General features: G+C 41.5%; 2 protein-coding genes across 4 annotated transcripts; both read left to right on the top strand.

Annotated features, from left to right (window-relative positions):
- The first annotated feature begins 21,258 nt into the window (after positions 1-21,258).
- On the top strand, positions 21,259-94,249 carry aif1l (allograft inflammatory factor 1-like). The gene is made up of 6 exons (XM_028793022.2): positions 21,259-21,418; positions 21,517-21,578; positions 50,674-50,740; positions 64,263-64,304; positions 65,975-66,137; positions 90,205-94,249. The coding sequence occupies exons 1-6, from the start codon at positions 21,394-21,396 to the stop codon at positions 90,290-90,292; spliced, it is 447 nt and encodes a 148-aa protein (XP_028648855.1). The 5' UTR covers positions 21,259-21,393; the 3' UTR covers positions 90,293-94,249.
- Positions 94,250-105,697: 11,448 nt separating this feature from the next.
- Positions 105,698-228,265, top strand: nup214 (nucleoporin 214). 3 transcript variants are annotated; one of them, XM_028793027.2, is made up of 36 exons: positions 105,699-105,879; positions 110,269-110,464; positions 110,574-110,725; positions 113,320-113,518; positions 113,848-113,918; positions 114,145-114,208; positions 114,527-114,633; positions 118,984-119,090; positions 119,189-119,255; positions 119,365-119,491; positions 126,761-126,919; positions 130,617-131,046; positions 133,114-133,229; positions 136,403-136,491; positions 141,797-141,874; positions 145,246-145,395; positions 145,684-145,842; positions 147,185-147,288; positions 149,018-149,194; positions 149,609-149,694; positions 150,278-150,361; positions 159,192-159,443; positions 165,861-166,019; positions 169,159-169,267; positions 184,312-184,378; positions 185,579-185,666; positions 188,690-188,786; positions 191,357-191,430; positions 192,049-193,806; positions 200,176-200,243; positions 201,913-202,036; positions 212,303-212,455; positions 216,468-216,639; positions 224,074-224,213; positions 227,342-227,375; positions 228,093-228,265. In XM_028793027.2, the coding sequence occupies exons 1-36, from the start codon at positions 105,838-105,840 to the stop codon at positions 228,121-228,123; spliced, it is 6,090 nt and encodes a 2,029-aa protein (XP_028648860.1). In that variant the 5' UTR covers positions 105,699-105,837; the 3' UTR covers positions 228,124-228,265. The 3 variants fall into 3 exon arrangements, with proteins under 3 accessions (XP_051788240.1, XP_028648860.1, XP_028648862.2); XM_051932280.1 differs by lacking the exons at positions 224,074-224,213; positions 227,342-227,375; positions 228,093-228,265 and adding an exon at positions 220,074-220,338 and having other exon boundaries at positions 105,698-105,879; positions 130,620-131,046; XM_028793029.2 differs by lacking the exons at positions 224,074-224,213; positions 227,342-227,375; positions 228,093-228,265 and adding an exon at positions 220,074-220,338.
- The last annotated feature ends 29,861 nt before the right edge of the window (positions 228,266-258,126 follow it).

Raw genomic sequence — 258,126 nt, 5'->3', positions numbered from 1 at the left:
TGCTTTCTGCCTTGGGCTGGGGTTGGCTCCAGAAGACCCCCCGTGACCCTGTAGTTAGAATATAATGGATGGATTATAATGCATAGAGAGATGAGAGAAACACTACGATAGATAGCTTGATATGAAAGGCGCTATATAACAGATAGATAAACAGATATGAAAAGCACCATATAATGTAAAGCTAAATATGAGCGACACTATATAACGTAAACATAAATAGATAGATAGATAGATAGATATGAGAGGCACTATATGATAGATGGATCATTTTATTTTCCTCCATTCTTGGGTTTTCAGATTCGAAACCATCCAAAAGGGAACGTTGAATTAAATTTACGTTTTGGAACATTTTGCCACCTTTTCCACCCCAGGTCTTTATGAAATCATCACTGAATTGTGGCCATACATGCAGCGATAAGTGAAACGATTAGTAAAACTGAGGGTTTCACTTCTCAGAAAACTGTGCCAAATAAATCTCGTTTTGCTTCCAGAGTTCAGTGTGTGCCGCTCAGATCCTGCCTGGGAGTGTTTTCATGCTTTAATCTCGCATGTGTCTGCCTGCCAATTAGATATAAAGGTTTCTAGTAAATGTGCCCATCCGGATATGAAACAACACTGGGATTTCTTGATGTCTTGTTCTGCTTCTACATCCCAAAATGTTCAGTGTACTTGGTTGGTGGCTCTAAATTGTCCCATTTGTGGGCGAGTGAGTGAGTGACTGTGTGTGCCCTGCACTAGGCTGGCAAGGTACCCACCGGTAGACCCTGTATTGAGACCAATGGTGCTTGTGTGGGCTCCAGCTTCCTACGTATTGGAAAAAAAAGTCCTAAAACCTTTATAGATCAATAATTGCAGTGTGTGTGAGGCGCTATATAAAACTGAAGTCAAGCCTTTCTACAGGTGTAACTACCGCCCGCAATACCCGTGACGTCAGTGAGGCACCGCCCATAACGTCAATGACGAAACGCTTATCGAATGCCCGCTTACACAATGGTTAGGATTAGCGGTTGTGGGAGGGTTAACAGACTCAGAAGGCGTTTCCTACCGAAGGTCATGGGCGTTCCTTGATGTTGTGGGCGTTCCTTCGTTTACGTAAGGCAGACGGCAGTTCCACCCAACTCGATTTCTTTGGCCAAATTAGGGTGAGAAGTCAAGCAAAATGGCCCCTTTAATTGGCTAACTGAAAAGATTACAATATGCAGGCATTCGAGGCAACTCAGGCCCCTCCTTCAGGCGAGATGTCATACAGAAACTGGAGTTCCCTGTGTTTATATACAGACTAGGGCAAATAACAACATTGGAAAACCTTTCAGTTTGACATCTTAATTGTAAAACAATAATAGACCTCTTCAGGCTAAGATTCATTTAGCAAGAGAGGAGAACAACGCATAGTCAAGATCTTTGGATATGATAACAGATGGGCGAAGTGGTGGCTCTGAGGCTAGGGAGTTGCACTGGTATCCCGAAGGTTGCCGGTTCGAATCCCCGTCACTGCCAAAAAGGCCACTGCTCTGCTGGGCCCTTGAGCAAGGCCCTTAACCGCTGTACAATGGCTGACCCTGCGCTCTGACCCCAAGGGGTATACGAAAGCTACCAAATTCCTAATACAAGAAATTGTATAAGGCGAAAGAAAATGAGAAGACGGACTGCGGCAATAATAGTGTGTGTCCACTAGGTGGTGCCATTGTAAACAACTTTGAATTCTTATTTAAATATCCAGCACACAGATAATAATATAAAATCTGATTATAATGCAATAAAAATACATTTTTATGTACAAAAAATCGTTTCAAGACTATACACTTCATTTAACTGTAAATAAACTCTTTGGCTTTACAGTATGAATGAACACATCAAATGACAGTTTAGCGATTCCACTTTGGTGTGAGCTGCAATTCTTTTTGGCTTCTTTTCTGTTTTTGGTGACAAATCCATTCTGGTTTCATTTTCATTGTTGTCACTATCAGAATTGATAAAGGTCCGCCCCCTTTTTGATAAATCATGAGCTCCTGAGCTCCCTTCCCTGAACATCAAAAGGTCCAAGAAGCTCTTTCCACCAGGACTCCTTCATCATGTTAAGGATTTGTGCGACCAACACTCTGTGCCACCTCCTTCTCCTCCTACACTGAAGCTGTGGGGGGGGGGGGGTCTCATCCCGATGCCAGGTAGGCTGGCGCTTTCTCTCCTGCAAGTTCATTTGGACTTTGTCACATCCCAGGTGCCAGCCCGCTTCTTCAATTCCAGGTACCCCTGAACTGAATTCCCAGTCCACACACCCGCACCCACCATTCCAAACCAGATGTGGACACCCCTCCATGTAGACGTGGTCGTGAGGGTGTAGATCATAAGTAAGAAAAGAACGGTGGTCCCCTGGAAGAAACACATAAGCAATCATGATTCTGATTTGACCAACTGGGTACACTCAAAAGAAGCTTGACAAAGAGAAATAGAGGCCATTAAGAAAATGGAGATCTAACACAAAGGAGTGGCTACCACTCAGAGACCACCCAAGTAATGGGACACCATAGGTCACAACACAAGACCACCACATCAGCCACTGCAGGTGGTAAATGCCAGCCAGGTGGCCCCCGAAACCTCTGAGACCGTTGTCTGTTGCTGCCACCTAGTGGTCACAGCTGTCATTGACAGGTATACAATATGGCCGATAAGTTTGCGGACCTCCTACCAAGTGACTTGATTGTTAGCAGGGGCACCAAATCAGCACACAGCCATTTTACTCTCCATTGACAGACAAGGGGTCGTGCTGAAGACCTCACTGAATTCAAACCTGGCACTGTCGGAGGATGCCACCTGTGCCCCAAGTCACAACATGAAATTTCTGCTCTGGCAGACCTGCCCGGCCAACTGTAGGTGGTGTCATTGTGAAGGAGGAACATCAGGGAGCAACAACAGCTCAGCCATGAAGTGGTGGACCACGCCAACCCACAGAGAGGGGGCAACGACTGTTGAAAAAGTGGCATCACTCATAGCAGAGTGCCAGACTGCCTCTGGAAATGACATCAGCATGAGAACTGTGTGTCTGGAGCTTCACGAAATGGGTTTCCATAGCCAAGCCTAAGCTCACTATGCACAACGCCAAGCGCCAGCTGGAGTGTCGTAAAGCATGCTGACCGCCATTGGGCTTGTGGAGCGACCAATGAATCAGGCTTCACTGCCTAGCAATGCAATGGAGCAATCTGGGTTTGGCAGGTGCCAGGAGAACGCCACCTTCTGAACAGCACAGTGCCTACCATAAAGTCTGGTGGCGCAGGGATAATGGTAGGGTTTGGACGAGGGCCCTTTGTTCCAGTGAGGGGTTCTGTTAATGCTACAGTGGGTTCAAGAACCTGTGCTGGCAACAATGGGTTAAAGGCAGGTTATGTTACCCCCAAGATCAGTCAGCGGGCTGTTTTTTTAACCCATTCAGTCCTGAACAGGGTCGCTGGGGGGTGCTGGAGCCTATCCCAGGTAGCACAGGGTGCAAGGCAGGAACAAACTCTGGACAGAAGTGACAGTCCACAGCAACCCAGGCACAAATTTTGGACAGGGGGCATGACTGGACTATAAACCTACTTTTGTTACACCATCAACTGAGAATGGCGCCCCATTGTCCACTCTGACGTCTTAGTTGACTCCTGGATGTGCAGTATGGCGTCATGCAGGCCACATCCACGCTCACTTCTTGTCAAGTGGGGGTCACGTCCTACCATGTAACCACACGTCTTTTTGGTTTTCTTCTGGAAGTTTCCACCCCCATAACTCCAGAAGACCTGCCTTCCTTCCTTCCTTTGTTTCTACCTGGGGTGCTTCCCATTGTTAGCTTCTTTTCAATAAAATCAGGCTGGATGTCCCCATTTGGCACAAGGTGGCCCCAGTTCAGGGTCATTATGGTCACACAGACAGAGACGGAAGGACAAGCAACTTACAAGAACTCGGCCTGCGAAGACAGGCAGCTCAAGCTGTTTCGTTTTCAAGTTCTGTGCGGCCAGTGCCACAAAACCATCTCCGATCATCATGGCACCAAAGGCCCGGATGAGGTGAAGGTGGAAGGCGTCTTCAGGTCCGTCGGTCTGTCAGGAGTAACAACAGGGTGCAATGAGTCGGTGACAAAAGAAACTCTCAGCTTAGACTGAACATGAAAGCTGACAGCTTCTTGTTGTTTTCATAATCATCAGCTACACATAAAAGAAACCAAAAAAAAATCCAGGAGTCCACTCCACCCAAAAATGACATTTTCTATAAGTTACTTACAGTACCTCATGTAGTGCTGGCCTGGAAAAAAAATTGTAATTTCATATTTTCATGGAGAAAGACCGAATGGTGATCATCACTGGACAACAGCAAAGCAAAGATTCTCAAAAATATAAATGACAGAGTCTCGTGTAACTCATATCACATAATGCGTCACACGTCATGCCATCCAGTCGTATGCCCAAAACATGCACAACGTATGCAATGTTTGCTGAAATATTGTAAAACTAGATGGACTGAACTCAAAGTAATCAACGTGGACCTTGGCGTACTCAGCGTTACCATTTGCAGTGCAGCATCTATGGAAATGTATTTTGTAATGCTTGTAATAATAACATGCACTGCATTTGTCATTCCAACAGATGGCACACTAAAAAGATTGCAGTAAAAAATGACAAATGCAATGCATAACTCTGTTAATATGCCATTGGGTATGTTATTCGTAAAATCAGAGTTAATCTTTGTGATGCGCCATCTGTTGGAAATGAAAAAGAGCAACACATTTTATTTCTACAAATATTTGGGATGCACCATCTGTTGGAATGACAAATGCAATGCATAAGTCTCTGTGAATGTGCCATTTTGTATGTCATTCATAAAAGTAGCATTAATGTTTCTGATGCACCATCTGTTGAAATGGAAACATAGCAACACATATTATAACTACAAATGTTTGTGATATGCCACCCACCTGTTGGAATGACAAATACAATTGATAAGTCTCTGGTAATATGCCATTTGGTATGTCATTCATAAAAGTAGCATTAATATTTGTGATGCACCATATGTTGAAATGAAAAAGAGCAACACATTTTATTTCTACAAATATTTGGGATGCACCATCTGTTGGAATGACAAATACAATGCATAAGTCTCTGTGAATGTGCCATTTCGTATGTCATTCATAGAAGTAGCATTAATCTTTCTGATGCACCATCTGTTGAAATGGAAACATAGCAACACATATAACTACAAATGTTTGTGATATGCCACCTGTTGGAATGACAAATACAATGCATACATTTTGGCTAATATGCCATTTGGTATGTCATTCATAAAAGCAGTGTTAATCTCTGTGATGCACCATCTGTTGGAATGAAAACACACAATACATTCTATTTCTACAAATGTTTGTGATATGCCATCTGTTGGAATGACAAATACAATTGATAAGTCTCTGGTAATATGCCATTTGGTATGTCATTCATAAAAGCAGCATTAATATTTGTGATGCACCATATGTTGAAATGAAAAAGAGCAACACATTTTATTTCTACAAGTATTTGGGATGCACCATCTGTTGGAATGACAAATGCAATGCATAAGTCTCTGTGAATGTGCCATTTTGTATGTCATTCATAAAAGCAGCATTAATCTTTCTGATGCACCATCTGTTGAAATGGAAACATAGCAACACATATTATAACTACAAATGTTTGTGATTTGCCACCTGTTGGAATGACAAATACAATGCATACATTTTGGCTAATATGCCATTTGGTATGTCATTCATAAAAGCAGTGTTAATCTCTGTGATGCACCATCTGTTGGAATGAAAACACACAACACATTCTATTACTACAAATGTTTGTGATATGCCATCTGTTGGAATGACAAATACAATTGATAAGTCTCTGGTAATATGCCATTTGGTATGTCATTCATAAAAGCAGCATTAATATTTGTGATGCACCATTTGTTGAAATGGAAAAAAAGCAACACATTTTATAACTAAAGGGTGGCGCACGAAAAAACCGAACCGTCTCTGACCGGCTGGCTTGACCTATTATACAGGCGGGTGCCATCGCGACATGTCACACTTCTCACGAGTCACTTTCTCAAATTCACAATGTTTTCACAGAAGAATGAACTGCCAGCAAAGGTTTGTGGCCAGCAAGATCACCGGACCTATCCACTTGCGACTTTTACCTGTAGAGCAATCTGAAGGAAAACGTGTATGTCAATAATCCAAAGACAGTAAATGAACTGAAGGACAATATTCAGAGTGAAATTGGAAAAATTGAAGCAGTTGAGCTGTGTCGTGTCTATGACAATATGGTGCAGCGTGCAGAAAAGTGTACTGACGCACAAGGAAATCATTTCCAGCACCTCCTCTAACCAGTAAGTATAGATTTTTCTATTGCATATCTTTTGTTTTGTGTACAGGCTAAGAAACATACATCGACGTTGGAGTCGGAAGATGGTTCAGTTTTTCGTGTGCCACCCTGTACAAATGCTTGTGATACACCATCTGTTGGAATGACAAATGCAATGCATAAGTCTGTTAATATGCCATTTGGCATGTCATTCATAAAAGCAGTGTTAATCTTTGTGATGCCCCATCTGTTGGAATGACCAGTGCAATGTATTTTTTGCTAAAAAATGTTTGTGATGCGCCACCTTTCAGAATAACAAATGCAATGCATATGTCTCTGTTATTTGCCATTTGGTATGGGATTCTTAAAAACCAACAGAGTGTAATTGCAGCCTGCAGCACCAATGAGGTTAGTCACATAATGCCCCAACATCGCCCAATGCCTACAACATCAGTCATGAAGCACCCATTGAATGCCTGGTTACATTATATGGTTATAAATAGGGTTATCTGACTCAGAGTGGTTTTTTGACTGACATTGTGGACATTCAGTGATGTTGTGGGTGTTATGTGACCTACATCATAATTATTGGGGGCTGCAGTTAGACTCGCCTCATAAAAGCAGTGTTAATGTTTGTGATGCCCCATCTGTTGGAACGAAAAATACAATGTATTTTATTACTACAAAAGTTTGTGACGCAGCACTGGTTGGAATAACAGAGGCACAGCAAACAGATGGACCCACAGATACACAGACACTTATCCTTTTATAAATAACTCTGCAAAGCCAAAGTAGTCCACAAACAGGAAGCCCCTTCTCCCAGGGTTGCCCTTTTATGACATTTCATGCTGAACAGGTTCAGGTATCTATTCTGGAAGGTTCACCGCTCCTCACAAACCAAAGCCGATCTGAAATAAAACCCTCCTTAGATGCCTGATGACCTGCCCTGCACATATGAGGACCACTGCTGATGTGTATGCATTGAGCCATCCTAACAAGTCTTATGAAGAAGGTTCAAGCAGAACTCACCTGGAATCCCAGCAGCCAATCCGGATAGGCGAGCCAGAGAAGCCCAAACACACACGTGGCAAGGAAGTCAATGTGCAAGGTCAGCGACTGGGGGTCCGTCAACAGTCTGTTGAGCTCCACCACTGCCGCGGATGTTGTCTTGGTGAATGACACGTGGCTTAGACTGCTGAGGATGAAGAAGAGGCAGGAGGCGATGTCCACTAGAGGGACCTGCAAGCCAAAAGATTGGTGAGATGGTTGTGTTTGTTGTGCAGCACTTTAAGAGTGCAAGTGAACACACTGAGAGCCGGCCGGCCGCCATCGCCAAATTGGCGTTTTATATGAAAAACCAACAATACCAAAGTGTGCCAGACAGCACAAAAGTGGAGTTCCAAAAGCAGACATAATCAATGTACAGTCGTGGCCAGAGGTTTTGAGAAAAAGTTGTCACAAAGTTTGCTGCCTCAGTGTTTTTAGATCTTTGTGTCAGATGTTTCTCTGGTAGTCTGAAGTAGAATTACACGCAGTTCAGAAACTTCAAAGGCTTTTATTGACAATGACATGAAGTTTATGCACAGACTCCATATTTGCAGTGTTGGACCTTCTTCCTTTTTTAAGACCTCTGCAATTCACACTGGCAGGCTGGCAATCAACTTCTGGGCCCAATCCTGACTGATGGGCGTCCATTCTTGCAGAATCAGAACTGGTGGGTTTTTGTTTGTCCACCCGCACTCTTGAGGATTCTCAATGGGATTCAGGTCTGGGGAGTTTCCTGGCCATGGACCCCAAATTTCAATGTTTTGTTCCTTGAGTCCTCTTACTTTTCACTTTTGCTTTATGGCCCGGTGCTCCATCATGTTGGTCACCAAACTGTTCTTGGATGGTTGGGAGAAGTTGCTCTCGGTGGATGTTTTGGTCCCATTCTGTATTCATAGCTGTGTTCTCAGGCCAAATTGTGAGTGAGCCCACTGCCTTGGCTGACCTGAATGGTCTCGGGATGCTTTACTGTTGGCGTGACACAGGACTGATGGTAACGCCGCTCACCTTTTCTTTTTTCCGGATGCCCCAAACAATCAGAAAGGGGATTCATCCGAGAAAATGACTTGACCTCAGCAGTCCACTCCCAGAATATCAGTCTGTCCTTCTTGACACCCACCAGGCCATCCTCCACCTGCCTGCTGCCATTCCTGAGCCAGCTCTGCACTGGTGGTGCCCGTGCCTGAATCAACTTTAGGAGATGGTCCTGGCACTTGCTGGACTTTCTTAGGCACCCTGAAGCCTTCCTCACCTCTCTAGTGTAACTCGATCAGCGTGACAGGGTGGTCTCCAGCCTTGTCCTCGTCGACACTCTCACCTGTTAACGAGAGGATCACTGAAGTCATGTCAGCAGGTCCTTTTGTGCCAGGGCTGACATGCAGTGCTTTTTTGAGGATTAAGTTCATTTTCATGGCAAAGAGGGACTTTGTAATTAATTGCAATTCATCTGATCGCTCGTCAGAACATTCTGGAGTCGATGCAGATTGCCATCATAAAAATGGAGGCAGAAAACTTTGTGAAAATTGATATTTCTGTCATTCTCAAAACTTTTGGCCACGACTGTAAACCAGGCCAAGACAATACAGTAGATGAAATGCTTATTGTTTAATTAAATGTATAGATAATTAAGAGATAATGAGAGTTAAGTAAGTAAACATTTGTTAGATTGCTTTCATTCACCATGTCATATTCACAAACCCGCTGGCAGAGACGTAAACAGACGGGATGGCTCCTGGGAATGGGATTGAGTGGAAATACAAGGATGACTTTGAATGTAGGGTGGCACGGTGGCACAGCTGCCTCGCAGTATGGAGACAAGGGTACACATCCCAGGTCCTCTCTTCGTGGACTTTGCATGTTCTCTCCATGCCTGCGTGGGTTTTCTCTGGGGGGCTCTGGTTTTTTCCCACAGTGCAACGTCATCCAGGATGGGAGAATTGGCGCTCATAAATTTGCCCTCTTATGTGGTTGGGGTGTGTAGTTTTCAGCTGGTAATGAACTGGCACCATGTCCAGGGTCTGTTCCTGCCTTGCGCTCTATGCTGGCTGGGATAGGCTCAAGCAGACCCCCGGGACCCTGTTCAGGACTAAGTGGGTTAGACAATGACAGACTGACTGACTGTGACCCCCTAAACTAACATGGATTCCATCTGAGTGGAGGAGAACGTTTCCCGACGACCCGTGATGTCACTTCCACCCTGAACCACGATTGGTCCGCCACCTCAAATACCACCTGACCCAAGAAAGCCTGGTCATTGTTGACTGGAGTTCAAAGGAGACAGAAGTCTATTGGGTGGGCAACCATTCACATCATTTTCATTGACCTTTTGCTTTGTGCACATAGCAACCCAGACGTTCAATGGGGAACGCCAGCTGGCACCCCAACTCTTCTTCTGCCCCTTTCACCATTTTTTACTCGGTTTAATCCAATTGATGGTAGTGCAAGGCAGGACCCCGAATGCCCAGAATGCCAGTAAATCAAAGGGCACACTCATGCAGGGCCAATTGAGGGTCTCTAGTTAACCTAACTTGCTCCTCTTTTGGGGACGTGTGTGTGAAGAACGTGCAAACTTCACACGGCTAATGAACGGGGGGGTCCTTGGGATTTGAACCACAGATGCTGGATTTAACAAAATTCATGTTAAGTTAAATGAAGATACTCAATAACAGTGGTGGAGCAAGGCTTTAGAACTGGACGGGGGGCAAGCTCAGGTACTGACCAAGCTATCCCCCATGCCCAGCACACAACTCACATAAACTCCAAGCATTTAGCATTTTATTGATTATGACTACTGGGGTCAGCTGGTGATTTTAAGATCTTGCGAGGGGGTCACTGGAATTCCTTTCTTGTGTGTTAAGCCTGAACGAGCAGGCATGGACCCCCAAATGGGCCTGTCAAGTACAATCCCAGGGGCCCAAGGCTCAGAGGGTCCTCATGAAAATGAAACTAACGGAGTCCCAGAAGCTGAGGCTAGGTGTGGTGGTAAGGATTTTGGACCCCCCATGTATAGCTATGTGGTGACATCTGCAGGCCTGCATTGGATGGTGGAGTTTGGACATTAAGCTGAGCTCATGAAGATGACCGTACTGTGCAGTTAGTCCAGAGCTGGATGTTTAGACTGCAGCTTGTGAGCCTCAGCAGCAAAATTCGGCTCTAGTGAGGACCACCTCATTTGGGGTGAACTGGGGACTCTGACTCCATGATTGCTTGTGAGGAAGGCCAAATGCCCATTGTGTTATGGACCTCAATTTGTGTCATGGCATAGCATCTTATCACGGGGGTCTTACTGTATTTGTGTTTGACCTGTGTGAAAAAGTAAGTGCACCCCAAGGAAATGGTTGACTTTTCTCAACATACTTGACCAGGCAAACTTGTGTTGTCAGGCCCGTGACCCTCAAAAGGTGTACAATGGAAGAAGATGGTAAACCATGAGGAGATGGTTCAACAATGTCTCTTCATTTCAAGTTGGGTTCCCTGTTTTGGACTTTGGACTGTCCTAAGAAGCTGTGGTAGTTATGCAGCTTCGCCTCTTCTGGTTTTATCTCGGGCCTCCTTGGATCACAGACCAGGAATTCAAAAGGCAGAGGGGCCTGGTGGCCAGTGGAGTGGTGGCTCTGAGGCTAGGGGTCTGTTGAGGTAATTGGAAGGTTGCCAGTTCAAATCCCGTAAACGCCAAAGTGACTCTACTCCATTGGGCTCCTGAGGAAAGCCCTTAACCCGCAATTGCTCCGTCCTGGGTATGACGTTAATCTGCACCCAGCCCTGCATGTAGGCCCTCCAACCTGCAGGGAAAAACCTTGGATGTTAGTGGCAGAATTGGCACTCCAGCCACCATAAAAAAAAACTCCCACTCTTCCATTCCATCTGAACGAATGTAGTGCTGTGGTGTCACCCGTTACGTGGCTGCACTCGGGTCCTAATCTGGGATCTTGAGGTGGTTTGTCATGTGGTGGTTGCGGCAATGTGCTGTACGAGTGTGTGCTCCTAACCTCTTCTCTCTCTTTCTCTTCATCTTCCTCCATTGTTCATCTTTCTAGAGTGATGGCAGAGGGGTTCCCAAATCTTTGCATCTGAAGACTTTTGAATGCTGTGTGTCCCCTTTGGGCTCTCTAGGAAGCTCTGGCAGCAACGCAACATAGCCTCTCGTTGACAGATCTTCAGCCTTAGTGGATCACAGACACAGACAAGGCATTCTGATGGCTGAAAGAAAGCCTTGACTCAAGTCCCAGAGGATCTGTCCCAGTGAGTGAGGGTGTTAACAGTTTTGAGCACCGGTACATTGTGATGTTGAAGTAAAGACGTGCCTCACACATTGCTTGACCATTTTCAGTGCTAACTTAGGACCCCCAGAATCAGCCTACTTGCTCTCTTCTGCACTTTCTCTTAATGTCGCTATGTTCTTTGTTTTTTGTCCACCACACTGCCGGTGGTTCTCTGTGTGAAGAAAACTTCCTAATGTTTGTGTGAAATTTACCATTAACAAGTGTTCCCGTGTTCTTGATGAACTCATTTTAAAGTCACCGTCTCGATCCACTGGACTCGTTCCTTTCATCATTCTAAACACTTCATTCAGGTCTCCTCTTAATCTCCTGGAAAGGCTCAGCTCTTTTAATCTTTCCTCATAACTCATCCCCTGTACTCCTGGAATCAGCCTAGTCGCTCTTCTCTGGACCCCCTCTAGTGCTGCTATGTCCTTTTTGTAATATGGAGACCAAAGCTGCTCACGGTACTCCAGATGAGTCCTCACTGGTACTTTATATAACGTAAGCATAACCCCCTTGGATTTGTACCCCACATCTGGTGATACATTATTAATCCAAACACCCTCTTATCCTCTGTAAACTGTCTCAATGTAGATAGTGATGAGCCCACCATGACTCCTAGGTCCTTCTCATAAGGCGTGTGTTCAAGTTTTGGACCTCCCACTGTGTACTCAAATCTAAAAATTTGACTTCCTTCATGTAAGATTTGACTACGGTGGACTGGCGCCCTCCCCAGGGTTTGTTTCCTGCCTTGCGCTGTGTGTTGGCTGGGATTGACTCCAGCAGGCCCCCGTTACCCTGTAGGTAGGATATAGCGGGTTGGATAATGGATGGATGGATGTAAGATTTGAATACACAATGGAAGGTCTAAAACTTGAACACACACATTTATAAGAAAGAGTCATGATGGGCTCATCTCTACAGGGTGGTCCAGATCTAACCATGCAACTTTTAATGCAATGCAATAATTGCATAGTTAGATCTGGACCACAGCCAGAAAGTGTGCAGAAGTGATCAAGAAAGCTAATAGGAAGTCAGAAGGTTTTCACTGTTTTGTTTCTTTTCTTTTGAACGTTTACCAAAACATTACTCTTTAGATTCTTTCATGACATCCATCCATCCATTTTCCAACCCGCTGAATCCAAACACAGGGTCACGGGGGTCTGCTGGAACCAATCCCAGCCAACACAGGACACAGGGCAGGAAACAAACCCTGGGCAGGGCGTGCAGACACACACACACACACACACACCAAGCACACACTAGGGACAATCAATTTAGAATCGCCAATCCAACCTAACCTGCATGTCTTTTGGACTGTGGGAGGAAACCCACGCAGACATGGGGAGAACATGCAAACTCCACGCAGGGAGGACCCGGGAAGCGAACCCAGGTCTCCTAACTGTGAGGCTGCATGACATTCACTCCAATAATCTCTTCACTTACCTTATCGCCATATAATTTTGAGATGCAGTTCCCATGAAAGGCATTCAGCAAAACTGCCAAAAATGCCTGTAAAAATAAAAGGAAAATGAGCAAATTTTAAAGGGTAAGAAACTCTTCAGACTGCTTCAAGTCTGAGCGGACTACTCTTACTGAACTATCATACACTTCTGGATACTCCGTTGGCGAAAGTGGTGAATGCTGACATGACACCAACCTCCCAGTACCCTCTAACTGTGACTGGATTCCTGACGTTCCTCATATGACTTTTTGCACCTTTGATTCGCTTTTGCGCAGCCTGCTGCCCTTTACAGCTAAGCCTCGACGTGCTTTTAGAATCACCCATCCATCCATCCGTCCATTTTCCAACCCGCTGAATCCGAACACAGGGTCAATCACCCGTATCACGCTTCCCAACTGCAGCCCCAACCAAATTCCCTTTCGTGCTCCCGTTCCTTACGATGAGCCTGGAAGTGGCTTGCGCACTCCGAGCTGCGCAGTCCCGCCTCTTCTTCAGGAGGAGGAGTTTGAAGTTGCTCGACAGCCATACACAGACCAGGGTCCGGATCACGTGATAGCGCGCGCCGTCTGAAGGTGGACTGGCGCCCTGCAGTTGGTGACAAGAGAAGGACAAGAAGACTTGGTAAGCGATGAGATTTGTGACCTGCCACAAACAGAACGTCCACACATCTCTTCAAGTTCAAGTTTACTGTCATCTTTACTCAGCACTTTTTTTTCAGGATTTTCGTGGGAGTTTTTTGTTGTGTTCTCAGAGAGGCAACGCTCTCACAAAACAGGGCCTGTTGACGCCCATTGAGGAATCCCTTAACGTGATTTTCGGCTATACAAGCAATGCACTGTTGTAGTTGTAAAATTAAATATTTATTTACACGTCTCCTCAGAATAGCAACAAAACAATTCCAAGAAACAAACACACAAATTCCACCAGCACACTTAAAATGTATGGAGCAATATTTCGGACAGAATTAAAAAAAACAAATACGCAAATGAATAAAAGTACTGTAAAATGTGACAACAAATAAAGAAAAAGCGTAAATAAACAAATGTTCCACGCAATATGTTTTTATGCTGCTCATTTATTCATTTGTGTTTTGTCCGTAATATTACTCCAAACGCAGCTCGAACTACGGCTTGCATTTAAAATTGTCACTTTCACTCTTCAAAAAACTGAGACGGTCAAAGCTGGGGTTCTGAGAAAAAAACGACTTGTCGTATCACAATAATGACAGCATTCTAGTTCTGGTGATGGTGACGCATACGAAGGTAATGAATGACGACGCCACTTCTGAATGGATTGTTCCCTGGATCTTTATATTATTTGCAACTAAATTTCGTTGTACGGAAGTATAATGACAATAAAGCGCGCGCGCTCTATCTCTGCATATATATGGCATAAGAGCGAAACACAATCCAATAATAACACTATAGCAACAGAAATAATAATAATATGAAGAGCAGCAACAACCCTCAAACTGAAGCATAGAAGACACCAACATGGCAAAATAAAATTAAACGCTCAAGGGGCCGTATATCTTTCCGTTACGTCCGAGCTGTGGTCAGCGAGGGGCGCCGTTTTGTCACCTCAAGAGGCGCGCGCTCCCGACACCGAGGCCCCACCTCCACACGGTCATCAAAGTTCAATTATACTGAAAGCGAGGGCGCCGTTTTGGTAAGTACCCCAGCATGCATTGGGTTCAAAGATAGGGTACCAGCCTATATAGCAGGGTAAATACACACATATCAGGGCCTAATGTGGCATCACCAGTTCACCTACCTCACGTGTCTTTGGACTGTGAGAGGAAACCAGAGCACCAGGAGGAAGTCAATAAAGATACAGGGAGAACATACAAACATCACACAAGGGAAACCAAGGACCTGAACTCCGGTCTCCTCACTGCAAACCAGCAGTGTTAACCTTTCACCGCCTTGACACCCTCAGAACGTGTCATAGTCATTTAATTATGTGTAAAAGATTTACTCGTTACTTAGTCAATCTGCTCAAAACAGATAGTTGAATGATCGTACTCTTTATTTTTAATATACAGATAATAGGAAAGGCACTATATAACTGATAGATAATGAAAGGCACATAAGAGAGAGATAGATAATGAAAGGCACTATATAACAGATCGATAGATAATGAACAGCACATAATAGACAGATAATGAAAGGCACTATATAATAGATAGATAGAAAGATAGATAGAAGTGAAAGGCACTATATAATAGGTAGAAAGATAGATAGAAGTGAAAGACACTATATAATAGATAGATAGATAGATAGATAGATAGATAGATAGAAAGATAGATAGATAGATAGATAGATAGATAGATAGATAGAAGTGAAAGGCACTATATAATAGATAGATAAGAAGATAGATAGAAGTGAAAGGCACTATATAATAGATAGATAGATAGATAGATAGATAGATAGATAGATAGATAGATAGATAGATAGAAGTGAAAGGCACTATATAATAGATAGATAGAAAGATAGAAGTGAAAGGCACTATATAATAGATAGATAGAAAGATAGAAGTGAAAGGCACTATATAATAGATAGAAAGATAGATAGAAGTGAAAGGCACTATATAATGGATAGATAGATAGATAGAAGTGAAAGGCACTATATAATAGATAGATAGGAAGATAGATAGAAGTGAAAGGCACTATATAATAGATAGATAAATAGATAGATAGATAGATAGATAGAAGTGAAAGGCACTATATAATAGATAGATAGAAAGATAGAAGTGAAAGGCACTATATAATAGATAGATAGATAGATAGATAATGAACAGCACATACTAGACAGATAATGAAAGGCACTATATAATAGATAGATAGAAAGATAGATAGAAGTGAAAGGCACTATATAATAGATAGATAGATAGAAGTGAAAGGCACTATATAATAGATAGATAGATAGATAAATAGATAGATAGAAGTGAAAGGCACTATACAATAGATAGATAGAAAGATAGATAGATAGAAGTGAAAGGCACTATATAATAGATAGATAGGAAGATAGATAGAAGTGAAAGGCACTATATAATAGATAGATAGGAAGATAGAAGTGAAAGGCACTATATAATAGATAGATAGATAGATAGATAGATAGATAGATAGATAGATAATGAAAGGCACTATATAACTGAAAGATGGATAGATAGGTAGATAGAAAGGCACTATATAACTGAGACATATTTAATTATCCCAGTGGAGGAATTTAGCTTTTTATAGAAGCTCAAAGAATACATACATATTATAACAAACCACAACCTTGCATACTGTGCTCTGGCGAATATCAAGTATAATTCTACACTCTGTGACCATAATCAAGACACTCCACCTGCTTGTGCTCCAATTGGGGAAAAAAGTAGCCAGTTGTATCTCAAATGTTGTCGATAACCTTGGATGAATGCGTCAGTGCCTATGACGATCTCGGGTGCTCTTTCTGAGTGGCCTGCTGGCTCTCCTCACATCCATTGCCCACTCTCACACTCTTTGCTTTGTGCACATTCAAGTTCAGTCACTTCCTCAGATTTGACATTACATGATAGTTTTTTTTTTCTCGTGTTTGGGGTGGTCGAACAATGGTTAAAGCCCATGCAGGGGCCCTCATTCCCCCAAGCCTGTCTCCATATACACAGTCTGTCCGTTCGCCTCCTTGCATTCGTAAAACTTTTTTCCCCTTTGACTTGCGCGACTCTCCAGGACCCACCCACCCACCCGTCGTGAAACACAACCTCCACACCACCGTCCGTCTTAAATACCTGGACATGGAGGAGTGCCCTGGGGGCAAAGACATAAATTGCGCTGAAGCCGAGACCCACGGCGATCTCTGAGGTGGTCCACACGTTCTCCATCGCCGCCCGATGAAATTCACAAGAGCGCCCTGCCGTTGCATCGTCGGGTATTTAAGGAGCAGGCGCGCTTACACAACGTGCTTATGTAAGGGGAGGGGGTGGCGGCGGGCGTGTGAGGATGGATGACCCTTAAAGTAAATTAACTGGAAATCCGAGGCGGGCTGGAGCTCCTCCAATCACAGATCTTCTGCTTTCAGGACTCTGGCTGTCTGAGGCAGATGTTACTTAACGTAAGACACTCGGACGTAGCAGAGTAAGAGGACAGAAGAGCAAGTAGAGAACACGCACCGCCATCGCTAAGCGCTTCACTTCTTTATTATTAAACTTTTCTGCAGCCTTGACTTCAGTTCTTTCTTTGACAAATAACTTTAATCTGTTCGTTGCCTCCTGTGATTTGAATTGGGAATGTTGGTGATACATTTTTGAAATACCTCGTTTCCCAAGAGACACCCTTGCCTTTCTATCAATCGTCTTCTTCTTCTTCTTCTTCTTCATAACATTTAAAGCTTCATTTTACCTAAAATGCTATTCTTGTCAGTATATTTTCTACTTAGTTTATTGATAAGTGTAAATTGATACCGGGACGCACGCATTTGCGTTTCTCCGTGTTTTTTGGGCGTTGCGTATATTCAATTTTTTTATTTGCATTTCATTCATATTTGCTTTATCAAGCCCCTGTGATGGGCTATGAAAGGCGCTATATAAAAGCTTGATGTCAGACAGCCTGAGCGCTGGGATGGACTGTGAAAGGCGCAGTATTAAACAGCCTGGATGTGTGCTGTAATGGGCGTGAAAGGCACTTTATAAAAGCTTAATTGTCACACATCAGCCTGAGCTCTGGGATAGGATGTGAAAGGCGCTGTATAAAAGCTTAATTGTCATGTAGCCTAACTACTGTAATGGGTTGTGAAAGGCGCTACATAAAACAGCCTGAGTGCTATGATGGGCTGTGAAAGGCGCTATATAAAACAGCCTGAGTGCTATGATGGGCTGTGAAAGGCGCTATATAAAACAGCCTGAGTGCTATGATGGGCTGTGAAAGGCGCTATATAAAAGCTTGATGTCATGTAGCCCGATTCATTCAACATGGATTGCTTTCCTTAAATCCTCATTCCGCTCAGCTTTTAACGCTACCGACGTGTTCATTTCTGTTTGGCTCCTCCGTTCGGTTTGGCATTTTGATTTTCCTGGTGCAATACTGTATATAAATCTGTAGATAATCATTAGAGCTCACTTACACGATACTAGGCATTTGTAGTTGTCTTTCATACAAAACATGTTTTGTAATCCATTGCATTTTGTACAAAGAAGTGGTAACGAAATATACACGGCAAACGCGAAAATAATAATTAGGAGGACAAGTGCCTCTTATAATTCAATAAAGTCCATTCGTTCATCTTTTACTAAACTTGTTTTATCCTCTGCATTTCGGGGTCGTGGGTTGTACTTTAAACACGTTGTTTTAATTTTTAAATGTATGTTTTAAAGGACAAGAAAAAATACCTGATTTAGGGGTGTGCTGGGGGGATGGATAATACCCCCAGAATTTTGCCCCCCCCCCCCCCCTACAACACACCAACCTCCCCAACCCACCACCAGCACCACCACCTGGTCTTCATGGCGCTGATTACTGCTCCACCAGCGTTAGCGTTCTGAAACCGCCACTCAGGCACAACCTGGGGGTCTGAATGTCCGTGCCATGTTATTTATTTATTTGTTTGTTTGTTTGTTTATTTGTGCTGTAAGTGGGCGCAGCGGTCAGCACTGATTTCTGGGTGACAGGACCAGGGTACAGAACAGATCATCACTGGTGGAGAGCGCAGAACAAAATTCATACACTTTCTTGGTTACAAGAGCCTAGGAAAGCCATTAACAATACAGTAAGACAGGAATTCACCAACCAAGAGGGTCTTCTTCTTCTTCTTCTTTTGGCTGCTCTCGTTAGGGGTCACCACAGCAGATCATCTTTTTCCATATCTTTCTGTCCTCGTCATCTTGTTCTGTCACAGCCATCACCTGCCTGTCCTCTCTCACCACATCCATAACCTCCTCTTAGGCCTTCCTCTTCTCCTCTTCCCTGGCAGCTCTATCCTTAGTACCCTTCTCTCATTATACCCAGCATCTGTCCTCTGTACATGTCCAAACCAACGCAATCTGGCCTCTCTGACTTTGTCTCCCCACCGTCCCACCTGAGCTGACCCTCTAATGTCCTCATTTCTAATCCTGCCCATCCTCGTCACACCCAATGCCAATCTTAACATCTTTAACTCTGCCACCTCCAGCTCTGATAGATAGATAGATAGATAGATAGATAGATAGATAGATAGATAGATAGATAGATAGATAGATAGATAGATAGATAGATAGATAGATAGATAGATAGATAGATAGATAGATAGATAGATAGATAGATAGATACTTTATTAATCCCAATGGGAAATCCTGCTTTCTGGTCAGTGCCACCATCTCCAGCCCATATAACATAGCTGGTCTCACTACCATCCTGTAGACCTTCCCTTTCACTCTTGCTGATTACCCATCTATCACAAATCACTCCTGACACTCTTCTCCACCCTGCCTGCACTCTCTTCTTCACCTCTCTTCCTCAGTCCCCATTACTCTGTACTGTTGATCCCAAGTATTTAAACTCCTCCACCTTCACCAACTCTACTCGCTCATCCTCACCATTCCACTGACCTACCTCTCATTCGCACACATGTATTCTGTTTTGTTCCTACTGACCTTCATTCTTCTCCTCTCCAGAGCAGATCTCCACCTCTCAGGGTCTCCTCAACCTGCTCCCTATTATCGCTACAGATCACAATGTCATCAGCAAATATCATAGTCCACGGGGACTCCTGTCTACTCTCGTCTGTCAACCTGTCCATCATCATTGGAGATAAGAAAGGGCTCAGAGCCGATCCCTGATGTAATCCCACCTCCATCACTCCTACTGCAGACCTCACCACGGTCACACTTCCCTCCTACATATCCTATACAACTCTTACGTACTTCTCTGCCACTCCCAACTTCCTCATCCAATACCACAGCTCCTCTCAGTCGCCCTGTCATATGCTTTCTCAAGGTCCACAAAGACGCAATGCAACTCCTTCTGACCTTCTCTAAACTTCTCCATCAACACCCTCAGAGCAAACATCACATCAGTGGTGCTCTTTCCTGGCATGAAACCAAGACCAAGAGGGTCTTCAAACACTTGGATGCCTTACAGAGGTGGCGTCACGAGACGCCGTTCACCAGCAGACCCGAGTAGTCGAGAAGGAGCAGAGGACCCCCACACACACAAGTGTCTTCATATAAACAGGTGCTGACCCATTGATTACTCATTTGATTTGAATTTCATGTCAAGAGCAGTGACCTGTGCCCACCTACAGACGTGCTGCTGCATTTTGAATCATCTGCAGCGGCTTGGTGACACAAGCAAGTAAGAATTTCACTGAGCTCTGTGCATTAGGACCTTATGAAACTGATATGTACGGGGAGACACAACTGTAATGTCAGTCAGTCTCCAACCCAATCCTAACACAGGGGGTCTGCTGGAGCCAATCCCCACCAGCACAGGGTGCAAGGCAGGAACAAACCCCGGGCAGGGTGCCAGCCCACCGCAGGGCACACACATTCACACCAAGCACACAATAGGGACAATTTAGGACCTTTGGACTGTGGAAACCCACGCAGACACGGGGAGAACATGCAAACTCCACCCAGGGAAGACCCAGGATGTGAACCCAGGTCTCCCTAATGTGAGGCAGCAGCGTTACCACTGCGCCACCGTGCCGCCCAACTGTAATGTATATATTAAAATATTTTGGTTATGTTATATATTGATTATAGAAATGTCTCTTTTACTTATCTTTGTTTTATATACCATATAAAGAAAAATTCAGTTTAAGTGAAGTTTTTTTGTAAAGGGTAAAAGGTTAAAGGATGGAATAGCAAAAGGGAACATTTCAGGAGATTACATCATCAGATCAGGAGATGAGATGAGATCAGTTCAGTTTCAGTAAAAAAAAAAATAGGACACCGTGATCCGGAGAAGGATCGAGACCGACAGCCAGGGGCTGCGGGGGTTTCTCTTTTTTGTGTAATGTTCAATGCTGGTTCATATTTTATCTGAATAAAGGAAGAATCAACCTGTTGCTAATCTGCGTCCCGTCTCAATTTGTGCAAAGACACAGCAAACACTAAACACTCTCATTGGTTTTCCCCCCTTTAGATTTTACGCTGACTTGCCGCCAGTGTCCAGCAGAGGGCGTGCTGGGACCTGAAGCGGCAAAGCGTCTTCAAGCACCTGGGCGTCGCAGATAAGCAGCGAGAGTGACGGAGAGTGAGAGTGAAAAGGCGCCGCTCGTGTCGCGCTCACAAATCTTCTCGGAAAACTTCGATCAAGATGCCCTCCAACTTAAACCTACAAGGTGAGCAGTTAGAAGTGGGCGCAGGGGGCCAGGGGCACAGAAGTTAGCAGTGCTGATCCGCTGGTGATTTTTATTTTTTACGTTTTTTTTTTGTTTAGGAGGAAAGGCGTTTGGAGCGCTGAAAACTCAGCAACAGGAGAAGCTCGAAGAAGTAAACCGAGTAAGGCGCTTTATAGCTACTTGCTGCATGCTCACTCACGGTGGTGACTCCCCGGTTTGAACGGTGGGCTGCCGCTGCCCCATCTGCGAAGCTGCGCCGTCCGCTGAATTGATCAGCAGTAAGCGACATTCCCGTTTGTTGTTGCTCGATGTTTTCAAACTCAAGTGGATTCTCAAACGTGGAATGCGAGTTGGGGGCCAAGTTGTTTCTCAGATAGGCGATGTCTGCGGGTGCCGAGCTGAGGGTTGATTAGTCAGGAAAACATTCGTTCGATGCGAAATAAAAGACGCTGCCACATTACAAGACAAATACAGAGCACTGTTGGCAATGGGCGACACGCTGGCGCAGTGGCGAGGGGCTCCCTTAAGTGTGCGGGACCGGGGATCAATCATCAGTGCGGTCACTCCTGGTTTAGGATCTGTGAGTTCTGCTTGTATCTAGGTGGGGTTTCTCCAGGTGCTCTCTCACCCGCAAGTCTAAGATGTCCGGTTTTAGTGACCACAGGGATTAAGTTGCGGCTTTGGCGCTTGACATACGAGTATAGTATAGCAGATAAGCGCCATGTAGGAAGAATGCAAGAATACATTTAACACGAAATAATTTACATTGTTCTTAAATTTGCTGTCACTTGCAGAAGAACAATAGCAACTAAAATAAGAAAGTAAAGCCCTAGAAGGGCGTATTCGCGCACACACCTTAACCAGACGCCAGTTAATCGCACGGGAGGTGGAAATTCACGCAGAATTCATTCAACTTTGAGATCGGAGGACAAATCTAATCGAGCATTTGGCTGGTGTGAGTGCCAACACGGCATTAGGGTGCGCTCGTTTGTTTTAAAATAATTCCGTTTGATTGCTAAACTTATGCGGGCGGCACGGTGGCGCGGTGGGTAGCGCTGCTGCCTCGCAGTTGGGAGACCTGGGGACCTGGGTTCGATTCCCGGGTCCTCCCTGCGTGGAGTTTGCATGTTCTCCCCGTGTCTGCGTGGGTTTCCTCCCACAGTCCAAAGACATGCAGGTTAGGTGGATTGGCGATTCTTGGTGTGCGGGTGTGTTTGTGTGTGTCCTACGGTGGGTTGGCACCCTGCCCGGGATTGTTTCCTGCCTTGTGCCCTGTGTTGGCTGGGATTGGCTCCAGCGGACCCCCGTGACCCTGTGTTCGGATTCAGCGGGTTGGAAAATGGATGGATGGATGCTAAACTTGTGGAACTTCTTGGGGGCTTCAGTGGTCGAGCTGCTGCATCGCAGTTAGGAAGAAAAGGGTTCACGGCCTGCGTCCTCCCTGAGTGGAGTTTGCATGTTCTCCTTGTGCCTCTATGGGTTTTTACCCGCACCCCCAAAAGCACACACATTTGCAGTCCAAAGACCACTGACGGATCTACTATGAAGCTTCAGGGCCCCTAATCTTGGGATCACACTCCAATCCACATTGCTTAAAAATGTGGGGTGTTTTTATTATTATTTAAACAATAATATTAATAACATAATGTAATCCAGTACACAAAATTTTAATTAAAATCTGAGATGTGGTGGATACATTTTTTAAACATTTGTAGTGACTTTTAATGGAATAAAGCCATGGAAGAAGATAAGACTGCGGTGGGTTGGCACCCTGCCCGGGATTGGTTCCTGCCTTGTGCCCTGTGTTGGCTGGGATTGGCTCCAGCAGACCCCCGTGACCCTGTGTTTGGATTCAGCGGGTTGGATGATGGATGGATGGAAGAAGGTAAGATAGATAGATAGACAGATACTTTATTAATCCCAATTCCCATACTCCAGCAGCAGCATAATAATAAAAAAAAAAACAATATTAAATTAAAGAGTGATAACAATGCAGGTATACAGACAGACAATAACTTTGTATAATGTTAACGTTTACCCCCCCGGGGTGGAACTGAAGAGTCACATAGTGTGATGGAGGAGCGATCACCTCAGTCTGTCAGTGGAGCAGGACGGTGACAGCAGTCTGTCGCTGAAGCTGCTCCTCTGTCTGGAGATGATCCTGTTCAGTGGATGCAGTGGATTCTCCATGATTGACAGGAGTCTGCTCAGCGCCCGTCGCTCTGCCACAGATGTCAAACTGTCCAGCTCCTTGCCCACAATAGAGCCTGCCTTCCTCACCAGTTTGTCCAGGTGTGAGGCGTCCCTCATCTTTATGCTGCCTCCCCAGCACACCACCGCGTAGAAGAGGGCGCTCGCCACAACCGTCTGATAAAACATCTGCAGCATCTTATTGCAGATGTTGAAGGACGCCAGTCTTCTAAGGAAGTATAGTCGGCTCTGTCCTCTCATGCACAGAGAATTAGCAGAGTGACTACCCAGGCCATGTTGCTGGTCGTAGTGGGACCCCCAATAACAGTTCAAACTTCAGGGCCCCAGTGATGAAGGCCCGCCAAGGTCTGCTAATGACATGCAGGTTAGGTGGATTGGCGACGCTAATATGGCCCCTACCTCGTGTGTGTGTGTGTGTGTATTTGTGTGTGTGTTTGTGTTCACCGTGTGATCAACCGGCGCTCAGCCTGTCTGGTGTCCTGTGCTTGCAGGCTCCAGTTCCCCCGTGCGGGTTTTACAAAGTGGTGCGGTATGATAAAGTTGTTTAAATTATGCAAGGCGCTCTATACAGTAGTGGGCAGCGAAATATTTCTGAGTGTGCTGTGCATTTGAATCTCTTTCAAGTTGTTATCTTGTTGATTTCAGTTGCCTTCCTGGTTTGCTTTATAAAGTGTTTGTGTATTGTGGTTTTTTTTTTTAAAAAGGCGCTAGATAATAGAAAGATTGAGGGTTTCATCAAGTGAATCCAACATGTTTTTAACGCAAGTACACTAAAACAGTGCTGTTTATATATATATATATATATATATATATATATATATATATATATATATATATATATATATATATATATATAATATATATAAACCTACAGTATTGTAAGACAGTACTCTAATAAAATAAATAGGTGTGCCAATAAGTAAACGTTCGGTGAAATGTGACAATAAATAAATAACATAAATTGTGAGAATAAACAGGGTCCAGCCCTGGGCACATGACATGGTTGGTGGGGGGCACCAAAACCCTCCCATACAGGGGGAGAACATGCAAACTCCACACAGCGAGGACTCAGGAGGTGAACCTCGGTCTCCCTAACTGAGATGCAGAAGCTTCACCCTTTCTGTCTCCACCGCAGATCTCGAAGGGGGACGCCCCTCTCCACCCCCTGTTCTTCGAGTGCATTTGCGGTCACAAGCAAGCCGATATTCAAAGGGGGCTTCCCTCACTCGATCCCCCCTGCACCCCCAGTAAGCGAGTGTCCAACAGGGATCTGTTGTTCGATGTCCTTCAGAAAGTGTGCGCGCCTGCACCCAACACTGACTAGGGGGGCGCCTTGAACCCTTGAGTTGGCTCCGAGTATAAATACATTAGTCACGACGTATATGTTGTGTTGCTTATTTTTGTGTATTTATGTTGTTACTTATTCATTTATTTATTGCCGTCACACTGGCCCCCAACATGACATACACCCTGAAATAAAAACTTACAACTTTCACTCGTCAGCGTTGAGAGGGCGGGCTCTAGCGAGTGCTGCGTTTTCATTGGTGAATCATCCTCAGCGCGGACGTAAACCTTCGAGTGCTACAGAGTGACGCATTTATATTTATATTTATATTTGGAGATTTTTCTGTTAAAGTCACCGCTTGCCACACGCATTCTGGGCAGCGTTTCCTTGCGCTTATATCCGTCACAGCTTTGAGCAGCCACACATGCCGAGGGACTCTCAAGTCAAGCAAAATGACTACGTCACTCCTACTTTGCTCATGACTGGCCAATCAAAAAACAGTACTTGCTAGAGCCCGCCCTCCCTCCTTTGATGAGTGAAGGGGATAGCTTTCAATTAAGCAGTTTAATGTCTTAGTTTATTGTAGAAAGAATTAAATAAATACGACAAAACTATATCTCGTAACACATTTAATTATTTACACTCACATTTAATTTTGTTATTTATTTATTATCTTATTTCATTGTATTTATTTGCATATTTTTTATTTATTAATTACTAGCTCTGTTAGCTATTTAAGATGGGTTGAAATCTAAATAATCAACATAGACCTCGGCGTTAACATTTGCAGTCCACCATCTATTGCAATGTATCTTGTAATGCATGTAGTAATAAAATACATTGCCTTTCTCATGCCAACGGATGGCACATTACAAACATTTGTAGTGATAAAATGCATTGCATATGTCATTCCAACAGATGGCACATCTCAAACATCTAAGGTGATCAAATACATTTCATGCATCATTCCAACATATATGATGCATCACGAACATTTATAGTGGTAAAAAGTGGTAAAATGCATCACATTTGTCATTCAAATTTATTCCAACAGGTAGCACATCACGAACTTTGTTGTAACAGAATGCATTGCATTTCTCATTTCAACAAATGGTGCATCACAAACATTTAGAGTAATAAAATGCATTGACTTTGTCATTCCAACAGATGGTGCATCACAAAAATTTGTAACGATAAAACACATTGCATTTATTTTTCCAACAGATAGTGCGCCACAAACATCTGTAGTGATAAAATGCATTGCATTTGTCATTCCAACAGATGGCAGATCTCAAACATCTGTGGTGATAAAATACATTTCATGCATATTTCCAACATATGATACATCACAAACATTTATAGTGATAAAATGCATCACATTTATCATTCAAATTTATTCCATCAGGTGGCACATCACAAACATTTGTTGTAACAGGATGCATTGCATTTGTCATTCCAATGAATGTTGCTTCACAAACATTTGTAGTAATAAAATGCATTGCCTTTGTCATTCCAACGGATGGTGTGTCACAAACATTAGCCCTGCTTTTACAAATCCCATACCAAATGGCATATAACAGAGACACAGTAACTGGACAGACATACAGATACACAGACATTTGTCCTGTTATTAAAACGGATGAGTTACTCTCTGTTGGATGTTAATATCTGCAGCGCTGTATGTCTGTCCAGTTTCTATGACTGTGGTATGTGCCGTTTGGAGTGGGATTCATAATAGCAGTGCTAATGTTTGTGATGCACCATCTGTTAGATAACAGAGACATAGTAATGAGACAGACATACAGACACTTGTCCTTTTATTAAGATGGATTGCTGGACATATTCCTCCATAGCAATCAGGGACACTCAACACGTCACTTCAGCGTGGATTCCTGTGGCTCTGACAGGCTGTTAGATCCCAGTGAAGTTACGGTGGCCCAGCTCCATTGTTTACCAGCAGTAGACAATTGCATTCCGGCCTCCTTCACACTGACCACTCTCTCTAATCTAATGTACGAATATCATGGTGGTCAAAACTCCAATTGCACTAATGATAAAACCAGAGGGTGCTGGCACTTTTTTGTTTCCACTTCAGGCACTCGCTAAAATAAACAGACTGCTCATTCGTTGCATGATACAGCGCCTTCAAAGGAAAGCGGGAAGGCCTGTGCACAAGCTCAACATGTCCACAATACCATCCATCCAAATTCTTAACCCGCTTTTCCTGAGCATGGTCAGTGGGCAGCTGCAGCCAATTCCAGCAGTCATCAGGCACATCAAGCAGGAACAACACCAGGATGCCAAGCATGTTCAGGCCCAGCCAGTACTTGGATGAGGTAGGAAAAGGTGCCCAGGGCCATCTTACCAGCATCATAGGTCCCCCGGGCAAAGTAGTGTGCTGGGGGCAAAATAGAAACATACATGGGCAACATAAACATTGTGGGCCCCCTCCCCCCATGCTCCTGGGGCTCCCAGCCAGTGCCCATATGTTAAGACGGCTCTGAGGGTGCCAGTCCATCGCCAGTTCACCTGACATGCATGTCTTTGGACTGCGGGAGGAAAGCAGAGCACCCAATGTGACCACAGAGAATCATGCAAACTCCTCACAGATATGTGACGTCACCCTGGGTCTCCTTATTACGAAGCCACTGCGCCAATACGATATGTGAAAAAATCAGGGAAATGAATGCCAATATCTGCTACTGATCTGCAGCTTCGAAATGTGCATGCGCCGTTTTGATGGTCGGACCCTCACTGTGTGGCAAAGCAGTGCAAATTGCATTGTTCTGAGATATCGGAAGCTTTTACAATGAAAATATTTCTGACAATTTTTAAAATCAGTGCATACATTAGGCACTTGGAGCAGTTGGCACTGTTCTCAAGAACCACTCTGGCACCTTTATTTTTAAGAGTGCTGGTTGTGCTTAGATTGGCACAATGGCCCACTGAGGGTCCTGGTCTTGTGTTACATAGCCAGTGGTCTGGCACTACCAGTAACATCACCCTGCTCAACTGGACCATAATACCTCATTCAAGGATGCACTCTGAGTCATTTGCTTTGCTGGACCCGTCACTAGGAGCCCCCCTGATTTTTTTTTTAGCCATCTTCAGTTGGGTGGGCTGCACAGTCTTCAGTGGGTCAATAGCACTCAGCATGTGGTAGGGCTGGAACTGAGGACCTTCTGCTTTTATACACCTTCTGAGTTCTGGAGCAGCCAATGAGAGACCATGGCACTAGGGTGACTTGTCCTAGTGTCCCCAGGGAGACTGCAGTGGGTTGCAATATGAGAGCCTACCGTTCTCCCACCTTTTTTTAAAAAAAAATGCAGTCCTCCCCTGAGGGACAGAGGTGCTGGGGTGACTTAGCTTGGCGCTGGATTCTAACCTTCTTCTACTGACTGGGTCTCTTTGGGTGGACATCACCAAGGGTCAGTCAGATCTTGTGATGGAGTTGGCCTTCTGGTTTTGTTCCAGTCACCCTCCCACCTCTAGGAGGCAATGCTGAGGCATTGTCACCCTCTCTGATCTTATTTTGAGTCCTACCTCTTGGGGAGGTCCTGCCGTGTGTTCTGGTGAGGAGAGATGTCAAGGGGTCAACAGGCAAGAACAGGGGGTGCCCCAAAGGTTAGCACTGGGTCCGCTCCTCTTCTCTCTACACACTTCCTCACTTGGCCCTATCATCATGTCCCATGGGTCATTCTACTAGTGCCGTGCTGATGATTTGCAGCTACACTTGTCATTCCCTCCAGAGGACCACATGGTCTGAGCTGGAATCTCTGATGGTCTCACTAATGTTGCAAATTGGATGACAAAGCACCATCTCCAATCTGACAAAGATGGACCTTCTTCTTATCCCATCTCATTCATCCATTCAGCACCTCATCTCTGCTGAGCTTGGCCCACTGTCATTAACACCTGTCATGTCTTTATGCAACCTTGGGGTGGTGATCGATGACCAGACCATGTTGCTATGGTCTCTTGGCCTTGACGTTTCACTCTGCACGATATTCCCAAGACGAGACTCTCTGTTACGGAGTATGCAGGACCACTCCTGGTCCAGGCTTTGGTCTTGTCATGTCTGGACTACTGTGACTCTCAGGTCACTTGACCAACACCTGTTGGCACGACATATGAAGTTCACATCCTACAGAGTAGACACGTTGGAGGTCCTCTGCGCCATCTCGCCTACTTAGGTGTGCTGATGAATGGAGTCTGGTGATGCCACCTTTGCGTGACATTCCATGTGTAGCTCCAAGCTGGTTGGAAGAAGCTGCCCACTTCCTCAGTGTGTTTAAGCAGCATTTGAAACCCCCTTATTCAGTGCATTTCTGTCTAATCAATGGCTTTGTAATGAAGGCGTGATGAAGCAGTCTGGTGTTCTGTATGGCTCAGAGCTCAATTGTGTACCCCAACCCTGTGAGACATCCTGAGATTTTGTGGGATCCCCTCAAAGATGCTGGATATCATGGCTGGCCTATACACTGGTACTGTGAGTGCTGTGCAGAGTGGAGGCAGACCCTCTGTGTTTTTCCCAGTTGATTCTGGGGTCCGTCAAGGGTCTGTTCTGCTCCTATTCTGTTCAATGCTTGTATGAACTGGGTGTTGGGCAAAGTTGTGGGGTCAAGCAACTATGGGGCATCTGTTGGCAAAGAGAGATTCAGTGATCTTGACTTTGTCGACGATGCTGTGATCTTCAGTGGAGGTTCTGATGGGGGCTCTCGAGAGACTGAGTAAGGGGTCTGAGTGTCTGGGCTTGCGAGGGTCCTGATAAAAACCAACATGCAGGCCTTTAATGACCTCTTGGGCACGGCCATCAGCAGTGTGTCTGTCTGCGGAGAGAGTGTTGACCTCCTCGAGAGGTTTACTTATGATGACTCTGGTGACTCTTCTTATGAAGTCAGTAAATGGACTGGGAGAGCATGGGGGGTCATGAGGTCACTGGAAAGGGGTGTGTGGCGCTCCTGATATCCGCAAAAGGACGAAGCTCCAAGTCTTTAGAGTCCTGGTGCTTCCTGTTTGTGAGACATGGCCGCTATCCAGTGGCCTGAGATGAAGACGACTCCTTTGTCGTCTCTTCAGAGAATCCTTGGGTGCCGCTGGTGTGACTTTGTGTTGCTCATGGAGTCCCGAATGAGGCACATGACCTGCATAGTGAGGGAGTGTCAATTAGGTCACTACAGCAACGTGGCGCGGTTCCTCCGAGGGTGATCTGGCTCACAGGACCCTCATTGTTGAGGACCCGAGTGGATGGACCAGGCCAGGGGGGATGCCCACATATTACCTGGCTACGGCAGATAGAGGGTCATTTCCGGAAGGTGGGACTGGACTGTATGTCTGCCTACTTGGTGGGGGGGGTGGCGGTTGCCAATGAGTGCGGCTACCCGCTGTACCAGTGCATGCCCCCCAACCTGACCTGACCTGTCCTGTCACACTTGTTCCCAAAGTGCCCTCCAGCCTGATGTTTACTTGATTACGCTGACCTCTTTCGTAAGTCTGCTAAACAAATAAATGTAAACGTAAATCTCACATAGGGAGACAGAGTCGGGATTCATCCTGGGGGTCTACTGGTTTTATATCATTTGACTTCTGGAGTCTTCGTACTCGGACAGACACGTCAGCTCAGTATGGCACATGGCTTGTGTGGCTGAGCTGACGTTGGCACTGGGAGCCTGCTGGTTTCCCACCCTGTAGCCCCCTCATACACTTGTTCTTTGTCTTCCGAAGGACAACAGGAGGTTGTCAGCTGGCTCAGGGTCACACAAGGTCTCAACAAATGACTTCAGCCAATGTCACAGTGTGTGTGTGTGTGTATGCAGCTGTTCTCTCGAACTGTTGTTCTCCCCCCTCCAATGAGAGTGATTCATTGTTTTGTCTCGCCCCAAGAGAGACTTTTGCTGTATGCCTTTCATCAGTTACTGGAATGTAAAGAGTAAAGTTGCCAATATATTAGTTTTACTCACGAGGGACCACTTGAACTCGGAGTGAATTTTGTGCAGAAAACGTTTTTCTTGAGCACATGGAGGACATGAGAGGAGGCTTTAAGAGAAGACCCCTCCACTGAGGACCTCAAAACTCCAATGGCAGGCTTTGTCCATAATGTCACTAAATGGGCAGGTACTGCAGTACCAGTCAAAAATAATAAAGTGCCTTCCTGAATGCCAGGGGTCTCTCAGAGGTGCTGTGACATGAGCTGTACTTCCCATTACTGACTTCTTGCAGGTGGTCCTCTTTGTCCTTCTTCATCACACTGTGAGTGAGCAAATTCAGTTAAGTAACATGGTAGTGAAAGAATGGAAGATCAGCTCTGAAGAGTAAAAGCCATTCAGCTCAACATAGTTGGTCATTTTCTGCTCATCGATTGTTCGACATTGGCTCAAAAATATGTTTTATTGTTGTTTTAGTCTAATTATGTCCTTGTTGTTTCTATTACTTTCATTCTTTATTGTAATTCCTGAATTATATTCTGTCTCTTCAAATTCTCTGCTGGCCCATGATCTTTGTGGGTGGGGCCACAGGAGGCGGGGCCACTCTGATGTCATCGATCCTGACTCCACCCTCTGGGTATTTCCGTCGGCTGAGAAGGCTCAGGAGCAGGAGATCAGCCCTTCCTTGTGGAGTAACAGTTTCTCTTTGAACTCAGCTTCATTTTTTATTCATTTTCTGCTACTGTCATGGCTCAGTCAGAGGTCCTCCACCTGACGGGGGTTCAAATTCACATTGTATGTCGTCTCTGTTTGGTTTTGGTTCTTTTGTACGTATTAAGTTTATTTGTGTCATTTTAGATAGATAGATAGATAGATAGATAGATATTTTATTAATTCCAAGGGGAAATTCCCATACTCCAGCAGCAGCATACTGATAAAGAACAATATTAAATTAAAGAGTGATAACAATGCAGGTATACAGACAGACAATAACTTTATATAATGTTAACGTTTACCCCCCCGGGTGGAATTGAAGAGTCGCATAGTGTGATGGAGGAGCGATCTCCTCAGTCTGTCAGTGGAGCAGGATGGTGACAGCAGTCTGTCGCTGAAGCTGCTCCTCTGTCTGGAGATGATCCTGTTCAGTGGATGCAGTGGATTCTCCATGATTGACAGGAGTCTGCTCAGCGCCCGTCACTCTGCAACGGATGTCAAACTGTCCAGCTCCGTGCCTACAATAGAGCCTGCCTTCCTCACCAGTTTGTCCAGGCGTGAGGCGTCCCTCTTCTTTATGCTGCCTCCCCAGCACACCACCGCATAGAAGAAGGCACTTGCCACAACCGTCTGATAGAACATCTGTAGCATCTTATTGCAGATGTTGAAGGACGCCAGCCTTCTAAGGAAGTTTAGTCGGCTCTGTCCTTTCTTGCACAGATCATCAGTATTGGCAGTCCAGTCTAATTTATCATCCAGCTGCACTCCCAGGTATTTATAGGTCTGCACCCTCTGCACACAGTCACCTCTGATGATCACGGGGTCCATGAGGGGTCTGGGCCTCCTAAAATCCACCACCAGCTCCTTGGTTTTGCTGGTGTTCAGGTGTAGGTAGTTTGAGTCACACCATTTAACAAAGTCCTTGATTAGGTTCCTATACTCCTCCTCCAGCCCACTCCTGATACAGCCCACGATAGCAGTGTCGTCAGTGAACTTTTGCATGTGGCAGGACTCTGAGTTGTATTGGAAGTCCGATGTATATAGGCTGAACAGGACCGGAGAAAGTACAGTCCCCTGTGGCGCTCCTGTGTTGCTGACCACAATGTCACACCTGCAGTTCCCGAGACGCACATACTGAGGCCTGTCTGTAAGATAGTTCATGATCCATGCCACCAGGTATGAATCTACTCCCATCTCTGTCAGCTTGTCCCTAAGGAGCAGAGGTTGGATGTTGTTGAAGGCGCTAGACAAGTCTAGAAACATAATTCTTACAGCACCACTGCCTCTGTCCAAGTGAGAGAGGGATCGGTGTAGCATGTAGATGATGGCATCCTCCGCTCCCACCTTCTCCTGGTATGCGAACTGCAGAGGGTCGAGGGCGTGGCGGACCTGTGGCCTCAGGTGGTGAAGCAGCAGCTGCACCATGGTCTTCATCACATGTGACATCAGAACGACAGGCCAGAAGTCGTTCAGCTCACTAGGACGTGATACCTTTGGGACTGGGGTGATACAAGATGTTTTCCAAAGCCTCGGGACTCTCCTCTGTTCCAGGCTCAGGTTGAAGATGCACTGTAGAGGACCCCCCAGCTCCAACACACAGGCCTTCAGCAATCAATTTTGCCATTGCTTGTGCTCAGCTATGTTCCATGGGTGTTGTAGGTGGCCCCCCAGCCATCTGCCAATCACTGCCAGGCACTGACCTATAAATTGGAGGGTCTCTCATAGTTTCTGGTGGTTCATTCTGAATGCGCTAGGAAAGTTTGGTGAGTCCCTGTGTTTTTTTTTTCTGTGCTTTTTGATTTCTCTGACCTCTGTGTGCTGTTTTTTTGACTTCACCTTGTGATTCTGTGCCAGGACCCGTGTTCGCCTTGGGTTGCCTTATGATTTAGATAACTCCATTTTTTGCCATTGTGCTCTACGGAGCTTCACTGTGTGACAGAGCAGTTTTTGTGAAGAATAAAACCTTTTTCTTTATATGAAGTTTTTGTGTTTGCCCATGTATCAAAAAATTGAATTACAGAAAGTGGAAAACATAGAAAGTGGCATTTGAAATTTGAGACCCCCCCCTCTCATTCAGCAGACAATGGTCTGTCTGTCAGATTGTACACAATGGAATCAGGACGTGCAAAAAAGCCATTGGGGTGCAGGTGTGGCTGTGATGCAACAATTTGTCCTCCATCTTTGAGGGTAGAAAGAAAACTTTGCAGTGTGATATCAGGTTAAGCGATGCAGCATTTTAACTGCAAAACACTGCACTTTAATCATAGCAGTGAGGAAATGAACGATTTTATGGTAAATACAGTTAGGTCCATAAATATTTGGACAGAGACAACTTTTTTCTAATTTTGGTTCTGTACATTATCACAATGAATTTTAAATGAAACAACTCCTGGAGGTGGCAGAGTTAAAGATGTTAATATTTGCATTGAGTGTGACGAGGATGGACAGGATTAGGAATGAGGACATTAGGGGGTCAGCTCAAGTTGGGAGACAAAGTCAGAGAGGCGAGATTGTGTTGGTTTGGATATGTACAGAGGAGAGATGAGGGGTATAATGAGAGAAGGGTACTAAGGATAGAGCTGACAGGGAAGAGGAAAAGAGGAAGGCCTAAGAGAAGGTTTATGGATGTGCTGAGAGGGGACACGAAGGTGATGGGTGTAACAGAACAAGATGACAAGGACAAAAAGATATGGAAGAGGATGATCCGCTGTGTTGACCCCTAACAGGAGCAGCCGAAAGAAGAAGATTCTAAAATGTTATCGATGAGATCCTGCCAGGTTCAGAAAAAGTTTTGCACAGAACCTCTAAGTGAGAATTTGATTTTTACCAGTTTCAAATATTATACAGGGTGGCGCATGAACAACCAAACCATCTCCGACTCCAACGTCAACGTACGTTTCTTAGCCCGTTCACAAAACGAAAGATGTGCAATACAAAGATCAGTACTTACTGGTTAGAGAAGGTGCTGGAAATGATTTCCTTGTGCGTCAACACACTTTTCTGCACGCCGCACCATATTGTCATAGACGCGCTTCAATTTTTCCAATTTCACTCCAGATATTGTCCTTCAGTTCCTCTGCTGTCTTTGGATTATTGACGTACACGTTTCCCTTCAGACTGCCCCACAAGTAAAAGTTGCAAGTGGATAGGTCCGGTGATCTTGGTGGCCACAAACCTTTGGTGACAGTTCGTTCCTCTGTGAAGACGTTGTGAATTCAAGAAAGTGACTCGCGAGAAGTGTGACATGTCGCTCCATCCTGTTGAAAGACGCCGTACTCGTGTTTTTCGGGGGTCAATTGTGTGCAAATTTCCTCGAAGATTCCCATATACACTGCAGTGTTGACTGTTGTCTCAAAAAATATGGGACCCAGGATCCGTGTAGCAGATTTTTTCATCGTGAAGGGGCTTTTCATGAATTCCATGGGGATTGTCTACTGACCAATATCTGGTGCTCTGCGAATTTCCAAGTCCTGACAGATGGGACCATGCTTCGTCACTCATGAATTATTCCAATCCTCTGTTACAGAGAATACAACATCCAGATCTCTTTCACACACGTCTGTACCCACTGGCTCACAGCTTCCTTACTAATCCACAGTTGGGGCTGCTGACCCCAATGGTTCCGTTTTTTCTTGCGCCACCCTGTATTAACATCAGTTACCCACTGACATAACAGAGGTGGGCTGATTTTCTTCCAGTTGTTAATAGTGAAGTAAGGGCCATTACAGTTTGTTTGTCCTTCTCCACTTTTAGCCCCTCAGTGAGCCCACCACACACAGCGGTTAGTGGATTAGGGGGGATTGTGACTCCCAGGCTTTCTGAAAGGCATTTAAAGATTTTGGTCCAAAATGTTGTTAATTTGGCGCAGGCCCAAAACATGTGGCCCAGTGAGGCTGGAGCTCGATTGCAACGTTCGCAGGTTGGATCTCGCCTTGGAAATATTCTGGACAATTTTAAACGAGACAGATGTGCTCGATAGATAATTTTAAGTTGAATAATTGTATGCTTTGTGCATATGGAGCTCGAGTGAATTCTGTGCATTGCTACCTTCCACTCCTTTTCTGAGTTGTTGAGTGAGAGATCCTTTTCCCATCTTTGAAAGCGAGGGACTGTTAAATGTTTTTATATACCGTATTTACTCCCCCTCGTGTAAGACGTGCACCCTAATTTTTACAAAAGAAAATCATGAAAAAATTTTCTCCGTGTACAACGCGGGTTGTGATTGTATAGGACGAGTTTAGGGCACGTTTTCCGCGAAATGCCCTTCTGTCTTTGTTGCATGACGAAAGAGTGAGCGAGCAAGAGAGGGAAAGAGCGCACGTGAGCAAACGAGCAAGAGAGAGAGAGAGAGAGAGAGAGCGCGCGTGAGCAAACGAGTGAGAGAGAGAGAGAGAGAGAGAGAGAGAGAGAGAGAGAGAGAGAGAGAGAGCGCGCGCGTGAGCGAACGAGCGAGAGAGAGAGAGAGAGAGAGAGCGCGAGCGAACAAGCGAGAGAGAGAGAGAGAGAGAGAGCGCGAGCGAACAAGCGAGAGAGAGAGAGAGAGAGCGCGAGCGAACAAGCGAGAGAGAGAGAGAGAGAGCGTGAGCGAACGAGCAAGAGATAGAGAGAGAGAGCGCGAGCGAACGAGCAAGAGAGAGAGAGAGCGCGCATGAGCGAACGAGCGAGAGAGAGAGAGCGCGCGCGTGAGCGAACGAGCGAGAGAGAGAGAGCGCGCGTGAGCGAACGAGCGAGAGAGAGAGAGCGCGAGCGAACGAGCAAGAGAGAGAGAGAGAGCGCGCGCGAGCGAACGAGCAAGAGAGAGAGAGAGAAAGTGCGAGCGAATGAGCAAGAGAGAGAGAGAGAGAGCGCGCGCGCGAGCGAACGAGCAAGAGAGAGAGAAAGAGAGTAAGAGAATGAGCAAGAGAGAGAGAGAGAGAGCGCGCGCGCGAGCGAACGAGCAAGAGAGAGAGAAAGAGAGTAAGCGAATGAGCAAGAGAGAGAGAGAGAGAGAGAGAGAGCAAACGCGCGCATGTGAATGAACGAGCAAGAGAGAGAGAGAGAGAAAGTGCGAGCGAATGAGCAAGAGAGAGAGAGAGAGAGTGCGCGCGCGAGCGAACGAGCAAGAGAGAGAGAAAGAGAGTAAGCGAATGAGCAAGAGAGAGAGAGAGAGAGAGAGAGAGCAAGCGCGCGCATGTGAATGAACGAGCAAGAGAGAGAGAGAGAGAGCGCGAGCGAACGAGCGAGAGAGAGAGAGCGAGCGAACGAGCAAGAGAGAGAGAGAGAGAGAGCGCGCGCGAGCGAACGAGCAAGAGAGAGAGAAAGAGAGAGAGAGAGAGAGCAAGCGCGCACGTGTGAATGAACGAGCAAGAGAGAGAGAGAGAGAGAAAGTGCGAGTGAACGAGCAAGAGAGAGAGAGAGCGCACGTGAGTGAACAAGTGAGAGAGCGAGCGAGAGAGCCCAAGCAGAAGAAGTAAACATGACAGAAAAAAAATTCCTCATGTATGACGCGCACCTGATTTTCTAATGCTAATTTTCGGGGAAAAAATGTGCGCGTGGTACACAGGTAAATATGGTATTACAGAAATGCTGTCTGAGTCCTCAAGACTCAAGGTAGGTGGGAGGTGAGGAAAATTGGGCAGGTTCTGTTTAACAAAGTTTCTAATTTAAAGGTAGTGAAAGAAATATGTTGCTGGAAAGTTATATTTGGAGTGTAATTGTTCATAGGATGCAAAGACGTTGTCTACGTACAGATATGTGACTTTTTCATTCTTGCTGTTGTTATGAGCTCCCCTGCAGCTGGCGCTGAAGCTGTTCATTTGAATGATGGAATGCCGGCTCATACTATGGGTGGCACATCCCTGGCTAATGCAACGTGATGTTATACCTGGTGTTGTTACGTTACATTGTAGGACTATATGTTAACCTTCTTTAGATTTAACGAGCTGTATATACCCGGCGTTGCCCGGGGCAGAAGTAACGTAATCGGTCAAACACTTACATATATACCAAAGTAAACCTAATCGGACAAACAGCTTCATATATACAGAAGCGAACCTAATCGGACAAACAGTTATGCATGTGCACAATGATTTTACAAACATTATGCGTGTTAACAATCATTAAAAAGAAAAGATTGAGGAACTGTTCTTCTATATGTGATGAAGCCACTAATAAGACAGATTTTTTTCAGGACCCAGCTGTTTCATAACTAAACTACTGCCACCCCAAAGTAATGCCTAATAGTGGTTTTTGGGGTAGCTGTGGAATAAAAAGGGTGTTTTTTAGTCAGTAAGAATCTGACACTACCCTTCAGTGCGGGCTGAAGGGTGCCTATGTAAGGTTTTACATCCTTCCCGTATGGAAAAAAAAACATACTAAACTTTTTTTTCATCATTACAGATAATCTCAGTCAAATCGAAGTACGCATTCTCAATTTATTTTTATCTAATTTTTACTTTTTCACAAAGCCATCCCATGCCAATTTGTATGAATAAACTTTTGCTAGAGAGTTAGCAAAAGTTTATTCATGCACATATTTTAATACGGATAATCTATCTCTAATCAAGGTTCTCATTTTCATTCTAATTTAAAATAATAATAGATACTCATCTTTTTCTTCTGTTTTAGAAAAACCAATCTATGCCACCTACGTCTTCATCAAGTCAGCTTCATCCAGCTTCATCACATATAGAAGAAGAGTTCCTCAATCTTTTCTTTTTAATGATTGTTAACACGCATAATCTTTGTAAAATTATTCTGCACATGCATAACTGTTTGACCAATTAGGTTCGCTTCTGTATATATGAAGCTGTTTGTCCGATTAGGTTCGGTTTTTTTATATATGTAACTGTTTGACCGATTAGGTTTACTTTGGTATATATGTAAGTGTTTGACCGATTACGTTACTTCTGCCCCGGGCAACGCCGGGTATATACAGCTCGTTTCATATAAATATAAATTATTAAACAGTAAAATCTTCTTCTGTAATTTGCTACCGTGGCAATTTGTGTGTCTGTCCAGGATTTTAAATGACCTGTAGCTCGCAAACCGTTGCACCTATACACTTGAAATGTGGTACACATATACTACGTCACGTCTACTATCCGCTTTATGGGTGATGATTGTTTTAGTCTTTTTATCTTTATTTTATTTTATTGTACAATCAAGTCGTATCTGCGCACACCAGGGCGGCCGTGGGCGGATGCGTATGGTGTATTCACTCGATGTTATCGTGCATTGCGCTGTCACTGGTATTTTGATAAAAGAATTTGAACAACATATAAGAAGCGTATAAATTATTAAACAGTAAAACATTAACATTTAAGAAGTAAAGTTACATTAAGTACTACTGCTGTGCCTTCGGGTATACCTCATTTTTTGTTTGCCCATTACATGCTTAAATGTATACATTTTTTGGTGCACCTACCCGAGAACACGCGAGATATAACCGAGCGTGGGAGATGCATGGATTTTAAACACGCGTTGAGTTGATCTGCTGGTCTCCCTCGTGAAATAACTGGTAATGTTTGACTAAAATCTACAGCGAGTAAAACGACATTAGCTCCTATTTTTTTTTTTACGATCTCTGAGATGTTGCTTTTTTCGGTTCAAGGCTTCATAAGCTCTTTTATGTTGTATGGTGTACTTATCCCAAACCATCATCTTTGAATGTTGCAAGACTTTCGCCTTGTATGTAGATCGGGGTAATTACATTCATTGCATTCCTAGTCTGAATCACAATCTGATTGTATGGGTGGTTACCTGGCACTGTAGGGTTGCCACCCGTCCTTTAAAATACGGAATCGTGCCGCGTTTGAGAATGAAATTGCGCGTCCCGTTTTGAATCAATACTGGACGGGATTTATCCCGTATTTTTTGTATCATTTTTTTTTTAAAGCAGCGTCTCATGCAAATCATCCCACACGCATTTTATGAAGATGCCTTCTTTCCTACTTTTGATTGGGTAATACTTGATGTCATCGTTAGTTTGATTGGTGTTTTTAACTGTCCAGTGAGTAGGGCGTGTCTTTCAACCGTAAGCAGATTTTTTGCACTGGTATCACTGACCTCGACGACGGCGACGTTATACGTCAAAAATAAATTACGATAAATGACGATTTTAGCGATACTTTATTACGACGGCGGCTACATAGACACGATCAAATAAAAACAAAAAAATCAAATAATCATTCTACATTTTCAAAACGTCGAAAAAACGACGGAATGAAAAAAAGGCCCACCCGACGACCCACCCATTCCATTTTTATATATATAGATTTGTTTCATATTGGCTGAGTGACTCTGTTGCTATAACATGACATATCGTTGCTAAGGATATGGCTTCAAGAAGCTACAAAGAATAAGAAATGAGAGGTTTTTGGACCTGAAAGACAGATGAGAGCTTGTCTGTCTGATATCCAGTGTTTTATTCACCATTGGGGCATTCTGGGTGTGCATTTAGGGACCACAAGGGGCCTTTGAAATGATGATACACGTGATGAAATGACCAAGGGGGAATTAATGAAAGAAATGAGTGAGCATCCACGAGTCGAAATGACCAAGGTTCAATGAAAGGGTTGAGCGTCTGCAAATTGGAATTACCAAGGGGGGGGCTCCCAAACCCCTCCAGTCCCCCCCTGCGCTCAATGATCGAGCACCTGAGAGTTGGAATTACCAAAGGGGACCAGTTTAATAAAATGATTGAGCTCCGTGATTCAGAATTACCAAGGGGGACTCTTGGTAATTCTTAAGATGCACCATCTGTTGGAATGAAGAATACATCTCATATCTGTTATGTGCCATTTGGTATGGGATTCATAAAAGCAGTGCTGATGTTTGTGATGCGCCAACCGATGGATGCAGGGGTGGGGGTCCAGACAGGTATGCTTTGCACTAGAGGGTCAGAGGCAGTTTGTGAGCAGTCATCAGTTCAGTCAGTCATTGGTTCGGTTCAATGTCGTTCCTTTCATGGCCAAATTCCCACTTTACAAAAGCAACACATTGCAGTCATTCCTAGCGTGTCGCAAAATGAACAAAACAATGCATATTTCTCTGTTATATGCCATTTGGGATGGGATTCATGAAAGCAGTGCTGATGTTTGAGATGCATCATCTGCTGGAATGAAGAATGCATTTCATATATCTGTTATATGCCATTTGGTATGGGATTCATAAAAGCAGTGCTGATGTTTGTGATGCGCCATCCGATGGGGGCCAGGGTTGGGGGTCCGGACAGGTATGCTCTGCACTAGAGGGTCAGAGGCAGTTTGTGAGCAGTCACTAGTTCAATCAGTCATCAGTTTGGTTCAGTGTCATTCCTTTCATGGCTGAATCCCCCCCCTTTACAAAAGCAGCACATTGCGGTCATTCCTAGCGTGTTGCGAGCGTCGGCCGCCTTCTCTGTGTTTGATTTTTGATGCACATGAAGAGAAAGAGCTGAAAGACCTAAATAGTCTGAATTACTTAAAATCTCCTGTGAGCTCCATGATTCAGAATTACCAAGGGGGACTTGCATCCCCACCCTGCTCAATGAAAGGATTAAGTGTCTGCAAATCAGAATTACTAAGGGAAGGGACCCCCAATCCCCACCCCGCTCAATGAAGTGATCGAGTGTCTGTGAATTGGACTTACCAATGGGGACAACGAGGAACCTCATCCCTTCCCGCTCAATAAAATGCTTACGCTCCACAAGTCAGAATTACCAAGGGGGACTTGCATCCCCACCCCACTCAATGAAAGGGTCGAGCATCTGCAAGTCCGCATACCCCGCAATCCCGACTCCACTTGTTGAAATAATTGAGTATCTGAACGCCAAAATCAAAAGTGACAAATACTGTGCTGCACTAAACGAGCCAGTGTCTGCACGCTGCATTGTTAGAAGTCACCCAGGGGCTGCAGGGGTGGGTGGGGGGGGGTCTGGGGTCTTAATCCAGCTTTGTTACCAGGACACAATAGAAAACAAAAAAACAAAACAGATGAGAACGCGGCTGAACCCGCTGTATCAGGTGTCAGAAACAAGCGGGCAACTCACAATCCTTTAGAGATGTGAAATTCATCACAGAGTCGTCTAATTTGGCACACCCTGTGATAACCAGTTTGGCATCTTCTCGTGATGAGATCAGCAACGGCAGTCAACAAGTCTGACATCCCCTTTGACTGAAAGTTGTGTAATGTGACGTCAGCTCTAAGGTCTTGTCACACAGCGTTAACAGCCTGACAGGTCCACCCTGGTGGTCCCCATTCCACAATGTCACAGATTATTTTGGCCCATTATGCACATGCGGCTGATTGACCTGTCCCCACTGCAGTGGCCGTTCTTCTTTATTTTTAGTTATCATACGACTGTTTCTGGCTTCTAGTCTTTCAGACTTCATCCAGTATTTTGTTAATTCTGAAAACGATGGGCGACAAGTATTTGCATATAAAATCACCCCCTTTTAGAGTGGTCATCAGTCAGTGTTGTTCAGAACCTGCTTATTTATAATCCTTCACATTTTGCTCTCTCTAATTTCCAAATTGCTGAGTATGTCTTCAGCTTTGCTTGTAGAAACAGGGAACGTGGCAAGCGGAAGTCTCAATGGAGATGAGGCAGAGGAAGAAGCCAGCGCAGATGTTGTTACAAGTAAACAGGGGCACAGAAAGGATTAGGAGCCATTAAAAAAATAATTAAAAAAACGAAAATGGTGGTCATAGAAACCCACTAAAAAAACAAAAAACAAAATAGAGCCTCCAGAGCAAATCCTCAGTCATGAATTTTACAAATGAACTTGTTATGGTGCTCGGTGCTGTATATTTATGGGTATAAATGTTTTTTATTGCTGTTTTTGTTAATTACATATGTATTATTTGTCTTATAAGCAGTATTTGTATATGTAATGCAATACACATTTCTCCATTATATGCCATTTGGAATGGGACTCATAAAAGCAGTGCTGATGTTTGTGATGAGCCATCTGTTGGAATGAAAAATACAATGCATATTTCTCTGTTATATGCCACTTGGAATGGGATTCATGAAAGCAGGGCTGTTGCTTGAGATGCACCATCTGTTGGAATGAAGAATGCATTACATATATCTCTGTTATATGCCATTTGGTATGGAATTTATAAAAGCAGTGCTGATGTTTGAGATGCACCATCTGTTGGATTGAATAATGCAATACACATTTCTCTCTTATATGCCATTTGGAATGGGATTGGTAAAAACAGTGCTAATGTTTGAGATGCGCCATTTGTTGAAATGAAGAATGCAATACACATTTCTCCATTATCTGCCATTTGGAATGGGATTCATAAAAGCAGTGCTGATGCTTGTGATGAGCCATCTGTTGGAATGAAAAATACAATGCATATTTCTCTGTTATATGCCACTTGGAATGGGATTCATGAAAGCAGGGCTGTTGCTTGAGATGCACCATCTGTTGGAATGAAGAATGCATTACATATATCTCTGTTATATGCCATTTGGTATGGAATTTATAAAAGCAGTGCTGATGTTTGAGATGCACCATCTGTTGGATTGAATAATGCAATACACATTTCTCTCTTATATGCCATTTGGAATGGGATTGGTAAAAACAGTGCTAATGTTTGAGATGCGCCATTTGTTGAAATGAAGAATGCAATACACATTTCTCCATTATCTGCCATTTGGAATGGGATTCATAAAAGCAGTGCTGATGCTTGTGATGAGCCATCTGTTGGAATGAAAAATACAATGCATATTTCTCTGTTATATGCCACTTGGAATGGGATTCATGAAAGCAGGGCTGTTGCTTGAGATGCACCATCTGTTGGAATGAAGAATGCATTATATATATATCTCTGTTATACAGTGATCCCTCGCTATATCGCGCTTCGCCTTTCGCGGCTTCACTCCATCGCGGATTTTATATGTAAGCATATTTAAATATATATCGCGGATTTTTCGCTGCTTCGCGGGTTTCTGCGGACAATAGGTCTTTTAATTTCTGGTACATGCTTCCTCAGTTGGTTTGCCCAGTTGATTTCATACAAGGGACGCTATTGGCAGATGGCTGAAAAGCTATCCAGCTAACTTTCTCTCTCTCTCTCTCTCTCTCTCTCTCTCTCTCTCTTGCGCTGACGTAGGGGGGTGTGAGCAGGGGGGCTGTGTGCAGCTGCTTCCTGAAGGACAGGCTGCACGGAGCTTCGCATACTTAAAAGCTCAAAGGGCACGTATTGATTTTTTTTATCTGTCTCTCGCTATCTCTCTCTCTATCTCTCTCTCTCTCTCTCTTCCTGCTCCTGACAGAGGGGGTGTGAGCTGCCGCCTTCAACAGCTTTGTACCGGCGGTGCTTCGCATACTTAAAAGCCGTATTGATTTTTTTTTTGACTGCTTGCTTTGCACTCCTTTGAAAAGGAAGATATGTTTGCATTCTTTTAATTGTGAGACAGAACTGTCATCTCTGTCTTGTCATGGAGCACAGTTTAAACTTTTGAAAAAGAGACAAATGTTTGTTTGCAGTGTTTGAATAACGTTCCTGTCTCTCTACAACCTCCTGTGTTTCTGCGCAAATCTGTGACCCAAGCATGACATTCTAAAAATAACCATATAAACGTATGGTTTCTACTTCGCGGATTTTCCTACTTCGCGGGTGGCTCTGGAACGCAACCCCCGCGATGGAGGAGGGATTACTGTATACCATTTGGTATGGGATTCATAAAAGCAGTGCAGATGTTTGAGATGCACCATCTGTTGGATTGAAGAATGCAATACACATTTCTCTCTTATATGCCATTTGGAATGGGATTGGTAAAAACAGTACTAATGTTTGAGATGCACCATCTGTTGGAATGAAGAATGCAATACACATTTCTCTATTATATGCCAGTTGGAATGGGATTGGTAAAAACAGTGCTAATGTTTGAGCTGCGCCATTTGTTGAAATGAAGAATGCAATACATATTTCTCGGTTATATGCCATTTGGAATGGGATTCATAAAAGCAGTTCTGATGTTTGAGATACACCATTTGTTGGAATGAAAACTGCAACGCTTTTTATTGCTACATGCATTACAAAAATTGAGAATGTCCTCGTAGCTTGCAGGATGAACTGTGCATAAACCTGGGTGGGGTTAAACATTTACCTCTGCCTGTAATTCATAGCCATCACGTGTTTGGGTCCTGCTGAAATCCACACTAGACTAGAAAGATGTGACCTGCACGCAAATGATGAGAGTACCACTTTTACGTAACTTAGTTTACTCGACAGTCGTCATTATTTGAGTTGGGTAGCCCTCACACAGCCCTAATTTTAACCATAGCAGAAGTGTCACCCTTACAGTCACTCTAGCCTGACAAGTGTCACTACCAGCAGGGGGGGTACAATGGAGGGTGACACCTGTAGATCATGAGCAGGAGTTAAATGTTTAACTCAGTGTGGATAATGCACTATTTAGGGGAAATTTAAGACACCTCCTGCCACAGTCGCTTTGCCGTGGTATTTTTTGTTTTTCTTATGCCACTTCAAAAGGAGCACCACCAGGGCAATAGAAGCAGGACCAGGAGTTCTGGCACATTATATCCTAAGTCAGATTTGAACCCGGAGGCTGTTACGTTGTTGCAGCCACAACCGAAAAAGCAATAAAGAAAAAGAATCAGTTGTCAAATACGCACACAGACACTCATAAAGAAGAGTCCAAAAATCTCTGGAGTTTTAGAGCATCAGAACAGTCCATCAGCAGACCCTCATCAAGCGTAGCCATCTTTCACTGAACAATCATTTCAACAATTCAGTTCCTCGGCTGTGACATTGCTAGGTATGGGACAGTGAACAAACACTGCCACCTACTGATTAGGAGGATATTGAGGTGCAGACTCAATGAGCCCCCACAGATATAACTGTATGTTGGTTGATGACAGCACACGCTTAGCATCACAGTTCACATGCAAGCTTAACATGCTAAGTATAAATCAGGATTTAGAGAGGCTTGTGCTGAGTGTGTGAGCTCTGTGACTCAGGACATCAGCTGGCCGAGTCCTAACAGGAGTCTAGTCATGGCCAGGGGGCCGTGGTGGGGGTCCGGACAGGTATGCTCTGAACTAGAGGGTCAGAGGCAGTTTGTGAGTAGTCATCAGTTCAATCAGTCATCGGTTTGGTTTAATGTTGTTCCTTTCATGGCCGAATCCCCCCCCCTTTTACAAAAGCAGTACATTGCAGTCATTCCTAGCGTGTTGAGAAATGAAGAATACAATGCATATTTCTCTGTTATATACCATATGGAATGGGATTCATGAAAGCAGTGCTGATGTTTTGTGATGCGCCGTCCATTGGGGGCCGGGGTGGGGGTCCGGACAGGTATGCGCTGCACCAGAGGGTCAGAGGCAGTTCGTGAGCAGTCATCAGTTCAGTCAGTCATCGGTTCGGTTCAATGTTATTCCTTTCATAGCTGAATTCCCTCTTTACAAAAGCAACACATTGCAGTCATTCCTAGCATGTCACGAAATGAAATATACAATGCATATTTCTCTGTTATATGCCATTTGGAATGGTATTCATGAAAGCAGTGCTGATGTGTGAGATGCACCATCTGTTGGAATGAAGAATGCATTTCATATCTCTGTTATATGCCATTTGGTATGGGATTCATAAAAGTAGTGCTGATGTTTGTGATGCGCCATCTGATTGGGGCCGGGGTTGGGGGTCCGGACAGGTGTGCTCTGCACTAGAGGGTCAGAGGCAGTTTGTGAGTAGTCATCAGTTCAATCAGTCATTAGTTTGGTTCAATGTCGTTCCTTTCATGGCCGAATCCCCCCCCCTTTACAAAAGCAGCACATTGCAGTCATTCCTAGCATGTCGCGAGCGTCGGCCAACTTCTCTGTGTTTGATTTTTGATGCACACGAAGAGAAAGAGCTGAAAGACCTAAATGATCTGAATTACTTAAAATCTCCCGAGAGCAGTCAAATAAGGAACAGCCAAGCTGAAAGAGAGCTGGAGCTGCATGGCCTTTGGGTTGGGGGGTTGGTGTTGGGTGGGCTTGACCCTCAAGGTCAGCAATAAGTGACAGCAAGAAAGAGGCTCAAAACAGCCAAGAGGCAGCAGTAGCTACAAGAAAAGCGGACTGTGGTTGTCACAATCAAATGAGTGCCAGGGTCGTTCATGTGGATCTAACAGCAGCGGTCATGTGAGTCCTGGCCTCAAGTTAGTCATTAAGCCGGGGTTGGGGAGGCAGATTAGCTTCACGTTCAGTGGCGGTCTCGATGGGCGATGGACGGATTGCACCAAGCATTGTCTTTCTTCAGCAGGCTGATGGTAGAAGAAGAAACATTAGGAAAAGAGAGAGGGAAAAGCAAATGTGGCTACTGAGACAGCTGGGCAAACGTCCTGGCAGGAGGAAAGGAGGACGCCTGCACTTCATAAGGGTCTGTAGGTCCCCCCTGGGCCAATTTTACAAGCTGTCCTGAGAAGTCGTCTCCAGACTGCACAGCCTTGTGTCGAGTTTAGAGAATGTGATGGACTTGACGTTGTTCCTCTCACCAAGTTCAGCTTCTGTCACTCGTGAGTCCTCCAGGGCTGCTCTGTCACAAATGCACTTGTGCCAGGTGCTGTGCCAATCAGGCCTACCAGACGGGTGGCATGTGCCCTGCCCTGGTCTCAAGACGTGATTCTCGACTGAGACGACACACCAAGGTCAAAGGCACCTCCTGACCCCCAGTGTGATGGGTCAGAAGGAGTTCATTGTGCCCCCCCTCGTGATACAGAAGTCGTCGCTCAGTTTCTGTGCTTTCTTCCCTTCCTATGTGTTTTGGAACGGGCCTGGTTCCTGTATCAAGAATTACTCGAACTTAAAGACACACTAGGAACACGTTAACAAAACTTAATGAACTTTACACGGCATAAGCCCTGACGCACACGCAATGAAAACATGTTTCACACTTCGATCATGCAGAAAAATCTGCCCAAAATGTTATTAGAAATAAAATTGAGTGATACCCGAAATACCGGAGCGATCAAATCCAATATCAGATATCAGCAGGGATATTAGAACCCGGTGCTATTAACATGACAGTGAAGGGGGGGGGGCAGTGAATGTGCAGTATCAGTGGAAAGCGCTATAAATAAAATAATAAGGGTACTGCAGTGTAGGAGTATCATTCAGAGTACAAGGAGCCTGTCAGTGAAGGGATGGCAGCATCTCAGTGGGGGGCGCTATAAACAGATCAGTAAGGCGCTGTAAGTGTATCAGTGGGGGTGCTGTGGACATGTCAGTGAAGGGGGATCGAGTGATTCTGTGGAAGGTGTAACTCAAGGGGTATCCGTGAGGTGCTATTAACATGACAGTGAAGGGGGGGGGGGGGGTGAATGTATCAGTGCAAGGCACTATGTACAAGAAAATAAGGGGACTATAGAGGTATCACTCAAATTATAAGGAGCCTGTCAATGAAGGGGGTGGCAGTGTATCATTGGGGGGGGGCGCTATAAACAAATCAGTAAGGCATTATAAATGTATCAGTGGGGGTGCTGTGGACATGGCCATGAGTGATTGTGTGAGGGGCACCATAGATAGATAGATAGATAGACAGATGCACTATGTAATAGATATTCATTTTAGAATAGTCGGCAGGATCATAGCATTGCATAGATAGATAGATAGATAGATAGACAGACAGATAGACAGATGGACTATGTAATAGATATTAATTTTAGAATAGTCGGCAGGATCATAGCATTGCATAGTTAGATAGATAGATAGATAGTCTATCTATCTATCTATCTATCTATCTATCTATCTATCTATCTATCTATCTATCTATCTATCTATCTAACTATGCAATGCTATGATCCTGCCGACTATTCTAAAATTAATATCTATTACATAGTCTATCTATCTATCTATCTATGTAATAGATATTAATTTTAGAATAGTCAGCAGGATCATAGCATTGCATAGTTAGATAGATAGATAGATAGATAGATAGACTATGTAATAGATATTAATTTTAGAATAGTCGGCAGGATCATAGCATTGCATAGTTAGATAGATAGATAGATAGATAGTCTATCTATCTATCTATCTATCTATCTATCTATCTATCTATCTATCTATCTATGTAATAGATATTAATTTTAGAATAGTCGGCAGGATCATAGCATTGCATAGATAGATAGATAGATAGATAGACAGACAGATAGACAGATGGACTATGTAATAGATATTAATTTTAGAATAGTCGGCAGGATCATAGCATTGCATAGTTAGATAGATAGATAGATAGTCTATCTATCTATCTATCTATCTATCTATCTATCTATCTATCTATCTATCTATCTATCTATCTGTCTATCTATCTATCTATCTATCTATCTATCTATCTATCTATCTATCTATCTATCTATCTATCTATCTATCTATCTATCTATCTAACTATGCAATGCTATGATCCTGCCGACTATTCTAAAATTAATATCTATTACATAGTCTATCTATCTATCTATCTATGTAATAGATATTAATTTTAGAATAGTCAGCAGGATCATAGCATTGCATAGTTAGATAGATAGACTATGTAATAGATATTAATTTTAGAATAGTCGGCAGGATCATAGCATTGCATAGTTAGATAGATAGATAGATAGATAGATAGATAGATAGATAGATAGATAGATAGATAGATAGATAGATAGATAGATAGACTATCTATCTATCTATCTAACTATGCAATGCTATGATCCTGCCGACTATTCTAAAATTAATATCTATTACATAGTCTATCTATCTATCTATCTATCTATCTATCTATCTATCTATCTATCTATCTATCTATCTATCTATCTATCTATCTATCTATCTATGTAATAGATATTAATTTTAGAATAGTCGGCAGGATCATAGCATTGCATAGATAGATAGATACTTTATTAATCCCAAGGGGAAATTCACAAATTCACATATCCAAGATAACAGGACAAAAAGGGTACCATTGAGGGGCTATGAACATGGCAATGAAGGGGAAGTGGGTGCATCGGTGGGAGGTGCTATATACAAGATAATAAGGGGGCTACAGGGTTATCATTCAGAGTACAATGAGCCTGTCCGTGAAGGGAGTGGCAGTGTATCAGTTTGGGGGGGGGGGGGGGGGGGGCGCTATAAATAAATCAGTAAGGTGCTATAAGTGTGTCAGAGGGGGTGCTGTGTACATGTCCATGAGTGATTGTGTGGGGGGGCACTATATAAAAATAATAAGGGACTACAGGGGTATTATTGGGGTGCTATGAACATGCCAATGAAATGGGGGTGAATGTATCAGTGGGAGGTGCTATAAGTAAAATATTAAGGGGACTGCAGTGTAGGGGTATCATTCACAGTACAAGGAGCTGATCAGTGAAGGGATGGCAGCATATCAGTGGGGGGGTGCTATAAACAAATCAGTAAGGCGCTATAAGTGTATCAGTGGGGGTGCTGTGGACATATCAGTGAAGGGGGATCGAGTGATTCTGTGGAAGGTGTAACAATGGGACTACAGGGGTATCTGTGAGGTGCTATTAACATGTCAGTGAAGAGGGGGGTGAATGTATCCGTGCAAGGCACTATATACAAGAAAATAAGGGGATTAAAGGGTAGTAGTGAGGTGCTATGAACATGTCAGTGAAGGAGGTGGCAGTGTATCAGTGGGGGGCACTATAAACAAAATTATAAAGGAATTGTAAGTGTATCAGTGAAGGGGGATTGAGTGATTCTGTGTGGGGCGCTATATACAAGATAATAAGGGGACTATAGGGGTATTAGTGAGCTGCTATGAACATGTCAATAAAGGGGGTGACAGCGTATCAGTGGGGGGGCACTGTAAACACATCAATAAAGAACTATAAGTGTGTCAGTGGGGGTTCTGTGGACATGCAGATGAAGAGGGACGTGTGTGTGATTCTGTGGGAGGCGCTATAAAGAAGATAATAAGAGGACCACAAGTGGATCATCAGGGTTCCATAAGCAAGGCAGTGAGGGGGCTGCAAGCGTGTCTGTGGGGGGACAGTGAATGTGTCGATGAAAGAGAGGTGGGTGTATCAGCACAGGGCGCTATACGCTCGTCGGTGAGGGGATGTCTCCAAGCTTTAGCCACATCTCCTCCATGTTGCTGTTTTGCTGAACGTCTCCTTTCTTGTGTTAACTTTGTTCTTTCAGGAGTTCCTCCAAGATCAGAAGTTTGCAGATGAGGAAGACCTGGCAGAAAAACTGGAATCCTTCAAAAGTAAGTCAATATCCTGTTTTGTTTTTTCCGTCCAGTGGGACCTGCACCCCTTAGGTCACCCCTCCCATCTCAAAAACTGTCTTCTCTGCATGAAAGTCCAAACACCCGGCTGCATTCGTGAGATCGGAGCTGCAGGGAAATGAGGCGTATCCTCCAGAGCAGCCTTAGGAAGCGATTCAATTCAGCTTAGTGAAAAGGAGAGATCAATATCTGCTGCCCATCCTGGCGGGGCCTACTGAACAAGTCTGGGTGCCAGCCTGCTGACCGAGTGCCAGCTGTGGTGCCCGTCTGCTGACCAGAGCACAGACACAACACCAGGGCCTGAAACTACAGGAGCATGTGGACAAAAGACAGTGAGGACATTAGAGTGGTGAAGCCCACCGTGAGGGGACAAGATGAGAATCATACGAAAATGTTTTGGCCGTTCATGCAGTGAAAACATGCAGGCAGAGAGAAGTGAGGACACTGAATGAACCCGCACGGACCTCCGCCACATTTCTGATCCTTTCAGACCAATTTTGGGTGGCGGGAGCTGGAGACTGGGCAGTGTGCTCAGATAAAGGGAGGCTCCATTGCTGGTGCACACTTGGCCAGTCAGGTCAGCCTGTGAGACACCAGGATGGGAGTGGAAAACCAAACCACCGGAAAAAAAACTAAAATCCCACAGACTAGAAAACAGTGTGGACCCCAGGAGATGTGAGCCTGGGTGGGGTGAGGAAGAAATCTGAGCCGCTGTGCATCGCAGTCTAGCTGATTCTTGCTGTGCCCCTGGCGCCAACGGGATCACTGTAAACCTCAAATGATATAAAAAGATGAAAAAGACAATGGGCCCTGGCACAGCTTCAGCTCGTAAACAGCAGATCACTGCCCGCAGCTCATCTTTAGAGCAAATGGAGAGCGGAGTGGCCGTGTCTACCCCTAGAAGACCACAAGAGAAACACATTGATCAGGGGGGGGAACTTTAACAGGGCGACCAGAAATGCCAAGTGGCCGCGTGTGGACGGGGAAAGAAAACTGCAAACCCAAATGATATAATTACAGAAGTCAAGGAATTAATGATTTACCTTCCTATCATATAGTGCCTTTCACACATCTATCTATCTATCTATCTATCTATCTATCTATCTATCTATCTATCTATCTATCTATCTATCTATCTATCTATCTATCTATCATATAGTGCTTTATCTGTCTGTCTATTGTGGACGTTAGAGGCGCTGTTGCCCCGTGAAACCCACCAGACAGACGTCCAAGACAGACTTGTAAAAAGCACCAAGAAGAATCTTTAATAATTTCTTCAATAAGTGCACAAAGCACCACACACTCCACAATTCTCCAATAATCAATACAATAATCAATACAATAAATCAATCCTCCACTCCCAGCAGCTTAGTCACCCAACCTCCCAACTCCGACTCTCCTTGCTGGGTCTTCACCAGTCCTTTAAATAGTCCTCAAGTAGGCCGGAAGTACTGCGGGCTTCCGTCCTCGTCATTCCGAAGTACTTCCGCGTTGTCGTAACAGTAGTAGTCCCCAGGTTCTTTGTGAGCTCCCCCTGGCGGCACCCACGGCACCCAACAGGGCTGAGGAAACGGACTCCATGTCCCATGATGCTTTGAGTAAATCCAGGGAACCGTTGCCATCCAGGGGAGCTGCCACCTAGCGTCCTGGGGGAGGCAGTGCCCTGAAAAGGCTGCCTTCCTCCACTGTTCTTTCAGGGACGTCCCGGCTGGACTGAACCGCCGGCTGTCCATCACACCTATCTATCTATCTATCTATCTATCTATCTATCTATCTATCTATCTATCTATCTATCTATCTATCTATCTATCTATCTATCTATGTATCTATCTATCTATCTATCATATAGTGCTTTATCTATCTATCTATCTATCTATCTATCTATCTATCTATCTATCTATCTATCTATCTATCTATCTATCTATCTATCTATCATATAGTGCTTCTATCTATCTATCTATCTATCTATCTATCTATCTATCTATCATATAGTGCTTTATCTATCTATCTATCTATCTATCTATCTATCTATCTATCTATCTATCTATCTATCTATCTATCTATCATATAGTGCTTTATCTATCTATCTATCTATCTATCTATCTATCTATCTATCTATCTATCTATCTATCTATCTATCTATCTATCATATAGTGCTTTATCTATCTATCTATCTATCTATCTATCTATCTATCTATCTATCTATCTATCTATCTATCTATCTATCATATAGTGCTTTATCTATCTATCTATCTATCTATCTATCTATCTATCATATAGTGCTTTATCTATCTATCTATCTATCTATCTATCTATCTATCTATCTATCTATCTATCTATCTATCTATCTATCTATCTATCTATCATATAGTGCTTTATCTATCTATCTATCTATCTATCTATCTATCTATCTATCTATCTATCTATCTATCATATAGTGCTTTATCTATCTATCTATCTATCTATCTATCTATCTATCTATCATATAGTGCTTTATCTATCTATCTATCTATCTATCTATCTATCTATCTATCTATCTATCTATCTATAGACAGATACAAATATTTAGAACAGAAAGCCAAAGCCACATAAAGGCTCTGAGGTTTTCCTTCCCAGGATGCACCCCGGGGTGGCTCTTCCCAGGAGTGTCCCATGACAGGAGACTCCACTGCAGGTGTCAGCTGGTGTGTCTGATGTGGTGGCCGCTGGCCACAATCCGTGTCATATACACACAACACCTGTCACCCCGTCTTCGTTTTACACAAACCATGCAATTGGATACGGGATGCGCCCCTCCCCCCAGGGGTCACACACTAAACCTCACATCAGAGCTAAATTCTCAGCTCGCTCCCCTCTCTCCTGCTGGCCGATAAGGTTGTGTCTACGTCCATCTTTCTTTATATTTTGTGCCATTTAGTGTTGCGTGACAGGGAGTGCAGGTGGGTGAAGTGACAATGCAGAGTCACACAGCAGTGCAGTCAGTCTGAGCCTGTGGCCCACATATTTGGACCACAAAGGCATTTCTCGTTAGTCTTCATTATATATAGTGCCTTTTGCAACATCCATATGTAATTTATGTCATATATTAGAATATAACATGTAGTTAAACGTGAGCACCTCTCCTGTACTGACATGCCCCTTTCACTTTCACTGAACACAGTGAGCAGTAACAAGCTCCTCCTGTGTAGTTCTGGGCTGATCCCTCACCTTTCTCACAATCATCCTGACCCCATGAGGCGAGATCTTGCATGGAGCTCCAGACTGAGGATAATTGCTGATCATTTTATATTTACTGTATTTTTCATTTCCAAATATTTGCACCAACAGTTGTTACCTTCTCACCAAGCTTCTTGCTGGTGGTATTGTAGCCCATGCCAGCCTTGTGCAGGTCTTGTCCCTGACGTCCTTTGACAGCTCTTTGGTGTTGCCCAATGGTGGTGGACAGGTTGGAATGGAAGAAATTGATTCTGTGGACAGGTGGACTTTATACACATCACAAGCTGAGATCAGGAATATCTAGAATTGATTGATTGATTGATTGATTGATTGTAATCTTTGTGCCACGTGGGCACACAGCCAGTCTGTGGGAGCTAGAATCCTGAATGGGTTGTAGGGGATCAAATCCTTATTTCACTCAATGACGTGCAAATCAATTTATAACTTTTGGTTGATGTTCTGTCTTTCTCCATTAAAGTGAACCTACCATAACAATTAGAGCAGGGGTCCCCAACTCCGGTCCTAGAGGTCCGCAGTGGCTGCAGGTTTTCATTCTAACCCTTTTGTTAATTAGTGACCTGTTTTTGCTGCTAATGAACTTCTTTTGAATTCATTTTAATGGACTTGTTTTTGAAGATTTGTTCCCCTTATTTTCTTCATCGTTCCTCTAAATTGCTTCGTTTCTTCCCTTAAACAGAAATGAAATGTGAAGTGAGTGAGCCAACAGGAGACCAGCTAAGGCAGGGCCTCAAAATCTCATTGTGCAACGGCAGACATTTCTGAAATTGTCGATTTTCTTTTTTCTAAGAGCTCTGGGGACCTGAGCAGATCGACATTCCTGAGACCTTCCCTTCATCTTTCTTTATTTTCAGATATTGTATGACGCTCACAGTTTGCTGGTCGTGTTTTGGCTCATTTTGTATCTCATTATTGTTTGGCTGCAAATTAAAGAAAAAGAAACAATTAACCCTTAAACCGCCGCAACTGGCTACAGTCGGATCCCAATACAATTTGCCAGCACGCCGGAGTTGAGTATCTTCAGCAACGTACATTCGTTGAATGGCACAACTGGCTCTAGTTGGTTCCAAGTGCAATTTGCACAGCACGCCGGAGCTGATCAATCCGTGCCGTACATTCGTTGAGCAGCCCGCTCATGACCACTGGCGCCCCCTGCAGCACTGCAGCGTCACTGTCCCTGGTATTGAGCCGCTGCACTAGACTGGCCTGCCAGCGTCAGCGTTGGCCTCTGTGTGCAGCCTGTTGAAGCGCAGTTGGCTCTGTGATTTACTGAATTTCATCAATGGCGTCAGTCGCACCTTGTACATATCATAATACAGCAGATTGTTCCAGTAGCTTTTTTAATAGTTTTTACAGCTCATTGGCAGTGTGTAAAATGATCCGCGTTGCAGTAATTGTGATGCTCTTTGCATGAAAACAATACGTGTGACATTAAAATGTCACTTTTTCTTGGTGAATTGTGACGTTTCCTTAAAAAGTGCAGCAAAATAGTATTTGGCATCCCCTTAGGGGTGCATTAACCCCTAAGTATGTGGCAGTTTAAGGGTTAAGGGGTCTGAGTCTTAAAGAACAAGTCAAATAAAATGAATTCAAAAGAAGTTCATTAGCAGCACAAACTAATTAAGAAAAGTCAAGTCAAGTTGGGGCGGCACGGTGGCGCAGTGGGTAGCGCTGCTGCCTCACAGTAAGGAGACCAGGATTCGTGTAATGGGTCCTCCCTGTATAGAGTTTGCATGTTCTCCCCGTGTCTGTGTGGGTTTCCTCCCACAGTCCAAAGACATGCAGGTTAGGTGGATTGGCGATTCTACATTGGCCCGAGTGTGTGTTTAGTGTGTGGGTGTGTTTGTGTGTGTCCTTTGGTGGGTTGGCACCCTGCCCAGGATTGGTTCCTGCCTTGTGCCCTGTGTTGGCTGGGATTGGCTCCAGCAGACCCCCGTGACCCTGTGTTCGGATTCAGCGGGTTGGAAAATGGATGGATGGAAGTCAAGTTGGGGAGCAGGCACTGGTACAGCGCGTTGACGCATCCACCACACGACGAAACAACTCGGGATCCCGGTTGACAAACCTCCCAGGCAGACACACAGTCCAGTCCCACCCTCTGGAAATGACCCACTATCTGCCGCAGCCAGGTGTTACGTGGGCGACCCCTTGGCCTGGTCCAGACACTCGGGTCCCCAACAATGAGGACCTTACGAGCCGGATCACCCTCGGGGAAACGCGCCACATGGCCGTAGTGCCGTAACTGACGCTTCCTCATAATGCGGGTCATGTGCCTCATTTGGGATTCCATGAGCAACACAAAGTCAAACCAGCGGCACCCAAGGACTCTCTGAAGAGACACACATGAAGTCTCAGGTCACTGGATAGCGTCCATGTCTCACAAACAGGAACCACCAGGACTCTAGACACTTGGACCTTCATCCTTTTGTTGAGATATCGGGAGGGCCACATACCCCTTTCCAGCAACATCATGACCCCCCATGCTCTCCTAATCCGTCTACTGACTTCATAGAAAGAGTCACCAGAGACTTGAATGCCACTGCCGAGATCAGTAAACCTCTCGATGTTGTAAAGAAAAGGGTTAGAATGAAAACCTGCAGCCACTGCGGCCCTCCAGGACTGGAGTTGTGGACCCCTGAATTAGAGACTGTTCATTTCCTATTACGTGAGCAGGGGTTCAAATCCTCCGCCCACTGTAAGTTCCACTCTGCTCGTATCCTTGTGTTGCTCCCTCATGAGATTCCAGCCCGTTAGTCGAACACGACCTCCCTCCTTCTTCTGAACCCGTGCTGACCGTTCATACAAACTCCTTTCTCGGGACTTCATTTTAGCACAAGTTCAATCCGGGTGGTTGGTCACGTGGTGGGTGTGCTTCTGTAACCCAGGGTGGTATACAGCGACATCAGAAAGCATTCAGACCCTTCACGGTTTCTCATTCTGTTGCTGTCTTCTGCTAAAATCATTCAAATTCATTTTTTTTTTCCCTCATCGAGCGACACTTGGTACCCCAGAATGACTGGGAAACGGGATTTTAGGAATTCCTGCCAATGTATTAACAATACAAAACTGAAAGATGGCAAAAGTGTTCAAGCCCTTTACTTTGGCTCAGGTGTATCCCGCTCTGTTGATCATCGATGAGATGTTTGGAGACCACCAGGGGCCAGTTGCATTGATTGGACTGATTCCTGTCTATAGGAGGTCCACAGGTGACCCCCGAGGGCAGAGGATTTGCCTGCGGAGCTGAGAGACGGGATTGGGTCGAGACACAGCTATGGAGAGGGCTGCAGCACTGAAGGTCCCCAACAGCGCAGTGGCCCCCAGGATTCTTAAATGGAAGAACAAGCACAGCCCTTCCTAGGGTTGGCCAATCCGAACAATCACAGGAAGAAGGTGCTCGGTAAGAGAGGTGACCAAGAACCCGTTGGTCACAATGGCAGATTGAAGACGGGAGAAGCTTCCAGAAGGACAGCAACTCCTCCGATGTGGCCTTAACGACAGAGTGGCCAGACTGAAGCCCCTAGAAGACGCATGGAAGCCCACTTGAAGTTTGGCACCTAAGGGGCGCCCCGACTGTTTGGGAGCCCGGGCTGATCGCACGTCACCGCACCCACCGCACGATGAGCCAACTGAACTGGGACCCGAGTGCGGCAGGTGACACCTCAGCACCACATTGGGACCCTGTGAGGATTTTTTCTTTTTTTATGGTGGCTGGAGTGCCAATCTTCCCACCAACCCCCCCAGTTTTCCCTGTAAGTTAGAGGACCTCCTAGCTGGGCTGGACGCAGATTAACGTCAATTGCAGGTTACGGGTGACTGTGAGAAACGAGATTCCCAGGTCTGATGAAACCAGGAATATCATTCCGGTGGTGAAGCACAGTGGTGGCAGCATAGCATCAAGAACTGGAAGAATAGACCGGTGGTGGGCTGCAGAGGGCGCTCTTGACACCCAAACCCGACTTCCAGGACACAAGTTCAGCCCACGGTTTTACTTTTTTGTTTTCCCTTTTTCCTCATGGGAAACGCCTCCCCCCCACCTCCGTTTCCCACCTGTACAGTACAGTTTACAGCGCAGTACACGGCACTCTCTTTTGTTCTTCCTCTTCTGTTTCTTTCTTTCTCTCTCTTTCTCTCTCTCTATCTGCCTCCACTCCTCCTGACAAGCTTTGTCTGCCTTCCTCCCGACTCGGGGGCCCAGATCAGTGGCAGCAGGCCCCCCTATTAGGGCACCCGAAGTGCTCCAGGTGACCGCCGATCATCTTCTGGTAGCATTTCCGGGTGTGGTGGAAGTGCTGCACTAAAGGGCTCAGCCATTCCTGCAGCACCCCCTGGTGGGCACCCAAGGGAACCCAACAGCGCTGCTCCAAACTCCAACTCCTGAGTAAAACCCTGTGGGAGTCCAAGGCACTGCTGAAACCCCATCTAGCGGTCCAGGGGGGAGGTAATGCCCTGACTATGCTCTCTTTGCCCCCCCCCCCCCCCCAGTCCTTCCAATTATATAGGCATCCCACCCAGGCAAGGACCCTGGACGTACGCCACACAGGGTTGAAGGAAAGCTGAAAGGACATGAATGAGAGCTCTGAACTTCAGACTGAGCTGAAGGTTCTCCATTGCAACACGACAACAAAGCTACACAGACAAGCGGCTGAGGGAGGACAACTCTGGGAATGGTCTGGAGTGGCCCACCCAGAGCCTGCCTGGACTGAACATCTCTGGAGAGACCCAAGAAACGGCCATCCGCCGATGGTCTCCGATCCAACATGACAGAGAGCTGGAGAGGAACTGTGGAGAAGGGTGGCAGAGAATCCCCCCAAATCCAGGGGTAGGACGCTCATCATGTCAAACCCAAGAAGACTCCGGGCAGGAAAGGGGCTTCAGCACAGTAAAGGGTCTGAATACTCGTGTCAATGGGATATTTCCGGGTTTTTTTTATTTTTTGCAAAAAGTCCTAAAATCCTGTTCCTTCCTTGTTGTTCTGGGGGTATCGAGCATTGCTTGATCCGGTGTTTGGGGGGATGAATTGAAATGATTTTCACCATAAGTTTAACAAAATGTGTGAAAAGACTTCCTCGAGCCCCTCCATGGTACTTTCTTCCACACGTTAAGCTCCGAGGTGACCTGCCATCTTGTGCCCACCCAGGCCACATTCAAGCGGTCTGCAGAGTCAGGCCAGCTGTCTCATAGTTGGTGCCCTGCTGTTCCTGTGGGGCTCCCAAGCAGGACACCAAAGAAAGGACCCCCTTGTTTTCCCGCATTCCCTGTTTTGAAAGCCCAGGTTGTGAGTCCCACATCGACCTGATCAGAATGCTAAAGGCGCGAGGTGTTGGCTGGCAGTGCCAGAGAGGTGGTGAAAGGCTGGCGGGGGAGGTTGGAGTTGGTCTGTGCAGCGGGAGATCAGGTCTCCCCAGGAGACAGGCTTTCTTTAAGTCAGGCCTGGTGGGCGGGGACTGGCCGCTGGAGGATAGGCCCCCCAGAACAGACCCCTCTCTGTGTCCGGCACTGTAGGAATTTCAAGGTCACGTTTCCCACAGGAGATCTCCAACAATGTTGGCATTGTTTTTTCCCCCCCATCGCCAGGCTGAGCCAGTGTGTGTGCAGCAGAAAAACGGGCTTCTTGTCAACGACAACAAAAAAAAAAAAATGGGAGAGACAAGCGGACTAATCTGGCGGGAGCGAGCGGGACGGGACAAAGCCACAAAGCCGTCTCTCAGTTATTTCAACGCGTGCCCCGAAACGCAAACGTTTGTGCTGCCGATAATCCAGGAAGGGAGGGAAGGCCGGGCGGCCCTGAGGGAGACTCTGGGAACGTGAGAAGGCTCAGCTGAGACGTTTAGCGGTGGGACATCAATGTCTGGATTAGAGGGGTGGGGGGGGGGGGGGGTCAAAGAGGTGGGCAAGTAATGGAGTACTGGAGGGGCCATCGAGACAGGACTGAAGTCAAGGGACAGGGACTTGAGGGACAGGAGTACGGAGCCTTGTCTTTTATTGTTCTACTGTATAATATTGAATCCCAGTGGATTGCATTTGACGTTTATAACTCTGACCAACAGAAAAAGGCCCGGCAATGTCAAAGTGAACGCACATCTCTGCAACGGGAAATAAAAATTACATTTCCATACATTATTAAATGATATGCTGTACGTTTTAAGAAATCTCAAATTCAATTCAAGATATCCCGAAATAAGGCCCAGGGCGGTTTGGGACATGTGACCAAACACTGACCAATCAGACCAAAGCCAAACTGACCAATCAGATTATTCGAAGGCAGTGCCAGTTTTATACTTGTTGAGGCCTTAAACTAATAAAAGTTGGAGGCCCCTTCTTAACAAGTCACACTAAAAGTGCCCACAAACGAAGGGAGGGACATCACTTGGAAAAAGAGGGGGCGGGGGGTCCTCTTAGACTAATCAAAGATCAGGTGTTAACCCTTAACCCCCCCCATTGGGGAATGGTTAGTACGTCCAAAGAGCAGGGAGGGAATCCCATTGGAGTGACCACGTTTCTCCCCATTAGACTAAGCAGGGTGACAGAAAAGTGGGGTGGGGTCACTTTGCAATGTTCATTGTGATCAAAAAGCCAGGAGTGGAGGGGTCCCTGCTCACCTACTCCAGAGCCTAGTCAATGTTAGTCGATATTCACTTCCTTATCTTTTCCAGTTTTTGTGACAGGCTAAGCAGATGGGGGTCCCCCGGTGGCCGTGGTGTCCTATGCAGCTGCTTACTTACAGTAGTTCGCTCATCAGTGGCACCAGACATACACACACACACACAATTACAGACATTAGTGTTTTATTATACAGTACTAGCTGTGATACCAAAGACAGTTTGAAATCTAAATAATCAATGTAGACCTCAGCGTTAACATTTGAAGTGCATCCTCTATTGGAGTGTATTTTGTAATGCATGTAGTAATTAAATACATTGCATTTATCATTCCAGCAGAGGGTGCAACACAAACATTTCTCATGCATCATTTCAAACATGTATTATTTGGAATGACAAATGCAATGCATAGGTCTCTGTTAATATGCTATTTGGTATGTGATTTGTAAAAGCAGTATTAGTCTTTTGATACGCCATCTGTTGGAATGATCAGTGCAAAGCATAACTCTCTGTTATATACCATTGGGTATGTGATTCGTAAAAGCAGTGTTAATCTTTGTGATGTGCCATCTGTTGGAGTGACCAATGTAATGCATTTTATTACTATAAATGTTAGTGATGTGCCATCTGTTGGAATGACAAATGTAATGCATAAGTCTGTTAATATGCCACTTGGTATGTGATTCGTAAAAGCAGCATTAGTCTTTTTGATGTGCCATCTGTTGGAATGACCATTGCAATGCTTTAGTGTCTGTTATATGCCATTGGGTATGTGATTTGTAAAAGCAGTGTTAGTCTTTTTGATAAGCCATCTGTTGGAATGATCAGTGCAAAGCTTAAGTCTCTGTTATATACCATTGGGTATGTGATTTGTAAAAGCAGTGTTAATCTTTGTGATGTGCCATCTGTTGAAGTGTCCAATGTAATGCATAAGTCTGTTAATATGCCACTTGGTATGTGATTTGTAAAAGCACTGTTAGTCTGTTTGATGTGCCATCTGCTGGACTGACCATTGCAATGCATAAGTCTCTGTTATATGCCATTGAGTATGTGATTTGTAAAACCAGTGTTAATCTTTGTGATGTGCCATCTGTTGGAGTGACAATTGTGATGCATAAGTCTCTGTTATATGCCATTGGGTATGTGATTTGTGAAAACAGCGTTAATCTTTGTGGCGTGCCGTCTGTTGGAATGACAAATGCAATGCATAAGTCTGTTAATATGCCATTTGATATGTGATTCCTAAAAGCAGTATTCATCTTTTTGGTGTGCCATCTGTTGGAGCACTCAATGCAATGATTAAGTCTCTGTTATATGCCATTTGGCATGGAATTCATAAAGGCAGCATTAATCTTTGTGAGGGTGGCATGGTGGCGCAGTGGGTAGCGCTGCTGCCTCGCAGTTGGGAGACCTGGGGACCTGAGTTCGCTTCCCAGGTCCTCCCTGCGTGGAGTTTGCATGTTCTCCCCGTGTCTGCGTGGGTTTGCTCCGGTTTCCTCTCACAGTCCAAAGACATGCAGGTTAGGTGGATTGGCGATTCTACATTGGCCCTAGTGTGTGCTTGGTGTGTTTCTGTGTGTCCTGCGGTGGGTTGACACCCTGCCCGGGATTGGTTCCTGCCTTGTGCCCTGTGTTGGCTGGGATTGGCTCCAGCAGACCCCCGTAACCCTGTGTTCGGATTCAGCGGGTTGGAAAATGGATGGATAATCTTTGTGATGTGCCATCTGTTGGAATGACAGAGACAAGCAACCAGTCAGACACACAGATGCACAGACCCTTGCCCTTTTATTAAAGTGGATAGCAGTTGTCTCGAAATGTATTTGTGATTTCTCAAAATGCGCCGGAGCTCATTTATCTTGATTCGCATATCTTAAAATGTACAGTGTATCATTTAAAGATATCTGGAAGCCGACTTGAGGTAGTAAAGTAACTTGAGACAGACATCTTTTCAGATGTGTGCAGTTCATCTGAAGATACCTGAAATGCATTTCCAGAGATCTTAAAACACATGCTGAGAAATCTCTAAATGTTAATTCTGCTTGCCAGAGGGCAGAGGATTACTCAGAATCTCAAACATGGCGAGTCGGCAGGGGGGGCATAGACAACCATTCAAGATATACAGGAGGACGACCTGTAGATGATATGTCTGGAGGACAGACATGAAGGGACAATATGGAGGACAGAGAGAGACAGAGTCACACAGAGTGCAGGAGGACAAAGAAGGAGAAGAAGCCTGGCAGGAGAGACGGGCAGTAGGCAGTGCTTCAGTCAGCCGTCTGGTGCCACACCCAGTGAAGTGCAATCAAGAAGAAGAAGATGATTAGCAAACAACAGATGTCAGGAAACTTTACTCGACACAAACAATGGCTCAGTCAGCAGCTCCCCACCCCCCCCCCCAGCTACCCCCCTCCCACCAAAGTGGAGGACACCTGTTGACAGCACTTGTTTTTCCTCAGCTGTCACTTTATGTCACCTGACTGTCCTGTCACTTGCAGTGCTGCCCCATGCTGCTCACACACACAGAGAAAACAAGAGAAACGTTTGTTATCTCAGGGAGGGAAGGGTGGTGGTTTGTGAAGAATGGCATTCACGCCTGCAATATCACCATCTTGTTCACCCTGCACCCCTCCTGCCTCGCCCACAATTGGTGCAGGGGGAGCTTTTGCCACAGCTGTAGTTTAGATCAGATTTCACTCAAGGGGTCCAAGTTCTTTCATGCGTATATAGAGATGTCACTGTACCCTTATGAAGTATCAAATTTGACAAAAAAAATCAAATGTGACAAGTTTGGAAAGCATGACTTGAGCTTGGGAAAGGCGCTATATAAATAAATGATTTGTAAAACCAGTGTTAATCTTTGTGATGTGCCATCTGTTGGAATGACCATTGCAATGCATAAGTCTCTGTTATATGCCATTGGGTATGTGATATGTGAAAACAGCGTTAATCTTTGTGGCGTGCCGTCTGTTGGAATGACAAATGCAATGCATAAGTCTGTTAATATGCCATTTGATATGTGATTCCTAAAAGCAGCATTCATCTTTTTGGTGTGCCATCTGTTGGAGCACTCAATGCAATGATTAAGTCTCTGTTATATGCCATTTGGCATGGAATTCATAAAGGCAGCATTAATCTTTGTGAGGGCGGCACGGTGGCGCAGTTTATTATTATCACTTGAACCTTTTGGACTTGATCTTGAATCCAAAAGCCACATCTGGGGTGTTGAGTAATGAATTACGAGGAATGGCTAATTGTTCATCCTTCACCTCAGGGCACCTGGTGGGCATCCATCCACTTAAATTTGAAAGTGATTTGCTTTACCAGTCGGCAATGCAGATGTTTTTTGAAAGCGCCACCTAGTGTTACTTTCTGTGCTGTGTGCCCTTCTCATGCCTCGTTGGCCCCTACCAGCTGGACACCTGGATGCTGTATGTCCATTTTTGAAAGTCAGAGCTATATGTCCATATTTCACAATTTGACTTGGCATCAGAATATATGAGACGTGGCACTCACTGTTAAAGGCGCAATATACTGCAAAAACGGCTTGCCCACAGTGCCCTGTGTCGCATGTGGGAGCTCCTGCTGTCACTTTGGTTTGATCTCTGCCTTGTTTGCTGCAGCTTTGTTTGTTTTTTGAATTGATTTTCTGTTGCTTTCTCTCCTTTCAGGCAAATACATGGAGTTTGACCTCAATGATCAAGGAGAGATTGGTAAGTGTGTCACTTTTACTATTCTGTGCCCGCAGGGGTGTTCAACTTTTTACAGTAATGGGGATGGACAGTAGGATGGCGCAGGGGTTGTTGCTTTTGCCTCACAGCCTCAGACTCCATGTGTTCAGCCCTGACTTAGTCACATCTACTTAGAGCTGACATGCTCTCCCCGTGTCTGTGTGAGGTTTGCACACCATAGTAGTAAACCCACATGCTCTCCTACCTCCAGTGCTTAAACTGGCATGGCTCCTGCCAGTCAAGCTCTTACTACCAACTTCAAATTCTCTGTGTTTTTACCCAAAGGAGGCTTCATTTCACTTTACAAGATGGATTTACTTGGAAATACATCAGGATCCGGTAGCTGGTCTACATTTGGACTGGGGGATGCCAAACTCCATCTAGCTCCATCTAGTGGTCAGCAGTGTCATTGCTCCTCTTGATCTAGCATGGGGAGGTGTGAGAAGAAGTACAGTCGTGGACAAAGATGTTGAGAAAGACCCAAGTGTTGGTTTTCACAGCGTTTGCCTGCGTCAGTGTTTTTAGATCTTTTTGTCAGATGTTTCTCTGGTAGACTGAAGTAGAATTACAAGCATTACATAAGTTTCAAAGGCTTTTATTGACAATGACATGAAGTTTATGCACAGAGTCCATATTTGCAGTGTTGGCCCTTCTTTCTTTTTCAAGACCTCTGTAATTCACCCTGGAAGGCTGTCAATCAACTTCTGGGCCCAATCCTGACTGCTGGCAGCCCATTCTTGCAGAATCAGAATTGCCGGGTTTTTGTTTGTCCACCCGCCTCTTGAGGATTCTCAATGGGATTAAGGTCTGGGGAGTCTCCTGGTCATGAAAATTCCAAAGAAAAAAAAGAGGTACCCCAACCTTGGCAAAGTGCTCTGTGGTTGTGAGTTTGTTATAGCAAAGTGAATACAAAACCAGGTGACCTAGAGGAAAGAGAAAGAACAGCACAGACATGTGCAGAGTGTCAAGCAAATTGCATTGGCTGTTTACGTGGTGAGCACCACCGTAGTAATAGGAAGAAGAAGAGTGGCGACATCTGCTGATCGTCAAGCACATCACAGTCTGGGGAGTTTCCTGGCCATGAACCCCAAATTTCGATGTTTTGTTCCCCAAGCCACTTAGATCTCCCTTTTGCCTTATGGCCCAGTGCTCCATCATGTTGGTTACCAAACTGTTCTTGGATGGTTGGGAGAAGTTGCTCTTGGAGGATGTTTTGGTCCCATTCTTTGTTCATGGCTCAGGCCGCAGAGCTGGCTCAGGAATGGCAGCAGGCAGGAGTGGGGGAGGTGAAGACTTTTGGAGGATGGCCTGGTGGGTGTCAAGAAGGACAGCAAAGAAGCCAAGAAAAACATCAGGGACAGACGGATAATCTAGGATTGGACTGCTGAGGACTGCTGGTGTCAAGTCATTGTCTCGGATGAATCCCCTTTCTGATTGTTTGGGCCATCCGGATAAAAGAAAAGGTGAGCAGTGGCTGTGTCACGCCAACAGTAAAGCATCCTGAGACCATTCATGTCACGTGGGGTTGCTTCTCGGCCAAGGCAGTGGGCTCACTCACATTTTTTCCTAAGAACACAGTCATGAATAAAGAATAAAGAAGATTGTCGTGTGCACATCTCCATGACATTAATGATCCCTGCTCTTTCTCACAGACATGATGGCTTTGAAGAGGATGATGGAAAAGCTGGGGGTCCCAAAGACCCACCTGGAAATGAAGAAGATGATCTCCGAGGTGACCGGGGGGATCAGCGACACCATCTCCTACAGAGACTTTGTGAAGATGATGCTCGGCAAACGTTCGGCTGTCTTGAAACTGTAAGTGCTGTGTGGGTGATGCTGCCCCCTCCTTCAAGATCTTTCTAGTTTTCCCAAAAGCGATGGGTGCTCCAGAGTGACCCCCCGCTTCACTCCCCCATCTCTAAGACGTGTGTGTGTGTTAGATTCATTGGCAGCCTGAGTGACTGTGTGGGGGGGTGTGAATGTGCTCTGCATGGTCGCATGTCACATCCAGGGTTAATTCCAAGCTTGCACCAAGTGCTACTGGGATAGGCCGTAGCCCCCCATGACCTTATAAAGATGAAATATGCTAATCAAATAGAGTAGCAATGCCCAAATGGCTTGTGAGGGAGAGCCTATAATGCTCCATCTGTGATGTGAAGCCTCCCTGACTGGGCAAATGGGGGGAATGAAATGCATGTAGTTTTGAAAGACCACCTCAAACCAGAAGTGAAGCCAGAAGAACACGGAGAAAATACGCAATCTGAACCTAGACAGGGAGCTGGCTTGGAGTCACCCAGGATGTTGAAACTGTAATGTCAGGTGTGGTGGAGCGGCAGATGGCATGATCTTTAGTGGCGGTGGCATCCCGACACCATAAGAACTTAAGAAGGGGAGACCACTCAGTCCATTTGTTTAGCTAATAGCTAAGCTGTCCCAATATCTCATTCAGGTACTTTTTTAAATGTTGTCATCTAATTCTGTTTCATTGATTGGGGCCTGTAAGGTGATTCGATGGTCATCTAGTTGTTCTTACACGTCCAGCACCACCTCATCCTAGTCCATTAACATATACTTAGTTTTGACGGCTCACTCGAAAACCACCACTGGCTGAATAGGCGATATATGACATGATGTTGTAGCAAAGATGTTTTCATACCATGCCACATCGCCACATTGGACTATAGCACTCAAAGAAACCGAGGGCCTGCTCTTCATGCCAACCTTCAGCCAGCATCCTATCTCCTCATCAGTCTGAGTGAGGATGTCAATATAAGGCATGGTCTTGGTAGCTCACTTGACTGGTAATCGTTCCATATCTCATCATCACCCCAACTGAATGAAAATAAAGAATCAGATGACATAACAGTCATAGCCACATTACATTACCACTGTGGTCAAATGTGTCATTCCTTTACACCACGTCACCTCTGACTGATGGGCACTGATAAGCTGATTTTCACTTAATCCTCCATGGACATGTCATCTTCTCATTAATTGGATGCATACCCGTTTAAGGACCACCAGACTCAAACCATTAAATACTACTGCAGCCAGAGGCTCAACAGGACACATGATTTCACAATCCTGCTTGGCCAACTTTCTATATCCCTTCACCACCATAATCCTAGGCAAACCAAGAAACAGACAACATGGCCTTCATAGCTTCGTAGTCATCACACCACAGCCATTATGAAAAACTGCAATGGAAAGACATAACGCGGTTTTCATGCTCTCATAATCCAACAACGGCGTATCACACACTTGGCTTACTGGACACAAAGAGGACGATAGGAAGAGGTGACAGCAGCATGCTTTATTTCCCTGCCCATATATCCTATCACATTTCTTTATTATGTCATACTATGTGAATAAGGGAGGAGCGGTCTCCTCAGTCTGTCAGTGGAGCAGGACGGTGACAGCAGTCTGTCACTGAAGCTGCTCCTCTTTCTGGAGATGATCCTGTTCAGTGGATGCAGTGGATTCTCCATGATTGACAGGAGACTGCTCAGCGCAGATGTCAAACTGTCCAGCTCCGTGCCTACAATAGAGCCTGCCTTCCTCACCAGTTTGTCCAGGTGTGAGGTGTCCCTCTTCTTAATGCTGCTTCCCCAGCACACCACCGCGTAGAAGAGGGCGCTCGCCACAACCGTCTGATAGAACATCTGCAGCATCTTATTGCAGATGTTGAAGGATGCCAGCCTTCTAAGGAAGTATAGTCGGCTCTGTTCTTTCTTACACAGAGCATCAGTATTGGCAGTCCAGTCCAATTTATCATCCAGCTGCACTCCCAGGTATTTATAGGTCTGCACCCTCTGCACACAGTCACCTCTGATGATCACGGGGTCCATGAGGGAAAGAGATCAGTGTAGCATGTAGATGATGGCATCCTCCGCTCCCACCTTCTCCTGGTATGCGAACTGCAGAGGGTCGAGGGCGTGGCGGACCTGTGGCCCCAGGTGGTGAAGCAGCAGCCGGTCCATGGTCTTCATCACATGTGACGTCAGTGCTACATTGTCATGCTACAGTGCATGGTGTTCACTCTCAGTCCAAATGATAATGACAAACTAATGGCACTAAATATCATCTTTTCTCAATGTCCCATCAACACTATAGTCTGAAGACACCACTAGATAGACAGATAGATAGATAGATAGATAGATAGATAGATAGATAGATAGATAGATAGATAGATAGATAGATATGAAAGGCACTATATGATAGATAGATAGATAGATAGATAGATAGATAGATAGATAGATAGATAGATAGATAGATAGATAGATAGATAGATAGGAAGGGCACTATATAATAGATAGATAGATAGATAGATAGATAGATAGATAGATAGATAGATAGATAGATAGATAGATAGATAGATAGATAGATAGATAGATAGATAGATAGATAGATAGATAGATGACACCAGCTGACACCTGCAGTGGAGTCTCCTGTCATGGGACACTCCTGGGAAGAGCCGCCCCGGGGTGCAGCCTTTATGTGGTTTTGGCTTTCTGTTCTAAATATTTGTATCTGTCTATAGATAGATAGATAGATAGATAGACAGACAGATAAGGCACTATATGATACATAGATAGTGGATTTCTTTCTCCACTCTTCTACTCCTCCAGGCGAGTGTTGCCGTCTCCCCTCCCTGCTCCAGCTCCTCGAGCTATGGAAGCAGGCACTTTATATGCTGGGCCCGAGAGCACTTGTGATGGCATGACATGGCCAGTTGGAATCACTTCCAGGTTATAAGAAAGCCAGGGAGGTCCTCCCCAGGCAGCTCCTTCTATCGCCAGCCAGGAACCCCTACAGGGCTGCACCTCTGGACTCCAACTCCCATGCAGCCCTACAGGTGTCCAATCTGGGGCTCTGTATGAGGGACACTGCCATCTATTATAGTGGGGGATGAACTGTTCCTTGCCGTCCTGTCTTTCCAGGTCCTGTAACCTTCGGGCATCCCAATCAGAACGGGAATCATAAGGCATCCCAGGCAGGTACTGACTCCATTTAGTCCATCCTTCCATCATGGCATCCTATCCGGGCAAGGATTCCATATCTTTCTGGGCGGGATGCCCAACCGTCCCCTGGGGCAATTCCAATAGACAAATACTTTATTGATCCTGAGGGAAAGTTAAGTACCAGTAGCCAATAATTATACCAAGTTAGACACAAACATTTAAGTACACATCACAAATAACATTACGTAAGTACAGACTGTCAGATGCAATCAGTGTACACTGGCATTGGAATCTTACAGTCCAATACAGGTAATGTGGATGGTGCATGCAATAATGCCAGTGCAATGGGAACTGTGCAAATAACACTACTAACAAACTGACAGGTGGCATATAATGTTAAAGTGTCAGATACTAAAATGACATAATATTAAAGTAAAATAAAATAAAGTGACATGGCTTATGGTGATAGGGTAACATGATTAAAGTGACACATTTTGAAAAGAACGGTTATACAGTAGTGACAGTGTCCAGGCCTTCATTGTCTTGATAGCCCTCTCTGCTAGTAATCCTCCCATCCCTTAGCACTAAGCACTGTGCCACCGTGTTGCCCCCCGCTTTCCATTTACGTCTCTATTTTCATTATTTTTCGTCTTCCCAGCACAGTGTCATCATTATGGTCATCGTTATCATCGTCTGAGGCTTGACTCCCATGCTTTGATTGAGTCATTTATTTCTTTGCTCTTCCTCTTGATTGGCTCACACCATAGCACAGTGTGATCTGGAAAAACTACACAAGGAGTTGGTGGTGGTGGAGGTGGGTGCTGGAAGGGGACGGGCAGTGGAGAACTGGCCACCCAGCCTTGTCCCCTCCAGTCTGAGAGCCCTCAGCCACTCTTTTGCAGTTTAAATGAGCGTCGCCTTCAATTTGATTGTTTCCCTGCCAGGCTTTTAAATCGTTTCCCCCTTTAAATGAGCATAGAGATGGCATAGCTTTTAAAGACGCTTCTACTTGAGACAATAAAAAGGGAATATTTCCGCATGAGCGGAAATCAAATGTTCAAGAAGGGAGGAGCATTGACATCCAAATGGCAAATGAAGGACAGTCCAGGAGTGGCGCGCGTAAGCCTCGCTAATGCACAGCGTGTCAGAAAAATTGCTTCTGACAGATTGCCCGTGGATAACGACTGGAGAAGTGCGCCTGACTGGGTTTTTCTTTCTTACAAGAGTAAGTAACTATGAACATTTAGAATCCATGACATCTATTAAAATGAGTTAGAGTTTATGAAAGCGGGGTCACTTACGGTGAGCGTAGCCACTGAAAAGCAGAGTGAGACTCCCAAACACTCAAAAGGGAAAATCACAGGGTGGCCTGTCCCTGGCAGAGAACGGTACAGTTCTACTGTGTCACCTGTGGAACGGGCAGAGATACACAGGGGCTTTCTGGTGGGCAGGAGGGGCACTTGCTGGAGCAGAACTTGTTACGTCAGAATATCAAAGACACCAAATCTCTTCCATTTGTGAGGAACAGAGAAGGTTTCAAAGGAAGGAGAAGGGGCTTTGAAATGTGCCACGTAAACCTCAGGATTTATAAAAGAAAACTTCATGGGGGACTGTGGTGGGTTGGCACCCTGCCCGGGATTGGTTCCTGCCTTGTGCCCTGTGTTGGCTGGGATTGGCTCCTGCAGACCCCCGTGACCCTGTGTTCGGATTCAGCGGGTTGGAAAATGGATGGATGGAACTTCATGGGGGAACATGCGAGTACTTATGGCAACTCTGACCCAACATGCTGTAGAAACTGGGAACTCCATCAAGTAGGGAAATGCAGCCAAAGCAGCTAAATGATGGCTCACGCGTATAATAGTTCACATCACCGAGGCCTTATTAGAATGTGCGTTTGAATAGCAAACATATTACACCTCAAAAAGTGATTACTATGATGTATAAGACCCTGTTTATAGAGCTCTCCCTTTTAAGAGGGCCAATGCTGCGTATTTGCACTGAAGAACTTCTTTTTGGGTTTTCGTCAGTTTATATCGGCTACCTGTGGTCAGTTCTCATTGAACTGGTCAGGAATATCTCGGCCAAGCTTCACACTCCGTCATGCCCGCCATGTGCTGGAAGCCATTAACCAACCAGCAAGGCGCTACATCCAGTTTACGTATGGTGTGGGTGCACATACATAAAACATGGCACATTTTTAACAACATAAAAAGGCCATTTGTAGCAGGGTCCGATTCTCCTGAAGTAATCGGAGCAATTGACTGCACTCATATTGCAATGAGACCACCTAGCAAAAATGACACTGCTCTTGTTAAACTTAAGCACTAATGTTCTGTTAACGCACAAGTCGTCTGTGATGCCAAGATGAGACTGACAGATGTCATGGCTCGTTGGCCTGGCTCAACCCGTGACTCATTTATTTTGTGGCAAAGTAGTTCTCACAGACGTGATGGCACTGTACATGGTGGCTGGCTTTAGGGTGAGGTAACTGACTGAACCCTCAGTGTTTCAAATGTTAATATTCATTGTAACAGCAATCACGTCATTACATGTGCCAGGTGACAGTGGCTACCCGCTTCAACACTATACAATACAATACAATTTATTCTTGTACAGCTAAAAATCACACAAGGAGGGCTGCAGTGGGCTTTAGTAGGCCCTGCCTTTTGACAGACCCCCAGATTTGACTTTCTAAGAAGACAAGGAAAAACTCCCAAAAAAACCCTAGTATGGAAAGGCAGTTCAAAGAGAGACCCCCTTTCCAGGCAGGTTGGGAGTGCAGTGGGTGTCAAAAAAGAGGTCAATACAATACAATACACAGAACAGAACACAAGTAATCCTCAATACAATATAATCGCGCAATAGAAATATTACAAGTACAGAGCAGAATTCAACAGTAGACAGTATCACATAATAGAATTAGAGTTCAGAGTCCTGGAAACCTCGGCCATCAAGCCCCCTCCCTCATTTGTCCAATCCACAGCTGAGTCAGCTCTGGGCCAGCCAATCAGATGAAAGGACCCTTCTACACAATGATTCCTGCGATCCTCCATCAGGGAGGACTTTTCCTTAGGCAGGCAAAACAACTTGGCAGTAGGGCAGTTGAGTACAGAGAAGAAACTAGCACCTTACGCCTTCCCCCAGAACCCAGAGGATGGGCGCTATGATGCCCTTATGACCTTTGTGAATGCTAAGGGTTGCTGTTGCCCCTTTAAATCCAACAGACAGATGCTCAGGACACAGGGTAAAAGCACTGAGAAGTATTTTTATTTCTTTTCTTCTGAAAAACAGTGTCCATGGTACCACAGCTACAATAAACAGGCAAATATCATCACAAGTACAATATTCTTCTTTCTAATCCACCTCTCCCAGCAAGCTTTGTCCACCTCCACCCAACTCTGGCTCGCCTGCTGGGTACACAGCAGTCGTTTATATAGTCCTTGACCCAGAAGTGCTTCTGTTCTTCCTCCCACGTGACTTGTTAGCACTTCCGGGTCAGCTGAAGAATTCCAAGTCTTTAATCAGCCCAGAAGTACTTTGGGCTTCCATCCTCATGACTTCCTAGTACTTCCGGGTCACAAGGGAAGCATGACTCCCCAGGTCCTTTCACAGCTCCCAGGGCTGGGAAATCGAACTCCAAGTCCCAGGATGCCCTGTGGGAATCTGGGGCACTGCTACACTCCAGGGGAGCTGCCATATAGTGTTTTGGGGGAGGCAGTGTCCAAAAGTCATTGCCTTCCCCCATCCTTCCATTACAGGGGCATCCCGGCCGGGCTGAGCTGCCGGCCGTCTCAAACACCTTGTACACCCAGCTGTGGAGCACAGCCTGTTGAATGCTGGAGGTGGGGTCTCGATGTGTCAGGTGGGAGGCTGCTCTACCAGCCAATGAAGATCTGCAGCATCATAACTGCATATGTAGGAGGTTGATTAGCATGCTCCATATATGGAAGTTTCAGGGCGGAGTTTGAGGCACCTTCACATACATACATTACATTTATAAAGAGTAAATTGCGCAGATTTTATAAGTCTGATTTTCTTTCCCCTGTTTTATTGGCGTGCGCATATTTTTAAACTTGACTCCACGCAAAGTTTTGTAAATGAGGCACCAGATGAAGGAGATGTAGGAAAAAAGTGTTCCAAGTTTGTACCCAAAAAGACTAAACTCTGATCTGAAAATCAATGACAGGTTTAGAAAGGCAGAAAAGTCCTAATAAAGAGGTGGAAGGAAAATAAAACATTCAATCCATTAATGGATGATTCGGGTCAAGATGCACCACTCCTAAATACTGTTGCATCGATTATATCAAACGTAATGCAACCCCAGTGCAACATGAGAAGGACTGCCATAGAAACGGGCTGACTAGAACAGAAAAACAGATTTTCCATTTACTTATTTGGCTGTCACGTTTATCCAAGGTGACTTACAACATATGAGACACTTTGAGATGAAGTGACTTGCTCGTGGTCGGTCACTCAGTGTCAGCAGCGGTAAACTGTAGCTTCCTGACCAATGGGATGTCATAGTGCAGAGACTCGGCCGGTTCATTCCAGTTCTGTGTAGACATGGCTCACCCATGGCTGTTCATCCCGGCCACCTGTATTGCCCCAGGCTCTCTTCTGCTCATGCTTCTAAAATTTGTCCTGCGTCCAGAGGCTCATTCATTTCTTTTCACATTGTTTATGAAGTATCTCAGTCCACTCTAAAACAAACACAAATGTGATTTATACCAGGGATACTCAATTACTCACATTAGGCGACTTTTTAACGTGGGGTATGTCCGGATCTTGTCTTTGCTGAAGATGCTGTGATCTTCGCGGAGTCAATGGAGACTCTGATTGGGGAGCTCGAGAGACTGAGCGAGGAGTCTGAGTGTCTGGGCTTGCGAGTGTCCTGGATAAAAACCAACATCCAGGCCTTTAATGACCTCTTGGGCACGGTCATTAGCAGTGTGTCTGTTTGCAGAGAGAGTGTTGACCTCGTCGACAGTTTATTTACCTCGGCAGTGACATTCATGACTCTGGTGACTCTTCCTATGAAGTCAGTAGACGGATTGGGAGAGCATGGGGGGGTCATGAGGACGCTGTAAAGGGGTGTGTGGCGCTCCTGATATCTCTACAAAAGGACAAAGGTCCAAGTCTTTAGAGTCCTGGTGGTTCCTGTCTTGCTGTATGGCTGCATGACATGGACACTATCTATTGACCTGAGACGAAGACTGGACTCCTTTGGTGTGTAGCGCGTTCCTCTTACTATGGATAAGGAGCCCGCCACACACAAAAAACTCCTATTCTTAGGAAAAATAATTATATTAGGTATGGAACTCGACAGAACCTTAGCCCTTATTTGATGTCCCCAGATGGAGTTGTTTTTATGTATTTATACAAAAAAGAAAATAATCACCCCAACAAGTATTTAAAAAACAAAAGAATATATATTATAAGTCAAATAAATCCTAAGTAATAGGCCACCCCTTTTACCCTTCTATAATATACAGAAAGAAATCAAGAAAGAAAGCAAGAAAACGAGAAAAAAAAACCCAGGAAGAGAAACGGAAATATAACCTACTTATCAATACCCCCAATGAATTCACAGAACATAACCGACTAAATACACATATATACACATATATACAAATATAAATTAGACACCCGCTCACACAATCCCCCCGTGTTCCCCAGTTCCTTTTATATTATCTTTGATAAAGTCTTAATCCACCCGGCCTGGGAAGTCTGTGACAAATCCAGCAATTCAGTCAGTTAAACTTCGCTGACTCGTACACTGTATTAATAGGTAAAAAGAAGCAATCTCACTGGCCTGGCAAACGATTCCTTGTTAAAAGCTGAAATCCGTCTCACCCGGGTGTCTCTGCGTTAGCGTCCTTTCACGGCCGCCGCCCGCAGCACAAATGTAAGGTAAAGCTGTGCACTCTAGTGATGGGAAGTTCGGATCATTTTACTGACTCGGACCTTTGAGTCTTGTTCAGCAAAATGAATGAATCTTTTTTCGAGTCATTTCGTTCATTTTAGCAAAATATAATTAAAATGTTACCTGTTAATTCTCTAACACATCTACTGCTTACACAAATGTTGATCACACTACAAACAAGACAAAACTATAATGCTATAAGAAACAGAAAATATTAATTCATTGTTTACCTGGGTCTTTAGTCTATGATTCGCTACTACTGAGCCGGTAAGTGGTCACGTGACAAAAGAACGAACGACTCGAAAGACTCGAGGAATGAACTAATCAATTCTCTTTCCGGCTCAGACTGCATAGGTTAAGCTTATGGGGCTGTCACGTGATGAACGAACGACTCAAACCCGAAGACTCGAGAGATGAACTAATCAATTCTCTTTCCGGCTCAGACTGAGTTGGTTAAGCTTATGGGGCTGTCACGTGATGAACGAACGACTCGAAAAACCTGAAGACTCGAAAAAAACTATAGAAAGTTGCGCAAATGCGCATGCGCGACTGAACGAATCACTCACACTAGACGACTCGTTCTTCCCGAGTCACATTAAAGATTCGTTCAAAATGAACGAATCGTTCAAGAACGACCCATCGCTAGTGCACTCCAAGATCCTTTCTGATTAGCAAGAGCTCCTTTTCGTTGAGTCCAACTGGTATTACAATGGAGCCTTACGAGCTTTTACCATTAACTTCTTTACCAAGTCACTTTCCCAGGTCCTTCCTTAAATCGACTTTCTTCACGTTCCTCTCCTCTTCCTTTAAACTCTTGTGAACTCCCTCCTCCACTCCCTTTTCAAAACGCGCCTCCTCGTCATTTAAAGAGGGTTCTTCCTCTTACGTCACACCACAGTTCATTTTGGCAAGGACCCCCAGGCATTGTTTGGACCCCTACTCCCCTTAAAGAGATATCCCACAGACATTAATTGCATTGGACGTCATCTCTAAAGGGCAAGTGGCAGAAACAGTTAAAAGCACACAAATAAACAATATGTGACAACCATTACAGGTGTCTCTTCGGAGAATCCTTGGGTACCGTTGCTTTGATTTTGTGTTGCTCATGGAGTCCCGAATGAGGCACATGACCTGCATTGTGAGGGAGCGTCAGTTACGGCACTACGGCCATGTGGCGCGTTTCCCCGAGGGTTATCCAGCTCGTAAGATGAGGACCCGAGGGGCTGGACAAGACCAAGGGGTCGCCCACATAACACCTGGCTGCGGCAGATAGAGGGTCATTTCCAGAGGGTGGGACTGGACCGCGTGTCTGCCTGGGGGGTCCCGAGTTGTTTCGTTGTGTAGTGCACTGTACCAGTGCATGCTCCCCAGGTCGACTTGACTTGTATGTTCGATTTCCCAACAGCTACACCATGTCAGACCACATAAATGAAAATCCCAGCCCATGTCACATTTACGTTCTAAACGCCGATCCTCCAGTGCTGCCGTGCTTGCCCCCATTTTTTGAAAGCCAATACCACCCTGCCTGACGAAGGCGCCTCTGTATAAAGTCTCGGCCCTTTAGGTCTGCAGTGGCTGCAGGTTTTTCACTATAATCAGTTTCTTAATTAGAACCCGCTTATTTAGTAATAAAGCAATATTTTTGGGGGCTATGTTTTAGTTAGCTTGCTGTTATAACTTGTGAAAGAAAAAATGAACTGCTTGCAAGCTACTAAGGGTTAAAAGCTGACAAAGCTGTTTTGCTCTAACGGCTGGTTATTCCTACAGGGGTCTGTCATAAGACAGGGTGCAGTAAGCTGACCGAGGACAACTTCATCTTTACTAACGCGTCTGATAGACACAGGAAAGATGACCTTTCCTTCTTTAGGGCCCCCTCTGACACGTACACAAAACAGAAACGGTTGGACGATTTGCGCAATGAAAGATGAAAATGCTTAGGTAAGCGATAGGGGGAGGGAGAAGATATAAAAAAGCCGACTGAAAAAGGGGAACTTTGCACTTCTGCCTTGCAACGCATGAATCCTTTGTACTCACTGGTGCCAGAATAAAGCAGCGGTTCTCAAACTGTGGGGCGCGCCCAAAAAAAGGGGGCGCGAATGTTGCCATAAGTGGCGTAATTTCGCTATTCATAGGAAAATTTTAAACTTGTAGCGGTGTATCTGCAGCAGAAAATACATTAGGGTTTCAAAAAAACGTTAGGGGGGATGCGATTAAAACTGTTATGAAAACTCGGGTTGCAAATACTTAAAGGTTGAGAAACGCTGGAATAAAGACTAATTGATTGAACTGTTCCTGTCTTCCTCGGGGGTTACTTCCACAATCTCAGCCAGGGTTCCTCCCCTAGCTGGGGTTCAGATTCATGGTTTATGTCACCTGGGTTCATATTTGATTCATTTTATTTATGTTTACAGTAATCCCTCACTTATCGCGGGAGATAGGTTCCAAGGCCGACCGCGATAACTGAATTTCCGCGAAGTAGGGACACCATATTTATTTAATTATTTAACATGTATTTGGACGTTTTTAAACCCTCCCTGTATTGTTTACAACCCACCCTTTACTCTATTAATAACAGGGACAACTGCTAAGCAATATGAAATCGGTAGATAAGTTTACACTTACTGTATAGCGAAGTACATGTAGCTGTATATGACGTGATGATGGTGATGAATATGCTGCGCAGTAAAAACGATGACGATGAAGGTGATAATCCCCTGAATGCAGTAGCAAGAGCACGTTAATGCTGAATGAGTGAGATGAGACTTCCTGGTTAATGTAGCACTCCGTCGCTGAGCCAATCAGCAGCACACAGGAACTTAAGTGCGTGCTCTGATTGGGTAGCTTCTCAGCCATCTGCCAATAGCATCTCTTGTATGAAATCAACTGGGCAAACCAACTGAGGAAGCAAATACCAGAAGTAAAAAGACCCATTGTCCGCAGAAACCTGCGAAGCAGTGAAAAATCCGTGTTATATATTTAGATATGCTTACATATAAAATCCGTGAAGTCGTGAATCCGCGAAAAGTGAACTGCGAAGTAGCGAGGGATTACTGTATTTACTATTGATTGTGTTGCAATGTTTCCACGCCTAGGTGTTGTTCCATGTATGAGAGAGGCGGGGCCACCTGCCAATCAATCACCGCCAGGAATTTCCCCTCCGCCTATAAATCTGGAGGGTCTCTCACAGTTCCTGGCGGGTCATTGTAAATGTGCTAGCAAGTCGGTGAGTTTACTTCTGTTTAGTCTTTGATTTACCGGATTCTGGATTTTCGAACCTTCTGCTCTGTTTTTTTTTACTTTTCTTTGGATTCTATGTTGGGACCTCAGATAGCCTTGTTGGCAACTCCTTTATGCATTTTGTGCTCTTTGGAGCATCAAATTGTGACAGAGCTTTTCATTTTTATTATATTAAGATCCTGAGTTTGCCCTAACCATTCAAAATAGTGTGGTGCTGAGGTGTCACCCATTGCATAGCTGCTCTCGGGTCCTAATTTGGGATCCTGAGGTGGTCCATCGTGTGGTGGGTACAGTAACATGCTATATAAGTGCGTGCTCCCAACCAAAACCTCTCATTAGTCAGGGTTTGATGGTGAATTTCACCCCCCAACCCCCCCCACCCCTCAAAGTGGGCTTTCTTTGGAAGTGCTTTTGGAACTTACTTACTTTGGGGCTCCTAGTTCATAACACTTGTGTGTTACGATTCTGAACCCTAAAGTGCTTATTTTAGCACTAAACAACTGCATTATAGTTTTAATTGTTGCCCATTTTTTGCATTATTACAAATGTTTGTGATGCGCCATCTTTTGGAATGACAGAGACATAGCAACTGGACAAACACAAAGATACACCGATACACACCTTTTGCTAAGGTGGATATTGCGCAGAAATCGCAAAATGAGACCGGCACAGTGGTGCAGAGGTGGCACTGCTGCCTCACAGTAAGGAGACCAGGATTCGTGTAATGGGTCCTCCCTGCATAGAGTTTGCATGTTCTCCCCGTGTCTGCGTGGGTTTCCTCCGGGTGCTCTGGTTTCCTCCCAAAGTCCAAAGACATGCAGGTTAGGTGAACTGGTGATTCTAAATTGGCCCTAGTGGGTGCTTGGTGCGTGTGTGTGTTTGCCATGCGATGGATTGGCACCTTGTCCCGGGTTTGTTCCCTGCTTTTTGCCCTGTGGTAGCTGGGATAGGCTCCAGCACCCCGCCCGTGACCCTGTTCAGGATGAATTGACAGCAAAATGAACTTAAACAGTAACAGCATTTATTCTGGGATATTGGGAGGAACCATGAAATTGCCTGATAGCAGCAGGTAGAAAAGCCCCCCAGATTTGCTTCTTAGCAAACCATAGTGGAATGAGGTTGCAGGTAAAAGAGCTCCCCAGAGGGAGCGCCTCCTGGAGGGGATTTTTCATGATGGCATCTAATTTTGCCACCATTCACTTTTCCATGACAGCTCCCAGCGTGTTCAGGGTTGGCCTTCCTGGTAAGTTTGCTCAGGCATTGTGCATCAGAGGTGGGCAGTGCTGGTCCTGGAGGGCCACAGTGGCTGCTGGTTTTCATCCAGCCCAATTGCATAATAAAAAAACAGTCCTTGCCAATTTCGGACCTTATTTAAGTTCATGGCTTGGTAGTCTGCCATGTTAGGTTCTTATATCATAGATTTTTTTCCTTTCCATAGATATCATCCAAATGATTTGAAGCCTAAAACGGATCATTTTCAGTCAGTCACATGTTTATTTTAAGTGTTTTATTAAACCAGACAGTGCAGGATGAATCCACACCGGTGGAAATGGAAACAAGCAAGACGGAGATCTGCCGGCTCCTTTGTGATTTGCCCCTTATTGCTAATAAGGAGCCGTTAAAAACTGGGAATGCAGCTGTTTAAGACTGAAATAAGCAATTAAGGGTGGGGAACCTTAACAAGTGAGATCACTAAAATGAAGCAGCAAAATGTCACTCGAGCAAGTAGTGCTTCATCAGCAATCATCGACTTCTCATTAAGAAACAACAACCTGTAGCCACTGCGGCCCTCCAGGGTCGACATTGCCCACCCCTGGTGCAGAACAACACACTGACTATGGTGGATCAGTAGAACGTTTCCATCAAGAACACTAGGGGGCTTCGCCTCCTGCTCGCTTCGCTTGCCAACCCCCCGGCCTGCGCAACGCTATGGGCCAGCCACTTCACATCTCTGCCGCTCATGTATGTGGATTTCACTTTCACCAAATAACAAATCTTTTAATTCTCACAGATCCACCAATCCATCCATTTCCCAACCTGCTGAATCTGAACACAGGGTCACGGGGGTCTGCTGGAGCCAACCCAGCCAACACAGGGCAGATACGCCTCTTAATTGGGAGGAAACACTACTTTTCCCTGATGGCAACACGAATTAGACGATCTACAAGTCTCCAACTTAAAGTTTAAAGCTGAACAATATCTACATACTTCTCTCATATCACCAATGTACATATATTCAGTCTCTTTTCGTTGTTCCATTAGTAATAATTTCCATTTGTTTGTGCTAATGCGATCTTTACTCTCAGTCTAATTGGAGACTTTCGAATTTTAGTACTTTCATTATCTCTAACCTGCTCTCCATGTGTCTCGCGTCAACATTTTTGAACCTCTTTACGACGTTCTACTTTGTTATCTACTCTTTGTCTTTTATTTCCGGCCCCGGGCGTGGTTAAATCTCTTGGCACAAAGTCTCGTCTCGCGGGACTTGAAAGTATCTCTCTGAAAAAGTCACGTCTCGTCCCAGGATTTTTTTATATAATAGTGAGATAAGACTTGTTTTAAATTGTTTGTAAGTAGGGCGTGACGTGCAAAAGTCATTGTCTCCCGGGTTTCGCTTCCTAAGGTTGTAATGTCTAGTCTTGCGTGTCGTCAAAGTGTCTCTCCGAGACGACCTGGTCTCGATCGCTTCGCTCAACCCGCCCCCAGGAGGCGCTCCTGCCACTTTGCGTCTCTCCCGCTCACGTCGTGAAGGGAGGCAGCTGAACGCACGCTAAGCAGAAGTGGACGGATCAGCTACTGGCTTTGTGCTGTTTCTGCCAAGATGCCTGTTCTGCTTGTCGCTCTGCGCGTCGATCATTTAAAAGCCTGTACAGCAGCTGTCCTTCTGTCTCACTGCCTTGTCTTGCGTGACGTTAAAATGTCATCCGAGAAGATCACGCCTCGTCTCCTTGGTCTCCCTACTAAGATTAGAGAGATGTTACTCATATCCTTAGCCCAACATCCACATATCATATGTGATTACAAAGTGTATTTTAATAAGTTTACATGTGTTTAAAGCGTATGGGAGGGGTATTTTAAGGCTTAAACTATAAAAAAAAATGTTTATTTATATGGTCTTTCTATATCACAGATTTTCACCTATCGCTGATGGGTCTGGAATGTAACTTCCGCGATAGGCGGGGGATCACTGTACATTTAAGATGTCTCACTTAAAGGTTTTCCAGTGTTGTATCTGTCCTAGTGTGTATAAAAGCACTGTTTTCTGGGTTAGAAACAGAGGCGTAGCTAGGGTTTTGAACGCCCAGGGACAACTGAAGATTTCGCGCCCCCTCCTGTTTCCCAAAATGCAATGGGGAAGGGAAATTTGGCACCCCCTGGATGCTGCGCCCAGGGACAGATGTCCCCCCTTAGAGCTACACCACTGGTTAGAAAGGGGTGCCATCTTTTTTCTGTTCCTTTCAAGGCACTATATAAGAGGAGGTGAATTTGATGGCACCTACTGTGGGAGTCGCTTTGTTTCCAGCCTACACAGTGTGAGTTTATGAACCCTGACACTTTCCAGACTGTGAATATCCGACTGCCGCATCAAAAAAGGGTTAAGTTGAAGTAAAAAGAAAACCAAAATCAAAGGACGATGATGTGCAGCAACTTGAGTTCCCAGTCCGCAGTGCATCCTGTGAGGCTTATCTGTGCTGCCCTAGAGATCAGTAAATACGACACTAAATGAATTAAGGAGATGGCCTGAGGAGCTGATTAGGACGGATAAGCCTGTATTGGGAGCAAATAGAAACGTCTTGTATTTTTAGATACTTGTGGTGTGTCTCACGTACTGTATAGCAATAAAAAAATAAATAATTAAGTAACACAAGACTGGCACTTGTGTTTGCTTCTTTCCAGGAGGAGGACGGCTCTTAAGGGTTTATGGCAGCTTTGCACAGACAAGCCAAAATAGGAACGCAGCCACATAGCTTAGCTGTCCTTGTGACCCTCTGACCCTGAGCTGTCACGCAGAAAGGGCGCCAGATAAAATTTGGGCAGCACGCCATGCCAGTTTGTGAGATACCAGGGAAACGCTGCAGACTGCGCCAAGTGTTGAACGCGAGCCCAGAGCCATCTAACGAAGGCACTGAGAAAGGGCGGATCGAGAAGAAGTCGACGTGCACTGCTCTGTGGAGTCTGTTTTTTATATTCCAGTGTATGTGGTGTGGGGGGGGGTGCCCCCCGGCTGAGTAACTAAATAAAAATACAAGGAATGTGTGACAATAGGGAGCAAAGACAGTGTATGTAAAGTGCAAAATCATACCCCAGTGCCACTGAAATGCACTAAAGGATGGGTGGGGTTGTTATCACCCAAGGCACGTGAGAATGAGTGCTGGAAAAGCAAATGGAGGGGAAGACAAGAATAAGCAAACAGGTCATCAGCAGGCTGTGGTAAAACCACAGTATGTAGAACACGCAGAAGTCACTTTTTTTCCCTTTTATTTGCTACTAGGTGGCACAGAGGAGCTGTGTGCTCTTTCACTTTCAGAGAGAGCAACAACTCAACTGCCTAATTTTGTTCTGTTCTATTCAAGGCGCTATATGAGATTAAGCATAATTGTCGATGCACTCAGGTATGAAGCATTAAATGCCAGCTAATACGGAGCATCTCAACCACTGGGTCACGAGTTGCCACCTTTGGGTCGTAAGCTCATATTAAAAACCCATTTCAGTGGATGTCTTGTCCACACTAGAAACTCCCACCCGCCGTTATCCGTGTGCTGCTCATTCAAATCGTGGTCGTTTCACCAATGGTTCAGATTTATTTTCGGTTTCTCTTAACGCTCGACCCAACAAGGTTGCCAACTGTATTCTGATTCAGTGTTTATCAGCCTTTCTGGGGTCACAGCTCACATTTTCTTATGTGTGCTTGTAATGTACCAATTCCCACCTTGGTTAATTGAGCGCAATCACTGGAGGGACCCTTTGCTGAGTTGGGCATGATCATTAACGTAAAGGGGAGTCAACAGGGTCCCCCTTGGTTAACTGAGCGCACTCATTGGAGTTGAGCCTGACCATCATGGTGGGGGAGTGGGGTTAATCGAGGGTGATCGTCGGAGCAGCGACCCACCGTGCAGCCCACCGTGACTCACTACCTTTATAAATAACCAGTAATGGCGCACTGCACAATACCATGCAGTGAATACACTTGACTTGAGCATTCCTAGTCTTCATTCTCTTTCTCTGTACGTTTAGCATTCGTTTGCTCAGAGGTTGATGTGCTTGCTACTTCCTGGGCAGCTCTTCTTTTCTCCACCCTAGCAATCCGCTTTTTCTCTTCTTTCGTCGGCATCTTTTCGCGTTAAAATTGATTAAGTCAGTGTTTGTGTTGAGATCACTTAGTACGTTTTCCTTAATTTTTCACTTAAACTGGCACCAAAGTTTTCAATCTGCCTCAAGAATGATTTAAGATATAAAGAGGTAGGGGAAGTGATGGCAAAGGTGGTAGGGATGAGAACGGCGCCCGTACGCATGCTCCGCACGGCTGCCCTGCTGGCCGCTGCCCAGAGTTCATTCTACAATAAAATAAAATAAAAATAAAAAGAGGAATAACCTCTTCCATCCATCCATCCATTTTCCAACCCGCTGAATCCGAATACAGGGTCACGGGGGTTTGCTGGAGCCAATCCCAGCCAACACAGGGCACAAGGCAGGAACCAAACCTGGGCAGGGTGCCAACCCACCGCAGGACACACACAAACACACCCACACACCAAGCACACACTAGGGCCAATTTAGAATCGCCAATCCACCTAACCTGCATGTCTTTGGACTGTGGGAGGAAACCGGAGCGCCCAGAGGAAACCCACGCAGACACGGGGAGAACATGCAAACTCCACGCAGGGAGGACCCAGGAAGCGAACCCAGGTCCCCAGGTCTCCCAACTGCGTGGCAGCAGCGCTACCCAATGCGCCACCGTGCCGCCCGGAATAACCTCTTTTTAGTCAATATTTTTAGTCGAACCCGTTTCCAGTGAGAGTTGGACTCCGCAAGTGGTTGCCCTTTGTCACCGATTCTGTTCATAACTTTTATGGACAGAATTTCTAGGCGCAGCCAGGGCATTGAGGGGATCCGGTTTGGTTGGCTCAGGATTGGGTCACTGCTTTTTGCAGATGATGTTGTCCTGTTTACTTCATCAGTCCGTGATCTTCAGCTCTCTCTGGATCGGTTCGCAGCTGAGTGTGAAGCGGCTGGGATGTGAATCAGCACCTCCAAATCCGAGACCATGGTCCTCAGCTGAAAAAGGGTGGAGTGCCCTCTCAGGGTTGGTAGCGAGATCCTGCCCCAAGTGGAGGAGTTCAAGTATCTCGGGATCTTGTTCACGAGTGAGGGAAGAATGGAGCGTGAGATCGACAGGCGGATCGGTGTGCCGTCCACAGTGATGCGGGCTCTGCATCGGTCTGTCGTGGTGAAAAAGGAGCTGAGCCGTAAGGCAAAGCTCTCAATTTACCAGTCGATCTACGCTCCTACCCTCACCTATCGTCATGAGCTATGGGTAGTGACCGAAAGAACGAGATCGCGAATACAAGCGACTGAAATGAGTTTCCTCCACAGGGTGTCTGGGCTCTCCCTTAAAGTTAGGGTGAGAAGCTCAGTCATCCAGGAGGGGCTCAGAGTAGAGCCGCTGCTCCTCCGCATCGAGAGGAGTCAGATCAGGTGGCTCAGGCATCTGATCAGGATGCCTCCTGGACGCCTCCCTGGTGAGGTGTTCCGGGCACGTCTAACTGGAAGGAGGCCCCGGAGAAGACCCAGGACACGCTGGAGGGACTATGTCTGTCGGCTTGCCTGGGAACGCCTTGGGATTCTCCCAGAAGAGCTAGAAGAAGTGGCCAGGGAGAGGGAAGTCTGGGCATCTCTGGTCAAGCTGCTGCCCCCGTGACCCAATCTCAGATAGGCAGAAGAGGATGGATGGATGGATGGAATAACCTTGGAGGTCAATCATCACCCCAAAAGCGGACAGTAGACGTCACGTAATATATGTGTACCAAATTCCATGTCAATAGGTCAAACGGTTTGTGAGCAACAGGTGATTTAAAATCCTGGACAGACAAACAAACAGCCAGGGTAGCATATTATATATAAAGATAGCAACTTGCAAGCGACCAGTGGCTGCCCATCTCCCAGTTCTAATTGATTTTCCCATTCATAATCGACGTTCGATTTACCGAGGGGGACCAACACTTCAGTTTCCTCATTGGGTGGTTAATGAACATAAAAAGAGAGAACTGTGTCTCAAGATCAGCGTTGTCTGCTCAAAAAAAACAACAAAGAAAATCAGACTGCCCCCTAGAGGAGAGAAAGGGCATAACAGTGTGGCACAATTACTCACTGAAATTTTGGAGGTCACATTATGAATTTCCGTTCAGTTTTCTGGGTTAGAAAGGGTCTCCATCTTTTTTCTGTTCCTTTCAAGGCACAATATAAGAAGAGGTGAATTTGCTCGCACCAATATAAAGAATGGATTTCATGAAATACTGTCCAGGTCTGACACTGTTAGAGTGCCCCCTAGAGGAGGGATTTGGCACCACAGTCCGACACAGGGGGTCATTTAGGAAGCCACCGTATGATTCCTTCTTTGTTTCCAGGTGAACAAAAACCCCATTGCCTCCCGGTTGAACTTGAGCTAATCTCTTAAGTGTTCACCCCCTTCACGTCAGTATTTAGCAGATGACAGCCGTGACAGCCTTGACTCTGTGCTCACAGGTCTTTCTCTGTCAGCTCTGCCATTTTCCTGTTTCTTCTATACTAAACTGCTCAGCTCTGTCAGGTGTCGTGGTTATCCAGAGTGAACAATCCTTGTCAAGTCCATCACTAATTCTCCAATGGATTGAGATCTAGACTCTGACTCGGCTACTCCAAGACATTCACATTGTTGTGTTTCTACTTGGGCTTGTTGTCTTAATAGATTTTTCCCAAGGTGCAGGTTTCTTGCAGACTCCATCAGGTTTTCCTGCAGGACTTCCTTGTATTTTCCTCCGTTCACTTCCCCCTCACAAATCTTCCAGGGCCTGCTGCAGAGAAGCATCCCCACAGCCTGATGCTGCCACCACCATGCTTTACGGTGGGACTAGTGTGTTTGTAATAACGTGTGGTGTAATGTGGCGTTTAGCTTGATGGCCAAAAAAGCTCCATTTGGGTGGCTTCAGACCATAGAAACCTGCTTCCGGCTATTTGTAGAGTCTCCCATGCGCCTTCTGCGGAAATGCCCTGTGTGATTTTTTTTCTCTTTGCCACTGTGCTATAAGGCTGGCTGGAGAACCCCGGGGCACAGTTGTTGTCTGCACAGTCTTATCCACTGTAGCTTGTCAGTCCTTCAGAGTTCTCAGAGATCTCTTGGTGGCCTTCCTCACTTGTCTTCTTCAGTTCTTGTGGACAGCCTGCTCTAGCAGATATCCAGCTGCACCATACTCTTTCCAAGTCAAGTCAAGTGGTGCTATTGGCATACCATCCATACACCATATTGCATCATACAGTGGCATGAAATAGCATACAACGGGGAAAATAAGTATTGAACGCGTCAACGTTTTTCTCAGTTAATAGATCTCTAAAGGAGCTATTGACATGAAATTTTCATCAGATGTCGGTAACAACCCAAGTAATCCACACATACAAAGAAATCAAAACAAGTAAGTCCATAAATTAAGTTATGTGTAATAAGGTGTAATGGAACAGGGGGAATAAGTATTGAACACGTTTACTGAAATTTATTTCATACTTAGTAGAAAAGCCTTTGTTGGTAATGACAGCTTCAAGACGATTCCTGTAAGGAGAAACGAGTTGAATGCATTGTTCTGGTGTGATTTCTGGCCCGTTCTTCCACACAAACCCTCTTCAAACCTTGAAGGTTCTGGTGGCCTTTTCTATGAAACTCTGATCTTCAATTCTTTCCATGGATTTTCAATTGGATTCCAGTCGGGTGATTGACTGGGCCATTCTAGCAGCTTTATTGTCTTTCTCTAAAAACAAATGAGAGTTTCCTTGGCTGTGTGTGTTTGGGATCCTCGTCTTGCTGAAATGTCGCCCCTCGTTTCATCTTCAGCATCCTGGTAGATGGCAGCAGATTCTTATCAAGAATGTCCCGGTACATTTCTCCATTCATCCTTCCTTCAATTATATGAAGTTTGCCAGTACCATATGCTGAAAAACAGCCCCACACCATGATGTTCCTACCTCCCAACTTCACTGTTGGTGTGGTGTTATGGGGTGATGCGCAGTGTCATTTCTCCTCCAAACACGGTGTGTGCAATGACATCCAAAGAGTTCAATTTTGGTCTCCTCTGACCTGACTCTATTCTCCCAGTATTTAATTGGCTCGTCCAAATGTTGTTTCAACGAGCTTCAGCATGCTTTTTCTTCAGCAGTGGACTGTTGAGCAGTGAGTGTACATAGAGGCCATGGCAGTTGAGTGCATTACTTCTTGTTTTCTTTGAAACAACTGGACCTGCTAATTCCAGGTCTTTCTGAAGCTCTCCACAAGCGAGTGGTCCTTGGCTCTTCCTATTATTCTTTGGAGTCCTCTGTCAGAAATCTTGTGAGGAGCATCTGGTCATGGCCGGTTTATGGTGAAATGATGTTCTTTCCACTTTCAGATTATGGCCCGAATGGTGCTTACTGGAACATTCAGAAGTTTAGAAATACGTCTGTCACCAATGCCATCAGTAAGGTTGTGAAGGTCTTGAGAGAGCTCTTTGCTTTTACCCATCATGAGATGCTTCTTGTGTGACACCTTGATAATGAGAAACATTTTTATAGGCCATCAATTAGGACTAAACCAGCAGATATTCATTTGCACTGATATGGGGCTCTCAGGATTGACAGATGTCTGCTGGTTTCTTGACTTTCCAGGCCTTTTTGCACCTGCTTTTCTTCATGTGTTCAATATTTTTTCCATGTGTCATTCCACTTTATTACACATAATTTATGGAATTGCTTCTTTTGATTTCTTTGCATGTGTGGATTACTTGGGTTGTCATCAACATCTGGTGAAAATTTCATGGCAGTAGCCCCATTTGGAATATATTTACTGAGATAAACGTTGACGTGTTCAATACTTATTTTCCCCGCTGTACCTGAGGACTGCGGTGCAACATATACAAGAACACAGGACAAATGCAAGACAGGTATAGAACTATACTATACTATAAGGAGATAAAAAAAATAATAGGTAAGTGAATAGATAGTAATAATGTGAAATAATTACTAATAAATAAATAATAATAACAACTAATAATAAAAAACAACTGTCAGAAATGTACTGCATATTAATCAGCTAGCTGCTAGGAACTGATCTGAGGGCAGGGGGCAGCACAGTATTCAAAGTTCAGACAGCCACGGGGTAGAAGCTCTGTCAGAACCTGGCAGAGCTGGTTTGGATGCTACAGGGCCTTCTGCCAGATGAAAGTGGAACAAGAAGGGCCAGGGGAGGGGTGGGAGTGGTCCTTCATATTGCTATAGGGTTTGCGGATGCGTCGCTTCATAAAGATGTCTGTAATTCCATTTCTTCATGACTGACTTAACTGGATATTCAGTGACTTGGGAGATTTTCTAGTCTCCATTCCTTGATTTGTGTTTTTCATAGAGTTGGTTGCAGTCTTCATTTGGTCTTCATTCTGTAGGTTAGTCCACCATACTGACTCACCACAAGCAGGATCTTCCACATTCATTGCCTTTTAGAAGCACTGCTGCTGCCTATAAGCAATCCAGAATTTCAGGTTGTCCCAAGATATTGCAGACCAAACTAACCCTATGGGAAAATACAACACCTTTGTGCCCCTTTTGGGACTGAAAGGGACAGCAGCTGCCTGCCTTCACTATTAAATAACAGGGCCCTGTCAGCCACATAGGGAGTGATGTTGCTGCCACCTGCTGGTCAGAAACAATTCAGCTGGCTTCCTTCCAGACCTCAAAGACTGTTCTTTTATATCTGAATAATTAAAAAAAATATGTGTTATCTCTTGCCCTATGTGTACCTTCAACGCCTTTCCTCGTGTGTCTGAACCTCTCTTGACCGGCACTCTGTCTCTCAGGCATGTTCCCATAAAGCCTGCTTCTCAGGCCTTGTCATCATGACTCAGGCACCACCGCAAGTGGCAGCCTTTCCAGCAGCTCCGTGTATGACTTTATCTTTCTACCTTTTTTCTCTATTTTTCTCAATTTCACTATCAGTATGCTGCTGCTGGAGTATGTGAATTTCCCCTTGGGATTAATAAAGTATCTATCTATCTATCTATCTATCTATCTATCTATCTATCTATCTATCTATCTATCTATCTATCTATCTATCTATCTATCTATCTATCTATCTATCTATCTATTTTCGAGGCACCTTTCTCACCTCTTGTCCAGTTTTATACATCTCGACTTTGAAGGCGACTCCCTTAGCGTGCCTCCTATGTCATCTCTCCTCGTGTGTCTCACACTCACACTTCCTCTTCTGATCATGTCACCAAAGCCAAACTGACCAATCACATCGAAGTCAAAATGACCAATCAGATTGCTCTGAGGGACTGGACACCCACACACAAACACAGACCTTAATGGGTTACCGTATAGGAGACCCACTGAGGCTTTTTAGGGTCTGTGTCCTCCAATTCCAATTGGTTTTAAAGGGGCTAACCAAAGTCTTTCAACTTTTAGATTATTTTATCTATTAGATCTAATGTTTTTTCTAAAACTACTGAAGTGACTTCTAGTGAAATTTTAATGTCTTTTTTTTTTTTAGGGTCATGATGTTCGAAGACAAAGCAAATGGAAGCAGCATCAAACCAGCAGGTCCTCCTCCTAAAAGGGACATTGCAAGCCTTCCATAAGCACATTTCAAGAACCGCAACTTTAGGGAAACAGGGACCAAGCTTTACTCTGTCCTGTGCATTGTCATTCTCTAGGCTTATACAGTACTCAGTGTGTAGCCATCTTTTTAACTAAAAAGGTGTTAAAGATGGCAAGGACTCCATCATCAGGAGCCTGCTGCTGCTATGCAAAAAGAAAAAGTCTGAAAACAAGTATCAATAGCTCAAAAGCATTCTCATTGAAAATATTAAACAAGTGCGTGTGTGTGTGTGTGTGTGTGTGTGTGTGTGTACATATACAGTATATAAGTTCATATAGTATGTGTATGTATGTAAAGCATATACTTTGTTTAGTAGATCAGTAGAGACAGAGGGCCTCCTAGGGGTTCTTCACTGCTGAATAAACTGCCAAGGAGAACTAAACAAACATCAAAATAAAATTCAAAGCATAAGGGAGGGATGATTATAGGGAGAAATACAAAAGTGGTGTACTGAAAATGGACGCAACAAAGCCCCCTGGCTGGGTGAGGTGGCTCACCTGCTTGCCCGCTCTTCAAACATCAGAATACAACTCTCCCTTTACCCTTCTAGTTTCTCTCTCTTAAATCCTCTATCGATTTAATATTTTCATCTGCTAGATAGATAGATAGATAGATAGATAGATAGATAGATAGATAGATAGATAGATAGATAGATAGATAGATAGATAGATAGATAGATACTGTATTAATCCCAAGGGGAAATTCACATTTAAACTTCTAACTACATGCTAAACCTCCCAACTACAAACTCAAACGACTTTCAAATCCCATACCGCAGTTATTTCTGCAGCCAACAATAGAATTCCTCTGGCATTCAGAATTCAGTGGCTGCCAGGTCAGAGAGGCTCCGAGGTCATTAAACCTCTGAATTTCTTTCATTTTCTTAAAGGGGCAGGTATCTTTTAAGAACTTCTGGGCATCCTTGCCTTTTGTAATGGACTACAGGGTCCTACCAACTCTCCATGTGCCGGCTTTTCTGCACAGTCTCTTCTAAACCCTGCTCCTGTCCAGTGTCCCTCTAATGTCATTACTCCCTTGGCACATATACCCGTTCTTGGATCCATTTTGAGGTTCTGCTTTGATTGCATGTGTGTGTATGCATTTGGTTGTGTGTAATTGTTTTTATAAATGCAGATGCTCACCTGAAATGTCCTTACCTGTAGTGGTGAGATGATCTATGCCAGCATCCCCATCCTCTCTTCTCTTCCCACTCTCCCTATTCCCAGTCTCTGAGTTCCTTCGATTTCTTAAAGGGACAGGATATGAGGCCCCCTCACCATATTGAGCCTCAGTTTGAAGCCATCTGTAAGGAATTGTAGAGCGCCTTTAGAGGGTATTTGGACCCTTCACTTTTCACACATGTTGCTGTGATGCAGCCTTGTGCCCATATCATTTAATTTAATTTTTATTCCCATCAAGGAACACTTGATACCCCAGATTGACAAAATGAAAAACAGGATTTTAGAAATGTCTGCAAATGTATCAAAAACAGACAACTGTAATATCCAATTGGCACAAGTATTAAGACCTTTCACTCATTTCTTACTTGAAGCCCCTTTGGCAGCAATTCTAGCCTGGGGTTGTCTTGGGTTTGATGCAACAAGCCCTTCTTCTCCGCTCAAGATCTTCTCAAGCTCTGTCAGGTTGGTTGGTGGATACTTCAGGAGATGTTCATTTGGGTTCAAGTCCAAACACTGGCTGGACCTCTCAAGGGTATTTCCAGAGTTGTCCCTAAGCCACTCCTGTGTTGTCTTTGCTTTGTCCTGTTGGAAGGTGAACCTTCTGCCCAGTCTGAGGTCCAGAGTGCTCTGAGTAGCTTTCCATTAAGGATGTCTCTGCATTTTGCCCCATTAAGCATTCCCTCATCCATGACTAGTCTCCGGTCCCTGATGCTGCCACCACCATGCTTAACCATTGGAATACGGCGAGCTGACGAGTAGCATCTGGTTTCCTCCAGACATGATGCAAATCTTGGTTTCATCAGACCAGAGACTTGTTTCTCACAGTCTGAGAGTCCTTTGGGTGCCTTTGTACAAACTTCAAGTGGGCTTCCATGTGTCTCTACAGATGAGAGGCTTCTCTCTGGCCACTCTATCGTAAGGCCCTAATTGGTGGAGTGTTGCAGTGATGGTTGTCTTTCTGGAAGCTTCTTCAGTCTCTCCACATACGTTCTCTGGGGTTCAACCAGATTGACAGTTGGGTTCTCGGTCACCTCACTTATCAAGGCTCTTTTCCCCCCTGATTGTTCAGTTCGGTTGGGCGGCCAGCTCTAAAAAGAGTTATGGTGGATCCAAACTTCTTTAAGAACTGCAGAGACCACCATACTGTTGAGGAACCCTCAGTGTCACATGAAATGTTCGTTTATAGCCTCCCTGAGATCTTTGCATCGTCTCTAAGGTCTGCAGGCAATTCCTTCCACCCCATGGCTTGGTTTTTGCTCCGCCATGAGACCCTTCTATAGACTGGTGTGTGTCTGCCTTTCCTAAAACTGTCCAGTCAATTATATTGACCACAGGTGGACTCCAAACAAGGTGTAGAAACAACTCAATGATGATCAATACAATGGGATGCACCTGTGCCAGACTTCAGATGCCATCAATGGGATAATGCAGTTTTATATTTTTACTAAGTTTACAACATTTTCTAAAATCCTGTTTTGCTTTGCCATTCTGAGGTATTGAGTGCTTATTGATGTGGGAAACAAAACAAATTTCAAAGGTTTTAGAATACGGCAGCAACATAACGAACTGTTTCAAAAGTGAAGGGGTCTTCATGCTTTCTGAATCCACTGCCCATCCATACAGTTGGCACTGTTGCCCAGTTTGACTTTGTGTACCGTATTACAAACGAGATCGGAGGAATACGTGTGATCCTGCCATTCCATACCATGTCTCGTTGTTATCCTGTGTAAAAACCCATTCACTTTCAAAGAGAAGTAACGTCTTTTTGATATTAATTAACCTCTCCTGTCATCCAAAACCTGTCAAGCCAGTGTCAGGGTTGCTGCTAAGGGGGTCCCACTCACAAGAAGTTGTAAATATTATTTGTAAATATTATAAGATCTGTGTGGACACATACCCACTATACAAAAAAAAAGCAGGATATATTTTAGACCAACAATTCTAACTTTCATGTCTTGATGTGACCGTAACAAACTTCTTCATTTAAATAAATCTTAAAAATGCAGTGAAAACACTAAAAGAGAAATTACTAATTCACTTTATTCTTTGAAGTCTAACATGAGCAGCCATTACATTGTCCCTGTTGGAGGCTGGCATCTTATTATTACTGCTACTGACGCTCAAAACAACACTTGGTGGTGAAGACGGGATGACGTTGTACATTCTAAAAGATAACGTGCGAATTGTTTCAATGTCTTCACCCCTCACTACTTAGTATTAAGCTCACACATGGACGTGTTCGGCTTCATCACTTCCACTGATGCTCTCACTGTGTCAGTGGACGTAACTTCTAAGCAGAACAGCTCGATTAAGGAGAGCCCGTGGCCCTTCTGGACAGCTCTGTAGATTTTTCAAAAGAGGATCGAGGTCTCCAGGGATTGTGGATGCCTAGAAGCAAACTTTCAGGAAGCTCTTGAGTGCTGAGGAGCGTTGTTTGTAAGATAAGCATCCTATGATGGCTTAGCACACCTTAACGTCACCTGGCGAGACCGACACTCATCGCTCTTTCCAGTGAGACGCTTGAAAAACGGAAACCTGACGACTACTCCATTGGGCTCATCTGATCATTTTTACTAATCAGTGCCTCTTTCATCTAGAGCAGCTGTCGTTTATATTATTTTTTTATATATTGCATTGTAACTGTATATGAATTTAACAGGGGGAAGGGGGTCACCGATATTCTATAGACGACTGCTAAACACAAACTGTATTTTCCTGTGAAACACCAAAGGAATAAATTTTAATCTTTCAAACCTTATTTTGTGGATTTCTTTTATTTCTCACTATCATGTAAGTGCAATAATAATAAAAATTCTTTACATTTATATAGCGCTATTCTGCTAATGTATAGACGATGTGGTGGCAGCCATTTTTACGCCAGTACGCTCATCACAGATTAGCTGTTAGGTAGTGAAGTGGTGAGTAAGATAGTCTGTTAGAGACAGGGGATGATTAGGGGGCCTGAATGACTAAGCCATGGTGGGAAAGTCAGCCTGGACAAAGGATGCCCAGGGATCTTTTATGACCACAGAGAGTCAGGACCTCGGTTTAACATCTCATCCTAAGGACGGCACCATTTTTACAGCACACAGTGTCCCCATCACTGCACTGGGGCATTGGCAACCACAATCAGACCACAGGGTAAGCGCCCCCTGCTGACCTCGCCAACACCCCTTCCAGCAGCAACCCCAGTTTTTCCCAGATGGTCTCCCATCCAAGTCTTGGTCTGGCCTGTACCTGCTTAGCTTCAGGTGGGTGATTTCTTCTGGTGATTTCTTTATTCTATTTTATGGATTTCTTCTATTTATCTCTGTTATGTGACTGCAATGGCTCTAGGTAAGATGGAGAACAGCTTTCCCATTCATAACTTCACTTAATGTAGAGGTTCCCCGACGTTTTCTATGCCCCGTAACCCTAAAATTTTACTTAGATATAGGTCCCTAACTTAAACCTTAAGGGTGCCTAATCTTAAGTTTAGTTTCTATGGCAAAACTAATTTTAACAGTATCCTTTTACCTTAATATATTTGCCTATAGAACCCTGGTGCACTAAAATTTCATTTATTTTAACCCTATATAAAAAAAATTTGTTTTGAATATTTACGAGTGTGACATACCCTGTTTTTAGCTTTATTGGAATTTTGCACTTTTAGGTCACTGTAATAATTTTTAGATGGATTATTAGTGAAACTGTCTAATATGTGGGCGGCACGGTGGCGCAGTGGTAGCGCTGCTGCCTCAGTTAGGAGACCTGGGTTCGCTTCCCGGGTCCTCCCTGCGTGGAGTTTGCATGTTATCCCCGTGTCTGTGTGGGTTTCCTCCGGGCACTCCGGTTTCCTCCCACAGTCCACAGACATGCAGGTTAGGTAGATTGGCGATTCTAAATTGGCCCTAGTGTGTGCTTGGTGTGTGGGTGTGTTTGTGTGTGTCCTGCGGTGGGTTGGCACCCTGCCCGGGGTTTGTTTCCTGCCTTGTGCCCTGTGTTGGCTGGGATTGGCTTCAGCAGACCCCCGTGACCCTGTGTTCGGATTCAGCGGGTTGGAAAATGGATGGATGGATGGATGGAGATAATAGATCACCTAGGAATAGTGGTTTTGATAGTGTAAAAAAGTATAGATTATACATATGTAGGAAGTGTACCCATACACCCGTCCTTCGAGACACACATTCTCTATAACCCTAACCTGGAAAATTTTTATGTTCACACCCTCCTACAAAAGTCATTACATATTTGAAGATGAAGAAGTCAAATTTATCATTTCTGAACCACATACAGTATTGTGGGTGAACAAACTGAACTCAAAAAAATAAGTTTCTAACTCGGTGCATAAAATTTAAATACACAATTGAGCAATATACCTTCACCAGTAATGGCGTACTGCACAATAACATGTAGTGAATCCTCTTGACCTGAGCATTCCTGGTCTTCATCCTCTTTCTCTGTACATTTTTTATTCGTTTGCTCACAGGTTGAGGCGCTTGCTGCTTCCTGAGCAGCTCTTCTTTTCTCCACCCTAGCAGCCCACTTCTTCTCTTCTTTCGTTGGCATCTTTTCGCGTTAAAACTGATTAAATTCATTTCTGTGTTACAATTACTTAATAGGTTTTTCTTAATTTTTCACTTAAGCTGGCACTTAAACGTTCAATCTGCCTCAAGAATGATTTAAGATACGAAGAGGCAGAGGAAGTGATGGCGAAGGTGGTAGGGATGAGATGCGCCACGCCCACCCTGCTGTGCACTGCTGAGAGTTGATTCTACGGTAAAAAATAAATAAAAAGAGTAATAAAAATCATCACCCCAAAAGCGGACAGTAGATGTCATGTAGTATATGTGTACCAAATTTCAAGTCAATAGTTCAAACGGTTTGCGAGCTACAGGTGATTTAAAATCCTGGACAGACAAACGGACAGCCACAGTAGCGTATTATATAAGATTATAAAACTCAATAATCTTGTAAATGTGGCCCTTGTGAAGTTTAGACATTTGATTGACAATCCAGGGGTTGGGGTATCCAGCGAAGCCTCAAGCACTGCAAGAAAATGACACACGATCAGTGATCAAGGGGTTTGGGAGATTGGAGACCCCCATGAAGCAATGGGTGCTGGTGCGCCGCTAGGGAATGAAACACAGTCAACGTGCTTTGCCTCTTGATAACACTTGCATTTCAGTTCTAAAACAGATGCACCAAATAGTTAAAATTGCTGCGCTACTGCCAGGACCACCAGCAGGAGAGACCAGCTGAGTGTAAGCAGCAGGTGTTGTCTCCAATTCTGTTCCCCCCTGTCCCCCATTGGCAAAAATGTCAATCAGACTTCAAAATCAGTGACGTTTCACAGTGGGGGCTTGCATAGAAATCAATACAGGACCTTATCATTCTCTATGGATCATTGCAAGGTCCAAATTCCATTCTCTTAAAAAAAAAAAGTTATTCCCCTTAACGCACCTTTCTGCAGCTCATACACAGGTGACAGTTGTGCGCGCAGTGCTTGATTCTTTTAATATTCTAGAACGGAAGACTCACAAATGATGTCACACTGCAAGACACCAATTGCACCACGATAAAGTCAGACAATGCACCTCACTCGATTCTGGCAAATCATGATGCAAAGTATTTCTCTGAAATGCCAACTTGCATGTCCTGGGGTTAAGGGCACCAAAGGTTGGGAACCCTTGCCTTATGGTAAAATATATGGTGGAGTTCCTTATCAGTAGTGGTGGTCATCTTTTGGTAATTTTAAACTTGCCCATTGAGCATATGTGTGTATCTAAATTTGAAGATTTGAGTTATGGTGAGTCTTGAACCCACAACATCTGGCTCATAAGCAAGCTCCTTACAGTGTGAGGCAAATCAGTCAGTTGCACTGAGCCCAATCTCTGAATCCTGCGAGTCTACCAATCGGTAACACTTTAGTTTAGGCACTGCAAAGATACATCTAGTACTAATATACTGTACTCTTCTGTAACGAGACCTTAAGAAACACTTCTTTGGATCTTCATAACACTTAAAAAGCATCACTGAAGTCTGCATTGTGACCTACTTCAGAGCAATCTGAGGTGGCTTAACTGACGCACACTTCTCTTGATATTACATATTTAGTATAAGAACCGTGAATCCTTCATATTAACAAGAAATTTTACCGTCATGTCAGTATGCTGCACTGCACAGACATGAATAAGCCATCTACTGATGTTTCATAAGTGTTACGAGGACCCAAAGAAGCCTTTGTGAAATTCTTGTTACATAAATGAGTAATAGATGCATTTTTGCAGTACCTAAAGTGTTACCAGCTCATCTCTCTCTCTGTATCAGCACCCACCTTTTCTGCACTGCGTCACCACTACACTCCACATTCCACAGTGCAAATCCCACCCTTCGGGCCATTGTGTAACTTTGAAAATTTGCATTGTGGTGAACTGCTGGAGCTCTCTGCTTAGCTCGTACTGAGAAGAGCTTGCGGATTTGAGACTCAGAGGAGGTTGCGGGTTCGAGACTCAGCCACCAGCAGTTTGCCACAGTGCAGATCTTCTAATAGTTATAACTGAAAAAAAGCTGCATCACTACTTCAGTGCTTCAGTTTACAAGTTTACATATTCTCAGTTGTAATAGAAAAAAAAATCAAAAATAACATCATATTCATAATCAGTGACCTTAAGAGTCTAAAATGATACCCAGCATGCTTATGTTTGTCATCTGTCACTTTTGACCTTCTGGGAGTGGCTCTTAAAGGGCTAGGTACGGTGGCCCCGAAGGGCAAGTGACAAAAACTTTAAAGGTATGCCGCGTACAATCAAACAAGGAGACGCACACATACGAATGAAGTGACGCTCAGAATTAAATGTGGTGCCGCACAATTAAAAAAGGTAACGCGCACGATTAAATGTTGGCGCTCACAATTAAACAAGAGACGCGCGCACTTAAGTTGATGCGCACATTCAAACGAGAGGATGCGCTCACAATCAGATGACAAGTAAAAAGTGCCTTTTTGTCTCAAACAAGTGATACTGTGCAATATCCAGAAATGTCAAACATACGGACAGTCGGAGCACATAGACTTGTAGATATTATATTATAGATTTATGACATAAATCATGAACATGAGGGTTGATTTTGTGTGTCTTTTGCTTCTATATCTCTCCAATGATACAGCACCCGATCGAACGTAATATCACCACGTTAGATTACAAATAATTCCTTTAGTGGGGTCTTGTTCAGAAAGTGGACGCCATCTCCTTCTTGTTGTTTGTTTTAGACTGGCCTACCCCTACTACAAACCCTGAATTTAAGGTTCGTGGGGGTAAGGGCAGGTACACCAGGGTCTCTAATCTTAAAAATTTACAGTAGGTGCCTAATCTTAAAATAGTGTAAGGGTGCCTAATCTTAAAAACAAGTGGCATCTGCTTTTGGCTTTCTGAACAAGAGCCATTTAGGGATTGTTATGACAATAAAATGTAGAATCTTGGTATGTAAAATCTTAACAAACTGGAACAAACTATCAACCACCGCACTACATGCAAAAAAAAACAGAACAGGGAGCACCACAGTTTACTTTGAGATTGTTTTTTTTGCTTTTTATTTGTTTGTTTGTTTTATAACTCTTGCATGGGAAAAAAAAAGAAATGGATATCCACATGTTAATGTACACCATAATGTACATACATCAGGAACTGTGCTCTCCAACAATATTAACTTTCCCTCACTCAGCACACCAATTAACTGGAAACCTCCCCTGTGGACAGACAGGCAAAGTTTGCCACCAATTTGTGTTTTCCTTTTGTTTTGCCAAGGTACCTACCCTTTCCATACTCTTTTGCTTGTCGTCACTCCTCTGATTGTGAGCATGTCATCTCTAATTTTGTGCGACACCACATTTAATTGTATGCATCACCTCGTTTGAATGTGCGCATCACCTTAAGTATGCGCATCACTTTGTTTAATTGTGCGCGCCACATTTAATTGTGCACGTCAATTTCTTTAATTATGGGCGTCACCTTTTTTAATTGTGCAGCACCACATTCAATTTTGCATGTCACCTCGTTTGAATGTGCGCGTCACCTTGTTTAATTGTGAGCCCTTCGGGGCCACCATAGTACGGACCACCGATAAAGAGTCAAAAAAAATGATTCTTGATCAGCAAACTCGAAATTGTATACAACAACACTCCATCCAAGTTTTGTGAAAAGGAGTAACTTTGACTCCTTGCATCCCATTAGGGGCCAGTTGATGTGGCATACACAACTTCAAGTGCTTCTGATCATTTTTGATAAAGACACCCTATTGGTTTACTCTTTATCATAAGGGTGTCATGTCCTGCACAAAATATGGTCCAAAAATGGCCTAAAAATGAGGTCTTACATAGGGCCGTCTTAACAGCATTATAGGCCCCCGGCCAAAGCAGTGCACTGGGGCCCCTACCTACACAACCACTCAGCAAATCACAACATACAGTACATAGATTAGTATAGTCCCATTATGCTCGTGGGGCGCCCAGGCAAGTGCCCAGCGCGCCCATGCATTAAGATGGCCCTGGTCTTCCATAACTAGGCATAAAGACGAGACCAATGGCATATCATATGTGGTGCTTTTCTTGTGCTTGTGAGTCAGTAGGCGCCGTACAAGAAAAAAAAAACTGAAGTTCATAAGAAATGTCCCAAAATGCATGCCAGTCTCAAAATAACTTTTAGATAGCTTCGGAAATGTTTTTCTTATCTTAGATGGCGTCATCTCAAGAGGTCTTAAGAGCATTTCTGTGGAGTGGGAGAGAGCAGGAGGCTTTTCAAGTTAGCTAATCAAGTGTGATAGGAAGTGTGCATTTTAAGCAACCTCAAATCCATCTTCTCTCACGTTTCAAAGACCTAATGCTGGGTCCCTTTGAGGTGGATATGATATTAACTGTTTTTCATGGATGTTGTTCCTGGTTGGCCACTCATCTTGAACCAGCTGACTTTAAACTCAAGTGTCTGAGCCTATCAGTCCATAGTCAGTAGACGACACTAAATTCCATCATGCTGGTCTCCTGTTCAGTTTGGTTCCCTGCCTTGCTCCAGTTCCTTCATGACTCCAACTGGGTTAAAAAGGAAAAAGGAAGCATAAGTCTATAAGCTTAAATAATGTATTACATATTCCTTTGAGGAGAGGTTGGGAGCATACACTGATCAGAGGCAGCCTCAGGAGTGTGCAGACCAACCGGCTGAATGCTGTTACCGGTATGTGTGGACTGTATAAACTTGTGCACGAATTTAATAAAAATAATGTTAATGTTTCTTGTGACAGTATTCAGCTAAATTTTCCAAGATAACACGTGGACTTTATCAAAATATAACTGGAAAATATAACTTGACAAATCTTCTCGAACGGGACACATGGACCTCAAAAGCGGGGCCCCCTTGGGCGTGGGGCCTGGGGCAGTTGTCCCACTTGCCACCCCCAAATGCCACTCTTGGCAATGATACAGCGCCTTGCTGCACCCACCACCAACAATAACAACATTTATTTCCATAGCACATTTTCATAGAAATGATGTCACTCAAAGTGTTTTACAAGATGAGGAAAGAAAAAAGAAAAATATAAAAATAAGTTTAGGCAATGCTAAGTAAAAAAGAATAAAGTAGGGCCAGGAGGACAGAAAAAAAACAAATAAAAAAAAATAACTCCAGAGGGCTGTAGTGAATGAGTATGTGTCCAATAACAGCTACAATTAAAAACTTGTCATATACTAATGCACTTTTTGAGCTTTCTGGTGTCAGAAGCTCCACAGCCATGGATTAAAGAGAAAGTTTGATATAAAGGGCGGGACTCAAACCCATATTCTCTGCCTGAAAGGAAAACGTGCTATGATATGCAGACAAAGAAAACTAAAGTCTGAGATAAAAATATGTTGAAATGCCTATATATAACTTAAGCAAACTTTAATTATAAAGACGTGGATTTCTATTTCTAGCTTAGGTTAGACTTAAGAGCCATCAACTCCACCCCATAGGACAAACCTATTTTGGAAAAAAATGAACAGGCCTTGTTGAGTTAGGGCCTTAACTGCCATCTAGTGGCTGTGTGATGCATTACAGAAAAAAATATTTGTGGTTGAATCACGAGCCTGCTCCTTCAATTATTAGCAAACGAATCTAGGAAGAAATATGTATGTTACTTATTGTATTAACGCAATTAAAATATTTACCATATTCACTAAAACATCCATAAAGTTTTTTTAATTGAATCGGTATATAACGGAGTGGCCAACTCCAATCCTGGAGGGCTGCAGTGGCTGAGCATTTTCATAATTAGCGACCAGTTGTTGCTGCTAATTAAATTCACTTGTCTTCATTTTAATTGACTTGTTCTTTAAGACACAGAACCTTTAATTATTTATTTTTTTATTAATTAGCAGCCAATTGGCAACGTCAGTAGGGGTGCTTACCCTGTGGTCTGATTGTGGATCCCAAAGTTCCAGTGCAGTGATGGGAACACCGTACTGTAAAAAATGGCACCGTCCGTCAAATGAGATGAAAATCCAAGGTCCTGACTGTCTGTGGTCATAAAAGATCCCTGGACTTCCTTTGTAAAGAGTAGGGGGTATCCCGATATCCTGGCTAAATTGCTCTCCATGGCCTAATCATTCTGGAACCCTAATTATCCCCTGTCTCTAATTGGCTAACTATCTTTCACCCCTTCACCACCTAATCTTCTTATATAATACGCTACCGTGGCTGTTCAATTGTCTGTCCAGGATTTTAAATCACCTGTAGCTTGCAAACCGTTTCACCTCTTGACTTGAAATTTGGTACACATATAATAATAATAATAATAATAATAATTCATTACATTTTTATAGCGCTTTTCTCAGTACTCAAAGCGCTATCCACACAGGGAGGAACCGGGAAGAGAACCCACAATCTTTCACAGTCTCCTTACTGCAAAGCAGCATATTATGTGACGTCTACTATCCGCTTTCTAGGTGATGATTTTATTACTCTTTTTATTTTATTTTATTGTAGAATCAACTCTCGACAGTGCGCAGCAGGGCGGCCGTACGGCGTATGTGTACGTGCACCGTTCTCATTCCCTACCACCTTCGCTGTCACTTCTTCATATCTTAAATCATTCTTGAGGCAGATTGAAGACTTAAGTGCCAGCTTAAGTGAAAAATTAAGAAAAACGTACTAAGTAATTGCAACACAAAAACCAATTAATCAGTTTTAACGCGAAAAGATGCCGACGGAAGAAGAGAAGCAGTGGGCCGCTAACGTGGAGACAAGAAGAGCTGCTCAGGAAACAGCAAGCGCATCAACCTCTGAGCAAATGAATGGTAAACGTACAGAGAAAGAAAGAGGATGAAAACTAGGAATGCCCAAGTCAAGTGTATTCACTGCACGTTACTAGCAGCTAATATGTGGTGAGCGTACTGTTACAAAAATGGCTGCCGTTGCACCATCCAAGTGGATGCGGCACATTAATGGTGGTTGAAGTGGCTCCCCAGTCACTATGTGAAATGATTTGAGTAGTGAGAAAAAGTGCTACATAAATGTAAAGAATTACTATTATCTATTAAACAATAATGAGATACAAAATGAGTTATCACATGACCAGCTAACCTGTGTCCATCATACAGCATCTGAAAATAAAGAAAGGTGAAAGTCTCACCACAAAACATTTTCACTGTGCTCTTAGAAAAAAACAATCAGCAGTTTTGGAAATGTCTGCTAGAGAAGAATTAGAGCAGCAACAAGACAAAGACTTAAAAAAACAATTTTAATTAACAACAAAAAATGGCTTCTAATTAAGCAACAAGTTGAAGGTTGAGGCCCTGGCTTTTCTGGTCATCTGTTAGGTTCATGTCACATCTCATTTCTGTCTGAGTGCTGTTTAAGAGGAAAAAGAAGCAATTCAAGGGATTGAGACTTAAAAGAAACAAGGCAATTAAAATGAGGGGAAAAGAAGTCAATTAACAACAGGAATTGGTCAAAGATTAAAAACACGTTTGGAAGGAAAACCTGCTTCCACTGTGGCCCTCCAGGATTGGAGTTGGCCATCCTTGGTATATAACCTAGGCATGTACCGTATCCACAGATATTGTAACTTTGTTTAAATGCAGCATATACATTCAGAATTGCCTGTGTATGTTGTCTTCTTCTTCTTCTTTTGGCTGCTCCCATTAGGGGCTGTCACAGCGGATCATCTTCTTCCATCTCTTCCTGCCTTCGTCATCTCACTCTGTCACACCCATCACCTGCATGTCCTGTCTCATCACATCCATAAACCTTCTCTTAGGCCTTCCTCTTCTCTTCTGTCCTTAGAACCCTTCTCTCAATATACCCAGTATGTCTCCCCTTCATATGTCCAAACCAACACAATCTCACCTCTCTGACTTTGTCTCCAAACCGTCCAACCTGAGCCGACCCTCTAATGTCCTCATTTCTAATTCTGTCCATATGATTTAGGAAAAAGCCTTAACATTGAATTAATACTGAGCTGTCACAAGTGATCAAATCTGATACTTTTCACATATTGTACACAACAATTATGATTTAAGCTTGATTTATTAACATGACTTTAAATTTATCTTTTGACAAATATTAGTTTTTTTTCAGGTAAGGAAGACAGACGTTTTGAGGTAAGCCAGTTATACTCACTGATCATGGCACCTGAGAGAAGAGCGGAGTTGTTGTAAGTTGTTTAGCACATACAAGTATGAATTTCACTGAACTCTGTGCCCATGACAAAAAGGACCCATACTGTAAACCTAAAGTGCACTGTAAACCCAGTGCACAGTTAAATAATTTTACTGCCATTTTCTAAGATGCAAACCTAGCCTCACAAGGTATCTCAGTATCACACAAATCTTGTGTTGCAATGCTAGCTTACCTTACGTTTCTTTTGTTTGATTTTGTGCTCATAAGAATTAATTATCAAAACTTGGAAATTATGTTAGTTTCTTTTGTCCGACACCTTCTGGCTCACCAAGATGAGAAAACCCCCACTTATGATATACAAGTTATGCAAGACATTGAGCTTTTAAGGATCCCCCACCTATTCTTGGGCCTCCAGTTCCAAAAAACATTCATTTTTAAGGCTGTTTTTGGACAACAATGTCTGCAGCAAAAATGATCAGAATGACATTAAATGTGCAGGCCACATCAACTGACCATAGGGGTTCGCCTCCAAATGGGATATGAGGGGTCAAAGTTACTCTTCTTTACACAGAATTTCAAAATGTTGTGGATAAGTGATACAGGCGAGCAGAGTGTCGTTTTATGTTGTTTTATGCCGATTATGAATATAATCATTTTTTGATATCTGATCTTTACCGGTGGTCCTAGCCCTCTAAGAGCCACTCCCAGAAGGTGAAAAATGAAGATTTCAAACCTAAGCACATGGAGTATTTTTTATGGTGTAGACTATTTCAAGGCCAGAGATTACGAATTTGATGCTATTTTCGACTACTAGGGATCTAGCCCACAATGGAACGCTAACATAGGGGAAAAATAACAAATTTCTATTACAATTGAGAATATTTAGACTTTAAACATTTAAAATGATGCAAACATGTTAATGCTTTAAATATCTGACACAGCTATTTTTGTTTATGTACTTCTACATAATGAAGTAAATTGTTTCACTTATTTGAAAAATTTGACACCGCTATTCTTGCTTATTAAGTACTTCCTCATGAAGTAAATCATATTTATTTGAAATATTTGACACTGTTCTTGCTTATTATGCATTCTACCTGATGAAGTAAATCAACACATTTATTTGAAATATTTGAAAAAGCTATTCTTGTTCATTATGTTTTTCTATCTCATGAAGTAAATCATTACATTATGTTATTCGCTTTGTTTCGCTTTTTCAAAAAACATTATAGCACATATTCGAAAATTCATGGTGCACGTGCTGAAAGATAGCAACGGTATAAAAGCAAGACCATTGGTTACTATAAAATCAATTAAAAACTTTTCAATTTATTATACCTGATTCAACCTTCAAAACTATCAATACGCTCTCATATATTCCATTAAATCGGAAATACAAGGGTATGCAAGTGTGCAATAATTCCAATCCACTGGAAAATAAGTGTCTGCACAGCTCTTAAAGCTGATTGGTCAATAGATAAACACCAGCCAATCGTCTCTCACATCTGTAGGCACACCTACCGATAGAAGACTTGACTTCTTTTAAGCGGCAATTCACTTCACTGTATAGCCGCCTTGTGATGTCATCTTTTGGCGCCGGACGTTGACTGTTCCAAAGTTGCAGCCATAATCGTATTGCGCCTGTTTATTTTATATGCTTTTTCCTCTGCGTTAAGCCCGATTTAAGTGTATATATTTGGTCATAACTGTTTTGTACAGAAATGAGTGACGATTTGGATGCTATTCCCGAAAGGGAGATGAAGGTAAGATTATTTTTCTGTGGTTATGTTTTTTTTTTTTGCTCGTGTTGTGTTGTCTTGTATGATGAGAAGAAACGAAAGTGAAATCGGTTTGCTTTGTACATTGATAAGTAACCAGAACACATTTACAGCAGCCGTAAGAAGTTGGTTTTAAAGTGACAGGCGATTGTCAACCATGAAAACGTGTTGGTGTCACTAGAACATGCAGGTTTTCATAATGTGCTTCAGAAAATCACCTAGAAATTAAAACCAACACCTTTCAGTACTAAGAAATGTGTACTCGCCGACGGTGTTAAGATTTAGTTACTGGAATAAAAAAATAGAGATCGAAGACAAAGTCGGTAGTAACGCTCGCAGAGCCACCGCGAAACGTGCCAAGCAAGCTGTTACGTAGATAAACGTAATAGCAACATCGGTGGTCGTTCTTACTTAACAGTTCACGATGTAGTGTATATGATTGAGTAATACACGTCTTTGTAACTGCTCGACTGCGCAGTGGTGACTTCATTTTATATTTACATTTTTTATTTTGCTTAGCTGACGCTTTTATCCAAAAAGCCGGGGAGCATTTACTAATAGCACGTTGTCGCACACAACGAACCAGACAACATAATCGAGTAACCATAACTCAGGCGACTGTTACAGGAGAATGGTACAAAATTGATCCCACCGGGTGAAGAGCTAAAAACAATATGCAAACTGGTTACAATACCTAGGTCACAAAAACTGGCCAGCTCATTCCACCAGCTAGGAATTAATTTAACGTGAAAAGAGTCTGGATTGAGATTTGATGCCACACGAAGGTGACTTCACCAGACCGTGTTCGTCTGCAGATCTGAGTAATTGAACATTAATATTTTCATCTTTATATAAATGCTGACCTGTTGACTACTCTGTAGGCAAGCATCAAGGATATGAATTGAATACATGCTGTTACAGCAGTGTGATGTTCGAGTGAAACAAAAGAGTGACTGACATGTGCCCGCATCATTTGGTTGAACACCAGAAATATTGCTGCATTTTGAGTCATCTCCAGCAGTTTGGTGTTCTGACAGCAAAGAGTTGCAGAAGTTCAGATGTGGCATTGTCAGCAAAACATGGGATCTGCTCATGTACATAGAAGTGTGGTCACCCTTCTGTAGTCTGTCACAGGAGATTGTGTTGAAAGATTAAGCTGCTTTAAATTCTTTGAGGTGACTACCACTGACAAACTGGAGTGGGCACAACACGTTTTGTCTTGTCAAAAAGGCTGATCAGCCATAATTGGTTTAACAAACAAACGGACACAAGAATTACTAAAAACAAGGAAAATGTCTGAGTTGGCTTAAGATAAAAAGAGCAATCATATTCAGAGTGAAGCATTATAAAGACATATTGCCATAACCATGAAGGAGCCCCAGTAGCTTTTCTTTATTCAGCAGACGTGAGTAATCATTGGCTGAAAGTGTTGATTCACACTGTCAGAGAGAATATGTGCAGCATCATTCATAATGGCTGTCAGTTTTGTCTTCATTCCCTGCTCCACTACTACCCTCCATTGGCTTGATGGTGTGTCCCATAACTAAGCCTTCCTTCTTAATCAGCTTGTGGATTTGGTGTCCCTCTCTTAAAGTTAATGTTATTGGCCCAACACAATACAGCATGGAAAATCACACTTGCCGTCACAGTTGTAGAACATGTAAAAGTTGTCACTACCCACGTTGAAGGAATGCATTCATGAGACCAGCTCAGCCTGTCACTGAGGCCCTTTGGTGTGGTGAAAGTCAAATAACCAGTTCCTTGGTTTTGCCAATGCTAAGCTGAAGACCATGCTCTTTGCTCCAAGAAACAAAGTTCTCCACCTGCCTTCTCTGTTTTGTCTCATCCCCCATATTAATAAATCCCATTAGTGCAAAATCATCAGAGCATTTCTGGACATATCATGACCTGGTGTTATATTTATAGTCTGAGGTGTAGAGGATGAAGAGAAAAGGGGACAGGATTGTTCCTGGTGGTGCACCAGTGTTGCTCACATCCACACCAGAAATGCATCTTTTCTCACAAAGTTCCACAGGTGCCTAGTGGATTCCATCATCACTTGCTGCATCATGTCCTGGTATTTTACAAGTTCAGCATAACATCACAAAGTACTACAGAGAGTGGCAAAGATGGCACAGAATGTTACCACCACCCAGCTGTCTTCTGTTCAGGACAGACGCAGCACTGGCTGCTTTCCTTCGTCATCCTGCCCAGTCATCTGGCAAACTGTACATGACTACTGGCACTCTCAACAGTAGATTCAGAAACAGTAGTTGTAAGGTTGCTGAACAGGCAGTTTCGAAGAATTTAAATATTCTAACATAACAAAGACTGTATATACATACAGGGTGGGGCAGAAATAACTCCCACATTTCGAAAAATCACTGTGGGGTCCCCAAAGCAGGTAGAGGGGTGCGGTCCGTTCCGTTAGGTAGGGTACATAATAAAGTTTTCAGTCGTCACCATGCTGTGGTCGGGTGAGCATCGAGGCTTTGTAGTCGAGGCTTTTTTCAAAAATGGCGAATCTATAACTGCGACGCAGAGGGTGTTTCACACGCGGTTCGGTTTACGTGCTAATGAAAGTGTTCCAGACCGGAAAACGATTTTGCTGTGGGTTCAAAGAGTAAGGGCAACACTATCTGCACTGAAGGGGGTACCTCAAGGCCGAGGTTTTCAAACATAGTCCTCGGTCCTTGGACCAACTAAAGGAGGCCATTCAAGAAGAAATTGAAGGAATTTCACCCGACATGCTAGTGAGAGTGATGGAAAACTTCCAAAAGCGGCTCCAAATGTTTATCAGCCGCCAAGGCCACCATTTGGACGATATAATTTTTAAAACTTAAAGTAAAAAAACTTTTTTATATCTACATTTGGGAAATAAAAAGTTTTTGGTGATACCTCGTACCATTTTTTTTCAATCCCCTTTGAAATGTGGGAGTTATTTCTGCCCCACCCTGTATATTAGACTTTTAAATACTTATTGTATATTAGCTTATGTACGTTCCTTGCAAAGTTTACTATTTATTTGTGTATTTATTCCATCCATCCATTTTCCAACCCGCTGAATCCGAACACAGGGTCACGAGGGTCTGCTGGAGCCAATCCCAGCCAACACAGGGCACAAGGCAGAAACCAATCCTGGGCAGGGTGCCAGCCCACCGCAGGACACACACAAACACACACTAGGGCCAATTTAGAATCGCCAATCCACCTAACCTGCATGTCTTTGGACTGTGGGAGGAAACCGGAGCGCCCGGAAGAAACCCACGCAGACACGGGGAGAACATGCAAACTCCGCGCAGGGAGGACCCGGGAAGCGAACCCAGGTCCCCAGGTCTCCCAACTGCGAGGCAGCAGCGCTACCCACTGGTGTACTTATTTATTCTTGTATTTTTGTCAACTGTTCTGAGGAGACCTGCAAGTACAAATTTCATTAAACTGTTTATTGTAACTGTTTGCAAGACATGGACGCTATCCAGTGACCTGAGACGAAGACTGGACTCCTTTGGTACTGTGTCTCTTCAGAGAGTCCTTGGGTATCGCTGGTTTGACTTTGTGTCGAATGAGCGGTTGCTGATGGAGTCCCGAATGAGGCCCATTACCTGCAATGTGAGGGAGCGTCAGTTACGGCACTACAGCCATGTGGCACGATTACCTAAGGGTGATCCGGTTCGCAGGACCCTCATTGTTGAGGACCTGAGTGGCTGGACCAGGCCAAGGAGATACCCATGTAACACCTGGTTGCGGCAGGTAGAGGGTCATTTTCAGAGGGTGGGAACTGGACCACGTGTCTGCCTGGGGGTTTGCCAACCAGGATCCCGAGCTGTTTTGTCGTGTGGTGGGTGCGGCAACGTGCTGTACCAGTGCATGCTATCATCCTATCAATTATGGAGAATCCACTGCATCCACTAAACAGGATCATCTCCAGACAGAAGAGCAGCTTCAGCGACAGACTGCTGTCACTGTCCTGCTCCACTGACAGATTGAGGAGATCGTTCCTCCCCCAAACTATGTGACTCTTCAATTCCACCCCCGGGGGTAAACGTTAACTTTTAACATTATACAAAGTTATTGTCTGTTTTTCACCTGCATTATTATCATTCTTTAATTTAATATTATTTATTGTATCAGTATGCTGCTGCTGGAGAATGTGAATTTCCTATTGGGATTAATATCTATCTATCTATGCTCTCCAACCTGACCTAAACCTGACCCATTTACACGTGACAATAAACCCAGCTTGAATTGAAATTAGTTATATTGCTTAACGTAATTGACTAACTTCAGAAGTAGCTAATATAAGATATCTAAAATCGGTGGGATTCACAACACAGTACTACTTATCCTTCTTAAAAGTTGCTGTTTTCATTACAGGACTTTCAATTCAAGCAAATGAAGAAAATCCGTATATTTGATACTCCAGATGAGTTGCCCAAGGACAGGTGCAGTCTTCTTGCAGTTTCTAACAAGTATGGGCTAACATTTGCAGGAGGATCCAATGAACTGAAAGTTTTTCTGACAAGTGATATCATTGATGTCAACCAGAAGGGAGGAGATCCCAATGAAATAGGTGCCACATTTATTTCACTGTTGAATTAAATGAAATTCTGGTATGCATTAACTGTTGATGATAAAGTGTATTGAGGAAAAATTAATTAGTTCATTTATGTATTCTATAGTTGATGAATTGAACTGCATAAGTGTTCCAGTAAAGTCAACCTTGCACCACATTGCTTTGAGCGCAGATGAACTGACACTCTCTGTTTGTACAACAAGCAGTGAAGCTGGGACTGTTTTATTTTTCTATGATGTGCGAGTTTTCTTGAACAAGGTAAGCAGCTTTTAATGTAGTAGTAGCTTGATTACTGATTTTATTTTTCCTGTGGAATGAAGTGTCTTCAAGCATGAGACACTCCTAACACCATAGCTGGGTTATTCCCATACAACATAGTAGCCATCACAGCTAGCTTGTTCTTATCAGCCCTGGACTCTTTGGCTCATTAACTCACAAGCAGTGTTCCTTCTGCATACAGTATTTGTTTTCTGCTCTCTTGTTTCTATTGCACTCATTTTAAGTATATTAATTCACATGTAATTTATTTATTTGCTTTACACTTAATTACTGAGGCGTGCACATTCGTCCATCTTCACCATTTTCCTGTCACATACATAATCTCGAGTAAAGTTGACACTGTTTCTTTTAAAGGTGTATAATGTACAGTTTATACTGGAATTCTGACAACAGTTTTTTTTTTTTCTAATTTTATTGAATTTATTAAAATCAAATAGCATTCTATGCAAATAACTCAAATTTTACAAAAAACTGTTCGAAACAAATCAATCCCCACCCACTGAGAAAGAGAGCTAGACCAGCAGAGTAAATCTTAAAACTAGTAAACGTAAGTAAATAGATAAATTTAATAAATGAATAAAGATAAATGGAGTAAAAGAGGGGAGAGAACCTGCTTCCTCAATTTAAAAGCTTATTGTAAAATGTTATTGATTAGATCCTGCCAGGTTTTGAAAATGTTTTGTACAGATCCTCTAAGTGCGAATTTGATATTTTCCCAGTTTCCAATAGTAAATAACATCAGTTACCCACAAACTTAAAATAGGAGAGTTAGAATTCTTCCAGTTGACCAAGATAAGCCTAAGTGAAAATAGTATAAAAAGGGCCATCACAATTTGTTTTGTCTTTCTCCACTTTAAGCCCATCTGGGAGTACCCCAAGCACAGCTGTTGGTGGATTAGGAGGGATTGTGACACCAAGGCTGTCTGAAAGGCATTTAAAGATTTTGGTCCAAAATGCCGTTAATTTGGTGCAGACCCTAAACACGTGGTCCAGTGGGGCTGGCGCTCGATTGCAGTGTTCGCAGGTTGGATCTTGCCGTTGAAACATTTTGGACAATTTTAAACGAGAGAAATGCACTCGATAGATAATTTTGAGTTGAATAATTCTATGCGTTTGAGCATATGGAGCTCGAATGAATTTTGTGCATGGCTGCCTTCCACTCCTTTTCTGAGATGTTGAGTCAGCCACTGTACCCTTGGATCTTTGAAAGGGATGGTCGAGCTCTCGTTTAAAATTGTCCAAAATGTTTCCAGGGCAAGATCCAACCTGCGAACGTTGTAGTCAAGTTCCAGCCTCACTGGGCCACATGTTAGGCTTGCACCAAATTAACATCATTGTGGACAAAAATTTTGATATGTCTTTCAGACAGCCTTGGTCTCCCAATCCCTCCTAATCCACTAACAGCTGTGTTTGGTGGGCTCACCGAGGGGCTTAAAGTGAAGAAGGATAAACAAATTGTAATTGCCTTTACTTCGCTATTGGCACGTAGACTTATCTTGCTCAACTGGAAGAATCCTAGCTCACCTCTTTTAAGTCAGTGGGTGACTGATGTTATATATTATCTAAAATTGGAAGAAAATCAAATCCTCATTTAGAGGATCTCTGCAAAATGATTTCAAAACCTGGCAGGATCTGATAAATAACATTTTAGAATAAACATTTAAATTGAAGAACTTTCTTTCTTATTAAAGTGCTACTCAGCTGGCCTAGCTCTCTTTCTCATGGGTGGAGGTCGATTTGTTTCAAACCAGTTTTTTTAAACTTGATTTGCATGTATGGAATGTGTTTTGATTTTAATCTTAATACATAATTCGCCAGTCTCCTCACTCACTCAGTCACGTCCGTCCGAAGCCGAATGCGCAGTCACCTTCTGCGCATGTCCGAAGCCGAATGCGCAGTCGCCTTCTGCGCAGCTGGCCGAAAAACCTTACGAGACCGACATCGCGGCAGGCAGCGGATTTACGGCCGCGAAAATTCAAAGAGAAAGGCGACTTCGATTAAAGCTCTAGAGGCCTGAAAGGCGATTTTGACTACAGCTCGAGGCCTAATTACGCATTCATTCAATACACCTATATCAGGTTTGTGGTGCTTATACTTATTATATATTATACTATTCCACTCGTGCCCGTTTCATCTTACGTTGTCGAAACGGGCGCTTTGTCTAGTAAAATATAAAAGAAGAGGCTAAACCATTTTTGACTTTATATACAGTATTAGAAAAAGGATTTTAAAATTGGCTGGAAGCCAATGAAGTGATTTAAGAACTAGAGTTGTATGGGCTCTAGTTGTGGTCATTGCAGACATGTATTGAGTGAACTGCAGAGTAGTAAGTGTAAGATTTAATTAGCCTGACCATAAAGCTTTCCGATAACAAATTTCTGACAAATTCTTAATTAAGAACGGTGCACTAGTCTTTTTTCCCTACTCAATTAATTTTGTGGCTTATATCTAAATTCTGTTGTTCTGTTTTCAATTATAACTGTGACAGAGACCTGCTTTGAGAGCCATATTATATCTCTGTGACTATTTAAGCAGTCCACAGTCATCCTCACTTTCTAGCATTATTTTTCTAGGCCAAATTACAGAAGAGCCATTTTGCGTCATTTAATCCAGTTGCCGATAGCAATGTCGTTGTTCAGGACTTAAAGTGGAATCCTGCTCACCCCCCAATGTTGGCAGCCTGCCTTTCTGACGGAAGTCTCTTCGTGTTAGACATCACAGACAATGTGAAAATACAGGCTCAACTGCCTCCTCCTACTGGCATTACAACAGGTGGGTATATATTGAGTTTTATGGTTTCTTTATTACTTCTTTTATTCACATTTTATTTTATTTTATTTGTTTGTTAGGTGTTTGGACACCTACCTTAATATTCCTACTTCATAGTTACATTTTTTTCTAGGGTGCAGTTTGCATTTTCAAATTCAACACTCGGCCACAGAGGTGTATTTATTATATTTGTGTGTTGGTTTTAGAATTTCAGTTACTGTTTTTTTCCCCCATTGGAAATCATCCTGATTGCTGCTTTTATTAGTATTGTATCTTTATTGTGTCTTTTTTTTTTTTAAGTGTGGTTTTAGTAAATTTGTCTTATCTTTTAGTGTGTTGGAGCCCTAAAGGAAAGCAAGTTGCAGCAGGGAAAAAGGATGGGACTCTTGTGCAGTACTCGCCTGTGAGTCAGGAAGTTTTATTATGAGATGAACTCTGACAGCTTAAGTCACCATTTGGCATATTTGTTATACAGCTGTAATTGTTTGAATACTGTTAATTCATTTTCCTTTTAGGAGTTATTGTATATTATGTAAGACTTGCTTTTTGTTTCTTTCTATCACTCTTACTCCTAAGAATTGCACATGGAGATTCATTTATTGTAATTTGCTTAAAATGTTTTTGCACAGACTTTACAAGAGAAGAAGGTTATTCCCTGTCCAAATTTCTACACTTCTGACAATCCAGTTAAAGGTAGGCATTTATTGGAATTTAGCATCCACACATTTACTTGATTACTTATAACAGGATAATATTTATTGAACTAGTAAATGAAGAAAGGGACCCAAGTCTTATTTGTAAATGAATTATCTACAGTATCCTTGATCGTCCCAGCTTAGTAATGCTCACATTGGCCTCCACAGTGCAACCATTGTTTCTTCTTCTTTAATAGTGTATTTTCATTACTGAACTAGGTGTTAGTTATGTTAAAACTTATTCAGACCTTTTTGTTTTTACACAAGCTATTACTTCTACCAAGTTTTGATAACTAATGTTGTTCCTCTCCTTCAGTATTGGATGTTCTGTGGCTTAGCACCTATGTGTTTGCTGTGGCATATGCAGCAGCAGCTGATGATACCCTGGAGACACCTCCTGAGCTTGTAGTCATTTCTTTGCCTGTAAGTATGACAAAAGTAGTTGAGAACACATGTTAACTTTTTATTACATTCTTTTTTTATTTAAAGCTGACATTTGACTGATGCGTGAAGCATCTTCTCAGCACCCACTTGGCATTTGCTTTGGAGGGTCATTTATTTATTTGGAATTCACATATTGATGTCATTTTTTAAGACCAAATTCTTGCCTTACTATCTGTGCTTTTATTCTGACTGTTTGAAACGTGTATATTACAAGTACTGATTTTACTCCTCTTAATATCCATTAGAAACTGATTTCCTTATCGTATAAGTGAATGGTACATACATTCACATTTTTTAAGTTGAGCACTTTTCAAAACAGGTTTTGTGTAGAAGCTGTCTTAAATACAGTAGCTTCATTCTATATAAAGATTTTCCATAATAATAAAAATACCCTTTTTATAGTTTGATACTGTAGTTTCCACGTTTCTAGAGTTGTAAGCCTGTTAGGTAAAGTGACAAGTTTGGAGTTACATAGTGAGTAGGAGTGGGGCATGAGCCAGTGGCCTGGAGTTTTGTAGTCCTGTAACTTAAAAGTACGGCCTTCCAACATAGCTAATTGATGTGTTTCCCCTGCAGCATTATTTTAATGTGGCCTTTACATGTTCTACAACTCTGTCATGGCCTGTGAGATTTTCTATGTTATTGTGTGCTGGCCTGTTAATATCACTTTATGAGATGCCCACTGAATCAACAAGCTAGTTAAGAAGTTAGGCTCAGTTATGGGACACCGCTATTACATCCAGTGGGTTGAATGGAAGAATGGATTAAAACAATTGCGAACAAAGCTGCACATCCTCTCTGGCAAGTACTTTTAGTCAACAAATCATACGGCAGAGGTGTGTCAAGAAGCTCATTCATACTTTCGGTAATACACTTTTATAATAACTTGCATCGATTGTGACCGCTTTTTTCATCTCTAGTCAAGTCTCACATTTTTTCTTTTTTTTTTTTTTTTTGAGATTCTTGTGTGTATTTGGGGGGATGGTTGGTTGTTAGAATTTTTGTTTCTTTTTAGTAATTCTGGTGTGTGAGTTATAATCATCAAAATTAAAAGAAACAAACATTTGAAATACATCAGTCTGTGTGTAATGAATGAATCTAATATACAAGTTTCACTTTTTGAATGGTATTACTGAAATAAATCAACTTTGTCATGATATTCTAATTTTATGACCAGTACCTGTATGTTATGTATCATTTTTCATTTTAAATTTCTTTATATATTAGTAAGTATTTGTAACAAAAGATGTTATGTCTAAAGTCAAGGACTGTTCACCTTCTCTGATAGCCATGGACTTTCTGTTTGCCTGTAATGATGTAGATTTGGACATCCAAAATCTCCGAATATTGTTCTTCTCAGAAATATACCATATATACTCACGTATAAGTCGGGTTTTGAAACCCGCACCAGTTTCTCAAACGCATCAAATTTTGTTGCAGCAACACAGTTACCAATTTCTTTTGCTACTTCAACAGCGTTTAATTTAAAACCAGCTTCATGTTTTCTTCTGATCGAACGCTCCATCGTAGATAAGGGATGCTCTTATGATAAAGGGGTATGAGGGTGTGAGATACAAAAAATAAACAATTCAGTGCAAACATCGCTTCGGAATAGTTCGGTTATTACCGTGTAGTTACGAAGGCACAAGAGAGAGAGGTTAGGAGCATACGCTGATACAGCACATTGCCGCTCTCACATAGAAAAAAAAAAGGCATTGTGCTGCATGGTTACTTTTTCAGGTGGACATTAGCATATCATAATCTCTTGGACCAATAGCATGAGTTTTCCACATTCGACTTATACGACCGACATTATAAAATACCAAAAAATCAAGTCCTGTCTTATCCGCGGGAGAGCTTATCTGCAAGTATATACGGTAACTGTCAATTTTCTTTTGATTTTCTATGGCAATTGTATTAGAAGATAACATGGAAAGTTTAGACTTCTTCTGTTACCCCAGTATTGTAAGAAATGAGGTAGCTTTCTCTTATCTAAAGGCAGGTTCTTTTGCAGCAGTTTTCAATTAACTGTTATACACCATGTGAGTCACATTGACTGCTCTGATATTTCTTCTAATTTTATTACAGCAAGAAAGTAAATATGGATGTTATCAGCCCCAGGTGGAGGAAAAATACAAGTTTTGATTAACCTCCTTAGCATTAGACCCGAGCATCACTCTGGCTGTAAAAACAATGCTGAAAGCATTAGTCCTGAGCGTCACACATGCAACTGTATAGATATGTTTCGCGTAAGCATTAGACCAGAGGATTACTCGGGCTATAAAAGTGCAAACTTCATTAGTGTCCAGCGATGTTCGGGGAAACGATAAAGGTGTGTCTTGCGTAAGTGAAAGGCCCGAGTGTTACTCGGGCAATGGTGCAGACATGTCTTCTCCTAGCCTCGTAATGGCGTCTTCTAAGAAATGTTTTTCAGCAGCCCAGGTGTTGCACACTCTTGACCGTAATATGAGTAGTGATGAAGAAGTAAATCTGTCATCCGGCAGTGAAATTGAAACATTGAAACGGAAAGTGATTCTGATGAATCCAAATCCAAATGTGACACTCATGTCAACCACACATGAGCAGTGTGCTGTTCAAACGCTGATCAGTCTGGGAAGAAAATCCACAATGAATTACACTACTGTTGTTCTGACTGTGACATTGGATTGTGTATTTCACTGTGCTTCAAGATATACCACACAAATGACACAGTTTGACAGTATACAGTGATCCCCCGCCTATCGCGGAAGTTACGTTCCAGACCCATCAGCGATAGGTGAAAATCGGCGATATAGAAAGACCATATAAATAAACTTTTTTTTTTTTATAGTTTAAGCCTTAAAATACCCCTCCCACACGCTTTAAACACATGTAAACTTATTAAAACACACTTTGTAAACACATATGATATGTGAATTTCGGGCTAAGGATATGAGTAACATCTCAATATTATTAAACATTTTAACGTCATGCAAGACAAGGCAGTGAGACAGAAGGACAGCTGCTGTACAGGCTTTTAAATGATCGACGCGCAGCACGACAAGTAGAACAGGCATCTTGGCAGAAGCAGCACAAAGCCAGTAGCTGATCCGTCCACTTCTGCTTAGTGTGTGTTCAGCCCCCCCCCTTCACAACGTGAAGTGGCAGGAGCATAGCGTGCCTCCGGGGGGGTTGAGTGAAGCAATCGAGACCAGATCATCTCGGAGAGACACTTTGACGACATGCAAGACTAGACATTACAACCTTAGGAAGCAAAACCCGTGAGACGGTAACTTTTGCACGTCACACACTACTTACAAACAATTTAAAACAAGTTCAGGCATCTAACCTAGCAGTTGTTGGAATGCTTTTGGTAGACACACTTCAGGTACTCCCAGCTCTTAAAACAACGACAAGCAGAACACGCAGCTTGCCAGCAGCAGCTGCAGCAAGCCAGCAGATGATCTGAGCACTTCTCCTTAGCAATCATTCAGCCCTCACACCCAGCCTCCTTCCTCCTTCAGAATGCTAGCGGCAGAGACGCGAAGTGGCAAAAGGACAGCTGCTGTACAGGCTTTTAAGTGATTGATGCAAAATGCGACAAGCACAACACACAGCTGGCCAGCAGCAGCAAGACACCAGCTGAACCGATCGCATCTCTTTAGCATGCATTCAGAGCCCCTCTTCACAACGCGAGCAGAGTTATAAGTCCTGCGAGAAAGAGATGTAACCATGCCCAGGGCAGGATATAAAGGACAAATATTGTTTTTACAAAAGTGTTAAAGTAAAAATGAAAATAATGCATATGTAACAATTGCCATGAAAATAACAATCTCTTTAAATTGTTTATTTGCTAAACCAAACCCTGGGGTGGGCGAGTGAAGCAAGCAGGGGGCAGAGCCCCCTAGTAGTAATAATAATAAATCCGTGATATAGCAGGGGCGCAATAGCTGAACCGTGATATAGCGGGGGATCACTGTATACGATATTAGCATTATTATTATTATTATTTTTTTGTATCATTATACTTTCAACACTTCCGACTTTGTGTAAAAGAAAAAAAAAAAAAAACTAAAAGTATGCTTTACAGATGCAAGATCAGGTATAATAAATATGTAATGCTAAGGAAGCTACATGATTTTTAATTTTGACACACAGATAATCCTGGCAGTCTGTTGATTTGAATTGCTAAATAATTGATAAATCTACTATATAGGGTGGTTTTGATTTTTAAGTAAGATGTGCACAAGCAGTATAATTTAGAATAATTTTCTTTGCTGAAATGCCAAAGACTCTTTGATATTTTGCTAATGTAATTCATGTTTTGCCTTTTTCCTTTCCTTATTCCAGAAGAAAGAAGAGCAAAGAGCAGAAAAGTTTCTGAATTTTAGCGATTTGTTTTTCAGTTCTTGTAATGAAAGGCAGCATCATTTTTATTTGAATTATGTGGAGGACTGGTGAGTTTGGTGTCTCTTCTTATTATTTTATGTTTTTACAAATATCCAAAGTATACCCTTTCTTTTAAATATTTTGGGGTTTTTTTTATTTTTTTTAGGGACTTTGTTCTAGCAGCATCAGCAGCTTCCATTGAAGTTAGTATTATTGCAAAACAGGAAGACAAGGTAATTTAAAACTGTATTGAATGTTGGCTTAAGTAGCAAATTCCCACTTTGGCAAAGTATGCAAGGCTTCCTTGACTAATGTTTTTCTTGGTCGGTCAAACAATTTTAGACAAACTGGGAGTTGTGGCTTTTGGGAGATGCTAGCCGAGCTGAACTTCCTGTCACAGAAAGCAATGAAGATACTTTACCCATGGGAGTTGCTGTAGACCATACCAGCCAGGTGCCAATTCCAATAAGTAAGTTTTTTTTTTTTTTTTTCACAAAATGAGAGCAGGGAACGTTCTGGATGAACTAGGTCAGTGGTGCTGGAATTCTTAAAATTATTTATTTTAAGACTTTCAGGCTTGTTTCCATTTAGCCTAAGTGTGTTGCAAAACATCTGTAAAAGAATCTTAGTTTTTGTGTTGTCAATGGTAGAATGAGTTCTACTGCACTGTGATTTTGCAAATGATGTAATTAAGTAATTTAAGCAAAAACTGTATATTTCTCAGTATTCATGTTTATGGTACATGGAGGCATTATCAGATTCTAAACCAGTGGTCTGAAGCTCTGTACATGGAGGGCTGAAGTGGCAGCAGATTTTCATTTCAACTACTTTCTTAATCGGCAGACAGTTAGTGCTAATAATAGAATATAATTTGCGCTACCAATACATATAATTGTAATAAAGTAGTATACATCATTAAACAGTAAGAATTAGCTTCCAATTATTAAATTGGTAGCAGCAAGCATGGCACTCCTTTAATACTGAGACCCCTGGACTCAGTCTGACAAAGAATACTTTTTTAATCTTCCATATAAACGTCTACACGTGGAAGTCTGTCTGTCTGTTTGTCCAGCCCGGAAGTGCAAGGCTACAGCATGAAGCTCAAAGAGCCGGCAAGATGGCCCCAAGATAACATGTCGGAAGAAGAAATAAGTACAAGACTACAGCATGAAGCTGAAAAAAAGTGACTCTGTCGCCAAAGTGAAACCACCGACGAAAGACAAACTTGCTTAGCCGCTAATACACAAGCCAGACGAGCATTTGAGGAAAATGAAACCTCCGAGGAGAGAGGAACTCGCTTAGCCGCTGACCACCAACTCTGCATTTCAGTTCTTTTTTTCCCTGATGATTTCAATAGTATCTAGGAGCCCGGGCTTTTAACAGCACAGGCTTACACAGCTAGTATTATCTATTTTCCTTTTCTGGGAGCATCATCCAAATGTTTTACTTTGTTTGGTGATGGGGTCAAAGATTCGCTGTCAGGTTTTTAATTTCAAGTTCAAATTCAGTGAAAATGAATAAGGGGCCTGAGTTGCCTCGAAAGCTTGCATATTGTAATATTTTAGTTAGCCAATAAAAGGTGTCATTTTGCTTGACTTTAGACTACTTTCATAATGACTAACATGGTACAACACCCTAGTACTAAAGTTCAAATTCTACAATATTCCAAATATCAAGAAAAGTTGATTTTTAGCATGACATGTACAAAAGTGAAATTTTTCTCATCCTGAAATTGCAATTTTCATCAGAGGAATTAGGCATTTTTTGTGTTGTGTGGAGGTCCTGGATGACTACATCCTAACAAAGATGGAAAATTTTCAAACAAATTGTTTCTTGAGATATCCACGTTGAGTACCAACCCCTATGTACAGCAATGACTTTTGAAAAAACTGACCTACCTTTTTCCAATAAGTTGTATCATGTTTGCTTTGTTACAGGCTCTAGGCCTATTGTTTTTGGTCCAGTTTAGTTCAGTACCTACCTTCATATTCATATCCTTCAGAAATAACTTGACCTGTGTCCTACAATAAGTGCTGTCACAAAATTGTTTAATTTTCCCAGGATTTTTGAAGTCTGCTCTGTTTAGTCATGGGACCAGGCCTATTTATTTGCAAACTTTTTGCACTCTGTTTGTGAGGTCAGATACATGATTTCTTTAAATATACACTAGGGGGCTCCACCCCCTTCTCGCTTCGCTCACCCACCCACCAAACCGATATACAATTTAAAGAGATTATTTTCATGGGAATTGTTACATATGCATTATTATTACTGTAACCTGGGTCAGGTTTCAAAAGGAATATATATATAACTGCGAGTTTTGTGTAAATAAAGTTTATTGAAGTTGAGTATATATGTAGGTGTCTTCGGATTGGTTGGGGGGGAGACGCCATTATAAGATAGTTAAACAAGAGATTGTAAGATAGTTAGGAAGAGTCGTGGTACGAAGAGGAGAAGACGGGAGTGGTGAGAGAGAAAGAACAAAGAAAAGAGAGCTTCAGGCAAAACGCCGAAGCGAGAAGAAAGAGAGAGCTTCAGGCAAAACGCCGAGGCCAGAAGAAAGACAGTTTCAGGCAAAACGCCGAGACCAGAAGAAAGAGAGTTTTAGGCAGCACGCCGAAACAAGACGGAGAAAGAACTAGAAAGAGAGTCGCTGTTGAGGTAGCACGCCGAAGCAAGACTGACAGAACGAAAGAGAAAGTTGGAGTTGAGGCAGCACGCCGAAGCAAGACGGACAGAAAGAGAAAAGAGAGTCGCAGTTGAAGCAAAACGCCGATGCAAGACAGAGAGAAAGAAAGAAGGACTAAATGTAGCAAGCGGATAAAACAAAAAGAAGAGTTGTTGGATAAAGAGAAAGACGGCAGGCAGGACACAAGTGCAGAAATGGTGATCAGTGAGTAAAGAGAGTGGTTGAGAAAAAGGGAGAAGGAAGAATATACAAAACAAGGTCGGTGTGTTTTTTTTTTTTATTTGTTTTAAAGTGGCTTGAGTAAATTCTCAAGTGAAGGGGCCAGTTTCTGTGTTGTTTGTTTGGCCACTACGCACCCGAGCTACGTTTGGGGCCCCCAACGGATTCAGTAATATTCATTGACTGTGGAAATATGTCCGGGTGAGCTCACCAATAGTGTCGGGACCAATATATATATCGGGTTATAAATAAGTTACTGTTTGTGTTTTATGTATAGTGTGTATATTGTAAATTATCAATTTAAAAAAACTGTTTCACTTTCAATTTAGTAAAGAGAGTTTTGTTTATATATTTGAGTAACTGATTTGATTATTGATTATAAGGTTGAAGGTGGGTGATTGTGTAACTTCCCACCATAGAGGTGGCGACACCATTATAAAAGAGCTCAGGACCTTGCATACCGATAACGGAAGGGTGTTGCAAGGGGGTTACATTACTTTAAAACTTTTAGTAAAAACAATATTTGGAAATAACTTTTCTTCCAGATCGCATTGAACTTTGATTCCGTGTTTGGACTTGCATCGTGACAACACAACGTATAACTGCCTATGAGTGAATATCGTTTCTTTTTTTTCTAATAAATAAAGCGACTTTTTAGAATGTTTGTCCATGCTCTTTCTTCTTCGCTTAGTTGTTGACGTGTCATCTAGAACATATAAAATTATTGTCCTGATAAAATAAGAGCTGAGAGCACAGGAACTGTGTCTGACAAAAGCATTCACACGACTGAGGTTAGATGACCGTGGTCTTGTTTGGAAAATAGTTGTAAGTAGGGTGTGACTTGAAAGAATCAAATGGCAAAATTCACCATCTCGCGGGTCTTGCTTCCAAAGGTTGCAAGTAGGGCGTGACTTGAAAGAATCTCATGTTAAAAGTCTCCGTCTCACGGGACTTCATACCATGCCAACGTATTTGGAATCTTTTTTTTTTTTTTTATTTTTTTTTTTATATTTTTATTTTATTAATTTTCATTGTAATCATTCCATACAAACAGATCCATTTATAACCCAACAAATTTGAAAACAAATCAAACCCCATCCCTGAGAAGGAGAGCTTAGCTAAAGGAAAATTTCTTTAAGCTTTTTAATAAGGCAACATTAGACAAAAGAAGGGGAGAAGTAAATACCTATATAAATAAGAGATGGAGAAGGGAGTTAAATACAATAATAGTTAATTCTCTTATTCTAAAATAATATTGATTAAATCCTGCCAAGTTTTGAAAAAATTTTGTACAGATCCTCTAACTGAAAATTTGATTTTTTTCCAATTTCAAATAATATAAAACATCAGTTTCCCACTGACTTATAAGAGGAGAATTAGGATTCTTCCAATTTAACAAAATAAGTCTGCGTGCCAAGAGTGTAGTGAATGCAATCACCGTTTGTTTGTCCTTCTCCAATTCAAGTCCATCTGGAAGGACACCAAACACAGCTGTTAGTGGGTTAGGAGGGATTGTGATACTAAGGCTGTCTGAGAGGCACTTAAAAATCTTGGTCCAAAATGATGTTAGTTTGGTGCAGGCCCAGAACATGTGACCCAGTGAGGCAGGAGCTTGGTTGCAGCGCTCGCAGGTCGGATCCTGGCCTGGAAACATTTTGGACAGTTTTAAGCGAGACAGATGAGCTCGATATATAATTTTTAGTTGAATAATTCTATGCTTTGCGCATATAGAACTCGAGTGAATTCTCTGCTTTGCTACCTTCCACTCCTTTTCTGATATATTGATTAAGAGATCTTCTTCCCAATGTCCTCTTGGATCTTTGAAAGGTAGGGACTCTAATAAGATTTTATATATTGCGGAAATAGTGTTTGTTTCCTCGGAATTGAGCAGTATTTTTTCCAGCATTGTGGAGGGTGCAAGGTGGGGGAAATCGGGCAATTTCTGTTTAACAAAATTTCTAATTTGAAGATAGTAAAAGAAATGTGTAGCTGGGAGGTTAAATTTTGAACGTAATTGTTCAAAAGATGTAAATATGTTGTCTATATAAAGATCTCTGAGCATTTTAATCCCAAAACTTTTCCAGGTATTAAAAACTGGATATACTTGCGAAGGTTGAAAGAGGTGGTTCCCTTGCAAAGGTGCCACTGATAAAAGATTTTCCATCTTAAAATGCTTCCTAATTTGGTTCCATATTCTGAGTGAGTAAAGCACAATTGGGTTATTAGTATATTTGCGATAACTTTCATTTATTGGAGAGCAAAGCAGGGAATATAAAGAAGTACTACAGGATTTTACTTCTATTGCAGACCAAGCCTGTGTATGTGCATTTATTTGTGTCCAGGTTTTTATGGCTTGTATGTTTGCTGCCCAGTAATAAAACTGAAAATTAGGTAAAGCCATGCCACCTTCTGCCTGAGGTCTTTGTAGGGTCGCTCTTCGGATACGTGGGTGTTTTGAGTTCCAAATGAATGAGGTTATTATTGAATCTAACTTTTTAAAAAACGATTTATTGATATATATTGAAATGTTTTGAAATAAAAAGAGAAGTTTAGGAAGGATATTCATCTTAACAATGTTAATTCTTCCGGCTAGAGTGAGATGAAGGGTTGACCATCTATGCAAGTCTTGCTTAGTTTTTTTCCATACAGACGCCAAAATTTTGTTGATAAAGAGCTTTATGTTTACTTGTGATATTTACCCCTAGGTATTTAAACTGATCTGCTATGGTAAAAGGTAGGGTGTCTAATTTAATATTATATGCTTGTGAGTTCACTGGAAAGAGTATACTTTTATTCAGATTAATTCTAAGACCAGATATCTTTTGAAATTCTGTTAGTGCTGTTAAAACAGCAGGGACAGTGTTTTCTGGGTCCGATATATATAAGACCATATCATCTGCATATAGAGAAATTTTCTGTTCCAGTCCTTCTCTGACAATCCCCTTTATCTGATGAGAATTTCGGCAGTGAACCGCCAGCGGTTCAATAGCGATTGCAAACAACAGTGGCGACAAGGGACATCCTTGTCTGGTACCACGTTCTAGTTTAAAGTAGTCTGAGCAAATTTTATTAATACAAACTGAAGCTTCTGGACTGGTATACAGTAGTTTAATCCAAGCACAAATATTCGGGCCAAACCCAAATTTCTCCAATGCAGTGAAAAGGTAATTCCATTCGATCATGTCAAATGCCTTTTCTGCGTCTAATGATAGTAATATCTCTGGGGTGTTTGATTTTGCTGGTGAATATATAACATTAAACAAGCGTCGGAGATTTGAAGATAGATGTCGGCCTTTAATAAATCCAGTTTGATCTTGTGATATTACCGAGGGCAGCACTTTCTCCATCCTTCTAGCTAGGATTTTTGAGAGTATCTTAACATCATTATTCAGGAGTGAAATTGGTCTATATGATGCACATTGTAACAAGTCCTTATTTTGTTTAGGAAAGACGGTGATTAATGCTTGTCGAAATGTTTGAGGTAGTATTTGGTGGTCTTTAGCTTCTGTAAATGTTACCAATAAGAGTGGAGCTAGCTGAGTGGAGAATTTCTTATAAAACTCTACGGGGTAACCATCAGGGCCTGATGATTTCCCGCTTTGTAGTGACTTTATAGCGTCTAGTAATTCTGTTAGCGTTAGAGGTTTATCTAGTTCCTCAGCACTTAAAGCATCTATTTGTGGTATTTGTGAATTATCCAGAAATGCATTAGATTGCGTGTTTGGAATCTTTTAATTCTCACTGGCAACATGAATTAGACGATCTACAGGTCTCTGACTTAAAGTTTAAATCCGAACAATATATTCGATCTCTTTTCACTGTTCCATTATTTCACCGAGTAATAATTTCCGTTTGTTTGCGCTAATGTGATCTTTACTATCCTTTTTTTGATACTTTCGAATTTTTGTACTTCTATTATCTCTAACCTGCTCTGCATGTGTATCGCGCCAACAGTTTTGAATTCTTTACGACATGCGACTTTGTCATCTACTCTTTGTCTTTTATTTCCGGCCCTGGGCGTGGTTAAATCTCTTGGCACAAAGACTTGTCTCGCGGGACGTGTAAGTGTCTCTCCGTGAAAATCACGTCTTGTCTCCTAAGATTTTTTTTTTTATAATAGAGAGACAAGTGTGACGTGCATACGCACTTACTCAAAAGAGATTTATAAATGTAGATAACATGACAGCTTTTTTGCCCTACCATGTATTTGATGATGAAGAAAAAGAAACAAACACTGAAATACACAACACAATCGGTCTGTAAAGGTTGACGTTAAGCCTTCCCCATACCAGTCTGTCGATCTCTGCAGCTTGTTTACTTTGTTTCACCCAATGTGTTTAGTTTCAAACTAAATATTATTTAAGTTGTTCACATGATTCAACTTCCTGTTTATTTTACTCTGCAGTTATTTGTTTACATAATAATGAATATTATTATTCAAGTATGATTTGTACTGTGTGGACCATTCTATACTTTTTTTTGTGGGGGCTTGGAACAGCTCAATACTGGTTCTCTGACAGGTAGTCAAGGTAAAATTAAGCAATTTATGTTATGGGTTTTTGAAAGGCAAGTCAATTAAAATCAAAGCAACCAAGAATGTTGCATTAGCAGCAGAAACTGACTCCTAAATAAGAAAGTGGCCCTATTGAAAACCTTGAGCCCCTGCAGCCCTCCAGGAAGTGAGTTTAAGACCCCTCCTATAAACAGTATATAAAATGTTACGGCAATCATTTATTGAGTGTATCAGGATTTTACATTTCCTCCTTTTGTATAGCAGCTTGTATTAATCCAGAGAATCATAATTATGGTTTTATTGTTTGATACTTGAAGCTGAAGAGAAGACTCTGCCTCCAGCTCCAATACTGATGTTGCTGTCCACGGATGGAGTTCTTTGTCCTTTCTATCTAATTAACCAGATACCTGGAGCAAAATCGTTCATTTCGGCTCCAGGGTTATTGGATTTAGAAGGCGAACGAGAGCTACAAGCAGGTAAATTTTACATAATTTCTTTGTAATCCTACAGTTAATGATGGTCTTTTTGCTAAAATCTTGCTGTATATATGGTTGCAAGGACTTGATAGTATCACATAATTCCTACAGATCTGCAGTATCAATGTGCCACTTCAAACATCTCAATCCATGTAATCCTTAAGGTGCTCTTTTGGAGTTAGATCTTTAGACTTAGCAGTGATTTCAGGTTACTTCAATGTTTCTGAAACTAGCCAGAGAATGATGCATGTTTTATGACACTCTGCTGCAAGAGCCCACTTTTAACTGGCATGGAGAAATGGCCCAGACACGGGTCACACAAGTCCAAAACACACACATTTATTCCTTTTTCAGCACACAGTGCACAAACCAGTAACAATAAGCTCCAGCCTTTTCCTTCCTTTCTTCTTTTCTTCTCTCCTTCTGCCGCCTTCACCCCTCTCCCGCAAGCTCTGTCCTCTACCTCCCGACTCCAGCTCCTCAAGTGGAGTTAGGCAGCCCCTTTTATGTTGCACCCAGATGTGTTCCAGGTGCACCCTGACAATCTTCCTGCAGCACTTTCTGGTGTGGCAGAAGAGCTGCAGTCCAGGGTTTAAGGAGTGTCCAGGCACCCCGTAGTGGTGGTCGTGGGCCTCCACAGGGCTGAGCTTCCAAGCTCTGTTCCCATGGCCCTGACGCCAACCAGGGTTGATGCCCTCTCGTGTCCCGGGGAAGATATTGTTTCTCTTCCGGTCCTTCCCTTTTCCAGGCGTCCCAGCCATCCATTACACTGGGTAGATTATGACCATAAAAGGATGCATAATCCTTTCATAATCCTTTGTGGTTGTGCTGATGACACTTTACAGGCATTAAAGAGTCCTAATGCATCCTAACATACCCTTTCTTCACACTACTACACTGCAGATCTTTTTAAGTCTTGTAAGTTACCAGGTGTGGCCTCCGTGGATCAGACTTGTTTTTTCAGCACATCATACAGATACTCAATTGGATTGAGATCCTGAGGATTTTGAGGCCAATTCAGCACCTTAAATTCCTTGTCCTGTCCCTTAAACCATTTCTGAACACTTTTTGCACTTTGTCAGGGCATATTGACCTGCTGAAAGAGTCCACTGCCTTCAGTGAATACTGTTACAGTGAAGTGGTGTATGTGATCTGCAATAATCTTTAGGTAGGTGGTACTTGTCAAAGTAACATCCACATGAATATGCTAGGACCCAAAGATTCCCAGCAGAATATTACCCACAGCCTCGCGCTGCCTCTGCTAGCTTGCTTTACTCCCAAAGTGCATCTGCGGCCATCTCTTCCCCAGGTAAATAACACATGCACCCAGCCACCCACATGAATCTGAAAGAAAGTGTAATTTATCTGGCTAGGCCACCTTCTTCCATAACTCCATGGTCCAATTCTGACACTCATGTGTCCGTTGTAGGCGCTTTGGACAATGGACATGAGTCAACATGGGCACTCTGACCAGTCTCTGGCTGCACAGCAAGCTGCAATGTCCTGTGTGTTCTCACATCTTTCTCTCATAGCTGCCATTACGTTTTTCAGCAATTTGTGCTACATTTGCACTAATGTGGGATCGGAACAGAAGGGCTAGCTTTTGGTACCCCATACTCATCTGTGAGCCTTGAGCACCAGTGACCCTGTTGTGGGTTCACTGGTTGTCCTTTATAGTACCACTTTTGGTAGGTATTAAATCAGGTTAGTGGGAAGACCCCACACAACCTGTTGTCTAGTAATCATAATTTGGCCCTTGTCAAAGTTGCTCAGATGCTTATGTTTGCCCTTTCTCCTGCGTTTAACATATCACCTTCAAGAACTGACTGTTCACTTGCTACCTAATACAGTGGGTATAGAAAAGAATCCCCCCCCTTCAAAATATTCTCATTTACAGCCTTAAATGAAAACACACAAACTAATATTTTTCCAGTTTTACTTACTCAAGTAACATCCAAGTGAAATATATCACAGCTACAGTTCAAAAGAATTAAAAAAAATAAATAAAAAACAAGAAATACTGAGATTAATAAAGGATTACCCCCCCCCCCCCCCCCCCAAACAATATTTGTAAACTCAATCAGGTGGGAGTAACCACCATTTCCATTGCAGACCATGGTTACTGGCTTCCACCTGTGATCAATTGTAATCAGTATGATTAGTGAAGCTGTTCCTGGAGCATTCATTCCCTTGCTTGGTAGTGCAACTGACAGCAAACAACTGAATATGGTTGGCAAACCACTTTCAAAAGATCTCAGGGATAGTGGTGTGGACAGACATAAGGCAGGAGATGGATATAAAAAAATCTCACAAGGCTTTATCAATCCCAAGGAGCTCAGTAAAGTCCATAATAAAGAAGTGGCAAGTGTTTGGTACTACTGGGATCCTCCCTGGATCCCCTCCAAACTAGATGAAAGAGCAAGGAGGAAACTTTTAAGAGAGGCTACCAAGAGGCCAATGGCCACTTTGAAGGATTACAGGATTTTATGGCAAAGAGCGGTCATTGTGTGCATGTGACAACAGTTTCACAAGTGCTCCACAATTGTGGCTTGTTTGGGAGGGTCGCAAGGAAAAAGCCACTTCTCAAGAAAGGCCACGCTAAGGCTCGTTTGAGCTTTACCAAAATGCACCTTGAAGATTCTGATGCCAAGTGGAAAAGGTCTTATGGTCAGATGAGACCAAAGTCAAACTATTTGGCCTCAATACACCTGGTGGAAATCCAAAGCAGGTCACCATCCATAGCACACCATACCTACAGTAAAGCATGGAGGTGGCAGCATCCTGTTGTGGGGGTGTTTCTCTGCTGCAGGGCTTGGGGTTCTCGTTAGAGTAGAAGGAAAAATGCATGGGGCAAAATATTGTCAAATTCTTGAGGAAAACCTGTTGCTCTCTGCCAGAAAGTTGAAGATGGGCAGAATGTTCACCTTTCAACATGACAACGACCCGAAGCCCACAGCAAAATTGCCCACACAGTGGCTGAAGGAGAAAAAAGTGAATGTCCATGTGTGGCCCAGTCAGAACCCAGACCTAAATCCCATTGAAAATCTGTGGAAAGATTTGAAGATGGCAGTCCACCAATGCTCACCATCCAATGTGACCGAACTTGAACAGTTCTGTAAAGAAGAGTGGGGGGCAAATATCACACAATCTAGATGTGCAAAGCTGATAGAGAAGTGTCCCAACAGACTCAAGGCTGCCATTAAAGCAAAAGGTGGTTTAACAAAATGACATTGGTTGGGGGGGGAGGGGTGGTGGTGATCCTTTATTAATCTCGGTATGTCTTGTTTTTGATTTTTTTTTTTTTTTTTTTTTTTTTTTTTTTTTTTAATTTTCTGAACTGTAGCTGTGATATTTTTCACTTGGATGTTATCAGTTGCATTGAGTAAGTAAAGCTGGGAAGAAATATTTGTGTGTGTGTGCTTTCATTTAAGGCTGTAAAGCAAATAAAATGGGAATATTTTGAGAGGTGCCATTGTCACAAAATCCATCCATCCATTTTCCAACCCGCTGAATCTGAACACAGGGTCACGGGGGTCTGCTGGAGCCAATCCCAGCCAACACAGGGCACAAGGCAGGAACCAATCCCGGGCAGGGTGCCAACCCACCCATTGTCACAAAATAGTCAATGTTATTTACTTCACCTGTCAGTGGTTTTAATGCTGTGACTAATCCGTGTATATAATTTTTTTTTGAATAGCAGCCCCTTCAGTACCACTTCCTAAAGTGAATGTTACTCCGGCTCCAAAGCTTCCAGTGCCCACTTTCTCTATGCCATCCATTGCACTGGCTCCACCAAGTTCTGCAAGCACATCTGTTCCAGGAGAGACCAAGGTGTTGCCCACAGGTTTCTCATTCTCTGCTACAGCTGTCGGCTCCACTCCTTTCGCTCTATCTCCAGCAGCATCCAAACTAGCAGTGTCAAGTTCAAATGTGGATACATCATTATTGACTCTCTCCAGCTCTAAAATCTTGGCAGCGCCCACTACAGGGCTGTCACTTTCTTTTGGCATTTCTAAACCTTTGGGAGAAAACTTTGTTACACCACCAGGCATGTCCACTCCAGTCACTGGGTTTAAAGCTAATTCTGAAGTGTCCACACTGGCACCTAAAGTAAATCTGAATGACAGGTATGTGTCTTGCTTGCATTCATTATTTGTACAAAGTCTATTTCAAACTTTTGAATTTTCTTGAATGCTACTATTCTATAAACTGCTAATTTTTTTGCTTATCTGTTTTCTGTTTTCTTTTTTTATCCTCTTTGATATAGCCAGTTCTTATATGTATAACTGACAATTCTTATACAGTTAGGTCCATAAATATTTGGACAGAGACAACTGTTTTCTCATTTTGGTTCTGTACATTACCACAATGCATTTTAAATGAAACAACTCGGATGCAGTTGAAGTGCAGACTTTCAGCTTTAATTCAGTCGGGTGAACAAAACGATTGCATAAAAATGTGAGGCAACTAAATGTTTTTTTTAACACAATCCCTTCATTTCAGGGACTCAAAAGTAATTGGACAAATTAAATAACTGGAAATAAAATGTTCATTTCTAATACTTGGTTGAAAACTCTTTGCTGGCAATGACAGCCTGAAGTCTTGTCTCCTGGACATCACCAGATGCTGGGTTTCCTCCTTTTTAATGCTCTGCCAGGCCTTTACTGCAGCGGCTTTCAGTTGCTGTTTGTTTGTGGGCCTTTCTGTCTGAAGTTTAGTCTTCAACAAGTGAAATGCCTGCTCAGTTGGGTTAAGATCAGGTGACTGACTTGGCCATTCAAGAATTTTCCACTTCTTTGCTTTAATAAACTCCTGGGTTGCTTTGGCTGTATGTTTTGGGTCATTGTCCATCTGTATCATGAAACGCCGCCCAATCAATTTGACTGCATTTAGCTGGATTTTAGCAGACAGCACGTCTCTGAACACCTCAGAATTCATTTGGCTGCTTCTGTCCTGTGTCACATCATCAATAAACACTAGTGTCCCAGTGCCACTGGCAGCCATGCACGCCCAAGCCATCACACTGCCTCCCTCCACCGTGTTTTACAGATGATGTGGTATGCTTTGGATAATGAGCTGCTCCACGCCTTCTCCATACTTTTTTCTTGCCATCATTCTGGTAGAGGTTGATCTTGGTTTCATCTGTCCAAAGAATGTTTTTCCAGAGCTGTGCTGGCTTTTTTAGATGTTCTTTAGCAAAGTCCAATCTCGCCTTTCTATTCTTGAGGCTTATGAGTGGCTTGCACCTTGCAGTGCACCCTCTGTATTTACTTTCATGCAGTCTTCTCTTTATGGTAGACTTGGATATCGATACGCCTACCCCCTGGAGAGTGTTGTTCACTTGGTTGGCTGTTGTGAAGGGGTTTCTCTTCACCATGGAAATGATTCTGCGATCATCCACCACTGTTGTCTTCTGTGGACGTCCAGGTCTTTTTGCGTTGCTGAGTTCACCAGTGCTTGCTTTCTTTCTCAGGATGTACCAAACTGTAGATTTTGCCACTCGTAATATTGTAGCAGTTTCTCGGATGGGTTTTTTCTGTTTTCGCAGCTTAAGGATGGCTTCTTTCACCTGCATGGAGAGCTCCTTTGACCGCATGTTGTCTGTTCACAGCAAAATCTTCCACATGCAAGCACCACACCTTAAATCAACTCCAGGCTTTTTATCTGCTTAATTGATAAGGACATAACGACGGACTTGCACACACCTGCCCATGAAATAGCCTTTGAGTCAATTGTCCAATTACTTTTGAGCCCCTGAAATGAAGGGATTGTGTTTAAAAAATGCTTTAGTTGCCTCACATTTTTATGCAATCGTTTTGTTCACCCCACTGAATTAAAGCTGAAAGTCTGCACTTCAACTACATCTGAGTTGTTTCATTTAAAATTCATTGTGGTAATGTACAGAACCAAAATGAGAAAAAAGTTGTCTCTGTCCAAATATTTATGGACCTAACTGTATGTTCCTGCTCTGATATTGAGAGGGGTGTTTAAGCTGATTTTCCTAAATAGCCTCCTGGACATGCCTGTATTAATAGTGGTCAATTCTATGAATAGGCATTGCAGTAAAAAAAAAAAGTGTCCTGAATTTAAAATCTTTTTTTCTTGCTTGTTATTGATTTGTGATCTGTACTTTAATATTAATTGTTCCTTAGCCCAGACTTAAACCCTGTTACTGTTTTTCCTTTTTTCTCTAGGTTATCCACAGACAAGTTTCCTTTAACCTCTACACCAAATCCTTCATTTGGAAGTCTTATTAACCAGAGTTTAGCTCCTCCTACATCAGCACTTAATAGAAGCAGTGCAACCCTGGGTAGGCAAATCTTATAACCTCCTGTAATGATTGTGAGAGATTTGTGTCTGATCTTGGCATCACTGGGTGTAGAACAGGGCCAGCCTTCGACATCGTGTACCAAGATGAACTTGCACAATCATGCATGTGGGGCTAGTTTATAGTTTGTTGTCTCCCACATTGTATACAGTCCTGCTAAACAGGATTACCACATTAGAAAATGGACAGACAGGTTTTATTTTTATTTTAACCTGAAGAATCTTGAAAGTACCAACATACACTCTATTGCCAAAAGTATTGGGGCACCTGCCTTTACACACACTTGAGCTTTAATGGCATCCCATTCTTAATACAGAGGCTTTAATATGAAGTTGGCCCACCCTTTGCGGCTATGACAGGTTCAGCTCTTTTGGGAAGGCTTTCCACAAGGTGTAGGATTGTGTTTATGGGAATTTTTGACCAGGAGAGCATTTGCGAGGTCAGGCACTGATGTTGGCTCACAGTCTCCATGCTAATTCATCCTAAAGTTCTATCAAGTTGAGGTCAGGGCTCTGTGCAGGCCAGTCCCGTTCCTCCACACCAAACTTGCTGATCCATTTCTTTGTAGACCTTGCTTTGTGCACTGGTGCACAGTCATGTTGCCATCCCCAAATTGTTCCCACAAAGTTGGGAGCATGAAATTGTCCAAAATGGCTTTGTATGCTGAAGCATTAAGAGTTCCTTTCACTGGAACTAACTGGGCCAAGCTTCACCCCACACCATAATTCCCCCCCACCAGACTTTACCCTTGGCAACCGCCAAACCCAGACTTGTCCATCGGATTGCATGATTTGTCACTCCAGAGGACACGTCTGCACTGCTGTAGAGTCCAGTGGGGGGTGTGCTTTACACCACTTTATCCAACACTTTGCATTGCACTTGGTGATGTCAGGCTTGGCTTCGACTGCTCAGCCATGGAAACCCATTCTATCAAGCTCTCTGCACTGCACTGTTTTTGAGCTTTTGGAGGTCTGTAGCTATTGACTCTGCAGAAAGTTGGCGACTTTTGGCAACTGTGAACCTCAGCATGAACTCTCCCCGCTCAGTGATTTGAAGTGGCCTACCACTTCAGGGCTGAGTTGCTGTTGTTACTAATTGCTTCCACTTTGTTATAATATCACTAACAGGTGACCGTAGGATATTTAGTAGCAAGGAAATTTCACGAATGGACTTATTTCCCAGGTGGCATCCTATCACTGTACCACACTTGAATTCACTGAGCTCCTGAGAGTGTCCCATTCTTTCACAAATGTTTAAGGAATTCGTCTACATGCCGAGGTGCTTGATGTTATACATCTGTGGCCATTGAAGTGATTGGAACACCTGAATTCAATGATTTGGAGGGGGACCCAATACTTTCGGCAATATAGTGTATGTGATTAAACAATCCATTGTCTGCTGTGAGGTTCCACATCTGCAATAAAAGCAAGTAATTGGAAATCTTTTTTACCGGAAAAGGATAATAAGCCTATGATCAGCAAGGCAGCTGATCTGAGAATGCTCCCAACCTGCAGACGTTTTTATGCTTGACAACTTGGAGATCAGTTATCCAATTGCGCAAAACACGTAAGGACACACTTCAGATTTGTAACAGTGCTAGATCAACAAAATTATTTTTAAATCTTTATACATGTTTTATTTTTAATGCAATTGGAAGAACCATTCAGAAGCAAAATTTATAATTATGCTCTTGAGATCATCAATTCATTGGCGTTTGAAAAAAAAAAATGAGTCACCTCTGAATGACAGCTGAATTCTTTAAACAGCAGAAGGTCGAAGAACCTCGTGTTAACTCGGCCTCTCTGTGTATATCCATACCACAAGATTCCCAGTTAAATAAATATACCAGTTACTCGCATGCCTCTTGAATCAGAAAATTTGAAACAATAGAATTGTGTTGACCATCTCTTGACAGTGGTATATTAAAATGGACTGACCCTTGTATATTTTTGCTAGATGAGAACGAATCTCAGTGTTAAAAACATCATGATAGCACAATATTTGATTTTTTGCAGTTTTGGGGGTCTGGGTTGATTTTTTTTTTTTATTGTGAAACAGGAAAAATACACTAAACCACTAATGCTAGGCATGTGTAATTCATGTATTTTTAGTACACCAGAAATAGTCTTTTTCTTCTGGCAAAATCTGCACCATAGAAACTCCTTTCAGACTCCAAACTGTTTGTTCACTCCCTCAAGAGGAATTGAGTTGATGAAACTGATGGGTTTAAGTGTAAATGTATTTTTACCTGTAAAAAGTGATTTATTTGATGTTCATTGTACAAAAAAAAGAACTCTTATTAAGTCCTTTCCAGTAGAAGGCATTTCATAGTGACCACAGTGACTGAAATTTTGTATTTACTGTAAGTCAACTGAATAGCTAAATACTCTGTTTTATTCATCCATCCATCTATTATCCAACCCGCTATATCCTAACTACAGGGTCACAGGGGTCTGCTGGAGACAATCCCAGCCAACACAGGGCGCAAGGCAGGAAACAAACCCTGGGCAGGGCGCCAGCCCACCGCAGGGCACACATACACACACCAAGCACACACTAGGGCCAATTTAGAATCGCCAATGCACCTAACCTGCATGTCTTTAGACTGTGGGAGGAAACTGGAGTACCCGGAGGAAACCCATGCAGACACGGGGAGAACACGCAAACTCCACGCAGGGTGGACTCGGGTCTCCTAACTGCGAGGCAGCAGCGCTACCCACAGTGCCGCCATTCAATATGATGAAAATGGTCTCAGGTTAAGAATAAATTGAACATCTGTGCATTTTTTGAGGTAGTAGGAGGTCCATTAACAAACAGAAGAAATGATAATAATAAATTGTCTTGTGGAGTAAATCATCAGAGGCTAAGCAACTTAACTTTTTTGTCAAGTTTAATAAAAGCAAATGTTTGAAAACAATTCAAGGTTTCAGAACATGGATTTTGACTTTATTATTCCAGCATAAACCCTTTATTTGTGTTGGAAGAAAATCATTTTTTTCTGAAACAAAATGTAATCTATAAGTGATTGATTTATTTACCTTTTCCTGCATTCATATTTAACATTTCACTTATAAAATTAAATTGATTTAATGCATATTAATGTTACCAAAATATATTTTAATATCAAGTACATTTCTTTGCCTTTTGTCTTTCAGGATCTTCCTATCCGTCCCCTCCTGTATCGGGGCAGAAGCCAAGCGCTTCTACAGCACCCTCCAGCAAAAGCAGCATCAACTCATTTAAGGTAAATGTTAAAGTGAGGTTATGAATAATCGTATTTGTTGTTTCTTATTTGGATTGTGTGGGTGACGTGCAAGTAAAACTGGTACTTCAATATACCAAGAGTTTACAATGCAGGTGTGATCACATGGACATCGGCTCATTTGCATACAATTTAGCTGATATATATATATTTTTTTAAATAATTGTATATTTTGTTTTATGTTATAGTGCCAGTCTATATCTGATGTTACCTGCAGGAATTTTAAAATAATTTAGACAAGCTATTGAGCTCAGTTGTTGCTGAAGTCCGATTTGTTTTATTTACTAGAAAAGACAGAAACTGCATTACTTTTTAAAACAGCAGGCTGATTGTGTCCAAGACGTGAAAGTCCTGTCTTGCAAAAAAAAACATGTTTCTGCACAATTACACTTTCACATTTAGTGATGAGAAAAGTCTTCTGAAAATTGGACTAAAGCGTATTGAAATGGCCTTGCTTTTTATGTGTTTGAACTTGGAAAGCTATCCTATTACATTTTCTTCAAATCTGATGCTGAAACACAAGATGATGGAAGAAATTGATGGTCTTTTTTTAATATACTGACAGAAGTATTGTGCTGCTTAAACACCTTTTAATACTTACCCACTTGCCAGTCAATGGTATCAATTCCTTCATCCTCCAGGAACTGCCTGCATACTTTCACCACATGAGGCCGGGCATTATCTTGCACCAGGAGGAACCCAGGACCCACTGCACCAGCATAGGGTCTGACAATGGGTCCAAGGATTTAATCCCGATACCTAATGACAGTCAAGGTGCCATTGTCTAGCTTGTAGAGGTCTGTGCGTCCATCCATGGATATGCCTACCCAGACCATCACTGACCCACCACCAGACCGGTCAAGCTGAACAATGTTACAGGCAGCTTGACGTTCTACACAGCTTCTCCAAACCCTTTCACGTCTGTCACGTGCTCAGGGTGAACCTGCTCTCATCTGTGAAAAGCACAGGGCGCCAGTGGTGGACCTGCCAATTCTGGTATTCTATGGCAAATGCCAATCAAGCTCCACGGTGCTGGGCAGTGAGCACAGGGCCCACTAAAGGGCGTTGGGCCCTCAGGCCACCCTTATTAAGACTGTTTCTAATTGTTTGGTCAGAGGCATTCACACCAGTGGCCTGCCGGAGGTCATTTTGTAGGCTCTGGCAGTGCTCAAACTGTTCCTCCTTACCCAAAGGAGCAGATACCAGTCAGTCCTGCTGATGGGTTAAGGACCTTCTACGTGGGGCCCTGTCCAGCTCTCCTAGAGTAACTGCCTGTCTCCTGGAATCTCCTCCATGCCCTGGAGACTGTGCTGGGTGACGCAGCAAACCTGGCAATGGCACGTATTGATGTGCCATCCTGGAGAAGATGGACTACCTGTGCAACCTCTGTAGGGTCCAGGTATGGCCTCATGCTACCAGTAGTGACACTGACCGTAGGCAAATGCAAAACGAGTGACAAAACAGATGAAGAGGGGAAAAATGTCAGTGGCCTCCCTGCACCTGTTAAACTATTCCTGTTTTTAGGGTCATCTCATTGTTGCCCCTCTAGTGCACCAAAGCATCTGACATTGATTAAACAACCCCCTCTGCTACTTGACTGACCAGATCAATAGCCCAGAAGTTTCATTGACTTGATGCTATACTCTGATTAAAAAGTGTTTCCTTTAATTTTTTTCAGCAGTATATTAACTAGGCTGTGGCGGGCTGGCGCCCTGCCCAGGGTTTGTTTCCTGCCTTGTGCCCTTTGTTGGCTGAGATTGGCTCCAGCAGACCCCCGTGACCCTGTAGTTAGGATATAGCAGGTTGGATAATGGATGGATGGATATTAACTAGGAAAGGTTGGGGGCCTGTGCTGATAGCGCATTGAGGCACTCGCCCCACGACGAACCGCCTGGATTGGGACTCGATGGCAGCGAGTTACACCTCAGCACCACATTGGAACAGTGTTGAGTTGTTGTTTTTTTATGGTGGCTGGAGTGCCAATCCTGCCACCAATCCCCAGGTTTTCCCTGCAAGTTGGAGGGCTGACTGCAGATTAATGTCATACCGAGGACAAAGCAATTGAAGGTTAAGGGCCTCGCTCAAGGACCCAACAGAGTAGTCACTTTTGACGTTTACAGGATTCAAACAGGCAACCTTCAGATTGGCAGTGCAGATCCCTAGCCTCAGAGCCACCACTCTATTGATAGACACACTATTTTTAATTAATCACACACGTTAATCATTAATTGCATTAAATACATTAATTACACTACAAAAATTAAACGTAATAGCAGTTGCAGGAGTTCATAGATGTAGTCTGTAATTTTTAGCACAATATGTCTAAACGTCAACAAATGAAGAAGTATGACTAGTCTTAATATTCTGTAACAATCAGGATAGAATTTTAGGAGTAGAAGGAATTGAACCATTAGGATTTCTCAATGTAACAGGTTTCGTAGTGTTTTGGCCGTAGTGCTTATCTATACACTAAAACCAATAAATTAAATTTTATTAAGACAGATGTCAAGCAGATGCACCGTTTTATTAAACAGATAAATTAGGACAAATGTTTAAGCAAGGAGATGGTTAAGGAACATGTTTAAAAATATATTGCATTCAATACAAGACAGGTTTATCAGAAAATGTGGAACGACTATGAAATGTAAAAGGACTCCTAGAAGTTCAATAAGGAGATTAAAAGAATTTGTAAAAGAAAAAGTAGCCAGACAGCATGTACAAGACAGATTACCCCAGTACTAACTGCAGGGCTTATGAGCATTTGAGGGCTGCTGTGAATCTGGATATTAGGAAAGCTTAAAGGCAGCTGGAGCAAACATTCTGCAGAAAATTGAAAAGTTGACCCAAGTAGGTTCTCTCAATATTATTCTAGTAATAGAGCGGTGAAAGAGGAGGTGAAGTGTTTTGAAACAGTAAGTTTGAAATAAAATATATGATAAAGGAAAACCAATTGCTTTCAATTCATATTTTTTCTTGGGTTTTCATGCGAGGTTAAGTCGATAACGTTCTAATTTCTACAGGGACTGTTAAGATGACATTAAAAGATTGGAATTTAAAATTGAGAGATAAGTGCTACTCCAATTTAAAGAGACCAAAATCATATGACTTGCCAGAGCTACATAATTATGCGCTCTAAGATAAATTCTAAGTTATAGATTTGCATATATAAAGAGATAATGCACATTTGTGAAAAATCCACTGAAGAATTTGCTAAAGATTGCACTCTTGTTGCTGTCTCTGGCCAGTCAGATTAACTATAGACCACTAAAAAATGATTAAAGAAAAGATTGAACAATAGCTGTAAAGAAGAGTGTTTAGATCAATGATTCTTAATCTTTATTGAGTCACGAACCCCTTTAAGAATCAGATGAAAGACATGGACCCCCTTCCCCAGAAATATTCACATCAACACAACTTTGAATGCAATGAATATAATGTACTTTATTTATCGAGATTGTATTGTTTCATACAACAACATTTATTTATATAGCACATTTTCATACAAACAGTGTAGCTCAAAGTGCTTTACATGATAAAGAAAGAGAAAAAGTACAAAATAAATAATTAAAATTAGGGAACACTAACATAGAATAAAAGTAAGGTCCGATGGCCAGGAAGGACCGAGAAAACAAAAAAAACCTTTAGACGGACATTAATTAATTATATGTTAATTAAACATATATATGATGTACACAAACTATTTTTAAACTTTAAAGTAAACAATCTAAAAAATGCTCCTTTTTATGCAAAAAGTAATGGCCACTTATTATAATTATGAAATACAATCCTCTTGTGCAAATTAAAACAGATCTACTACGACGACATTTTCTATTAGCATTGCTACTACATCTACTCTAAATCAACTGTACAAGGGCTGTATAATGAATATAAATGTTAAATTTTTTCTGACCCTCCTGGACCCCCTGAAACCCTAGAGGGTCCACGGACCTCAGATTAAGAACCCCAGGTTTAGATGAAGGAGATTATGTATCACTAATTTGACACTATGTCCAAGAAGCAACAAAAGCATTTGATCAGAACAATGCGTCTCAGTCATTTGTCTTAAATTTTTAAATTAAGATGTAATTACGACATGATAGACTATTGATCAAACTGAAAACTGGGAGCTGTTTCAAAATTGGCTCAAACACAGAAAGGGTTATTTTATGTGTGTGAGTTCCTCCATATTGGGTAATGTTAAAAGTATTGACTGTCAAGCATCAATGCGCTTTTTAATTTGTATAATTGATCTTAATAAGTTTTCAGGTAACACTAAATGAGGATTATTGGCTAATACCCTAGAGCTGTGGTTCCCAACCTTTTTTGTGCCCCCCACCCCTATGTTCACAACCCCTACAAAGCTAATACAACACAACATTTGAAAATGAAGAAGTAAAATTTCTCATTTTTGAACCATACAGTGCATCCGGAAAGTATTCGCAGCGCATCACTTTTTCCACATTTTGTTATGTTATAGACTTATTCCAAAATGGATTAAATTCATTTTTTTCCTCAGAATTCTACACACAACACCCCATAATGACAACGTGAAAAAAGTTTACTTGAGGTTTTTACAAATTTATTAAAAATAAAAAAATTGAGAAAGCACTTGTACGTAAGTATTCACAGCCTTTGCCATGAAGCTCAAAATTGAGCTCAGGTGTATCCTGTTTCCCCTGATCATCCTTGAGATGTTTCTGCAGCTTCATTGGAGTCCACCTGTGGTAAATTCAGTTGATTGGACATGATTTGGAAAGGCACACACCTGTCTATATAAGGTCCCACAGTTGACAGTTCATGTCAGAGCACAAACCAAGCATGAAGTCAAAGGAATTGTCTGTAGACCTCCGAGACAGGATTGTCTCGAGGCACAAATCTGGGGAAGGTTACAGAAAAGTTTCTGCTGCTTTGAAGGTCCCAATGAACCTTAATGAATGCTCCACCCACAGCAAGGAACATGAGTAGAACATGTAATTCTGTGGCTCGTTGCCAGGTGACAATTGAGCATGCAATGCTGGATTCTTCTCAGATCAGAGGTATTAACTAATAAATGACCTTCAAACAAGTGCATGTAAGTTATTCAGTTACCAAGACGTGGTGTAGATAGTATTGCTTTGAGGACTTTCACATTCTTATGTTTTAATTGTACTTTGAATTTGGGGTTAATGCATAGTTTAAAATGTGAATTGTGGTACAGTCTTCCAACCCAATTTGCAATCTTGTGTGGGGTTTTTTTTTTTTTTTTGTGGTTAGTGTTCACATTTTTCTTATACTTTTTCTCCTTCAGCCTCCTGCTCCTGATTTGGAAAAGCAGCTACAACAAGGAAAAGATTCAAACCCAATCATGGCTAGCATAATGGAGGAGGTGAGAGTGCCAAGGTTTACTAACTTCGAGAGATCTTATTTTATACTCCCTTCAGGTGATATTTTAATTATCAAGTATTACATGAAAAAGCTGTATGTTGGAACAGTGGGTAGCAATGACACCTCATGAATCTGGTATTTGATTCCCACACCCATTCATTATCCATGTGGAGTTTGCATGTTCTCTGTGTACCTCAATAGACTTTCTTCTAGGTACTTGGGATTCACAAACGTTCTCAAAGACTTGTTAGTTAGGTTGATTGGGGTTTCCAAATTGGTCTAGTTTGAGTGCACTGGTGCCTGCTTAATAGCTGTTTCCCGCCTTATACCCAGGGCTAGTTACACCTCCCTGTGATTCTGAATTGGATTAATTCTTTTAGGGCTAATTATTTTTCTTTTCTCCCAAGGCTGTATATTTAATAAAAAAAAAAAAACCTTCGGGTTTCTAAAAAGCACACAAAGCAATAGTTTCACACATACATTAAATCAACATAAAATATTTATCCATCCATCCATTATCCAACCCGCTATATCCTAACTACAGGGTCACCGTGGTCTGCTGGAGCCAATCCCAGCCAACACAGGGCGCAAGGCAAGAAACAAACCCCGTCCACTGTAGGGTGCGCACACACACCAAGCACCCGCTAGGGACAATTTAGAATCGCCAATGCATCTAACCTGCATGTCTGTGGACTGTGGGAGGAAACCGGAGTACCAGGAGGAAACCCACGCAGACACGGAGAGAACATGCAAACTCCACGCAGGGAGCAAACCTGGGTCTCCTAACTGTGAGGCAGCAGCACTACCCACTGCGCCACCGTGCCTCCCTAAAATTATTTATTTATTTATAACAAATTTCACTGTGTTTTATGTTCCCTTAGCCTCTACCATAAGTAAATTCACATACTTATTACATACAGTACTTGTTTGTCTTATCACTCATAAGCTGAATGGCACTATCTGGGGAAAAAAAATGCTACCTGTCTTTTATTTTCAAATAGCCATTGCCCGTGGCTACAACATTTAGTTTTATTTATACTGTGCTCCATTTTTCATCACTGCACCTCCTGTTTTTTTTCCATTCAGCCTGATGAAACCAGTCCAACATTTAAAATAGTATCTGAAAAGAGGTGTAAGCCCGTTCTCCACAGTACCAACCTCACCATAACTCGATAGTCAGCCCAGGTCTGAATGCTTTTCATCTTACTTTAATCCTCGCTCCAGATCTTCGCTTCTTCCATCTCCAGACAAGCTTGTAACTTTTATCCTTGCTCCAGATATTCGTCCTTTTGCCCCATTTCATTTGCGATCAAGCAGCTCTTCCGACAGGGAGTAACAGGGCTGTTTATACGGCAATGATTGCTGTGCTTGTGACATTTCTCAAATTTGCAGCTTGTATGAGAGGCGGGCCGATGCACAGTACTGCTTTGACAGCAGCATCTCTTCAGTTTTATTTAAAAATATATGGTAACAAGCCAGAGGCCAAATCTTAACATTGCTAATTAATAACATTAATTACAACTGTTAATAATTCTAAATAATTTTTATAAAGGGAAAGGGAACCTCTATAAAGGCTGTCGCGTGGCACGACACCCAGAAGCAGATATTAGTGACTGCACTCAGCAAGTCGGACATACACTACGACAAAGTCGGGTAATGTAACCTTGGCTTAAATTTTGTTTCTCTCCAAGATCCCACTACTAAGACAGTTAATTCAAGCAGATTCAAAACTGATTGTAACCGGTGAACTCTGTTGGTATGGAAAAAGGGAATATATTTTAACTCCAATTTGGTTTCTGCTGTTTTGTGGTTTGGAATTATTTTGGTAACATGATGAACCAGACAGTAAAGCAGTAGTAAGGCAAATATAACTTTACTTACATGTTTTTACAGTTAGGGTTTTTTTTCCAGCTATCCATCCATCCATTATCCTAACTACAGGGTCACAGGGGTCTGCTGGAGCCAATCCCAGCCAACACAGGGCGCAAGGCAGGAAACAAACCCTGGGCAGGGCGCCAGCCCACCGCAGGGCACACATACACACACCAAACACACACTAGGGCCAATTTAGAATCGCCAATGCACCTAACCTGCATGTCTTTGGACTGTGGGAGGAAACCGGAGTACCCGGAGGAAACCCACGCAGACATGAAGAGCCTGCAAACTCCACGCAGGGAGGACCCGGGAAGCGAACCCAGGTCTCCTAACTGTGAGGCAGCAGCGCTACCCACTGTACCACCGTGCTGCCCTGTTTTTTTTCCAGCTAATTGGGACTTAATTTTTATAGACCTATTTGCATATTGGCATAAAAACAATTTTAGTTTTATGTCACCAAACATAACTGTGTTTCATCACAAGTTAAGCTGAGCTTAGTTAATATTGTTAACTCCCAATCCCCACTGTTATTAACCCAGACTCTTACCTTTCAATTACTTGAATTTAGTGGTGGATATATTTTGTAGGCAGTATAAGTTGTTGTTTCTTCTCATTAAAATTTTTGCTTACCCTGCTGAACCTGTTTGGTTTCCCTCCTTGACTAAATAAGTGCCCTCTTAGACTTATTTTCTTTCATTTCTCTGAATAGATATTTGCTGCATATGTACATTCTTCTACTCATTGATGTCTCTTCCTGCAGATTTTACCTATCATTGCATTCAGTAAAAGAAAGTGTTCTTTAATTGTTAATAAAATAGTTTTTATATTATTATATTCATATTGCATATTAAAGGAGTAAAATATATGCCAAAAACACTTCAGTAATTTGAGTTTATGGTGAATCTACCAGTTAAGAATCAATAATTAATTAATAATCAGTAATAATATACCCATTTCAAAGTAATCATAACAAGCAAAATATTAGTAACAGTTATGCAGGAATCCTTTCCATCCCTCCAGCTCTGGATTGCTCAAACTTATTGATCATACATGTATATATTTTTTTATCTCACCATTGATTCTTAATCTAATAGATTTTTGTAACCTTGACATCAGACAGACATATTACATGGTGTGCCCATACTGTGTTTTGTGCCTTTACACATGTATCACAATTTTAAGGTTGTGTTACTTAGTTGGGACTGATTAGTAGCATCACACTTGGTGACCTTGCATGTCACTGGTAAAAGAGTGATAAAGAGTATTTTGAAGAAAATAATATATATAAAAAAAAGTACTTTTTAAAAACCACGCTTATATTAAGTTAAACAGTGTACTAAAAAGTAAAAAATAAGCCATTGCAGGGGCCCACTCATGCATGATACTCACAAATAGCCTATTTTAAATCACTATTTGACATAGCAGGGACTTCTTTGGGGAATAGGGGGGAAATTTATGTGAAGCAGTTGTGATTTAATTGATCTGGTTTCTCTACAGATTGAGCAATTTAAAAATGAACTAAAAGATCTGAAAGAGAGAACAGACAAAGCAAATTTCAAAGTTGGCACATCTGATGAAATGAAAGAGCTAAGGAAGAGAGCAGACGATCTGCATGTCTTTATCTTGGAGATCAAAGAAACCACAGAGGTATATTTACATTTTATTGTTTACTAATTAAGAATTCAAACTGACTGTGACAAACTGTTTGGAGAGAATGTATTTTCAGATGTGTATGCAAAGAACTTTAGTATAAAAAAAAAAATTCTGTAATATAAAAATATTTGGTGCACCTCATTTGGAGTCATGGGAAATGAGGCTAAACACCAAAGAGAGAAAAAAACCTTTCCAGAAGCCATAAAGTCAAAAATGTGTTCTTTTACTAAATGTTAACATCAAATTGCTAAACTACTTCCACATACACCTTTTATTTTCCAGTCCCTGCACGGAGATATTGGAACATTAAAGACTACAATGTTGGAAGGATTTGCAAGTGCAGAGGAGGCAAAAGGAAGAAATGAACGGAATAAAGACCACAGTTACCAACAACTGCTATACAAAAAACCCCTGGACCCAAGAAGTGATTCACAACTTAAGGTGTGTGTGTATATATATATATATATATATATATATATATATATATATATATATATATATATATATATATATATATATAGTATATTTTTGAAATGTGGTTAACTACTGCCAAGGATGCTCATCAAAATATAACTTAATATGCATAAAATTCTTAAATTTGCTGAATCCAGTTCAGTGTTCTGGAGCCATAGCTTATCCTGGCAGTACTGAGTGCAAGTCTCAATTCATCACCAGAGAGATGGGTCTGTTAGAGGCTTCTCTGTCTAGTTTAGAGTTACATGTTCAGTTAACACGGACGTCTTTGGCTTGTTGGAGGAAACTGAAGTACCCATAAAATGCCCCATACTGACGGCTGGAGAATGAGCAGGCTCTGTCTGCTTTGTGTTGTCTTATATATAAACATCTGCATGTGGAAGTGCGTCTGTCTGTCTGTCCAGCCCAGAAGTGTGAGGCTACAGCATTAAGCTGAAAGAGCCGGCAAGGCGGCCCCAAGTTAGTATGAGGCTACAGCATGAAACTGAGAGAAAGTGACTCCGTCACCAAGGTGAAACCGCAGACGAAAGACAAACTCGCTTAGCTGCTAATACACAAGCGAGGCAAGCACATCGGCAAAATGAAACCTCCGAGGAGAGAGAAGTTCGCTTAGCCGCTGATAGACAAGGGGGTGCAAGCATGTCCACAAAACGAAACCACCGACCCGGTGATAGATTGTGTCTATCAGCGGGTAAGCGAGTTTGTCTCCGAGTTGTTAACTTGGGGCCGCCTTGCTAGCTCTTCGAGCTTCATTGCTGTATCCTCGCACTTCCGGGCCGGATAAACAGACACACACACACACACACACACAGACGTTTATTTATATATACAATATAATATGCGCATGCCAAACACAAACCATAGGGAACCAGAATATTTGGAACATGCTGAAAAGAATCAATTTTACACATTAAGTACATCTGGCCGAAGTGCTCAACTACCCAAGAGACACATCTGGTAATCAAGTTGAGATGATATTCTCTTTGGTCTGCCAGTCAGTAATTTGTTGAATCATGATTTTGTTTTAAAAGTGGTTAGAAGATGAAGTCCCAAATCAAGAATGTACCTTTCCCATTCTTAATACACTTTTTGCATTGGAAGGAAATATCCTGTGAAGATCACTTGTCCTATCTTTTGTTTGTTTTGTCAAAAACTTTTACAAGTGGAAGAGAACAACCATCAGTAAAACTGAAAGCAAAGTTCAATCAGTTTAGTAATGGTACTTCTTTGAAGTGCTACTTTGTAAGTCTTAATTTTAAAGTGGATAAAGTGCTGTAATTCAAATTAACGCCATTTTTCCCCCCCTCAGAAAATCCGACAGTTGTACCAATATGTAAAGTTTGCAGTGGAGGATGTGAATGATGTACTTGATTCAGAATGGGAAAAACATTTGGAAAAAAAGAAGAAACTAAGGTATTTTAGTGACGGCAACACCTTTTTGGCTTTAACAAGGTTACACCATAACAGACATACTTGTTGCTTCTCTGCATGTTTGCCGTGCCCCTCCTGTGTATCACTCCAATATCTTTGTTTTCAGGAGATGGTGGTGTTGTACTTTTCAGAAATATTACTAGGTTAATATTCAATTTTACATTAAAAAACACATACTCGTTATAAAGTGCAATTAAAAATATTTTTTCCTTCAGTAGTTTTACATGGGGGGATAAGACAATGCTTTTGGAGTTTGCAGGGAAAGCTGGGGAATGATTCATTAGAGCATTCATATATTAATTTTATCAAAATCATATGCTACAAGTAGAATTTTTGATCCATGTCAAAATGTGTAAACATGCAGTACTCATAATCACATTGCTTTGCCATTTTCTTGGAAAAACCAGTCTGAGAATGACTGCCCATTTAAAGTTAGAAGGAAAAATGATGATGTTTTTGGAGTTAGCAGGTTATGCAAACACCAGACAGGATTCAGTTTTCAGTCAAAGTGACCTGTATACTTTGTGACCAACATACAGCCAAATGGTGGGTCCCAGATGGAGCTGTAAGTCGGAACATGACTGTATTTCTAAAGTTGTAAAAAAAAATTAAAAATTTAGAATTAATCACTCCAGACATTTTTTTTTTCTAACTTCATTATAGAAGCTATTTCCTTATCCACTAGTTTCAGCAGTGGAACATTTCCATCAGCCATAGCCACATTTGACATAAATGGAAATGCAAATGCATTTTTTCTCCACATACTACAGTTAAATCAGAAGAAAAGACAAAAGCATCATTTAGGACACTGGGACTATTCAGGTGGCCTGCCCTGACACTTGTGTAGCTTCAAAAAGTGAACACAGTGGTTGGTGGCAGGGGCATGTCTGAAGTTGACCTGCCATTTCTTAATGAGACAGTCAAATCTTTGGCATCCAGATAGAACATTAAAGTTATCTACTGAACATGAGGCATGTCACTTTAATGTTGTATGGTCGTTTCAAGCCGACCTTTCACATTTTAACTACAGGGTAGTAGCTGCAATACAATTGACTGCTAAACGCAGAATTACAATGTCCTTCTGATCTCAATCTGGAAAAGATGGGGACTGCCAGGTGTAAATGTAATTCAGCTAAATTATATATGGATATAATTTATATGTGTAACACCCTTTAAAGCAGGTGTGAGAGAAAACTAACAGTAATTGTTGGCCATATATAACAATAGTTTAGTTTATGTTTTCAATATTGAAGCAATTTTGTTTTGCTTTGAATATTGAGTTTTTTGTTGTAAGTTTGACACCCCTGCTGCAGCTTGATTTTTAAACTATTATATATAATAGGCATCTTGTGGCTCCCTTGGAAATTCACTGGAGTTGCCAAAAGGGCCACGGTCCCCCCCAGTTAAATACTACTATTCTGTAAGGCACTTGGCCTACCTGGATGCCAGTTGCATACATTTTCAAACAGATGTTTTAAATAATTGCACTATACAGAATTAAAAGGTTTTCCTGCCTAAAACTTTACCAGTCTTATACTTTTAGCAGATTCCCTTTTAACTGAATAGTTAGTCAAACCTGTTTTTATCATGATTTTTATTTTGTATTTTTTGTTGAGATCATGTTTTTAGATATGTTCTATTGTTTCTCTTGATTAAATCATTGATTCTGCCACATATTATATCTTCCTTTCTTTTTGGTCTACTGTTTTAGGCGTCTGATTGTTCCTGAGAGAGAATCTTTATTCAGCACTTTAGCCAACCATCGTGACATCATCAACCAAGAGAGGCAAAGACTGTGTATGCTTATGGACAGCTTACAAAAGCTGAGGCTTTACAACAAAACGTCTCAGTGGAATAGTTCCATTGCACCATTGAATACTGATCAAGGGTAAGCCATTCATTCTTTTGAAATTATTGGTGGCAGTTGAATACATATTAATACACTTTTTTTATGAAAATGCACCATAATTTTATTAGCACTGGGTACTTTCTCTCAAATGCTTGTTTTTGTTACATAATATACCGTATATTAGAAATAATTTATGTATTAGTTCTGATGCATCATAGAGTGATTTTTATTACATAGGCATATACTCAGTGTAATTATATTTAGTCAATAATATGCCTCATATGTGTAGTTAAATTTCCCTTGGGTCAAGTAAAGTAGTCTGATATTGACTGTTTTAAAGAATTTGTTTCTTTATGCATTATCCATCTTAATAAATGCTGAGTATGGTCAATTCGTAGATTGACTTATTGAAAATGTCGAAACTTAACTTACACTTTTTTAATCTCTTTACAGTCTTGATACTGAACTAGAAAGTCTACGTGAGGCTTTGCTGAAATCAACTTTGGAAACATCTGCTAAACCTCCATCCAAAACCCCTGGTAGACAATTTTTATATAAAATATAGTAAATCTAGATGCTTTTTATAGCTTGGCACCAACTAACGTAATAGTAAAGAAAGGATCAAACTCATGAGCACTCTTTGAATGCTGTTATAGTTTTACATTGCAAATGCTGTTACCATTGTTCAGTGGAGCACTGAATATTAATGCATTTCTTACAGTATAGTCAGGTCATTATATGGTTTTTGTAACAAATGACAAAGACTTTAGTAATTAGATATGCACCAGCATTACTTGTGTGTAATTACTGTACAATTGTGCGATACTGTCCCCTAAATAGTTGAAGTCTGTATTGGCACTGTTGCATGTCTTTCCAGAGATATTCTTTCTCTCTTTGACGTGTAGCATTGTTTTTGCATTTGTTTAATTTATAAATCAGTTTAATTACTGGCGCAGAGTAGTTAATTTAAAAAAAAAAAGTGATAAAGATCACACAGTAACCTTCTGGTTTAAAGCCCAATGGGCTGGCTGCTAAGACTTATTGCCTGTCTGTAGTACTAGTTTTTTTTTTTTTTCTTCTTAGTAAATGATGTGTGTTGACCCATTTCACCTGTCTTTTCAGAAAAGCTATCACCAGCTAAGCAGAACCAACTAAGAAGTTTTCTTTCAAAAAGGCAAACTCCTCCAGTTCGATCTACTGCGCCAGGTAATACATATGTTCATTTTGTTCAAAAACAGAACTTTTCTTAGAGTCCCCCTTGGGGTCTTCCTCCTTGGACAATCGTGGACATCATCATTGTGGAGGGGGATTGTTTTCCCATCACAGGGCATTCCTCAAAATGTTCGCAACCCTTTCTCATTCTATACTATTGTAATTCACAACTCGGGGTGACCCAAGTTAAGAAACACTGGTTTATATTGTAGGATTGTTATGTGTATAGCTTTACAAATGTCATTAGGCATTTTGTTGGTTCACTTAGTATCATGGAACCTTTGAAACTAATGTGTTAGAAATTAAATTGAATATATCTCTCTATTATAATAAAAAAAATCCTGGGACGAGATGAGACTTTTTAGCCTGACACGAGATGTGGCTTTTTCAGAGAGATATTTTCATGTCCCGCGAGATGAGACTTTGTGCCAAGAGATTTAACCATGCCTGGGGCCAGAAATAAAAGACAAAGAGTAGATGACAAAATAGAATGTTGTAAAGAATTCAAAAACGTTGGCGCGATGCACATGCAGAGCAGGTTACAGATATTCAAAGTACTAAAATTCGAAAGTCTCAAACTGATAGTAAAGATCGCATTAGCGCAAACAAATGGAAATTATTACTTGGTGAAATAACGGAACAGCGGAAAAAAAATCGAATATATTGTTCGGATTTAAACTTTAGGTCGGAGACTTGTATATCGTATCTAATTCGTGTTGCCATCAGGGAAAAGTAGTGTTTCTTCCCAATGAAGAGGCGTATCTGCGAGAATTAAGATTTTGTTGTTTGGTGAAAGTGAAATCCACATACACGAGCAGCAGAGACGTGAAGTGGCTGGTGAGTAGAGCAGTCTGGTGGGGTTGGCAAGCGAAGCGAGCAGGGGGTAAAGCCCCCTAGTATTAAAGAAAGATTAGGACCTCTTTGAGTCGGGAAACAGGCAGGAGGAAGCTTGTCCTTTACCTTTTATTTTCTCTTCAGCAAAAGCTTGAAGAGGGAGCATTCCTGTTACATCATTCTACTGAGGGACAGTGCCCTGGGCAGAGGTTGTCAGCATATGGTCACAGAATACAAGCAAAGAGCTATATTTATGATAACTAAATCTGCATACATATTCATCTAACACTTACTCTGAATGGTTCAAAAGACATGAGGTGTTTTATAACCAGTTTTCATACTACAAAATAAAAGTCTTATTTTACTATATTCTTGATCCTTTCCAATATTTCTTTGTTGTTCACTTGACCTGTTTCTGGTTTTCTATATGCTTGAACAAGTTCTGACATTTATTAACCTTTTATACTTCAAAGATAGGTGCTATATTTTTAATATGTAAAGCATACCAATCAATACACTTTATGCACAGTGACTGTATTATACTGAAATTACTGTGTGATTTATTTTTCTTTCACACTAACATTGGGGTTTATCTTACCAGAGCAATTAATATTCAAATAATGGTTATTTAATGGTTGGGAATGCCTTATCAAGTTCCATAATGACATCATAACTATGATTGATAGTTATTGATTTTTAGAAAAATTAAAATGTAAAATGTGTCCTTTGTTTCAAAGATATTCTACACATAATTTAAATAATAAGACATGATGTTTTTGTAAGCACTTTTGTTTACATGTCATTTTCTATCCCGCTTAATCCAGACAAGAGTCACGGGAAGGGTGGGGGGGTAGGGGGTGATAGAGCCTATCCCAGCTGGCACAAGGTAGGAACAAATCCTGGATAGGTGACAGTACTCGGAGGAAAACCACACAGAAAAGGAGAGAACATGCAGACTTCATGCAGGGAGGGCCCAGGACACAAACCCTGATCTCCTTACTGGCAGGCAGCAGTGCTTCGACTGCACCACCATGCTACCCATTCTGTTTACATGCACAGAAACCTTTTCAGAGTTTAGTTTTCCAAAACATCTAACCAAAAAAAGTAACTTTAAATCTCTTCTTTGAATAATTCAGAGAATTATTCAGAGTACTGACTTACACAATGGTGATTATTGGTGACACATTCAGAACAGGTTAATGCACTTCCACACATTCCCCCACCCTTTACTCATGTAGAGCCACCTTCAAACGAAAGAGAATTCACTTGAAAAGTCATCATTACATTATTTCTGCTGCAGCAGTAGTAAATTTTAAAACTCATTTTCATAGTAGTAAAAGTGGGAAAAAAATATCACCAGATGAGCTGTTTAAACATTTCATTATGTTTTGGATGCTTTAAGCACAGCAGTCAGAAAGTAAACACTTAATGAATTTTTAAGCAGGTAATCAGTTTGTTATATGTTGTTTATAATTAAAACCATGTACATCACTTGGAAATGTTTGTTCATTTAACAGTAGACTTTTCCAACCATATCTCATAAAACCTTTTTCTAATGACAGGATTGTTAGGAGCTTGTGCTTATTCTGGCAACATTGGGCATTTCGCAGAAACCATCCCAGTACTAGCCCCTAAATCAACACTGGGTTCACACCCACATTCTTTATTACTATTGCGGATTACGCTGGCTTGCTTATTTTTGACATGAGAGATCCTACAAAGATGTGAGGAGAAATGTGCAAATTCTTCCCAAACAGCAATGGACTGAGGAATCAAACACGGGTCCCTGGAACTTCGACACAACAGTATTAAACAGTGGACCGCTATTTTCATTTTCACAATGCTTTAATATAGACTCTCTGTCAAGAAGCCGTAGACGCTATATAATGCTTATTTTTAATTATTTTTAATTTTGTTTTTTTTTTTTGTCCTCCCCCAACCTTTTTTGTTTTTTGTGTGTGAATTTCCCCTTGGGGAATAACAAAGTGTCCATCCATCCATCCTGCAGTAGTGTATCAGGGTTGAATCTTTATAAATTATATAAAGCATAAAATTATATTTTATGCAGTTTATGTAGTGGTTTTAGGAAGAAGGTTAAATCTGTCATTTGAATTGTCTGGACCTTCATGTCTATGAGTTAAATACAGAATTTTAATAGTAATATAATTCTATATAATAGTAATTATACATAATTATATTATTATTAAAACCCCGAAGTATGGGGTACCGGACCCCCAGATAAGGTCTGTTCGGTCCCTGTACAACCGGTGTCAGAGCTTGGTCCGCATTGCCGGCAGTAAGTCGAACCCGTTTCCAGTGAGAGTTGGACTCCGCCAGGGCTGCCCTTTGTCACCCATTCTGTTCATAACTTTTATGGACAGAATTTCTAGGCGCAGCCAGGGTGTTGAGGGGGTCCGGTTTGGTGGACTCAGGATTGGGTCACTGCTTTTTGCAGATGATGTTGTCCTGTTTGTTTCATCAGGCCATGATCTTCAGCTCTCTCTGGATCGGTTCGTAGCTGAGTGTGAAGCGGCTGGGATGGGAATCAGCACCTCCAAATCCGAGACCATGGTCCTCGGCCTGAAAAGGGTGGAGTGCCCTCTCAGGGTTAGGAGTGAGATCCTGCCTCAAGTGGAGGAGTTCAAGTATCTCATGGTCTTGTTCACGAGTGAGGGAAGAATGGAGCGTGAGATCGACAGGCGGATCGGTGCGGCATCCGCAGTGATGCGGGCTCTGCATCGGTCTGTCGTGGTGAAAAAGGAGCTGAGCCATAAAGCAAAGCTCTCAATTTACCAGTCGATCTATGTTCCTACCCTCACCTATGGTCATGAGCTATGGGAAGTGACCGAAAGAACGAGATCGCAAATACACGCGGCTGAAATGAGTTTCTTCCACAGGGTGTTTGGGCTCTCCCTTAAAGATAGGGTGAGAAGCTCAGTCATCCAGGAGGAGCTCGGAGTAGAGCCGCTGCTCCTCCGCATCGAGAGGAGTCAGATAAGGTGGCTCGGGCATCTGATCAGGATGCCTCCTGGACACCTCCCTGGTGAGGTGTTCCGGGCACATCCAACCAGGAAGAGGCCTCGGGGAAGACCCAGGACATGCTGGAAGGGACTATGTCTCCCAGCTGGCCTGGGAACGCCCCGGGATTCTCCCGGAAGAGCTAGAAGAAGTGACTGGGGAGAGGGAAGTCTGGGCATCTCTGCCCAAGCTGCTACCCCCGCAACCCAACCTCGGATAAGCGGACGAGGATGGATGGATGGATGGATAATAGTAATTATTTATAGTTCACCTTGTCGAGAGGTTTACTTACATTGGCAGTGACTCTTCCTATAAAGTCAGTAGATGGATTGGGAGAGCATGAGGGGGTCATGAGGTTGCTGGAAAGGGGTGTGTGGTGTCCCCGATATTTCTGCAAAAGGATGAAGGTCCAAGTCTTTAGAGTCCTTGTGCATCCTGTTTGCGAGACTTGGACGCTATCCAGTGACCTGAGACGAAGACTGGGCTCCTTCGGTACTGTCTCCGGAAAATCCTTGAGTACCGCTGGTTTGACTTTGTGTTGCTCAAGGAGTCCCGAATGAGGCACATGACCTGAATTGTGAGGGAGCATCAGTTACGGCACTGCAGCCATGTGGCACATTTCACCGAGGGTAATCCGGCTCATAGGACCCTCATTGTTGGGGACCCGAGTGGCTGGACCAGGCCAAGGAGTCACCCACGTAACACCTGGCTGTGGCAGATAGAGGGTCATTTCCAGAGGGTGGGACTGGACCATTTGTCTACCTTGGGGTTTGCCATCCAGGATCCTGAGCTGTTTCGGTGTGTGATCTTAGGAAAGTGTTATTATTTTCTAGTAACATTTACTTTATTAAGGTGTATAGTTTCTCATAACCCTGAACTGGATTAAGCAGGTTTGTGAAAGTTTTAGTATGTTAGACATACTGTATGGGATATGAATTATTCACTTGCCATGTTTGGGGAGGGAAGGAATACCTGTTTAAAAGAGAATCGGCACACTTCTCATCTGTTTGTTTTATTTTTATGATTTCAAACATTTTTATTGTGGCCACCAGGGATTCAAGTGTGCAGCACATTGGTGAATAATTTTGTTTCCTTTTTGTTTGAGAGAGCAAAGCACATACAATAATACACAGTTCAATCAAAGATACACACACATTAAAAATACAACAATGCAATCATTGTTTTTTTAAAAAAAAAAAAAGAGCACCACTTGACAAAAGAAGGCAAATTTATTTTTTCTCATCAGTATATCACCCTTTCTCACAAGTTAACTTTTTTTTGGTAATAACTGACTATCCTCACTTGACTATTGTTAACTCTGACCCTTCTGATCTTATTCTGGACCTTCTCCAAAGACACAGTTTGGGAAATGTTTAAAGCATTTTTAAGCTCATATGTTTCACATAAATAATATGCTGCATATTGGGAGGGCATCAGAGCTGATCTCTGAGATTTCTACAGTTGATGAAGTTTACGGAAGATAGTGGAGCAATGCACTTTACACCACAAATAGAATTGACCTCTTTGACTATAACAGTAACAAAACAACTCACTTAGAAGTCAACCTTATGTAATACATTTTTTTTTCATAGTATGGAAGTGCCACAACTGAGTCTCTGCAGAGAAAATGGGTAAATTCTCAGCAGTCTGGGTTTGTGGCTTGCCCATTCTTCAGGATGCAGTAAACCCACAGAACTTCACAAAGCCAGTGCTAACCTTGTTTAATTGGAATTCAAAACAACCAGGTGTTAAATGGACTATTTTACAGAGACCTAAAAAGATGATGCCCCGGTGCTAGATAACTTTCTTTTCTACTACTAGGCTGCAAAGTTGTGTACATTGAAACTTTGAAAAAGACTCGGCTGTCATTAATATAGCACTTGTTTGGCTGCCCAGGGTCATGAAGTCATGCTGAAATTCCTATTTCTGTAGCTTTCTTTATGTTCCTGTCCGTCCTAATTGCCATCAATTTGTCAGCAATCCTGTAGTTTAGATAGAGAGAACTTTATTTGTCCCTAAGGGAAATCTGGCTTTTTTCAGAAGCCCTTTCAATAAATAAATAAATAGGTAGATAAATAAATATATATATATACTAGGGGGTTCGCCCCCTGCTCGCTTCACTTGCCTACCCCAAACCCCCCAAGTCACCCCCCCCCAGCCGGCGCTACGCACCAGCCACTTTGCATCTTTGCCGCTCGCATTGTGAAGACAGTCGCTCTTCCGAAACCCCCTCTTAAACAGTGATACAATGGGAGACAAATAGTGTTTTTTTATATCTCCTCTTTGCTCGATCAGTCTCTGGCTTGCTGGTGCTGCCGTGCCATGTGATCTGCACTTTGAACATTTAAAAGCCTGTACAGCAGCTGTCCTACTCTTTGTCGTTTTATTTCCGGACCCAGGTGTTGTTAAATCTCTTGGCACAAAATCTTGTCTCGCATGACACAAGCTCTTGCTATTTTTTAGTTTATAATTTAAAAACGGAATAAGAATCTGAAAATCTAACAACATCACATTAAAGTTTGATAAATTTTGAAAAGAGTGATACCAAACATATATATGTAGGTTTTAAAATAAGCTCGATTTAATGTGTTACAAAAAAGTCATATACAATTGTTGCACAAAATCGTTGCACTTTTAGGCTTAGGATTTTATATATAGAGAGTAGATATAAACACATTTGTGGTCTGAAAACGCATCAGAATAACAAAGGCAAGAAAATTTTAAAAAAAATTTCTGACTTGGCTGTCACAGTCACAGTGAGGCATTATGTAGGCATATTGCTATTGGCATAAAGGAGCCACTGTAGTTTCTTAACACACTTCTGCTGAATGATTTTTGGCTGAAAGTCCTCAGTGTTGGAGTGTAAGACAGAGGATGTGTAGCATTGTTCATAATGGCACTCAGTTTTGCTATAATTCTCTCCTTTGCTGCTACCTGCAGGAGGTCCACAGTGTGTCCTATAACTGATCCTGATCCTTTTAATTATTTTGTTGATTTGGTGGGCCAGCCCAGCACACCACCATGTGGATAATCGCACTGGCCATCACAGATGTGAAGGATGTCACTTCTATTTACCATTCACTTGAGATATGGTATCACTGCAGAACATATTTTAAGACTGATACTCTCTTACCAGCTGTACCAATTCTCAATAACTATATATTCCAGTCTTTTCATTAAATATTAAAGTTGTGGAAGTCACTGGGTATCCCGTCTTTAGATATCTTGATATGGACAATATCTGTATCTCATGATTATAAATTTCTAGCAATATTTATTTATAAATAAGCTGGAAACTTCATAAAAAGTTGTATGCCAGATTTTAATAATTTTCCATCAGTTTGTACTTCTAAAGCAATACTGGTCAGTGTTAATGAAGATATGAGTAGAATTTACCCCTAGATGATCTCCGGGGCAGATGGGAAAAGAATCTCTTGCTTAGAATTTCAGATAAGAAATGAAATTCAGTTATTTATAATACATTCTTTAATTTGTAAAAAGGATGCTGTAATCCACTTAAAAACTTTAGATTGGGCACATACTTTATCTTTAAACCAATCTGAAATGTAACCAGGACAACATCCTAGCCTTGTGTACAGGCAGTCCCTGGGTTACGTACGAGATAGGGACTGTAGGTTTGTTCTTAAGTTGAATTTGTATGTAAGTCGGAACAGGTACATTATTTTAATGACCGACTGTAACCAAGTGCGGTGCCAATGAATGATGGAGTTTCACCTCTCTCTAACCTTTTTATTATTTCTACTTTATTTTCCATGGTGATGGTTTTTCTCTTCTTTACTGTATCACCAGCACTTGCATCAGATTTGTGTTTTAGAGACATTGTTGAAGGGTGAAGACAAAAGGTTAAGATGAGCTCTTCTGCACAGCACTGTACACGCTGTCACAGCAGGAAGGCACCTGTCGTCAGCACGTCTGGTATACTGATGAGAGACAACTTCCTGCTATGTACGTAACAGTACAAGCAGGCTTGCTATTGAGAATGAATGAGGGTGGCGAGAGGTGGGTCACCACCCGCCCACCTCACAGTCGCCTCCACTTGCATACAGTATGCGGCCTGCAGCGTCCGTCCACCAAGAACTAATAGGGTGCAGCCAAAGGCAGGTAGTGAATCGCCCACCACCACCCCCATTCAACAGGCAACCACCCGAGGCACACTACAATGCTGCCCCATTCACCCTCAGTGGCCTCCATTCAACCACAACTGGGTCACCAGCCGCCCACCAAGAACAAACAGGGCAGCCATTCGAGGGACACTGCAAGGCTGTGTGGTGGGTGGGCAGTGAAACCGCCCCCCTCTGCCCCATGCAGCCTCCGTCCAGTCAGGAGCAGTAGCTGCGGCGGCGTAGTGGGCAGGCAGCGAACTGCCCCCCTCCGCCCCATCAAGCCTCCGTCCTGTACACGAGAGGTAGCTGTGGCCCCGGTGACTATGGACCCCGGGTCACCACTTGCCGCGCACCCAGCCGCCCACTGAGAATGAATGGGGTGTGGTCGCCACTGCCGTATTCATCAACCGGAGCCACCTGAGGGACACTACACTACACTGTGTGAGCAGCGAAACTGCCCCCCTCCAGTCCCCGTCCAGCCACCGCTTGCAGCGTCGCCAGGCCAAAGATGGCAGAGCAGCAGTTACTAAGGAGCCTGCGTCGTGTCCCCCAGACAGATGAAGGAGCAGCTGCAGCCCCGTTTGTCAGTCGTATGTTGGATGTCTGTAAGTCTGGGACTACCTGTATTCATGAAAGTCCATAGGTAATGTTAGCTCACTATACTATTTGCTTTTGGGCTGAAGTGTTAATATGACATACACCTGTACATGCTTTTTAGCAATGTATTTTAATTACATTCAAATTATTTTAGTTTAACATTCACTACAGTGAGTTAGTGGCTTAGTGGTTTAATTCAATTAATTTTTTTTCTGTTTTTTTTCCCCCCCCCCCCCCCCAATACTTCAAAGCAAATCTTTCAAGGTCAGCATTTCTCTCACCAAAGTATTTTGAAGACTTGGATGACATCAGCTCCACATCCTCAGTTTCTCAGTCCATCGATCAGGAAGAGCTAGCATCTCTGGAGGAGGAGAAAGTGCAAGTCACACCACCTAAGCACCAGGTTGTCTCTCGTACTCCATCCATCCAACCTGGTGGTATATCTCCCCCTGTCTCTGTGTTTGGAAAATTACAAGTGGGAGGCAGCCCTGCAATTCTTTCAGGTAAGGTGGTTGTATCCAGTATAGGTTTTTTAGGTATAGTGCCTGTAGGTTATAAGTGTAATGCCTGTAGTGTAAGATTATATAGCAACTACTGGAAAAGCCATGAGTCATATTACTGTAATGGAAAATATTGTTTGTGTACATTGTGTGGTGACAAAATATTAAATTTTTGCAACAAGGAGAGAGAGGATTTGTAAGCTTCACGTGGGCACTGCCCAGGTCACTGGAATTTAGGACTTTTGAGTTCTGCAGTACCAGTAATGGTATTTGCCATGCAGTCGATGCTTTGGGGTTAGATCCAGCCCATAAGACTCTTAACTAAATTACATGAGTTTAATAATGGATAGGTGAATGTACACAATTTTATAGTTGCTTTGCACTTGTAAAGCACCATACGTAGATTTTATTTTGTTGAATAAAGTGTTTGTTTTTCCATGATTCTCTAGACCACCATTTTTAAAGAAATTCTTTTCTTTCCATCCACCTGAAGCCTAGTTTATAGTCTTCACACTTGTGCAATAAGCGACACAGTGAAAATGATGACAGATTTGGGGACATGCACCCGTGCACAACTAGCTGTGTATCCAAAATGTTGAATATCAAGGAGAGGCTGATTACCTGGGTGCCAGAGTGATGAACGAAGGGTTGAATATGGCGCGACAGGTCATCAAAATGCAAGAAAAAACATTCAGAAACATTTGAAATGCATCTGCATATCATGTAGGTCAGGCACTCACAAAAATATTACAATCGTGTTACAGTTTATGGATGCCTAGTAAAAAAATCGGGAGTGGTCTTCCCTAGACTTTCTCATATAGTCAGAATATGGGGAAGAATATTTGTGGTATAAACCAAGAGACAATGATTATATTTTTATATTATATCCATTAAAGAACTGTCAACAACAAATCAAATTAATACTATATTGAGCAGTTGTTATATAATCAAATTTAAATAAATCTGACTCTGCAGCTGCATGAGTAAAAGGTAAAGTGGAAATAGCCCAAAAGTTAATAGAAATCTACAGTTAGGTCAATAAATATTTGGACAGAGACAACTGTTTTCTCATTTTGGTTCTGTACATCACCACAATGAATTTTAAATGAAACAATTCAGATGCAGTTGAAGTGGAGACTTTCAGCTTTAATTCAGTGGGGTGAACAAAACGATTGCATAAAAATGTGAGGCAACTAAAGCATTTTTTGAACACAATCCCTTCATTTCAGGGGCTCAAAAGTAATTGGACAAATTAAATAACTGGAAATAAAATGTTCATTTCTAATACTTGGCTGAAAACCCTTTGCTGGCAATGACAGCCTGAAGTCTTGAACTCATGGACATCACCAGATGCTGGGTTTCCTCCTTTTTAATGCTCTGCCAGGCCTTTACTGCAGCGGCTTTCAGTTGCTGTTTGTTTGTGGGCCTTTTTGTCTGAAGTTTAGTCTTCAACAAGTGTAATGCATGCTCAAGTGGGTTAAGATCAGGTGACTGACTTGGCCATTCAAGAATTTTCCACTTCTTTGCTTTAATAAACTCCTGGGTTGCTTTGGCTGTATGTTTTGGGTCATTGTCCATCTGTATCATGAAATGCCGCCCAATCAATTTGACTGCATTTAGCTGGATTTGAGCAGACAGTATGTCTCTGAACACCTCAGAATTCATTCGGCTGCTTCTGTCCTGTGTCACATCATCAATAAACACTAGTGTCCCAGTGCCACTGGCAGCCATGCACGCCCAAGCCATCACACTGCCTCCCTCCACCGTGTTTTACAGATGATGTGCTATGCTTTGGATAATGAGCTGTTCCACGCCTTCTCCATACTTTTTTCTTGCCATCATTCTGGTAGAGGTTGATCTTGGTTTCATCTGTCCAAAGAATGTTTTTCCAGAACTGTGCTGGCTTTTTTAGGTGTTCTTTAGCAAAGTCCAATCTACCCTTTCTATTCTTGAGGCTTATGAGTGGCTTGCACCTTGCAGTGCACCCTCTGTATTTACTTTCATGCAGTCTTCTCTTTAGATGGTAGACTTGGATATCGATACGCCTACCCCCTGGAGAGTGTTGTTCACTTGGTGGGCTGTTGTGAAGGGGTTTCTCTTCACCATGGAAATGATTCTGTGATCATCCACCACTATGTCTTCCATGGACGTCCGGGTCTTTTTGCATTGCTGAGTTCACCAGTGCTTGCTTTCTTTCTCAGGATGTACCAAACTGTAGATTTGGCCACTCGTAATATTGGAACAATTTCTCGGATGGGTTTTTTCTGTTTTCACAGCTTAAGGATGGCTTCTTTGACCGCATGTTGTCTGTTCACAGCAAAATCTTCCACATGCAAGCACCACACCTCAAATCAACTCCAGGCCTTTTATCTGCTTAATTGATAATGACATAACGACGGACTTGACCACACCTGCCCATGAAATAGCCTTCTGAGTCAATTGTCCAATTACTTTTGAGCCCCTGATATGAAGGGATTGTGTTACAAAAATGCTTTAGTTGCCTCACATTTTTATGCAATCGTTTTGTTCACCCCACTGAATTAAAGCTGAAAGTCTGCACTTCAACTGCATCTGAGTTGTTTCATTTAAAATTCATTGTGGTAATGTACAGAACCAAAATTAGAAAAAAGTTGTCTCTGTCCAAATATTTATGGACCTAACTGTATGTTTTGTACCTAATACTTGTATGCAAAAAGCATACTCAAGTTATTGTGTTTACATACACACACACAGAGACAGACACAAAAACGTAATTCCAAAAATGATATTTTCAGACTCTGGGAGATCTAAAACATGAAGATTAATCAAAATCTCAAAATGGAACTTTTGGAGGATTGCAATACTTACCCTGTACGAGAAAGTCATGGAGGTCTAAAACGTTGAGATTCATCAAAATCTCAACATCGAATCTTTGGATGATTAGAATACTTTTCCTATAAGAGAAAGTAAATAGCAGAGGCACAGAAGGTATCTTAAGGTTAGGTTTTGCTTCAGGCAGAAAGTACATTTATGACATAATTTTTTATTTAAAATTGTGAAAATGAATATCTGGTGTGTTTTGCAGAAAAGAGTGTGGTATGATGGTTAAGGCCTTGAACCAGAAGGCTGTCTGTTCAGTTTCCACTTCTCACTCGCCTTGTGATCCTTTGCACTCACGTAGCCCATCTATGTTTCAGTTGTAGAAAATCTTTATAAGTAATTGGTCTCCTCATCTTATAAGTCACTTGGCATAAGGTGGCAGTTAAATGTGAAATTACTATAAATAGTAATAAAACCTACTTAAGAATCATCCATGTTTGTTCTGTAATAAACTAGGTGTATGAAAATGGTGCTTATAAAAGAAATAGTGACATTGAAGCAAAATTCAATACAAATCATAACTCCACTGACAGGATCATGTAAAAAGAAATATCCAGTTCAAAAAATTAGTGTATGGAATGGTTTGTTTCCATTTTAGACCACGGTTTTCTTCACAAAGAGAGATTGGTGATGCTCAGCCACCCATCCAATGAAACAAATTATGCTATTGGTGCATTATAGATCTATGTATTAACTCCTAAAGTTTAGCATCATCTCAAAGTAAGCAAAGTTTTGAAACATCACACATGCAAGAGCAGTGTACCTCCCCAGCAGTGTTATACAGAAACTATTATTTACTGTAGAAGAATATAATAAAATTAAAGTCTTTCATAATTGATATGGTTTTACAAATTTGTCAATGGTTATACTAGCTATAGATGTGCTGTTGTCTTTCTGTTTTCCCAAGTTACTGCTCTGTCTTTCAACAGGTCCTGTAAAGGTAACTAAATGCTTTTGGTTGCAGGACTGGAGTTTATGGTTTTTTACGTTGTTATTGGGTGTTTTTACCTATTTCTTACGAAGTCTGAAATTTCCATACACCGTTCCTGTAAAGTCTGTATCATGTGATAAGGAAACTCTGCTTCAGACCCGGTCAATTCATTAGGTGACATAAGCGGCCTCCCTGGGAACAGGGCCATCTGAGGGTTGGTATTTATGAAAGAAAAAGTGGGCATGCTCTATAACGCTTGTGTGCTCCAGACCCCAAGGGGGACCAACAGGTTATCGAAGTGTACCAACACCAGCTACCTTCTATAGACAACGAGGGGCGATGTCCATCCACCAAACGTAGGGTTCCAAATGGGTTTTGATTGGCACTGCTGTGCTTTTGCATTTTGAAGCAAGCAGAGGATCTCAACAAGCATTTTTCCACACTTATGTGTTCTTTCAACTACTGTAGAAAGATAATTCTCCGCTCCCACCCGCCCACCATCATTTGAACTAGTTATAGTTGGCAGTAATTTTAACCTCCCCTTAGAACTGAATCTTTAAGAATTGTCCAAACATAGGCTTCTCAAAAGGTTGGGTGATGTGCCATGACTTACCATGTTTAATGCAAAATAGGAATATTGTGTAATGTCAAAAGGGTGAATCAATGAACTTCTGCTCTTTACTCTGCTAGGCGGCTTGTTTCTGATGTAGAGTGAGTAGTTTAAATTATCACACTAAAAAAGAAAAAAAAAATGTAGCATTACTAAAAACTGCGCAGTGAAGAGCAGCAAAATGTCCATCTGGACTGTATGGCACCTTTCCGTGGCTAACATTATCTCAAAGTGCTTTACAAGTTCACAATTAAAGCAGAATTATTCACGTGTATTTTTTATGTTTAGAGCACAGGCCAAGTCATCTGACACAGAGTCTAACTTCTTAATCATTAAACCACACAACATTCACAAAATAACAGGGTCCGAGTGCTTATACAGATTTAAAAAATCTAATTCAGCAAAATAACAGTGCATGACCATACATCATTCTCATACCTAAGGGCACAGATCTATAGACCATTAGAGAAAGACCCATAAAATGTGGTTAAAACTAAATGAATGTCAACAGTCCTTTGGAGCAGACAATGTGAGAACTTGACTGAACAAGTGTCGTACATGGCTGGGGGTCAGACCCGGCTGGGACGCCTGGAGGGACCAAGAGGTGGCATATTTGTCCTCCGGGCCATGAGGGGGCAACCGCCGTGGAGCAGAAGAGGGCCACGGAAGGGGAGCAGGGAGGCTCAAGTCCGTGGAGGCTCGTATCCACCGCTAGGGGGCGCCCCGAGCCTCATGGAGCCCGGGGCTTATTTACTTGCGCCACGCCAATGGACGTTGATCCTTCCAGGGTCACCCGGAGTGCTTCTGGGTGCTCTCCCGACGCTTCCGCCACACCAGGACGTGACGTCAGGTAGAGCACCTAGAGCTCATCCGGGTGAGGATAAATGGGGCCGCCTCCCTCCTATCAATGAGCTGGAGTCGGAAGCAGGAGCAGGACGAAGCTCCTGGAGAGAGAGGACAGGTGGCCCAGGGACGAGGAGAGAGAAGGCCCAGGAGAAGGGTGACTGGGGCTAGAGGCACTGTGTTGTTGTGCGGGACTGTGAGTTGTGTTGTGGGAAGACAAATAAACAAGAATTTGTATAAGGATGTGGTCTCCGGGCAAATATCACACAAGTAATTCTGTTCCTCCTTCTTTCAGGCATCCAACAATTTTTGTTGTTGTTGCTATTGTTTCAACATCATCATGCCCTATAAAGTCGTTATGCATGCAACACATTTTATAGGAGGCCCTTAGAATCTTAGAACTTCAATTCAAAGATTCAGTAAAAATGAAGTCTAACAAAGTCCTATCATATGCCGCATTCAGAATGTAATTAATCATAGCACTCTGCCGAGTCTTGTAGTTGAAGTTGAGAGTCCATGCAAGTCCAAGATGTCTGGATGCTATATTGGAACACTTTAACTGTTTGGCAACCAAACAAGTCTCTAAAACTTAAGTTACATTTGTTCTTTTGAGCAACAAGCTGTGTAAGCTTTTTGTTTTTAGGATTGAAAATAATTTGCTTCACTTTACTAATTTGTTTTAATAAACACTTGTTTATTAATTGCTGCCTGCAATATTTTTAAAAATCGTGAGATTATTGGTACTGAATAAAGTTATATTCAAAAAGTAGTAATGACTGTTTCAAACAGGACATATTTCTTTCAGCCCCTCAGAGCATTATCTTGGTAATCTGCCTTAACAGCAAGATGGAGCTTTGAAAATTGTGTAAACTATGAACATTGAAGTTATTCTAGCTATTAATAAATTGACACAGAATTTTATTTTCTTTGTTCTATTTTATGCTGAAAAGTATAAAACTGCTCTATACCACTTGTTCCTGATCCGTTTTAAAAGGCCTTAGCCTATGAAGGTCTACAGCTGACGTACTTCTGTTTATTGTATACACTTTTGTACACTCCCCCACAAAACTCCAGAAATGTATAGACCTCATTGAAATTAAACAATTAGTGACAAATGGTAAGTTACGTTACATTGTATTTTTAATTTAACAGTAATGTCTTTTCAATTTATTTACAGCTAAATCAATTGGAGCAGGAGGGGACAGCACTGCATTTGTATCCAAAACAGTTAAACATGGTGCCCCAACGTATGAGAAAAGCCCAGCTGTTACTGTATCCGCCCAGCAGGCTGCTGCAGCAGCAGCACTGAGAAGACAAATGGCCAATCAGGCAGCAGGTAGACATTAAGTAAAACTTGTGCCTATTTTTCACTATGATAGTCATTTCAGAAGATTATGGCTAAATGTCAATTGCTTGTTAAATCATGAAATTAATGTCAAGGTTTTTGTCTTTTATTGCTGATATTTACTTAGTGTTTCAAAGCAATTGCTATTTGTTTTTCTAATGATATGTATTCCGTATGACACACTTTCCAGCTGACTCTTTTGAAACACTTGACATATGGCACAAGTGTCCTTCTTTCTTTTATTTTCATTCTAAAGTGTTGTTAAAAACTCCTTGAAAGTGTTTTCAGTTTAGTTTTAGTAGTTTAACAGAGCATTGTTTGCTATAATTCAATATCTGTTTCACACTCTTAATTGTAAAAGTAAGACATTAAGATGTCATTCAAATGCCATTACCCATTTTTGTGAGGAATTGTCAGTTGTGCTGTCTGAGTTAAAATCATCAGTGTAGCAAAATCTTTTCTTCTTCTTCCTTGTTTATAACCGTGTGTTTAATTAGGTAATTTATTTAAGTTGGGTCGTCACAGTGGTAGTGCTACTGCCTCGCAATAAGGAGACTGGGGTTGGCATCCTGAGTCCGTCCTGAGTGGAGTTTTCACGTTCTCCTCATGTCTGTTTGAGTTTACTCCGAGTACTCCGGTTACCTCCCACAATCCAAAGACATGCCTGTTAGGTGGATTGACGATACTAAATTGGCCCTAGTGTGTTGTTGGGGTGTCTGTGTGTGTGCATTCGCCCGGCAATGAACTGACACGCTATCCAGGGTTTGTTCCTGCCTTGCACCCTATGCTAGCTGGAATATGCTCCAGCACCCATTCCCCCTAAATGCCAAGTTCAGGGCTAAACAGGTTAGAAATTGACTGACTGACATTTCAGTTAGCATAAATGTCTATGGGATTCCATAGGAATAAGTACATTTTTTTTTTCTCCTATTGCCAACTGTATTGTTTAACAAGAAACATAGTCTTCAGAGTCTGCACATCAGTCACACTCTGTTGTGTTTCATCTCTGACTTGCTCATTAAAGAAAATACATTTTTTCTGTTATTTTCAACAGATACAGTATGTTACAGTGGTATGATATTTTTTCCTACAGATACACTTCTTTAAAAGGTTCTCTTTTGCTTTAAAGCAATTATATTGAATGAACTAAATATTTATTATTTTAAACTCTGGAACCATGTGCTTTGTCACACTCCGTTCCTCTTTTTCTCTTGTGTTTTCTTGCTTTTGTGAGCCAAGCACATCAATACAATGGAATTTCCTGAAATGGTTTATTGCGCAAGATATTCTTTAAAAGCTGAAGAAAAGAAATGCAGTATCCTAACACTAACTTAAAATGCTATCATTTTTAATAAAATTTCTATCTGACACCCCCCCTCCAAATAACTAAAGTGGAATATAATAATGGCTAGAGCTAGAATGCAGGATGTGGTGCCAATCTATCGATTGTGTATACACACACACACACTCTCTCTCTCTCTCTCTCTGTGTCAGGCACGGCCCATTTGGAGTCGCTGTCTAAGCTATTGCAAATTTTCTGGGACATGGGCACAAAATCTGACAACCACATCTTTGCTGTTTAAATTAAAATCCTTCTAGATTGGAGCCATAAATTTGTACCTGCTGATATGGGTATTATGCTGACCAGTCATCGATAGATTTTCATGTATTTTAACAGTACTAGGGTGTTGTACCGTGTTAGCCATTATGAATGTAGAGAAAAGCCAAGCAAAATGACACCTTTTATTGGCTTACTAAAAAGATTGCAATATGCAACCTTTCGAGGCAACTCAGGCCCCTTCTTCAACAACAACAACAACAACATTTATTTATATAGCACATTTTCATACAAAAAGTAGCTCAAAGTGCTTTACATAATGAAGAAAAGAAGAATAAAAGACAAATAAGAAATTAAAATAAGACAACCTTAGTTAACATAAGAAGGAGTAAGGTCCGATGGCCAGAGTGGACAGAAAAAACAAAAAAAAACTCCAGAAGGCTGGAGAAAAAAATAAAATCTGTAGGGGTTCCAGGCCACGAGACCGCCCAGTCCCCTTTGGGCATTCTACCTAACATAAATGAAATAGTCCTCTTTGTAGTTAGGGTTCTCACGGAGTCACTTGATGCTGATGGTTATACAGACTTCTGGCTTTTAATCCATCCATCATTGTTGGAACATCATGGTGCTTTGGGTAGATGGTGGTGGCACAAGCCACCACCAATAGGACACCGGAAAAGGAAACAGAAGAGAGAGTAGGGGTTAGTACAGATTTTGAATGGTTATTATAATGAATTGGATATACAGAGTGTCAGGATTAAATTACAGTGAAGTTATGAGAAGGCCATGTTAAAGTAATGTGTTTTCAGTAGTTTTTTAAAGTGCTCCACTGTATTAGCCTGGCGAATTCCTACTGGCAGGCTATTCCAGATTTTAGGTGCATAACAGCAGAAGGCCGCCTCACCACTTCTTTTAAGTTTTGCTCTTGGAATTCTAAGGAGACACTCAGTTGAGGATCTGAGGTTGCGATTTGGAATATAAGGTGTCAGACATTCCGATATATAAGACGGGGCGAGATTATTTAAAGCTTTAAAAACCATAAGCAGAATTTTAAAGTCAATTCTGAATGACACAGGTAACCAGTGTAGTGACATCAAAACTGGAGAAATGTGTTCGGATTTTCTTTTCCTGGTAAGGATTCTAGCAGCTGCATTCTGCACTAACTGCAAACGATTGATGTCTTTTTTGGGTAGTCCTGAGAGGAGTGCATTACAGTAATCTAGTCGACTAAAGACAAACGCATGAACTAATTTCTCTGCATCTTTCGATGATATAAGAGGTCTAACTTTTGCTATGTTCCTTAGGTGAAAAAATGCTGTCCTAGTGATTTTATTAATATGCGATTTAAAATTCAGATTACAATCAACGGTTACCCCTAAGCTTTTTACCTCCGATTTGACTTTTAATCCTAATGCATCCAGTTTATTTCTAATAGCCTCACTGTATCCATTATTGCCAATCACTAAGATTTCGGTTTTTTCTTTATTTAATTTGAGAAAGTTACTATTCAGGCAAGATGTATTTTAACAGATATGTTAATTTAAGTCCTTTTATTGTTTTTTTGCATTTTAGCTGCCAATACTTCACTTACAGAGTCAACGCTGAAAAATGTTCCTCAAGTTGTGAATGTCAAGGAGCTTAAAGAAAAAGGATCATCTTTAATTATGCCACCCCTTCAAAGGTTGGTAAATCTTTTTTGGTGGTGTAACCAGTAGGGGGTAATTAACAAAGCTGAGGGACACTCTTGTTGTTGCACAAAAAAAAGTAAGTTACACAATCTGACGTGCCTCTGGTTGAGGAAGGTCTTAATGTACCTAAGCATTAGAATTCTCTGCTTGTAATTTCCAGCTTCTTAAGTTTACATCCCAGTCATGCTATCTTAGGGTGCATACTCATTGGGTGTGGGGGCAACACCTGATTAATCAGCAGCGGCAACTGAGGAAAGCTAGCAGTCAGAACTGCAGCTTGTTAAGCAGAGTTCTGTATTTGGCTCAGCGGTAGAACTAGTGGCTATTTTTCCAACTACCCTTTTTCAACTCCCACTGCTGAGAATGTAGTGGTATTGTAGTGAGAGGTCTTAGTAAGTTGTTTAATTCTGCCATCTGTCAATGGGAGGTCAAGGAAATTCTTAACCCATCACTTGTCAAGAAAATAAAAAAAAAAAAATCCTAAGTTGACATGGTACTACCTCTAAACATGTCTTATTGCTCACATTTGTCATTTAGGAAAGCAAACGGGGCATACTTTAGATCATTGTATTCTGTTAGTAGAATTACTGCTCTACTTTGTGTATTGACTTAGGCCAGGTTTATATTTCACGCGACGCGTGCTCCAGCAGACCGTACTGATACGCAAGCGTTATACTGTTTATACTTGCGCACGTACTTTATTTAAATATGGAAGATTCCACCAGGTGACAGTGCGAGATATCATCACAGTGAGAACAGCTTCGGCTTCTCTGTGTTGTGAATTGCCTGAAACATCCATTAAATTCCGAGGACACATTACCACAATCTCTCTGAAAATTATGTTTAATGATTAAATCCATCAATCCGGTGATGCGGCCATTCCTGCAAGCATCGGGCGCAAGACAGAAACAATACTTGGACGGGGCATCAGCTCATCGCAAGATGAACTCAAGCACACACATACTCTAGCATCATTTTAGCATCACCAAATCCCCAAACATTCATGTATTTGGAAAGAAACCGGAGCACACTGTGGAAACCCACCAGGGAATTATGCAGACTCCAGGCAGGGAACACCAGGGATGTGACTCTCTGCAACTCGGACTGTGCCACCACAACATGTGTAATCATTATCAGTATTCATTATTTAAATTAAGTTAGCGACTTATCTGTAAAGTGTAACATAAATACTATAATGCATTTCATCATGGAAATGGCATCAAGTATAAATCCTAAGGATTCTAAATTTGCAGAGAGATTGAGTATCATAAATGTAATGTATTCTGTGTGTGGTGATTGCTGCTGTCAAGTCAGGAGGAAGCCCCAGAAGCACGTAGCGATTAACAAGTGGGTTATTTTTTTAAGACGACGTTTATGATAGTCTACTTTAATGATAAAATAAAATACGAGGTTAAAGTGGATATTTCAAGATTAAAGTTGAAATTTCCGCTTTAATAACAAAATAGACCTTTTCACCATGCCCCTAATTTTTTTTCTCTGTGGCTCAAATACGCCACCATACATTCTGGTGCTTTTGTGATGGTGCACAAAAAAAAGACTGCACAGAAGATGGTATGTGAGACATTTAAAATGTATTGTGTTATTACGTTGGGAAATATGCGACACTAGAATATAAAAGCACCACAAATGCATTTGTATGTTGGCATTTTGCTTCACCACATCGAACCATTCATCAAATATCAAAGCGCGCACATCGATCCTGGATGATCCGCATAGTAACTTTCTGACACATGTAGATAGTAAACAGAGACTCTGACATCACACTCGAACTTTTATCACAACTTTTTGCTGGTCTGCAACTCGTGCACGCATCGCGTTAATTTCTGAGGAAGTGCTCAGAGGACGCGTTAAATGAAAGCTGGGAACGCTTGGCAGCCATGATGTGTACGCATTCTGAGCATAAAGTACAAACGAGCCCTTAGAGTGCTTACGGATAAAAACATCAAAAACAGTAACAGCAAAACATAAAACATGAGTTCTCCATATATGTGTGTGTTTGTGCATATGTTTGCATAAATATAAATGCATCTAATTCATAAATATAAAGTTCTATATCTGTTGTTTTGTTTAAGGGTTCCTCATGGTGTTAGGTCATTAAATAGTAAGGATACTTACCAATAGAGGGGAAGGCATTTTAAAAACATCGAGTTCATTTAGACCTTGAAGTAAATTCACCATTACAGGCTCACAGGCCACTGGTAAAAGTCTGTTTAAGGATGTATCACATTAGATGACTTTTCTAGCAATTTTCAGTCATTGCTAGAACACTGACTTAATCTGAGCCAGTCAGAGGCAGTTGGCTACGTGCGCCCATAAAGCGCGGTCTAATGTCTCATACCCAATGACTAAGACAAAATCAGATGGGTTTGGTCGAAGATGCAGGTGGTTTGTGTGGGAGAGTTGAGGACAAATGAGCATTCAGCTGGAAATACAATACAAACATTGCAACATGGAATAAGGACCATGTGGGTTTTGAACCCTATAAGTAGAAGAGAAGCTTGTCTGTCTGATGTATCATCTATTATCTACTAAAACAGAATGGGGGGGGGGACACAAAGGGCCAAGACTGTGGTTTTAAGCACTACAGCTATTACCCCTTCATACAGCACCAGCTCCATCAGGCTGGGTGTGGGCTACAGACTTCACAAACCGAACAGAACTTCGCCTGTCTGATGCCTTGTATTTTAAATACCATAACAGAATAGAAAAAAATTGAAGTGCAGAGATTGCTGCTGAAATTAATGCAGCTTGTTAGTGCTGGCTCGATCAGGCAGCACACTATTGGCTATCAGAAAAAGGGGCGGGCACGACTGTGCTGGAAGAATGGCACTTTGTCGGTAAATGTTTCATGGGCTACAATTTTCAGATGGCATGGTGCAGCAATGAGATCAGAAACTGCAAACAGAAAATCTGACATACCCAATGATAAGAAGTCATGTAATGTGACATTGGCTTAAGCAGACATAGGTCAGCTAGCGATATATTCTGTAATATACTAATAATGCATGGTAGGACCTAAAATTACAGTGAAACTACTCAATGTTCAGACTCAATTTTCTGAAGTAATTGATACCATTTCTGCAGTCTGTATCCCAACGACAGGTAGAGTAGTAACGGTCAACTTAACTGCAGCTTGAACACAGGGATAATTGAATGGTTTAAATTTAAAGACACAAATAAAAAATGAAATGATAGAAATAACAGCAAAATATGCAGAAAAAGGCAATCTGCAGTAGAGGAAAGACAATAGGTGCTGGGATCATGCCCAAAAGGGGCTGTTTGTATCCTCTCCCTTCATCCTGCTTGTAAGTGTCATCTGGATATCCTTATCCATTTTTTACAAAAATCTTTTCTGACTTTTTTTTTTTTTTTTTTTTTGAATGTCAGAGGAAGAACAGCTGAATAAACTAGTGTGTTGTCAGTGCAGTACAGAAAAATAGTTTTGTGGTTTGCTTAAAGAAGTATTATTACTATTACTACTACTACTGTTCTTTACATATAAACAGATTACTTGTAGTTATAACCATGAAAGGAATAAGCATAGGTTTACTTTTTTTTGTTTTTTTTGGCCATCAATCATTTCTTACGATCAACACGTTTATTTAAACTTTATCTTGTATTTGTTGGGTAATTTCCAGGGAATTTTGTCACGTACTGCATGTCTAATCTTTGGCATGGTGGGGAACCTTTTGCAAGGTTCTTTCTGAATAAGAAAGATTAGTCCATTCCCCAGACTGTATAGGCTGAGAAATAGGAAGGCTTCTCCTTTGGAAGGTAGTGTAGATTATTATATAATGGGATTTTCTGCCTTTCATTTAACTTCATGTTCCACATCTCGGAATATGAGAGTAGAAGCAGATTTGTGATTTATTATGTACAGCCAAGAACCTAAAAAACCACTTGTATTTCTGCTGTAATAATCAGGATAAAGGTGTGAATAATAAGAACAGAAAAGTCTCAGCAGCCTTAATGGAATATTACCAACTGCGTTATGTTTCCCATAAAGTGATGCTTCTGGGAAATCAAAAATAAAAAGGCAAAATGGAGAAGTGCCCTTAAGGCTAAATAAAAAGAGGAAGAGACCAGCAGCGAAGGGTCTTCAGGGGACACATTGATAAACTACAGTGCATAGAATTTTAAGTATGGGATAGGAAACTGTCAACACTGTAGAAACAGCTGACATAACCACATCTGGAGCTTAGCATTTAGCCCTGTAGACCTCTTCTCCTTTTGGATGTAGTGGGAATGACAACAGTTTAGAGGTCAATATAAACCCAAACCTATAAAAAATACAAAATATCTTTTCAAGTATTCTCTTGTGACAAGTGGAAAAGGGGGTATGGGTTAAATCTTGGAATTTTCCAAGTATAGTGTCTATGAGGAATTAAATTCCAGAGGGGGATGGTTGTCATCTTCTCAAGAAAAGATGTGTGAGAAATAAATGGCACCAAGGAGAATATGAAATAAATGATTTTTTTTCACAGGAAGGCATGGTATATAATTACTAGAGCTAAATGCCTCCTAATAAAAGTGTAAAATGTTCAGTTATTGATTGCTTGTCAAAATTCATGTACTACATTTAAGGAAGAGACTAAGTATTACTTCCATTTGTGGTACAGTGCTTGACAGGCTTTGTATTACATTCTTGTATGTAGAAATCTGTAAGAAAATCATCAGGATTTTTTGATGGTACTCACTTTGATGTTACAAACCCACAAAGAAAGCGGTCATATGATAAGGAGCACCTGTTTGTGCAAATTATAAAGTATTATCATTATGTTCCAGTATTTATAGTGGTATTTTGTTCCATTTCTAAGATAAATTCACCTGAACATCTAAATTATTTCTGCCCTTATCAGCCCAACTCAGACAATATATACTCAATATTTTCAGTAGAGCTGCTGATTAAATTCCGTTAATTCCTGAGATTAACTTGTAAAAAATTTCTGCAATTTTTTTTTTTTTTTTTTACGCAACCCCTAAATGCATTAGTTTAGTACAGTTAATTTCACACGTAATGAAGCAGCACCAAATGGATTCAAGTTGGTTAATAGTAGTAGCAAATCACAGGTGCTGGATTGTTTCCTATGATGTTTCTTGATGATCTTCATCTTCACATACAAGTCAAGTTGCCACCTGCTACTTCTAATCCCATACTGGAACATAAAATGCTACATGTTGTATTGAATCAATAAGGGATGCGATCCATTCCATATTTGTGTGCGCATTGTTTTATATGTACACTAGATCTTCAAAGTGCAGAGAATAACATGAGAGTAATTAAAATCAAACTAGTGAACGAGTTTCATTTTCATAGATATTACCACTTACATATCCTCAGCTTATCTTCTTGGTTAGAAAGTGAAAAATGGAGAGTGCAATGTGTCGGAACAGTCACTGTAGATGGCATGTCCCTGTCCTGTAGTCCTAGGCAGCTAAGACGCACGCTCGTGGGTACACTGGTGTCGGTTCATTCATTTTTAATTCAGTTGAGTTTTTTTTTTCCTTATAAAGCATACTTCCATTTGTAAACCCCAGGATATATTATAAATGCAATATAGTTTCATTGAGATACACACATGATGTTGAACACTGATTTGTACAGAAAAAGGGAGATTTATATACACACCTATCAGCCACAACATTAAAACCACTGACAGGTGGAATATAAATAAAATAAATACATTTAATTCTCATTGCAATGGCACCTATCAAGGGGTAGGATATAGTAGGCAGCAAGTGAACAGCCAGTTTTTGAAGGTGATATAAAGCAGGAAAAAAATGGGCAAACATGAAGATTTGAGGGACTTTGACAAGGGCCATATTGTGATGGCTAGGTGACTGGGTCACAGCATCTATAAAAGTGGTCCAGGGAAGGACAATCAGTAAATCGGCAACAGTGTATTGGGTGCCCAAGGCTCATTGATTTGTGTGGGAAGTGAAGACAAGCCCATCTGATCTGATCCCACAGAAGACCTTGTGGAACAAGCCCCGGACACAGACAGGCAGACATGGTAAATTCACCAAGCACACGTTTATTTACAACTATTATGTACAAGTCTATGAAGCACAACCCAGTGCCGCAGCACCAATCACCCTCTGTCCAGGCCCTCTACACAAATGCCTTTCACTTTCTTCAGGCCGCCTCCTTGCCTCTCCTCCCAGACCTCGTCCTTCTCCTCACCCGACTCCAGCCCTGAATGAAGGAAGGCAGCCCCTTTTATAGTACCCCGGATGTGCTCCAGGTGTGTTCCGGCAATCTTCCACCAACACGCCCCAGTGTGGTGGAAGTGCCGGCTGCATCCCCGGAACCACTCCGGGTGTCCCTACTCCTCTTCCCCCCAGCACTTCCTGGTGGGGCGGAAGTGCTGAGGTCCAGGGCTCTCCAGGCATTGAGGTGACCACGGCCCCCTACAGGGTCGAGCTTCAAAGTTCTGTACCCGTGGTCCCCATAGCAACCAGGGTGATCGCCCCCACGTGGTCTGAGGTGGGTGTAAGCCCTCTTCCAGTCCACCGGGGCGTCCCGGCCGGGTCACCCCCCAAGCCACCTGCGACAACCTCATTCATGCTGGCCATGAGGGAAAGGTGTCAGAACACAAGTTGCATTGTAACCGGTTGGAGTGCCCATGCTAACCCCTGTCTCCTGTTGAAAGCGCTAACAATGGGCCTGTGAGCATCACAACTGGACCATGAGGCAATGGAAGAAGGTGGCCTGGTCTGATGAATCACATTTTCTTTTAGATCATGTGGACAGCCGGTCGTGTGAGTGGTTTACTTGGTAAAGAGATGGTAGCTGGATGCACTATAGGAAGAAAGCAAGCCAGCAGAAATCTGGGCAGTGTTCTGCTGGGAAACCTGGGGTCCTGGCCTTCATGTGGACATTGTTTTGACACATACCACCTACCTAATGATTGTTGCAGACCATGTACACTCATTCACGGCAGCAGTATTTCCTGATGGCAGTAGCCTCTTTCAGCAGTTTAATGCACTCTGCCACACTGTGAAACTTCTTCAGGAATAGTTTGAGGAGATTCTGTAGGATGTGCTGGAAAAACAATTCCAATCCGTGGAAGCCCCTCCTTGAAACATACAGGACTTAAAAGAATCTGCTGTTAATGTCTTGGTGCCAAACACTGCAGGACACTTTCAGAGGTCTTGTGAAGTCCATGCCTGGACAGGTCAGACTTTACAATGTTAGGCAGGTGCTTTTAATGTTGTGGCTAATCAGTGTGTGTGTGTTTTTAGTGGGCTCACCTCAGTTAGCTGCAGTGTACGTTGGTGTGTATATGTCAAACAATGATTTAGACTAATTGATTAGATTAAAGTGTCTTTGGTTTTTCATATAAGTAATTTCTTTATAGCCTCCAAAATAAAAAGTGTGTTTATGTATATACGTGTACACGGTACACTCGTACGCACTCACTTTAGTAGCTATGCCTAATTTTGCAAAAATGGCCATAACACAATATCTACTATATGCAAAATTGTTTAAAAGGTTTAGCCCAGGGTGTTTACAGTGTTTATTTGTGGGCTCTTAAAATATGAAGGAACTGTATAATGATATCAAAGACAAAATTACTTCCAAAAATAAAAGGATTGAATATTTATACAAAGAGCATATTTCAATTTTTTTTTTGTAAAAAGTTTTATGTCAGAATAATATCACATTAAAAATTTGATTTTGAGTGCTTTGAAATACGAATATCACAGAGAACAAAGTTTCAGTGTAGCAATTGTTATTCAATAAAAATCATTACGCATACTGTGTTCACAAATTAAACATTTATAGTGTTTTGAATTATTCATTTATTTTTTTCCCCCCGTTTATCTGATTTTAAATTTTTTTTTTGTAGATAACGTATTGGCAGTAGGTCTTACAGATCATAGGTTGGTTGCTCTTAGCTTGTTTTTTTTTATTATTTTTTCCTTTCTTGCACCATTAAAAGTGGTAGGATAGCAAGTGACATTGTTACTAAAAATATATGTTTTAATTAACAACATATCAGCACAGTCTATTTTAGAGCCACAGTTAGATTAGCACCTTTATCTTCCTTTATTTTTCTTGTGTATGAAATGACTCTGGCTGGTGGCGCTGTATTTCTGCTTTAGAAACCAAGTATTTGTTTTAGAAAGGCATATATTACAGCTGTACATCACAATGCCATCTCTTTTCACCTTGAAGATTCTCCTTTTCATTGTTAATTTGCACTGTAGTTGATTCTCCTTTTCATTGTTAATTTTCACTGTAGTTACCAAAAAAAAAACTCTTAAGAGATATAAACATTGTAATACTCCTGTCAGCAGTAGCAGTGGCATTTAATAAATCTGACCTTGCTTCTGTTCTGCACACAAAGCACATTGATTTTTCTGAACTCCTGTGTCATTTAACAATGTGTCAGTGTCTTTATCTGTTTTAATGTTTTCTCCACTTTATTTTGGAACTAGTAATAGCAAGTATGTAATAATCCTATATACTGTGCCGTAAATGGTATAGTGTTGTCAATCCGTATACCATAGTTATGTAATTTCTATCCCATATTCTTTCTCGGGCAGCTGCTTATTGATCTTTTTTGCATCTGTGGAAAGATGGCTACATGTGCTAGTCATACTGATTCTGCATTTGCAGGAGAAAGGAAAGATGGAATTTGAAAAATGGCATGGAAGAAGCTGCAGAGGTTGATTAGCATAAGTAACAGATGTAGCTCCTCTTCAATATTTTAGCACATTTGCATAGCGTTCTAGTCAGCCACTTTGCTCCTCATTCTAATTTTTTTTTTTGGTGTCCTAGTGCTGAGATGCTTCCTTGTCTTAAATGTAGGATTTCTTTCTATACCATGAAAAATATTGTCTTCCCCAAGGTTAACAAAAAGTTTAGCTAAACTACATGCTGTCAATGTAAATAATGAGGTTGTATTTTTATATTAACGTCAGCTTGGCTTTCTAACATAGTGGAGTGACTGTTTTCCCCCACACTGTTTCTTCCATTACCATTATCTTTTAGGGAAGTAGCTTGACACCTATAATGCATAATAGGTTTTTGTAGCCTAATGCTTTGCCTCTTTTCACTTCTCAATATCTAAATTTTAAAACTGTTTAACTTTCAGTTTTACTTTTCCACAAAACAAAATCCCTCACGTAATAAAATGTATGGGTAGGTATCCCTGCTTTCTAATCCTATCCAATAAAATGAGTATGAAAAAGAAAACTGTCCATCAGAAAACTACCAACCAATTACTCTTAAACACCGAAAGGACTGTCATCTCTTGAATTATTCATAATTAAAAAAAACAGTTCATTCACTGGTTACCTAATTTAGAAAACTGTTTAACGGGAGTGTTTCTGCACATTACCTTAGAAGTGAGATACAAGAGAGAAACCGGGCCTTCACTGCACCCTTATGTAGGCTCACCTCCAAAAACAGTGGACTGGTGTTGTAGCAAAATGTTGTGAGGCTTATTTAAAGATGATTTTTTCCACCATTTTTGCAGATATTTTTCAAGATTACAGAGATATTTTTCCGGTAAATGCAGCCACTGCACCATCAAGTCTTAACAATTCAAACAAATGCACAAAACTAGCAGGAGACAGCTCAGAGTTCATGGGTACCAACAGCGATATGTTTGTACAGGCGTAACTATCAACATTTTTTCAGAGGTACATTGGGTGAATTGTGCCTTGCAGCCAAAAAATTCAGATAACGAGTATATATGCTACAGAAAACAAAGCGACATTATTGTATAAAATCAAAGAGGGATGACTATAAACATTGAAATACTCAGATTTTATTAGTAACTACTGCTGATCAGATCAAATCAAATCCCATCCAAATTATACATACAGTACAATATGTAGTGAAATGCTTAGTTGCGCTACTCTTAGGACTGTGCCTTGGGACGAAAAGGAACATTAACAATATGTAACTTTTTTAATTCAAATATGTAATAAGTAATAATAACTAAAATGTAATAACAGATGGAAATTGAAAAATGGCATGGAAGAAGCTGCAACTGTTGATTAGCATAAATAACCGATGTAGCTCATTCCAGGCAACCATTTTGCTCCTCATTCTTATTTGTGTCATAGTGCTGAGAAACTACCTTGCCTTAAATGTAGGATTTATAAAGGAACAATAACAATACATCTCAATATATAAAACCAGACAGACGTTGGATTTTATATGTCTGTCCGCTTTTCACGAGAGAACTACTTAACAGATTTAGATGGGGTTTTTTTTTCTAGAATTTGCTTGAACATTCTGGTTGATTTTTGCAACTTCTCTCATTGTGTTATTTATCATAGTTCGCTTGCGGTACCGATTTATTTGGGCAAATCTGAGAGACCCGCAGTGGGCCCTCCTCACTCATGCGCCAGCCTCAGGGCGTTCCGTACCTCAGCTTAGCTAGCAAACGAGAGAACTACTTAACAGATTTAGATCAGGTTTTTTTTCTATAATTTGCTTGAACATTCCGGTTGATTTTGCGACTTCTGTCATTGCACTATGTATCATGGTTCACTTGTGGTACCAAATTATTTGCACAAATCCAAGAAACACGCAGCGGGCTGAAAGGAGTGGGGGAGTAGGGCCTCCTCACTCACACGCCAGCCTCTGGGTGTACCTTACCTCCGCTTAGCTAGTGAATGAGAGAACTACTTAACGGATTTAGATGGAATTTTTTTCTATAACTTGCTTGAAAATTCCAGTTGATTTTGCATCTTCTCTTGTTAGGCTAAGTTTCTTAGTTCTTAGGCTGTGGGCTGAGGTGAGGGGGAAGTGTGATGTCAGGACCTCCTCCCTGTCCTGTTTCACTACTATGCAGGCAGAGCTGCGGGGGATGACTAATAAGTTTAAAATTCAAAAATCATTAACTCTTTGAGGGCTGAATATTTTTTTTTAAAAAAAAAGCAGTTTCTGAAAAGCAATGGCTTCACACAGAAATCAACATGAAACGTCTGTTGCTTCATGCTGTGGCTGCCAGTTTGCCAAGAATATGCGGCAGGCTTGCAACCAGGCTGTCTTTGCGTGGCTGGGACACGGTCGCAGTGCATTGCAATCTGGTTTCTACCTCTAATCATTGTTAAGTGGCAGTCTTCCCTGGTGAACATTGTCAGTACAACGATTAGCTAGGGACCAGTCAGCTGAAGCTGGAACCTCACATTCGTTTTCAATCACTTTTATCAAATTCTGAGTTTGACAAGTCATAGTCCAGTTCAGAGATAATAGGCAAAACGTCATCCACGGAGTATTTTGCTCGACTCATTCGCTTTGATCTCTCGCCAGATGTCAGTGCCATTTTTGCCATTGTTTGTGCCTTGCTACTCATGCGAGCCAATGAATCTGACTTTCCTTCTAGCAACGAGAGTCCAACTAAAACATAACGGTTGGTTTTGTCACAGTTTACAGTCGATTACCATCGTCAACTCCTCCTTTTGACAAAAGTCGACATCAGCCCTGAAAGAATTAATAGAATTATACATATGTAATAAATAATAACTAACAATAAATAATAATAATGAGTAGATAGGTAGATAGGTGGCTTAATTTTAATAACCTAATCCTAATGTGAGAAAGTTAACAATAGGACATCCTGCATTTCTAGACACTTTCCTTATTTAACATGCGAAACTACTGTTGGGGGGGAAAAACTCCTCTTCAATCTCTCTGGACTGGACATTAGGCAGTGGTGCCATTTACTTGACTGCAGCCCTGAAAAAGGGGCTAGTTTAATCTTAATGATATTTGGTTCTTGTTCTTAGTATAAGTACCAAGTTTTGCTGATTTTACAGTTTTATTTTTCTTTCTGAATCAAAATTTTGAATTGTATCAAATTTTGCTGCTTTTACAATTTTTAAATTCCCACAATTTAATTACTTTGTAGAAAAATTGAGAAGTTTTGTAGCAGTTCAAAAACATCATGGATAGGCTCAGATTTTTTGTTTCTTTATGATCATCCAGACATGAAGCTGCTTTTCAGTACTTTTCCTTGTGTGCACCCTGTGTTCAGCAATAAATTCAAGTTTATTTAAAAGTCGGCATGTTTAATATGTCGTTTGCACATAGTGACTGGTGACCCTAAATAGTGTTACAAAGGAAACTATTTTAATGACATCGATAAACTTATCTCCACTTTGTGGGGTGTGGGAATTTTCCAACACTATCTCGGCAAAACAAGATAGAGCAACTGAGACAGGCTTCCATATAAGGAGGCTTCTTCAGGCCATGTAGATAACCCCCCCCAAAGTCCTGTACAGTCCAGCAGAGACAAGGGGGTTTTCAGTTACATCAATTAGATTTTTTTTCTTGTACAGTCCAGTTCAGTATTGTAAGCAGAAACACTATTTTTGTTTTTCATAGGTTTGTCACTTTTTTTTGGTTTACTGTGCTGTGTCCAAAGTTATGGTTATGTCTACACATGGCTTGCTTTTTTATGAAAGAGAAATGAGTACATTAGAGGGTCAGCTCAAGTTGGATGGTTGGGAGACACAGTCAGAGAGGCGAGATTGCGTTGGTTTGGACATTTGCAGAGAAGAGATGCTGGGTATATTGGGAGAAGGATGCTAAGGATAGAGCTGCCAGGGAAAAGGGAAAGAGGAAGGCATAAGAGAAGGTTTATGGGTGTGGTGAGAGAGGACAAGTAGGTGATGGGTGTAACAGAGCAAGATGCAGAGGACAGAAAGATATGGAAGAAGATGATCCGCTGTGGCAACTCCTAAGGGGAGCAGCTGAAAGAAGAACAAGAATTTTGTTTACCTTCTATGGTAGTGTGAAAAAACTAAGAAACCCCCAAGTGGTGGACCAGACCAGATCAGTTTACAGACATCTATTTTAGCAGAACATTGGCGAACATGGCAGCCAGGAAACTACCTTCACAAGTCCAAGAATCTCTTAACATGCTTCTGTGTCTCAGAGTAGCATGGAACCAATGCCTATCTGTGTAGAATAGATATTGATATATTTGTGTGACTACTAATTCTACTGATGCCTTTATCTTGCTATTCACACAAAGTGGAGTTATGTCTAGTGTAGGCCTATTAGCATGAAGATTCCCTAAGGTATTTTTAAATAACTGACTCTGACAATAATCGGCAAGCAGTGAACTGTGTGTGAATCATTTTAGAATTGGTTTGATTTTATATGCATACATTTAAAAGTAAGCAAAGTTCAAATTTGTTGTTGTATATTCAGAGTACAATGTATCATTTGCTGTCTTTACGTTTGAGGTTTTTTTTCCAAAGCATTTTGTTGAGTTTGAGGGTTTCTGTCTGCTGGTTACACTGTAGAGCAGCACAGTTGTTGTCTCACTGAACCAGTACCCTTTGCTTGAATTCCATTTGTGCACATTCTCGCATGTTTGTGTGGGTTTTTCTGTGAGTACTCTGGCCTTCTTCCCACATTGGAAAAACATAAATGTCAGGTGAACTGGCAACTTCGTGCAAGAGTAATTGTGGGTGTTTATGAGAGTATGCCTCCCATTGGAATGGCGCCTCTTTCAGGGTTGCTTTCCATCTTTTGCCCAATTCTTCTTATTCTAGCATCCTATGACCCTGAAGTGACTCAGTACATTGATAGTCAATGAGTAGATGGATGAATAATTAGGTGATATTTTAATATTGAAAATTGTAACTATTATCATAGTTAAAGGAGTTACATATAATAAAGATTGATTAACTGGTGAATACTGTTGCTCTTTTTAAGATGATAGATTGTCATAATACAATAGTACTGTCTGTTTTGTGTTTTTCTGATTATTTATTTATTGTTTTTGTATTTTATGCTTAATCCAATTCAGTTTTGCATGCTCCTGAGCTCAATCCTGGCAGCAATGGGCACAAAACAGAAAATAACCTTGCATAGAAAATGTTAAATAATGCTTTACTGATTTACCTCTCCAAAGGATAAAATTGCTTTAAAGAGAAATTATGTGTCTTGACTTTACATGCCAGTGATGAGATTCCTTTCCTAAAAAATAATTTTGGCTATTTGACTTCATGAAAACATCAACAAAATTGCAAAGCTAAGCATTTGTGGATGAGGTTTGTGCTAGATTACCTTTGGTAGCATTTATAACTGTCAGTTTGTAGGTGTAGGACTTAGAGCAGCATTTTATTTTATTTTTTAACCTATTGAAGGTCTTGAGCAGAGCCTTTTCAATTTAAGCAAAAGTAGATTAAGAGTGGACATGATCGTCAGTCAGTCATTATCCAACCCGCTATATCCTAACACAAGGTCATGGGGGTCTGCTGTAGCCAATCCCAGCCAATATAGGGCACAAGGCAGGAACAAATCCCGGGCAGGGCGCCAGCCCACCGCAGAGCACACACACCCACACACTAGGGACAATTTAGGATCGCCAATGCACCTTACCTGCATGTCTTTGGACTGTGGGAGGAAACCCACGCAGACACGGGGAGAACATGCGAACTCAGGTCTCCTAACTGCAAGGCAACAGTGCTATCACTGCGCCACCATGCCACCCTCTAGACATGATCGTAATGTTGAAAATTATAAAGGGAAATAGCACAGTGGAATGAAACTTACTTTATAATGAGTTCAAAAGGAACACGGGGACAACACAGTTAAGGTTAAACATTAGGAGGTTGTTCTTCACATAGAGAAACATGGACATGTGGAATAAATGACCTAGCAGTGTGGTAGACCATAACACTTTACAGACTTTCTAAACTTGATGTTATTTTGGAAGAATTAAGTGGATAGTGCTGGTGATCTTTGTTCGGCTGAATGACCTGTTCCCTTCCAGATTGTTCTAATGTCTTCATGTCGTAACCAGTTGGATTAAAGTTAGGATACTGACTAAAACCCTCGATAACATTTACATTTTATTTTGCACCACTCAATATAATACAGCTGTGTGTGCTGTCATGCTGTAAAGTGAACTTTTGTCATACTACTTTTGTAGTATGCAGGTCTTATTATAAACAAATAGCTCATTCCTCCATTTTATAAATGTGAGCATAAATGTCTTGTGTATTACACAATTGTTTTTTTTATATCTAACAGTATTGCTGCTCAAGGTTCTGCTGTTCCTGACATTCAGCAACTTCCAGCCACAACTACAGCTGTACAGGTAAATGCTAACTTTTTCCACTTTGAAATTGGTGCTGATTTCCTCGAGAGGAAGCAGCGTTATGTAAATGACAGGTACCTGGTTAACTGAGTTATCCACAGGACTTTAAGTAAGAAAGCACTAAGTAAGGAAGTGGAATTTAAATCGCCGTCATTTGTTCACATAAGCAAGCTGCACTGGTTCCATGTGACAAGGTAACACCTGCCAGGATATCAAGTAAAATGGTGGTTCCTAATGAAAACACAACTTGACTGAAGATCTCATACAAGAATCTGAGAACATTTACTTGCATATCCATAATCATTTAAATGGTGTGCAGTGCTTATGTTGCCTGTTTTTTACTTTCTCATATACGAAATATGAGGAAAGTATTGTGATCGTCCAAAGATTCAATGTCGAGATTTTGATGAATCGCTCCATTTTAGACCTTGTATACGAAGTATAGGAAAAATATTGGAATCCTCCAAAAATTCCATTAATCTCGACATTTTAGACCTCCGAGTCCAAAAATACCATTTTTGGAATTATGTCTGTGTGTGTGTGTGTGTGTGTGTGTGTGTGTGTGTGTGTGTGTGTGTGTGTGTGTGTGTAAACATGATAACTTGAGTTCGCTTTCACTTCGGTCAACCAAATTTTGCATACAAGTATTGGGTATAACGTAGACTTCTATCAACTTATGAGCTATTTCTGTTAACTGGAAGTGGTACTTTACCTTTTATTCATACAACTGCAGATTCCGATTTATTCAACTTTACTTTTATAATAATTGTTCAATATATTATTAATTTGATTTGATTTGTTGTTGCTGGTTATTTAATGTACATAATATAAAAATATAATCATTTTCTTGCAGTTTACTCCTCAAATATCCATCCTCATATCTGAGTATACAAGAAAGTTGAGGGAAGACCACTCCTGATTTTTTTTTTTTTAGGCAGGATCATGTTTTCAAAGTAATTAAATTTCCTAGACCAGAAAGAAATAGGATTACGCCGGTTGCATCTGTTCTTATTGCTTAATTGTCCTTGTTTTGGATATAGGTTCTATTTACACCAAGTTTTATATGTTTTGTAATGCTTGGATTCTGTTTTTATAGAATTGCTGTATTTACTTTAACACTGTTTTCAAACCAAACTTGAAGAGCCCAACTTACGTTAACAATTATATGTCATTTGTATATTTTATTGTTCTGCATAACAGGATCAGCCTTCTTTTCCCAGTGCATTGAAAGTTTCAGTGCCAGCCTCAAGTGGCTCCTTAATGGGTTCTCAGCCTGGATTTTTGTTTGGTAAGTACCTTTTGAAACACACATTTTAAACTGAACTGTACAGAAAAAATGTTTTGTAATTTGATGTTATACAAACCAATGACAGATCTCTGATTTTACTGTGAGATTCTGATCCATTTGGTTTAATTCCAATTTCTCAGTGACCTTGTGCTAAACAGTTTATTTGAGGATATTGCCAACATATACCCTCCTAAAACCTCTTTTCATTTCTATAAACTGTAACTGTACAGTCCTGATCTAGTTTTAGTTTGTGATCCATCCAATCACAGAGGGTCTGTCCTCAAAGTGTTTCAGTATATGGAATTGCTGTTTAGATTCCAAACAAATGCTGCTAATATTATTCAGTGTGGACTGGATCTTGGTGTAAAATCATTATTTATATCAAATATCCATTCTTGGAAGTATTGCAGATCCGAGTCAGTATAAAGAAGTAGCTTTTGAGCTGTCTCTTAAGATTTACAAACTTCCAAATCAAAATTTTAAAGACGGTGGCTGAATGAATACATTTTTGGAAACGTTATTTTAGTAGAACACATTTAAATGTGGTAACTTCATTTTCATCAGTGAAAGTGAATCCATGGAGTATAAGCAAACCATTGAGAGTCTGCATAGTGTACTGATGCTGATGTTTCCTGTCTCGCCTTGCTTGAGGCCCCAGTCCCACCACCCCCCACCTTTTCTTGGAGAGGAACATAGCCTCAAATTTAAAGATACTGCATTTAGATGTAAAAGGGAAGACATTATCATCCACAAACAGCAACAGCATCACCCACAGCCCTAATATTATGCTCTCCTGGTAAATGTCACGGACAGAAGTGGATAGAGGGCATGGTCACCTTGAACATATTTACTCTAATCCAAAGAATTCCAATCTAGTGGAATGAGCACATGAAATGTACAGTGCTTTATTCTGCATTAAATATTCCAAGATGCTTTGCAAGTATGGAGACATAGTACAATTCTTTAAGTTTATTCTCAACAATTCAGGCACAGACCACTAAGTGACATGGTCAGGGTCTGACCGTGAGTCAGAGGTGAGGACTGAACTGACAGACATGGCATAGGATGTTGTTAGAAATCTAATAACTGAAATAACCTTACCTGGAACAAGTATTGTAGACATTTTCTTCAGTCTCTAAAGCGATTATTACTCTTTCTGCCTTCCATACAAACTTGAAAAGGAGTTTTTGTTTTTTGTCAGTTGATATTTGTTGTCTTTGTTATATCTTAGTTGCATTATATCCTGTATCCTTTAAAATATTGGTCTTTCTAAAAAAGATACCATAGGGATTCTGGGTAAAGAAGTGAATCTACTCATTTTAGGTTTCCAGCACTATCCTGGAAAAGATGTATTGAATTTAGAAAGTACCGTTTTTACTACAAGTTTGTGCCTCCAAGGTCTTCCCAGCAACTCCCTAGCCACCAAAAACAGCTGTCTACAGAGTACTGATCATTTGATAGCACTGATACTCTCTTTACCCGAGCATCCAGATGATATGTCCTTAGATCTGAGGACCCATTCTTGAAATATATCATGCAACTTTTGTTCCATAATGGTTTGCAACCTGGTACATTTCTGTCCATCCTCTGATTTCAGACATAGTGTTTACTGTTGTCTGTCCAGAAATGTAAATTTAATGCAAATACTTCATTGCCATAAAAATGTGATTTGCTTGGGTTTTTATTTGGTAAGACTCCTTAAAATAAACCATTAAAGAAATCACGCAACCTAATCATCATTCTCCAGCAACCCACAATCAGTTTAGCAAAAACACACACTGTTACATTCATTCAGTTACAGTAGGCAGCTGTTAAGATCAATGCGTTAACTTCATGCATCCCACCAGCTTGAGGAAAATCACTATTATGAAATCTTTTAGTCCTGACCTTGTTTGATCTGAGCTGTTTACCAGACGGAAGAAGAGTGGACACGGGGGTGGGCAGGATGTAGTGTGGGTTAGAAAACGTCTTAGTGGCTGTACAGTTCAGTCTATTAAAGTAGAATGAGTCCACAGTGGTTAAATAGTGACCAGTGATTTCAGCAGTGGTGCCCACCAGTCTTCCTACCCATTTCCTTTCCTCAGTATAGAGAGAGAGATTTCTGTACCAAATTGTGATAGAAAAGTTATTATTTCCGGTGTCAGCCCAATCTTCTTTACATTTTTTTTTAGAACAGACCACCTTACTTAACCATAGCAAATGTATTGACCACCCACCGTTTTAAAATGCTGGAAATTGAAAAAATTGGAAGTGTCCAGGAGGTTGAGTTTCTTCACTACTTCAACAACCTAACAGTTAATCAGTAATAGTGAGAATGATCTATCACCTCGCTTAAAGTTCACCACAAATTCTGTTATAATGTTAATGTGGGATTCCACATCACATGATAGTGACAGCATTTTTCCAAATTAGGCTCCTTTAGGCAATATATTAATTTTGCCCATATTAGTGTTGAAGCTTCCGCAGGTGTTACCTTACTAAACATAATATACAGTGTCACTAAAATGTGAACTATACATTAAAAGATGTTAGGTGCATTGACTCAAATGGCAATTATAAATATCCTCACTGCAACTTGCAGTTCCAATGAGATAACCCTGTTGGTTCCCAAAACAGAGGTCAAATCTGTGGCATCAAGTATTTTATCAAAAGCATTTGCTTGAGTCCTCTCACAAAACAAGATCGAGGAGTTTTGATTCTAGAGCCAAAGCTGTAAAGCTGAATTAGTCCTATCAATACATTTTCACCTTCTACACCAGTGCTGGCTTATTCAAACATCAAAGTAGAGATACTCCAAATGTCAGCTCCTGTTGCCAGTCTCTGGTCTGTTTAAATGTGTTCATCTCATACCTGTTCAAAGATTATGATATCTCCTGAAGACCAAACTTTGCCCTGCATGCAGTGGGGCTGAACTATTTGACCAGTCAATCCAGAACGCTAAATTGATGTCATTGAATTCTATCCTCATTGGGCTCAAATATAATTGTGCTTTGTGTTCCTCTCTCTCTGTTATTCTCTGCCAGGAGGAGTCACAAAGCCTGACTCAACGTTTTCTGCCCCTATTTCTTCATCCTCTTCTGTTGCTGGACAGAACAAAGTGTTTTCCTTCACTTCAGCTGGGTAAGTTTCGAGCTTCCCATGAAATGTTGCTTGTTCCATGTATTTAAAGATGTCCAGATATATATACATGATGGCAAGTTTACCATATTTTTCTTTCTTTTCAAAACCTTAAAATAGACCTCAATAAATTCATTTCTTGACTCTTTCTTGCAACTTCAATATTATTTTTAATATACACCAAAGCTGTTATTCTGAAGGTTCCTCAAAATGTTTTCCTGGAGTGTGTAGGGAGTGATTAATGTGGTGTGATTACATAGTAAGCTTAATTTAAAAATGAAGTATTTGAAGAACATTGTATACAATATGTAAAAGAAAAAATCCAGTGGAACAAGTAACTGTTAAAGGCTTCAGAGTACCTGAATGACTTGGATACTGATGTGCTAAAATAAGAAGTTGTATCTTCTCTAATTAAGTGGTATGTGCTGTGAATGAATTAAGCCCCATCTTGCCTATATATACTTAGTCAACCTCAACATATAAGCTGTTGCTTGATGTAGTAAATGGCACTGTCTGATATTAAAATATTACAGATAATATACAGTATATGTTTTGTCATTAAGGTTAATTATCCATATTACTAACCGAAGGTTGTAAACCGGATATGGACGCAGAGCGCATCGAGCCGCACTGCAACGAGCCCGCCACAGAGAAAACCAAAACGAGAGGATTCAGCACATATGTGAATCACATTACGGTATTACAGTACGGAATCCCCAGACGTCCAAACTACACGGCGTAAACCGGATATGGACGCAGGGCGCGGGGCTGAACTTGCTGTGCTCCACTCTGCCAGCAGTCAGTGTCAGCAAAGGCAACGGAATCACGTCTCCACAAAACGAGACCACTTTACTATAGATATGCGTATGTAATTAAATGACAGTTCCCCAGATGCACCCACCCTCCATGATATGTCATCCATCCAGATATCGGATGGAATAGAAAGTGATTGCCATTCTTGGATTTCCGATTCGCTGGCGAATCGCAGGCTTACTAGTGTGTTAATAGTCTGTCTCCTTCCATATAAGGATCTCTGGGACTAAGTTATATTTAACCTAGCGACTACTGTTGATCGTCAAAATTCAGCAAAGCATTTTTTATAGTGAATACTGTATGTTTTGTTCGTGGCTGGCTTACACACACTTTTTTTTTTTTATCTCGGTGCTCCATGATGCTTTATGAGGCCAATCATGACATCACAGAGCAGTAGCAGCAATGTGCAGAGTTTTCATGTATGTGTACTGTAAGCACACTCATCCTCCCACTTTACTGTCACTATCTAATCTGCTTTGCACATGTGTGATGTCACTACCCTCTATCCAATGCATCGACCTATTTGCACTCCACATGCCTTTTAAAAGAAAAACAAAACCTTGCAGTTTTTTTTGAGTGGAGCATTTGCTGATTGTAATGAGAATATTATAAGTACCATTACCAAATATATTACACTGATCTCTGTGCATTCGCTCACTTATATGCCCAACAGCATGTGGTTAATTTCACATGCCGATTGAAGGCATGCATAATTAGCCATGTGGCACAGAAAAAAGTCAAAACAAACCTTAACACAGTCCTCTCCCTGAATCAGAAAACACATGAGATCATCTGGAGTAATAATAATAATAATAATGGAAGATTAATTACTATTTACAAGCCAGTGCTATTTTCTTGATGGAAGAAAAAAGTGTGAAGCTTCTGCATGGATAGATCAGGAAAAAAAAAAAGCTATAACTTCAAACAATGAAACATACCAGTCCCACACTCTAGCACAGCCAGACATTGCCGAGAAGATTGAAACCCTGTGAGCGTAATTATTTATTTATTTTTTTAAACTTAATGCTAGTTTGTGTTTATCGTTCCGACTACATCTTTTCCTGTTTGGGTCACGGTGGTGCAGTGGTTGGCACTGCTGTCTCACAGCTCAGGTCATGTTTTTGGCCACGATAATTAGTCCAGTATAGTTGGTATATGCTTCCCTAGCTCTTCGGGACACTTTAAAGCTCGTTGCACTATTATAATCCATTCAGAACTAGTTCAGCCTCTCCTTCCCTTTTGAGTTCAATGCATTTCACCAAGTTTGGTACAGTTCCCAAACATTTCCGTAATTTCACCAAACTCGCAGTGAAGCAAACTCTGCACGGTTTCGCTCATCACTTCTAGCAACCCAACACTGCATAAAATAATGTAGTTGTATTACAGGTGTAAATGTTTGTCTGATTGAACATAGTTTTGGATCTGTAGAGTTTTAAATTTGTTTAATTCTGTAAACAGTGTGGTGATTGTGACTCTGTGTTTATTAAGCTTTGATTTTGGTCAGTTCATGGTGTCTAGGGGCTAATGAATATGTTTCTTTTTTCTAATTGTTTTGTTGAACATGGCAATTATAAATGATTATTTGTAAGTTTGTTAGTGGTTACCCTGTGACTCCAAAATGGATTAAGTAAATTTAAAAATTAAGCGTGTTTGTAGATACCAATTAGGATTAATAGGACATCAGCTACTTTGAAGCACACATGGTGCCTTAAAATACATATTTTCTTAGTGTAATGTTTTCTCTTTTTTACATTTTTAAGATCCACCGGAGTTTTGAATTTTGGAACTCTTGGCACTACATTAGGCCCAACATCTCAAGGAAATGGTTCACAAGGTAAATATTTCATAAAAATTCTGTCACAGAGCTTGTTTCTTTTTATATTGGTCATGATATCTGAAAATTCAGTCAATAAAAAAATAAACGGTCAACAGGATTTAAAATGACAGCACTTTGGCACAGTGGGTAGCTCTTGCTTTCCTTCCACATCCCAGAGATATGACTATTAGGTTAATTGATGATTCTAAAAGTGGTCCTGAGGAGTGTGTGTGTGTAAAAATTAACTCAGTTAACAACTGGCAACCAGTGCACCGCTGTTTGTTACTTTTGCCCAGTGTTGCCAAGGTAGGCCCAGCTTCCGATTACCTTTAATTGGACTCTGATTTTTTTTTTTTTTTTTTTGGGGAATATTATGTAACTTCAATCAATAATGTAATACATTGTACTATTCTAGCTATCGTCAAATGTCTACCCTGAAGAAGAATTAATAACTTATTAATACATGTCTTAAAAATTAAAAGTTTTAATGCAGTATATTAGCAGACTTTACTGTGCTGTAGAAAAACTGAAGTCTGTGTAAGTTTTATTACAAGATAAATTATTGATATTAAAATTTTAAGCCTGGCTCCCAAACCACTGCATTTTCACTGGTTTTGTTTTTCCATTGACATACAGGAGTGCCCAAGGAATCCAGCCAAGTCAACAAGTTTACTTTACCTACCACTTGTGCAAAGCCTGTGTTTGGGCCCGGATCAGACACCACCTTCACTTTTAGTGTAACCAAATCTGTCGTCCCTCCATCTGCCACTTCAGCATCCAACACTGCTACCACCTCTGCATTGATTGCAGATAAAGGCACATCCCAGTCTTCAAAAGTATCTTCAGTGCCACTGGTTGTCAAGACCGAGACTCTGGCCACCAAATCTATTGGTGGCTTACTGCAAACCACACCAGCAGGTGAAACACTTGGAAGCTTTTCGGGCTTGCGAGTTGGACAGGCTGATGATGAAGCCAAAGCAACTGCAAAGGTCCCAAGCACTGGTTTTTCCTTTCCTCAGCCAGATAAAGGTGTTGCCACCACCATTCCTCCATCAGAGTGTAAATTTGAAAGCGTTCTGCAGGTTCTAAAATCCACTGATTCAGGTTCTCCCGAAACGGTCCATCCTTCAGGTGACACACTTCCACCCAAAACAAGTGTAAGTGCATTCAGTGGAATTCAGCCAATAACCCCTGGAGGAACAACTGGAATCTTTAAAGTAGCAGATCCTTCTTCACAAATCACAACATTTGGCTTTGAGCAGACTAGCAGCACTGTGTCCTCAGGAGTTCCACCAACAACAAGTTCTGCACCTACCACAATTTCTTTTAATAATATCATCAATGCTGTGTCCACCTCTCTTTCTGTTGGTTTAACTGATACTAAACCATCAGTAACAATAACTAAGCCCTCCAGCTCTGTTGAACCAGCATCTGCCCCTGCCATTGAGAAAACAGTATCATCTGCTCCACCAAACAAAGACAGTGCTATTTCTCTTCCTGCTATACCTATGACCTTTGCAGGAGTGTCGACCTCTTCCACTGCTTCAGAAAAGCCAGATATTTTGCCCACTGAAATAGCATCAGTATCTTCCAGTACACCAGCAGTTTCCAGCATCTCTCAAGTAACAAGTATTACAACAGTCACTACAGCTGTGGTTGCAGAAGTCACAAGTACGAGCAGTACATCTCAAAGTGAACAACCCATTGCATTTTCCTCAGGAACAGTGCAACAACAGCCCCCTTCTTTATTTGGGCAACCTGCTGGTGGTGAGCAACCTGGTTTAGTCTTTGCAGCCCATTCCACTGCCAGCCCAAACCAAAGTCAAGTGGCTGCCCCTCCTTTGGCTGCATCTGCTACAATTTCAAGTACTACTGCCTCTGACTTCACCACCACTACCACTACAACTACCACCAGCAGCACCAACACCACTACTGCCACCACATCCTCAGTAGTTTCAGCTTTTGGCCTTTCCAGCACAACCACATCATCAGGACTTGGCTCTGCCTTTGGGACATCTGCCTTCAGTACTGGCACAGGATTTGGAAAGCCTGCTTTTGGGCAAACCACAGCATTTGGCCAGCCAGCCACCAGCACCAGCAACAGTAGTGGGTTTGGTTTTGGACAGCCTACCTTTGGATCTAATCAAGTGTTTGGACAGCCAGCTGCTTCCACCTCTGGCAGTACCAGTAGTCTTTTTGGATCATTAAGCACAAGTAGTAGTAGCAACAATTTTCCTTTTGGGATACCTGCTACTAGCAGTGGAGGCAGTGGTCTGTTTGGCCAAAACAGCCTTTCTTTTAATAAAAATTCAGCATTTGGGCAGAACACTACTTTCTTTGGAAGTAACACCACCACAACACCCTCTTCCAGTTTTGGTTTCGGTCAGACTTCAGGTGAGTTTGTGGTAGAGCTAAATGTAAAAATATTTTTGGTGAATGCCATTTTCATTTTAAAATATAAACTAGGGGGCTTTGCCCCCTACTCGTTTTGCTCGCCAACCCCCTGCCTACGCTACACGCCATTAACCTCGCGTCTCTGACGCTCGCATATGTGGATTTCACTTTCACCAAACAACAAAACTTTTAATTCTCGTGGATAGCCCTCTTCATTGGAAGAAACACTACTTTTCCCTGATGGCAACACAAATTAGACGATCTACAAATCTCTGACTTAAAGTTTAAAGCCAAACAATACCTACATACTTCTGTCATATCACCTATGTCCATATATTCGATCTCTTTTCATTTTTACCTTTTTGTCAATATCGCATTGAATTTTGATTCCATGTTTGAAATTACATTGTAACAGCACAACGTATAACTGCCTGTAAGTGAATATCGTTTCTTTCTCTCTACACGAACTGTGTCTGACAATAGCATTCACACAAATGAGAAGAATATCGTTTCTTTCTCTCTACACGAACTGTGTCTGACAATAGCATTCACACAAATGAGAATTGATTGAACCGTGGGCGTGGTTGTAAATGTTTTAGATGTGGGCAGGACTTTTCCAAATCTCTTTGCATAAAGTCTTGTCTCACAGGGCTTGAAATTTTTTCTCACAGGATTTCACTTTCACCAAACAACAAATCTCTTAATTCTCGCGGATACGCCTCTTCATTGGGAAGAAACACTACTTTTCCCTGATGGCAACACGAATTAGATGATCTACACGTCTCTGACCTAAAGTTTAAATCCAAACAGTATATTCGATCTCCTTTCGCTGTTCCGTTATTTCACCGAGTAATAATTTCCATTTGTTTGCACTAATGCGATCTTTACTATCATTTTTTGAGACTTTCAAATTTTCATACTTCCATTATCTCTAACCTGCTGTGCATGTGTATCGCACCAATGTTTTTTGAATTCTTCACGATGTTCTACTTTGTCATCTACTCTGTCTTTTATTTCCTGCCCCGGGCTTGGTTAAATCTCTTGGCACAAAGTCTTGTCTCGTGGGACGTGAAAGTGTCTGTCTGAGAAAGTCACGTCTCGTCTCTCTTCCCAAGATTTTTTGTTATAATAGAGAGATGTGATTTGTCAAAAGATTCATTTCAGTTGCAGAGCTACATTTATGTCAGGTGTCTCAAACTCAGTTCCCATCTCTATACTTCATGGTTTTGCTGAACTTGTTTAAATATCGCTTTGTAATTAAGGAGGGCTTCTCTAATTAAGTAGTCACTGAAAAATTTAATCTAGCCTTTTTTCATGATATATCTCCATAAAATGAAGTGGAAAGCAAAACTGATGAATTTATCAGCACCTATGGAACTATGGAAATGAGATGCCCAGTTAAGCGAGAAGTTCAACTGAACATACTGGCAAGTCACTTGTAAAACATGATGCACCCCAGGGCAAACTGAGGAGCAACGTTTAATGCCTCCATATTCACAACTCACTAATATGGAAACAAGAAGCCAAATAGTACACAGGAAATGTAATTAATTAGAAGGCAGAATTAGCCCATAATTTGAAGCCCAGCATGAAACCAAAAACAACAGGCTCTATACAATTCAAATAACTGAGTTTAAGATTCTTTTTCTGAGCTGTCTGGTAATAAAGTTAGAGACCTTTAGCCAGTATGAAAATATACATCTGTTTCTAAAAGATCAGAAGAATAAACAGACGCTGTTGCCAGATAACCTTTTGTACTTACAAGTCCTATCCTGCTGGCGTAAGTTCTGTTTATAGGAGCCAGCGTGATTTTTTGCTATCTAATCTGGTCACTGGCTCTGCTGCTGAATTGCATAGGTCTCAAATAAAAAAGAAGTAAATAAAAGCATTTTTGATTGGTGTTTATTGACAGTGGCTCATGTGCTAATATATTCTATTCTTATGTTGGTAAAGCATGAACACTTTGAAATAATGTAGCATATTCTTAATGCTGCCTTAATCATTTTGTATACTAGTTATATTTAAAATAATGCAGTGTACAATATATGAACAGCGGCCAAATTCCTGTGTGTTCTTTAAGTGTGGCCCAATGAGCCACTGCGACAACAAGTTTTTATTTCAGCTAATTTAACATTTAGTGACTGAAGCTTGCTCTCTAATTATTGTGCCTTTGTGTGGTGGAATTGCATATTCAGACAAGTACTGCAGCGCATGATTTCTCTGAATTTCCCCATGGGATTAATAAAGTTGTCTAATCTAATTTGCTTTAATAGCCAATTTCAAATATTACAACTTGGCTCAGTATACCAGGCTTTACAGAATCTCTTGTTGCATTTTTCTCCTTTTAATTTAGTTTGTGTGTGTGTACATCCCTTAATTGCTAGCAAAATAGCGACCCTTCACTCTCTGAGCAGAGAAGATGCAGGTGCAAATAGTAGTGAATGCAAAATGGGAGCAGCTGTTTTCAGTGTCATATCCATCTGTGAATTAATTAGCAGGCAAGAGTGCAGGAAAAAAATCAAAATAAATGCATACGAAAAATACTAAAAATGAATATCAGGAATATAATTCTTCCCTGTATGTAAAGCCGACAAGTATTTCTTAAATTGTTCACATAATATGTGAAGAAATCCTTCAGGTTTCTGATGGAAACCACATGTTTATAGTAAAAAAAAAAATGAGAAAACTATTAATTCATTTTCTGTATAAATTCAACTTGAGTGTATGCAATGTTATTTTCTTGAAATAAAATTAATAAAAATGAAAGAGTAAACGGCAGCTACATATTTCTGAGTATAACTGCAGAATGAGTGCTTTAGAGTTCTAGTAATTAAATTATCTCTCTATCTGTCTGTCTAACAATGTCTTTCACATCCATCTCTCTGTCTGTCTGTCTAATAATACCTTTCATATCTGTCTATCTATGTATCTATCGTTTGAAAGGGATACAGACGACTCCCGAAATTCGTGGGGGTAACGTTCCTAGAGCACCCTCGAATTGTGAAAACCACAAATTTTGAATGTGGTAAAATAAATGCCTATTTTTATAGTTTAAACCCTAAATATGCCTCCAAAACACTTTAATTTCATTTCAAAATCAGCTTAATACATTACCCTAAAAAAAGAATGTAAAGGTAAACCCGTATACTGTACAGTACTGTACTGCTATGTCTCCCGCAGTGCTACTGATGTTACCCCTGTATGTACTGTAATTCATGCAAGCGTGTTTTCTTTGGTATGTGCTGTTATTTTCTTTGGTATAAGTAGTGTAAATATGTAATAATTTAATAAAAATACAGTAAAATGTACGGGTGCTCACCAATAAGGAATGCTATTGATTGTTGATGATGATGATGAATTAGCTGTGCAGTAAGTACGATGAAGGTATGTAATGAAGATATGACTGCACAGCAAAGCAGAGGATTTACAGCTCCACTGGTGGCTACTGCAGCATAATTTTTTAGTTCCTGGAGCAAATCCAGTAGTTCAACCTTCTCCTGGAGTGTCTTAAACTTTTTCTGGCGCTTTGGTTCATTGCCAGAAGCCTTAGAAGGTGCAGGGCATTTGGGCGGCATCTCAGGGATTTAAGAAGAACAAAACGAAAAACACGAGAACGCTCAGCGAAACACTCGAGATAGCGACACACGGTAAACTGTTAATGATGTGGGAATACTGGCCTACGTTTGCCGGAAATGCGTCACAGGGCAACAGCCAAACAGCAGCAAGGAGAAATGAATAACGCTCTCGGATTGGCAACTTTCACCATCACTAGCCACATTTTTCTCTACGGTTGCTTTGTGTTCTCTCTATAGTACAGTATTGCCGCGAAAAAAGCCATCAAAAAATTGCAGAGGATATTTGCAGTTTCCGCCAAAAGTTATTAGTTAGGTTCTAAGGAAAAATCCACGAATGACTGAGGCCTCAAACTCTGAACCGCAACTTTGCGTGGGTCTACTATACCTTAAATACTTTACTCAGTCAAAAGTTCTAAAGAATGCATACTCTATGTGTGGCTGATAGACTGTCATGCTGCTTTATGATGTCTGTGTGGCCTGCAAATCATTACTGAAGTTTTGTTTACTCGTAAGTCCTAGCTATTAATCTCCATTTCTCTTTTGAAAGTCTGAGGTTCTGTCTTTTTGCTGCATGTGGTAGTAGGTAGGTGCTTTGGTGTTAGTTGTGGGATTCCAGGGCATTTACCCAGATCTGCTAAAAGTATTATTCTTTTTGAGATTTTTGTCTTACCCATTCCACTAATTGGTCATTGGATTGCATCAGCTTTTTGCGGATCATGCCTTCACCAGAATTCAGTAAGTTCAGCTGACAGGCAAATGCAGCCGAGGTCAAAGTGGGTTTTTTTTTTTTTTTTTTTATAAATCTGTTTAAAAAAATTTATATGGAAAAAGACAGAATTGGATAGATTGTGAGATGAATCATAATCTGGGTTTAAGTGCCATTTTGGGGTTTGGAGAAAGGCTGGCTGCAATCTGAGGCTTATGTTCTGCCAGTATTACTTACAGTCACAGACACAAGAGCCCTCCTTGCAATACTGTTTGCAATAAAATAAATTTCTCCTTATCATCTTTCGTCTCTGCACTCTGTTGCTTTCTGAGCTAGACAGTGCAGATGTTGCAGTTTGTGAGAGTACATTTAGAAAAGTGCTGTGCTCCAGTCTGCTGAACATAATATATCACATTACTTTACCAATGAAACAAGTCAATTGTGCTCCCTTTCTGTTTTTAGTTTTTAATGAACTTGGTGAAGGATGAAAAGGATTTTGCAGCAGTCTGTAAAATAATCTTCAAGCATGGGCACAAGTAATTAATTATGTCATCTCCCCCATCGCATTCTCCCCCCATTTTTTTTTTGTGTGTTATAGCTAGGTGCAGGAATTAAAGTTCAAGAACAAGCTTTACCTACTCAGTCAAACAGACATGCTGACAACATGGAATAACATTTTCATTCCAGTGCTGTGAGGGACTGAACTCTGTTCTGGCAGGAACCAACCTGGGTGGGATTGGATGCCAGTCCATTGCAGGTCCGACACTCGCACTCGGACAGTGCTTGTATAGAATTGCTAATTTGTAATATAAAATACATGTTTTGCAATGCAGGTTGAAAACTGCAGTACCAGCTGAAAAACCCACTTGAGGACAATGTGCAAAGCCTTATATAGGCAGCAATTAGTAAGATAACTGAATATACCAGATCTTGTGGCAGCAGTACTCGCCACTGTACCACACCATCGACCATAATGCCAGTAGATTAATGTGCACTTGCATCTTTCACTTTTTCAGGAATGTCCTAAATTATTTTATACAGCTAAATAAATCTATGCTCCTATTGCTAAATCAAGAATCTTTTTAAAAATCCTGCTATATTGTATGTACAGTACACTTTGACTTGATTGACACTAGAAGTGTGATATAATACCCTTGAAGATTCTGTTGTTTCTATTTATGTTCACTGAACAGCAGTCACACTCCATGTTCAGTTGTAAAAAAGCATGTCACGTCTTCTATACAATAATTAAAAGGGCATAGCATTCAAATCTACTTTGTATATCAACTTTACAACAAATTTAGTCAAATTGTCCGTTATATTTACACTTTCCACGCCAATAGCATAAATTGCAGATTTGCGCCCACAAAGCACCCATAGCACTTTTTTATTTTGTTTTCCAATTCCTGAAGAAGATGGTGCCCACTGGGTATAGAGAATCTCCTTTCCGGTACTCATAGGGTTCTTGGTATGTTCTTACCAATATCTTCAGGAGACTTGCAGAATACTTGCAGGTCCACTCCACTCAAGCAAATCTCTGTTAGTCACCTAGAATCCATAATATTTGGAATCCCAAAACACATTTGGTCAGAAGGATTTTCAGATAAGGGTCTGCTGACCTTAAATTTTGTGTGAATTTATTCTAAATATACAATTAAACTTCCAAACTGCTGTATGAAGCTTCTTGTAAAACTTGACCAAACATTATTGCTGCGTCTCCTTTGAGTCTGATCCCTTTTCAGTGGAACTGCAACCTTCACTCGTGACATCTCTTTTGCGTCTGTCTGGTGCAAAATCCTGAACTAGTGGTGAGGCAGTGTGTTCGACAGTAGTAAATAACGAAACCCATTTATATGAACCTTTTAGGATTCTGATGGAACATGTGATGCAGTCTTTTTTGTTTTTCATTAAAAAAAAAAAAATGCCTCTGGTCTCGGGTAGAATCACAGTACAATGGCATTTTGGCTATTTTTGGTACTTTCATTTGTATTTTATTATGAGAAACTAAAATGTTCAAACTGTGATTTGCAGCTTGCTAAATTACCCTTGAAAACCAACCATAATATTTGCTTTACTTTACTCCTGAAGGTTTTGGCAGTTCTTCTGGCAGTTTAGTTTTTGGTCAGCCTTCCACTGGGAGTACCATCTTTGGGCAGGTAAGAATTAGTATGTAAAAATCCTGTTGTGGTGCTGGTGGTCTTTCTTTCTTTCTTTCTTTCTTTCTTTCTTTCTTTCTTTCTTTCTTTCTTTCTTTCTTTCTTTCTTTCTTTCACTGCAGTAGTGATTTATATTACTGCTTTGCAATGGTTTTAACTAGTGCTGGTGTCTTAAGTTTGCATTGCTACCTGCTTCTCCACTGTTGTCCTGGGACATTTGGGGCCATTATTGCTTTTCCAGTAGTGGTCCTGTGTAATCAGGGTATTGACTTCAGCTTGCCGAGGATCTCTTATCTTTGCTATATTTTCCTAATTGTGCTTTGTTTAGCTCTGGAGTCACTTAGAGTGAATTTGAGAATGATATTAATTTTGTATACTTTATTCCCTTAAGTTTGATAAAATATTGAGAAGTTTGTTATTCTACACACTTCAATTTGCTTTAGAAAATTTGTATTCATTGATTTTTTTTAACATTAGAAAGATTTAGACAAGAACATTCTATTCAGTCCAACAAAGCTTGCCAGTCCTGTCCACTTAATTCCTCCAAAATAATATCAGCTTGAGTTTTAAAGGTCCCTAAAGTCCTGTCTCCCACAATACCTGGTCACCTCTGTGTCAAGAAAAACATTCTAATGTTTGTGTGAAATTTACCCTTCACAAGTTTCCAACTGTGTCTCCCATGTTCTTGTTGAACTTGTTTTAAAGTCACAGTCTCGATCCACTGGACTATTTCCTTCCTTAATTTTAAACACTTCAATCCTGTTACCTCATAATCTCATTTTGCTTAAACCGAAAACCATCATTTCTTCTGCTATTTCCTTGTATCTCATCCCCAGCAGTCCTAGAATCAGCCTAGATGCTCTTCTCTGGACTTTTTCTAGCACTTCTATGTCTTTTTTTTTTTTTTATAGCCTGGAGACTAAAAGTGCACACAGTAACTCCAGATGAGGCCTTACCAGTGTGTTATAAAGTCTGAGCAGAGCCTCCTTTGAATTGCACCCTACACATCAAGGCGCTATATAACCTGACATTCTGTTAGCCTTCCTAATGGCTTCTGAACACTGTCTGGAAGTTTATTGTGACGAGTCCACCACAATTCCTAAATCCTTTTCTTTAAGGAGTATTTTCAATTTTCAGCCTCTAGCCCCTACTCACTCCTGCATTGGATTAAACAAGTCTAATTATATTTCTGTTTCTTTCAGTGTGTAGGGTATGCTTTTAATATTAGATTAGAGTTTAAATAGATCATATTTATTAGTGTTACAATTGTACAGGGACTTCATATCATCATTGCTGAATGTGTGTTCTTTTTTCCCCTCCCATATTAGAAAATATTTAATTTTTCAGACGTTACATTTTCATGTCAGTTGTACAACAGTTATACCAGGTACTTAATTTAGTGTAAGTATTTAAACAGTAATAATGTTGCTTTGAAACTGACCTTCAACTGCCTGTAGTGTGCACTGAAGTGAAACAGTTTTCAAATAATAATTCTGTAAATTTATGCTATAGTTTCTTAGCCAGGCCTTGTCAATCAGTGCTGTTTGTGTACTCATGTTGGTGAATTTCATACTTTTATCAAATATATTTATATTGTCTGTTCTCTGGTCAAGGGCCCAGCAAGCTGCCAGCAGCTTTATTTTATTTATTTATTTTTTATTATTCTTAGCAAACAGCTTCCTCTGGAAGTGGCTTCTTCAGTGGCTTGGGTGGAAAACCTAGTGAAGATGCAGCTAACAAGAACCCATTTGGGTCAACATCAACCAGTGGGTTTGGTCAGCCAAACCAGACAGGTGAGCAAAGAGTACATGCAGGAAATTTTGTTTTCATGCTGGCATTCGCAGCTGTGCTTTCATCTGATTGTTTGGTAATTCCCAGTCCTGTAATTTTAGCAGTCTTCATCTTCACCGTCTATAAATAGCACTTTATTTTTGGCAGGTATCTAATTTGCTTCTGCAGTTGATAATGAATCCCACCTTCAGTGCATCTTTATCATAGTGAGCCATTTAACAGCTTGTTTGAGGCCAAGCCCAGAGCTGCCATGTTCTAGTTTAATGATATTTCAGTTCACTAGCTTCTATATTTCATAATGGTTGAGAAACGTTATCAAATAGTGCCTTTTAACAGAACATGATAGGAGAGTTTCTACCTCCAACCCCACATCTCAATTTTACTCCTTTTCTGTAACTGCTCAGGCAAAAACCTACATTTGTGTTTGGCTAGTTTATGCCTTCCAAAGCTTTCAGAAAGAACAAAATCATTTTATATTTACTTGTGTATTTATTTGTTTATGCATGATTATCATAGCTGTATTTAAGAATAAAATGAAAACTAGTGTTAACCTCATGTAAATCTTGTCTTTGAATTTGCATCCTTGTTTCCCGTTTTTGTGCGGGTGAAGCACTCTAAACTGTTGTCTTAGTGTTAAGTACTTGTCCTTGTCAGTAACACTTTGCACACTCTAGCTGGTGTATGATGCATCCACACTTGCATCTACTTATTTATCACACAATATTTAAAAATTTATATTGTATATGAGGGTGCCTTAAAAGTGCTAACCTGTAGTAAGTGTGTTCAGATATCTTAACCCTGTTCCTTTTATGCTGTTTCTGTTAAAGACAGTCTCAGTGATTAGCAAAGTATTTTAGATCTGTCATTTTTGTGTGTCACATATTGTGTGTTTTTCTGTGAATACTATTACGTAAGAGCAGCGTTGATGAGAACAGGGCATTTGGCCCAAAATAGCTTGTTAGTCCCTGTTCAACAAGCTTTTGCAAAAGTCATCAAGTTGAGATTTGAAAGTTCAAGTAGTGTAGTGTCAACTAGACTACTTTGTAACATATCTGATTTACAGTGATCTTTATTAGAAAAAGCTTGATCAAATTTGTATCCAATTTGCCCATAAATAGCATAAATTGTGCCAATATTACTTTAAGAACTCATTTTAAATTAACAGACAGCACCTATTCTACTGATTCATTGCATATCCATTGTAATAAATCATTTTTCCATCTTTAACTTAAGAATCTGCTCCTTTAGTCTCACCTCACAACTCCTACTCCACAGTCCTGGAGAAAGTCGAGGAGCTCTTGATTTTCTTTAGCACTTTTATATCTTGCATATACTGTAAATGTCTATGTGTGGAAGTGTGTTTGTCTGTCCAGCCCGGAAGTAAGAGGTAGAGTCAGGGTAAGGGCTCCACCTCTGAGGAAATAGAAAACTAAACGTCTGTGCGTGGAAGTGTGTGTGTGTGTTTTTGTCTGGCCCGGAAGTGCGAGGCTGCTACAGCATAAAGCTCAGAGAGTCGGCAAGGCGGCCCCAAGTTAATGAGTCGGAAGAAGAAAGTGACTCTGTTGCCAAAGTAAAACCGCCAAGAAAAGAGAGAAACTCTTACGCAAGAGAGATGAGCATAACGGTATCCCTTTTACTTTTTCTCCCGCCGCTAATACACAAGCAAGACGAGAACATCAGCACAATGAAACCTATATTCTGTATAGGTTCTATATATATAATATACTGTACACACACACACACACACACACATATATGTATATACAGTGCATCCGGAAATTATTCCCAGCACATCACTTTTTCCACATTTTGTTATGTTACAGCCTTATTCCAAAATGGATTAAATTCATTTTTTTCCTCAGAATTCTAAACACAACACCCCATAATCCATCCATTTTCCAACCCGCTGAATCCGAACACGGGGCCACGGGGGTCTGCTGGAGCCAATCCCAGCCAACACAGGGCACAAGGCAGGAAACAATCCCGGGCAGGGTGCCAACCCACCACAGACACCCCATAATGACAATGTGAAAAAAGTTTACTTGAGGTTTTTGCAAATTTATTAAAAATAAAAAAAATTGAGAAAGCACATGTACATAAGTATTCACAGCCTTTGCCATGAAGCTCAAAATTGAGCTCAGGTGCATCCTGTTTCCCCTGATCATCGTTGAGATGTTTCTGCAGCTTCATTGGAGTCCACCTGTGGTAAATTCAGTTGACTGGACATGATTTGAAAAGGCACACACCTGTCTATAGAAGGTCCCACAGTTGACAGTTCATGCCAGAGCACAAACCAAGCATGAAGTCAAAGGAATTGTCTGTAGACCTCCGAGACGGGATTGTCTCAAGGCACAAATCTGGGGAAGGTTACAGAAAAATTTCTGCTGCTTTGAAGGTCCCAGTGAGCACAGTGGCCTCCATCATCCATAAGTGGAAGAAGTTCGAAACCACCAGGACTCTTCTTAGAACTGGCCAGCCATCTAAACTGAGCGATCGGGGGAGAAGGGCCTTAGTCAGGGAGGTGACCAAGAACCCGATGGTCACTCTGTCAGAGCTCCAGAGGTCCTCCGTGGAGAGAGAAGAACCTTCCAGAAGGACAACCATCTCTGCAGCAATCCACCAATCAGGCCTGTATGGTAGAATGGCCAGACAGAAGCCACTCCTTAGTAAAAGGCACATGGCAGCCCGCCTGGAGTTTCCCAAAAGGCACCTGAAGGACTCTCAGACCATGAGAAAGAAAATTCTCTGGTCTGATGAGACAAAGATTGAACTCTTCAGTGTGAATGCCAGGCGTCACGTTTGGAGGAAACCAGGCACCGCTCATCACCAGGCCAGTGAAGCATGGTGGTGGCAGAATCATGCTGTGGGGATGTTTTTCAGTGGCAGGGACTGGGAGACTAGTCAGGATAAAGGGAAAGATGACTGCAGCAATGTACAGAGACATCCTGGATGAAAACCTGCTCCAGAGCGCTCTTGACCTCAGACTGGGGCGACGGTTCATCTTTCAGCAGGACAACGACCCTAAGCACACAGCCAAGATATCAAAGGAGTGGCTTCAGGACAACTCTGTGAATGTCCTTGAGTGGCCCAGCCAGAGCCCAGACTTGAATCCGATTGAACATCTCTGGAGAGATCTTAAAATGGCTGTACACCGATGCTTCCCATCCAACCTGATGGAGCTTGAGAGGTGCTGCAAAGAGGAATGGGCGAAACTGGCCAAGGATAGGTGTGCCAAGCTTGTGGCATCATATTCAAAAAGACTTGAGGCTGTAATTGCTGCCAAAGGTGCATTGACAAAGTATTGAACAAAGGCTATGAATACTTTTGTACATGTGATTTCTCAGTTTTTTTATTTTTTTAATAAATTTGCAAAAACCTCAAGTAAACTTTTTTCACGTTGTCATTATGGGGTGTTGTGTGTAGAATTCTGAGGAAAAAAATTAATTTAATTGATTTTGGAATAAGGCTGTAACATAACAAAATGTGGAAAAAGTGATGCGCTGTGAATACTTTCCGGATGCACTGTACTTATGCAGTACAGGCACCTCATCTGCGTTCAATATTTCAGGATTTTTCTCATACAGTATGCCCTCAGTAGAGCTGTTCAGAACATTTCACTTTGATGATGTCACAATGGAACTGTGAGAGTGCTATTTTGTCTGCCCAAGAGTACATCCTAGCCCTCTTGTCTGAAAGGTATGCATCGTGACATAGGACTTAGATCACTAATGTGCCATCTGCCATAACTTTACTATGTTCACCACTTTGCTTTGTCATGTCCTCGAGTCTTGTTAGTTTTCATTTTTATGAGATGTGTTGTATAGAAGTTAAAGCTAATTTTGAAATTTAGCATCGGAAGGCTTCAAAAAGGCAGTCTGTTTTATTAGTGACAATACAGGGTTTCTAATAGTAGGAAAAAGCCTATGAAATATGTGCCAACCCATGTTATATAAAACAAGAGGATAAAGGTGAGATATCTGCACCAGGACGTGCTATTTGACACAGTATTTATTAAAGTTAATAGACATATTTTAGAACTTGGAAACACACTCTACCAATTTAGCAATCTATTGAATTTAGTTTCCCTGAGCCGCTATATATGTATATCCTGTGACGGATGGCCTCAGCCATTACCCAGCCAGGACTTCAGCCGGATGGAAGGACCGGGATAGAAAGCATTTGCAAGGTACTACCTCCCCTGAGATGCTAGAAGGCAGCCCTCCTGGGTGGCTTTGGCACCACGAATTCCCGCAGGGCATGCTGGGGCTTGGAGTTTTTGTACAGCCCTGTTGGGTTCCCTGGGGCCACCAGGGAGAGCTGCAGGGCCCCATAGAGGACTTCCATCACACCTGGGAGTGATTTCAGATAATACTGATGAGCCACCTGAAGCACTCCCAAGAGCTGAATAAAAGGAGCTGCCTCACTCCATTCGGGGAGCCAGAGTCGGAAGGAGGTGGACGAAGCTTGCCTAGAGGAGTGGAGGGAAAGAGAGGAAGAGAAAGAAGAGAGCTGTGCTTTATATACGGTGCTGTGGGGAGCAGAGAAAAGCACTCCCCAGCTGTAAATAAACGTGTGCTGGATTGGAACTCATGCCCTACCTGTCTGCATCGGGTTAGGGCGGCTGTATGTGCCCCAGTGATCCAAAATATATATATATATGCACGCATACAGAACACAGTTCTTTAGTTTTGTTTTTTTAATACCCTACCCGTGCTTCCAACAGTTAAGTGGCTTGTTTAGTGTCACCTTTGGTTCCAGAACTGTCATTTGGTGTTCAGCTCCTTAGATGCTACACAACAATCCCTAGTATAGACAGACTTAGGGTGATTTACAGCAGTGTCAAAAATATTTTCTATAGTAGATATATAGCCAGATGAAGTGACTTCTTCAGGGCCAGAGTGAGAAAGCGGCAGGGATTGATCTAACAGTCTTGCAGTTTAAAGTCCATATTTAACCATAACATTATACTGCTTGAACCCCATAAAGAAGTATTCTGAGTCTCCATAGATAATCTTTGACCAAATTAGATTATGCTTATTAGAAATTCTGTTATTGCTTTTTTTGGTTAATTAACTGATTCTCCTTGTAATTCCTTGTTTGCCCTCTAGATGACAGACGTGTAATGATTTAACATACTGTAAGTGCATTTACTGAATGTTGACTGGAATAACTTTAGCTCACCCCCTTTCCCCTCGACCATATCATTTGATTAAATGGGATTATCGATGTTTTTTACATTCCATTTTTAAAGTGTTTTGTTGGACAGCATGGGGAACACATACTGAGTAAATAAAAATATGAAAGTGAAGTTCTTTGTTCTAGTTATTTTTAATAGAGAGGTTTTCAAATTCCCTGCACCACGAATACCAAGAGTTTCATATGCCTGTTAAATTTGTTGAAGTCACTTAAACACTGTAAAAATGTGACCGTGCACAATGTGTTGTGATACATACAACCAGACCCAGGACTGAATCTCATTATAGTTTTTATAAAGAAACCTTCTATACTAAATTATTGTTTCCCCAAATGAATCAGTTCTGTTTTTGTGTTATGACCAAAGCCAGATACAGCCTAATATTTCAAAAAGATGATTTATAAAGTTTTATTTTTTTTTGTTCAAGTTACAAGATTGGAGTTTTCTTTAAAACATTTTTGAATGTAATAGTAGATTTCAAATGAGTCTATAATTCTTAAGAACATTGTGATCTAAATCTGGTTTCTTTAATAAAGCTGTAACAATGGTTAATCTGAGGGAGTCAGTGGCAAAGCCTTTTAATATAGATATATTACTTACTAGTCATGTTACCCATTGAAGACAGGTGATAAAATAAATTTAAAAATATTTGCTGTCTCTTGCCCTACATTGTTACCTTCTGCATTTTTCCTCAGTATCCTCGCTTATGTGAACCTCTCTTGACCAGAGCTCCTTCTGTCGAGCCCATTCTTATGAAGCCTGCTTCTCAGACTCTGTTTTTATTTTCGAGGCTCTTTGCTCGCCTCCTGTCCGCTTTTATACTTTTTGTCTGTGAAGGCAACACTATTCCTTTACTACCCCTCATGCATCTCACACTAACACATCCTCTTTTGATTCCATCACTAAAGCCAAACTGACCAGTTAGATTGCTCGCTGGGACAGGACACACTCACTCACACACACACACAGACGTTAGTGTTTTATTATGTAGTAGACAATATAAGGTCCTGGTGAGTTAAAACACCTGTAGCAGGTTACTTTTTAAGGATCAGTTGTAAAAGAATGTTTTGTCATTAATTTATGTCAGCTTAATTGGTAAGTGCAAGGAGATATCTAGGAGCTGGGAGCTCAGCCTGCAAGTTTATGCAGTTTTATTATTAAAGAAATTTGTGAAGTTATTGCTACCAACATTGGATTGATCTGTGCTGGACAGATTGGTTGTCTTATTTATCATGTTAGCTATTGCTCAAAAAAATCTGATATTAGAAAACAGTTTGCTATTTTATTAATTGGAAAAACAATAATGCCTTCCCAGCCCATAAAAAGGGCTTTTCTCAGATATTATTGAAACACTTTAAACCCTTGTATACATACCTCGGGTGAACCGTCACGTCAAGTTTACACCTCTCACAGGGTCACATGATCCAGTGTGGAAGCAGTTCCCCATATGTGCCTCAATCATTTTATCTTCAACAGTTTACTACCAAAAAATATGCCAAAACAGTTTAACATTATTTTATTATGATAATTTATTTACCTAAAATGTATAGGGTCACTAGAGACCCTGAATACAGCAAAGTGTCAATATTTTTACATGCATATTTTAAGTGCTGCGTTTTGTAAACCGTACTCATACAAAACATGCTTTTTCAGGATTTCTTTTTAAGTGGAAATGTTTGTTACAAGAGAGCTCCTATCTTGTTGCTTATTTTTTAGGTATTTAAGAGTTTAGAGAGAAGAAAAGAAATCCATGACACATATCAGCACAACAAGCCTGTGAAAGTCCTGTTATTGATGGCAGATCAGGGAGCCACTCTGTAGCACACTACAGGAAGACAAGCGATGAACAACACAAAGTGAAGCAGTGCAGATTGATATGTCTGAAGTATCAGATCATGAATGTTGTGGGCAGGAAATTATAGAGAGGCAGAGCTCAGACATTGAGGAGGAACAGGAGAGTGAAGGTGAAGGGGACAAGCAACTGCACAAAGTCAAACAGCTTATAGAAGCAAAACTGGACAAAAAATACAGAAGGAGCCACATACGCAATGTCCAGTATCATAGGACAATAAAACAGTTGATTGCTGCAGTGTGTGCCAGGAGCAAAGCTGCAATGATCAAAATTATTGTGAATAGCACGATATGACTGTGTCATCTATTATTATTATTTAAGTTATGTAGTAAATGTTTAAATATTAAAGTTAAGTTTAATATGTATAATGTTCAGGGAAGAGGTTGTGGAAGAAAATTCCCCCATGGAAGACGGGACAAGTTCAATCGATTAGATTTTTATTCAGTCACATATGAGTACCTGAGTAAAGTTACATTTTTCAATTGGCTTTTTATAATTTCTTCTTTAATCATGATAATTAATTGAATATACAGAGGATCAGGATTAAACTAAGATGAAGCTATGAGAAAGCCATGTTAAAATAATGAGTTTTCAGCAGTGTTTTAAAGTACTCCACTGTATTAGCCTGGCAAATTCCTATTGGCAAGCTATTCCAGATTTTAGGTGCATAACAGCAGAAGGCCGCCTCATCACTTCTTTTAAGTTTAGCTCTTGGAATTCTAAGCAGACATTCATTTGAAGATTTAAGGTTACGATTTGGAGTGTAAGGTGTAAGACATTCCCGAAATAATAAGACGGAGCGAGATCATTTAAAGCTTTGTAAACTATAAGCAGGATTTTAAAGTCAATTCTAAATGACACAGGTAACCAATGAAGTAACATCAAAACTGGAGAGATGTGCTCGGATTTTCTTTTCCTAGTTAAGATTCTAGCAGCTGCATTCTGCACTCATGGCAATCGATTTATGCCTTTTTTGGATAGTCCTGAGAGGAGAACGTTGCAGTAATCTAGTTGACTGAAAACAAAAGTGTGGATTAATTTCTCAGCATATTGCAATGTTATAAGGGGTCTAACTTTTGTTATATTTCTTAAGTAGAAAAATGCAGTCCTAGTAATCTGATTAATACCCCCTAAATTCTTTACCTCCATTTTGACTTTTAATCCTAATGCATCAAGTTTATTTCTAATAACCTCATTATATCCATTATTGCCAATCAATAAAATTTCTGTTTTCTCTTTATTTAGTTTTAGAAAATTACTACTTATCCATTCAGAAACACAAGTAAGACATTGTGTCAGTGAATCAAGAGAGTCGGGGTCGTCAGGCGCTATTAATAAATACAGTTGTGTGTCAACAGCATAGCTACGGTAGCTCACGTTATGCCCCAAGATAATCTGACCTACCAGGAGCATGTAAATTGAAAAGAGCAGCGGACCCAGTATAGAGCCTTGTGGAACACCATATAGAATATCATGTGTCTTTGAAGTATAATTACCACAACTTACAAAGAATTTTCTACCTGCCAGGTGGGATTCAAACCAATTTAAGACATTCCAGAGAGGCCCACCCATTGACTAAGGCAATTTCTAAGAATAATGTGATCAGTGGTATCAAATGCGGCACTCAGATCTAAGAGGATGAGAACAGATAAACGAACTCTGTCTGCATTTACCCACAAGTCATTTACTACTTTAACGAGTGCAGTTTCTGTACTGTGATTTGTTCTGAAACCCGACTGAAACTTATCAAGAATAGCATGTTTATTGAGGTGGTCATTAAACTGCATAATGACTGCCTTTTCTAGAATTTTACTTAAGAAAGGCAGGTTAGAAATAGGTCTAAAACTTTCAAAAGCAGAGGAGTCAAGATTATTTTTCTTGAGCATGGGTTTAACTACAGCAGTCTTAAGACAGTCTGGGAAGACCCCCGTATCTAATGACAAGTTTACTTTGTCAAGAATACTATCAATTAGCATGCCCGATACTTCTTTGAAAAAACTTGTTGGTATTGGGTCGAGGATGCAGGTGGAGGGTCTCCGTTGAGACATTATTTTATATAAATCAGGTAAATCTATCCTGGTGAAAGAATTTAATTTGTTTAAAGTGGAGTACCGGGGTTTAAGTGGTTCAGTATTGGGGAGATGTACTATATTATTTCTAATATTAATTTTTTGATTAAAAAATACAGCAAAAGCCTCGCAAGTTTCACTGGAAGTATTTTGGAGGTATTCCATTGAATGACCTGGATTTAGCAGACAATCAATCGTAGAGAATAAGACTGTGGGATTACTAGCATTGTTATTTATAATAATAGAGAAATACCAGCGCCTCTCAAGACGGACTATGTTGTTGTATTCTGATATTTTAACCTTCAATATTTCATAGTGGACAGTCAGTTTAATTTTTATCCATTTATGCTCAGCTCTCCGGCATGTTCTCTTAAGATCAGACACTCTTTGGGTCTTCCACAGTATAACAGTACTTTCCAGGTGCGACTATGTCAGTAGCAGCTCTCACCTTAATATTAAAATTTTCCACCTTACTATTTACATTATTCTCACTATTGCAATAAGCACTATAAATGGACTGGTTGCTTAAAATGTTTGTAAAGTTTGAAGCTGCTGATGAATCAAATAAGCGTTTTTTAACAATATGCTTCTCATGAATATTTTCTATCATTGTTTCTATATTAAATAGCAACAGCAAAACAAAAGAAATTGCTCTGTCTTTTCAATTGCTTTCATAAATGTGTCATAACAAAGTCACAAAACTAACAGCAGGGAACTCGGAGTGCATGGATGCCAACAGCAGTATTTCTTATTAACACATGCACACCCACGGCTCATAGTCGGAAATATGCCTAATAATAAAAAAAACTGCCATTATAGTGATAAATCAGAAAAGGAGGGATGACTGCATATAGCATGTGTTCAGTTTTATAGATGTCTGTAATATTACATGTGTACTTTTACTGTAAGGTTTTATTGTCTGTATTTATAGTTACTAATTATAAAGGTATTATTAAGTAAAAAGTTAATCTAAGACATAACCTGTTTTATACTTCAACACTAGTCCTGAGTAAGTGTGGGTATGTTTGTGACTTGTCCTTGCAGTGGACTTGTGTCCTGTCTAGGTCTTTTTCCTGCCTTCCTCTTGCCCCCACAACATTTAGTTTGATTTAGCAGTGTTGAGAATGCTAATTTCATTGTAATTTCTTTATAGGAGCCACCAGCCTGTTTGGAAATAGTGGTGCAAAGAGCTTTGGATTTGGAAATGCCTCTTTTGGAGAACAGAAGACAACTGGCAGTTTTTCCACTGGAGCAGGGAGTGTGGCTTCCCAAGGATTTGGCTCTTATTCTACTCCTTCAAAGACAGGTACGCTGTTTTTCAATGACATTGTGTCCCATGTACTGTACTGGTTGTTTTAAATGTTCCCATTTTAACATTTCTCAAATTGTTTTAATGCTCCGCAGACAGATGGATTAACAGATAGTTTATTTCTCCCAGAGTTGTAATGATTCATTCTTTGATGAGTAAAATTGTAAAGTCATGTTTTTTACATTCTTTAACCCACACTGCAAGCTAAATCAGTGAATCTTAATGCTGGTACACTGTTTAATGTACAAGCTGTTGACAAACTTAACACTCATATCAGCAATCAGCATTTTATACACTCCTTTAAAAACAGTATTATTAATTGGAGATACAACATGCATGCTTCTGCACGACAGCTGAAAATTTATTGTAGAAGCCAGTTTTATATAATGATTTTCATTCCAATGATTAATCCAGTACCGCATTTACAATTTGCCCAGTTACTTGGCTAAATGAGAATATATTTTATAAAAACAAAAATTAGTAAACCAAGTTATTGGTACAGATAAAGTTTCCTGTGTCAGGCCTAACATATGATTACAAAAAATAACAAGCCTTATAAAATACCCTGTTAGCTTTTATGCTTTGCACTGAATGACAATCAGAGTCAGGCTGCATCTGTTAACTGTGAGAAAGAAATTTATCTTTCTAGGTCAGTTCGTTCAGAAATCTTGCTCTACACCCAAACATTCTCTGTCAAACTTCAGTTGCATATTTATTTTCTTTTTTTAAGACATCCCTTGTAGATTGGACATTCTCCTCATAAAATTTCAATGTTAATATAAATTGAAATAGTTTGACGTTAACTTTGTGCTGCTTGGTACATGCAGAAAAATAAAAATTCCCACTTAGTTATTATTTTCCTAATGTTTCACTTTAATGTATTATTTTTGCATCTTGTAAATATTTACAGTGTGCACTTTATACTGTTTAGGAAAATAAAGAAACTGTTCTCTCTTTAACAAAGAGAGAATTATTCGATATCATTTTCTCTTTTCAATTATTCATCTGGGTTTAGTCTGAACACTCAACTGGAAAAACTGCTTAGAAAATTCTCATTGTAACCCTAAGAAAGGGTTTCTTTTGTTGTGTGGATTAAGCTAAAATCAATTATTTTTATTGTTTAAGTAGTCATAACTCTGCATTTGTAGATTTATAAAACATCTGTATACTCGGATATATAAATTTTTCTTTGCTTTGAACTACTATGAGTTTACTTATTTGTGTTTTTTTAAGTATTGTAACTTTTTTAATGAAGAAAACTTGTAGACATTGCTGTAGGATTTATTCAGACAATCTATGGGTTCCAGAATTAGTTCGCACAACCCAATTTCCAAAAAAGTTGGGACAGTATAACAAAATTCTAATAAAACTAAAAGGAGTGATTTGTAAATTCCATTCCCACTGTACCATAATGAAAACACTACAAAAACACATTATCTTATGTGGTACCTTGTCAATTTAATTGCTCTTTTGAAAATATACACTCGTCAAATCTGATGGCTTATCCAAAAAAGATGGGAAAGTTGAGAGACTGTGTCACGTTACCATTTCTTTTAATAACACTTATTAAGCATTTGAGCCCTGAAGACAGTTCTGTTTATTAAAGTGGTTAAGTTTAGCAAGCAGAGTTTTCCTCTGCTCATCCATTATGCATTTATTCAGGTGCACAATTGTACTGCGCCTTCTTTGCAATATTTTGTGCTTCGTAATGTGCCACACAATCTCAATCATGGACTGGTCAGGGCCGCAGGCAGGCCAATCCAGTTCCCGCAGTCTGTGGCTACGTAGCCATGAACTTGTAACTCAGGAAGAATGTGGTTTGGCGTTGTCTTGTAAAATGCAGGGATGTCCCTGGAAAACACAGTCGTCTGGATGGCAGCATTTGTTGTTCCAAAATTTGTACATATCTTTCTGCATTTACATTTACATTTACATCATTTAGCAGACACTCTTATCCAGAGCGACTTACAACAGTGTTAGTTTTTTTTTTTTTTCGCATACCCCTTGGGGTCAGAGCGCAGGGTCAGCCATTGTACAGCGCCCCCTGGAGCAATTACAGGTTAAGGGCCTTGCTCAAGGGCCCAGCAGAGTAGGATCTCTTTTGGCACTGACGGGGATTCGAACCGGCAACCTTCGGGATACCAGCACAGATCCTTAGCCTCAGAGCCACCACTCCGCCCCTGCATTAATGGTTCTCTCAGAGATGGACAATTTATGCATGTTATGGACACTGACTCACCCTCATACCAGCACAGACACTCTGTTTTGGACGCGACGCTCGTAACAGCTTTGATGAATCTTTTCCTGTTTGCCCCAGAGAATACAACAGCTGTATTTTTCAGAAACTATTGACATGTCAGACCACAAAACATGAGTCCACTTTGCTGTTTTCCATCTCCGATGAGACTGAGTAAGGTAAGTCGGCAGTACATCCAAACAGTATTTATGTTTGGCTTCTGCTTTGAATAGGAAAAACTTAACTTGCATGTGTGGGTGCAGCGGCAAATGGTGTTGACCAAAAAAGTACTCCTGAGCCATGTCATGATATATATTACAGACACATGACAGTTTTTAAAGAAATGACATCAGAGGAATTGGAGATCATGTGCTTTCTGAAGTGTATTTTGGCCTTGCTATTTACACAGCAGGATTTGACCTGATTCCTTGAATCTTTTAATTATATTGTACAATGTAGAGACTTAAATGCCTTTAATGATTTGTCTTTGGGCAACAATGTTCTCAAAGTGCTTCATTGTTTGCTGACACCGCTGTTGGCAAATTGGCAACATTCAACCCATCCTTGCTCTTGAATGACTAGGCCTTGTTTGGAGGCCCATTATATATAAGAACACGATTGCCTCACCTGTGTCACATCAACCTTGTTATTTCAAGTCATCGAATCAATATTAGTTACCAGAATAAACATAGATCAGGGTGGCCAACTGTCATCCTGGAGAGCTGCAGTGACTGCAGGTTTTTGTTAAACCCCAGTTACTTAATTAGAAGCCAATCCTCGCCAATAACAGATCTTATTTAATGTCATGGCTTGTTAGTGTCTTAACTCTACCATGTCAGTTCATACTTAAATCATTTGTTGTTTTTTTCCCTTTCTAATGATACATGTATCATCCAAGTGATTTGAAGCCTAAAATGGATGAGTAATTTTCAGTTCTTCTTCACATTCTCTTCAGTTTCCTTCGGAGTACTTAATCAAACCAAATGGTGACTGATGAATACACATGGGTGGAAATGGAGACAAGCTACATGTAGAACTGCTGGTTCCTTTGTAACTTAATGCCAATAAGGAGCAGCTAAAACAATGAATACAGCTGTTTAACACTAACATAAGCAATTAAGGGTTCAAAATCTTAACAAGCAAGATGACTAAAATGAAGCAGAAAAATATCACTTGAGCAATAAGTGCTTCGTCAGCAATGAATGATTGCTCATGAAGCAATTGGGGTGGAGCAAAAATCTGAAGCCACTGTGGTCCTCCAGGACTGACATACCTCAGTCGTGATTTAAAGGGTCTGAGTCTTAAATAGCAAATAAAGTTAATTAGTACTAATTAAGAAAATGGTTAGAATGGAAACCTGTAGCCACTGTGGCCCAGGATTGGAGTTTGCCACCCCTGACATAGATCTTCAAAAAACAATGACATTGATTAGGTAAAACATTAAATACCTTGTCTTTATACTATTTCTGTTTGAGTACAAGTCAAAGTAAATTTACAAATTACTCCTTTTTGTTTTATTAGCATTTTGGCTGTAATAATGTTGAGCTAATTTGTAAGTGAATGTTCTGTGGGGCACTTATTCTTTCCTGAAGTTTATTGCATGTAACCTCCAAAGTTTTATTGGAAATTGAAGTAACTATTTGAGATTTGTTGGCTCTATCTTTCCTCCTTAAATATCAGTCCTTACCTACAATATGTACAGTATTTTATATTTCTTTTAATACCTAACAATCCTAATAACTTCTGTCTCCCTTTTGCCTCTGTTTTGCTCAGGTGGCTTTGGTGCTGCTCCGGTGTTTGGCAGCCCTCCTGCCTTCGGGGGTTCTCCATCCTTTGGAGGGGCGCCAGCATTCGGTTCAGCCCCAGGCTTTAATAGCCCTCTGGGCTCGACGGCAGGCAAAGTGTTCGGTGAAGGAACAGTAGCTGCTAGTGCAGGAGGATTCGGGTAAGATTCTATTGGACAAATTCCAAGTTCAGGTTTGGAAAGTGTGTTCTAACTTAACCAGGTCTATGGGGAAAAATAAGTTGGGAGTTGCTAAATATATCAGTAAATATATGCCAGTGATTTTAGTAAGAGAATTATTAAAATGAAACTTTTGACTTTTTGTAAATAAGAAGGATAATAGTTAGTGTTGCCTTTTATTGTCGGTGAAAATTATTTCTTAGTGGTGGCATTCAGTTTACTTGCCCAACTCCAGTCAGTAAAATGGGCAGAAGCAAAACTGCATGTAAATGAATGAAAAATACACCAGGTTCTCAGCACAAATTTATTGTCCTAATCCCATTCATGTCAAGCAGGTCTTTGTTTAAGCATTGCTGGATTCCAAGGTGTAATATTTGTGCAATACACTGTACGGTACTTTGGCAAGTGTACATATTTATCATGTTTATGATTCACTTAACCACAGCCATAAGCTTAGGGATATTTCCTTACCCTCTTTCCACTATATTTGCTTTCCCACTTCTTGCTAACTCGCTGTCTAGCTTTCTCAAACTCTGTACAATTGAAGAGTCGTGTTTGTTTATAATTGTGTTATAGTAAAAATAAAGCCTAACTTCTTTTTTTTCACCTTTTAAATGTTCATATTTTATTTAATTCATGCACACACACACACACACACCCATTTCAGGGCACCATAATGTTTGGGACAGTTGATGTCATAGTTGTTTATGATTACTCAGGTGTGTTCCATTTCTTCATTAGTGCAGGTATAAGATGTCTAGGGTTGCTTCTACCCTTTGGAGTCTGTAGTTGCCATTGTTCAACAATGCTGTGCGAGTGAAAGTCAAAGAATATATTATGAGGCTGCAAAACAAGAGTAAAACCATTCAGTACATCAGTAAAACCGGAGGATGTCCAGAATCAACTTTCTGGAATATCATTAAGAAGAAAGAATGCACTGGAGAGCTCAGTAATCGCAGAGGGACTTCTAGTCCAAGAAAGATGTCCACACCTGAAGACAGAAGATTCCTCACTTTGGTAAAGAAAAAACCCTAAGTGCCAGTCTGACAGATCAAAAACAGTCTTCAGGAGACACATGTGTACGTGTCTGAGGCTACTGTCTGCAGATTTCTTCAAATGCTAGACTCAAGTCTAAGAGAACAAGAACAGATATACGGCCTCTCTCCGCATTAACCCACAAGCCATTAACTACTTTAACTAGTTTCTGTACTGTGATTTGTTCTAAAACCTGACTGAAACTTGTCAAGAATGGAATTTTTTTCATGTAATCATTTAGCTGTAATAATGACTGCCTTTTCTAGAATATTACTTAAAAAAGGCAGTTAGGTATTGGTCTAAAATTGTCAAAAACAGAAGAGTCGAGTTTATTTTTCTTGAGCAGGTTTGACAGCTGGAGTCTTAAGATAGTCAGGAAAGACCCCCATATCTAATGATGGGTCCACTATGTCAAGTACACTATAAATTAGCACAACAGAGACTTTGAAAAAACCTTTTGGTACTGGGTCAAGGGCAAAGGTGGAGGGTTTCAGTTGAGAAATTATTCTACGTAGTTCAGGTAGATCTATTCTGGTGAAATAATTCAACTCTCTTAAAATGGAATACTGGGGTTCATTTGGATGTATTATATTATTTCTAATGTCTGTATTATTTCTTTTAGTTTTCTGCCCTAAACCATTAAGCATTTGCTGTACAATATATATTTGTAAACACAAATAAATTTTACTGGTTGCATGATGCAGTAAGCTCTGCTCTGCACTGCACAGGATATCGATACTTAATACAGTGACCTGAATCTCTTGTGCTGCTTGTTATATTGCTGCAAGACTTTTTTTTAAATTTTATAATACTAAATTGATTTGTTGCCTTTCTAGTCATGTCATTGCTACAGGGTACCACCAAGCAGGCACAAGCTGCATGGTGATGTAATGGGAGTGATCATTTGCTGTGTAGTGCTCACTAGATAAATTTGATTCCTAATGTGATTAGGAATGGTTATGTGGGAACCATCTTTACAATAAGAAAATATTGCATCTGGTACAGCTAAAGAGGGAGAGGAAAAAAATTACAGAGAAAGGAGAATCATTTTTATTTTGAGGCAGTAAATTCTGTTTGAGGCCTCACTACCAATTTCTACATGACATGTCCATAGTTAATCCATCTCTATATATCTCCAGTTGACTTTCTAGTGGGTGAAGTAGCCGACTTGCACAATTAATGAGTGGTCAGGACTAATTCAATAACCTTGTGCTTTATGATACAACATATAAACCATTAAATGAACATGCGTACTGTTTTAACACTGTCATTGCTTTTCAATGTGAGTTGTGGAGGAAAAAAAACCTACACAGCAATGATTGTGTTTATCTTATTTTGAATTCAGTTGGTCGAGAAATCTTAACATTCCCCTTTTCTGAACAAACACCTTTAAAGGGCATTTTACAAAGCATAGAGGAACACGATGCCAAGCAAAGCAGAAGTGATATGTCACTTTCCCACTGTGTTGCCTCTTGGGCATGCTGAGCATAATCACTAGATTATTAGCTGTGTGTAGCATATGAACTTTATTCTCTTTAGTATGTCTTGCTAAAACATGATCAACAACTATACATGCGCCAGCTTGTCGAGTGGACAGCTGTAAACTGCTTTAATTTACTCACACCATAAAAAGGCCCAAAGAATTGTACATGGAGGCTGTAGTTTTCAACCAGTCTTTGTTTTATATAGCATTTTTGATAAAGTTCACAATCACCAAACATACAAGATCAAAAACAGGTTCTTTCAATATAATGTAAAGTTAAAAAACCTAAGAGTGTGTGTGAAGTAACATGCAAAGCAATTAACCATTTGGGAATACCCAACTTCACACATCTGTAATATTTGATTTTATAAGAATATTTAAACACATTTGTAATCCTTTTTGTTTTTCTCCCTTTTTTTTGGAAACCTTTGAGGTAATATAGCGTCTCAATTACTAATTAATTTGTTTTGTATGTGAGTATTAGCCTTAACTAAGATCTGATCTACTAGGACTATATTAAGAAGATGATTTTGCATGCTTTATGAATGCAATGTCTCTTGGCATGCTAGAGGGCTGGCACTGTAAAGTGAGCTTAGCCTTGTTTGGGAAGACAAAGATGTGGAGGACTGTTTGGAGGGCTTGAGGAAAGAGAAGAAAAGGAGAGAAGTATATTTTTGTGTTTTTCTCTACTCGGTTATTCAGTAACTTATTGCTTATTTTAGTGGTTGCCAGCGATGACGGATGTGGAAAAGGTGCTTAATGTTTATGTATCTCACATTTTCATCTAATATCAGAAACTGCTGCCTAGAAAGTAGAAAGAGAATACTACTGGTCAATCAATACATTTTGTTACTCGATCATAACTTTAAGAGGGAAAAAGTTCTCATTCATCCTTCAGGGCAGAGAGGCAGGAAACCCACGTAAAAAGTAAAGATTCGTTTTTTGATGAAGGACACTGGATTAGTAAAATTTTTCATTTTAACTGTGATAAGAAAGCCAGATGTGTGGAAATTTTAATTCACCAAACCATTATACTCGTAGCCACTGACCTAGATATATTAAGTGCAGTGGAGAATCTATACAAATCCAAATTAATTTTGGCTAATATGTACCCACTGAATATGGATAAGAGAAGTAATGCTCTCTGATATGTGCATCATTTCCCAATAAGAGACCTTCACAGCTTTATAATGGCTGGAGACATTAATTGTATATAAATCCAGACTTAGATATTGTATGTCCACAGCAACTGCAACTATAACATATAAAACTGTAGCAGTAATATATATTTGTTAAGGACTACATTACTGTATCTCTGAACCATAGAGATTTCTATGACCAAATTCAAGACAATATTCTCTCTTTTCATCAGTACATCATGGTTACTCTAGTATTGATTATTTTGTTATTGATAATAATTTAATAAAGCCTATTAAATCTTGCAAATCCGTTATTTACTGTTATTTACAACCTTGCTTCTCTTATTTTGGCACTGAAATCATTATATTCCATAAACCAAATTGCAACTAATCTATTAATAGTAATTAATGAGAATTTAGCAAAATTTATCTCCACATAAATTGATTTTTTTTTTTTTTTTTTAAAGACCATTGCTTCTCCAGAGATTTATGCGGCAACTCTTTGGGAAGCATTGAAGGCATTTCCTGGAAGACAGATTATCTTGTATTTTTCACATAAAAATAAAGGCATTAGAGCTGACTACTGACATTTCTGTAGCTGATGGGGAATATGCTAGATCACCAAATGAGACACTCTGTAGGAAAATAATTTCTTCTTTTGACTATAAAAGAAGCAGAACAACACTTAAATCACAACACTTTCATTATAAACATAGAGAAAAACCAATCACATTTTAACTTAACAAATGCGTATAGTGGAAGTTTGGAAGGACTTCTCAATTAATCTTTCAGATAAATGAAAATAATAATAATACATTTTATTCATTTGTAGGTGCCTTTCTAAACACTCAAGGACACCGAACAATAGATGAAACATACATTATAAACAAAACTAAAATACAAAATTTAAAATCAGACAGAGCAATTGTAGTCAAAGAGAAAAAGCAGTCTTAAACAATTGAGTTTTAAGTTTAGATTTGAAAAGTGTGAATGATTCAATATTTCTAAGTTCAGATGATAGTGAGTTCCAGAGCTGGGGAGCAGAGCAACTGAATGGTGGTGAGACGGACAAAGGGATGAAGAGGATCTAAGGGTGCGGAAGGGAATGGCAGCATGAAGGAGGTTGGACAGAATTGGAGAGGCAAGGCTGTGGATAGCCTTAAATGTTAACAGAAGAATCTTGAATTGAATGCGGAACTTAATTGGAAGCCAGTGAAGCTGGTACAAGACGGGAGTGATATGGTGAATAGAGGGGGTTCTAGTAATGATGCGGGCAGCTGAATTCTGGACCAGTTGAAGCTTATAAAGAGATTTGTGAGAAAAACCAAAGAAAAGGAAATTACAATAATCCAGACAAGAAGTGACAAGGCTATGAACAAAGGTGTGAGGAGTGAGTGAAAATCAGTTAAACATTACATGTATTAAAGTTTAAAATGCACCAATTACACCATCATTTACCTAAATTGTTAATTGTTCACATATATCTCACCTCAAATTGTCATAAATGTACTTAGTGCAAGATCCTAACAGTGCCTCATTGCTAGGTTGTTTGTTTAGCAAATATCCTACACTTAAACTATTTTCATCAGAAATATTTATGTATCCGTCAGATAGCCTTTTTCATAAAAAACATACTTAATGCCTTAACTGCAATATTTTAAGAAGTACAAAGTTGGACAAAAATTGATTGTGATATGTTATACCAGACTTCTTGCACTTCTCACTCAACTGGATCTGCATATACCTCAGTGAGAAAATGATGTTCTACATTACCTCATATTAGGAAACGGTGACAATTTCTGTATAAGAATCTGTCCAGAATTGTTTTTCGGAACTCTGCAAGAACCTACCAATACAGTTCTAAAGTAAGCATATGCTGAATGTCTTTGTTTGGTTACTGTTTTATCTTATACAAAGAACCATTTTATAGCAGGCTTCTTAAGTCAGTCAGCTAATTCAGTCAGATGGGGTTGAATGTTGAGTTCCATGGGTTGTCTACATACTCTTGTTTTTTGTGTTATTTTGATTTGAATAAGTTGTGTTTTTTAATGTTTTGTTTCTTCAAGAAAAAAAGTGTGCAGAAGATAGGAAGTGCAGCTTTAATTCGACCCTTACGTTTTATGTGTGTGAAGCATGAGAGTGTTGTCTCTCTCTTGCTGTTTTGTAGCCCATCAGAACAGATATTGTGAAGGTGCTCTGGCAACTTGAACTACTTAACATACTGGCCATTGTTTGTAGTTGTTATTTTCTGCTTGTGACTTACTCCACCTTGTATTGTTTTCACTTCCGTAATTAAGAGGAACCAGTAAGTAACAGCTTTATGCAAGTGATATCGGTTTAAGACATGGTAAGCTTTTGAAGTGATTTAGAGAATAGCTTGGAGGCCAAGGAGACAGGAAATATTGTATACTATTTATTCAATTTTGTTGTCCTGTGCTTTAAAGTGCAATGTGTTGCATGGCTTTCTTAATCTAAACTCCGTGCAACATAGAAATTTAAATATGTACGGCTCCAGCTCTGTTAGTAATTAAGACTTTAAAATCAGAGTTATCCTTCATCTTTCAGTTTGCCCATTACTTAAAGGAACATAATAGTATGGAATCAGAACTTTACAAGAGTGTCCAGGTCATTAAAGATACAAGCTTTATGTTCACATTCACATCAGTTGTTAAAATCTGAAAAATCCACAAGTCGCTGATGTGGAATCAATGCAAGATACAAAAAAAAAAAAAAAAACATGTTTAAGTGAAAGAAATCTTTTAGTTTTGACATTTTCAGTGCTAATAATGACATCAATTTAAGGCAATCCAATACAACTAAAACGTGTTTAAGATTTCTTAAATGTACTAAATGTCTTTTATGTACTGTGTATGTGTGTGTGTATGTATCTATATTATAGATAGATATAAATAATATTGTCTGATTTTTTTTTTTTATTCTGTACATCTTCAATCTGTTTAATGCATAAATGTGTTTTTCACTGCAGTGTAGCCATTTGCTTATTACCGTATTTATTCTATATAGTGTTTTTGACAGATGTTACTATCAAAGTGTTTTATACTAAACATTGTCTCTTTTTTTTTTAACCTTGCTTTGAGATATGTCATATACATTATGTGAGTGAGAGACAAGTTCCCACTCATAATATATATAAATGTAGAAGCTTCAGGGTTTTAGAGAGCCAGAGCCTGGCAGCTTTGGGCACAAGACAGGGAGGCTGCCCAACATAAGACACACTTGTGCACAAATCCTCATCCACTCACCAAGGCCATTTGACCAAACATACTTGTCATTGGGATGTTGAAAGATAAATGAAGTTCCATTTACAATTGGTTAAGTATTGCTTAATATAAAAAATAAGTTAAAAAAAAGATAGTTTAATTGTCTGTTAGTTTCTGTGTAAATAATGGCTTTGAGCTTCAAATTTGCATTTTCCTCCCAACACCCCAAAGATAGGCATGATAATTGAATTGGTGGCTCTGGATTCTCCCAATGTACATGTCGGCATGAGTTTGTCCTGTGATGGACAGGCACCCTGTTCAAATTTATTTCCCCACACACACACACACACACACACACACACACACAATCTTGTGTCTGATCCTGCTGAAGTGGACTGCCCTGAACTGAACTAAGCAAGATCAAGCAGTGCATAGAGGAAATGATTAGTCACCTGCAGTGTGTTTACTTGCTCTTCTTTCTTCTGTTAATCTTATGTTTATTGTCTTCTTTATTTTACTTTTTCATTAATTTAAACAGCTTTGCATCTGCCTCTAGTGCCCCATCTTTTGGCAACCTTGCCAACCAGACTACCCCTACATTTGGAAATTTAGCACAACCGAGTGCTGGATTTGGAGGTCAGAACACTGGATTTGGTGCATTTGGATCTCCTACTTCAGGTGAGCACGTTTTGTTTGTTTTGTTTTTTTTTAACAAAGTAAAATTACAAATTTATGCTTTCATACACCAGGGCTAATTATTTTTCTGCTTCGGAGTTGTTTTGCGGAGTACAAAAGCAAAACGTGCATTGTTTAGTTTTGTGATCAAACACAAGTGTCATGTAAGTTCACTGTTATTTTCCACCAGTAAGTACATTTTACTAAAGGATATATGAGGGACGTTCAAAAAGTTCCCACGCTTTTTTTTACCTCTATTAAGAATTTCAAAAACAAATGACATCACTTTTCTCCATCGTCACCTTCGTTTGCGATGCACTTTTACCAGCGTCGTACCAACTTTTTAATGGCCAATTACTACTCCTCCTGCCTTCACTGCTTCCAACAAAAATTTAATTTTGTGCAGAAGCTTTTTGAACGTCCTTCGTATTTAAACGATCCAGCAGCGTCCTGAAATGGTTTTTTGTCTTGGTAAAGTAATATTTTATTCTACTTTCCCCTTTTGTATTATTAATATGTAGCCTTTGTCAGAATGCCTCAAATCTCACAGACTTAACCACTGTTTATCAGGTACTGTACCATATAACTTCTCCCGACCTTCCCTTCTACATGTATAACCTCAAGCAATTAGGTGTAGTAAAAGACAAGCAGGAGTTATGTTACACTTTAAACAATGTATTATTGATAATATTCATAAAATAATAACAATATGCAAAGTACATTTGAATATTGGCAACCATACAACCTGATAAATGGTGATGTGTAGTTTCAGGTGGCACACAGACTTGTTAGTTACTTGAAATGTCTCTAGTTAAGGCATCATTTGAGGTCAGCATTCTTCAGAACAGCTGCATGCCTGTCTCAATATGGCTGCCGAGCTGTGCTCTTCATTGTGTTGTCCTTTTCAGTTTATGTGTGGTGCTCTTTCATCAGTTTGGTAAGAAAGAAAAAGAGTGAGGTAAAGCAAGCAAATTTATAGGTTTTCTGTCCAACCCCTACAGCCAATAGGGCGTCATGCTACTTAAAGGCTTCTGATACAAGCCAATTCCCAACAGCCATACTTCAGACCAATGGGGTCACACCTGCCCCTAAAACCATCTGTTAAGGTAAACCTTGGCAGTTAGGCAGCCTGGCTTTCCTGTGGGGGTTAACTGAGAGAGTCCAGCAGAGAATCAGTTGCCAAACTTGTGTGAGGCACTTCACCCCAACCCTGTCATAAAATTACAAAGAGACTCATTCCTAAAAGGGGGAAAGGGATTCTTAAACCATTGCAGTTATTACCAGTAATGTAACACTAATATTACATTGCTTTGCCTAATTACAAATAGAGACATACAAAATATGTATCAACTTGTATGTAAAATTTCACATCACAACAAATGGTCAATCACATTGATTTGAAATAACTGTATTGAAGATGTTCCCAAATTGTCCCTTTACTGAAAAAATATGCTGCTGTATATGACCAAATCTAACATTACCATGTTGTTTGTGCAGTATACAATTGAAACACATGGGGTCACAGATTGTGAAGCACACCAAAAACTGAAGCATGTTGGTAGATTTTCTAATGAGCCCCTGTATGAAGGCACCATTCTTAAGTTTGACAAAGCTAACAGGCCTAAAGACAGAAAGTTCCTCTTCATGTTGGTGCTGTTTTTATTACCAGCATTTATATGTCTTTTAATATAATAAACTCTGATCCTTATTGTATTTCTTAAATGAAGTTTAACAAGTGCTGTGTCAGAAGAGGAGAAAGAGTTTTTGTGTGCTTATCATAGGATACTGAACAGCCCTTACCACTATAATCACTTCTATAAGGACAACAGGAACAGAATGAGTATAACAAAGACGACATTCTCCTGTACGTTGTCTGCCACTGTTTAGTACCAGAGTGTCACTGGTATAATTATTACCTTTAGATGGTGGCAGCGGGCTGCCAGCTGTTCCCCACCCCCCTGATCTTGTTAACTGAAACATTCTGAAGCAGTCTTCCTCTGTACTAGAGCAGAATCAAAAGACTCCAGGGTGCTCCTCGTCTCACCATATTTAAAGACGTCTTGTATTCATTACAGACTCCGTTCAGCATGGCAGGCAGTGTATAAATGAGCTGCTTAGTTACACTGAGTAATTCCCTCAGTAACATGATGAAATGTGCGCTGGGCTAAGGAATCCTGTGCAGTGCATTATTTAGGCTTACGACGCTGAAGATTTGATTGTGCCACATTCTGAGCTTGTCAACCGAAAACTATTATAAAATTAAATTTGAACTGAGTTAATTTCAGAGTTTCCATGAATGTGTTTTGCAGAGAAAAATATTATAGCGTAATGTCATTTATTGGGTGTTTATTTGTTCACATTTGATTGCTCTAAGTCTTTAGGTATGTTTATTAAGCACTTACTTTGTCCTAGTGGTATAGTCGCACAGAAAAGAGTGTTGCTGGCTTATGGATTCATTGCGATAGGTATGCTTTGTGTACGGGGTTTGCAGGTGCCCTTCGGGTTCTTCACTTTTTCTTAAACATTTCAAAGACATACAGACAAGGTTGATTTTCAACTCTAAATTATCATTTCATGTAAAACCTGTAATGGACTATCTATCCACTTCTACAGAATTGATTCCACCCTTGCTTAATTCAGTTCAGGTTCACAAGTGACCAGAGCCTATTCCAGCAACAGAAGTATGCAAGTTTGAGAATGTTATTTTACATATGTGAGCACATTCTCAACATCCTTTTAATTCCAATTGAATTCTGGGACCAAGCAGGAAGCGTCTCTGAACAGGGCACTCAATCTCAAGAGTTGTGGATTAGCCTAACACATACTTCTTTGGAGATGTGATAAGAAAACAAAGCTGAAGGTCCTGCAGAAAAACTCCCACTGTGACACGAGGAGAACATACAAACTAAACACAGAGAGGGTGACTTAGCCAGGAGTCAATCTCTGTACTGAGCTGAATTGCCACCTTGTTAAGTTGCATATTTTAACCAAATCACCTGTTATGGTATAAACATCTCATTGATTTCAGCATGAGTACTCAAAACTTGTAGTTTAAACATGCAATTGACTTTACTGTTTTGTTTGAATGAAATTGTGCACTTTATTAATCTGGTTACCCCTTCTTTTTTTAGCATTTGGCAGCAGTGGCTTTGGAGCTTCTAATCAGTAAGTTCCTTCTTTTAATTTCACACTTACTTGAACTGTACTGCTGCATAATAAAAGCGAGTTCATTTTTGTTTGAAAACGTCCCAAGTCCACCTTCATACATAGACTGAGGTTGGACGCCCGTCTTCATCCTTTCAGGACTAAAACTGCTATGGCTGCCTGTGATTTGTGACCTCGGACAACTATGTAGCACCACCAGCACCCAAACCCCTGCTTCTTTGGTAGCTATAGTTGCACATTTGCCAAATTTCCCTGACTTTTTTATCCTCATGTTTATCCGGTAATTTCTTTGAATTATTGGTTATTACCTGTGGAACATAACTTTGTTATATTGTTGTATACCCATTCCTGCTGCTACTAAATATTCACACTGAGTGGTGGTCATTTTTTTAGGCCCCACGTTAATGCCCCCTCAATCTGTGACTACATCATGTTTGCAGGTAATATGTTGGGTGCCAGCAGGGCAAGACTGTAGAGTGGCTTGGCAGGGTGGTCTTGATGTGATAGCACCCAGGGCTGCTTCTTGTCTTGCACCGTTCCAACACTCTAATGGGTAGAGCAGATTCCAAAACTGTCTAGATGGCAGGACTATGTAAAAGTCTCTATCCTAGCAATAACATTATTGTGGTGGGTTCAACTTAGAGCCATATTAAGTATTTATACCCATCAAGAATAACAGTAAATATGATTTTGTGTTTGCTTTTTCTCTTTTCCCAGACAACAGACATTTGGCTCCTGGAGAAGCTAATGTTCAAAGACACCATGTTTGTGTTATGTGTCATTTTGATGATACCAGTTTAATGAAATATTAACTTTTTTTTGACTGGTGCAAATGAATTATAATTTGGGAGTGCTGAATGATGCCTAATAAAGAGTGATTAATTGTGAAAGTTGACAGAATCTTTTGCCGTTGAGTATGTACATAGACAAAAGACGTTTTGCAGTTTCCTGTCCGGTTGATTGAGGATTGGCCACCTTACCCCAAAAATCGTGAATGGGTTTAACAAGCAACCTGCCACATTGCTTGTGTCAAAGGCAAATCTTAATCTGGTCCAGCTAATGGATGCTTTCTGTTGTGAAATGAACTTACATGGAGGCAGTCCACGTGTTCAGATGTTCAAAGAAGTTTGAGAGAAATCCAGAAAATTTCTGCTAAGTGATGAGCGTACATTGCACTGAAGGACATATTCATAGACCGATATTAAAAACAGGGAAAACGCTTCCTTCCTCTGAGGATATTTTACCACAAGCCATCCGCTGTTAAGCAACAAAAGAATGAAATTCTCGGACAAATTAGCTGCTAGCTGAGTCTGCAAGCCAGATGGATTGAATGGTGATGTCGTCTGTCATTTGTAAATGTCTTATCTTCTGCTCCATGCCTTGTATAGAACTCTTTTTTTCCTACAGGGAAAACTGTCTACTTTGCTCGCTCATTAAAGTGATTACTCTGAAAACTAGTGTTCCCTCTGAGAGAGCAACAGAAAACCATGGAGAATTAAGAGGCCCAAGAAAAACAGAGCAGTGAACACCAGAGTGGTGTGCTCAGGATACAAAGTGTGCTCCAGCTCGATAATGCCGACGTGTGTGCATCAGTAACAAAGGGATCGCTGCCTTGGAGGACATGAGCCCAGGTGGATTCAGACATTTGGAAATAAATAAAGTGAAGATTGACTACAGAAAAGGTGATAAAGCCCTGCTGCTTTTTCAGCATTTCTCAGAGCGAGTGTGGCCAAACATTATTGGGATGTACAGCTTCTCCTCTTCATCCCTGCAAATACATGATCAGCTGAGATGGACTGGCACTTCATCCAGGCCTGTTCTGTGACCCCCACCATTACTCAATAGAGTAGGTTAAGGACATTTTACAAACATACTTGGTAATTATAATGTTAGAATCCTTTTGCAGGTTTCTCCTGATGTGAGCCTTGACAAGTAAAGAGGGTCAGTCACGGTCACAAGTTAAGATGGCGATGGGGTGCTTCATAGTGCTTTCCATTGGCCTGTATAGAGCCTTGATAATAACCATAGTGGCTTACAGATCTTTAATATTAGAGTACGCTTATTTCCATATTTCTACCCTGCGAGTGCCGGCTGATGAAGTTACCTTTGCAGGGTTTCAGCGGGAGGCAGCTGTGGGATTTGAATTGGCAACCTTGAGCTTTAGTGCTTCCCTGCCTGGCAGAGTTAATATTCAAATCTCAGCGGTGCACTTGTTGCCCTTCTTTTGCAGTTCAAGCTCTGTGTATTCAAGTGAGTCGTTTAGAGTCGCACAATATCGGAGGCTGAACTGGCAGATATTGTGGCATAGTAGAAACGAAAGTTGACGTTAATCCTCAAGGCTGCCAGTTCAGTTCCAGTTTCTGACCCATTGTGTGACCCTCAGTACTTAACATAAATTGACGGCAACAACTGTTAAAGGAAGTGTAAAGAGTTATGCTAAGTGCCTTTTGATGGTGTTTGTTGTAGAAGATTGATATGTGTACAGTAATGCCTTATTAGACCGTTCATTTTAAGTATAATCCCAAGACAGTTTAGAGATATAGTGGAGGACAGTTATTAACAAAACAAATTAATTTCCTTACTTACGTTCAGTAAAAAAGGTGGCGATTTGAAGTGCTCTGTCAACTAAATGTGGGACACAGAGGGAAAGAACAAACATGGAGAAATGCTGAGGCTTGCCTTGATCTTGATTGTGATGGAAAGTGTATGACCCAGTACATTCTGGTAATTCAAAAAATGTGAGGTAGTGGCAAACTGACCTGCGCTTGTGCTTTTCTTACGGTGATGTGATAAGCAAATAAAGTGACATGGCAGAAAGAAAAAGAAGATCTGCGACATGTGCTGAGCGTCAAGCAAATGGCAGAGGCTGATGACATGACAAAAAACATAAGAAGAGGAAGAGGAGCAGCCCCACCTGCTGAGCATCAAGTGCCAGATACAGAATGCAAGAATGACAGAGATGGAGAAATGCGTGGAACCGGGGGTCCACATGTAACTACTGGGACTAGACTACTGACAGTCAAAAACAGGATATACAGAATGCAAGAATGACAAAGATGGAGAAATGCTAGAACTAGAATCTTAATCTTGGTTTTAATGGAAAGCTTATGGTACGATTCATTCTGACAATTAAAAAAACAAAAACTGACCTGCATTTGTGGGTTTCTTATGGCGCCTTGATGGGCAAACAAAGTGACATGGCAGAAAAAAAATAAGAACGATTAGTGACATCTGCTCAGCATCAAGCAAATGGCAGATGCCTATGACATGACAAAGGACACTGTAATAGGAAGAAATAGAACAGTATCATCTGCTGGGTATCAAGTGCAGGGGGATACAGAATGCAAGACCAACAAAGATGGAGAAATGTGTGTGGCTGGAGGTCCGTGTGTTTCAGTCGTATATATCTAGTGTGTGTATAATTGTTTATATCCATCTTAATAAAAGGATAACTGTCTGTGTGTCCACCTGGTTGCTATGTCTCTTGTCTCGTTCCTCCCCCACACTATGCGACTCTTCAGTTCCACCCGGGGGGGGGGGGGGGGGTAAACGTTAACATTATACAATGACATTGTCTGTTGTACCTGCATTTTTTAACTTGCACTGCACTTTTATCACTATTTAATTAATATTGTTTTTTATCAGTATGCTGCTGCTGGAGTATGTGAATTTCCCCTTGGGGATTAATAAAGTATCTATCTATCTATCTAAAACAGATGGTGCATCAGAAACATTTGTAGTAATCAAATGCATAATGTTTATGAGATAAAGACACAGTTTCCTTGACTTAACCCTTTGCTGCATTGTTTAAAATTACAAATTAATCAAAGCCGACATGATTAAAGTGCACATTGCAGACTTTCATTTAAGGGAATATGTAGACATTTCATCACACAACACTTTTTCTACATGGTCCCCCCCCATTTCAGAGCGACACAATAATGTTCGCCACGCAGCAATGGCAGGTCTAGTAACCCCGTCATATTTGGGACTTTGTCGCATATCCCTCACATGCAATGACTGCTTGAATTCTGGTGATGCTCTGCCAAGCTTCTAATCCAGCCATCTTTAGCTCCTGCTTGTTGTCCTCTTCGGCACATTGAAGGCCTGCTCAGTTGAATTTCAATTTGGTGACTGCCTTGGCCGTTCAAGAATTTTCCATTTTTTAGCTTTGATAAGCTCCTGTGTTGTCTCAGCAGTATGTTTGACTCATTATCTTACTGGAAGATGAAGTGCTGTGCAATGAGTTTGGAGACATTTACTGGATCTTGAGCAGATCAGATGTTTCTACATACCTCAGAATCATTGTGCCGCTGCTGTCAGCAGTTCCATCATCATGAAGAGAAGTGTGCCAGGACCTGTGGCAGCTATACATGCCAGAGCCATAATACCCCCAGCACCGCTATGTTTAACAAATGAGGTGATCTGCTTTGGACCTTGGGCAGTTCCTGTTCATCTCCACACCTTGCTCTTGCCATCACTCCGATGAGATGAGGTACCCCGTGCAACCCAAATGGGAGAACGCAATATTGCCAGTGTCTAGTAGGGGTGCTAAACACCCTCTTGACCTTTGCAGAGTCCATTCAAGGAGCTTGATAATATCCTTTCATCATGTCAGGAGTGGTCACTAGCCACTCGAGGAGGACGTCAACGTGTGGCATAGGATAAGTGCTGAATTGGGAGACTTAATTAAGTTGATAGAAGTCATTGCAAAACCTCCATCTCTCATCAGGCTTGGGAACCAACACGATGGGACTAGACCAAGGACTGTGACTCTGCTCTAATCACATCCAGTTCTAGAATTCACTTGATTTCAAGCTCCACTTCTGCCTTTAATGCCTCTGGCATAGGATAAGCGTTGAATTGGGAGACTTAATTAAGTTGATAGAAGTCATTGCAAAACCTCCATCTCTCATCGGGCTTGGGAACCAACACGATGGGACTAGACCAAGGACTGTGACTCTGCTCTAATCACATCCAGTTCCAGCATTCACTTGATTTCAAGCTCCACTTCTGCCTTTTTTTTGCCTCTGGGAGCTGATAGGGGCATTCCCTGATGCCCACCCCAGGTTCAGTAACAATGTCATGCGCAACCAGTGACAATCGCCAAGGTTTCTCACTAACACCTCTGGAACAGACAGGATGACTGCTTCCAACTCCTATTTCAGATTGGGCATCAAATTGGGGCCAAAGGTAAGGTACAGGTTATGAGAAAAAAGAGAGTGGGGCTGGCCGGAGTAAGGATCTGGCTCGCTTTCCCTCCAAGGTTTCAATAAGTTGATGTGGTAAACCCACTCGCTTGGTCGACAATTAGGTTGTTTAACTAAATAGTCGACAAGACTTTTCTGCTCCTTAACTTCATAGGGCCTTGCCAGTGAGCCAACAATTTGGAATGGGAGTTGGGAACAAGAATTGTAACACAGTCTCCAGGCCTGAATTCCTGAAGAGATTTAGGACGATTGTAACATTGGGTCTGACCTGCTGGTGCCTTTTCCATGTTATCTTTTAAGATGGGCTGGATTTTCAAAAAATCTTATCACGTAACTGAGTGATGTCTGTGTATTATATAAAATAATCCTGGGATGAGACAAGACTTTGGCCATGAGATTTTTTCAAGTCCCGCCCTCCTCTCAACCGTATTCAACCACGCCCGTGGTCCTCTCACCTCTCATTCGTGTGAATGCTTTTGACAGACACAGTTCCTGCGCTCTCAGCTCTTATAAATTTTAATGTTTTTCTCATTTTAAGTTCCCAATAAAAGGCTTATTATGTCCAAATCTTAGTGAAGAATTTCATCACAAAGGATTATCAACAGAAGAAATGAGTACATGGACAATCCTAGCACCGAGAAATGATGAAGTCAAATGAATTAACATGAAAATTGTTGATTGATCACACGCCAACTTGATTAAATGTGTATCAATTGACTGTGCTGAAACAGTTGGTGGTGATGGTACAGAAGATGAAAACATCAACTTACAATATCACGAGGAATATCTACAACTGTTAACATCATCTGGTTTTCCACCGGCCGAATTACTGTAGAAAGAAGGATCTATCCAAGAAAGGTACATCTTCAGGGGATAACATTAGACAACAAAGGAGATCTTGATATGTCATTTGTTTTAAAACATTAACCGTTTCCTGTTAGAATAGCTTTGCAAAGACAATTAACAAATCTCAGAGCCAAACATTCGAAAAAGTCGTTTTATTTATAATAGAGAGAAAAACGGGCAGTTATACGTTGCATTGTCACAATGAAAGTCCAAACACAGGATCAAAATTCAATGTGATAGTGATGAAAATTTAATTCAAAAAATTGTTTTTACTGAAAAGTGTAAGTTTAAAAAGTATTTGCATGTTAATTTCAAAGCCAAACAGAACAAAATTGCATTACACAACGAATAATTAACGCAACATGAAACATAATTTACTTTCAAATTATTACATTTTTACTATTTTTTTAATATGGTTAATTACTCACTGTAATGTAAAATACAGGGTGTCCCACTCAGGAGTACAACTTTAAAAATGCGAATTACTCTGCAACGCGTGCATGTATCATCATGCAACAAGTTTCAAAATATTCCTTATTTAATGAAGAATTGATTCTGTGTCATAAAGAGGCGGGCACTATAGCGGGCGCCGCTACAGCGGCCCCGGGTGTGGCAGCGGGCTGGCTGCGCCAGCCAGGCACAGACGGCCGTCTAGCCCCAGACACCAACCCTGCAGAGTGGCGAAAGCAAGCATGCAGTATACCGTACCACAAAGTGTTCATTGTTAAGACCTACTGGGTCACCGGGTCAGCAAAACAGTATCAGAGGGAATATTTGAAGAAATTTGGAGGGAGAAGCCCGCCTACCTTCAGAACCATCACAAAATTGGCCAAAAAGTTGGAGGCGACGGGAAGCCTGGTTGATCAGCATTCTGGAGGACGACCTTGGATGTCCGATCAGACTGTGCAAGATGTTACGGACCGTTTGAAAAATTCCCCAACAAAATCATTACGTCGGTTAGCTCAAGAAACCGGGTACTCAACGAGCCGCCAAGAAAGGGAAAATCAAGCCATACCGCATCACATCTGTTCACAAGTTGAAAGCGCCGGTTCTTCAGAAACGCGTGACATACTGCCAATGGTTCCTTCAATTTTTTTCCCTAAATGCAATACTGCTAGACATCACTTGGTTCACTGATGAAGTGTGGTTTCATCTCTCTGGTTAAGTAAACTCACAAAACACCCGTACATGGGCCTCGCAAAATCCCCATGGCTTGCACGAGTCTCCCTTACATGATCAGAAGATCGGAGTGTGGTGCGCGATTTCTTGTTCTCGGATCATTGGTCCAATTTTCTTTGAAGAGACTGTGAACACCGACCAATACTTGTCCATATTTGACGAATTTGTGAAACAACTGGACCACTACGAACTTCAAGAAGGTTACTTCCAACAGGACGGGGCAATGTGCCATACCTCTCATGCCAGTATGGAAGAGATCCGATCGTTTTTTGGAGACCGGGTGATCTCGAAAGGTTTGTGGCCACCTCGATCGCCCGGTTTAACTCCCCCAGATTTTTTTCTATGGGGATATTTAAAGGGCAAGATTTATGCAAGCAAACCCAGGACCATCGAGCAACTGAAAGCAAACATCGAGTGTGAAATTGTTTCCATCGACAGTGGCATGTTGCAGAGGACATTCTCAAATATGGAGCGTCGCGTTTCCTTGTGCGTGGACAATGGGGGAGGACATTTTCAGCACCTTTTGTAATGTGGACTTGTTTTCCACTAAATACAGGTATGTTCAGTTCTTACAGCTCGCCTTTATGTTCGCGAGTAATTCGCATTTTTAAAGTTGTACTCCCGAGTGGGACACCCGTTAGTTCTGTTATGCATATGTAACAATTCCCATAAAAATCTGATTAAATTGTACATCTGCATCCCCATATGTGAGCGCCAGAACCGCAAAGAGGCTAGCGTGTAGCATAGGCACGGGGGGGTTGGCAAGCGAAGTGAGCAGGCGCCAAAGCCTCCGGTGTTATAAAATATTCGAGGACAGGAGGGCCTTTTCTTCCCACCAGAATTTTAGGATGCTCCATATGTTCCAGGGTTATCATCCATACAATAATTCAAAAAGGGAAAAACCCCATAAAGGGCTTGGGGGTCCTCCTGATAGGCAAAAAGTACGAGGGGGAGCAGATGATCCCAGTTGCTCCCATCCTTGCTGACCACCTTACATAACATCTCTTTGAGGGTCTGGTTAAACCGCTTTATGAGGCTGTCAGATTGGGGATGATATACTGCAGTCTTTAGATGCTTCATTCTGAGTCGCCACCGAAGTCCTTGTGGCCGGCTGTGTAGACAGTTTGAGATGGATCAACTCCGTCCATGACTGGTCCCAAAGATTTCACCGCAGTGGAAGATATTCTACCACTTTCACTTCCTGCCCAGTCATGCTCCAGTATCATGGAGTAAGGGGGGCTTCAAATGACCTCCACTCGCATTGCCCTTAAGGTGTTTTCATAATTGATGATGCAAGTGGCAGACCCATACCACCGAGTTTCCTTGTGAATTCTAGTCTTTTCTTTAAGCCATTGTTGAGGTAGAACAAAATGGTGAGTGACAATAGGAATGTTGCTGCCAGAATCTATTAGTGCTGTAACCCTATTCTCATTCACCAACACCTCTCTAGCTTCCTCCTATCCATTGCCCAGCTGCAGTCCATCGGTGACCTGCAGACAATTTGGGATGGTGTGTCCAGCCTCACTGAACTTGAAACTGTGCCGGCCAGGGTTGTGCTTCTCTTTACGCTTGGTCGCCGGCTCTGTGTTGTGGCAGTTGGGCTCAAAGTGGGTGACACGTTCTGTACGGGCTTGATGAGTGGACCATTCTGATTGCTTAGATTTGTAAGCCACGCAGTGTCTCTGCAGTGTTTCAACCAGTGCATCCATGTTCTTATACGCTTTTTAGCACACCAGCTGGGCAAGGAAGTTGGGGAGGGCATTTAATAACCGGTCACAGGCCACCTGTTCAACAACCTGTTTGCAGTTGCTAATATCTGGTCTTAGCCAGCGCCCTGCCTTACCCTAGATGTAATATGCTTGTGGGCAAGATGGCCACTCCAGGTCAAATCTCCACTCCTGTTGGTCTGCCAAAACACCATGGCGCTTCAGGACCTTTGTCTTCAGGGTATTGTAGATCACAGGAGCTTCCTCTCCGAGGTCATAATAAGTCCGCTGTACGTCACCTTTCAGGAACAGTGCCAGTATGTTGGCTCATTCTGCACTCTCCCATTGGTGTCGGATACCTGTCCGTTCAAAAACGAAAGTAAGATGCACCCATCCATCCATCCATCCATTTTCCAACCCGCTGAATCCAAACACACGGTCACGGGGATCTGCTGGAGCCAATCCCAGCCAACACAGGGCACAAGGCAGGAACCAATCCTGGGCAGGGTGCCAGCCCACCGTGGTTAATTAATTCATTATTTTCTAATTAGTGGGTCTAACGCTGAAGTAGCTGCAGCCTTGTTGTTTGCCTGGCTGTCTGCTCTGCTGGTTTTCATTATTAGGATACAATGAAGGGAGCAAACTGCACAGAGAAAGGGCAAAATAGAATGAAATCAACAAAAGGTTGTTAAGCAAAAGCAGAAATATTCCTAAATGTCTTATAAATGTAAAACATGCTGTGGTGCTTTCTTAATGAAGAATAAGTGAAGAGAAAAAAAAAATGTCTGCTAATTAATTGAGCTCAGTGTTATCAGATGTTGTTACTGATTAGGAATCCGGTTGGAACAAAAACCTGAAGCCACAGTGGGCCCCCAGGACCGACATTGAGAACCCCTGTAATACAGAGATACGTATATACACACACAGAGTCATGACTCGAATCCTTCATTGATAGATTGAAAGGCCAGAAGTCCATATGACCATCATCATCAAGTCCTTCCATGAGAACCCTGAATACCATGAGGACTGATTGATGTCATTGATGTTCGGTAGAATGCCTAGAGGGAGCTGGGTTGGTGGTCTCGTGGCCTCAGGACCCCTGCAGATTTATTTTTTCTCCAGCCGTCTGGAGTTGTCTTGTTTTTTCTGTCCTCCCTGGCCATCGGACCTTACTTTTATTCTGTGTTAATTAGTGTTCTCTGATTTTAATTCTTATTTTGTCTTTTTTTTTGCTCTTTCTTCATCACGTAAAGCACTTTGAGCTACTGTACATCATCTGTATGAAAATGTGCTATAGAAATAAATGTTGTTGTTGAATCAAAACATCCCAATTTAAGATGTCCTGCTTTAACGGTGGAGTTTGAATAATGTTGAAATTCCATCATAAGCTGTCATATTACAGTATTAACATTGTTATTAATATATTTTTATTACTGTATTTCAATAATTATGTGATGTTTCTATTATGCTAATGTTAAGTTAGGTTACTTGAGGTTAGATTATGTCAGGACAGGTGTATACGTGGCACCTTCTATACATCTCTATACAGTGCATCCTGAAAGTATTCACAGTGCATCACTTTTTCCACATTTTGTTATGTTACAGCCTTATTCCAAAATGGATTAAATTCATTTTTTTCCTCAGAATTCTGCACACAACACCCCATAATGAGAACGTGAAAAAAGATTACTTGAGGTTTTTGCAAATTTATTAAAAAATAAAAAAACGGAGAAATCCCATGTACATAAGTATTCACAGCCTTTGCTCAATACTTTGTCGATGCACCTTTGGCAGCAATTCCAGCCTCAAATCTTTTTGAATATGATGCCACAAGCTTGGCACACCTATCCTTGGCCAGTTTCACCCATTCCTCTTTGCAGCACCTCTCAAGCTCCATCAGGTTGGATGGGAAGCGTCGGTGCACAGCCATTTTCAGATCTCTCCAGAGATGTTCAATCGGATTCAAGTCTGGGCTCTGGCTGGGCCACTCAAGGACATTCACAGAGTTGTCCTGAAGCCACTCCTTTGATATCTTGGCTGTGTGCTTAGGGTCATTGTCCTGCTGAAAGATGAACCGTCGCCCCAGTCTGAGGTCAAGAGCGCTCTGGAGCAGGTTTTCATCCAGGATGTCTCTGTACATTGCTGCAGTCATCTTTCCCTTTATCCTGACTAGTCTCCCAGTCCCTGCTGCTGAAAAACATCCCCACAGCGTGATGCTGCCACCACCATGCTTCACTGTAGGGATGGTATTGGCCTGGTGATGAGCGGTGCCTGGTTTCCTCCAAACGTAACGCCTGGCATTCACACCAAAGAGTTCAATCTTTGTCTCATCAGACCAGAGAATTTTCTTTCTCATGGTCTGAGAGTCCTTCAGGTGCCTTTTGGCAAAGTCCAGGTGGGCTGCCATGTGCCTTTTACTAAGGAGTGGCTTCCGTCTGGCCACTCTACCATACAGGCCTGATTGGTGGATTGCTGCAGAGATGGTTGTCCTTCTGGAAGGTTCTCCTCTCTCCACAGAGGACCTCTGGAGCTCTGACAGAGTGACCATCGGGTTCTTGGTCACCTCCCTGACTAAGGCCCTTCTCCCCCGATCGCTCAGTTTAGATGGCCGGCCAGCTCTAGGAAGAGTCCTGGTGGTTTTGAACTTCTTCCACTTATGGATGATGGAGGCCACTGTGCTCATTGGGACCTTCAAAGCAGCAGAAATTTTTCTGTAACCTTCCCCAGATTTGTGCGTTGAGACAATCCTGTCTTGGAGGTCTACAGACAATTCCTTTGACTTCATGCTTGGTTTGTGCTCTGACATGAACTGTCAGCTGTGGGACCTTCTATAGACAGGTGTGTGCCTTTCCAAATCATGTCCAGTCAACTGAATTTACCACAGGTGGACTCCAATGAAGCTGCAGAAACATCTCAAGGATGATCAGGGGAAACAGGACGCACCTGAGCTCAATTTGGAGCTTCATGGCAAAGGCTGTGAATATATACAGTGGTGTGAAAAACTATTTGCCCCCTTCCTGATTTCTTATTCTTTTGCATGTTTGTCACACAAAATGTTTCTGATCATCAAACACATTTAACCATTAGTCAAATATGACACAAGTAAACACAAAATGCAGTTTGTAAATGGTGGTTTTTATTATTTAGGGAGAAAAAAAAATCCAAACCTACATGGCCCTGTGTGAAAAAGTAATTGCCCCCTGAACCTAATAACTGGTTGGGCCACCCTTAGCAGCAATAACTGCAATCAAGCGTTTGCGATAATTTGCAATGAGTCTATTACAGCGCTCTGGAGGAATTTTGGCCCACTCATCTTTGCAAAATTGTTGTAATTCAGCTTTATTTGAGGGTTTTCTAGCATGAACCGCCTTTTTAAAGTCATGCCATAGCATCTCAATTGGATTCAGGTCAGGACTTTGACTAGGCCACTCCAAAGTCTTCATTTTGTTTTTCTTCAGCCATTCAGAGGTGGATTTGCTGGTGTGTTTTGGGTCATTGTCCTGTTGCAGCACCCAAGATCGCTTCAGCTTGAGTTGACGAACAGATGGCCGGACATTCTTCTTCAAGATTTTTTGGTAGACAGTAGAATTCATGGTTCCATCTATCACAGCAAGCCTTCCAGGTCCTGAAGCAGCAAAACAACCCCAGACCATCACACTACCACCACCATATTTTACTGTTGGTATGATGTTCTTTTTCTGAAATGCTGTGTTCCTTTTACGCCAGATGTAACGGGACATTTGCCTTCCAAAAAGTTCAACTTTTGACTCATCAGTCCACAAGGTATTTTCCCAAAAGTCTTGGCAATCATTGAGATGTTTCTTAGCAAAATTGAGACGAGCCCTAATGTTCTTTTTGCTTAACAGTAGTTTGCGTCTTGGAAATCTGCCATGCAGGCCGTTTTTGCCCAGTCTCTTTCTTATGGTGGAGTCGTGAACACTGACCTTAATTGAGGCAAGTGAGGCCTGCAGTTCTTTAGACGTTGTCCTGGGGTCTTTTGTGACCTCTCGGATGAGTTGTCTCTGCGCTCCTGGGGTAATTTTGGTCGGCCGGCCACTCCTGGGAAGGTTCACCACTGTTCCATGTTTTTGCCATTTGTGGATAATGGCTCTCACTGTGGTTCGCTGGAGTCCCAAAGCTTTAGAAATGGCTTTATAACCTTTACCAGACTGATAGATCTCAATTACTTCTGTTCTCATTTGTTCCTGAATTTCTTTGGATCTTGGCATGATGTCTAGCTTTTGAGGTGCTTTTGGTCTACTTCTCTGTGTCAGGCAGCTCCTATTTAAGTGATTTCTTGATTGAAACAGGTGTGGCAGTAATCAGGCCTGGGGGTGGCTACGGAAATTGAACTCAGGTGTGATACACCACAGTTAGGTTATTTTTTAACAAGGGGGGCAATTACTTTTTCACACAGGGCCATGTAGGTTTGGATTTTTTTTCTCCCTAAATAATAAAAACCATCATTTAAAAACTGCATTTTGTGTTTACTTGTGTTATATTTGACTAATGGTTAAATGTGTTTGATGATCAGAAACATTTTGTGTGACAAACATGCAAAAGAATAAGAAATCAGGAAGGGGGCAAATAGTTTTTCACACCACTGTATGTACCTGGGATTTCTCAGTTTTTTTATTTTTAATAAATTTGCAAAAACTTCAAGTAAACGTTTTTCACATTGTCGTTATGGGGTGTTGTGTGTAGAATTCTGAGGAAAAAAATGAATTTAATCCATTTTGGAATAAGGCTGTAACATAACAAAATGTGGACAAATTGATGCGCTGTGAATACTTTACAGATGCACTGTATATATAAAAATCCAAAGTCTGCCTGTTTGTATGTCTGTCCACTTTTCACAAGAGGACTACTTAACGGATTTAGAGCGGGTTGTTTTCTAGAATTTGCTTGAACATTCCGGTTGACTTTGCGACTTCTCTCATGGCACTAAGACTCACAGTTCGCTTGCAGGAGCGATATATTCGCGCCGATCCGAGACAGAGGCTGCATGCCGAGAGGAGCGTGACGTCAGGAATGGAGAGCCGGGCAGTGCCCTCCTCACTCACGTGCCAGCTTCCATTCGAGTCGCTGTAACTCTGCGTTTTAGAGCATAACCTTCCTCCGCTTAGCTAGCGATACCTTTTTGTTTATAAGTTGTTCCTGTTTCACTACTACACGGGCAGAGCTGCGGTGGACGGCTAGTAGATAGATAAACAGAACTTCATATATAAAGTTAACACGGAGAAAATGACATTCGACTCGGAGGCCCCGCCCTGCCCCATTAATATGCATCAATAAAGTTAACAATGAAGTCAACTGACAATGCACTGGTCAGAACCTAATGCCATCATTAAGTGAGACACGACTATATATACTGTGAACAGTAGTGGGCACTCCAGCTCCCCAAACACCCAACACCACAGGCACGGGCACAAGCTTAAAACACAAAATCCCTTTGACTGTGAAAAAGTCTTCCCTCAAACGTTTTCTACCACAGCCACAACTATGCAGAAGCACAGTGGCACACACTCATCCTTCTTCCTTCCTTCCTTCCTATCTTGGTTGCTGCCGCCTCCGCTCCTCCCCACAAGCTTTGTCCACCTTCAACCCAACTCTGGCTCGTCTCTGTGAGGCTGGCAACCTCCTTTTATGTTGCTTCTGCCCATATAGTCTGTAAGCACTTCCAGGTGAGGTGGAAACCCCATGCCATAGGGCTCCTCAGTTCTTGCAGCACCCCCTGGCGGCACCCATGGAACCCAATAGGGCTGAGGTAGAGGTAAAGAACTTCAAATCCCATGATGCCCTGTGGGAATCCGGGGCACCACTGCAACCCAGGGAAGCTGCCATCTAGTGTTCTTGGGGAGGTAGTGCCCTAAAGAAGCAGCCATCCCCGATCCGTCCATCTCATGGGCATCCTGGCCGGGTAAGGATGCCAGCTGTCTGTCACGATACATATGAAACACACACACACAAGAGTTCCATGCTAAAGTTTGGACACTTCTGGCTAATTTTAATTATTTTGTTGACATTTGAAGTAAACAAACTTTAAAGAAAACAACATTTGAAAGCAATGATGGTTTTTGCCCAGGTGGTGATACGACGTTCTCAGCAGGGTGCCAAAACTTTTGCAAATACCACCTTTTTTCTTTTTTATTTTTTATATATTTGTGTGTGTGTCTCCGTTAAAGTTAAGAACAAGAACAAAATACTCCAAGTGAGCAAAGGTTGGAAATGCAGAAGCATTCAATCAGCGGATTATTAGGCGGAGATTATTTTTTTTTTTATTTTCTTTGTAGGAATCCCTATAGAAAGTGTGGAGAGGGAATCAGATGTGGCCTCTCCATTGCGCTCCGTTTCTCTCACTTATCTTCAATAGCATTTATAAATAGACCCTTCGGAGGAGCAGACACTTGAAGGTCTGGCATGGAAGTGTTGTGAAGCTGCCGGCTGGCACGTGCCCATCTGCCAGTCCTTTCCTTACCTGCAGTGTGTGCAGTGATGATAACAGAATTACGCCTTCGTTATAGTTGTGTGGTCTCCTCACTACTGCATTAAGGTGGCCTTTCATCTTCTAAACTTATTGATCCTTGTGTTTTTATTTGGACCTCCGGTTCTCCCAAGATTGAGGCTCCAGCCCCAGAAGCTCACAAGTACCCAGCAGGTTGTGCCCATCGGATGCCACAGCTGTCATTCGTCTTTTTTTCGTCTCACATAATCCACTTCTCACACAGCAGCCGTTGCCACCTTCTTGTTTTTTTTGTCTGTGCAGTTTGCCATAAGAAAGACGTGGACTCTAACAACGTTGTGGAGGCCGGAGCTGTCATGACCCAAGTTCGCTTCCCAGGTCCTCCCTGCGTGGAGTTTGCATGTTCTCCCCGTGTCTGCGTGGGTTTCCTCCCACAGTCCAAAGACATGCAGGTTAGGTGCATTGGCGATCCTAAATTGTCCCTAGTATGTGCTTGGTGGGTGTGTGTGCCCTGCGGTGGGCTGGCACCCTGCCCGGGGTTTGTTTCCTGCCTTGCACCCTGTGTTGGCTGAGATGCTGTGTTGCTCCAGCAGACCCCCGTGACCCTGTAGATAGGATATAGCGGGTTGGATAATGGATGGATGGACGGAGCTGTCATTCTTCTTCTTCTTCTTCTTCTTCGTTGTATCATGTAAATCAACTTCTGCAAGTTGCTTCACCATACATCGGACTTCCAATACAACTCAGAGTCCTGCCACGTGCAAAAATTCGCTGACGACACTGCTATCGTGGGCTGCATCAGGAGTGGGCAGAAGGAGGAGTATAGGAACCTAATCAAGGACTTTGTTAAATGGTGCGACTCAAACCACCTACACCTGAACAGCAGCAAAACCAAGGAGATGGTGGTGGATTTTAGGAGGACCAGGCCCCTCATGGACCCCGTGATCATCAGAGGTGACTGTGTGCAGATGGTGCAGACCTATAAATACCTGGGAGTGAAGCTGGGTGATAAATTGGACTGGACTGCCAATACTGATGCTCTGTGTAAGAGAGGACAGAGCCGACTATACTTCCTTAGAAGGCTGGCGTCCTTCAACATCTGCAATAAGATGCTGCAGATGTTCTATCAGACGGTTGTGGTGCACGCCCTCTTCTACGCAGTGGTGTGCTGCGAGGGCAGCATTAAGAAGAGGGACGCCTCACGCCTGGACAAACTGGTGAGGAAGGCAGGCTCTATTGTAGGCACAGAGCTGGACAGTTTGACATCTGTGGCAGAGCGACGGGCGCTGAGCAGGCTCCTATCAATCATGGAGAATCCACTGCATCCACTGAACAGGATCATCTCCAGACAGAGGAGCAGCTTCAGTGACAGACTGCTGTCACCGTCCTGCTCCACTGACAGACTGAGGAGATCGATCCTCACCCACACTATGCGACTCTTCAATTCCACTGGGGGGGTAAACATTAACATTATACAAAGTTATTGTCTGTTTTTACCTACATTTTTTATCACTCTCTAATTTAATATTGTTTTTTGTATCAGTATGCTGCTGCTGGAGTATGGGAATTTCCCCTTGGGATTAATAAAGTATCTATCTATTTATTTGATTCGCTCTTGGCATGCTAAAGCCTTTCTCCATAGTCTGTCAGTCACAGATAGATACTTTATTAAGCTCTTCCAATCTGTGAGATCTGTGAGATCGTGCATTGACTATATAATAGATAGACAGACAGACAGAGTGAAAGGCACTATATGATAAATAGATAGATAAAGTGAAAGGTACAATATAAAAGAGTGAAAGGCACTATATGATAGACAGACAGATAAAGTGAAAAGCACAGTATAATAGACAGAGTGAAAGGCTCTATACAATAGATAGACAAATAGATAAAGTGAAAGGCACTATATAATAGATAGATAGATTGAGAAAGTCACCTTAAGAATAGACTTGATGGGCACCATATAATATATAGATGGGGAACGTCACTGTAAAATTAATAAACAGATACTGTACATTACAAAGGCTCCATTTAACAGATAGATTCATAAAAAGGTGCTATATATCAGATAAACAAAGCACTATTTAATAGATAAATGTGATCGGCACGATACAATAGATAAGCACTATATTATAGATAAACATTCCATCCATCCATCATCCAAGCTGCTATATCCTAACTACAGGGTCACGGGGGTCTGCTGGAGCCAATCCCAGCCAACACTGGGAGCAAGGCAGGAGACAATCCCCGGGCAGGGCACCAGCCCACCGCAGGGCACACGCACACCTACACACCAAACACACAGTAGGGACAATTTAGGATCACCAATGCACCCAACCTGCATGACTTTGGACTGTGGGAGGAAAGCCATGCAGACACGGGGAGAACATGCAAACTCCACGCAGGGAGGACCCGGGAAGCGAACCACAGGTCTCCTAATTGCGAGGCAGCAGCGCTACCCACTGCACCACCGTGCCACCCTAAGGTAAACATTCCTCCACAATGAATGGCACTACATAACCAATAGACATAAAAGAAACAATACCATAAATCGATGGATAAGAAAGGCGCTATCTAGAATAAAGTGGGATTGACAGTGGGAAAGAAAATCCAGCGTGAGGCAGGTAGCCCGTCCACAGACTGTGAAGCACATCTAGTTGCATTCTGTGACTCTGAGCTCTGTGATCCTCCTCGATGTTATCAGGTTTTATTGGTGGGCTTATTTAACTGCCCTCCCCGGAGACCCCCTATGAGCTGGAATACAAACCCACCTTTTACTGACATGGAACATGTTTTGTAATTCAACTGATCAAAGTGTAATGCTGCTGCTTTGCCTGTGGGGTCTGCGTGCAGGACATGTCATGGACCAACATGGGCTGTGTTATGAAAGGCATCTTGTGACATTCACAAAGGGGGATTCAGATGTTCATAGTGTGTGAATTCCCCCTGCAGTTCTTTTTATTATTTCTAAGGAAATCTTGGCACTTTTGCACCTAAACAAAGAGTGAAGCTCGTTTGTTCCACAACACTATATATTCATAATATATATACAGTGGTGTGAAAAACTATTTGCCCCCTTCCTGATTTCTTATTCTTTTGCATGTTTGTCACACAAAATGTTTCTGATCATCAAACACATTTAACCATTAGTCAAATATAACACAAGTAAACACAAAATGCAGTTTGTAAATGGTGGTTTTTATTATTTAGGGAGAAAAAAAAATCCAAACCTACATGGCCCTGTGTGAAAAAGTAATTGCCCCCTGAACCTAATAACTGGTTGGGCCACCCTTAGCAGCAATAACTGCAATCAAGCGTTTGCGATAACTTGCAATGAGTCTATTACAGCGCTCTGGAGGAATTTTGGCCCACTCATCTTTGCAAAATTGTTGTAATTCAGCTTTATTTGAGGGTTTTCTAGCATGAACCGCCTTTTTAAGGTCATGCCATAGCATCTCAATTGGATTCAGGTCAGGACTTTGACTAGGCCACTCCAAAGTCTTCATTTTGTTTTTCTTCAGCCATTCAGAGGTGGATTTGCTGGTGTGTTTTGGGTCATTGTCCTGTTGCAGCACCCAAGATCGCTTCAGCTTGAGTTGACGAACAGATGGCCGGACATTCTCCTTCAGGATTTTTTGGTAGACAGTAGAATGCATGGTTCCATCTATCACAGCAAGCCTTCCAGGTCCTGAAGCAGCAAAACAACCCCAGACCATCACACTACCACCACCATATTTTACTGTTGGTATGATGTTCTTTTTCTGAAATGCTGTGTTCCTTTTACGCCAGATGTAACGGGACATTTGCCTTCCAAAAAGTTCAACTTTTGACTCATCAGTCCACAAGGTATTTTCCCAAAAGTCTTGGCAATCATTGAGATGTTTCTTAGCAAAATTGAGACGAGCCCTCATGTTCTTTTTGCTTAACAGTGGTTTGCGTCTTGGAAATCTGCCATGCAGGCCGTTTTTGCCCAGTCTCTTTCTTATGGTGGAGTCGTGAACACTGACCTTAATTGAGGCAAGTGAGGCCTGCAGTTCTTTAGACGTTGTCCTGGGGTCTTTTGTGACCTCTCGGATGAGTCGTCTCTGCGCTCTTGGGGTAATTTTGGTCGGCCGGCCACTCCTGGGAAGGTTCACCACTGTTCCATGTTTTTGCCATTTGTGGATAATGGCTCTCACTGTGGTTCGCTGGAGTCCCAAAGCTTTAGAAATGGCTTTATAACCTTTACCAGACTGATAGATCTCAATTACTTCTGTTCTCATTTGTTCCTGAATTTCTTTGGATCTTGGCATGATGTCTAGCTTTTGAGGTGCTTTTGGTCTACTTCTCTGTGTCAGGCAGCTCCTATTTAAGTGATTTCTTGATTGAAACAGGTGTGGCAGTAATCAGGCCTGGGGGTGGCTACGGAAATTGAACTCAGGTGTGATACACCACAGTTACGTTATTTTTTAACAAGGGGGCAATTACTTTTTCACACAGGGCCATGTAGGTTTGGATTTTTTTTCTCCCTAAATAATAAACACCATCATTTAAAAACTGCATTTTGTGTTTACTTGTGTTATATTTGACTAATGGTTAAATGTGTTTGATGATCAGAAACATTTTGTGTGACAAACATGCAAAAGAATAAGAAATCAGGAAGGGGGCAAATAGTTTTTCACACCACTGTACATATATAAAGGAAAGGCACAATATAACAGAGACACAGAAAGAGAGAAGTGACGTACATAGATCTGCTATACAGTATAACAAATATCAAAGGTACTATATAATACACACACATGGCAGGCACTATATAATACACAGATGAGGCATTATATAACAGGTGTCACAAGCTCCTCTTTAATGGATAGATACATAGCTATGATAGGCGCTATATAATAGCTGGATACATATAAGTGACAGTCACAACGATAGACGTGACTTGTACTATGTGACAGATATCAAAGGTACTATATAATTGACAAGTAGATGTGGCATGCACTATATAACAAATAGACGTGACCTATACTGTATAACAGATATGAAAGGCACTATATAATAGATGTATCAGTTAGTATATAATGTAGAGATAAGGCATTATATAAAACAGGTCAAAATCCCTAGGTAGATACATAGCTATGATAGGCACTATATCATAAATATATGCAACTTTAATTATATAACGGATAGAAATGGAAGGTGCGGTGGGTTGGCACCGTGCCCAGGATTGTTTCCTGCCTTGTGCCCTGTGTTGGCTGGGATTGGCTCCAGCAGACCCCCGTGACCCTGTGTTTGGATTCAGCGGGTTGGAAAATGGATGGATGGATAGAAATGGAAGGTACTATATAATAGCTGGGTACACAGACATGACAGGCTGTATATAACAGACAAATGTGAGATGTACTACATGATAGACAGATGTGTCAGTTACTTTATAATGTAGAGATACAGCATTATATACAGTAATAGGTGTCACAAGCCCTATATAATAGGTAGATACATAGATTTGAGAGGAACTATATAATGGGTGTGGCCTGTAGTACATAACAGATAGATGGATACATAGATGTGACCGGTACTATATAACACATATGAAAGGCACTATACAATAGACACCATATAATACGTAGATAAGGCACTATATAATAGATCTATGTGACCAGTACTCCATAACAGACAGATGTGAAAGGAACTACAGTTAGGTCCATAAATATTTAGACGGAGACAACGTTTTTCTCATTTTGGTTCTGTACATGACCACAATGAATTTTAAATGAAACAACTCCGATGCAGTTGAAGTGCAGACTTTCAGCTTTAATTCAGTGGGGTGAACAAAACGATTGCATAAAAATGTGAGGCAACTAAAGCATTTTTTGAACACAATCCCTTCATTTCAGGGGCTCAAAAGTAATTGGACAAATTAAATAACTGGAAATCAAATGTTCATTTCTAATACTTGGTTGAAAACCCTTTGCTGGCAATGACAGCCTGAAGTCTTGAACTCCTGGACATCACCAGATGTTGGGTTTCCTCCTTTTTAATGCTCTGCCAGGCCTTTACTGCAGCGGCTTTCAGTTGCTGTTTGTTTGTGGGCCTTTCTGTCTGAAGTTTAGTCTTCAACAAGTGAAATGCCTGCTCAGTTGGGTTAAGATCAGGTAACTGACTTGGCCATCCAAGAATTTTCCTCTTTGCTTTAATAAACTCCTGGGTTGCTTTGGCTGTATGTTTTGGGTCATTGTCCATCTGTATCATGAATCAATTTGATGTCATTTAGCTGGATTCGAGCAGACAGTATGTCTCTGAACACCTCAGAATTCATTCGGCTGCTTCTGTCCTGTGTCACATCATCAATAAACACTAGTGTCCCAGTGCCACTGGCAGCCATGCACGCCCAAGCCATCACACTGCCTCCCTCCACCGTGTTTTACAGATGATGTGCTATGCTTTGGATGATGAGCTGTTCCACGTCTTCTCCATACTTTTTTCTTGCCATCATTCTGGTAGAGGTTGATCTTGGTTTCATCTGTCCAAAGAATGTTTTTCCAGAACTGTGCTGGCTTTTTTAGATGTTCTTTAGCAAAGTCCAATCTAGCCTTTCTATTCTTGAGGCTTATGAGTGGCTTGCACCTTGCAGTGCACCCTCTGTATTTACTTTCATGCAGTCTTCTCTTTATGGTAGACTTGGATATCGATACGCCGACGCCCTGGAGAGTGTTGTTCACTTGGTTGGCTGTTGTGAAGGGGTTTCTCTTCACCATGGAAATGATTCTGCGATCATCCACCACTGTTGTCTTCTGTGGACGTCCAGGTCTTTTTGCGTTGCTGAGTTCACCAGTGCTTGCTTTCTTTCTCAGGATGTACCAAACTGTAGATTTTGCCACTCGTAATATTGTAGTAATTTCTCAGATGGGTTTCTTCTGTTTTCGCAGCTTAAGGATGGCTTCTTTCACCTGCATGGAGAGCTCCTTTAACCGCATGTTGTCTGCTCACAGCAAAATCTTCCACATACAAGCACCACACCTCAGATCAACTCCAGGCCATTTATCTGCTTAATTGATTAGGACATAACGACGGACTTGACCACACCTGGCCATGAAATAGCCTTTGAGTCAATTGTCCAATTACTTTTGAGCCCCTGAAATGAAGGGATTGTGTTCAAAAAATGCTTTAGTTGCCTCACATTTTTATGCAATCGTTTTGTTCACCCCACTGAATTAAAGCTGAAAGTCTGCACTTCAACTGCATCGGAGTTGTTTCATTTCAAATTCATTGCGGTGATGTACAGAACCAAAATTAGAAAAAAGTTGTCTCTGTCCAAATATTTATGAACCTAACTGTATATAATAGATAGAGAACTGTGAAAGGCATTATATAGCAGATAGCCAAACCAGCCCTGGTCATGATGCCAGCCCATAATGACACACTTCAGGCTCACGCATGCGCTCACTGTCACTCATGCCAAACCCGCAGAGTCCCTGGCTTATGTAAGTGCAGGTGTCTGAGATGTGCGCATTGCAAGAATTTTACGAAGACTGCGTGTCGAGCGTCTCTCAATCCGTTTGTGTTCTTGTTTGCTGTTGTTGTGTTCTGTGGTGATTCTAAATTTCTGTCTCTCAAAATGCTGACCTCCTCGCCCCCTTTCTTCTATCAGGTGATGGCTGTCATGCTCAGGAGCCAGGACTGTCCAGAGACCCGCCAGTCCGCTTCACTTCAGCATGGCGCATTGGATGGCAGACAGGGGGCGCCAGTGACCACAGCCTTCCGCGGCACGCACATGTGGTGCGGATGGCCAACGTGTGGCCCGCAGGGCTGACTGCTAGAAGTCATCAACAAAGTTGCGGACCACCAACACAGTAAGCAGCCCAGTCTGACTGTGTCAGCCGCCAGTTCGCGCTCCGTTTGTCAATAGGCGCTGCTGCAATGGCGAGTGTGAGCTGTCATAATAAAAAGAGGTCACAGCGACAGAAATCAGATGCGTCTGAAATGGCCGTGCGTGATTGAAGCTTAACTGTCGACATGCGGCCAGATCTGCTTATGTAAGGCTTCACCGACCGCCATCTGGCCCCGAGCTCACGGCCTGCTGAACCGGAGCGCATTAGCGGCTCTTCACCCGCACAGCACGCTGCTCCTCGGGGGGTCGGCCTGTTTGTGTTGATCCGCTCGGGGGTCTTTTTGATTTTTGAACACAAATACCGAGCGCGCACTTGCTCGCTTTAATTGCACCCGAGTGTTTGCACTCTTGGTCCCTGCGGAAGTTGAAGAATGAATTTTACTCCCATTGTTAATAATCCCTGCGTTTTTGTACGACTTGTATTTGTTAACGCATCATTTGCAGACCGAGAAAATATAAATGAATTGTAATTAATGCAATGACAACTTAGTGACCCTTAAAGGCGACAATAACGGGTTTGCACCCCTGCGGGTAACGCACCGCCCGTGTGGAGTCTGCGCGTCCTCTTCACTTCCTCCCACTTCATCCCAGACATTCAAAATAGACCCATGGAGGGGCTGACGGCTCAATCCCCCAACCGGACTGTCTCCTCTCAAATAAACTGATAACATTCAACTAAGGGTCACATTGTGGAGAACAGCCAAGAATTAAAACTAACAACAACACGACCTCCTCAGACCCGCTTTAGTCCACTTCACGCTTCTGTGGTGAAGATGCCAGGGTCTGATGCTGTCCTGGTCTGCGTCTTCGTTTTGTTTTGTGTTATCAGCCTCCTTTTGTCTCCTCGCATGTCTAGTGAAAAGACCACTGTCACAGAGACCCCGATGCCAGCTCCAGTTCCTAACTGACTGTTCCATCACTTTGTTTTAGCGACACGCATGAAACTTGAAATAAGCAAAGAAATGAAAACTGTCACTTTCACCTGTCAAAGTTGAGAGGGCGGGTTCTACCGAATGCTGTATTTTGATTGGTACAGCGGACGTAAACCTTCAGCCAGTGAGTGCCGCATTTACAGCAGACACTTCAAATGAAAACTCACACTTTCTTTAATTAAAGTCCTCACATCGCGCAGGATTTTGTTTTTAGATTTAACATCAAGGCTGGCGCGTGATGGTCAGCTGAGTCATGAACGCGTCGCATCAAAGGTCGACATTGTCATCAGCCGCAGGCCCCCAGCTCTTGTGTCCCACGCACAAAGTCACAACTTCACGCATGCGCGTCATGGACGATTCCCCAGTCGAAACGCAGCCCACCCCTTAAACTCTGGCAGGTGACAGTGACAATTTACATTTCGAGGCGTATTTCATGTTGTGTGTGGTGGGACATACATAAATACTGTACATACATAAGGAAATAAGCAACAAAAACATCATTCATGACACATTAAATTATTTTTATTGGCCTTTTATGTTATCATTTATTGTCACATTTCAAAATACATTTATTTATTTTTGTGCGAAATAGTGCTTTTGATTATAGAGGTCTGCAACCTAGACATATAAGGAACTAACAGAGAGACAGGTGAATAGGAAAGGCACTATATAGAATAAAATGAGTTTAATAGATAGGAAAGGTACTAGAGGATAGATAATGTGTCAAGGCACTATATAATACAGAGATAAGTAAATTACTATATGATAAATGCATAGATGTGACAGGCGCTATATAATAGATCAGATAGACACGTGACTGGTAATATCCATCCATCCATTTTCCAACCCGCTGAATCCGAACACAGGGTCACGGGGGTCTGCTGGAGCCAAACCCAGCCAACACAGGGCACAAGGCAGGAAACAAACCCCGGGCAGGGTGCCAGCCCACCACAGGGCGTGCACACACACACACACACACCAAGCACACACTAGGGACCATTTAGAATCGCCAGTGCACCTAACCTGCATGTCTTTGGACTGTGGAAGGAAACCGGAGCGCCCGGAGGAAACAGACACGGGGAGAACATGCAAACTCCACGCAGGGAGGACCCGGGAATCGAACCCAGGTCCCCAGATCTCCCAACTGCGAGGCAGCAGCGCTACCCACTGCGCCACTGTGCCGCCCGACTGGTAATATGTAATATGAAAAATAGCGTATGATGGAGAGGTAGATAAAAGTGACAGATATGAAATGTACTAAATATTATACTAAATGTTAGATGAACGTGAAAGGTACAATATAATGTAATAAACATTTAGACATGACAAGAACTATATGATAGATAGATACATGTGACCAGTACCAGTATATAACAGAAGTGACAGGCACTATATAATCAATAGATAGATAAGGCGCTATATAATATCATCATAGGTAGATTAATGTGATCAGTACTTTATGATAGATAGATAAATGGACAGATGTGACAGGCACTGTAAGTTAATAAATAGATAAGGCACTATATAATATGGTGACAAATCAATGTGAAAGGCACTATAGGATAGATAAATGTGAAAGGCACTATATAGCACACAAATATGAAAGGTACTGTATGACACATAGATGGATACTGTAGATGTGACAGGATAGATGGATCAGTAGATAAGGCACTACATAATATGGTAATGAATAGATGTGACAGGCACTATATAATAGATGATATACACTCATTGCTCCAGCAGCACCCAATAATCATTGAATTTCCAAGCCGTGAGACTGTCTTCCATACATTCAGCCAATCAGCTATTCTCTATTATTATTATTATTATTATTATTATTATTAATGCCAGACTGCAGTCCAATCAGATTCCATCCTTTAGTTCTTAAGTGCCCACTGACTGGCACACTTTGCTGGCCTGCTATGTTAATTAAGTATAAAGATCAGACAAACCGCCAACTCCAAGCCCCTCTAATTCGTCTCGGTTTCATTGTCTACCTAAGAAGCCACCGTCTACATTTTTGTCACCTTGCTCAGTGACTTTGGCAGATTTGTCATCTGAAGGTTCCTTTGGTTTCACATGAGCATTTCTCTTATTTTTCAGTGTTACATCATGATGGTCAGCCGACTGGTGAAGGCGTCCCCTCAAAGGCTGGCATTGTTCCTCGTCACACCAAAGTGCTCCCCACCCCCCCCCCCCCCCGTCACCAGCCGCAGGCCCCAAGCTCTAATGTCCCATTCCACTCACGCCTGCCGCCGACTCTGTGCGTGTCTTGACATTTGAATCGCGCTGGGATTCGCACAGTCGCCGCTTCTTTTTGGACGGCGCTTTTGAAATGGAACTGGGGAGCTTCAAAGGAGTGGTGGGCCGGGAGCAGCTGCAATGCTGCATCTGAGCGGAAAGACTCCTCTGAACAGCCCCCCCATCACAGTGCAGTGGATCCATTGCAGAGGGCCTGGGGTGCAATGCTGAATCCTATCAGATCACTTGATGACAAATTGTGATTTGCTAATCGCTTCTTAACTTAACCCCCCTATGTTAAAAATAAATAGGCAATGGAAAAAGATCAGCCACTAGTGGGTGCGGAGGGGGGGCTCACACCCTCCACCCCTATCAACCCCTCAATCCCAATCCTTCCCAGATCCCCAATGTTTGGCCTGTGACAGGTGGCGCCACTTACAGTCTACCAGCTCAATTTTAGTTTCAAGCGACTCCAGCTAGTCTCCTGTATTTGGCCACTAGAGGGCGCCATCTTCACTTTAACTTAAGGTGTCTTGAGCCAGAGGAGCTGAATCTAAAATCGGCAGAGTGACAGGAGGAGCCACTAGAGGGCACCAGCTGCCCTTTAGTGTCATGTATCACAATCGAAAGAGGGTAATTAGTCCGTCACTGGGGACACCAATTCAAATTTTGAGTCAAGTTTCTCAAACCATGAGAAGGTGGTCACACTAAGCTCATCAGCTTCCAGCCAGATTCAAGTTTCTGGATCAAAAAAAAAAAAAGAGTCCTTCCTTCCCAAACATCATCTGCTACGAGATGAACTATTAGAGCGCACCAGTTCACCTTCAGCTTCATGAGCTTTGAGTCATGGAAGAACAACATCCTATGTCAGAACTGTATCAGGACAACCACTAGAGGGCACCAGCTCTCAAGAAGGTCCAAGAGGCAGGGAAAGGTAGTCATGATATCTGATCGATGACAAGAGGAGCCACTAGAGGGCACCAGCTCCTATTTAACTTTGGGTTTCCCAGGCTAGGAATCTGTGGACCTATCATCTAGGAAAATGAGAGGAGCAGCCACTAGACGGCACCAGCTCCAACTGAGGTTCAAGTGGAAGAGAAAGGTGGTCTTGAGATCTGAACGATGATAGTAGCAGCCAGTAGAGGGGCACCAACTCCCAATCAGATTCAAAGGGCAGGGAAAGGTGGTCTTGACATCTGATCGACGACAATAGCAGCCACTAGAGGGCACCAGCTCCAATTTAGCTTTAGGTTACCCGGGCTCTTGAGTAGAACTGTTATCTGATTTATGTCAGGAGGAGCCACTGGAGGGCACCAGCTCCCATTGAGCTTTGAGTGGACGAGAAAGGTGGTCTTGAAATCTGATCAATGACTGAAGGAGCCACTAGAGGGCACCAGCTCCCATTTAGCTTTAGGCTTTCCAGTCTAGGAGCCTTTAGACCTGTCATCTGGTAAATGGCACGAGGAGTCACTAGGGGGCGCCAGCTCTCATTGAGTTTCAAATTGCTGGGAAAAATGGCCTTGAAATCTGATTGATGACAGTAGCAGCCAGTATAGGGGCACCAACTCCCTAAGAGGCAGGGAAAGTTGGCCTTGAGATCTGATCAATGACAATAGCAGCTACTTGAGGGCACCAGCTCCAATTTAGTTCTGTCCTTCCATGGCTAGAAGCCTGTAGACCTGTTCAAGAGACCCTTCTCTACCTGTCATCTTAGTTATGACAGAAGAAGCCACTAGAGGGCAGCAGCTCCCATTTAGATTCAAGTTTACAGTTATGGGAGGTTTATTTCACACAAATAATGACAAACATCCATTAAGTCCACTCCAGGTACAGGGTGGAGGCTTCAGGGTGCAGAGATACCAGACTCAAATTTCTTGGCCAGTGATCGCCACCCTAAAGTCTGTGACTAGAAGAGCCACTAGAGGGCACCATTGCTTATTAGCCAGAGGCCATACTGAGAGCCGAGTAAGAAAACTGAGCTGGTGGACCAATGAAGACAACCCAAGTTTGTGACAGCATTGGGGTACAACTCACTGATGTCCACTTTTATTCTTACCTGCGTTTGTTGTTGACCCAGTGTCTCCATTCCCATCTGCTCCTTCTTTACTGAATTTAGGATCCATTGTTTTCTTGCTCTTTCTTCTTTCACATACTGGCCTGTCAACTTCATTTTCTGAACGTAAATTTATTGATATGCTTTCATTTTTTTTCTAATTACTGTATATATTTCTTTGTCCAGAGTGAAGGGGACAATTACTATACCCATATTTCGAGGCTGGCATCCCATTTCAGTTCCCTTCCCAGTTTAATGTGAATTTATCGCCTTGGTCTCCATCCTGAGTGATGACTCTGAATTAAGTGAGTCCGGGGGTCTTCGTGTAAATCAGTGCCACCTACAGGTCTGAACCTTGCATTTCACACGCTGCCCACCCATGTTGGACTGAAGGGTCTCTTCTCACTTTTCATGTGTATGCTTCAAATGGCGCCCCCTACAGGGCTGATCCCTGCTTCCATGATTTACTGCTGATCCAAAACTTGATGAACTTGTTATTCGTATCATGATATCTGATGTTACTGAAAATTATGAATTTATATTAATGACGTATTATCCTGCTTCACCCATTTAGGGTTGGTTCCCACACTGTGCCCAGTGCTACCCACAAGCCTGAACTGCTCACAAAATGGATGGCTGTAAGATGAATGGATGTCGACTGACTGGTAAGTTGCTCATTGTAATGGAATGTTAAAAATCAAAACAATTAATTTATAAAAGGAATGAATATTTATAATGAGCTATTCCAAGAAGCAGACTGCACCCCATTACATCACACAGTCCCATAATGTCTGGTTTTCTTTTTTTCTGACGTTTCATCCGAATTACCTGAAAACGACCTGCGCGCCTCCATGACAGTCGTTTACCTTTTTCTGACACGTTTATCTCAGGTGACCTACAATATCTGAGAGATACACACAGTTACATTCACAGGTAGGTGCAGTGACTTGCTCAGGGTCACACGGTGAGTTTGCTCTGTGACCAGCTCAGGGTCTGAGGTCCGAAACCTCGACCACTACGCCACACTGACGTGAATCTTATCACATTAAAACTGCGCTTTGCACATTATCGTATATTACTATCAAGTCTAAATTACTTTTATTGGAATAACTGAACACTTTCTAGCGGCATTGAAATAGGAAGAAATGTCTGAACGTGCGCTAAAACCCCGCAAAGTCCGCCCGCCGACGCCTGCCTAAGGTGCGCTCGTTTGCCGCTCCCGCGCTCTCTAATAACCCGCTCGTCCAGGAAGTGGGCGTGACTTCGTTTCATTTTAATCATTAAGCTTCCTAAAGCCACGCCCCTCCCCTTACAGAATCAAATTATATTTTCAGCAAAACCCTAAAGAGCTTATCTGTCCTCATCTGTCCCCTCCAAAAATGAAAGATTTAGGAATTAATGAAGGATTTATGATAGAATTATAGGCGGATTAGGTTATGAGAGGAAATACATTTTTTAAATCAAATGCGTTGCTTAGTAGCTAAATTTGTGCTCTATGTGAAAGGCACTATATAAGCCGAAATAAAGGCTCAATCACCCTGGGATAGTTTAATGGGTATTGAAATCACTAGCAAGAGGATACAAAAATCCATTGAAATGTTTCCATTATTCTATTAAAACGGACAATTAGCTCATTATGAAAGGCGCTATATGTAAAAGCCGGGCTCATCTTGACTAGTGGTCAGAAGTTTATGGAAGAATAAACCAAAGGCTTCAGACTGCATTTTGATGAGTTTTTATCAAATCTAACAGCCTGCTCCTTAATATGTTTTAAATTTATTTATCTCCTTTAACAATCTGTCTATTTTATAGTGCCTTTTCTATCTATCTATCTATCTATCTATCTATCTATCTATTATATGGTGCCTTTCACATCTATCTATCTATCTATCTATCTATCTATCTATCTATTATATAGTGCCCTATCTATCTATCTATCTATCTATCTATCTATCTATCTATCTATCTATCTATCTATTATATAGTGCTCTATCTATCTATCTATCTATCTATCTATCTATCTATCTATCTATTATATAGTGCCCTATCTATCTATCTATCTATCTATCTATCTATCTATCTATCTATCTATCTATCTATCTATCTATTATATAGTGCTCTATCTATCTATCTATCTATCTATCTATCTATCTATCTATCTATTATATAGTGCTCTATCTATCTATCTATCTATCTATCTATCTATCTATCTATCTATCTATCTATCTATCTATCTATCTATCTATTA

Source organism: Erpetoichthys calabaricus, chromosome 9 (assembly GCF_900747795.2).
Source record: "Erpetoichthys calabaricus chromosome 9, fErpCal1.3, whole genome shotgun sequence".
Classification (NCBI taxonomy): domain Eukaryota; kingdom Metazoa; phylum Chordata; class Cladistia; order Polypteriformes; family Polypteridae; genus Erpetoichthys; species Erpetoichthys calabaricus.
The sequence above is the reverse complement of the archived record's forward strand: the minus strand, read 5'-3'. Positions and strand labels throughout refer to the sequence as shown.

What these genes read in the sequence shown, in the direction of transcription:
- aif1l (XM_028793022.2), top strand. Translation starts at nt 21,394, where the DNA reads ATGCCCTCCAACTTAAACCTACAAG. An exon ending in AAAACTGGAATCCTTCAAAA is followed by an intron (nt 50,741 to 64,262) that starts GTAAGTCAATAT and finishes CTCTCCTTTCAG; the next exon opens with GCAAATACATGGAGTTTGAC. An exon ending in CAATGATCAAGGAGAGATTG is followed by an intron (nt 64,305 to 65,974) that starts GTAAGTGTGTCA and finishes TCTTTCTCACAG; the next exon opens with ACATGATGGCTTTGAAGAGG.
- nup214 (XM_028793029.2), top strand. Translation starts at nt 105,838, where the DNA reads ATGAGTGACGATTTGGATGCTATTCCCGAAAGGGAGATGAAG. An exon ending in TGCGAGTTTTCTTGAACAAG is followed by an intron (nt 110,726 to 113,319) that starts GTAAGCAGCTTT and finishes TTATTTTTCTAG; the next exon opens with GCCAAATTACAGAAGAGCCA. An exon ending in TTGTAGTCATTTCTTTGCCT is followed by an intron (nt 114,634 to 118,983) that starts GTAAGTATGACA and finishes TCCTTATTCCAG; the next exon opens with AAGAAAGAAGAGCAAAGAGC.